Source organism: Molothrus ater, chromosome 32 (genome assembly GCF_012460135.2).
Source record: "Molothrus ater isolate BHLD 08-10-18 breed brown headed cowbird chromosome 32, BPBGC_Mater_1.1, whole genome shotgun sequence".
Classification (NCBI taxonomy): Eukaryota; Metazoa; Chordata; class Aves; order Passeriformes; family Icteridae; genus Molothrus; species Molothrus ater.
In genome coordinates, this window is record NC_071659.1 from 1,394,991 (window position 1) to 1,627,684 (window position 232,694).

General features: G+C 53.0%; 6 protein-coding genes across 12 annotated transcripts; 2 read left to right on the forward strand and 4 right to left on the reverse strand.

The window, feature by feature from the left end:
- Nucleotides 1-5,353: 5,353 nt before the first annotated feature.
- On the reverse strand, nt 5,354-28,513 carry KCNK3 (potassium two pore domain channel subfamily K member 3). Its single transcript, XM_036405193.1, has 2 exons — nt 28,231-28,513; nt 5,354-7,945 (listed from the first exon to the last, which is right to left on the reverse strand). The coding sequence occupies exons 1-2, from the start codon at nt 28,511-28,513 to the stop codon at nt 7,077-7,079; spliced, it is 1,152 nt and encodes a 383-aa protein (XP_036261086.1). The 3' UTR covers nt 5,354-7,076.
- A 29,424-nt stretch (nt 28,514-57,937) lies between these two features.
- LOC118700603 (fibrinogen-like protein 1) lies at nt 57,938-72,515 on the forward strand. The gene is made up of 6 exons (XM_036405155.1): nt 57,938-58,312; nt 61,782-62,004; nt 64,778-64,915; nt 66,390-66,606; nt 69,792-69,987; nt 72,260-72,515. Exons 1-6 carry the CDS (start codon nt 57,938-57,940, stop codon nt 72,404-72,406), a joined length of 1,296 nt encoding a protein of 431 aa, XP_036261048.1. The 3' UTR covers nt 72,407-72,515.
- Nucleotides 72,516-76,738: 4,223 nt separating this feature from the next.
- On the reverse strand, nt 76,739-87,622 carry STMN4 (stathmin 4). Of its 3 annotated transcripts, XM_036405228.2 has the most exons (6): nt 87,547-87,622; nt 82,332-82,388; nt 80,943-81,038; nt 79,595-79,800; nt 79,313-79,504; nt 76,739-78,594 (listed from the first exon to the last, which is right to left on the reverse strand). In XM_036405228.2, the coding sequence occupies exons 1-6, from the start codon at nt 87,608-87,610 to the stop codon at nt 78,466-78,468; spliced, it is 744 nt and encodes a 247-aa protein (XP_036261121.1). In that variant the 5' UTR covers nt 87,611-87,622; the 3' UTR covers nt 76,739-78,465. The 3 variants fall into 3 exon arrangements, 2 of the variants coding, with proteins under 2 accessions (XP_036261121.1, XP_036261120.1); XM_036405227.1 differs by lacking the exon at nt 87,547-87,622 and having other exon boundaries at nt 76,739-78,163; XR_008509005.1 differs by lacking the exons at nt 76,739-78,594; nt 79,313-79,504; nt 79,595-79,800; nt 87,547-87,622 and adding an exon at nt 83,671-86,470 and having other exon boundaries at nt 81,015-81,038.
- Nucleotides 87,623-94,236: 6,614 nt separating this feature from the next.
- TRIM35 (tripartite motif containing 35) lies at nt 94,237-106,126 on the reverse strand. Of its 2 annotated transcripts, none has more exons than XM_036405259.2 (7): nt 105,658-106,126; nt 102,503-102,962; nt 99,984-100,079; nt 97,822-98,052; nt 97,228-97,250; nt 96,808-96,929; nt 94,237-94,952 (listed from the first exon to the last, which is right to left on the reverse strand). In XM_036405259.2, exons 1-7 carry the CDS (start codon nt 105,741-105,743, stop codon nt 94,393-94,395), a joined length of 1,578 nt encoding a protein of 525 aa, XP_036261152.1. In that variant the 5' UTR covers nt 105,744-106,126; the 3' UTR covers nt 94,237-94,392. The 2 variants fall into 2 exon arrangements, with proteins under 2 accessions (XP_036261152.1, XP_036261151.1); XM_036405258.2 differs by lacking the exon at nt 105,658-106,126 and having other exon boundaries at nt 94,237-94,662; nt 94,780-94,952; nt 102,503-103,917.
- A 2,840-nt stretch (nt 106,127-108,966) lies between these two features.
- On the reverse strand, nt 108,967-140,411 carry DRC1 (dynein regulatory complex subunit 1). The gene is given in 17 exon segments (XM_036405156.2): nt 108,967-109,220; nt 109,311-109,451; nt 114,148-114,302; nt 114,419-114,505; nt 115,610-115,699; nt 115,849-116,021; nt 117,019-117,248; nt 120,428-120,562; nt 120,650-120,789; nt 124,813-124,935; nt 127,448-127,534; nt 130,402-130,539; nt 131,874-132,057; nt 134,523-134,635; nt 137,239-137,332; nt 139,956-140,299; nt 140,301-140,411. Coding segments are annotated over 17 exon segments (2,460 nt in total). The 3' UTR covers nt 108,967-109,105.
- A 1,608-nt stretch (nt 140,412-142,019) lies between these two features.
- On the forward strand, nt 142,020-227,076 carry PTK2B (protein tyrosine kinase 2 beta). Of its 4 annotated transcripts, none has more exons than XM_036405197.2 (31): nt 142,020-142,172; nt 167,010-167,323; nt 169,497-169,675; nt 170,861-170,948; nt 172,083-172,162; nt 174,806-174,868; nt 176,740-176,794; nt 180,022-180,162; nt 181,384-181,458; nt 181,570-181,671; nt 183,674-183,791; nt 184,806-184,845; nt 184,959-185,005; nt 185,226-185,279; nt 187,023-187,120; nt 187,217-187,301; nt 188,612-188,712; nt 190,078-190,193; nt 191,116-191,216; nt 191,324-191,413; nt 194,861-195,065; nt 199,859-199,973; nt 200,095-200,160; nt 205,316-205,441; nt 214,329-214,475; nt 215,300-215,335; nt 215,847-215,874; nt 216,104-216,150; nt 217,927-218,067; nt 220,157-220,237; nt 224,204-227,076. In XM_036405197.2, exons 2-31 carry the CDS (start codon nt 167,120-167,122, stop codon nt 224,423-224,425), a joined length of 3,051 nt encoding a protein of 1,016 aa, XP_036261090.1. In that variant the 5' UTR covers nt 142,020-142,172; nt 167,010-167,119; the 3' UTR covers nt 224,426-227,076. The 4 variants fall into 4 exon arrangements, with proteins under 4 accessions (XP_036261090.1, XP_036261087.1, XP_054374059.1 ...); XM_036405194.2 differs by lacking the exon at nt 142,020-142,172 and adding an exon at nt 142,845-142,917; XM_054518084.1 differs by lacking the exon at nt 142,020-142,172 and adding an exon at nt 143,002-143,022.
- The last annotated feature ends 5,618 nt before the right edge of the window (nt 227,077-232,694 follow it).

Sequence of the window (232,694 nt, forward strand, 5' to 3'; positions counted from 1 at the left end):
TCTGTACTGGGGATTCTGTCCCGGGAATTCTGTCCTGGAATTCTTTCCCGGAATTTCATCCCTGGAATTCTGTCCAGGTAATTCTGTCCTGGGAATTCTGTCCCGAGGATTCTGTCCTGGAATTCTTTCCCGGAATTTCATCCCTGGAATTCTGTCCAGGTAATTCTGTCCTGGGAATTCTGTCCCGAGGATTCTGTCTTGAGAATTCTCTCCCGGGAATTCTGTCCCGGGGATTTTGTTCCGGGGAGTTCTGTCCCGGGAATTCTGTCCCCGGGAATTTTATTTTGAAAATTCTGTCCCGGGAGTTCTGTTCCGGGAGTTCAGTCCCAGGAATTTTGTCCTGGGATTTCTGTCACGGGGATTCTGTCCCAGGAATTCTGTCCCAGGGAGTCTGTCCTGGGAATTCTGTCCTGGGAGTTCTGTTCCGGGAGTTCTGTCCCAGGAATTCTGTCCCGGGGATTTTGTTCCGGGAATTCTGTCCCGGGGATTTTATTTTCAGAATTCTGTCCCGGGAATTCTGTCCCGGGAATTCTGCCCCGGGAGTTCTGCCCCGGGAGTTCTGTCCCGGGAGTTCTGTTCCAGGGATTTTGTCCTGGGGATTCTGTCCCGGGGATTTTGTTCCGGGAATTCTGTCCCGGCGATTTTATTTTGAGAATTCTGTCCGGGGATTCTGTCCCGAGATTCTGTCCCGGGGATCCTGTCCCGGGATTCCTGTCCCGGGGATTCCCGTCCCGGGGATTCCCGTCCCGGCGCCACCGCCCCCGTGTCCCCCCCGTGTCCCCCCCCGCGTGCCCGGCAGGTGGCGCTGTCGGAGCGCGGCCGGGATCCATTCCCGGCATTCGGGACCGGCAGCGCCCGCCCAGGATAAACCCGGGATAAACCTCTCTGTGATAAACCTGACTGGGATAAACCCGGGATAAACCTAGCTGGGATAAACCTGTCTGGGATAAACCCGGGAAAAACCTGACTGTGATAAACCTGACTGGGATAAACCCGGGATAAACCTGACTGGGATAAACCTGACTGGGATAAACCCGGGATAAACCTAGCTGGGATAAACCTGTCTGGGATAAACCCGGGAAAAACCTGACTGGGATAAACCTGACTGGGATAAAACAGAGAGAAACCAGAGATAAACCTGACTGGGATAAACCCGGGAAAAACCTGACTGGGATAAACCTGACTGGGATAAAACAGAGATAAACCTGACTGGGATAAACCTGCCTGGGATAAAACGGGGGTAAACCTGCCCAGGATAAACCTGCCTGGGGTAAAGCTGCCGGGGATAAACCTGGGACAAACCTGCCTGAGATAAACCTGTCTGAGGTAAACCTGTCTGGGATAAACCTGTTTGTCATAAACCTGTCTGGGATAAATCTGGGATAAACCAGGATAAACCTGTCTGGGATAAACCTGTCTGGGATAAACCCGGGATAAATCTGCCCGGGATAAGCCCTGGATAAACCTGCCCAGGATAAACTTGTCTGGTATAAACCCAGGATAAACATACCTGGGATAAACCTATTTGGGATAAACCTGGGATAAACCTGCCCAGGATAAACCTATTTGGGATAAACCTGGGATAAGCCTGCCCAGGATAAACCTATTTGGGATAAACCTGGGATAAACCTGCCCAGGATAAACCTATTTGGGATAAACCTGCCCAGGATAAACCTGTCTGGGACAAGCCTGCCTGGGATAAGCCGGCCTGGGATAAATGTGTCTGGAAAGACCTGATCAGGGTAAACCCGGGATAAATCTGACCAGGATAAACCTGCCTGGGATAAACCTGGGATAAACCTGCCTGGGATAAACTTGGGATAAACCTGCCCAGGATAAACCCAGGATGAACCTGCCGGGATAATCCCGGGCAGCTCCTCCATCCCCCTGTTCCCTCCCGGGCCTCCCCCACAACCAGTGATTAATTGTTTTTCCGTACCTTTCCCACCCCTTTTCCCACCCCTTTTCCACCCCTTTTTTCCACCCCATTCCCACCCTTTTCCCACTCCCTTTTTCCACCCCTTTTCCATTCCTTTTCCACTCCTTTCTTTCCCTTTTCCACCCTTTTCCCACACCGTTTCCACCTCTTTTCCCATGCCTTTCCCAGCCCTTTCCCAGCCTTTTTCCAGCCCTTCCCATGGCAGGGGGCGGAAATTCCCAATCCAAGGGCTCAGCCAAGGATTGGGATGGGATTGGGATGGGATTGGGATGGGATTGGGATGGGATTGGGATGGGATTAACCCTTCCCATGCCTGGGGATGGGAATTCCCAATCCAAGGGTTTTGCCAAGGCTGGGATTGGGATGAGATTGGGATGGAAATTCCCAATCCAAGGGTTTGGATCAGGATGGGATCGGGATGGGATTGAGTTGGGATTAACCCTTCTCATGGCTGGGGATGTTGGGCAGAGTGGGGAAGGGAGAGTGACCTGGGGGGGCAGTGGGGACAGAAATGTGACCCTGAGGGGGGGGGACAGAAATGTGACCCTGGAGGGGGGACAGAAATGTAACCCTGGGGGTGACAGAAATGGGACCCTGAAGAGGGACAGAAGTGGGACCCTGGAGGGGACAAGAGTGTGGCAAGGGGGGGACATCAAAATGTGACCCTGGAGGGGACAGAAATGTGACCCTGAGGGGGGACAGAAATGTGACCCTGGAGGGGACAGAAATGTGACCCTGGGGGGAACAGAAATGTCACCCTGGGGGACACCAAAATGTGGCCCTGGGGTGGACAGAAGTGTGGCCCTGGAGGTGACAAGAGTGTGGCCCTGAACGTGGACACCAAAATGTGGCCCTGGGGTGGACAGAAAGGTGACCCTGGGGGTGACGAGAGTGTGGCCCTAAGGGAGGACAGAATGTCAAATCAAAACATGGCCCTGGGGGACAGAAATGTGGCCCTGGAGAGGACAAGGCCATAGCCCTAAATGGGGACAGAAATGTGACCCTGGACGGGACCCAAATGTGGCCCTGGGGGACACCAAAATGTGACCCGGAGGGGACAAAAATGTGACCTTGGGGGAGACCAAAATGTGGCCCTGACAGGGACAGAAATGCGAACCTGGAGGTGCCAAGAGTGACAATGTGACCTTGGGGGAGACCAAAATGTGGCCCTGGGGGGGGACATAAAGGTGGCCCTGAGGAGGGATGTGGTGGAGGGGATGGAAATGTGGCCCCATTTTCCCTTTGGTTTTTCCCCAATAATCCCTGGATTTCCCCGATTTTTTCTCGATTTTTTTCCTGATTTTTTCCCTGATTTTTCCCCAGATTTTTCCCCAGATTTTTCCCCCTTTCCTCCACCAGGATAACAACCTCCCTCCCACTCCTGGGATGAGCCCTGGGATGAGCTTCCGCCCAACACCAGGCTGGAATTTGGAGCCGCTCCCATGGATTGTAAATATTTGGGATTCGACTGACAGGGAAAATTTAATTGCGTTAAGAGGGAAAAAAATGACTCAGGATCCCTGAATCCCTTGGGAATCTGCCTGGAGCCTCCTCTGAATCCCTGGATCAGCCCCTGTGGATCCCCCTGGATCCCTCAGGAATGTTTTGTGTTCCCAAATGCTGGAGGGGGCTGAGCTTGGTGTCCTGGCGCTGGGACAATCCCGGCTCCGTCCTCTGCTCCATCAGGAATTGAGGCATGGAAAATTGGGTGGGGTAAAAGGATGGATGGATGGATGGATGATGGATGGATGGATGGATGGATGGATGGATGGATGGATGATGGATGGATGGATGATGGATCCATGGATGGATGGATGGATGATGGATGGATGGATGGATGGATGGATGGATGGATGGATGGATGGATGGATGATGGATGGATGATGGATCATGGATGGATGGATGGATGATGGATGGATGATGGATCATGGATGGATGGATGGATGATGGATGGATGGATGATGGATGGATGGATGGATGGATGGATGGATGGATGGATGGATGGATGGATGATGGATGGATGGATGATGGATGGATGGATGATGGATGGATGGATGATGGATGGATGGATGGATGGATGGATGATGGATGGATGGATGGATGATGGATGATGGATGGATGGATGATGGATGGATGGATGGATGATGGATGGATGGATGGATGGATGGATGGATGGATGGATGGATGGATGGATGGATGGATGGATGATGGATGGATGATGGATGATGGATGGATGGATGGATGGATGGATGGATGGATGGATGGATGATGGATGATGGATGGATGGATGGATGGATGGATGGATGGATGGATGGATGATGGATCCATGGATGGATGATGGATGGATGGATCCATGGATGGATGGATGGATGGATGGAGGATGGATGAATGATGGATGGATCCATGGATGGATGATGGTTCCATGGATCCATGGATGGATGATGGATCCATGGATCCATGGATGGATGGACGGATCCTTCTCTCCCAGCCCTCCACCTCTGCAGATCCCGAGGGAAGGAGCCAAGAACCTGGGGATCAGGATCCTCCTTTCCCAGATCCCAAGGGAAGGATCTGAGGTCTCAGGGATTGAGGTCCTCCAATCCCAGATCCCAGATTCAAGGGAATTATTGGAGGCAAAGCTGAGATCCCAGGGATTGGGATCCTCCTTTCCCAATCCTCACGGGAGGCAAAGCCGAGATCCCAGAAGATCAGGACCCTCCTTTCCCAGATCCTGAGGGAATTACAGGAGTTAAAGTCAAGATCCCAGAGGACTGGGATCCTCCTTTCCTAGATCCTGGGGGAATTACTGGAGGCAGAGCCAGGATCCCAGAGGATTGAGATCCTCCTTTTCCAATCCTCATGTGAGATCCCAGAGGATTGGGATCCTCCTTTCCTAGATCCTGGGGGAATTACTGGAGGCAGAGCCAGGATCCCAGAGGATTGGGATCCTCCTTTCCTAGATCCTGGGGGAATTACTGGAGGCAGAGCCAGGATCCCAGAGGATTGGGATCCTCCTTTCCCAGTCCTCATGTGAGATCCCAGAGGATTGAGATCCTCCTTTCCCAATCCCAAGGGAATTTCTGGAGGCAAAACCAGGATCCCGGAGGATCGGGATCCTCCTTTCCCAATCCAAAGGGAATTTCTGGAGGCAAAACCAGGATCCCAGAGGATTGGGATCCTCCTTTCTCAATCCCAAGGGAATTTCTGGAGGCAAAACCAGGATCCCGGAGGATCGGGATCCTCCTTTCCCAATCCCAAGGGAATTTCTGGAGGCAAAACCAGGATCCCAGAGGATCGGGATCCTCCTTTCCCAATCCTCATGGGAAGCAAAGCCAGGATCCCAGAGGATCGGGATCCTCCTTTCCCAGCCCTCCCTCCCTCTCCAGGTCCCTCGGGAAGATCCCAGACACTCCCGAGCTTCCAACAATCCTTTATTTCTCTCTCCAAGGAATCGAACCCCGCGGGACGAACCGGCTTTGGCATGAGAACCAGGGACCCCTCCCCGGTAGGAATCGGGCGCCCCTGGGCGAGGAAGATGCAGAAATTCCTCCCTGGAATCGTCGGGAAGCGTCCCCCGAGCCTCCTCTCCGACGGATATTTCTGGAATTCCGTGGACAGCGCCGGTGGTAATAAATATCCTCAGGAATCTCACAAATGCACAGCTCGAGGATCAGAAATCCATGGATTTTTTTTTGTTTGTTTTCCTCTCTGGAAAGGTGACGGAACATCCCCAAAGTGCCCCCCTGCCACCTCCAGCGCTCCAGGAGGGTCCCCCCTCCGTGTCCCCTCTGTGTCCCCTGGAGGGGCTTTGGGTGCTGGGAGGGGAAAATTCCAACCTGGAAGGGCGGGAATGGGAAAGGAGGGAAGTTTTGCTCCCCTGTTGGGGTGGTGGTGACAGAGGTGACCCCCGGGGTATCCCAGGGAATTCCGGGAGTGTCCCGGGAGTGAGGGTGGCGGTGGGAAGGGGTGTGGAGGAAAGCATGGAGGAGTGTTGTAATATCCCAGATTTCTCTCAGAGGGAAAAAGATTCCACCCCCGGAGTCCTGGTGAGGATGGGAATGGGGATCCTGGGGGGATAATTGTCCCTAAAATTCCTCCACGAGGGAAAAATTCCATTCCCAGAGTCTTGGTGAGGATGGAGATGGGGATCCAAGGGGAAAATATCCCAAAAAAAAGCCTCCCTGAGGGGAACAATTCCACCCCTGGAGCCTTGGGGAGGATGGAGATGGGAGATCCTGGGGGAAAATATCCGGATTTTCCCCAAAATTCCTTCCCAGGAGGAACAATTCCATCCCCGAAGCCTTGGGGAGGATGGAGATGGGGATCCCAATGGGAAAATATCCCAGATTTCCCCCAAAATACCATTCCAGGAGGAACAGCTCTATCCCCAGAGCTTTGGAGAGAACGGAAATGGGGATCCCAAGGGAAAATATCCCAGATTATCCCCGACAAAACCACTCTGAGGGAAATAATTCCATCCCTGGAGCCTTGGAGAGGATGGAGATGGGGGATCCCAGGGGAAAATATCCCAGATTTCCCCCAAACACCTTCCTGAGGGGAACAATGCCATCCCCAGACCCTCGGCGTGGACGGACACAGAAATCCTGTGGGATCAGCCAGCCTCCCGCGGATGATTCCCGCTAAATCCCGAGGACTCCCAGCTCTGCCCCGCCGCGAATTTGGGTTAAGACGGCCCCAAATCCCAGGGTTTGGAGCAGCCTACGTGACTCCCGGCTGCTTTTCCGGGCGGCTGATGTGGAAAAGCTCCGGCTAAGCCCCTCTTAGCCTGATTTCCGCGGCCGTCGGGTCCCTCTGCGCTTCCCGGGGAATTCCCGAGGATCCAGAGCGTGGAGAGGCTGCCCACAGCGGGAGGTGCCCCCCCAGTCCCCGCCGGATTCCGAGGCTCTCCCGCTCTCCCAAGTTTCACATTTTCAAGGAGTGGTTTGGGTTTCTTTTGTGTGTGTGTGTGTGAAATTAAAATCCAAGAGGTTTTAAATTAAAATCCAAATCCGAGAGGTTTTAAATTAAAATCCATTCCGGAGCCAACCGTCACGGCCCCGCTCCGGCGTCGCTCCCGAGTCCAGAGCGGCTTCCTCCCGCTCCAGGAGGGGTCTGGGATGGGAGGGTGTGATGGGGGCTACACGGAGCTGCGTCTCTTGGCGAATCCCGGGAACGCTGCCAGGCTCTGGAGCCCGGTGGACACGGAGCTGATGGCGGAGCGCCGGGAGCGGCAGAAGCACCGGTGCTCCGGAGTCTCGGGGCAGCGGGCGGGCGAGGAGTGGCTGCGCTCCACGCCCGTGTCCGAGCTGGACAAATCCCTGGGAATGATCATGGGGATGGAATACTGCAGCTTCTCGCGGCTCTTGTACCACAGGCACGAGCACACCGACTGGAAGTGCAGCACCTCGGCGTAGACGTTCCTGAAGCCGCTCTCGGCCGGGGCCACCGCGGAGGCCTCGGGGACGGCGGCCACGGCTCCGGGGCGAGCGCCCCGGCTGAGCAGCGCCCGCTGCTCGGCGTCGCGGCGCTCGTCCTCGGCGTTCATGGTCATGAAGCGCAGCACCACCAGGTTGAGGAAGGCGCCGATGACCGTCAGCCCCGTGAGGATGTAGACGAAGCTGAAGGCCACGTACTGCGGCTGCGTCTGCAGCGCGTGGTCCTTCTGCAGCGCCACGTAGTCGCCGAAGCCGATGGTGGTCAGCGTGATGAAGCAGTAGTAGTAGGCCTGGAAGAAGCTCCAGTTCTCGTAGTGCGAGAAGGCGGCGGCGCCGATGCAGAGCGTGCTGACGCACGAGAAGAAGCCGATGGTCACCATGTTGGCCATGGACACCTCCGGCCGCCGCATGCCCAGGCGCCTCTTGAGGCGGCGCAGCAGCGAGCGCACCAGGGTGTTGATGCGCTCGCCCAGGCTCTGGAACATCACCAGGGTCAGCGGGATGCCCAGCAGCGCGTAGAGCATGCAGAAAACCTTCCCGCCGTCCGTGCTGGGCGCCGCGTGCCCGTAGCCTGCGGGGAGAGAGGGAGAGCCGGGCCGGATCAGCGCTCCCGGTGGGAATCGGGAGTGGGGAATGTCGGCGGGAAGGGCGGGAGGGCTGCGGGATCCCAAAGTGCTCGGGTGGGAGGGGAGCTTAGAGCTCATCCCGTCCCAAGCCTGACATCTCCCACCATCCCAGGGTGCTCCAAATCCACCCCTGGACACTGCCAGGGATCCAGGGATTCTCTGGGAATCCCAGCCCAGCCAGGAATCCCTTCCCAAGATCCCACCATCCCAAGCTCCCCTTTCCCACTGGAAGCCATTCCCTGGCTCCTGCCCCTCCAGCCCTTGCCCCAATCCCAGCTCTCCTTTCTCTCTGGAAAAGGCTCCAAGGATTCCCTGGATCCTTCCCCGATCCAGCTGCACGTTCCCAGCTGCTCTCCCAGCCTGGCGTTGGATCCAGCCCCATCCCAACTCCTCTCCCAGAAAGAGTTTTAGGAATCAGGGGCTTCACCTGGAGTCTCAGGACTCCAGGAAGGGTCTCCCTTCCCTTTTCCTCCCTTTTCCATAAAAATCCCTCTGAATGGACTCTGAGTGTCCTTTATTGTGGTTTGGGTGGGGAGGAACCTCAAATCCCATCCTCTTCCAACCCCGACTCCTTCCACCATCCCAGGTTGTTGTTCCAAGCTCCCTCCAACATTTCCTTGGACATTTCCAGGTATCCAGGGGCAGCCACAGCTTCTCTGGGAATGCTGCCCCAGTGACAACGTTTGGTTGGAGCCTTGGATGGGGGCACCTTCCCCATGCCTGGGTTTGGGAAAATTCCCAAAATTCCCATCCCAGACTCTCTGTAGATGGGGAAATCAGGGATTTTGGCGGTCACCAGGGCCGAGCGCTCCGTCTGTCCCCTGTCACCCCCTGTCCCCTGTCCCGGTGCCCCAGTTCCCGCCATCCGGGGGCTGCATCCGCATCCAGCCCGGGAACAGCTGCGCTCCCGTAATCCCGCGCCGCTCAGATGGGATTTATCCCGCCCTGTGGCCCTGGATCGGCTCTCCCGGATGGATCCCGGGATGCCGCGGGCAGGGCCAGCACGGGCCTTGGATGGGGGTGGCAAGAACCAGCTGCTCCCTTTTCCTGTCCCTTTTCCTGTTCATGTCCCTTTCCTCTTTTTCCTTTTTCCTTTTTCCTTTTTCTTTTCCTTTTCCTTTTCCTTTTCCTTCTCCTTCTCCTTCTCCTTCTCCTTCTCCTTCTCCTTCTCCTTCTCCTTCTCCTTCTCCTGTCCCTTTCCTCCTTTTCCTTTTCCTTTCCGTGTTCTGTCCCCTTCCCTCTCTCTTTCCTTCTCCTTCTCTTTCTTTCCCACTCTCTTTCTTCTTTCTCATTTTTTTTCCTTTTCCATATTTTCCTCCCTTTCTTCCTTTTTCTCCTTTTCCTCTTTTCCCTTTATCTTTCCCTTTCTTTATAATTTTTCTTTCCATTTATCTTTTTTTCTTTTCTTCTTCTTCTTTAATTTTCCTTTTCCTTTTCCTTTTCCTTTTCCTTTTCCTTTTCCCTTTCCTTTTCCTTTTCCTTTTCCTTTTCCTTTTCCTTTTCCTTTTCTTTCTTAGTTTTTCCTTCTTTCTCATTTTCCTTTTCCTCCTTTTCCTTTTCTAAAAAGTTTTTCCTCCTTCCCTTCTTTTTCTTACCTTCCCTCACCTTCCCTTTCCTACTTTCCCTTCTTCTCTTTCACATTTTCCTCTTTCTCCTTCTTTCCCTCCTTCTTCTTCCTTTCCCTTTTCCTCTCATTTTTTTTAAACTTTTCCTCCTTTTCCCTTTCCCTTTCCCAGGAAAACCAGGAGCGGACAGGAACAGGAAGGAGAGTCTGAACGTCTTCCCTTGGACTCGGAGCATTCCTGAGTCCCTTTTCCAAGGCCTATCCCAGCTGTGATCCCAGACCAGTCCCCAAACCTTTGGAATGCTGAGGGGAGCTCATCCCATCCCTAATCCTGGTCCTGTGTCCCTAATCCCGGTCCTGTGTCCCTAATCCCAGTCCTGAGTCCCCCTCACTGCCACCCTCAATGGGACATGGATGGATCTGGAAAACCGGGATCGTGGGATCTCCTACAAGGAGGAGCTGCCGTGGGATCCTGCCTGTGGGAGACAGGGATGGAATCCATGGAGAGGGAATCGATAGGAAGGAATCCATGGGATGGAATCCATGGAGATGGAATTAATTGGAGGAATCGATGGAGAGTGAATCCATGGAGAGGGAATCCATGGAGAGGGAATCAATAGGATGGAATTGATGGAGAGGGAACCCACAAAGGGGGAATCCATGGAGAGGGAATCCATGGGAGGGAATTGATAGAGAGGGAATCCATTGAATAGAATTGATGGAGAGGGAATCCATGGAGAGGGAATCAATAGGATGGAATTGATGGAGAGGGAATCCACAAAGACGGAATCCATGGAGGGGGAATCCATGGGAGGGAGTCCATGGGAGGGAATTGATGGAAAGGGACTCATGGGAGAGAGAGCAACACCTGAGAGTGGCACCTGAGATCATGTCTGGAGAGCAACACCTGAGCATCACCAAAAAACATCACCAGGGCATCACAGAGCAGCACCTGGGAAAACACCTGGGAAACACCTGGGAAACACCAGAGACCATCACCAGAAAACATCACCTGAGCAGCACCTGAGAGCATCACTGCAGCCTCGCTGAAGCCTCACCTGAGAAACACCTGGGGAGAATCACCTGGGAGCATCATCTGGACATTGCAGAAGAGCAACACCTGAAACCATCCCCTGAGCATCACCTGAGAGAACCACCTGGCAGCATCACCACCTGAGCATTCTCTGAGCATCGCTGGAGTATCCCCTGGCAGCACCACCTAAGAGTATCACCTGAGCATTGCCTGAAAGCATCACCTGGCAGCGTCAGCTGAGCAGCACTGGAGCATCACCTGAGAGAACCACCTGGCAGCATCACCTGAGCATTGCCTGAAAGCATCACCTGAGCATTCTCTGAGCATCACTGGAGTAGCACCTGGCAGCATCACCTGAGAAACAGCTGAGCATCACTGCAGCATCACTGGAGCATCACTGGAGCATTACCTGAGAGCATCCCCTGATCCATCCCCGCTTTGTGTGCCCCCTCCCTGTTCCCTGTGTCCCTTCCTGCCCCTTGTGTCCCTCTGTCCCTGCTCCTCATGCCCCTTCCCTGTTCCCTGTGTCCCTACCCTGTTCCTCATGTCCCATCCAGTTCCCTGTGTCCCTCTCTCCCTGTTCCTCACGTCCTTCTCATTCCTCATGTCCCTTCCCTATTCCTCATGTCATTCCCTGCTCCTTGTGACCCTTTCCAGTTCATTGTGTCCCTTCCCTGTGTCCCCTCCCTGTTCCCTGTGTCACTTCCCCTGTTCCTCATATCCCATCATGTTCCCTGTGTCCCTCTCTCCCTGTTCCTCGTGTCCCTTCCCTATTCCTTGTGCCAATCCCTGTTCCTCGTGACACTTCCCTGCGTCCCTTCCCTGCTCCTTTTGTTCCTTCCCCATTCCTTCTGTCCCTTCCCTGTCCCTCGTGTCCCTCCCTCCCTGCCCCTCATGTCCCTTTCTCCCAATTCCTTCTGTCCCTTCCCTGTCCCTCGTGTCCCTCTCTCCTTGTTCTTCATGTCCCTCTCTCCCAGCCCCTCGTGTCCCTCTCTCCCAATTCCTTCTGTCCCTTCCCTGTCCCTCGTGTCCCTCTCTCCCAGCCCCTCGTGTCCCTCTCTCCCGGCCCCTCATGTCCCTCTCTCCCCGTTCCTCGTGTCCCTCTGTCCCTGCTCCTCATGTCCCTTTCTCCCAATTCCTTCTGTCCCTTCCCTGTCCCTCGTGTCCCTCTCTCCCAGCCCCTCGTGTCCCTCTCTCCCAGCCTGTGTCCCTCTCTCCCAGCCCCTCGTGTCCCTCTCTCCCAGCCCCTCGTGTCCCTCTCTCCCAGCCCGTGTCCCTCTCTCCCCATTCCTCGTGTCCCTCTCTCCCTGTCCCTTGTGTCCCTCTCTCCCTGTTCCTCGTGTCCCTTTCTCCCAATTCCTTCTGTCCCTTCCCTGTGTCCCTCTCTCCCAGCCCCTCATTCTCCCTCCAGTCCCACATCCCGAGCCCTCATCCTGCCCTTCCCCATCCCCTCCCCAGCAATTCCCCAATCCCCCGTTCCGACTGTTTGGGATGGATTTTGGGACGGAGCCTCCCGCAGTGCCCACGGGTGCCTTTCCAAAAGCCTCCCTGAGCATCCTCCTGCCCTTTCCTGCCCCCTCCAGCCTCTCCATCCCTCCCCGGCCTCCCGCAGCTATTTTTAGCGCCCTTTCCCGAGGGAAGGGAGTTTATGAGCTCTCCAAGCGTCGGTCAATCCCCCGATCCCCCCCCGTTCCCGGTTTTAGCAGGAGCTGCCTGAGCTCCGGCACGTCTGAGGGTGGGGGGAAGGTCGGGAATGGCAGGAGAGGGAAAACCCCGGGAAAACGGCCCAAGGGGCGACCCCCAAATCCCTCCGGGACCCGCGGGCGGCGAGGAATTGTGTTGGAGAGGAAGGCACATCCCAGCCGGGAAATCCGCCGGGAATAACCCCTGGAATTCCGGCTCGTTCCCCACCTCCTGCCCCCCGGCCCTTCCCAGCTCCCAGGGGTGTCCCTGGAGCCGAGCGGGGCCGGGACGAGCCGGGATCCCGCTCCGGGCAGGGCCGGGAGCAGGGATCGTGTCCCCAGGGAGGGAGGATGACACGTCCCGCAGGAACGCGGCCGATCCTGGCCTTTTTAGGGCCGGAGGAGCGGGGCTGGATCCGGCCCCGGAGCAGGTGCAGGGCTGGCCCCGGGCCTGGAGCGGATCCCGGCTGTCGGGGCGATGGATGGCCGGGATTAGCGGGACAGCTGCGGGAACGGGCTGGGAACGGGCAGGGAAGGATCTGCGGGAATGGGGATGGGGACTCCGGGAGGGGCAGGGGATGGGGCAGGGAATGGGGCAGGGGGTTTTGGGAGTGGGGCGGGGGGTTTAGGGAACCTGGACAGGGAAATCAGGGAAGCAGGGGATGGGATTCAGGGAGATTCAGGGAATGGGGAAGGGGGATGCAGGGAATGGGGCAGGGGATTTAGGGAATGGGAAAGGGGGATTTAGGAAATGGGGCAGGGATGCAGGGAATGGGGCAGAGGATGCAGAGAATGGGGCAGAGGATGCAGGGAATGGGGTAGGGGGTTTAGGGAACCTGGACAGGGAAATCAGGGAAGCAGGGGATGGAATTCAGGGAGCAGGGACAGGGAGATTTAGGGAATGGGGCAGGGGATGCAGGGAATGGGAAAGGGGGATTTAGGGAATGGGGCAGGGATGCAGGGAATGGGGAAGGGCATGGAAGGAGCCTCCTCGTGGCAGCCCGTCCCCATATCCCACTGCTCCCAGTAAGGATCAGCATCTGCTCCCAGTAGGGATCATTGTCCCATTGCTCCCAGTGAGGATCCCATTGTTCCCAGTAAGGATCCCGCTGTTCCCAGTAAAAATTCCACTGCTCCCAGTAAGGATACTGCTGTTCCCAGTAAGGATCCCACTGTTCCCAGCAAGGACCCCACTGTTCCCAGTGAGGATCCCACTGTTCCCAGTAGGGATCATTATCCCACTGCTCCCAGTAAGGATCCTGCTGTTCCAAGTAAGGATCCCACTGTCCCCAGTAAGAATCTCATGGTTCCCAGTAAGGATCCCACTGTTCCCAGTAAGGATCCCACTGTTCCCAGCAAGGATACGGCTGTTCCCAGTAAGGATCCCGCTGTTCCCAGTATGATCCCACTGCTCCCAGCAAGGATCCCGCTGTTCCCAGTATGATCCCACTGTTCCCAGTAGGGATCATTGTCCCATTGCTCCCAGTATAATCTCACTGTTCCCAGTAGGGATCCCATTGTTCCCAGTAAGGATCCCGCTGTTCCCAGTAGGGATCCCATTGTTCCCAGTAAGGATCCCGCTGCTCCCAGTAAGGATCCCGCTGTTCCCAGTATGATCCCACTGTTCCCAGTAGGGATCATTGTCCCATTGCTCCCAGTATAATCCCACTGTTCCCAGTATGATCCCACTGCTCACAGTAAGGATCCCGCTGTTCCCAGCAAGGATCCCACTGCTCCCAGTAAGGATCCCGCTGCTCCCAGTAAGGATCCCGCAGTTCCCAGTGCTGGGGCCACCCCAGCTGTCCCCAGGCCGGGGGAGGGGACGCAGCTGTCCCCAGAGACCCCCGCGTGCCCGGGAAGAGCAAACGCGCCTGGAGATGGCGGCTGGGAATGGCAGCAGGTGCTGGGGACAGCGGAATTCCAGCCTGTCCTGGAAAACACGGAGCTGGCACCGAGGGACACGGCCAGGGGACACAGGCAGGGGACACGGGCAGGCGACACGGGCAGGGAGACATGGACAGGGGACACGGTTAGGGGGACATGGGCAGGGGGACATGGGCAGGGGGACACGGGTAGGGGGACATGGGCAGGGGGACATGGGCAGGGGGACACGGGTAGGGGGACATGGACAGGGGGACATTGCTAGGGGATATGGGCAGGGGACATGGACAGGGGGACACAAGCAGGGGACATGGGCAGGGGGACACGGACAGGGGGACATGGGCAGGGGGACATGGTCAGAGGACATGGACGGGGGACACGGGCAGGGGACACAGGCAAGGGACATGGAGAGGGGGACACGGGCAGGGGGACATGAACAGGGGACATGGACAGGGGGACATGGGCAGGGGGACATGGGCAGGGGACACGGGCAGGGGACACGGGCAGGGGGACACAGACAGGGGGACATGGGCAGGGGGACATGAACAGGGGACACGGACAGGGGGACATGGGCAGGGGGACATGAACAGAGGACACGGGCAGGGGACACAGGCAGGGGACACGGGCAGGGGACATGGAGAGGGGGACATGAACAGGGGACATGGACAGGGGACATGGGCAGGGGGACACAGGCAGGGGACATGGCCAGGGGGACATGGCCAGGGGGACAAGGGCAGGGGGACATGGCCAGGGGGACGCGGTTAGGGAACATGGACAGGGGACACGGGCAGGGGGACATGGACAGGGGGACATGGGCAGGGGGACATGGTCAGAGGACATGGACGGGGGACACAGGCAGGGGACACAGGCAGGGGACACGGGCAGGGGACATGGAGAGGGGGACATGAACAGGGGACACGGGCAGGGGGACACGGGCAGGGGGACACGAACAGGGGGACACGGGCAGGGGACTCCTGGGTCCTGCAGGGCCACCAAAATCCCCAGGTGGGCCTGAGGGACACAGGAAGGGATGTGGGGACACCAAAATCCCTGGATGGGGCTGGGGGCAGCAGGAAGGGGACATGGGGACACCTCCTGCAGCCAGAGCAGTGGGATGGGATCTGGGATGGGCTGAACTGGGAATGGAGAGCTGGGACTCCCAAAATCCCGACTGCCCGTGTTCCAGCTGTTCCTTGGATCCATCCCTGCATCCATCCATCCATCCATCCATCCATGGAGACATGGTTCCATGGATCCTTCCATCCATCCATCCATCCATCCATCCACCCATCCATCCATCCATCCATCCATCCATCCATCCATCCATCCATCCATCCATCCATCCATGGAGACATGGTTCCATGGATCCTTCCATCCATCCATCCATCCATCCATCCATCCATCCATCCATCCATCCATCCATCCATCCATCCATCCATCCATCCATCCATCCCTCCATCCATGCATCCCTCCATCCATCCATCCATCATCCATCCATCATCCATCCATCATCCATCCATCCATCCATCCATGGAGACATGGTTCCATGGATCCTTCCATCCTTCCATCCATCCATCCATCCATCCATCCATCCATCCATCCATCCATCCATCCATCCATCCATCCATCCATCCATCCATCCATCCATCCCTCCCTCCCTCCATCCATGCATCCATCCATGCATCCCTCCATCCCCATCCCCAAATCCCCTCTCCCATCTCTCCCCTTCTCCCACATTCCCCCCCAGAAAATCGGGATCCCATTCCATGGTGGGGGTGCTGGAACATTCCAGGATCCCCCCCGTGTGATCCCAAGGATCAGGGACCCCCAGGACCCCCCATTCCCAGTGGGATTTGGGTGGGGGGGCGGGGTTGGATGTGGGGCCGGACCCTGATCTCCCCCCTTTATTCCCACATCCCCCCACATTCCCGCACCATTCCCAAAGGGACTCGGCTCCTCAGCGGGATCCCCCCCCCCCCCTCCCCCGGGATTTTTTGGGGTGTGGGGGGTGCCTGATTCCCCCTCCCCCAGCGCCTGCCGCGGCCGGGGGGGTCGGGATGGAGTCATGGAAAATCCCGGCGCCGGCCAAGCTCCCTGTTTGCGCCAAAACTGGCAATTTTTCCTTGGATTCTGGGACCCCGCCAGGCCCCTTCCCGCCCCCCCCCGCCCGTGCCGGCCCTCGCCCGGCCCGGGAAAAGGGGGGGGCCCACAGCGGGAAGGGGGGCCCGAATAAAAACCCCTCAGGGATTTTGGGGTGGATTTTGGGGTGGATTTAGGGGTGGATTTAGGGATGGATTTGGGGTGGATTTAGGGATGGATTTGGGGTGGATTTTGGAGTGGAGTTTGGGGTGGATTTAGGTGTGGATTTGGGGGTGGATTTTGGGGTGGATTTAGGGGTGGATTTAGGGGTGGATTTGGGGGTGGATTTTGGGAAGGATTTAGGAATGGATTTAGGGATGGATTTGGGGTGGGTTTAGGGATGGATTTAGGGGTGGATTTTGGGGTGGATTTAGGGGTGGATTTAGGGGTGGATTTAGGGATGGATTTAGGGGTGGATTTGGGATGGATTTTGGGGTGGATTTTGGGGTGGATTTAGGGATGGATTTGGGGTGGATTTTGGAGTGGAGTTTGGGGTGGATTTAGGGGTGGATTTGGGGGTGGATTTTGGGATGGATTTTGGGGTGGATTTTGGGATGGATTTTGGAATGGATTTTGGGGTGGATTTAGGGGTGGATTTTGGGGTGGATTTAGGGGTGGATTTAGGGGTGGATTTTGGGAAGGATTTAGGGATGGATTTAGGGGTGGATTTTGGGATGGATTTAGGGGTGGATTTAGGGGTGGATTTAGGGATGGATTTAGGGATGGATTTTGGGATGGATTTAGGGGTGGATTTGGGGGTGGATTTTGGGAAGGATTTAGGGATGGATTTAGGGATGGATTTGGGGTGGGTTTAGGGGTGGATTTTGGGGTGGATTTAGTGGTGGATTTAGGGGTGGATTTAGGGATGGATTTGGGGTGGATTTTGGGGTGGATTTGTGTCCCAAAATGGTCGGGGATGGGTGTCCAGGCCCTTCCCAGGAAAATGGGGATGAGGATGTGGGGTGGGGATTTTGGGATGGGGATGGAGATTATGGGATTTTGGGATGGGAATGTGGAGTGGGGATATGGCATGAGGATGGGGATATGGAGTGGGGATTTGGAATGAGGATGAGGGATGGGGATTATGGGATGGGCATGTGGTGTGGGAATGTGGGATGGGAATGGGGATGTGGGATGGGGGTATGGGTGGGGACTGGAATGGAGATTATGGGATGGGGATGTAGCATGGGGATATGGAATGGGGATTGGGATGGATTTTATGGGATGGGAATGGGGGTGTGGGATGAGGGATGGACATTATAGGATGAGGATGTGGGGTGGGAATGTCGGATGGGGTTGGGATGTGGGATGGGGATGCAGGAGGAGGATATGGGATGGGAATGCAGGGTGGGAATGGGGACAGGGATATGGGGTGGGAATATGGACAGGGATATGGGGTGGGAATGCAGGGTGGGAATGGGGATGCAGGACAGAAAGGAGGAATGGATCCAGTCCCTTTCCCTGGGAGCTGCTGATTCCAACCATCCATCCCAGAAATCCCATTCCAGGCTCTCGGATCCACCCTGAGCCCAAGCCACCAGCCCTGGTGCTTGGGAAAAAACGGGAAAAACTCCCAAACTTCCGGAAATCTGGGGTGACTTTCCCTGGTGCTGATCCCCCTGGCCCACGGTTCTCGTTCCTCGCTCCTGGTCGGGACTTGCTGGGATTTTGGAAGGAATGAGCTGGGAAAGGCCAGGGGCGGGAATTAATGGGAATTAATTAATGGTGTCGCTCCTGGATGGAAAAAAGACAGGAATTTATGGCCTGGGCAGGAGAGGGGGATGGGGAGGGAGGATCCAGAGGGGCCCCAATCCTGATCCTGAGCCCAATCCTGATCCCAATCCTGATCCTGAGCCCAATCCTGACCCCAATCCCAACTCTGATCCTGATCTCAATCCTGACCCCAACCATGATCTTGATCTGGATCTCAGACCCAATCCCAATCCCAATCCCAATTCCAATCCCAATCCTGATCCCAATCCCGATCCCAATCCCTGACCTGAATCCCATGGAAACAACCCCAAGGCCTCCCCAGCTCGGGTTTTGCCGGAGCCTCCTTGGGAAGAGATTCCCAGGAAAAGGCGCCAGATCCAACCCGGGCTGGGATTGTGCCCCTAAATCCCCATCCCAGTGGGAAGCGGCTCCGATCCCAATGGGAAATCTCCTCATCCTTATCCAGCCCCTTCCTGCTCATTCCCAGCAGGAAAACCCCTGGATGCAGAGGAGTCAGGAGGAACATCCAGGAATCCCAGAGTGGAACAGGGGAGGGAAGCGATCCCGATTTTCTGACAATTCCCACAATTTTCCAGCAATTTCCAACAATTCCAACAATAGATGGGATGCTCCAACAACCCCTGGGATGGCTGGGATCACTTTCCTGGGAAAATTCCAGGAATTCCAGGAATATTCTCCTTTTCCTGCTGTTAATTCCAAAGCCTGTGGATGGTTCGGGAGGTGCCAGCATGAATTTCCATGGAAATGTTTTTTTTTTTTGTGGAATGGGGGCAGGAATGTCCAGGAGGGGTTGGGAGGAATTCCAACCCTGGAATTGGGGCAGGAATTCCCTGGATTTCCCCTTTCCCTGCTGATCCCAAGGAGCAATTTCCATGGAAATAGGGGTTTTTTTCCTGTGGAATGGGAGCAGGAATGTCCCGAGGGGACAGAGAGAGCTCCTTATCCCAGCAATTCCCAACAATTCCCAGAGATTTCCCCCCACAGAGGACAGAGGGGACAGAAGGGACAGAGGTGACACGGGGGTCAGGAGGACAGAGGGACAGAGGGGACAGGGGGGACAGAGGGGACAAGGAGGGACAAATGGGGACTGAGGGGACAGAGGGGACAGAGGGGACAGAGGGGATTGAGGGGAAAGGGGGGGACAGGGACACAGGAGGGACAGGGGGGACAGAGGGGACAGAAGAGACAGAGGGGATTGAGAGGACAGGGTGGGACAGGGAGACAAGAAGGACAGGGGGGACAGAGGGGACAGGGGGGATTGAGGGGACAGAGGGGACAGAGAGGACAAGGGTGGGACAGGGACACAGGGGGGATAGAGGGGACAGAGGGGACACGGGGATTGAGGGGACAGAGTGGGACGGGAGGGACAGAGGGGACATGGGGATTGAGGGGACAGAGGGGTCAGGGGGTGACAGGAGGGACAGAGGGGATAGGGGGGACAGAGGGGACGAGGAGGGACAGGGAGACAAGAAGGACAGAGGGGACAGAGGGGACAGAGGGGACAAGGGGGATTGAGGGGACAAGGGGGGGACAGGGACACAGGAGGGACAGGGGGGACAGAGGGGACAGAAGGACAGGGGGGATTGGGGGGACAAGGGGGGGACAGGGACACAGGAGGGACAGGGGGGACAGAGGGGACAGAAGGACAGGGGGGACAGGGGGGACAGAGAGGACGGAGAGGAAAAGGGGGGGACAGGGACACAGGAGGGACAGGGGGGACAGAGGGGACAGGGGATTGAGGGGACAGAGGGGTCAGGGGGTGACAGGAGGGGACAGAAGGTAAGGGGGGGGCTCTGAGGGGACGGGGGGGGGGGGGGACGGTGAGTGACAGGAGGGGACAGAGGGGACAGAAGGAGGACAAGGGGGGGGGTGACAAACGGGGACAGAAAGGGACAGGGGGAGACCACAGGGGACAGCAGCAGGTGACAAACGGGGACAGAGGGGCCCGGCCTCCCGCCGGGCGCTGTTCCCGTGGCAGGGGCCGGGGCGGGCGGCGGCGGGGACAGATGGTGACACCGCGGGGACATTCGCCACCTGCTCCCGCTGCGCGCGGCCGCGGGGGAGGCGGGGCGGGGACCGGCCCTGGGGGAGCGGGGATTTTGGGATCGGGATTTTTGGGATCGGGATTTTGGGATCGGGGTTTTTGGGATCGGGATTTTGGGATCGGGGTTTTGGGATCGGGGATTTTGGGAGCGGGGCTTTTTGGGATTGGGATTTTGGGAGCGGGGTTTTGGGATCGGGATTTTGGGAGCGGGGTTTTGGGATCGGGGATTTTGGGAGCGGGGCTTTTTGGGATTGGGATTTTGGGAGCGGGGATTTTGGGATCGGGGTTTTGGGAGCGGGGTTTTTGGGATCGGGATTTTGGGAGCGGGGTTTTGGGATCGGGATTTTGGGATCGGGGTTTTTGGGATTAGCACTTTTGGAAATGGGGTTTTTGGGATCAGGGTTTTTTGGGATGGGGGTTTTTGGGGTCGGAGTTTTTAGGATTGGCTTTTTTAGGATCTGTTTTTTGGGATTGGGATTTTTGGGATCGGGGTTTTTGGGATTGGGGTTTTTTGGGACTGTGATTTTTGGCATTGGCACTTTTAGGATCGGGACTTTGGGATCGGGGTTTTTGGGATTGGGGCTTTTGGGATCGGGTTTTTTAGGATCTGTTTTTTTGGGATTGGGATTTTTGGGATCAGGATTTTAGGGATCGGGGTTTTTGGGACTGTGACTTTTGGGATTGGCACTTTTAGGATCAGGACTTTGGGATTGGGGTTTTTGGGATTGGCACTTTTGGGATCGGGACTTCGGGATCGGGGTTTTTGGGATTGGCACTTTTGGGACTGTGACTTTTGGGATCGGGGTTTTTGGGATCGGGGTTTTTGGGATCGGGGTTTTTGGGATTGGCACTTTTGGGATCGGTGTTTTTGGGAGGCATCCAGAGCCAGAGCAGCCCGCCCTGGCTCGGGACAGCGTCAGGGGTGACAAGGGACACTGCCGGTGACACTGCCACCACCCCGGGGACATCCCAGCCCCTGGAATTGCGGGATGGGGACAGAGGGGACATCCCAGCCTCTGGAATTGCGGGATGGGGACAGAGGGGACATCCCAACCCCGGGAATTTCTCGGGAGCCTCGGGAAAGCTTTGGAGCAGCGGCGGGAGCTGCTCCTCTCCCGGCTTTTTTTCATGGAAAAAAGGAAAAACCCCCAAACCCCAAATGGATTCAAAGTTTTCCCACCAGGATCTGTAATCCCAGATTTTCCCCCACCGGGATCTCCCCCACCTCAGGAGCTGCTTCCCAATCCCAGTCTGGCTTTTCCCTGTCCCACCAAGAGCTGGCTGGTGAATTCCTGGGAAAATCCCTTTTTTTTCCTGCCCTGGAAAATCCAATTCCATGGGAATAAAGGGATTTTCTCCCCCTTTTCCCTGGATTTGGAGGGGTCTCTTCTCATTCCAGCCCCATCCCAGTGTTGCTGCCATATGCAGCCACCCAAATAATGGATTTTGTGGGATTGTGGGATTCTGGGATCTTCCCGCACATCCGGGTGTCCCAGCCCCTTCCCCACATCCCTGGAAATTCCGGGAAAATCAGGCTGGATACAGTGAAAGCCATTTGGGGCCATTCCCTCTGCAATTCCAACATTTGGGATATTGGGAATCCTCGTCCCAATCCCAAAGCAGCTCCCATGTGGAGCCCAACTCCAGGATTTAAGGTTTGGAGCATTGGGAGTGGCTGGAATTTTTGGGATGCAACCTTTGGGTTGGGATCAGCCCCGCTCCAGCATTCCCAGCTCCTGGCAGTGGGATTGGGAATTCCGGGATCAGGAATCCCGGGAGAGGCAGAGCGGGATCCCAATCCATCCTTGGGATGGATCCCAGTGGATCCGTGCCCCTCTCCGGCATTTCGGGATTCCTGGGATGGGCTGGATCCCACTGGATCCTGCTGGATCCCACTGGAGATTCCCAATTCCTCCCATCCTGTCCAACACCGGAGGATCGGCCGCAATTCCAGAGCTTTTCCAGCTGCTCCTGGCAGCCGGGAGAGGCCGGAGCCGGGATAACGGGAATGGTAAACACTGGGACAATGGGAATGGCAAACACCAGGAAAATGGGAATAGTAAACACCGGAATAATGGGATAATGGGAATGGCAAACAGTGGGATAATGGGATAATGGGAATAGCAAACAGAGGGAAAATGGGCATGGCAAACACTGGGATAACAGGAATGGCAAACACTGGAAAAATGGGAATGGCAAACGCTGGGATAATGGGGTAATGGGATAATGGGAATGGTAAACACCGGGATAACAGGAATGGCAAACACCGGGCAAACGGGATAATGGGAGTGGCAAACACTGGGATAATGGGAATAGCAAACGCTGGGATAATGGGATAATGGGAATGGCAAACACCAGGAAAATGGGATAATGGGAATGGCAAACACTGGGATAATGGGATAATGGGAATGGCAAATGCGGGGATAATGGGATAACAGGAATGGCAAACACCGGCATAGTGGGATAATGGGAATGGCAAACACCGGGATAATGGCATAATGGGAATGACAAACAGCAGTATAATGGGATTGAAAACACCAGGATAACAGGAACAATAAACACCTGGATAAAGGGAATACGAAACACTGGGATAACGGGAATAGTGAATACCAGGATAATGGGATACTGGGAATGGCAACACCGGGATAACAGCTCTGGGAATAACAAATACTGGGATAAAAGCCCCGGGAATAACGAATGCCCTGACACTGGGATAATGAGAATAAATAAACATTGGGAAAACAGCCCTGGGAATAATGAACGCCCTGAGGGTGGGAATGGCAAACACCGGGATAAAAGCCCTGGGAATAAAAAACACCAGGATAAAAGCCCTGGGAATGACAAACACCCTGACACTGGGATAATGGGAATAACAAACACTGGGAAAACAGTCCCTGGAATAATGAACGCCCTGAGGGTGGGAGTGTAAAACACAGCGATAAAACCTCCGGGAATAACAAACACCAGGATAAAAACCCCGGGAATAAAAAACACCCTGACACGGGGAATAATAAACATTGGGAAAAGAGCTCCAGGAATAATGAACACCCTGAGGGAATAACAAACACCGGGATAACAGCTCCGGGAATAATGAATGCCCTGAGGGTGGGAATGACAAACACCGGGATAAAAGCCCTGGAATAACAGCCTGACACTGGGATAACAGCCCCAGGAATAAGGAACACCCAGAAGGTGGGAATAACAGCTCCGGGAATTACAAACATCGGGATGACAGCCCCGGGAATAATAAATATCGGGATAAAAGCCCTGGAAATAACAAACAGCCTGAGACCAGGATAATGGGAATGACAAACACTGGGAAAACAGCCCCGGGATTAATGAACGCCCTGAGGGTGGGAATGACAAACACCGGGATAAAAGCCCTGGAATAGCAGCCTGACACTGGGATAAAAGCCCCAGGAATAAGGAACACCCTGAGAGTGGGAATAAGAGCTCTGGGAATTACAAACACTGGGATAACGGCTCCGGGAATAACAACACCGGGATAACAACCCCAGGAATAACAAACAGCTTGAGACCGGGATAATGGGAATAACAAACACTGGGAAAACAGCCCCGGGAATAATGAACGCCCTGAGGGTGGGAGTGTAAAACACAGCGATAAAAGCCCCGGGAATAACAAACACCAGGATAAAAACCCCGGGAATGACAAACACCCTGACCCGGGGAATAATAAACATTGGGAAAACAGTTCCGGGAATAATGAACACCCTGAGGGAATAACAAACACCGGGATAACAGCCCTGGAATAACGAACGCCCTGAGGGTGAGAATGACAAACACCGGGATAAAAGCCCTGGAATAACAGCCTGACACCGGGATAAAAGCCCCAGGAATAAGGAACACCCAGAAAGTGGGAATAACAACTCTGGGAATAAAAAAAACCCTGGGATGGATGCCCTGGGAATAACAAACACTGGGATAACAGCTCTGGGAATGACAAACACCGGGATAACAGCCCTGGGAATAATGAACACCCTGACACTGACACCGGGATAATGGGAATAATAAACTTGGGTGGAAAAAAAACGGGAATAACAAACACCGGGATAACAGTGCTGGGAGTGACAAACAGCCTGACACCGGGATAATGGGAATAATGAACATTGGGAACACAGCCCCGGGAATAATGAACGCCCTGAGAGTGGGAATAACAGCTCTGGGAATAAAAAAAAACCCTGGGATGGAAGCCCTGGGAATAACCAACACTGGAATAACGGCTCTGGGAATGACAAACACCGGGATAAAAACTCCGGGAATAACGAGCACCCCGAGCCCAGCGTTTCAGCTCCGGGAATTCTTTTGCTTCCACACACCGGGATTTAGGGCCTGTGAAACCTCCCCGCATCCACACCCCAAATCTGGGAACCCACGAGCACCCCAATACCCGGATCTGAGCCCCAGGAACAAACAGGCACCCCAATATCCCTGTCCCAATCCTGGGAATGCACCCAGGGACACCCCAAAATCTCTGTGACAGCTCTGGGGACCCAGGGACACCCCAAAAACCCTGTGACAGCTCTGGGGAACCAGGGACACCCCAAAATCTGTGACAGCCCTGGGGAACCAGGGACACCCCAAAATCCCTGTGACAGCCCTGGGGACCCAGGGACACCCCAAAATCCCTGTGACAGCTCTGGGGACCCAGGGACACCCCAAAATCTGTCCCTAAGCTGGTGTCCCCCATCCCATTATCCCATCCCATCCCTCCCCTCTCCCCATGGGACCCGTGGAAATGGCGGCCAGGGCCCTGTGTCACTGCTGTCCCTGCCATGTCCCCTCGCTGTCCCCACCCCTCAGGCCCTCCCTAGGGCTGAGTCTGGGGGACAGTTGGGAAGCAGGGGACATTGGGTGACCCCAGCCACCCCTGGAGGGGACCCAAAGGCCAGAGGGGTGACAATGAGGGTGACAGGGGGTGACAATGGGGGTGACAGGGGGGTGACAATGGGGGTGACAGAGGGATAGGTGCCAAAGGGGACACCCTCAGTGACACTCCCAGGGTGGGGACAGGGCTGGGGACATCCTTGAGAGTGGGGGACAGCAGTAGGGGACAGACAGACAGAATGGGGGACCCGCTGGGAGAGCCTGGCAGGATGGGGACACGTCCCTGTCCCTATGGGGCTGGGGACACTACAGGGACACACCCCTGTCCCTATGGGGCTGGGGACACTATGGGGACACGTCCCTGTCCCTATGGGGCTGGGGACACTGCGGGGACACCTCCCTGTCCCCATGGGGCTGGGGACACTATGGGGACACGTCCCTGTCCCCATGGGGCTGGGGACACTACGGGGACACCTCCCTGTCCCTATGGGGCTGGGGACACTACAGGGGCACGTCCCTGTCCCTATGGGGCTGGGGACACTATGGGGACACGTCCCTGTCCCTATGGGGCTGGGGACACTGCGGGGACACCTCCCTGTCCCTATGGGGCTGGGGACACTATGGGGACACGTCCCTGTCCCCATGGGGCTGGGGACCCTAAAGGGACACACCCCTGTCCCCATGGGGCTGGGGACACTGCGGGGACACGTCCCTGTCCCCATGGGGCTGGGGACCCTAAAGGGACACGTCCCTGTCCCCATGGGGCTGGGGACACTGCGGGGACACCTCCCTGTCCCTATGGGGCTGGGGACACTGTGGGGACACCTCCCTGTCCCCATGGGGCTGGGGACCCTACAGGGACACCTCCCTGTCCCCATGGGGCTGGGGACACTATGGGGACACATCCCTGTCCCTATGGGGCTGGGGACCCTATGGGGACACGTCCCTGTCCCCATGGGGCTGGGGACCCTACAGGGACACCTCCCTGTCCCCATGGGGCTGGGGACACTGCGGGGACACCTCCCTGTCCCCATGGGGCTGGGGACCCTATGGGGACACGTCCCTGTCCCTATGGGGCTGGGGACACTGCGGGGACACCTCCCTGTCCCCATGGGGCTGGGGACCCTATGGGGACACGTTCCTGTCCCTATGGGGCTGGGGACACTGCGGGGACACGTCCCTATCCCCATGGGGCTGGGGACACTACAGGGACACCTCCCTGTCCCCATGGGGCTGGGGGTCCCACAGGGGGGTCCGGGCCAGCAGAGCCACCTTAGGGGGGGTGACAGCACCTTGGGGACACATCCCAGGGTCGGGAGGGTCCCGGCCGGGAGCGTTCCCCGGTCCCGGGGGTCCCGCGGGGGTTTCCCGGTGGGAGAAGGGTGGGGCGGAGCCTCGGCACTGCGGGATCGGGGATTTGGGGGGGGCTTGGGCGGGGAATCGCCCCAAAAACATCGGGATGGGAAACGGGACCAGGGCAGGGGAATCGCCCCAAAAACATCGAGATGGGAAACGGGAATCAGGGCAGGGGGGTGGCCCCAAAAACATCGGGATGGGAAACGGGAATCAGGGCAGGGGGGTGGCCCCAAAAACATCGGGATGGGAAAAAGGGGGATTGCCCCGATCCCAAAGGATGGGAGAGATGGGAATCCAGGCAGGGGGATCGCCCCGATCCCAAGGGATGGGAAACAGGGGGTTCCGGGCAGGGGGATCACCCCGAAAACCCCGGGATGGGAGAGAAAGGGGTCCGGGGTTTTTTTCTCGGTTCTGGGGTAGCTGGAGAGGGATTGCCCCAATCCCACCGAGATGGGAGACGGGAATCCGGGCAGGGGGATGGCCCCAAAAACATCGTGATGGGAAACGGGAATCAGGGAAGGGGGATGGCCCCGATCCCAGGGGATTGGAGACAGGGGGGACCGGGCAGAGGGATCACCCCAAAACACCGGGATGGGAGACGGGAATCCGAGCAGGGGGATCGCCCTCGATTCCAAGGGATGGGAGACAGGGGGGACCGGGCAGGGGGATCGCCCCCAAAACACCGGGATGGGAAACGGGGGGGACCGGGCAGGGGGATCGCCCCGAAAACACCGGGATGGGAAACAGGGGGATGGCCCCGGTCCCACCGGAATAGGAGAGAGGGGAGACCGGGCAGGTTTTTCCCGGAGCCGGAGAGGGATCGCCCGGATCCCACCGGGACGGGAGAGAGGAGGGGACCGGACAGGGGGATGGCCCCCAAAACACCGGGGTGGGAGACAGGGGGGTCCTGGCAGGTTTTTCCCGGTTCTAGAGGAGCCGGGGAGGGATTGCCGCGATGTCAGGGAATGGGAGAGAGGGGTCCGGGCACAGGGATCACCCCGATCCCAAGGGGTGGGAGAGAGGAGAGTTCGGGCAGGTTTTTCCCGGTGCTGGAGGAACCGAGTGGAGGGATCGCACCGATCCCAAGGGATGGGAGAGAGGGGGCACCGGGCAGAGGGATCGCCCCAAAAACACCAGGATGGGAAACAGGGGGGTCCCGGCAGAGGGATCGCCCCAAAACACCGTGATGGGGAAGAGGGGGGTCCGGGCAGGGGGATCGCCCCCAAAACACCGGGATGGGAGTGAGGGGGCACCGGGCAGGGGGATCGCCCCCAAAACACCGGGATGGGAGGGAGGGGGCACCGGGCAGGGGGATCGCCCCCAAAACACCCGGAGGGGAAACGGGGGAAGCCGGGCAGAGGGATCGCCCCGAAAACACCGGGATGGGAAACAGGGGGGTCCTGGCAGAGGGATCGCACCGATCCCAAGGGATGGGACCAAGAGCACCGGGGGGGTTTTCCCGGTGCCGGAGGAACCGAGCAGAGGGATCGCCCCGGTCCCACCGGGATGGGGAAGAGGGGGGTCCTGGCAGGGGGATCGCCCCGAAAACACCGGGATAGGAGGGAGGGGGTCCTGGCAGGGGGATCGCCCCGAAAACACCGGGAGGGGAAACAGGGGGGTCCAGGCAGAGGGATCGCACCGATCCCAAGGGATGGGAAACAGGGGGAGCCGGGCAGGGGGACCGCACCGATCCCAAGGGATGGGACAGAGGGGGGGTCCGGGCAGGTTTTTCCCGGTGCCGGAGGAACCGAGCGGAGGGATCGCCGCGGTCCCAGCGGGACGGGCGGCGGCAGCGGTGGCGGGGGGGGTCTCCGGGCGGCGAAAGCCCCGAGCTCCCGATTTCCTCCCGCTCCCTCGGGGACAGGCGGGGCTTTCCCGGTGCTTCCCGCGTGGATCCCACCGGGAAAAAACCCGAACCGGGATCTGCCGGGCGGGGCGGGGGCAGCCGGTACCTATGGTGGTGATGACGGTGATGGCGAAGTAGAAGGAGCCGGCGAATTTCCACTGGACGCCGGCGTTGTGCGGCTTGAGCTTGAGCACGACCCGCTCGAGCTCGCCGTAGCTCTCGGCGCTCAGGTTGTACTTTCTCTTGAGCTCGTCGCTCTTGGCCTCCAGCCGCCGCCTCTCCGCCGTCTCCGCCTCGGACTCGAGCGCGTCGAAGACGGCGGCGCCCACCAGCAGGTAGGTGAAGGTGCAGACGATCAGCGCCAGCGTCCGCACGTTCTGCCGCTTCATGGTGCGCCGGCGGCGGCTGCGGGGCGCGGCGGGGCCGGCTGGGGCATGGCGGCAGCGCCCGGGCACGGCGGGCGGGCGGGCGGGCGGGCGGCCGGGGGAGGCGGCCCAGGCGCGGCTGCGGCGGCCGCGGCGGCGGCGGGGCCGGCGGAGGAGCGGGAGGAGGGAGAGGGAGGGAGAGGGAGGAGGAGGAGGAGGAGGAGGAGGGGGAGGAGGAGGAGGAGGGAGGGAGGGGGCGGAGCTGTCCTTCAGCACCGGCGCCCCCGGGGACCCCCCGAGTGTCGCACGGGGCCGGGTGACCCCCGGTGACCTCCCCGCTGCCGGGAGCCGAGTCCGCGCCTGGAACAGGTCCCAAAGCCCAGATCCCAATTGCCAGCTCTGGGAATGGATCCCAAAGCTCAGGTCCCAAATCCCAACCCTGGGAAGAGCTCCCAAAACCCCAAATCCCAACTCTGGGAACAGCTCCCAAAACCCCAAACCCCAAATCCCAAACCTGGGAACAGGTCCCAAAACCCCAAATCCCAACTCCCAACTCTGGGAACAGCTCCTAAGGCTCAAATCCCAGTTCCCAAACCTGGGAACAGCTCCCAAACCCCGAAGACCAACTTTGGGAACAGCTCCCAAACCCCAAAGCCCAACCTTGGGAACAGCTCCCAGACCCCAAACCCCAAAGCCCAACTCTGTAACAGCTCCCAAAACACAGATCCCAATTCCCAAACCTGGGAACAGCTCCCAAAACCCCAAAGACCAACTCTGGGAACAAATTCCAAACCCCAAACCCCAAATCCCAGCCTTGGGAACAGCTCCCAAACCGCAGATCCCAACCCCAGCCCTGGGAACAGCTCCCAAAACCCCAAATTCCAAATCACAGCCCTGGGAACAGCCCCCGAAGCTCAGATCCCAGTTCCCAAACTTGGGAACAGCTCCCAAGCCCCAAATTCCAAACCCCAGATCCCAAACTCCAAATCCCAACCCTGCTCCAGGGCTGTGTCTCCACCTGCACCCCATCCCATCCCATTATCCCATTATCCCATTATCCCATCCTATCCCATCCCATTATCCCATCCCATCCCATCTCATCCCATCCCATTATCCTGTCCCATCCCATCCCATCCCATCCCATCCCATCCCATCCCATCCCATCCCATCCCATCATCCCAACCCATCCAACCTTTCCTGGGACGCTCCCAGGGATTCTCTGGGAATCGCAGCCCAGCCAGGAATCCCTTCCCAAGATCCCACCATCCCAAGCTCCCCTTTCCCACTGGAAGCCATTCCCTGGCTCTGCCCTCCAGCCCTTGCCCCAATCCCAGCTCTCCTGGAGCCCCTTTGGGATGGGGAAGCGGCTCCAAGGATTCCCTGGATCCTCCCCTGATCCAGCTGCACATTCCCAGCGCTCCCAGCACCGTGTCCTGCTGATTTTGGGATCCCAATTCCATGTGGGCTCTCACCCGGGTGGAATTCCCACTTTTCCTGCTGTCGGATATTGGGATCACCCCAGGATCCTTGTGGGACTGGATGGTGCTACCCTCTGGAGCAGGGAATGTTTTCCAAGTTTTCCATCCCAGGACTGGTTCTGTCAGCTGCTGTCACCCGAAACCAGAGGACAATTGTCCCTCACACCTGTGCTGGCACCTCAACCCAGCCCTGATCCCATGGGAATTCCAGAGTCCCAGGGAATTCCAGCCAGGGATATGGGATAGGGGATATGGGATAGGGGATATGGGATAGGGGACAGGGGATATGGGATGGATGTGGGGTTAATGGGGTACTGTGGGCTGTGGGGAGCTGTGGGTTGTGGGGTGCAGGGATTAATGGGGTGCTGTGGGGTTAATGGGGTATGGGGTATGAGGTTCAGGGTTATGGGGTGCTGTGGCTTATGGGGTGCAGCGTTATGGGGTGCAGGGTAATGGTGTGCGGGGTTAATGGGATGTGGGTTAATAGGGTGCTGTGGGTTATGGGGTGCTGTGGGTTACGGGGTGCAGGGTTATGGGGTTCTGGGTTAATGAGGTGCTGTGGGTTGTGGGGTGTGGGCTTAATGGGGTGCAGGGTTACGGGTTATGAGGTTATTAGGATGCTGTGGGTTATGGGGTGTGGGGTTAATGGGGTGCTGTGGGTTATGGGGTGCAGGGTTATGGGGTGTGGGGTTACTCGAGTATGGGTTATGGGGTACGGGTTGCAGGGTTAATGGGGTGCTGTGGGTTATGGCATGCAGGGTTATGGGGTGCTGTGGGGTATGGGGTGCAGGGTTATGGGGTGTGGGGTTATGGGGTCCTGTGAGTCAATGGGCTGTGGGGTTAATGGGGTGCTGTGGGTTATGGGGTGCTGTGGGTTATGGGGTGTGGGTTTAATGGGGTTCTGTGGGTTATGGGGTGCTGGGTTTTGGCATGCTGTGGGTTATGGGGTTCTGTGGGTTGATGGAGTGTGGGGTTAATGGTGTATGGGGTTAGAGGGGTGTGGGGTTAATGGGGTGTGGGGTCAACGGGGTGCTGTGGGTTATGGGGTACAGGGTTATGGGGTGCTGGGTTAATGAGGTGCTGTGGGTTATGGGGTGCGGGGTTAATAGGGTTCAGAGTTATTGGAGTTCTGTGCGTTGTTGGGTGCTGTGGATTGTGGGGTGCAGGGTTATGGGGTACACGGTTATGGGGTACAGAGCTATTGGGGCTTTGTGCGTTATTGAGTGCTGTGGGTTATGGGTTGCAGGGTTATGGGGTGCAGGGTTATGGGGTGCTATGGGTTATGGAGTGCAAGGTTATGGGGTACACGGTTATGGGGTACAGAGCTATTGGGGCTTTGTGCGTTATTGAGTGCTGTGGGTTATGGGGTGCAGGGTTATGGGGTGCTGTGGGTTATGGAGTGCAGGGTTATGGGGTTCAGAGTTATTGGGGTGCTGTGCGTTATTGGGTTCTGTGGGTTATGGGGTGCAGGGTTATGGGGTGTGGGGTTAATGGGGTTCAGAGTTATTGGGGTGCTGTAGGTTATTGGGTGCTGTGGGTTATGGAGTGCAGGGTTATGGGGTTCAGAGTTATTGGGGTGCTGTGCGTTATTGGGTTCTGTGGGTTATGGGGTGCAGGGTTATGGGGCGTGGGGTTAATGGGGTTCAGAGTTATTGGGGTGCTGTAGGTTATTGGGTGCTGTGGGTTATGGGGTGCAGGGTTATGGGGTTCAGAGTTATTTGGGCTCTGTGCATTATTGGGTGCTGTGGGTTATGTGGGTTATTGGGTGCTGTGTGTTATTGGGTGCAGGGTTATGAGGAGCTGTGGGATGCGGAACTGCAGGATCTGGGATCGTTGGGATCCCCTGGGATTCACCCTGGCAGGGAGCGGCGTTTTTGGGAACAAAGATCCGCGGGATCCGTCCCGGCTGCCGGAGCTCCTCGGCCTTTTCCCGCTCCCGGGGTGCGGCAGCTGCCGCGACAGCTTGGGCTGGATCCGGCTGATCTGGCACCGCTCGGCATGGAGCGGGAAACCGGGAATGGCCTGGCAGCCACGGCATCCCGGGAAAGACATCCCAAATGTCCCTGATCCACAGAATCCTGGGAATGATGTCCCAAATGTCCCTGATCCACAGAACCTGGGAATCACATCCCAAATGTCCCTGATCCACAGCATCTGGGAAACAAATCCCAAATATCCCAACAGCATCCTGGGAATCACATCCCAAATGTCCCTGATCCAATGAATCTGGGAAATATAACCCAAATATCCCAAAGGCATCCTGGGAATTGCATCCCAAAATATCCCAACAGTATCCTGGGAATCAAATCCCAACCATCCCATTGGCATCCTGGGAGTCACATCCCAAATGTCCCTGATCCACAGAATCCCGGGAATTGCATCCCAACCATCCCTGATCTGGTTTCCCTCTCCCCATCCCAGTTTCCCTCTCTCCCATCCCAGTTTCCCTCTCTCCCATCCCAGTTTCCCTCTCTCCCATCCCAGTTTCCATTTCCCCCATCACAGTTTCCCATTTCCCCCATCCCAGTTTCCCTCTCTCCCATCCCAGTTTCCCTCTCCCCATCCCAGTTTCTCTCTCTCCCATCCCAGTTTCCCTCTCTCCCATCCCAGTTTCCATTTCCCCCATCCCAGTTTCCCTCTCTCCCATCCCAGTTTCCATCTCCCCCATCCCAGTTTCCCTCTCTCCCATCCCAGTTTCCATTTCCCCCATCCCAGTTTCCCTCTCTCCCATCCCAGTTTCCATTTCCCCCATCCCAGTTTCCATTTCCCCCATCCCAGTTTCCCTCTCTCCCATCCCAGTTTCCATTTCCCCCATCCCAGTTTCCCTCTCTCCCATCCCAGTTTCTCTCTCTCCCATCCCAGTTTCCCTCTCTCCCATCCCAGTTTCCATTTCCCCCATCCCAGTTTCCCTCTCTCCCATCCCAGTTTCCATCTCCCCCATCCCAGTTTCCCTCTCTCCCATCCCAGTTTCCATTTCCCCCATCCCAGTTTCCCTCTCTCCCATCCCAGTTTCCCTCTCTCCCATCCCAGTTTCCCATTTCCCCCATCCCAGTTTCCCTCTCTCCATCCCAGTTTCCATTTCCCCCATCCCAGTTTCCCTCTCTCCCATCCCAGTTTCCCTCTCTCCCATCCCAGTTTCCATTTCCCCCATCCCAGTTTCCATTTCCCCCATCCCAGTTTCCATCTCTCCCATCCCAGTTTCCCTCTCTCCCATCCCAGTTTCCATCTCCCCCATCCCAGTTTCCCTCTTTTCCATCCCAGTTTCCCTCTCTCCTTGTCCCCTCTCCCCTTTCCTGACCTGAGTCATTCCCTGGCCCCCAGAGATTCCCGAACTCCGGCCGCTGCTGCCTCTGGAAAACCACAAATGGATCCGGGCTCCAGCCGGGCCATTTTCTCCCTCCTTGCTGCCAAAAATAAAAGGAATTAAGAGCAAAAAAAAACCCCAAAAATCCACCCGAAATTGCTCCTAAAAAGCCGAATGCGCTCCCGCTCTTCCGCCGGCGCTGCCGAGTCATTCCCAAAAAGCTTCGATTTTGGTTTTGTGGGATTCTAATGGATCTGAGCCCCGGCACCAGCGATTCCCGTGGGACTGGGGCTGCCTGATGAGGCTCCTGCAGCTTCCAAGGCTCCGTGTCCTGGCCCAGCCCTTCCTGATCCGCCTCGGGAAAATCCTGCGGGAATTTTCTTCCCGTCGCCACCCTTGGAGGGGTTTTGGGAGTGGAAATGCGGGAATGGGGAGTGTTGGAATTCCTTGTTATCCCATCTCCGGGATTATGGGATGAACTCCTGGCCCATCCTGGGAACTGGGCCGGGAGTTCTGGAATTGCAATCCAGGGATTCGGGTGGGATTTGGGATGGGCCGAAGGAAAGGACCTTGTGCAGGTGGCTCTGGGTATCCCAAGGCATCCGTTCCAGAGGATTCCTTCTCCCAGGGTGGGAATTTGGGATCCCTGGATATCCCATGGGAACGGGCACTGATGGAACAGGACACAGCCTGGGACTGTCCTGCATTTCTGGACATCCAGGGAATTCCTGAGGGACTCCTCCCTCTGGAAAACAGAGCTGGGATGGGATAATGGGATAATGGGATTATGGATGGGATGGGATGGATGGGATGGGATGGGATGGATGGATGGGATGGGATGGGATGGGATGGATGGGATGGGATGGGATGGATGGATGAGTTTCTCCAAAACCTACCCTTGGACACTGCCAGGGATCCAGGGATTCTCTGGGAATCCCAGCCCGGCCAGGAATCCCTTCCCAGGATCCCACCATCCCAAGCTCCCCTTTCCCACTGGAAGCCATTCCCTGGCTCCCCTCCAGCCCTTGCCCCAATCCCAGCTCTCCCGGAGCCCCTTTGGGATGGGGAAGCGGCTCCAAGGATTCCCTGGATCCTCCCTGATCCAGCTGCACATTCCCAGCTGCTCTCCCAGCCCTGGAGCAGCTCTGTGCTCCCCTCCGGCCTCTCTCCAGCAGCTCCACACCCTCGGGATGTTGGATCCCAGACCGGAAGCAGCTCTGCAGGTCAGGAATTCCCTGAGCCAGGAATTTGCTTTTTCCTCCATCCCAGCAACCCCAGCTCCAGGAACTGGGAATTTTCCTTGGCTGTGAAAAGTCCTTTTTTTGGTGGAGTCACTTCCAGGGTTTTGGGGAGCTCCTGGGATCTCCAGGTGTGGCGGGAATGGGGTGGAAAAGGGAACATCCCCCAGATTCCAGGTGGAAACCTGATCCTACAAATCGCTGCTGCTCATCCCAGTGGGGTATTGGAATGTCCCAGTCCCGGGGGAGGGTAGCCAGGATCCATCCCAGTGGGATATTCAGGATGTCCCCATTGGGATCCATCCCAGTGGGATATTCGGGATGTCCCCATCCCAGGGAGACAGCCGGGATCCATCCCAGTGGGATATTTGGGATGTCCCCATTGGGATCCATCCCAGTGGGATATTTGGGATGTCCCCATTGGGATCCATCCCAGTGGGATATTCGGGATGTCCCCGTTGGGATCCATCCCAGTGGGATTTGGGATCCATCTCAGTGGGATATTTGGGATGTCCCCATTGGGATCCATCCCAGTGGGATATTTGGGATGTCCCCATTGGGATCCATCCCAGTGGGATATTCGGGATGTCCCCATCCCAGGGAGACAGTCGGGATCCATCTCAGTGGGATATTCGGGATGTCCCCCATTGGGATCCATCCCGGTGGGACACTTGGAATGTCCCCATTCCAGGGAGGCCGCCGGGATCCATCCCAGTGGAATGTCCTAATTCCAGGGTGGTAACTGGGATCCATCCCAGCGGGATATTTGGAAGTGTCCCAGTTCCAGGGAGGCAGCCGGGATCCATCCTGTCCCCGCTGTCCCCGCTGTCCCTGTTTTTCCCGCTGTTCCCGCTGTTCCCGCTCTCTCCAGCCATCCCGATTTAGCTCCGCTGAAAGCTTTGCTTTTCCTGATGTGATTTTTCCTGACGTGGAGCCCTTCCCGCCCTCCCTTCCCTCGGGATGCGCTCCCTGCGGATCTGACACTTCTGGGCCAGCGGCAGCCGCCCCTCCATCCCCCCAAATCCCACCGGGAATCCCAATCCCGGCCCTCAGAACGCCCCTATCCCGTAAAAAAAACCCCTCCCAAACCACCCCATCCCGGCCGGAGCCGCCCGATCCCGACAAAACCCAAGGAAAACACGGAGCTGGCTGTCCGTGCCATCTGGAGCACAAGGAAATGGAATTTTAATTAAAAACTCATGAGCTGGATGCTATAAATACCTCGGAGCGCTGGAAGTTATTCCCACATCGGGAACACCGAGCTCCCATCCTGACCCCGGAGACGGGAGCAGGGTTGGGATCGGGGTTTTTTATCATTCCTGGAAGTGTTTGTTTGCTTTTCCCTCATTATTTCTTTTTCTGGGAGCACTCAGGGGTTTGGGGGAGCTCCGGGTTGGAGGCAGCAAATCCTAGGAATTCTCTCTACGGGTAGTTTGGAGCCTGGATTTCCAAGCTGTTGGGATAACATGGATGAAGAAGCAGCAAAGTTTTGGAAAATCCCCAAAATTCCAAGTGCTCTGCGCTCCCAAAAATCAGCTGAGAGGAAACTCGGATTCTCTGGCTGGAAAGTGAACCTGATCCTGGATCCGAGGGGTGATCCCTGGAATTAACAGGAAAAGGGATTCCCTGGGTGGGATCCAAAATCCTCCTGCTCCAGGATTTTCCTGGAGAACAGGGACAGATCCAGACCAGAGCGGAACATCCTGACCCCTGTCCGGACAATTCCAACACCTGGAATCCACGGGTGCACCAAGTCCAATATCCCGCCGGGAATCTTGAGAAAGGGGCTCCATCCCAGATTTCCCTCAGGGCTGGAGCCCATGGATCACAGCGGGAATTTGGCCCGGAGCAGGAGCAGGGGGTTGATCCTGATCCCGATCCTATGGAATGAAGGGAATGCAGGGAATGCAGGGAATGCAGGCCTTGGGATCTCTGGGAAGCCGGGGAGCATCCTGGAAGTGCATGGGGGTGATTTGGGATCATTCCCACCTCTTTTCCATCTCCAAGGGAAAAGAGGTGGGAATGATCCCAGATCCCAAATCCCAGATCCCGGATCCTCCATATCCGCACAGCAAATCCTGTTCCACAGAGAGCCGGTTTTGGGATTCCTGCTGGGAATTTCGTCCCAGCTGCTCCCAGCCCATCCTGTGCCGAAGGATTTGGGGATCCCGGCCCTTCCCGAGCTGTTTTCCAGGGAAGAGGGAGCAGAGCCAGCCTGGATGGACCCCAGGAGGGAGCAAACCCACCCCACGGATCCCTGCTCCGGAGTTTTTATGGGAGCAGGGCCTTCCCAAGGCTCCCAGGGATAAGGAGACCCCATGGGTGAGGAATTCGGGGATGGAATAATCCACTTTTAAAAACAATTAGCCCGGCAAACCTTTTATTCCCGGGAAAAACCCCCATTGCAACATCCATTTGTGATCCCTGCTGATCCCGCAGGATATTCCCACGGGAGTTTGGGATTCAGAGGAGCAGCTCCAAAATCCTCCCTCTTCCGGGGGTTTTTCCCTTCCTGGAGACCTCCACATCCATCAGGAGCTCGGGCTCATCAGGAATTCCCTTCTCCCACTGCTCTTTTGGAGCTGCTGGGCTCTGAGCCTCGGAAAAGCAGGAGCCGCCAGGAAATCGGGATGTGCTGGGGATAAATTCCCGCCCATCCTCTCCCTGTCCCAAAAATGCCGGAGCTGGGAATGTGGAGGCAGCCGGAGCAATGTAAACACGGAGCTGTGCAGTCAAAACAAGGAAAATCCGATGTTTTTCCCGGTTTTTCAGGAGAGGGAGAGCTCTGCCTCCAGGAGATAACCGGGATGGGGGAGGAATGTTTTCCCTTGGCTCCGTGGGTGCAGAATTCCCAGAGCTGAAGCAGCCGGGAGGATTTCGGGATCAAAGGAGAGGTTTGGGATGGGAAGGGGCCTCAAATCCCAGCCCAGCCCAATCCTGAAACCAATCCCAGGACGCTCCAACATTTCCATGGGACGCTGCCAGGGATTCTATGGGAATGCCAGCCCAGCCAGGAATCCCTTCCCAGGATCCCACCATCCCAAGCTCCCCTTTCCCACTGGAAGCCATTCCCTGGCTCCTGCCCCTCCAGCCCTTGCCCCACTCCCAGCTCTCCCGGAGCCCCTTTGGGATGGGGAAGTGGCTCCAAGGATTCCCTGGATCCTCCCCTGATCCAGCTGCACATTCCCAGCTCTCCCAGCCTGGCGTTGGATCCAGCCCCATCCCAACTCCTCCTTGAGAAGGAATTTCGGGATCCAGGGATTTCCCTGGGAGTCGGGGACTCCAGGAAGAGTCTCTCTTCCCTTTTCCATCCCCGAATTCCATAAAAATCCCTTGGGATGGATCCTGAGTGTCCCTGATCCCAGAATCCCGGATGGTTTGGGATGGGATCCATGGACCTTCAATCCCATCCCAGGGACACTTCCCACCATCCCAGGGTGCTCCAAATCCACCCTTGGGCACTGCCAGGGATCCAGGGATTCTCTGGGAATTCCAGCCCAGCCCATTCCATCACCGTTCCCACATCCAGGATGAGCTCCCTGGGCTGATCCCACTGGGATCATCCACGGGAGGAGTGGTTGGGGTCTCGGCGTGGCACAGGAGGAGATCCATCCACCAAATCCCACTCTGGAATCCTGTCGGGATCCCAAATTCCCTCACCGTCCTTCTCCCCACAAACCAACCTCAGCCAGAATTCCTCTGGGAATTCCCTCACACTCCCAGGCTGGAAAAGCTTGGAAAAGACCTCTGGGCTCATCAAATCCAACTTTTGACCAAATCCCCATGGAAAATTGCCACATCCACTCATTTTTTAAACAATTCCAGGGATCCTGACTCCACCATTCCAACGTCCGTCCCCTCTTCCAGAGGAGAAATATTCTGGAATATCCACCCCGACCTTCCCTGGCGTCCTTTCCCCGTGTCCTGAGTTTGGCTGGATCCATCCCCGTGGATCCCACGGCATTCCCACGGAGCATTCCCAAGGCTCGGGGATCATTCCCAGTGCCGGAGCCGCTGCCTTGGCTCGGGAGCGGATCTTGGCAGCCGCTCCCGGCTCTGCTCCACCTCGGCCAGTCCCAAATCCCGGGAGATTTTCCAGCCTGTCGGGATTTACGTCAGCCTGGCACGGCCTGGAAAAGCTCCCTGGCACTGGGAATGGGGGCAGATCCCAAACCATCCCAGGGTTTCCTTAAATCCCAAACGTTTCAGGGGGTGCTGCTCTGTTAGAAGTCCTGGAGAGGGAGGAAATCGCGGAATTTTTGGGGGGGTCCTGGAATGGTTTGGGTGGGAAGGGACCTTAAATCCCATCCCACTCCATGGGCAGGGACAACAACTCCCACATTCCCAGATCGCTCCCGCCTGGCCTTGGACACTTCCAGGGATCCAGGGCCAGCCACAAATTCCCTGGGAATTCCATCCCAGCCTCCCAGGGAAGGATTCCTTCCCCGTATCCCAGCTCCAAATCCAATCCCGGATCCTCCAGGGAGTCCTGGGGTTGCTGCCCCCATCCCGAGCTGGCACCCCCTGGATCCGAGCCTGGAAGTGCCAATCCCGCTGGGAATGACCATCCCAAGCCCAGGCAGCGCCTCCTGCTCTCCCAGCCGGGACATTCCCGGCTCCATCCCGCCCTGGCTTTGCGGCTGGGGCAGCTGGGAGAGAAAATCCCAGCGGGATCGGGACTGGGAATGGGGCGGAACACGTCTCCATGTAATTCCCGGGATTTTGGCTCCCGATCCTGAGTTTTCCCAGCCAATCCCTGCCCTGGCCAGGCTGGCTCAGGACATGGAGGATTTTATATGCGAATTCCATGAGGAAAGCTGGGAAGGACGCTTGGGAGGGGCAGCTGGATCCTGCTGGGATGTTGTGCAGAGCACAGGGAATTCCCAGAGGGATCGACAGCTCCTGGAAAGGAGCAGAGCCCTGGGCGGCGCTTCCAGAGGGCAGAATTCCAACTGACCACGGCCACCGGGCCCAAGGAACTCTTCTGGGAAGCTCCAAAATGTGGAGCAGCGTCTCCCGGGATCCCCAGGGATCAGCTCCGGTGGGATCCCAGCCCCTACCCATGGATTGGCCCCGGGATCAGCTGATCCCAGCCCTGCTGGGAAGGAGGGAAGGAGTGAGCCGGGAGCCAGGCTGGGAGAGCAGCTGGGAATGTGCAGCAGGATCAGGGGAGGATCCAGGGAATCCTTGGAGCCGCTTCCCCATCCCAAAGGGTCTCCAGGAGAGCTGGGATTGGGGCAAGGGCTGGAGGGGCAGGAGCCAGGGAATGGCTTCCAGTGGGAAAGGGGAGCTTGGGATGGTGGGATCTGGGAAGGGATTCCCGGCTGGGCTGGATTCCCAGAGAATCCCTGGGCAGTGTCCAAGGGTGGATTTGGAGCACCCTGGGATCGTGGGAAGTGTCCCTGGCATTGTGGATTGAAGGTCCATGGATCCCATCCCAAACCATTCTGGGATTCTGGGGTCAAGGACACTCAGGATCCATCCCGAGGGATTTTTATGGAATTGGGGGATGGAAAAGGGAAGGGAGACCCTTCCTGGAGTCCCAAATTCCCAGTGAAACCCCTGGATCCCAAAATTCCTTCTCAAGGAGGCGTCGGGATGGGGATGGATCCAATCCAGGAGAGCCGGAGAAGGATTTGGGAAAAGGGCCTGGAATGGCAGGACAGGGAATGGCTCCCACTATGGCCAGAAGGTCGGGATTCTGGGATTTTGGGATTTTGGGAAGGAATTCCCAGCTGGGAAGGTGGGGAAGGGCTGGGCTGGAATTCCCAGGAAATCCCTGGATTTCTGGCAGTGTCCAAGGAAATGCTGGAGCACCCTGGGATCAGGGACAGTCCAGGATTGGACTGGGATGGGATTTGAGGTCTCTTCGCACCCAAACCATTCCATGATCCTATGGCTCCCTGCTCTGGGAATTCCCTGTTCCTCCCTCCCCAGCCCAGGCTTTCCCTCTCCATCCCACCCTGGCCTCCCACTGCTTCCCTCTCCCTTTGGAATCCCTGTCCCGGGATCTCCACTCCAGGCAGAGCTGGATCCGACCCTTTCCCATCCCAGTGGATCCCCCATGGGCTGAATCCCGTCCCTTTTCCCACCCCAGCTCCACGAGATCCATTTTCGGGAACGGTTCCGTGCTCCGGGCCCTGAGTCAGCGGCTCCGGCTCCGGAATTCCCGGGAACAAAGGGCAAAGCCCCAATCCATCTTTTTTTTTTTCCCCAAAACTGGGCACGGGGCCAGGCCTTGGCACTGCTGCTCAGGCAGCAGCCAAGGATTCCACAGAATCCCTGGGAAAAAGCCCGGAAAAGGAGATGAGAGGGACTCCTGGTGTCCGACGGGAACAAGCAGGAGAATTCCCGAAAAAAAGCCGGGCACGGGATCCAGGGGCACTGCTGGAATGTGGGTTCCCAGCAGGGAGGGGGGACGTGGCCCAGGTGAGTCACAGCCTGGGGAATTCCGGAACTGGGAGCGGGAATTCCTTGTCCTGCTCAGGGACGATGAGCCTGGGAATCACGAGAGGATGCAGAGGCAGCATTGGGATTTTCGTTTTTCCTAAAAAAAAAAAAAAAAAAAAGTGGGGAAAAGTGAAGGGAAAAGGGATTGCTCGAGGATACTGAGGGAAGTGGATTTGTATTCCAGAGGGAAAGCTCCCGGTTAGAACCAAACCACGGTCCCTGGGAACACGGGATGAGGGATCGGCTCCGGATCCATGTGGCTCCGAGCAAACCCAAGGTGAGCTGGAATTACCCTGCAGGACCCATTTGGGAATTCTTCCTGTTTTTCCAAGAGTTTTTTTTGCTCTTTTTCCTGTCAGTTTCCAGCACCTGGAGGCGGTTGTGGATTCCCAAGGATCCCGCCTGAATTCCAGCTGGGATCACTCCAGGAATCACTTCCTGACCAAAGGTAGGAATTGGATAATCAGGGAATCATCAAGTATCCTGAATTTTGGGATGATCCCAGGCTGGGATCCAGGTGTCCAGGAATCGGTGTCAGGATAACTCTGGGACATTCCCAAATTCCATGACAAACCTGGAATGCCACGGATCTGCCACGAACCCCCTTTGCCACTCCTCTGTCCCTCCAGGATCTCCTGGAATCCCGAAGTTCCTCAGGTGGATCCGGACACCAAAGTCTGGGAATTGCCTGGAGCCTGGAAAACCACGATTTCAAGGTGGCTCTTCACCATTCCTTCTGCTCCAAGGAAATTCCCAATCCTGGAATCACAGAATGGTTTGAGGGGGGCGGGGGGAAGGTTTCAATCCCATCCCATTCCACGGGCAGGGACACCTCCCACGATCCCAGGTTGCTCCAAGCCCCTGGAAATCTGGCCTGGAAAACTTCCAGGGATTCGGCAGCCACAGATTCCCTGGGAATCCTCAGGGACTTGGCTTGGTCCCAGCAGATCTCGCAGTGTTCGGAATTCTGCTTCCAAGGGGAATCTGGGATTTGCATCCCTCAGGAATCCTGGACAACCTCTCCCTTCCCTGACCTTGTTTCTCCTTCTGGAAAGATTTTCCTGAACTTTCCCTTCCTTTCCTGCCTTTGGAGCCTGGAATCTTTCCACCACCAGGACACAGGGAGAATCCCTTCCCATCCCTCAGTTTTTCCCCCTTTGGAAGCAGCAGGATGGGCCCGGCCCGGCCTCTTCCCACCACAAAAAATTCCAAATCCCCCCCAGCTGCTCCTCCTGCAGGTCGGATTTTCCTGGAAAATCACGGGAAGCAAGGAAAGCAAAGGCCCCGGTGAGCCGGGATCCGGGAGCATCTCGGAATGCCGGGAATCCGAGGCTGACCCCGGGAGCTGCTGGAACCAGGACACAACAACCCCGGGAGGAGCGAGGCTGGGAAAGCCACAGGATGTGACAGGGAAGGAGGAAATCAGGGAAAATCAATCGGGGAAAATCAGGGAAAATCCCATTTCCAGCACAAACCAGCCCTGACAGGGAAGGAGGGAACGGAGCATTCCCGGATCCGCCGCGTTCCCAGGCAAACCCAACAGTGCCAGCCCGGATCCACAGCCAGGAAAAACGGGATCTGGAGCTGTTTCCTGTTTTCCCTGCCCTTTCCAGGGCTTTTCCCGTGGTTGCAAATCCCAACGGGAGCAGCCAGAGGAGGGCTGGGAATGGGACGCTGATCCCAGCCTTGGGACAGCGGGAATGTCCTGGACATCAACAGAATCCAGGGAATGGCACCGGGATGGAGCAGCTGTGGGGAGATTCCCCACCCAGGCTCTTCAGGGAAAAATCTTTGGGATCCCCACCAATGCAGATGGAAAAAGTGGGGAATTCCTGCTGGGAATGAGCCAGGAGAGGTTCCAGAGGAAAAATCCAGTCTCTGTCCCCCCTTTTCCTGGAGATCAAGCTGCTTTATCAAGGCTCCTCCCTGAGGGAATCTTGGAATTTTGGGTGGGAAGGGACCTCAAGGTCCCTCCAGTCCATGGACAGGGGCATTTCCCACTATCCCAGCTGGATTTTCCCACATTTCCATTCACGCTTCTCCTCCAGGAGTGGGAATGGCCGATCCCCCTGGACGAGGCCTCTGGGGGGGCTTTTTTCCATAGATTTCCCTCGTTACTTTTCCCTGCTTTCTCCTCTGCTCTGAAGCCGATCCCCGCGTCCAAAACTTTTCCCAGCGGGATTTTCCCAGCCTGAATCCCAGGATTGCCACCGTGGCTGGACGTGGCCGCTCTTCCCCGGAGCTCCATGGTGGGAATCTGGGAATTCCCATCACACCACACACCACATCCCCCCCCTGCTCCCCATCCCATTGGGATCCCAGATTTCCCGGAGCTCGGGGGTGTTTTTTTTGGGAAAAGGGAGGGACGGTGGCCCTTGGGGACGCTCCGTTGTCCCTGGGCGGTGTCCGTGACCTTGGGAATTCCAGTCCAGCCCGTCCCCACTCTCCCAGATGGGAATTCCTTCCCAAGATCCCACCCGTCCCTGCCTTGTTCCTCCTTGATTCCAGCTGTGGAAAATCCCGTTCCCGAAGCCTGGAGCAGAATTTGGAGCAAGTTCCACGCCCTCCACTCCACCTGAAGAGGTGGAAAAGACAGGGAAAAGTGGAAAATCCATGGAAGGCACATTTTCCAGAGGGATCAGCGGTCCCCACCTGGAGGAGATGCACAGGCAGAATGTGGGAAAATCCGGGATAGTGGGAAGTGTGCCTGCCCATGGAGAGGGGTGGGATGGATGGGCTTTCAGGTCCCTTCCCACCCAAAGCCAATCTTTGATTCCCACCAAAACCATTCCGCGATTCCCATCAAAACCGGTCTGTGAGTCCCACCCAAACCATTCCCCGATTCCCAACGGAACCATTCAATGTTTTTTCCCTCAAACCATTCCGTGATTCCCACCAAAACCATTCCATGACTCCCACCAAAACCATTCCACGATTCTCATCAAAACTATTCCATGATTCCCACCCAAACCATTACACGATTCCACCAAACCGTTCCGTGATTCCCATCAAAACCATCCCCTGATTCCCACCCAAACCATTCTGTGATTCCCACCTAATCCATTCCCTGATTCCCACTAAAACCATTCCATGATTCCCACCTACACCGTTCCGTGATTCCCACCCAAACCATCCCCTGATTCCTAGCGGAGCCATTCCATGTTTTCCCCTCAAACCATTCCGTGATTCCCACCCAAACCATTCCGTGGTTCCCACCCAAACCATTCCATGATTCCAAGGGATCCTGCACGTCCTGTATCCCATCTTACCCCTCATCCCTCCCAGATCCTGCTCCCCATTCCTGGAACCGGCAGCAGCCGGAGGCAGGGGCTGCCTTTGATGGTTTTCCAGGAAATCCAAGGACACGGAATGAGCGGGAGAGGCCCATTAGGGCCGGCAGGTGCCTGATGGAAAACAGAGACGGCCGCAGGCGCTTCCCGAAATCCAATTAGGGATTGTAAACAGCTCTGCTGGGCTGGGCCTGCACACCGGGACAAATCCTGCGGAAAATGCTCCTGGGGGAAGGGTTCCTGGGAAAAGGGGGGATTTTGGGACAGCCCAGGGAGCTGGGAGGGGGGAAATGGGGCCAAGCTCGGCCCAGGTTTGGATCCGGTTCTGTCCCAGTGGTGGGAGAGGAGCTGAGGGGGGGAAAATGCAGGAGGCAAAATCCAGGAACCTCTGGGTTTGGGTTCTTCACCTCTGGATTTGGGTTCTGCACCTCTGGGTTTGGGTCCTTCACTCTGGGTTTAGGTCCTGCACCTCTGGATTTGGATCCTGTGGATCTGGGTCCTGCACCTCTGGATTTGGATTCTCCACGTCTGGGTTTGGGTCCTTCACTCTGGATTTGAGTTCTGCACCTCTGGATTTGGGTCCTTCACTCTGGGTTTGGGTCCTGCACCTCTGGATTTGGGTCCTTCACCTCTGGATTTGGGTTCTGCACATCTGGTTTTGGGTTCTGCACCTCCAGGTTTGGATCCTCCACCTCTGGATTTGTGTCCTTCACCTCTGGATTTGGGTCCTTCACTCTGGGTTTGGATCCTCCACCTCTGGATTTGGGTTCTGCACATCTGGTTTTGGGTTCTGCACCTCCAGGTTTGGATTCTCCACCTCTGGATTTGTGTCCTTCACTCTGGGTTTGGATCCTTCACTCTGGGTTTGGGTCCTGCACCTCTGGGTTTGGGTTCTGCACCTCTGGATTTCTGTCCTTCACTCTGGGTTTGGATCCTGCACATCTGGATTTGGGTCCTTCATCTCTGGATTTGGGTTCTGCACATCCGGGTTTGAGTCCTTCACCTCTGGGTTTGGATCTTCCACCTCTGAGACTGGATCCTTCATCTCCAGGTCTGGATCCTCTGGATTTGGATCCTTCATCTCTGGGGTTGCATCCTTCATCTGCGTGTTTGGATCCTCTGGATTTGGGTCCTGGCGTGGCCTGGAGTGCCACTGTCCCTCCCCTCCCACCCCGCTGTGCCGAGATTTGGGGAATCCTGGAATGGTTTGGGTGGGAAGGGACCTTCAATCCCACCCCATCCCAACCCTGCCACCCCCCTCTGGCCCAGGGTGCTCCAAGCCTCTTCCATCCTGGCCTTGGACGCTTCCGGGGAGAGCAAAGGGATCTCGCCCAGGAATGTTTTCCTCATTTCCTGCTGTTTCTGGGGGACAGGGACAAACTGATCCCTTTTGGTTCCTTTTCTGGGGGAGCAGGACCCTTTCCCTGATCCCGGCTCCCTCCAGCTGTTCCTGATCCTGCACATCCCTTCTCCAGCTGGGATGTGGGAGCGGGACAAGGGAGGAGGATGGAGCCAGCGGGAGGGAAAGGAGGACAAGGGCTGGAGGGGCAGGAGCCAGGGAATGGCTTCCAGTGGGAAAGGGGAGCTTGGGATGGTGGGATCTTGGGAAGGGATTCCCGGCTGGGCTGCGATTCCCAGAGAATCCCTGGGAACGTCCAAGGAATGATTGGAGCACCCTGGGATTGTGGGATTGAGGGTCCGTGGATCCCGTCCCAAACCATTCCGGGATTCTGGAATCCAGGAAACCCAGGATCCATCCCGAGGGATTTTTATGGAATTGGGGGATGGAAAAGGGAAGGGAGACCCTTCCTGGAGTCCTGAATCCCCAGGAAATTCCCTGGATCTCGAAATTCCATCCCAGAGAGGAGTTGCAATAGGGATGGATCCAATCCAGGAGAGCTGGAGAGGGATTTGGGAAAAGGGCCTGGAAAGCCAGGACAGGGAATGGCTCCCACCATGGCCAGAGGGTCGGGATCAGGGGATTTTGGGATTTTGGTAAGGGATTCCTGGCTGGGCTGGAATTCCCAGGAAATCCCTGGATCCCTGGCAGTGTCCAAGGAAATGTTGGAGCTGGGATCCATCCCTGGGATCAGGGATGGTTTCAGGTTTGGACCGGGATGGGATTTAAGCTCTTTCCCACCCAAACCATTCCAGGATTCCACGGAACATCAGACCCCAGCATCCAGAGCAACTGGAATGAGGAATTGCAGCTGTTCCCTGCTCCAAAGGCTGGAACAGAGCCGGGATCCAGAGCCTGGATCAGATCTGATCCAACCCGGACCTTTCCAGAACCAACCTGCAAAGTGGAAGATCCTGGCTGGGAGCCGACATTCCCGGTTCCTCTCCCGGACATTCCGGATGCGCTCCCACCACCTCCTCTGCCTGTTCTAAACTTGGATTATTTCACCTCCAGGGCACTTTCCCGTTTTTCCACCCCAATCCCCGTTTTCCCCTCGTGTCGGATCCGGCGTCCCAGGTGTCCAGTGCCACCGTCTGCTTCCCAAACAGATGGATAAGGAGCTTTTTCCAGGGAGATAACGGCATTAGGGAGTCTGCCGGGAATTAGGGAAGCGCTCACAGGATTTATTATGGAGCTTAATCCAATTCCAGCCCCAGGAGAGTTTGAGCTCCGCATCCACAGCCCTTGGAGCAGAACAGACAAATCCAATTCCGATCCCCTGGAAAACCTCGGCACGGGGCGAGGGCGGCACCGCCGGGATGCTCCAGCTGGAGCAGGAATCCTTGGAGATGGAGCGGCGGGAAAATCCGCAGGGCTGGGAGAGGGGGATCCAAACTGGGATTGGGGTGCCCCGGGTAACCCAGCCTCAACATTCCCGATCCGTATTACCCAACCCAAACATTCCCGATCCGTGTCACCCAAGCTGAACATTCCCAATCCATGTCAACCGGCATTCCCGACATTCCTGATCCATATCACTCAACCCGAACGTTCCTGATCCGTGTCACAAGACTGAACATTCCCAGTCCATGCCACCATCCTGCGCATTCCCAATCCCAACATCAACATTCCCAATCCACGTCACCAACCCCAACATTCCCAATCTTCTTCTTCCAGACTGAACCTTCCCAATCCATGTTATCCAACCCCAGCATTCCCAATCCATGTTGCCCAACCCAAAATTCCCAATCTATGCCTCCAACTCGAGCATTCCCAATCCATGCCACCAACCTGAACATTCCCGATCCACGTCACCAACCCAACATTCCCAATCCATGTCACCCATCCTGAGCATTCCCAATCCGTGTCACCCATCCCCAACATTCCCAGTCCATGTTGCTCAACCCAACATTCCCAATCCATGTCACCCATCCTGAGCATTCCCAATCCCTATCACCCAGCCTGAACATTCCCAATCCGTGCCACCCAACATCAACATTCCCAATCCACGTCACCAACCCCAGCATTCCCAATCTACTTATTCCAGACTGAACCTTCCCAACCCGTGTTATCCAACCCAAACATTCCCAATCCATGTTGCCCAACCCAACATTCCGAGTCCATGTCACCAGCCTCAATGTTCCCAATCAACATCTTCCATTCTGCACCTTCCCAATCCAGTTTATTCAACCCCAACATTCCCAATCCATGTCATCCACAGGGAAGAATCCCTTCCCAAGATCCCACCATCCCAAGCTCCCCTTTCCCACTGGAAGCCATTCCCTGGCTCCTGCCCCTCCAGCCCTTGCCCCAATCCCAGCTCTCCCGGAGCCCCTTTGGGATGGGGAAGCGGCTCCAAGGATTCCCTGGATCCTATTTTTTTGTGTTTTGATCCCTCAGAGCTTCATCCCACGGGATTGGACTGCTGGGAACCCCAGCCTGGATCCATCCCAGCAGCTCCAGAGGATCCCGGAATGGTTTGGGTGGGAAGGGCCCTTCAATCCCATCCCATTCCATGGACACTTCCATGGTCCCAGGGTGCTCCAAACTTTCCTTGGGAAAGGGAGGGCAAAAGAGGTGGGAAAAAGAGGGGAAAAGAGGAGGAAAAGGAGGGTGATGAGAGATGAAAAAGGAAATAAAACGATGATAAAAGAGGCGTGAACTGAGAGTAAAAGAGGTGTAAAAGGGGAGCAAAAAGGTAAGAGTAAAAGTGGTGTAAAAAGAGGAGTAAAAGAGGTGTGAACTGCCGGTAAAAGAGGCGTAAAAGGGGAGCAAAAAGGTTTAAAAAGAGGATTAAAAGTGGTGTAAAAGAATGGGAAGAAGGTGTAAAAATAAGAGTAAAAAAGTGTGAAAAAGGAGTCAAAGAGGTGCAAAAGGGGGGTAAAAAGGTGCAAAAATAAACGTAAAAATGGTGTAAAAAAGAGTAGTAAGAGATGTGTGAGAGGAGGGTAGATGGGTTCTGAAAGGGACTTGATAAGAGATAGAAAAAAAGAAATATCATTTCCTTTTTAAAGAAAATTTCCTTTTTTAAAAAAATTAAACTTTTTTTAGTAATTAAAATTTTTAAAAAAATTTTTAAAATTCCTCTTTGATAAAAGGAAATAAAATGCTGATGAAAGAGATAAACTGAGATGCTCCTAGGGGCCCTCAAAGGTTTAAAAAATGATGATAAAAGAGCTGCGAAAGGGTGGGAGTGTGACCCCAAAATTCCCCGTGCTCCCAGGGCCTTGCCCATGGAATTGTGCCCCTCTCTGGATCCCATCCCAGGCCGGGATCAGGCTCACGGACAAATTAATGAGCGGCTTTAATTAATTATCCCCCCCCCCAGAAGCAGAGGGGAGGGCGGGGCGCAGATGTTGCCCACAGCTGGATACGGGAGATCCCAATCCCAGCCCCAGGAAGGGACTGGGAGAGACCCGGGAATGAGGATGCGCCCGGATCCCGCTGGGAATGAGCCTGGGCCGGAGCTGGGAATGGCCAGGAAGGGTCTGGGAGTTGCCATCGGCCGTTTCCAAGGTGTAATCACGGGGATTAGAGGGATTAGGGGAAAGCAGGACGCGGCAATTCCCTTAATTCCACACATTTGCGCTCCCGGGGAGCATCCGGGGACAGCCTGGAATGGTTTTCCAGGGGGATTCTCCATCCTCGATCCCAGCCTGGACGTGGATCAGCACAAATCCCCTGGAATACGGAGAGGAGCTGGGGCTGGGATTTTGGGAAGCAATTCCTGGCTGGGAGGCTGGGGAGCGCCTTGGGTGGAATTCCCAGAGAATCCCTGGCAACCTCTTTTCCCCCTCATTTGGCCACCCCTTTTCCACCCCTTTTCCTCCTCTTTTTTCCACCTCTTTTCCCTCCTTTTTCCACCCCTTTTCCCTTCTCTTTCCACCTCTTTTTCCCCTCTTTTCCCACTTCTTTTCCCTTCTTTTTTCCACCTCTTTTCCCCACCTCTTTCCCCCTATTTTCCCACCTCTTTTCCCTTCTCTTTCCACCTCTTTTTCCCCTCTTTTCCCACCTCATTTCCCCTCTTTTTTCACTTCTTTTCCCTCTTTCCCCCCCTCTTTCCCCCTCTTTTTCCACCTCTTTCTCCCTCCTTCTCCACCTCTTTTCCCTTCTCTTTCCACCCCTTTTCCCCACCTTTCTCCCTCTTTTCCCACTTCTTTTCCCTCCTTTTCCACCTCTTTTCCCCCTCTTTTTCTCCCTCTTTCCCCCTCTTTTCCCACCTCTTTCCCCCTATTTTTCCCACCTATTTCCCCCCTTTTCCACCTCTTTTCCCTTCTTTTTCCACCTCTTTCCCCCTCTTTTTCCCACCTCTTTTCCCCTCCCTTTCCCAAGGAAAGTTTGGAGCACCCTGGGATCATGGAGGTGTCCATGGAATGGGATGGGATTGAAGGGCCCTTCCCATCCAAACCATTCCGGGATCCTCTGGAGTTGCTCCAGGCTAGAATTCTGTCCCAGCAGAAAAATACTTTGGGATGTGGCTCCAAGGGGAAAAAAAGGATCCAGGGAATCCTTGGAGCCGCTTCCCCATCCCAAAGGGGCTCCGGGAGAGCTGGGATTGGGACAAGGGCTGGAGGGAGCCAGGGAATGGCTTCCAGTGGGAAAGGGGAGCTTGGGATCGTGGGATCCTGGGAAGGGATTCCTGGCTGGGCTGCAATTCCCAGAGAATCCCTGGATCCCTGGCAGTGTCCAAGGAAAAGCTGGATGAGATTCTGGGATAGTGGGAAGTGTCCCTGCCCTTGGAATGGTTTGGGATTCAAGGTCCCATCCCACCCAACCCACCCCTTCATTTTGGGATCCATCCCTCCTGCTCATCCCAGGAGCATCCAAGGCTTTTGCAGAATTCCTGCCGGGATTTGCAGATCCCACAGCTCGTTCCTGGCTGATTTATGATCCCAAAAAACCAAAAAAAAAAACCCCAAAAAAACCAGGGAATTGTTCCTCTTGAAAGGCAAAGAAATGGAGCGGCCTCGTTATCCCGGCAATCAAAGAGAGCTTTTCCTTGGGATTTTTCCAGGTTTTTCCTGCTGGCGTCACCAGCATCCATCACCTGCCTGGGGCCTCAAAGGCGGACGGAGAGATCCGTGACACGGGAAACGTGATCCTGTGTCCCAGAAAAAGAGCCCGGAGGGGGAATTCTGAGCTGCGCTGAGGGAACCCGACAATGGCTCCCGAGGGTTCCGTTAAAACCCAGGGGTCTGGAGAGATTCCATCAGAATTATCCGGGAAAACCCCACGGAATCGTGGAATTGTTTAGGTGGGAAAAGAGCTCAGAGGGTGTCGAGTCCACAGGGGATTTGTTCCTCTTCCCTTTTCCCGGGAATGTGCATCCTCAAGAGGAAAATTCCATCCTGGAGGGCCAAAAGCTGGGATTTGGAAATTTCGTGGAATTCTGGAATGGGTTGGGTGGGAAGGGACCTTCAATCCCGCCCCATTCCAACCCCGACGCTTCCACCATCCCAGGGTGCTCCAAATTTTCCATGGACACCCCCAGGGATTCTCTGGGAATTCCAGCCCAGCCAGGAATTCCTTCCCAAAATCCCAAACTTTTCCGTTTAAAACACTTCTTTTCCATGATTTCCCCCCCACCATCCCCGCTCCATCCCGACATTCCAGCCCTGCCCTTTTCCCGGGATCTCAAATCCCACCTGGACAGGGAATCCTGGAATGCCGGGACACTGGGAATGGGGATCCTCCCTGAGGACATTTCCATCCTGGAGGGCCAAAAGCTGGGAGCGGAGCTGGGACTTGGAAATTTCGTGGAATTCTGGATAATGGGTTGGGTGGGAAGGGACCTTCAATCCCGCCCCATTCCAACCCCGACGCTTCCACCATCCCAGGGTGCTCCAAGTTTTCCATGGACACCCCCAGGGATTCTCTGGGAATTCCAGCCAGAGGATTCCATTCCCTTCCCAAGGAATGGAAGGAATGGAATTCTCTGGCTGGAATTCCCAGAGAAAATTCCATTCCTTCCCAAAATCCCAAACTTTTCCGTTTAAAACGCTTCCTTTCCATGATTTCCCCCCCACCATCCCCGCTCCATCCCGACATTCCAGCCCTGCCCTTTTCCCGGGATCTCCAATCCCACCCGGACAGGGAATCCTGGAATGCCGGGACACCGGGAATGGACCCTCCCCGGTGCCATTGGGATTTAGGGCAGGAATTCCTCCCTCGGGAGCTCCCAGGGATGCAATTCCCGAGCTCTTGCTGCCCTCTAAAGGGCCGGATCGGGAGGAGCGGCCGAGCGATCCCGGCAGGCGGGGAAAAAATCCATGGAAAAGCCGGAAAATTCCTCCCCTTGGAATCTCGGGTTTGAGCTGGGAGCGGCTCCAGACCCAAAGGGGGATTCGGGATCGCCCGATCCAGGTGGGAACATCCGGAAAGGAACTCCGGGATCAGATCCCGGTCCAGGGAGGGCCCTGAGGTTCTGCCCTTCCCATTAAAGATCCCAAAGAATTCCCGGATCCATCCTGGGTTTTCCTTCATTTTCTTCCCAAGTTTTTCTTCTTATTTTTAATTTATTTTTTGGGGGTTTTTTCCCCCCCCATTTTGTTGCTTTCGTTTCCACCTTTCCATTCTTTCCTCCTTTTACTGCTTTTCCTCTTTTTCTTTCCTTCGTTTCCTTCCTCGGTTCCTCCGGGGCATTCCCGGGATTTTTTGGGAAGGGCGGGGCCTGAGGATCCCGCGGAGCTCTGCCTCAGTTTCCCCATTCCCAAATTCCTGCAGCTGGGAAGGGAAAAGGGGGAAAAAGGGGAAAAGGGGAAAAGGGGAAAGAGGAAAAGGGGGAAAGGGGAAAAGGGGAAAAGGGGAAAAGGGGAAAGAGGAAAAGGGGGAAAGGGGAAAAGGGGGAAAGGGGAAATGAAAAAGGGAAAAATGGAGAAAAAGGGGGAAAGGGGGAAATGGGAGAAAGGCAGAAAGGGGAAAAAGGGGAAAATGGGAAAAATGGAAAAGGAGAAATGGAAAAAGGGAAAAATGGAGAAAAAAGGGGAAAATGGGAAAAGGGAAAAAGGGGGAAAATGGGAAAAGGGAAAAAGGGGGAAAAGGAGGAAAAGGGGAAAAGGAGAAAAAGGGAAAGGGGGAAATGGGGAAATGGGGGAAAGGCAGAAAGGGAGAAAAAAGGGCAAATGGAAAAAATGGAGAAGGAGAAAAGGGAAAAATGGAGAAAAAGGGGGAAAAGGGAAAAGGGGAAAGGGGGAAAGGGGAAACTGAAGGAAAAGGGGGAAAATGGAAAAAAAAGGGGGAAAGGGGGGAAAAAGGGGGGGGAAAGGGGGAAAAAGGGGGAAAAGGGGAAAAGGGGGAAAGGGAAAAAAAGGGGGAAAAGGGAAACTGAGGGGAAAAGAGAGAGGGGAAAAAGAGGAAAAAGGGACGAAAAGGGGAAAATGGGGCGGAAAAGGAAATTGAAAGGAGAAGGGAAGGGAAGGGAAGGGAAGGGAAGGGAAGGGAAGGGAAGGGAAGGGAAGGGGAAGGGAAGGGAAGGGAAGGGAAGGGAAGGGAAGGGGAAGGGGAGGGGAGGGGAGGGGAGGGGAGGGGAGGGGAGGGGAGGGGAGGGGAGGGGAGGGGAGGGGAGGGGAGGGGAGGGGAGGGGAGGGGAGGGGAGGGGAGGGGAGGGGAGGGGAGGGGAGGGGAGGGAAGGGAAGGGAAGGGAAGGGAAGGGAAGGGAAGGGAAGGGAAGGGAAGGGAAGGGAAGGGAAGGGAAGGGAAGGGAAGGGAAGGGAAGGAAAGGAAAGGAAAGGAAAGGAAAGGAAAGGAAAGGAAAGGAAAGGAAAGGAAAGGAAAGGAAAGGAAAGGAAAGGAAAGGAAAGGAAAGGAAAGGAAAGGAAAGGAAAGGAAAGGAAAGGAAAGGAAAGGAAAGGAAAGGAAAGGAAAGGAAAGGAAAGGAAAGGAAAGGAAAGGAAAGGAAAGGAAAGGAAAGGAAAGGAAAGGAAAGGAAAGGAAAGGAAAGGAAAGGAAAGGAAAGGAAAGGAAAGGAAAGGAAAGGAAAGGAAAGGAAAGGAAAGGAAAGGAAAGGAAAGGAAAGGAAAGGAAAGGAAAGGAAAGGAAAGGAAAGGAAAGGAAAGGAAAGGACGGGGAGGAGGAGGAGGAGGAGAAGGGGGCGGAGGGAGGAAGGAGGGGAAGGCGGGAGGCGCGGCCCCGCTGCTGAATAATTCATCGGCGGCAGCGGGGGAAGCTCCGCACCGGCCCCGAGCCCGCCCCGAGCCGCGCTCCGCGCCGTTCCCGTTATTCCGGAGGCTCCGGAATAATCCCGGGGGGGGGCTGGGAAGGTCAGGCCGGGGCTCCCGGGGTCCTCCTGCCCGCCGGCGCCTCGCTCATCCCTATTTTTAGAGCCCTGAGAGGATCAGCGGGAATCAAGGATCCCGTGGCCTCCGCTCGCCGCGGGCACCGGGCCCGGACCCGGAGCTGGACGGGCCCGGAGAGCCCGGCCTGGAACGTCCGAGGTGCGCTGGGAATTTGTGGAAGTTCGTTCTGGGATTTGTGGGAGTTCTGGGAGTTGCGGGAGTTGCGGGATTTGTGGGGGAGCAATGGGATCCCCTCCCCGCCCCCTCCAGCCCGGTTCCTTATCCGTGGTTTTAATCCGGAGAAAGGTCGGGAAAAGACGGAGGGAATGTTGGGAGGGGTTAAATCCGTGTCCAGAATCCTTGGGAATGGCTGGGATGGGATTGGGAATGTTGGGAGGGGTCAAATCCGTGTCCAGAATCCTTGGGAATGGCTGGGATGGGATTGGGAATGTTGGGAGGGGTCAAATCCGTGTCCAGAATCCTTGGGAATGGCTGGGATGGGATTGGGAATGTTGGGATGGGTCAAAGCCGTGTCCAGAATCCTTGGGAATGGCTGGGATGGGATTGGGAATGTTGGGAGGGGTTAAATACGTGTCCAGAATCCTTGGGAATGGCTGGGATGGGATTGGGAATGTTGGGAGGAGTCCTGGATCCTTGGGAATGGCTGGAATGGGGTGAGAATGTTGGGAGGGGTTAAATCCATGTCAGGAATCCTTGAGAATGGCTGGAATGGGATTGGGAATGTTGGGAGGGGTTAAATCCGTGTCCAGAATCCTTGGGAATGGCTGGAATGGGATTGGGAATGTTGGGAAGGGTCTGATTCATGGGGGGATTCCTTGGGAATGGCTGGAATGGGATTGGGAATGTTGGGAGGGGTCTGATCCATGAATTCTGAATCCTTGGGATGGCTGGAATGGGATTGGCAATGTTGGGCAGGGTCTGATCCATGGGGGGATTCCTTGGGAATGGCTGGAATGGGATTGGGAATGTTGGGAGGGGTTAAATTCCATGTCCCGAATCTTTGGGAATGGCTGGAATGGGATAAGAAATTTAGAGGGGGTCTGATCCATGAATTCTGAATGCTTGGGAATGGCTGGGATGGGATTGGGAATGTTGAGGGGGGTCCTAAATCCTTGGGAATGGATGGAATAGGGTGGGAATGTTGGGAGGGGTTAAATCCATGTCCTGAATCTTTGGGAATGGCTGGAATGGGATACGAAATTTAGAGGGGATCTGATCCATGAATCCTGAATGCTTGGGAATGGCTGGGATGGGATTGGGAATGTTGGGAAGGGTCTGATCCATGAATCCTGAATCCTTGGCTGGAATGGCCGGGATGGGATTGGGAATTTTGAGGCGGGGGGGGGGGTCTGATCCATGAATCCTGGATACTTGGGAATGGCTGGAATGGGATTGGGAATGTTGGGAGGGGTTATTCCTGAATCCTTGGGAATGGCTGGAATGGGGTGAGAAATTTAGAGGGGTCTGATCCATGAATTCTGAAATCCTTGGGAATGGCTGGAATGGGTTTGGGAATTTTGGGATGGAGGTGTCCAATCCATGTCCTTTTTTCCTGGGAATGGCTGGAACGGGATAGGGAAGTTTAGTGGGATCCAACCCATGCCGTGTTTCCTTGGGAACGCCCGGAAGGATCCAGGAATTTTGGCAGCACCTCTGGATGCTGCTCCCAAAAAATTTTCCATCCCGCATCCCCTTGCTCTGATTCCCATTCCCAGGAAACGCCGGAATTCCGGGATACCCAGGAATTCTCCTTCCAAATTTCCGGAATTCCCAAGAATTCGCTCACCTCATCCCGATTTCCACACCTTCCAAACCGCTCCAGAGGGAGGGAATTGCAGCCCACGGAGCCGGAAGAGAGCGGAGGATCCCGACCAATCCCAGCCTGGAATTTCACGGGATCAGATCCCGACTGGTGCTCCGTGACCCCCAATCCCATAAATCCGCATTTCCAAGGGATTGTGGGAAATAAATCCGGATTTCCCAAAATTGCGGGAAATAAATGCGAATTTCCCGGGATTGTGGGAAATAAATCTGAATTTCCCAAAATTGTGGGAAATAAATTTGAATTTCCTGGGATTTTGGGAAATAAATCCGAATTTCCTGGGATTGTGGGAAATAAATCTGAATTTCCCGGGATTTTGGGGAAATAAATCTTAATTTCACAGGATTGTGGGAAATAAATCCGAATTTCCCCGGGATTGTGGGAAATAAATCTGCATCTCCCAAGATTGTTGGAAATAAATCTTAATTTCCCGGGATTGTGGGAGATAAATCCACATTTCCTGAGATTGTGGGAAATAAATCCGAATTTCCCAGGATCGTGGGAAACAAATCTGCATTTCCCAGGATTGTGGGGAATAAATCTGAATTTTCCAAAATTGTGGGAAATAAATCCGAATTTTCCAGGATTGTGGGAAATAAATCCAAATTTTCAGTGATTGTAGGAAATAAACTCGCATTTCCTACAATTGTGGGAATTAAAATCTGAATTTTCCGGGATCGTGGGAAATAAATCCACATTTCCTGGGATTGACAGAAATAAATCTGAATTTTCCAGGATTGTGGGAAATAAATCTGAATTTTCCAGGATTGTGGGAAATAAATCAGCATTTCCCAGGATTGTGGAAATAAATCTGAATTTTCTGGGGATAAATTTTGGATTGTGGGAAATAAATCCGCATTTCCCGGGATTGTGGGAAATAAATCTGAATTTCCTGCAATTGTGAGAATTAAATCTGAATTTCCCAAAATTGTGGGAAGTAAACCCGCATTTCCCGGGATTGTGGGAAATAAATTTAAATCTCCCAAAATTGTGGGAAATAACCCACATTTCCCGGGATTGTGGAAAATAAATCAGAATTTCCTGGGATTTTGGCATATAAATCTGCATTTTTTGGGATTGTAGGAAATAACTGCGAATTTCCCAGGACTGTAGGAAATAAATCCCCTATTTTTTGGGGGAGATTGTGGGAAATAAATCTGAATTTCCCAGGATTGTGGGAAATAAATCTGAATTTCCAGTGATTGTGGGAAATAAATCTGAATTTCCTGCAATTGTGAGGATTAAATCTGAATTTCTCAAAATTGTGGGAAGTAAACCCGCATTTCCCGGGATTTCGGGATATAAATTTAAATTTCCCAAAACTGTGGGAAATAACCCACATTTCCCGGGATTGTGAAAAATAAATCTACATTTCCCGGGATTGTGGAAAATCAATCAGAATTTCCTGGGATTTTGGCATATAAATCTGTATTTTTTGGGATTGTGGGAAATAACTGCGAATTTCCCAGGATCGTAGGAAATAAATCCCATATTTTTGGGGGAGATTGTGGGAATTAAATCTGAATTTTCCGTGATTGTGGGAAATAAATCTGAATTTCCAGTGATTGTGGGAAATAAATCTGAATTTCCTGCAATTGTGAGAATTAAATCTGAATTTCCCAAAATTGTGGGAAGTAAACCGCATTTCCTGGGATTGTGGGAAATAAATTTAAATCTCCCAAAATTGTGGGAAATAACCCACATTTCCCGGGATTGTGGAAAATAAATCCACATTTCCTGGGATTTTGGCATATAAATCTGCATTTTTTGGGATTGTGGGAAATAACTGCGAATTTCCCAGGACTGTAGGAAATAAATCCCCTATTTTTTGGGGGAGATTGTGGGAAATAAATCTGAATTTCCCAGGATTGTGGGAAATAAATCTGAATTTCCCGTGATTTTAGGAAATAAATTTAAATTTCCCAAAACTGTGGGAAATAACCCACATTTCCCGGGATTGTTGAAAATAAATCCGCATTTCCTGGGATTGTGGGAAATAAATCCGCGTTTCCTGGGATTGTGTTAAATAACTGCGAATTTCCCAGGATTGTAGGAAATAAATCCCCTATTTTTTGGGGGGATCGTGGGGAATTAAATCCGAACTTCTCGGAATCGCGGGAAACGAATCCAAATTTCCCAGGGATCGGCGGGAGCCGGCTTTAAAGCCGCCCCAATGGAATTCCAACCGGGAAAGGCCGCCTTGCTCTCCCTCCTCTTCCTGGCCTCTCTGGTCCGCCAGTCCCCGGGGAAATCCCTTCCCGCCGGCTACCGGGAGCACGAGGATCCGCGCGGATCCCCGGGATTGATCCGGTGCGGCGAGTACAGCAACCAGGTGCTGCCGGACGGGCGGTGCCGCATCGTGGCCACGCTGCCGCAGGGCGACGAGCAGCGCTGCCCGGACCTGTTCCGCTGCACCGACGAGGTCTCCTACTGGCTCCACGAGAACGAGGAGCGCAAGCAGCAGATCCTGGAGCTGCGCGAGCTCATCTCCGAGCTCCAGGAGGAGCTCCGCAACCACCGGCACCGCCTCAAAGCCCTGGAGGTACAGGTGAGGTCCAAGGGGTCGTAGGGGGTTTGTTCGGTGGGGCGGTTCTGGTTTTTGGGAATTTGGGAGGAAAGGAATCTCCTCCACCTTTGATCCCCCTTAGCAGGAGCTGTGGCTCCGTCCCATTCCCAAAGCCCTGGAGATACAGGTAAGGTCCAAGGCCTCAGATCCGTTGGGGTTTGTTCTGTGGGGCCGTTCTGATTTTCTGGAATTTGGCAGGGATTTGGATCAGGAGCATTCCAGGGTTAATTTCCTCAAGATCAGTCCCAGACCTCTGGGTTTCATCCATGGAATCTCCTCCACCTTTGGTCCCTCTTAGCAGGAGCTGTGGCTCCATCCCATTCCCAAAGCCCTGGAGATCCAGGTGAGGTCCAAGGCCTCACACCCGTGGGGGTTTTGTTCTGTGGGGCGGTTCAGGTTTTCTGGAATTTGGCAGGGATTTGGATCAGGAGCATTCCAGGGTTAATTTCCTCAAGATCAGTCCCAGACCTCTGGGTTTCATCCATGGAATCTCCTCCACCTTTGATCCCCCTTAGCAGGAGCTGTGGCTCCGTCCCATTCCCAAAGCCCTGGATGTACAGGTGTGGGTGGCGACCGTGGAAGGCGTTTTATTTCCATGGGCGATTCCGGCTCCTGGAGTTTGGCAGGGTTGGAACTTGGATTCCAGGGCTAATTGCCTCAAAATCAGTCTCAAATCCTTGAGTTTTATCCGTGGAATCTCCTCCACCTTTGGAAGGGCTGTGGCTCCATCCCATTCCCAAAGCCCTGGAGATACAGGTGAGGTCCAGCCCATGGGGGTTTTGTTCGGTGGGGCGGTTCAGGTTTTTTGGAATTTGGCAGGGATTTGGATCAGGAGCATTCCAGGGTTAATTTTCTCAAAATCAATCCCAAACCTCTGGCTTTTATCCATGGAATCTCCTCCACCTTTGATCCCTCTTAGCAGGAGCTGTGGCTCCGTCCCATTCCCAAAGCCCTGGAGAAACAGGTGAGGGTGGCGACCGTGGAGGGCGTTTTATTTCCATGGGCGATTCCGGTTCCTGGAGTTTGGCAGGGTTGGAACTTGGATTCCAGGGCTAATTGCCTCAAAATCAGTCTCAAATCCTTGAGTTTTGTCCGTGGAATCTCCTCCACCTTTGGAAGGGCTGTGGCTCCATCCCATTCCCAAAGCCCTGGAGATACAGGTGAGGTCCAAGGCCGCAGCCCCATGGGGGTTTTGCTCTGTGGGGCCGTTCTGGTTTTCTGGAATTTGGCAGGGATTTGGATCAGGAGCATTCCAGGGTTAATTTTCTCAAAATCAATCCCAGACCTCTGGGTTTTATCCATGGAATCTCCTCCACATTCAGTCCCTCTTATCAGGAGCTGTGGCTCCATCCTGTTCCCAAAGCCCTGGAGATCCAGGTGAGGTCCAAGGCCGCAGCCCCATGGGGTTTGTTCGGTGGGGCGGTTCAGGTTTTTTGGAATTTGGCAGGGATTTGGATCAGGAGCATTCCAGGGTTAATTTCCTCAAGATCAGTCCCAGACCTCTGGGTTTCATCCATGGAATCTCCTCCACATTCGGTCCATCTTAGCAGGAGCTGTGGGTGCAACCCATTCCCAAAGCCCTGGAGATGCAGGTGAGGGTGGCGACCGTGGCGGGCGTTTTATTTCCGTGGGTGATTCCGGCTCCTGGAGTTTGGCAGGGTTGGAACTTGGATTCCAGGGTTAATTGCCTCAAAATCAATCCCGAATCCTTGAGTTTTATCCACAAATCTCCTTAACTTGTGGAAGAGCTGTGGCTCCATCCTATTCCCAAAGCCCTGGAGATCCAGGTGAGGTCCAAGGCCACAGCCCCATGGGGTTTGTTTGGTGGGGCGGTTCAGGTTTTTTGGAATTTGGCAGGGATTTGGATCAGGAGCATTCCAGGGTTAATTTCCTCAAAATCAGTCCCAAACCTCTGGGTTTCATCCATGGAATCTCCTCCACCTTTGGTCCCTCTTAGCAGGAGCTGTGGCTCCGTCCCATTCCCAAAGCCCTGGAGGTACAGGTGAGGTCCACGGCCACCCCTGTGGGGTTTATTTCCGTGGGCGATTCCGGTTCCTGGAGTTTGGCAGGGTTGGAACTTGGATTCCAGGGTTAATTGCCTCAAAAACAGTCTCAAATCCTTGAGTTTTATCCGTGGAATCTCCTCCACCTTTGGAAGGGCTGTGGCTCCATCCCATTCCCAAAGCCGTGGAGATACAGGTGAGGTCCAGCCCATGGGGGTTTTGTTCTGTGGGGCCGTTCTGGTGTTTTGGGATTTGGAATCAGGAGCATTCCAGGATAAATTTCCTCAAGATCAGTCCCAGACCTCTGGGTTTCATCCATGGAATCTCCTCCACCTTTGATCCCTCTTAGCAGGAGATGTGGCTCCATCCCATTCCCAAAGCCCTGGAGATACAGGTGAGGTCCAAGGCCTCAGATCCGTTGGGGTTTTGTTCTGTGGGGCGGTTCGGGTTTTTTGGAATTTGGCAGGGATTTGGATCAGGAGCATTCCAGGGTTAATTTCCTCAAGATCAGTCCCAGACCTCTGGCTTTTATCCATGGAATCTCCTCCACCTTTGGTCCCTCTTAGCAGGAGCTGTGGGTGCAACCCATTCCCAAAGCCCTGGAGATCCAGGTGAGGGTGGTGACCTTGGCGGGCGTTTTATTTCCGTGGGCGATTCCGGTTCCTGCAGTTTGGCAGGGTTGGAACTTGGATTCCAGGGTTAATTGCCTCAAAATCAATCCCGAATCCTTGAGTTTTATCCATGGAATCTCCTTAACTTGTGGAAGGGCTGTGGCTCCATCCCATTCCCAAAGCCCTGGAGATCCAGGTAAAAGTGGCGCCCATGGGGTTCATTCCGTGGGTGGTTCCAGCTCCTGGAATTTGGCAGGGTTGGAACTTGGATTCCAGGGATAATTCCCTCAAGAACAGTTCCAAATCTTTGAGTTTTATCTGTGGAATCTCCTCCATGGAATGGAGGAGATTTTGGAAAGGCAGTGGATCCGTCCCATTCCCAAAGCCCTGGAGATCCAGGCAAAGGTGTCCCTGGGAATATTTTTGGTGGGCGCTTCCATCTCCTCGGATTTTGCAGGGTTGGAACCGGGATCAGGAGCATTCCAGGCATAATTTCCTCAAAAACAATCTCAAACCCTTGAGCTTTGTCCATGGAACACCCTCCACCTCTGATCCTTCCTAGGAAAGGCTGTGGATCCATCCCATTCCAAGACGGTTTTCCCACACCAGGCCTGGATTTCCGCCCGTGCCATGGATCAGGAGCATTCCCACACTCCCAACCTGCTCTTCCCTGCCCTCTCACAGAATCCTGGGAATATCAGTCTGGCTGGGATCCTCCGTGAGAATTCCAACCCCAACCATGAGAATTCCTTGGCATCTTTGACCCACCACCCCACCACCCCGCCATCATTCCCAATCCCATTGTTTTTCCCATATTTTTTCCCCCCGCGCCGGCAGCAGGAGGAGGCGGCGGGGCGGAACCAGAGCCTGCTCCAGAGGCTGCAGGACCTGGAGCAGCATTCCCGGGAATCCAGCACGCTGCAGCACATCCAGGCCACGCTGCTCTACGACATCCAGGCGCAGATCAACAACATCTCGGCGCTGGCCGACTGGGCCTGGAGGAACCCCAGCTGCCTCCACCCCGCCGACATCCGCGCCCAGCAGGAGATGCGGCATCCAGGTGGCAGCGGGAACGGGGCCGGGAACGGGGCCGGGAATGGGATCGGGAATGGGATCGGGAATGGGGCCGGGAATGGGATCGGGAATGGGGCCGGGAACGGGGCCGGGAACGGGGCCGGGAATGGGATCGGGAATGGGATCGGGAATGGGGCTGGGAATGGGATCGGGAATGGGGCCGGGAATGGGGCCGGGAATGGGGCCGGGAATGGCGTGGGGATCCCGCTCCATCCCGGTTCTGTGAAGACTTCCATTGCTCCGTGGGTGTAGGATGCGCTCAGGATCACACCTGGACTTTGCACAAATCCTGGCATCCGAAAAGCCCCCACAAAAATTCCCATAAATCTGCTTTTACCATGAATTTTTTTTTTTTTCCCCGCTTAAAAACGCAACATTTTTTTTTTTAATTTCTCTGGTTTTAGTGATTTTTTTTTCTTCTTCTTTTTTTTTGGCTGGGATTTTGGTTCTTTTCCAGGGAGAGATGCAGCATGCAGGTGGTGGGAATGGGATCGGGAATGGGGCTGGGAATGGCGTGGGGATCCCGCTCCATCCCGGTTCTGTGAAGACTTCCATTGCTTTTCCAGCTCCGTGGGCGTAGGATGTGCTCAGGATCACACGTGGAGTTTGCATAAATCCTGGCATCCAAAAAACCCCCACAAAAATTCCCAGAAATCTGCTTTTACCATGAAAAAAAAAATCTTTTTGTCCCGCTTAAAAATGCAAATTTTTTTTTTTTTAATTTCTCTGGTTTTAGTGATTTTTTTTTCTGGTTCTTTTTTTTTGGCTGGGATTTTGGTTCTTTTCCAGGGAGAGATGCAGCATGCAGGTGGTGGGAATGGGATCGGGAATGGGGTGGGGATCCCGCTCCATCCCGGTTCTGTGAAGACTTCCATTGCTTTTCCAGCTCCGTGGGTGTAGGATGCGCTCAGGATCACACCTGGACTTTGCACAAATCCTGGCATCCAAAAAACCCCCACAAAAATTCCCAGAAATCTGCTTTTACCATGAAAAAAAATCTTTTTGTCCCGCTTAAAAATGCAATTTTTTTTTTTTTAATTTCTCTGGTTTTAGTGATTTTTTTTTTCTTTTTTTTTTGGCTGGGATTTTTGGTTCTTTTCCAGGAAGAGATGTAGCATGCAGGTGGTGGGAATGGGATCGGGAATGGGATTGGGAATGGGGCCGGGATCCCACTCCATCCCAGTTCTGTGAAGACTTCCATTGCTTTTCCAGCTCCGTGGGTGTAGGATGCGCTCAGGATCACACCTGGACTTTGCACAAATCCTGTGAATCCTGGCATCCAAAAAGGCCCACAAAAATTCCCAGAAATCTGCTTTTACCATGAAAAAAATTCTTTTTCTCCCGCTTAAAAACGCAAGATTTTTTTTTAAATTTCTCTAGTTTCAGTTAATTTTTTTTTTCTTTTTTTTTGGCTGGGATTTTTGGTTCTTTTCCAGGGAGAGATGCAGCATGCAGGTGGTGGGAATGGGATCGGGAATGGGGTCGGGAATGGGATCAGGAATGGGATTGGGAATGGTGGTGGGATCCCGCTCCATCCCAGACCCGTGGGGATTTCTGTAACTTTTCCAGCTCCATGGATGTGGGATGTGCTCAGGATCACACCTGGAGTTTGCCCAAATCTAGGGAATGTTTTCCATCCAAAAGCCGACAAAAAATCCCCAGACATTTGAAGTTTTTACCACAAAAAATTAATTTTTTCCACTTAAAACTGAACGATTTTTTGTAAATTCTGTGGTTTTAGTTAATTTTTTTTTCCAGGTTTTTGGGTATTCTCCCCAGAATAATTTCAGATTTTCCCTGGAATAATTTGTGATTCTCCCCAGATTACTTTCAGATTTTCCCCGGAATAATCTGTGATTCTCCCCAGAAATATTTCAGATTTTCCCTGGAATAATTTGCGATTCTCCCCAGAATAATTTTGGATTTTCCCTGGAATAATTTCAGATTCTCCCCAGAACAAATTAAATTTTTCTTGGAATAATTTGGTATTTTCCCAGGAATAATTTTGGATTTTCTCTGGAATAATTTGAGATTCTCCCTGAAATAATTTCAGATTATCCCTGGAATAATTTGGTATTCTGCCTGGAATAATTCCGGGATTTTCCCTGGAATAATTTCGGATTTTGCTTGGAATAATTTATGATTCTCCCTGGAATAATTTCAGATTCTCCCCAGAACAAATTAAATTTTTCTTGGAATAATTTGGTATTTTCCCAGGAATAATTTTGGATTTTCTCTGGAATAATTTGAGATTCTCCCTGAAATAATTTCAGATTATCCCCGGAATAATTTGGTATTCTGCCTGGAATAATTCCGGGATTTTCCCTGGAATAATTTCGGATTTTGCTTGGAATAATTTATGATTCTCCCTGGAATAATTTCAGATTTTCCCTGGAATAATTTGGGATTCTCCATGGAATAATTTTGGATTTTCCCCAGAATAATTTCAGATTTTCCCTGGAATAATTCGTGCTTCTCCCAGGAATAATTTTGAATTTTTCCTGGAATAATTTATGATTCTCACGGGAATAATTTCAGATTTTCCCTGGAATCATTTGGGATTCTCCCTGAAATAATCCCCTTTAAGCTCTGGAAAACTCTGGAAAAATCCCCAGTGACCATTGAAACCCGGACCCTCATTGCCAAAATTTCACCCCTGAACCCCCAAATCCCGGAATTTTTTTTTTTTCCCCAGCTTTTTCCCAACGTTTACGGGAAAATCCGTAACCGCGTCTCCCTTTTCCCGCTCCCGTTCCCAGAAATCAAGCACGGCCGGAACTGTCCCATCGACTGTGCGTCCGTCTACTCCAACGGGCTCCGGAGATCCGGGATTTACAGCATCCTGCCCTCCGTGCGCGGAATTCCCATCGAGGTCCTCTGCGAGATGGACACCGAAGGTCCGGAATTCCCGAGGGATTTCTTTCTTGTTGTTGCTGTTGTTGTTGTTGGATCCCGGTGATTCCAGGGCTGGTTGGGAGCTGGGAGGGTTCCCAAGGCTGCCGGAGATCCGGGGAGGGTTTGGGAATTGCTCCGGTGGGAATTTTGGGGCGTCCCGGGATGTTGGAGGGATGATCCCGGTGGGTCTCATCCGGATATTCTGGGATTTGAGTTCAAGGCAGGCGCGGGGAATCCTAAATCCTGGAATGGTTTGGGTGGGAAAGGACCCTTAAATCTCGTCCCGTTCCAATCCCGGCACCTCCCGCTATCCCCCTGGGTGATCCAATTTTCCTTGGATGTTCCCAGGGATCCAGGGATTCTCTGGGAATTACAGCCCAGCCAGGAATTCCTTCCCAAATCCCCAAATCCCGACCCTCTGGCCATGGTGGGAGCCATTCCCTGTCCTGCCATTCCAGGTCCTTTTCCCAAATCCCTCTCCAGCTCTCCTGGATTGGATCCATCCCCATCCCAACTCCTCTCCAGGAGGAGATCCAGGAGCTTCCCTGGGAAATGGGGACTCCAGGAAGGGTCTCCCTTCCCTTTTCCATCCCCGGATTCCATAAAAATCCCTCGGGATGGATCCTGAGTGTCCTTGGTCCCAGAATCCCGGAATGGTTTGGGATGGGATCCATGGACCTTCAATCCCATCATCCCAGGGTGCTCCAACCATTCCTTGGACACTGCCAGGGATTCTCTGGGAATTCCAGCCCAGTCGGGAATTCCTTCCCAAAATCCCAAAATCCCGAAATCCCAGCCCTCTGGCCATGGTGGGAGCCATTCCCTGTCCTGCCATTCCAGGCCCTTTTCCCAAATCCCTCTCCAGGAAGGAATTTCGGGATCCGGGGATTTCACTGGAAATTCGGGACTCCAGGAAGGGTCTCCCTTCTCTTTCCCATCCCCAAATTCCATAAAAATCCCTCGGGATGGATCCTGAGTGTCCTTGATCCCAGAATCCCATTGATGGTATCCATGGACCTTCAATCCCACAATCCCGGGGTGCTCCAACCATTCCTTGCACACTGCCAGGGATCCAGGGATTCTCTGGGAATTCCAGCCCTGCCCCTCCCCACCCTCCCAGCCAGGAATTCTTTCCCAAGATCCCAAAATCTCAAAATTCCCGACCCTCTGGCCATGGTGGCAGCCATTCCCTGTCCTGCCATTCCAGACCCTTTCCCCAAATCCCTCTCCAGATGGAGATTTGGGATTTCTCTGGGAATTCCAGCTCAGCCGGAAATCCCTTCCCAAAATCCCACCCCAATATCCCCATTCCCAGCGGGAAGCCATTCCCTGGCTCCTGCCCCTCCACCCATTCATCCCAAATCCCAGAATCCCAGCTCTCCTGGACAACTCCAGGGCTTCGAACTCCGCTTTTGCCCGACGGATCTGCCTGGAACCCTCCGGGTTTCCCCCTGGATTCTCCCGTTTTCCCGTCAGGGGGCGGCTGGACCGTCATCCAGAGGCGCCAGGACGGATCCGTGGATTTCAACCGGACCTGGAACGAGTACAAGGAAGGGTTCGGGGACCTCAACGGGGAATTCTGGCTGGGCAACGACAACATCCACAGGATGACCAGCCAGGGGGATTATTCCCTACGGATCGACCTGGAGGACTGGAATAACAAACACAAACACGCCTTCTACCAGGTCTTCAGGTAAAACCCGGGATGATTCCCGGGATTCCGAACCCCCGGGCAACGGGAATTCCGTCCGGGGAGGTTTCCGGGCTGAGCGCAGCCTCTCCTTCCCTTCCCGCCTGGATTTCACCCCAAATTTGGGATGGAAGTTGGACGTGAGCCAGGGAATGTGCGGCGTCACCCGGCCGCGCCCAAATTCCAAATCCATGGAGGAAGGAGGTGTGGGATCCCATGGATAATCCCTGGCATTCTCCCCGGTTTTTCTGGCCCCAGCTATTGAGCTCTGAGTCCAAAATCCAAGGATTTTGAGGGATTTGTCCAACATTCCTCAAAGGGGACTCAAAATTTTTCCCAGTCTGGAATTTTTCATCTCCACTCAATGATTTCCTGGAATAGTTTGGAATTTCCGGCCCTTCCCCTTTTCCTGTGTTTTATTTTTCCAACTGCATCCGACACATCCCGGATCATTCCAGAGGGACCAGGAGTGTCTGGATTGTCCCATTCCCTGTTTCTCCTGCAAATGCTCGGGGCTCCTGAAATCCTGGAATGTTTTGGGTGGGAAGGGACATTTCCAAGCTCATCACATCCCATGGGAAGGGACACCTCCCATTATCCCAGGCTAATCCAAGCTTTCCTGGGACACTGCCAGGGATTCTCTGGGAATTGCAGCCCAGCCAGGAATCCCTTCCCAAGATCCCACCATCCCAAGCTCCCCTTTCCCACTGGAAGCCATTCCCTGGCTCCTGCCCCTCCAGCCCTTGCCCCAATCCCAGCTCTCCCGGAGCCCCTTTGGGATGGGGGAAGCGGCTCCAAGGATTCCCTGGATCCTATTTTTTTCCCTTGGAGCCACATCCCAAAGTATTTTTCTGCTGGGACAGAATTCCATCCCGGAGCCATCCCAGCAGCTCCAGAGGATCCCGGAATGGTTTGGGTGGGAAGGGCCCTCCAATCCCATCCCATCCCATTCCATGCCCTGCCGTATCCCTGGCGCAGCCTGGGATTCTGGGAGCTGTCAGGGTTGGAATGGGATGGGCTTTAAGGTCCTTTCCCACCCAAACCATTCCGTAATTCCGTGATTCCACTAATTAATAATCCCTGGGATGCTCCTTAAGCGGGGAGCTCTGGATAATTAATCGGATTTTCCCAAGGCTCCCACATTCCTTTGTCGTGGCTTCCCAGTCTTGCTTCACTCCCTCATCTTTGGGCTGAAAATTCAGAATTTTCACCCTGAAATTCCCAAATTCCCGACCACACCCATCCCACAGAAAAGAAATAAAAACCCCCTCATCCTTGGTTTTTTGAGGAGATCAATCCCAGCAGGGACGCAGCCAGGGCAACCCCGCCTCAGGAACGGAAAATTAAAATTCCGACACAATTCCGACAGTCCCAAGGAAAAATTCCTTTGTTTCCCCCCACCCCCCGCCACTGGCAGCATCGAGGACGAGGAAAATTCAGAATTCAGAATATTCAGGATATTCAGAAAATTCAGAATATTCAGAAAATTCAGAAAATTCAGAATTTTCGTCCCGAAATTCCCACACCCATCCCACAGAAAGGAAATAAATCCCCTCATCCTTGATTTTTCGAGGAGATCAATCCCAGCAGGGACAGAGCCAGTGCAACCCCGCCTCAGGAACGGAAAATTAAAATTCCGACACAATTCCAACAATCCCAAGGAAAAATTCCTTTGTTTTTCCCCCCGGCAGTATCGAGGATGAGGAAAATTCAGAATATTCAGAATATTCAGAAAATTCAGAATTTTCATCCCAAAACTCCCAAATCCCCTCCACAGAAGGCAATAAAGTACCCCAGGCTGGAAAATGAAAATTCCCACAGAATTCCGACAATCCCAAGGAAAAATTCCTTTGTTTTTCTCCCCCCACCGTCAGCACTGAGGACGAGGAAAATTCAGAATTCAGAATATTCAGAATATTCAGAAAATTCAGAATTTTCATCCCGAAATTCCCAAATCCCTGACCACAGAAGGCAATAAAGTAGCCCAGGCTCGAAAATGAAAATTCCGACACAATTCTGACAATCCCAAGGAAAAAAATTCCGTTCTTTTTCCCTCCCCAATCCTTGGCAGCATCGAGGACGAGGAAAATTCAGAATATTCAGGATATTCAGAAAATTCAGAAAATTCAGAAAATTCAGAATTTTCATCCCGAAATTCCCAAATCCCCTCCCACAGAAGGCAATAAAGTACCCCAGACTGGAAAATGAAAATTCCGACAGAATTCCGACAATCCCAAGGAAAAAAATTCCTTTGTTTTTTCCCCCCCCCCCCAATCCTTGGCAGCATCGAGGATGAGGAAAATTCAGAATTCAGAAAATACAGAAAATTCAGAAAATTCAGAATTTTCATCCCAAAATTCCCAAATCCCTGACCACAGAAAGGCAATAAAATGCCCCGGGCTGGAAAATGAAAATTCCGACAGAATTCCGACAATCCCAAGGAAAAAAATTCCTTTGTTTTTTTTTCCTCCCCCCACTTTGGCAGCATCGAGGACGAGGAAAATTCAGAATTCAGAATATTCAGAAAATTCAGAAAATTCACAAAATTCACAAAATTCAGAAAATTCAGAATTTTCATCCCGAAATTCCCAAATCCCTGACCACAGAAAGGCAATAAAATGCCCCAGGCTGGAAAATGAAAATTCCGACAGAATTCCGACAATCCCAAGGAAAAAAATTCCGTTCTTTTTCCCCCCCCCCCCACTGGCAGCATTGAGGACGAGGAAAATTCAGAATTCAGAATATTCAGGATATTCAGGATATTCAGAATATTCAGAAAATTCAGAATTTTCATCCCAAAATTCCCAAATCCCTGACCACAGAAGGCAATAAAATGCCCCAGGCTGGGAAATGAAAATTCCGACAGAATTCCGACAATCCCAAGGAAAAAAATTCCTTTGTTTCCCCCCCCCCCCCCCCCCCACTTTGGCAGCATCGAGGATGAGGAAAATTCAGAATTCAGAATATTCAGGATATTCAGAATATTCAGAAAATTCACAAAATTCACAAAATTCAGAAAATTCATAAAATTCAGAAAATTCAGAATTTTCATCCCGAAACTCCCAAATCCCCGACCACAGAAGGCAATAAAATGCCCCAGGCTGGAAAATGAAAAAAATGAAAAATTCCGACAGAATTCCGACAAAAAAATTCCGTTCTTTTTCCCCCCCCCCGCCAATCCTCGGCAGCATCGAGGACGAGGAGAACTTCTACCGGCTGCACGTGGACGGGTTCAGCGGCACCGTGGAGGATTCCTTCGCTTGGTACCACGACAAGAGGAGCTTCAGCACCCCGGATTCCGGGAACGTCTGCGCCGAGATCTCCCACGGGGGCTGGTGGTACCACCAGTGCTTCTTCTCCAACCTCAACGGCGTCTACTACAAGGTGAAGGGAGGGGATGTTGGGAGGGAATTTTGGGGAATTTTTCTTTTTCCCGGTTGGAGATTTTTTTTTTGCCACGCCCCCCCCCCCCCCAAAAAAAAAGGGATGGATGTCAAGGAAAAGCGGGATGGAGAGGGTGGGAGGGTGTTGCTCCTGGAATCGTGGAATTGTTGTGGTTGGAAAAGTTCTCCGAGGCTGAATCCAACCATTCCCAGCAATTCCAATCCTGACACTGATCCGTGTCCTCCCAAATCCATCCAGGAATGGGAAATCTGCCCAAAATCTGCCCAAAATCCAACCAAAATCCAACCAAACCTCCCCTGGCACAGCTGGACCCCATCCCTCATTTTCTGGGAGATCATTCCGGAATTGTTGAGGTTGGAGAAGTTCTCCGGGGCTGAATCCAAGCATTCCCAGCAATTCCAATCCTGACACTGATCCGTGTCCTCCCAAATCCATCCAGGAATGGGAAATCTGCCCAAAATCTGCCCAAAATCCAACCAAAATCCAACCAAACCTCCCCTGGCACAACTGGACCCCATCCCTCATTTTCTGGGAGATCATTCCGGAATTGTTGATGTTGGAGAAGTTCTCCGAGGCTGAATCCAAGCATTCCCAGCATTTCCGATGCTGACACTGATCCTTGTCCTCCCGAATCCATCCAGGAATGGGAAATCTGCCCAAAATCTGCCCAAAATCCAACCAAAATCCAACCAAAATCCAACCAACCCTCCCCTGGCACAGCTGGACCCCATCCCTCATTTTCTGGGAGATCATTCCGGAATTGTTGAGGTTGGAGAAGTTCTCCGAGGCTGAATCCAACCATTCCCAGGATTTCCGACGCTACCACTGATCCTTGTCCTCCCGAATCCATCCAGGAATGGGAAATCTGCCCAAAATCCAACCAAAATCCAACCAAAATCCAACCAAACCTCCCCTGGCACAGCTGGACCCCATCCCTCATTTTCTGGGAGATCATTCCGGGATTGTTGAGGTTGGAAAAGTTCTCCGGGGCTGAATCCAAGCATTCCCAGCATTTCCGATGCTGACACTGATCCTTGTCCTCCCAAATCCATCCAGAAATGGGAAATCTGCCCAAAATCCAACCAAAATCTGCCCAAAATCCAACCAAACCTCCCCTGGCACAGCTGGACCCCATCCCTCATTTTCTGGGAGATCATTCCAGAATTGTTGAGGTTGGAGAAGTTCTCCGGGGCTGAATCCAACCATTCCCAGCAATTCCAATCCTGCTCCTGTGTTTCCAAGAGGTTGTTTTATCCATGATCCCATCCCAAAACGCTTCCAAGTGTTTTCCATTTATAGTGGGTTTGGTTCGTTACTTAAATTAATGTTAATTAATTTAATTTTGTTAATTTAATGTTGTAATTTTCTTTAGTTATGTTAATTAAATTAATTTACTTTAATTTGTCATTATTTTTTCAATTTTGAGATTTATTAAATAATGTGTTGATGAGTGGGTTTGGTGCTATTATTATTATTATTATTATTATTATTATTATTATTATTATTATTATTATTATTTTAATAATATTATTATGTATCATAATAAAATTAATTAATATAATAATATTGATAAATATTATTAATAATACCATTAGTACAATAATATACTAGTAATATTATAATGATAATATTATATTAATATTATATAGTGTTATAATAATATTATAATTATTTTATATGATAATGTTACTATAATATTATTATAATACATAACAGTATTATTTTTTATTTTATAATTATTATATATTTATAGATTTATATAATTTATATATATAAAATTATATAGATTTATATAATTTATATAAATCTATAAATCTATAAAATCTATAAAATATATAAAATACAGAAAATCTATAAAATATATGCAAATGTTTAGAAATATAGAAACAATAAATATTATTGTTAATAATAATTATTATAATTACTATAAATTATATATTATCATATATTATAATTATAATGTATTTAATTTTCGTCGTGACACAGGATTAGGAGAGAGGTAAAGTCGATTTAAACCTTTAAAAGGCTACAAAACAGCATTTTATCAAAAGCAACTAAAAGTTCTAAAAACGGACTAAGAATCAAACCAAATTATTTTATTCTTTACTGATTATGTTGTTTTTATGGTTTTGTTAATATGTCTGTATTTTGGGTTTTTTTTTTTTGCCGTATTTTGGGTTTTTTTGTTGAATTTTGGGGTTGTTTTAGTTTTTTTTTTTACCCGATCTCCTTTCCCTGCTCTCCCCCGCAGGGCGGCCGCTATTCCATCAAGAACCGGAAGATGCTGGGCCCGGACGGGATCGTGTGGTATTCCTGGAAGGACACGGACTACTATTCCCTGCGGAAGGTGGTGATGATGATCCGGCCCCGCGCCTTCCGGCCCCACCTCTCCCCGTGACGCCTGCCCGGGACCTTCCCCGGCTCCGCGTCCCACGGGACGGCGGGAAGGGAGGGCCGGGAATGGCGCCGGGAAGCGGATTCAGGATGGGCCAAGCTGGTGCTGTTGGGTTTTGTGGGAATGGGCCCAGCCGGGATCCAACCGGGAATTGATCCCAGGGATCCAACGTGGGAGATCTCCTGGGAAGGTGGAGGTGGTTCCTGGGAAGGGAATGGATGCAACAGAGATCCAGCACGGAAGCGATCCAAGACCTCCAATGTGGGAGATCTCCTGGGAATGTGGAGGTTGTTCCTGGGAAGGGAATGGATCCAGCCAGAATCCAACAGGGAATTGATCCGAGTGCTCCAACGTGGGAGATCTCCTGGGAATTTGGAGGTGGTTCCTGGGAAGGGAATGTAGATCCAACCAGGACCCAAATCCCCTGGGAATGTGGAGGTGATTCCTGGGAAGGGCATTCCCAAGACTAAATCCAGCTTGGAAGGGAATGCATCCAATCAGGATCCAAATCTGGGAATGTGGAGGTGATTCCTGGGGAAGGAATGGATCCAACCAGAATCCAACTGGGAATTGATCCCAGGGATCCAACATGGGAGATCTCCTGGGAAGGTGGAGGTGATTCCTGGGAAGGGAATGTGGATCCAACCAGGACCCAAATCCCCTGGGAATGTGGAGGTGATTCCTGGGAAGGGCATTCCCCAGACTAAATCCAGCTTGGAAGAGAATGCATCCAATCAGGATTCAAATCTGGGAACGTGGAGGTCATTCCTGGGGAAGGAATGGATCCAGCCAGAATCCAACCGGGAATTGATCCGAGTGCTCCAACGTGGGAGATCTCCTGGGAATGTGGAGGTGGTTCCTGGGAAGGGAATGGATCCAACAGGGATCCAGCATGGAAGCGATCCGAGACCTCCAATGTGGGAGATCTCCTGGGAATGTGGAGGTGATTCTGGATCCAGTTGGGATCCAACGGGGAATTGATCCAACGTGGGACGTGTCCTGGGAATGTGGATCCAACCAGGACCCAAATCCCCTGGGAATGTGGAGGTGATTCCTGGGAAGGGCATTCCCAAGACTAAATCCAGCTTGGAAAGGAATGCATCCCATCAGGATCCAAATTTGGGAATGTGGAGGTGATTCCTGGGAAAGGAGTGGATCCAACCAGAATCCAACTGGGAATTGATCCGAGTGCTCCAACATGGGAGATCTCCTGGGAATGTGGAGGTTGTTCCTGGGGAAGGAATGGATCCAGCCAGAATCCAACCAGGAATTGATCCAAATGCTCCAACGTGGGAGATCTCCTGGGAATGTGGAGGTGATTCCTGGGAAGGGAATGGATCCAACAGGGATCCAGCACGGAAGCGATCCGAGACCTCCAATGTGGGAGATCTCCTGGGAATTTGGAGGTGATTCTGGATCCAGTTGGGATCCAATGGGGAATTGATCCAACATGGGACGTGTCCTGGGAATGTGGATCCAAGCAGGACCCAAATCTCCCGGGAATGTGGAGGTGATTCCTGGGAAGGGAATGGATCCAATGGGGAATCGATCCGAGTGCTCCAGTCTGGGAGATCTCCTGGGAATGTGGGGGTGATTCCCGGGAAGGGCATTCCCAAGACTAAATCCAGGATTTCGGGTGCTGGGAATCAGCTCCAGGCTGATCCGCGTGGAGTTCCATGCCCGCCAACCCAATGGGAATTTCCCGAGGGAAGCAACGGAAGCGCTCCTGGGGGGGTTTTCCCCGTGGGATTTGATGGAGCAGATTTTATTCCTGAGGATTTGCATCCCGTTTCCGAAGATCCCGAAGATCCACAGCCGCGGGGATGCAGGGAATCGGCTCCGAGGGAAACTGGGAGATCCAAGGTTCATTCCCAGAGATGGAATCACAGGAAAACGAGGAAGGATTGTGTTCCACACCCTTGGGAATAAAAATGTTCCAAATGCAAGGATTCCAAAGCGCAAAAAAAACCCCCAAAAAACTGGGAAGTTTTTCCATTTCCCCTTCCATTTTCACCTCCCAGCCCTTCCTCTGGCAAAGAATTCCGGATGGATTTCCCGTCCATCCTAAAAGGGGATCAGGAATGATCAGACAGGATTTAAACCCCATTTTTTTCCACTGCCTTAATCTGGATAATTAGAATTGATTTGGCTAATTTGAATAATTGATTTGAATAATTAATTTGGATAGTTAATTTTAATTTTCCATGGGTAGTTTCAGCCGGAAACCCTCCTTTTTTCCTGGCTTTGCCTTTTCCCAGGATCTGGATTTGGAATCTGGGACTCGGCTCCACCCTTCATGAACTTGGTGATGAATATTTAATTTAATTTAATTTAATTTAATTTAATTTAATTTAATTTAATTAATATTGAACTCAATTAATATTTAATTAAATTACCTTTTTTCCTATTCCATGTTTTCTGAGGAGGGAAAAATGGATTTATCCCTTCCAACCATTCCCTTCCCTCTTGGTGCTCTCCTGGTGGATTCCTTCTGACATTCCGGACTCTGTTTTCCCTGGAATGTCGTTTTTTATGGATAAATCCATGGAAAAGTTGCCTTCCAAGCATCCCACAAATAAATAATTCCCAGAGAATGAACCAATGTTTTTTTCTTGTTTCCCAAGATTCTCCTGGATGTGTTTTGGATCTGAACATTCCCATTGGATCACCAGCCAAAATTCCATGATCCTTCCTGGATAATACCCTGCTAAGGGATTAATGAATCACTTAATAAGCAGAAGCTTAATTAATTAATTAATGATCCCATTACTGCTTTTATCCCAGGTGCAAATTCCTCCCTTTTATCCAAGTCTTGGATTCCAGGAGGATCCAGGGAATCCTTGGAGCCTTTTCCAGAGGGGTTCCAAGAGAGCTGGGATTGGGGCAAGGGCTGGAGGGAGCCAGGGAATGGCTTCCAGTGGGAAAGGGGAGCTTGGGATGGTGGGATCTTGGGAAGGGATTCCTGGCTGGGCTGCAATTCCCAGAGAATCCCTGGATCCCTGGCAGCGTCCCAGGGTGGATTTGGAGCACCCTGGGATGGTGGGAAGTGTCCCTGGGATGGGATTGAAGGTCCATGGATCCCATCCCAAACCATTCCGGGATTCTGGGATCAGGGACACTCAGGATCCATCCCGAGGGATTTTTATGGAATTCAGGGATGGAAAAGGGAAGGGAGACCCTTCCTGGAATCCCGAATTCCCAGTGAAACCCCTGGATCCCGAAATTCCTTCTCAAGGAGGAGTCGGGATGGGGCTGGATCCAATGGCAGGCTGGGAGAGCAGCTGGGAATGTGCAGCTGGATCAGGGGAGGATCCAGGGAATCCTTGGAGCCGCTTCCCCATCCCAAAGGGGCTCCAGGAGAGCTGGGACTGGGGCAAGGGCTGGAGGGGCAGGAGCCAGGGAATGGCTTCCAGTGGGAAAGGGGAGCTTGGGATGGTGGGATCTTGGGAAGGGATTCCTGGCTGGGCTGCAATTCCCAGAGAATCCCTGGCAGCGTCCAAGGAAAGGTGGGATCACCCTGGGATAATGGAAGGCATCAATGGGAGAAAAAGAATTCCCCAAATCCTCGTTCCTCCGGATTCCCCAGGCCGTGGAATGCGATCATCCTGGAATCCTGGAGTGGTTTGGGTGGGAGGGGACCTCAAAGCCCACCCCATTCCATGGACAGGGACACCTCCCACCATCCCGGGTTTTTCAGGAAGTGTGGATGGATCCATGTCCTCTTTTCCTGCCCCACCTGGACACCACGGGAATCCCAGCTGCACCCACAGGGAAGCCCAACGCCCTTTCCCTGGATTTGTCTGATCCCACACCCATGGGAATCACCCATCCTCAAAGATTCCCAGGATCAGGGAGGATCCTGGGATCTCCTTATCCCGGATCAGAGAGGATTGGACACTTTGGACCCTCTGGAATGCTGCTCCTGAATTTTGTTCCCATTTTCTGGTGGAAAAAAGACGGAAGGGGAACATTCCCATTGCTTCCTCCGTGGAGCTGGAGCAGGAATTCCCAGGATTTCCTCCTGACCCTGAGGAACGGATTTTTTTTTTTTTTTTGCCTATTCCATGGATATTCCACGGATGGATGTTCCCACCTCATATCCAGCTCTTTCCCAGTTTCCTCCCCTCCCAGCACACGGATGGAATTGGGATCTGACTCCCAGCTCCAGGTCTGGGACGGGAAAATTTCATGGGATGAGTTTGGAACTCCCAAATTTTGGGGAATGGGGAGGGAGGGGGAACAGCCCAGCCTCCCACCCTAATTCCCTCCTTTTCCCAACAGTGGGATGCCCCAATCCCGAAAAAAAAAAAAACCACACGGGAAGCACCGCAGGGATCATGGAAACCAAAGGAAAGGCCAAGGCAGTTTTATTTACATCCGTAGTGTACAAAAAAAAGGACAGCTCGTGCCACAATCCGTCCCCGATCCCGTTTTTCCCCCTTTTCCCCAGGGTTCTCCCCGGGGCTCCGGGTCGGAGCTCGGAATGTCTCACCCGGACACGGCGGAGACCCAAACCCTTCGTTCACACCCGGGCTGGAATTTTGGGGGGAGCTGCAGCACTGGGAAGCGCTTCCAGCGGCTGGGAGTGCAGGGAATTCCCACCCCGTCCCCTGGAAAATCCAATTCTTCCTTCTCCCCGCGCTTCCTGGAGGCAGAGAATCCCCCCGGGAATCATGGCAGCTCCCAAAAAAAGCATCTCCTGGAATACCGAGGAGGTTTTCCACCCTCCCAGGTGTCACCAGGAGGTGCCACCGCGTGTCCCCAAAGGGTTCCCATGGATATTTTTCCCTGCTCTCCGCAGGGCTCTGTCCCACCTCCAGCTTTTTCCCTGAATTTTCCCTCATTCCCTTCCACCGTGGTCTCCACAGCCCCGCCCTGGCTTCTCCTGCTGCTCCATCCCCGGGAGCCGATGGTTTTCCAGCTGGAAAAGGGGGGGGTTTCACCCAAGAATTCCCAGTGGGGTTGCGAATTCCCATTTTTTGGGAGGTTCTTACTAAAAAAGCTTCTTTGGGAATTCACGGGGCTTTCCAATGTCACCCCTTGGGAAGGATCATGGGCGTCTCCAACAGCTGGGAAAAAACCTTTGGAGCAAGGGAATTTCACTCCCTGACCACTTCCAACGGTGGCGGTGGGTAAAAAAAAAACTTCTCCCCCTTCCCGAAACGGTGCTGGAAGGGCAAAAAAATCCAGGAAGAGATCCCAAATCCGGGCGGGAGCAAGGGAGGGACACCAAGAGATGCCGCAGCCCACGGATGGGATGGGATGGGATGGGATGGGATGGGATGGGATGGGATGGGATTGGACGGAGAAGACTCCGGAGGGATTCCCGCCCGCCCCGCCTGCCCAGCACCAAATTAAAGTCACACACGACGCACATTTCCCACAATTCCCGCCCCACCCGCTCCGCATTCCCGGGATTTGCCCCGGGCATCACCTCCTCATGTCCCCTCCGGACCTGGCTGACGGGGCGGGACCCACGCTGGGGTGGGCATCCCGAAATTCCCGCCCTCATCCCTTTCCCTCCCCACCCTCCCCCGGAACGACGACGACGACGACTCCGATGGCTTCACCCCCTCAACTCGTCACATCCACGAACAAAGAAAGCAGAGGAACGTCCACCATTCCCACACCATTCCGACCTTGGAGCTGCCTGGAAGCCTCCGGCACCTCCCCGGAGCTGTCAGTCCGAGCAGAGCCTCTTTACCTGGAGGCTTCTTCCTTGAGCTCCTTGTTTTTCCTCACTTCTTCCGCGTGTTTGTCCTGTGGGATCGGGAAGGAGGAGGGGGAGGAGGAGGAAGAGGAGGAGGAGGAGGAAGGAGGAGGAGGAGGAGGAGGGGAACACGCGTTAGCCGGGTTCCAGGATTCCGGGATCCCCACGGACAGCGGCTCCGGAGGGGTTGAAGGCACGAGGTTCATCCCAAGCGTCCTCTCCTCCCCTGGGGTCACTTTAAGGGCTGCTGGTGGCACTTGGGGACACTTTGTCCTCGCCCTCTGGCTACGAGGGAGACGTCAACCGTCCCGGGAAGCCCCATGGAGCTGGGATTGGCTGGGATTTTCCGGCATTATCTGGCGCTCTCCGCCTCTGCCCCAACGGAGGCGTTCGGAGAAGGGCCCTGGGCGGGCTCCGGATGTTTTGGAGGGAGCTGGAGGTGGTGAGGGTGGGATTTTCCGTGCGGAGGTTGGGAACAGACCTGATTCGGGAGAGAGAAGAGGGCTGGAAGGGTGGGAATGGCTCCCAGCACGGAGCTGGGGAGCTGCCGGATCCGTGGGATGGGACACGGGGGGAGATCCGCCAGCCCGGAGGTGGGAAAAGTGCGAGGGGAGCGGCGGGGATGGGGCTGGGATGGAATTTCCAGAGAAATTCGGGAAATCCTGGAAATTGGGGCTGCCCCTGGATCTCTGTAAGTGTCCAAGGAAGGGTTGGATGGGGCTTGGAGCAACCTGGGATAGTCCAAGGAAAGGTTGGAGCAACCTGGGATAGTCCAAGGAGAGGTTGGATGGGGCTTGGAGCAACCTGGGATAGTCCAAGGAGAGGTTGGAGAAACCCGGGATGGTCCAAGGACAGGTTGGACGGGGCTTGGAGAAACTTGGGATAGTGGAAGGCGCCGGGGGTAGAACCGGATGATCCTAAAGGTCCCTTCCAACCCAACCATCCCAGGATTCTACAATTCCTGGGATTCTGAGTCCCGCCTCGGTGGGACACGGGAAAAGGAAGGGCTTTGCTTATCCATGGACAAGACCCAGATCCCAACTCTCCGACCTCTCCCAAGCCTACAGATCCACCCAGGCAGGACCCTCCCCAATCCCAGTGGATCGCTGAGCTTGGGTGGGAAGGGAAGCGGGACCCCCCAGGAGCCACCATTATCCCGAATATCCCGACTCATCCCGACCCCTTTTCCCGGCGCCCACCTTCTCCTGGAGGCGCTCCAGCATGGCCGCCAGGTGGGCCTCGCGGTTCTCCTTGTTGGATTCCATCTTCTGCGCCAGCTTCTCCTTGGCCATCTTGATGAAGTTGTTGTTCTCCTCGATGGCCTTCTGGATCACTTCCCGCTCGTGTTCCCGCTTTTCCGCCAGGTGCTTCAGCAGCTCCGCCTCCTGGTACTGGAGGGGGGGCGGCATTCCCGGGATAAAGTCACCTCTTCCCAAAAAACGGGGGAACCCAAAAAAACCAGGGTGGGGGAATTCACCCACCTTCCTCCTCTCCTCCGCCGCTTCCAGCTTCTTCTGGATCTCCTCCAGGGAGGGGTCGCGGCGCCGGGGCAGGGAGGCGTTGAATTCCGGAATTCCGTCGAAGGACGGGGGCTTCAGGATGACCTCGAAGGACTGGCCCGAGGTGCGCTTGTTGAGCTCGATCACTTCCATGTCGGAGATGACGCACCAGGTCAGATCCACCGTGTCTGGGTTGGGGGGGAAAAGGGGGCGTGGGATGAGCCACGGGAATTCCCATTGCCGAGATTTCGGCACCTGCGGGAAGCCGATTCTGCCATCCCTGGTATCCATGAGTTTCACCAAGGTTTAGCCCAAAAAGCATCCCTGGGGTTCAGGGATGTGGGAAGTGGGGGTAAAATATCTGGGATTCCCATGGATGGGGCTGAGGTGGGAATATTTGGGAGAGCTGAGGGGTTGGGAATGTTCCTGTCTCTCCAACTCTCCCTGCTTTGGGAAGTGGGAATGGGATCATGGTCCCTTTTCCAGTGCGGATCCTCCTGGATAACCTGGAGGAGCCCCCCAAGGCTCTTCCATGGCCTCTGGACATGGATTGGGATAAATCACCTGGAGCTGAAAAATACGGATATGGGATGATGGGATAATCCCAGAGCCTCCCTGGATCCCAACCCATCCATGAGGTCAGGTTGGGAATATTTGGGAGAGCTGAGGGTTGGGAATATTCCTGAATCTCCATCTCTCCCTGCTTCGGTTAGTGGGAATGGGACCATGATCCCTTTTCCAGTGTGGATCCCCCTGGATAACCTGGAGGAGCCCCCCAAGGCTCTTCCATGGCCTCTGGACATGGATTGGGATAAATCACCTGGAGCTGAAAAATACGGATATGGGATGATGGGATAATCCCAGAGCCTCCCTGGATCCCAACCCATCCATGAGGTCAGGTTGGGAATATTTGGGAGAGCTGAGGGTTGGGAATATTCCTGAATCTCCATCTCTCCCTGCTTCGGTTAGTGGGAATGGGACCATGATCCCTTTTCCAGTGTGGATCCCCCTGGATAACCTGGAGGAGCCCCCCAAGGCTCTGGACATGGATTGGGATGAATCACCCAGAGCTGAAAAATATGGATCTTACATTCTGGGATGAAGGAACTGAGCCCTGCTGGATCCCAACCCATCCATGAGGTCAGGTTGGGAATATTCGGGAGATCTGCGGGAGCTGCCCAAGCCCCTCCAGATCCCAACCCAGCCTTGTGCTGAATTCCCAGAAAACTCCAGAGCTTCTGTGCCCCAGGGTGACCCTGCTCGTGCCGGGGAGGGGCTGGATCCCCCCCAGAAATCCCGGAATTCCGGGGGTTGGGAAGGGGGGTCCCACCTTCGTAGGCGTAGGTCGGCTTGTTGAGGGGATCCGAGAGGAAACAGGAGCAGAAGAGGGAGACGAGGGGCAGCTCCTTCATCTTCTCCTTGTAGGCTGGGAAGAGACGACGGCGTCGGGATCAGAATTCCAAGTGGGATCAGAGGGATGGAAGGGCCAGGGAAGGGTTGGGATAGGGGGAAAAATGGGATTGAGGGGATTCCAAGAGGTATCAGAGGGGTGGAAGAGCCGGGGAAAGGGTTGGGATGGAAGGAAAATGGGATGGAGGGAATTCCAAGGGTCAGGGAAGTTTTGGGATAGGGGTCAGTGGAATGAGGGGGCTGCCATGTATTAGGAAAAGTTTGGGATTGGGATCAGTGGGATGAGGGAGGCTCCACGTGCCAGGGAAAGGGTTGGGATGGGGGAAAAGGGATGGAGGGATTTCCAAGGGTCAGGGAGAGGGATGGGATTGGGATCAGAGGGGTGTTCCATGTGCCAGGAAAAGTTTGGGATTGGGATCAGAGGGAGGTTCCATGTGCCAGGAAAAGTTTGGGATTGGGATCAGAGGGATGGGGGTGCTCCATGTGCCAGGAAAAGTTTGGGATTGGGGTCAGAGGGACTGAGGGGGTCACTCCATGCCAGGCAAGGGCTGGGACTGGGGTCAAAGGAATGGAGAGGCTCCAGGTGCTGGGGAAGGTTTGGGATCGGGATCAGAGGGATGAGGGAGGCTCCACATGCCAGGGAAATGGTTGGGATGGGGGGAAAAGGGATGGAGGGATTTCCATGTGCCAGGGAGAGGGGTGGGATTGGGGTCAGAGGGATGGGGGGAATTCCACATTCCAGGTAAAGGGATGGGATTGGGATTAGGGGGAAGAGGGAATTCCATGTGCCAGGAAAGGGATCAGGATCAGAGGGATTGGGGAATTCCACATTCCAGGGAAGGGATGGAATCGGAATCAGAGAAATGGAGGAAATTCCACATTCCAGGAAAGGGATGGGATCGGGATCAGAGAAATGGAGGAAATTCCACATTCCAGGGAAGGGATGGGATTGGGATCAGAGGGGTTGGGAATTTCCACATCCCATGGAAAGGATTGGGATGGGGATGGCGGCCAGCCCCAAACATTCCAAGCAGGATGAGCTGAGGATCCCAGACGTGCAAAGGGAAAACTCGGGAATGGCCCGGGATTGTCCCGGGCTGTTGATCCCAGTTTGTCACCACTGGGATGGGATTGGGGAGCATTCCAGGGTCGGGATGACACCTTGGGATGGGTTTGGGGAGCATTCCAGGGTCGGGATGACACCTTGGGATGGGTTTGGGGAGCATTCCAGGGTTGGGATGACACCTTGGGATGGGTTTGGGGAGCCGAGGATGGGGGTGAGGGGTGGGGGGGTTTTGGGGTGGCGTACCGGCCAGAGTCATGGCGAGGAAATCCTTGGAATTCTGCAGGAAAAGCGATCCTGGGCCTGCGGAGGGAAGGAAGGGATTGGGTCAGTGGTGAGGTCCTGGGAATGGGATGGTGGGATGGAGGGATGGAATTATGGGATATAGGGATAGTGGGATATAGGGATAATGGGATATAGGGATAATGGGATATAGGGATATAGGGATGATGGGATGGGATAGGATGGGATGGGATAATGGGAAGAGATGGGACGATTTGGGATTTGGATGGGATGGGATAATGGGACAGGAACACACTGGAGTAATGGGATTGTGTGGGATGGGATAACGGGATGGGATGGGATAAGGGGATGGGATGGGATAACGGGATGCGATGGGATGGGATAATGGGATAAGGGGATGGGATGGGATGGGATAATGGGGTGAGATGAGATTATTTGGGATGGGAATGCACTGGGATACTGGGATGGGATAATGGGATGAGGATGGGGTAGGATAATGGGATAGGAATGCAATGGGATAATGGATGGGATGGGATGATTTGGAATGGGATGGGATAACGGGATGGGATGGGATAACGGGCTGGGATGGGATAATGGGACAGGAACACACTTGAGTGATGGGATTGTGTGGGATGGGATAATGGGATGGGATGATTTGGGATGGGATGAGTTGGGATGGGATGATGGGAAGGGGTGGGATGGGATAATGGGACAGGAACACACCGGCGTGACGGGACGGGATGGGATGGGATGGGCACACACCGGGATGACGGACACATCCCGTGGGATATTCCTGCCACACTCCGCCCTTCCCAACCCACACACGTGAGGACACGTGCCGGGAGCCACACACGGACACACCTGGACACACCTGGGCACGCCTGGACACGCCTGGACACACCTGGACCCCTCCCAAATTCCCCCTCCAATTCCCGCCACTCGTGTCCCAACATTCCCAGCCCTCAGCTCCCCCCTTCCCATTGCTCCAGGATCCTCTCCTGCATCCCCCTGGGATCATCCCCGGGATCTCCAGGACCCCCACCCACCCCCAGGGCTTGGAATGGGAATTGGGAATGCTGAAAACCAGGATAATCCAGGCTGTCCCCCATTCCTGGGGTTTTTGGGTGTGGAAATGTGGAATCGCCCTTCCAAAGCACGGAACGAGGTGGGATTTGGGGATTATTCCCAGATTTTGATCCCCAAATCCCTCCTGCGAAACCGGGATCCAAAAATCCCCGCAGCTCCCGAGGGAATGAGCATTCCAGGGCTGCGCCATGCCCCACCCATCCCGATAAATTCCCAGCCCTCCTTCCCAAATCCTGCTGGGAATCCCAAAAATAACCTGGCTGCAGCTTCCAGAGGCTGCTGGGAGGAGGTGGGAACAGGGAGAAAATCTGGGAAATATCCAGCTGGGATCCACTTCTCCTGACAGGGCTTGGGTGGGGATGGATTCCTGGGTTCTGGTTATCCACGGATAACCCAGCTGGAAGCCATTCCCTGGCTCTGGCATTCCCACCCCAAATCCGGCTTTTCCCTGGGATCCGCCGGCATTCCGTGCCCGCTCCCCAGCCCTCACGTGGCGTTCCCACGGGATGAAACGTGGGGATCGCCCACCAGGGCCGGAACGGGTGGGAAACGGGATCCATCCCTATGGATACGGCGGGATGGGAGGGGAGTGGCCCAGCCCCGTTCCTGCCTGGGTTGGAGACGATTTTCCAGGGGTTTGGAGGAGGGAATTCCTTCCCTGCCCCGTTCCCAGTGGGAGTGGGCTGTGGCAGGGGATCTGCTGCCGTCACCCCAAAATCCCCGTGTGGATGGGATGATCCCGATCCTGACCAGGCGATCCCATTCCTGAACGAGCGATCCCATTCCCAGACAGGTGATCCCATTCCTGAACGTGTGATCCCATTCCCAGACAGGTGATCCCATTCCTGAACGTGTGATCCCATTCCTGAACGTGTGATCCCATTCCCAGCCAGGCGATCCCATTCCAAACCACGCCATCCTATTCCTGGCTGCACAATCCCATTCCCGACCACACAATCCCATTCCCGAACACGTGATCCCATTCCAAACCATGCCATCCTATTCCTGGCCACACGATCTCATTCCCAGCCACACAATCCCATTCCCAACCAGGTGATCCCATTCCTGACCACTTGATCCCATTCCCGACCACGCTATCCCATTCCCAGCGAAGTGATCCCATTCCCAACCACACAATCCCAAAATCCCAAACATGCAATCCCATTCCCAGCCCCGCCATCCCATTCCCAACCTCACCATCCTATTCCAAACTACATGATCCCGTTCCCAAGCATGGGATCCCATTCCCAACCACAGGATCCCATTCCCAACCACACAATCCCATTCCCAGCCAGGTGATCCCATTCCTGACCATGCCATCCTATTCCCAACCATACAACCCCATTCCCGACCATGTGATCCCATTCCCAGGCACAAAATCCCATTCTCAACAACACCTTCCCATTCCCAGCCAGGTGATCCCATTCCAAACCACGCCGTCCTATTCCTGGCCACACGATCCCATTCCCAGCCACACGATCCCATTCCCAACCCCGTGATCCCATTCCCAGCCACACCATCCCATTCCCAACCCCGTGATCCCGTTCCCAGCCACACCATCCCGTTCCTGACCACACAATCCCGTTCCAAACCACGCCATCCCATTCCCGACTGCGTGATCCCATTCCCAGCCAGGTGATCCCATTCTGAACCATGCAACCCCATTCCGAAACACGCAATCCCAAAATCCCAGCCACACAATCCCATTCCCACCCATGCAATCCCATTCCTGGCCACACAATCCCATTCCCAACCACATGATCCCATTCCAAACCATGCTGTCCTATTCCTGGCCGCGTGATCCCATTCCCAGCCGCACCATCCCATTCCCAACCTCGTGATCCCATTCCCAGCCACAAAATCCCATTCCCAACCACACAATCCCATTCCAAACCACACCATCCCATTCCCAACCACCAAATCCCATTCCAAACCACACAATCCCAAAATCCCAGCCACACCATCCCATTCCCAACCACACCATCCCATTCCCAACCACCAAATCCCATTCCCAGCCACACCATCCCATTCCCAACCACACCATCCCATTCCCAAACCGCGGGATCCCATTCCCAGCCAGCCGCACGTGGCAGGGCGAGGGATCCCGCGGGATTCACCCTCCGCAGAGCTGCCTTCATCCCTTTTCCCACCCTGAATCCCATGGGAAGGACCCTCCCATCTCCCATCATCTCCCATCTCCCATCATCTCCCATCTCCCATCTTTTTCCCTGGAAAAAGCATCCACCCATGGATGAAGGAATGGGAAGGGATTTGTGGAGGGTAGGGGGGGGGGGTCCCCATTCCCTGCCTGGAAAACTGGGAAGCTCCAGAGGGGGGAAAAATGGGATGGCGGCTCCTTTTCCCTCTCCCCCCCCACCCCTCATCCCTTTTTTTTCCATTTCCCTGGAATAAAAATTCCAGCGGCCGCTTCCACCGGCAGGAATTCCACATTTTTTGGTGGGGGGGGGGCTCTGGGTGGGGCCGGCGCAGCCCCCGAGGGGGTGCAGAATCCCGGGAATGCTGAAGAGGATCCTCCCAGGACAACAGGGCGAGGGGCTCCCAAAAATCTGGGGCAGGGTGGGGATCCCAGGAATGCGGAGGGAGCGGGGTCCGCCCCGGGAATTTGGGACTCCGAGGATGCTGGGGGCGGGGGGGGGGGCGAAATCCCGGGATTTTGGGGGGGTTCGGGTGCCCCGAGGATTTTGAGGGTGCAAAATTCGTGATTTTGGGGGGTTTTGGACCTCGAGGATGCTGAGGGGGGGGCAAAATCCCGGGATTTTATGGGGATTCCGGTCCTGTGAGGATTTTGAGGGTGCAGAATCCCAGGATTTCGGGGGGATTTGGTCCCCCGAGGATGCTGGGGGGGGGGGGTGAAATCCCAGGATTTTATGGGGGTTCGGGTGCCCCAAGGATTTTGAGGGTGCAGAATCCCGGGATTTTGGTCCCCCCAAGGATTTTGAGGGTGCAGAATCCCGGGATTTTGGTCCCCCCAAGGATTTTGAGGGTGCAGAATCCCGCGATTCCGGGGGGATTCTGGTCCCCCAAAGATTTTGCAGAATTCCAGGATTTGGGGCGGGGTTTGGTTCCCCGAGGATTTTGAGGTTGCAGAATTCCGGGATTTTAGGGGAGGTTTGGTCCCCCCGAATATGGTGGGGGGTGCAGAATCCCTGGATTTTAGGGGGATTTGGGTCCCCCGAGGGTTTTGAGGGTGCAGAATCCCGGGATTGTGAGGGGGCTCGGGTCGCCCAGGGATGCTGGAATGGGGGTCCCCCCCCTCAGAAATGGGGGTGGCCGAGGATCCCGGGATTTTGGGGGGGGGGGGGTCCCCTAAAGGATTCTGGGGGTGGGGGGGATTCTGCGGATCCCCGGAAAATTCTGGGAATTCTGGGAATGCCGGGGGTGCAGAATCCCTCGGGAATTCTGGGGGTGCGGAGACCCCGAGGACGCTGATCCCCCCCCAAACCCAAATTGGGGGGCGGCAGCCGAGGATGAGGATGGGGATGAGGATGAGGATGGGGTGGGGAGCGGGGAGGGGGAAATCTCCAAAAGGAAGGGGATAAGGAATTCCAGACAGATGGAAAACGCCCCGGGAAGAGCGGGACCAGCACCCCAAAAGGGATGGGGACACCAGGGGGGACAAAATGGGGACCCCCAGAGCAAAACTCCCGAACACCCGCCCCCTCCACCCCTCCTGCCCTGAACGGAACCGGCTAAAATTAAAAATTCCCCCCAAAAATTCCCCCAAAATAGACCCCCAAAAAAATGCCCCCCAAAAAATTCTCAAAAAAAATGCCAAAAAAATCCCCCCCCTCCAAAAAAAAAATTTCACAAAATAATCCCCCCCAAAAAATGGCCCCAAAAAAATTCTCAAAAAAATTCCCCCAAAAAATTCCCAAAAAATTCCCATAAAATTCCAGCGGGGTCTGCCGGACTCGCCCCACGGCGGTGGTCGCGCTGCTCCTCTCCCCACATCCTTTACGCCCCCCCACCCCCCAAAATCTGCCGCACTTTAACCCCCCCCCTATACAGACCCCCCCCCAAATCCACCCGAACCCTCCTGCCCTGAACGGAACCGGCCGAAATTCCCCCCAGAAAATCCCCATAAAATTCCAGCGGGGGCTGCCGGACTCACCCCACGGCGGCGGTCGCGCTGCTCCTGGCGCTCTCCCGGCTCCTTTAACGCGGCTTTGGAACATCCCGGGCGGGGGGTCCCCAGCGCCCCCCATGACATCATCGCCCGGCCCTCTGATTGGTCGAGAGCCCCGTGCGAATGAGGGCCCCGCCCGGTGACGTCACAGCCCGCAGCTATTTTGGGGGTTGGAGCAGGGAAAGGGGAAAAAAAAAAAGACGGGGGGAAAAAAAAAGGGATGGGTGGAAAAATTAAGGGATTAAAAAAAAAAAAAAGGGGGGGGTTTGGGGTGAAAAATGGGGATTTTGGGGGTTGGATGGGAAGGAGGGATGCGGAGCAGGGAGGAGATTGGGGGGGACAAAGTGACAAAGGGACACGGAGGGGTTCGGGGCGTCGCGAGGGGGGCGAGTGTCCCTGGTCCCTTTTGTCACATGGTGGGGACATTGGGGTGTCCCCCGAATCTGGGGGGCAGAGGAGTGACACCGATATGGGGGGGGGGGGGCGACAATGGGGTGACACTGATATAGGGGGACAGTCAGGTGACATCGATATGGGGGGACAATGGGGTGACATCAGTGTGGGGGGAGAGACAGTGGGGTGACATCGATATGGGGGGACAATGGGGTGACAACTCCAGGGTGGGGGAGAATGGGGTGACATCGATATGGGGGGACAATGAGGTGACATCAATGTGGGGGAGGGACAATTGGGTGACATCGATATGGGGGGGACAATGGGGTGATATCGATTTGGGGGGGCAATGGGGTGACATCGATATGGGGGGACAGTGGGGTGACATCAGTGTGGGGGGGAGGGACAATGGGGTGACATCGATATGGGGGGACAATGGGGTGATATCGATTTGGGGGAATAATGGGGTGACATTTCCAGGGTGGGGGACAGTGGGGTGACATCGATATGGGAGGGGGACAATGGGGTGACATCGATATGGGGGGACAATGGGGTGATATCGATTTGGGGGAATAATGGGGTGACATTTCCAGGGTGGGGGACAGTGGGGTGACATCGATATGGGAGGGGGACAATGGGGTGACATCGATATGGGGGGACAATGGGGTGACATCAATGTGGGGGACAGTGGGGTGACATCGATAAGGGGGGACAATGAGGTGATATCGATTTTGGGGGGGACAGTGGGGTGACATCGATATGGGTGGGGGAAATGGGGTGACATCGATATGGGGGGGGACAATGGGGTGACATTTCCAGGGTGGGGGACAAAGTGGTGACATCGATATGGGGGGGACAATGGGGTGATATCGATTTGGGGGGACAATGGGGTGACATCTCCAGGATTTGGGGACAACGGGGTGTCCTGTCCATCCTGAGGGACAATGGGGTGACATCTCCAGGATTTGGGGACAACGGGGTGTCCTGTCCTGTCCTGTAGGACATTGGGCCGTCCCCTCCACCCTCCCATTCCCAGGACATGTCCCAATCCCGAACCCACCCCGTCCCATCATTCCCAGCCCCAAATTCCCGCCAGGACTCGTCCTCCATCCCCAATCCGGGCCACGGGAACACGGAGAGGCCGAGCCCCAGATCCCAAAACTATTTTGGGGCGAGCGGAGTCTCCGGGGAATCCGTGTGGAACGAGGGCACCTCCGGAGCGCCGAGTCCTTCCCAAATTCCATCTCTCCTTCCCCAAATCCGCCTCATCCCGGCCTATATTCCGACGGTCACGTGCCCGGCACCTCTGGGAATCATCCCGGTATTTTTAGGTTCTGGGTTTCTCCGTCACAGTTTGGGAACGTGGATTGCTCTGGAAAAGGGATTTAGGGTGGGTTTGTGGGGAGCAGGATATCGGGAAGGACGGGATGGCCCCGTTGGAATTTGGGGAGGAATTGGTTATTCCGGCTCTCATTCCCCAAATCCGCCTCATCCCGGCCTCTTTTCCACCGGTCACATCCCCGGCACCTCTGGGAATCATCCCGGTATTTTTAGGATCTGGATTTCTCTGTCATGTTTTGGGAACACGGATCGCTCTGGAAAAGGGATTTAGGGTGGGTTTGTGGGGGGCAGGATATCAGGAAGGATGGGATGGTCCCATTGGAATTTTGGGGGTGAATTGGGTATTCCAGATTTTCTTCCCCAAATCCACCTCGGGTTTTTTTGGGGTCTTTTTTTGGACATTCTGGCTCTGGAATGTTTGATTCCAGGTTGGGTGGGGATTGGAGAAATCTGGAATAGGGGAAGGCATCCTTGGGGTGGGATTTAAGGACCATTCCCACCCAAACCCTTCCACGACCCAATGATTCCATGGCAAGGACACCCCGCTGAAATTCCCAAATTTCCAATCCTTTCCCCACCACCTTCCAAGCGGGCGGAATTTGGGATTCCCGTGGGAACTGGAGCGCATTCCAGAGGGACAAAGGCCGGGAAAGGGTCAAATCCCAGCGGCCAAGCTGGGGACAAAGAGCCCTTGAGTGGCTCCGGGGACAGCCCGGCCGTGCCTGGCACTGGCGGCTCCTTTGAGATTCCCAGGATTCAGGCCCTTCCCGGGATCCCAGCTCTGGGCAGCACCCCCTTCCTGGTGGCCCTGGTGGCCATGGATCAGATCCTGGAGGTGGGAATGACGCTGGGAATGGCACTGGGAGGGCCACACCTGGAGGTGGCTCCTGTCCCCACATTCCAGGAGTGGCTTTTTTTAGGGATGGATTTTGGGATCAGACCCTGGAGCTGGGAATGACACTGGGTGCACTGGGAGGATCACATGTCCCCACTTCAGGTGTGGCTTTTTTAGGGATGGATTTTGGGATCAGACCCTGGAGCTGGGAATGGCACTGGGAGGGTCACACCTGGAGGTGGCTCCTGTCCCCACATTCCAGGAGTGGCTTTTTTAGGGCTGAGCTGGAATTCCCAGACAATCCCTGGATCCCCAGCAGTGTCCAAGGAAAAGTTGGATGGGGTTTGGATCATGCTGGAATCATGGGAAGTGTCCCTGGGATGGGATTGAGGGTCCATGGATCCCATCCCAAACCATTCCGGGATTCTGGGATCAAGGACACTCAGGATCCATCCTGAGGGATTTTTATGGAATTCAGGGATGGAAAAGGGAAGGAGAGACCCTTCCTGGAATCCTGAATTCCCAGTGAAACCCCTGGATCCTGAAATTCCTTCTCAAGGAGGGGTCGGGATGGGGCTGGATGCAATGGCAGGCTGGGAGAGCAGCTGGGAATGTGCAGCTGGATCAGGGGAGGATCCAGGGAATCCTTGGAGCCGCTTCCCCATCCCAAAGGGGCTCCGGGAGAGCTGGGATTGGGGCAAGGGCTGGAGGGGCAGGAGCCAGGGAATGGCTTCCAGTGGGAAAGGGGAGCTTGGGATGGTGGGATCCTGGGAAGGGATTCCTGGCCGGGCTGGAATTCCCAGAGAATCCCTGGATCCCTGGCAGCGTCCAAGGAAAGGTTGGATCACCCCGGGATGCGGGAGGTGTTGGGCTTGGAATGGGGTGGGATTTGAGCTCCTGCCCACCCAAACCATTCCCTTTCCATGATTCCTGTCCCTGGGAATTCCAGCGGTTCCCAGAATTCCCGGAGAATCTCCCCCGGTGGCTCCCGCATCCCCAGAAATCCCCCAAATTCGCCCCCAAAATCGCCCAAACCCCCCAAATCCTTGGGATGCTCCGGGTACCAGGCGGGAGGGGAGGGGCGGGGCAAAGGCGCGGTGTCGGGCGCTGATTGGTCAGAAATGACATCATCGATGAGCTGCCGGCGATGGAGGCCCCGCCCCGAATCCTGGGTGGGTCCACGGGGATCCCGGGATTGGGGCGGGAATTGTGGGAAAATTGGGAAAAAAGTGACGGGATTTTTGTTGGAAATTGGGATAAAAATGGGAAAATGGGATGGGGGAAATGTGGGAAAAATATGGGGGAAATTAATGAAAATAAATGTGAAATAAATGTGAAATAAATTTTTAAAATATATGCCAAAAATAGAAAATAAATTTAAAATAAACATGGATTAAATTTAAAATAAATGCAAAAACAAATATAAAATAAATATGTAAAATAGAGAATGAATATAGAATAAATATAAACGTAAGCCCCTAAAATATGGTATAAAGCAAATCAAAAAATAAATACAACACCCCCAAAATACAAAATAAATTCAGAATAAATTAAGAAATTATGATAAATAAATAGTTATGATTGAATGGATATAAAATATTTCCATCAAATATAAAATGCAAAATAATATATAGAAGAAATACAAAAAGAGAAGTAAATACTGTATGTAAACACAAATTAATTAAAATTTTACAATTAAGGTAAACATTAAAAAATACCGAAAGTAAGCGTCAAAATATGAATAAACAGTGATCAAAAATAAAAGTTAAAATGAAAGTCTAAAAAACAAAAGTAAAAGTGAAAAAACAGTTTTAAAAGTAAAAATAACAGAAAATAAAAAATAAAATAAATGTTACCATTTAAAAAATATAACGATTTTAATATTAAAGTTGAAATAAAGGCCTAGGGAAGAAAAATTAAAATTAATTAATTTTCTTCAACCCATTAAGAAATAAAATTAATTTTAAAATTATAAATTAAAACTCAAAAGCAAAATAAATTAAAACCTAAAAAATAAAACCAAATTGTAAAATAAAAAATAAAAATAAAAATAAAAATAAAAATAAAAATAAAAATAAAAATAAAAATAAAATAGACAAAATAAAAATAAAAATAAAAATAAAATAGACAAATAAAAATAAAAATAAAAATAAAAATAAAAATAAAAATAAAAATAAAAATAAAAATTAAAAATAAAAATAAAAATTAAAAAAACTATCAGTGAGACCCTTCCAAGCAAGAATCTGCTTTTTCCTGGGTGGAATTCCAGGTTTTGGGATGGAAAAGGTGCAGAGGAACCCCTCGACCCCCTCCAGTGTTTCCCCCACATTTATCCTCCAAAATTCCCAGAAAAAAGGGAAAAATCCCAGGCCTCACATTCCCGAACACATCTCAAATGTGCCAGAATTGGGGTTGGGATGCCCAGAATTCTGGGAATTGCCGGCATTTTGGGGTGGTGGGAAATGTCAGGATATGGGATGGGGAGGGGGATTGGGATGGGGAGGAGGGATTGGATTGGGATTGGGATTGGTGATGGGATTGGGATTGGGGATGGGATTGGGATTTGGATTGGGATTGGGGTTGGGGATGGGATTGGGATTGGGATTGGGGATGGGGTTGGGGTTGGGATTGAGATTGGGGTTGGGGTTGGGGATGGGGATGGGATGGGATGGGCATGGGAATTGGGATGGGATGGGATGGGATGGGATGGAATAAATGGATAGAATAATGGGATGGGATTAGGATTTGGGATTTGGATTGGGGTTGGGATTGGGGTTGGGATTGGGATTGGGGTTGGGATTGGGGGTGGAATTAGGGTTGGGATGGGGATGGGGATGGGGATTGGGGTTGGGGTTGGGGTTGGGGCTGGGATGGGCTGGGATGGGATGTGCATAGGAATTGGGATGGGATTGGGGTGGGATTGGGGTTGGAATTGGGATGAGATGGGATTGGGGTGGGATGGGATGGAATAAGTGGATGGAATAATGGGATGGGATTGGATTTGGGATTTGGATTGGGATTGGGGTTGGGGTTGGGGTTGGGATTGGGATTGGGATGGGATTGGGGTGGGACAGGATGGAGAGAAGGGATGGAGATGGGAATGGGATGGGATTGGGGTTGGGATTGGGATGGGGATGGTGATGGGGATTGGGATTGGGGTTGGGATTGGGATGGTGGTGGGGATTGGCACGGCAGAGCAGGATTGGGGTGGGATGGGTTAGGATTGGAATTGGAATTGGAATTGGGATGGGATGTGGATGAAAATGGAGATGGGATGGGATGGGATGGGATGGGATGGGATGGGATGGGATGGGATGGGATGGGATGGAGGGAAGGTGGATGGGGATGGGATGTGCAGGGATTTGGGATGCCGCAAATCCCTTTTTCCCCTCCCTTGCCGTATCCAGGGATACACCGTGGGAGGACCCCGGGGTCGCCCCCAGCTCCAGCCTCTCCCTTTTGTTTTCCCTCCTCCCTCTCTCGTTCCTGAGGAGCTTCCTGAGCAAATGCCGGGAAACCATGGAAACCACCCGCTCCCGTCGGAATCCAGGCAGGAAAAAAGCAGGAAAAAAGCAGGAAAAAAGCAGGAAAAAAGCAGGAAAAGGTCGGGAAGGGCCACCCAGGCCCCTTCCCTTCCCCCATGGAATCACCTGAAATCCCAAGGACCCACCTGGATTTGGGAAAAAACCGTTTGGGTGGGATTAACTCCGGGTAAAAACTCTGAACTTCCTCCTTTTCCCAACACCAACGAGGCATCTTCACTGGATTCCCAGAGCTGGGAATTCGGGGAAAAACCCCTCGGAGGGAAAAAGCTGTGGGGAAAAGGGTGGAGAAGGTGGGATGCTCCCAGGGGTGTTCCCACTGATGGTTTTCCATGTGTCAAATCCCGTGGGATTTTCCCCTTCCAAGAGCTGGGATAAGGATCACAGCAGGGATTCCTGGATCCCTAAAAACTGTGGGGGAAAAAAGCCTCTAAATCCTTTAATTCCTTATTTGTCAAGGAAATCCTTTCTTCCCAAAGCATTCCCAGCTTGGATCCATGGCAGAGAGCTTCAGGAAAATTTGGGATTTGGGCACAGAACCACACAGGGAGAGGGATATACGGATAATATTTCTAATGTTTATTAATATTTATTACCGATAAAAACCTGAGACAACACGAACAAATCTTTTTATCCCTGCTTATTTTTCCTTTTTTTTTTTTGTTGTTGTTTTTCCCGGAAAAGCACCTGGAGAACCCCGCCGGGAGGCGAGGAGACATCTCAGGTCGGGACATCCTCAAGGACACGGATGCGGAGCGGGCAGATCCGGAGCGTCTTGGTGTTGGCATCGCCCTGGGTGTTGCCCACGTAGAAATAGGGGAAGACGGGCCCGCCGAACTTCTCGTGGAACGTGTAGATGTGGCTCTGGAGGTCGGCGTCGTAGAAGGACAGCTCGCCCTCGGTGCAGTCCAGCTCCACCCGGACCCTCCGGATGTTCCCCGGCGCCGTCTGCGAGCGCACGGCGTTGGACGCCCGGCACTCGTCCTTGCCCTGGAGGTGGTAGATGTACCAGAAGCCGGAGCGGGAATCGTGGTGGTAACTCCAGTGGGAGCCTCTGTGGGGCCGGGAGACGCCCACCCTCCAGTTGGTCAGCCCGCCCAGGTCCACCTGCCAGGTGTGGAAGCCTTCGGAGAAGCCGCGGGAGCCCAGGATGCAGGGGGCGGAGGTGAAGCGCTCCGGGTTCTCCACGGAGCCCTTGTAGCTGCAGATGGAGACGCTGGAGAGGTCCTCGGAGACGGAGAGCCAGCCCGCGGCCGAGTTGGGATCCAGGCTGAAGGGGACTGCGGGGAAGGGGAGGGTTTTATGGGAAGCTTGGTAGGGATCCGTCTGTCCCTCCGTGGAGCCCTCGATGGGATCCATTCACACATGGATCCTTCCATCCCTACATGGATCCTTCCATGGATTCATCCATGGATGCCTTCCTCCATCCCTCCATCCCTCCATCCATCCATGGTTCCTTTCATGAATCCATCCATCCATCCATGGAACCTTTCGTGGATTCATCCATGGATCCCTTCCTCCATCCCTCCGTCCATCCATGGTTCCTTTCATGAATCCATCCATCCATCCATCCATCATCCATCCATCCATCCATCCATCCATCCATCCATCCATCCATCCATCCATCCATCCATCCATCCATCCACGGACCCTTCCATGGATTCATCCATGGTTCCCTTCCTCCATCCCTCCATGGAACCTTCCATGGATGCATCCATCTGTCCCTCCATCCATGGATGCTTCCATGGAACCCTCCCTCCATCCATCCACAGATCACTCCATTGATCTGTCCATCTGTCCCTCCATCCATGGATCCATCCCTCCCTCGATCCATGGATCCTTCCATCTGTCTCTCCATCCATGGATCCTTCCATGGATCCCTCCATCCATCCATTCATCAATCCATCCCTATCCATGGTTCCATTCATCCATGGATCCATCCATCCATCCATCCATCCATCCATCCATCCATCCATCCATCCATCCATCCATCCATCCCTACACCGATCCCTGTCCATGGATTTGTCCCTAACCCACATCACCCCTGGCAAACACAGATTCCCAAGTTTCCCTTTTTGAGGAACAAGCCCCTCCCTTCACTTCCCCAATCCCCAATCCCATCTCCACATTTCCCATCTTTCCAGACCCCATCACCATTTTTAGGGAGGAATCCATCTCCACATTTCCCATCTTTCCAGACCCCACCACCACCATTTTTAGGGAAGAATCCACTTCCACATTTCCCATCTTTCCAGACTCCACTACCACTATTTTTAGGGATCAATCCATTTCCACATTTCCCATCTTTCCAGACGGCCTCACCACCATTTTTAGGGAAGACTCCACTTCCACGTTTCCCATCTTTCCAGACCCATCACCACCATTTTTAGGGAAGAACCCCTCTCCACATTTCCCATCTTTCCAGACCCATCACCACCATTTTAGGGAAGAATTCTCCACATTTCCCATCTTTCCAGACCCCACCACCGTTTTTAGGGAAGAATCCACTTCCACATTTCCCATCTTTCCAGACCCATCACCACCATTTTTAGGGAAGAATCCCTCTCCACATTCCCCATTTTTCCAAACCCCACTGCCACCATTTTTAGGGAAGAATCCATCTCCACATTTCCCATCTTTCCAGACCCCATCACCATTTTTAGGGAGGAATCCATCTCCACATTTCCCATCTTTCCAGACCCCACCACCGTTTTTAGGGAAGAATCCACTTCCACATTTCCCATCTTTCCAGACCCATCACCACCATTTTTAGGGAAGCATCCCTCTCCACATTCCCCATTTTTCCAAACCCCACTGCCACCATTTTTAGGGAAGAATCCACTTTCACATTTCCCATCTTTCCAAACCCCACTGTCACCATTTTTAGGGAAGAATCCCTCTCCACATTCCCCATCTTTCCAGACCCCATCACCATCATTTTTAGGGAAGAATCCATCTCCACATTTCCCATTTTTCCAAACCCCACTGCCACCATTTTTAGGGAAGAATCCATCTCCACATTTCCCATCTTTCCAGACCCCACCGCCACCATTTTTAGGGAAGAATCCATCTCCACATTTCCCATCTTTCCAGACCCCCTGGAAAACCCCACTCTGGACATTCCCAGCTCCTCACCGGCGGTGATGGTGTCCAGCATCTTCTTCCACACGTTGTACTGGAGCGATCCCAGGTATTTGGCCACGTCCAGGAGCAATCCCGAGGGAACAGCTTCCGGCTCCTCGGCCGTGCAGGCGATCCTAGGGCAGGGATTGGCCGTGGAGAAAGGATTGGGATGAGGCACCCGGCATCTCCCAAGCTTGTCCTCCCTCCGTTCCCGCAAAATCTGGGATTTAACGCTTCCCACAAACCCCCAAATCCCGCTTTTTGTCCCCGCCGTCCTGCCTGGAACACGCAGGGGGCATCCAGCACCTCGGAGGGGACGCTGGAATTTTCTTGGAGCGGGGAGCTCAGGAGACCCCATCCGGCCAGCGGGAAGGGCTCAGCCATTCCCAGATTCCCATGGATATGGGATTATGTGACGGGACCAGGACCTACCTCCGCTTGCGGTTCTTGTGGGTCTGGAAAAGAAAAGAAAAGAGGAATCAGATCTTGGCTGCCACCGGAATTCCAACAGCCCATGGATCACTTGGGGGTGGCTGGATTGGGATCCCAGAGGGAATTACCATTGGGAATGTGGGAATTACCATGGGGAATGCGGGAATTACCATGGGGTAATGTGGGAATTACCACCGGGAATGTGGGAATTACCACCGGGAATGTCGGAATTACCACCAGGAATGTGGGAATTACCATTGGGAAATGTGGGAATTACCATGGGGAATGCAGGAATTACCATGGGGCATGTGGAAATTACCACCAGGAATGTGGGAATTATCACCGGGAATGTGGGAATTACCACCAGGAAATGTGGGAATTATCACTGGAAATGTGGGAATTACCATGGGGAATGTGGACATTACCACGGGGAATGTGGGAATTACCATGGAGAAATGTGGGAATTACCACAAGGAATGTGGGAATTACCATGGGGAATGTGGGAATTACCACGGGGAATGCGGGAATTGTCACGGGGAATGCAGGAATTGCCACGGGGAATGCGGGAATTGCCACGGGGAATGCGGGAATTACCATCAGGAAGGTGAGGTCGTCCTGCTTGAGGTCGGCCTCGAGCCGCGCGGCCTCGTTGAGCAGGGCCTGGCTGGCCTCCGCCAGCTGCTCCATCTTGCCCTGGATCAGATCCTGCTTCCGGCCCGCCTCCTCCCGCAGCTGCGCCAGCACCGCCTGCTCCTCGTCCCACAGGAACTTGTGCAGCTTCTCGAACTCCCACTTCACCTGGCGCTCCAGGCGCTCCGATTCCACCTGCGAACGTCGGCGCCTTGCTCCGGGCGGGAACGGTGGGAGCGCCCGAATTCCCGGGATTCCTCCTTCCCAGAGCTCAGGGACTCACTGGGATCACTGGGATCACGCTGCCCTTCCCAAATTCCCATCCCTGCTTCCCAAATCCCCATCACTCCCATTTTCCAGATAGGATCAATGCTTCACCCCCAGCCGCATGTGCAGGATTGGGATTGGGATCAATCCCGCCTCTGGAGCACCCAAATTCCCTGGATTCCTCATTCCCAGAGCTCAGGGATTCCCTGGGATCACGCTGCCCTTCCCAAATTCCCATCCCTGCTTCCCAAATCCCCATCACTCTCCTTTTCCAGGATAGAATCAGGGCTTTACTCCCACTGCATTCCCAAATCAGGATCAGCATCAATCCCACCTCTGGAGAACCCAAATTCCCTGGATTCCCCATTCCCAGTGCTCAGGGATTCACTGGGATCACTGGGATCACGCTGCCCCTCCTGAATTCCCATCCCTGCTTCCCAAATCCCCATTGCTCCCATTTTCCAGGATGGGATCAATGCTCAACCCCCAGCCGCATGTGCAGGTTTGGGATTGGGATCAATCCCACCTCTGGAGGACCCTAATTCCTGGGATTCTACTTCCCAGAGCTTAGGGATCACTGGGATCACACTGACCTCCCCAAATTCCCATCCCTGCTTCCCAAATCCCCACTGCTCACTTTTTCCAGGATGGGATCAGTTCTCCCCCTGGCTGCATGTGCAGGTTTGGGATTGGGATCAATCCCACCTCTGGAGCACCCAAATTCCCTGGATTCCCCCTTCCCAGAGCTCAGGGATCACTGGGATCATGCTGCCCTTCCCAAATTCCCTTCCCCACTTCCCAAATTCCCATCACTCTCCTTTTCTGGGCTGGGATCAGGGCTCCACCTCAGCTGCAGGTGCAGGTTTGGGATTGGGATCAATCCCTAATCTGGAGCACCCAAATTCCCTGGATTCCCCCTTCCCAGAGCTCAGGAATTCCCTGGGATCACGCTGCCCTTCCCAAATTCCCATCCCTGCTTCCCAAATCCCCACTGCTCTCGTTTCCAGGATGGGATCAATGCTCCACCCCCAGCTGCATGTGCAGGATTGGGATTTGGTTCAATCCCACCTCTGGAGCACCTGAATTCCCTGGATTCCCCATTCCCAGAGCTCAGGGATTCACTGGGATTCCCTGGGATCATGCTGCCCTTCCCAAATTCCCATTTCCACTTCCCAAATCCCCACTGCTCTCCTTTTCCAGGATGGAATCAGGGCTTCACTCCCACTGCATTCCCAAATCAGGATCAGGATCAATCCCACCTCGGGAGCACCTGAATTCCCTGGATTCCCCATTCCCAGAGCTCAGGCATTCACTGGGATCACACTGCCCCTCCTGAATTCCCATCCCTGCTTCCCAAATCCCCATTGCTCCCATTTTCCAGGATGGGATCAATGCTCAACCCCCAGCCGCATGTGCAGAATTGGGATTGGGATCAATCCCACCTCTGGAGCATCCTGAATTCCCTGGATTCTACTTCCCAGAGCTTAGGGATCACTGGGATCACACTGACCTCCCCAAATTCCCATCCCTGCTTCCCAAATCCCCACTGCTCCCTTTTTCCAGGATGGGATCACTTCTCCCCATGGCTGCATGTGCAGGTTTGGGATTGGGATCAATCCCACCTCTGGAGCACCCAAATTCCCTGGATTCCCCATTCCCAGAGCTCAGGGATTCCCTGGGATCACGCTGCCCTTCCCGAATTCCCTTCCCCACTTCCCAAATTCCCATCACTCTCCTTTTCCGGGATGGAATCCGGGCTCCACCCCATTGAACGTGCAGGATCGGGATCGGGATCGGGATCAGGATCGGGATGAGGACCGGGATCGGGGTCGATCCCAGCTCCAGGAGGGAACACGCACCTCGTTGTGCCGGGAGATGGATTCGTAGGATCGCCGCACGGCCCCAAAATCCTTGGCTTTATCCCTCAGGGATGACTCCATGTTCGCCAGCTTGGCCTGCAAGGGGGGGGAGACACCCTCAGGACTCCCCCATTCCCAGGATTTTCCGGGATTTTTCCGGGATGAACACCCTCAGAGCCGGATCCATGCTCTATCCAACCCTTCTCCTCGGGCAGCAGGGAGGAAGAGGAGCTTTGATCCATAGGGAATGCTCCTCTCTGTTGTTTGGGATATCCCGTCCCCGCCCATCCCGGTGCTCTGGGCAGCTCCATTCCCACTCCCATTCCCCATTCCCACGCGTCCCATTCTCATTCCTATTCCCATTCCCACCCATCCCATTCTCACTCCCATTCCCATTCCCCATTCCCCATTCCCACCCATCCCATTCCCACTCCCATTCCCACTCTCATTCCCATTCCCATTCCCACTCTCATTCCCATTCCCACTCCCACTCTCATTCCCACTCCGATTCCCATTCCCCATTCCCCATTCCCATTCCCATTCCCATTCCCCATTCCCACTCTCATTCCCACTCTCATTCCCACTCCCACTCCCATTCCCATTCCCATTCCCATAAATCCACTCTCATTCTCGTTCCCATTCCCATTCCCCCTCCCCATTCCCACTCCCACTCCCATTCCCACTCCCATTCCCACTCCCATTCCCATTCCCTCTCCCCATTCCCACTCCCACTCCCATTCTCTTTCCCACTCCCATTCCCGTTCCCGTTCCCATTCCCAGGAACCCCAGCCAAGCTTTTCCCGCCACGTTTGAAATCCAGCGGGATGAGTCAGGGCGGTGCCGGCTGTTTTCCAGCATGTCCTGGCAGCATTCCCAGCTCCTGGCCGCATCCCATCCCCTCCCCCTCCTCCTCCTCCTCCTCCTCCTCGGGCAGCCACATCCCTCCTTTCTGCCGGAATTGTGCAACTCCCAAATCCCAGCCCCGCTCCCAAAGCCTGGAATAACCAGCGTGGCTGGATCCGAGCTGGGATCACCGGGAATAATCATCCTGCTCCCCTTTCCCGCGGGATCATCATCCGGGATGGCGCCGGATAATTAAAGGGCAGGAGAGCATCCAGCAGCCGCCGCACGCCCGCAGGGAAGCGTGGCTGCCTCATCCCAAATCCTGGGAAATCTGGGAGAGCTCCAGGTTTTAGGGGTGCCTCTCTTTGCCGTCCATGCATGGGTGCATCCATGGATTCATCCCTGCATCCATCTCTGTTCATCCATGGATCCATTTATCCATGGATCCATTGCTCCCTCCATCCATCCATCCATCCATGGGTGCATCCATGGATTCATCCATCCATCCATCTCTGTTCATCCATGGATCCATTGCTCCCTCCCTCCATTCATAGATCCATCCATCCATCCATCCATCCATCCATCCATCATCCATCCATCCATCCATCCATCCATCCATCCATCCATCCATCCATCCATCCATCCATCCATCATCCATCCATCATCCATCCATCCATCCATCCATCCATCCATCCATCCATCCATCATCCATCCATCATCCATCCATCCATCCATCCATCCATCCATCCATCATCCATCCATCCATCCATCCATCCATGTCCATCCATCCATCATCCATCATCCATCCATCCATCCCTCATCCATCCATCCATCCATCCATCCATCCATCCATCCATCATCCATCCATCCATCATCCATCCATCCATCCATCCATCCATCCATCCATCCATCCATCTATCCATCCATCATCCATCCATCCATCCATCATCCATCCATCCATCCATCCATCCATCCATCATCCATCATCCATTCATCATCCATCCATCCATCCATCCATCCATCCATCCATCCATCCATCCATCCATCCATCATCCATCCATCTATCATCCATCATCCATCATCCATCTATCCATCCATCATCCACCCATCCATCATCCATCCATCCATCCATCATCCACCCATCCATCCATCATCCATCCATCCATCCATCCATCCATCCATCCATCCATCCATCCATCATCCATCCATCCATCCATCCCATCCCTCCATCCATCCATCATCCATCCATCCATCCATCCATCCATCATCCATCCATCCATCCATCCATCCATCCATCCATCATCCATCCATCATCCATCCATCATCCATCCATCATCCATCCATCATCCATCCATGCATCCATCCATCCATCCATCATCCATCCATGCATCCATCCATCCATCCATCCATCCATCCATCCATCCATCCATCCATCCATCCATCCATCATCCATCCATCCATCCATCCATCATCCATCCATCCATCCATCCATCCATCCATCATCCATCCATCCATCCATCCATCCATCCATCATCCATCCATCATCCATCCATGCATCCATCCATCCATCCATCCATCCATCCATCCATCATCCATCCATCCACCCATCCATCATCCATCCATGTTCATCCATCCATGTCCATCCATCCATCCATCCCGCCCCACCATCCCCTCACCCTAAAATCCGCCGCCGCCTCCTGCACCGGCCTCATCTTGTGCCCCTGGTGCTCCTTGGACCTCTGGCAGGAGAAGCACGCCAGCTCCTTGTCCTCCAGGCAGAAGAACTTGGGCTCCTCCTGGTGCGCGGGGCACCGGGCCACGCCGCGGCTCTGCCGCTGCCCTTCCTCCCTCAGCACCAGCTCCACCAGGTTCCTCAGCGTGTGGTTGACGCGCAGCTCCTCCAGCGAGGACCTCTCCTTGCACAGGGGGCACGCGTGCCGCCGGTGCTCCCACGAGCGGCTGATGCAGCCCTTGCAGAAGTTGTGCCCGCACGGCAGCGTCACCGCTTCCCGGAACGGCTCGTAGCAGATGGGGCACAGCAATTCCTCCTTCAAGCCCGGCGCGCTGGATGCTGCTGGAGCTGCCGAGCTGCTGCTGCTGCTGCTGCTGGGGCAGGCATCGTCTCCTTTTTCCATGCTGCGGGATTTTTGGGAATGGGATTTATTTTTTAATTTTTTTTGTTTCCTCCACTAAAGCTGCCCCGACCGGACAAACGGCTCCTCTTTCTGATGCAACCGCTCGGTTTCCTGCCGGTGACTCAGCCGCGCTCCCTCCCGCCCGCTGACACCGCCCCGGGGCCGCTGCCGGGGGGGTTCCGCACCGCGGGGACGGCGGCAAAAGCGGCTGGGACCCCCTCAGCCCCGCGGTTCGACCGAGAACCTTGCCCCGGACACGCCCGGGGCAGCCCCGGTGCCGGCTCTGGGTGCCCACGTCCCGGTCCCGGTCCCCTAAACTCGGGGCTGCTCCGGTGCCCGGTTCTGGGTTCCCAGGTCCCGGTTTCGGTCCCTCAAACTCGGAGCTGCTCCGGTGCCGGTTCTGGGTGCCAATGTCCCGGTCCCGGTCCCCCAACCTCGGGCAGCCCCGGTGCCGGTTCTGGGTGCCCATGTCCCGGTCCCGGTCCCCTAAACTCGGGGCTGCTCCGGTTCTCCACCCTCACACGGGGCTGCCCCAGTTCCCCAAACTCGGGGCTGCTCCGGTGCCCGGTTCTGGGTCCCCAGGTCCCGGTCCCGGTCCCCCAAACTCGGGGCTGCTCTGGTGCCCGGTTCTGGGTCCCCAGGTCCCGGTCCCGGTCCCGGTCCCCCAAACTCGGGGCTGCTCCTGTCCCCCAAACTCGGGGCTGCTCCGGTGCCCGGTTCTGCATCCCCAGGTCCCGGTCCCGGTCCCTGTCCCCCAAACTCGGGGCTGCTCCTGTCCCCCAAACTCGGGGCTGCTCCGGTGCCCGGTTCTGGATCCCCAGTCCCGGTCCCGGTCCCCCAAACTCGGGGCTGCTCCGGACCCCCAAACTCGGGGCTGCTCCGGTGCCCGGTTCTGGGTCCCCAGATCCCGGTCCCGGTCCCCCAAACTCGGGGCTGCTCCGGACCCCCAAACCCGGGGCTGCTCTGGTGCCCGGTTCTGGGTCCCCAGGTCCCGGTCCCGGTCCCCTAAACTCGGCGCCGCTCCGGACCCCCAAACCCGGGGCTGCTCCGGTGCCCGGTTCTGGATCCCCAGTCCCGGTCCCGGTCCCGGTCCCCCAAACTCGGGGCTGCCCCCGTGCCCGGATCCGGCTCCCCCGCCCTCTCCCGGGGCAGCTCCGGTGCCCGGTTCCGGTCCTCATGTCCCGGTCCCGGGTCCCACCTCCGGGGCTGCTCGGGTGACCGGAGCTGGACCCTCTGTCCCGAACCCGGATTTGGACCCTCACCCCGGGGTTCTCCCCCGTGCCCGGGCCCCGGGACAGCCCCGGTTCCCCAAATTCGGGTCCGAACCGGTGTCCCCCCGACACGGGCCAGCCCCGGGTGTCCGGACCTGCAATCCCGGGGCTGCTCCGGTGACCGGTCCCCCATCCCAGGAACAGCCCCTGTCTCCCATCCCGGCACTATTCCGGTGCCCGGTCCCCCAAATCCGGTGCCCGATCCCGCTCCCTCAACCCGGCCCAGCCCCTGCCCCCCATCCCGGGGCCACTCCCGGTGCCCCGTACCGCAATCCCGGTGCCCGGTCCCGGTTCCCAAGCCCCGGCCCAGCCCCTGCCCCCCATCCCGGGGCCACTCCCGGTGCCCGGTCCCGGTTCCTCAGCCCCGGTCCACCCCCGGTCCCCCACTCCCGGTGCCCGGTCCCGGTCCCCCAAACCCGGACCAGCCTCTGTCCCCCATCTCGGAGCTGCTCCGGTGCCCCCAATCCCGGTGCCCCGTACCCCAATCCCGGTGCCCGGTCCCTCATCCCGGAGCCATTCCGGTGCCCCGTACGCCAATCCCGGTGCCCCGTACCCCAATCCCGGTGCCCGGTGCCGGTTCCCAACCCCCGATCCCTCATCCCGGAGCCATTCCGGTGCCCCGTACGCGAGTCCCGGTGCCCGGTGCCGGTTCCCAACCCCCGATCCCCCATCCCGGGGCCGCTCCGGTGCCCCGTACGCCAATCCCGGTGCCCCGTACCCCAGTCCCGGTGCCCGGTGCCGGTTCCCAACCCCCGATCCCTCATCCCGGGGCCATTCCGGTGCCCCGTACGCCAATCCCGGTGCCCCGTACCCCAATCCCGGTGCCCGGTGCCGGTTCCCAACCCCCGATCCCTCATCCCGGGGCCATTCCGGTGCCCCGTACCCCAATCCCGGTGCCCGATCCCCCATCCCGGGGCCACTCCGGTGCCCCGTACGCCAATCCCGGTGCCCCGTACCCCAGTCCCGGTGCCCGGTGCCGGTTCCCAACCCCCGATCCCCCATCCCGGGGCCACTCCGGTGCCCCGTACCCCAATCCCGGTGCCCGGTGCCGGTTCCCAAGTCCCGATCCCTCATCCCGGGGCCGCTCCGGTGCCCCGTACCCCAATCCCGGTGCCCGATCCCTCATCCCGGGGCCGCTCCGGTGCCCCGTACCCCAATCCCGGTGCCCGATCCCTCATCCCGGGGCCGCTCCGGTGCCCCGTACCCCAATCCCGGTGCCCGATCCCCCATCCCGGGGCCACCCCGGTGCCCCGTACGCCAATCCCGGTGCCCCGTACCCCAGCCCCGTTCCCGGTTCCCAAGCCCCGGTCCCGCTCCACGTGGCGCTATCCCGGTACCTGCCGGCCCTTCCCGGTGCCGGTGCCGGTTCTGGGGTGGGGTTCCGCGGTACCGGGGGGTGTCAGAGGGTTGGGCCGGGGCTCTCACCTGGCGGACCGCACCTGGCACCGTTTGCAGCGCTCCCTCCTCCGCTGCAGGCGGCGCAGGGGGCCCCGCTCCCCTTCCCGCGACATTCCCGGTGTTCCTGATATTCCCGGAGCTCCCGGAGGGCGGAGCGGGATGGGAGGGTCGGGACGAGGCTCCGGGGGGACGTTCCCGGTGCTGGCCCGGCCTCTCCCGGCCCGGAGCCGCCCCCGGACGGGAAATTTTGGGATCCCAGAAATGCCAAAAAATTCATTTTTTTTTTGTTTCCTCTCTCCTCTCCCGTTTCCACCGGGAATGGAATCCCCCGAGGAATTCCTCCCGGGGATTTTCCAGGCGCGGCGCCCGCCTGGAGTTCTGCCCGTTCCTGTTTTTCCCCTTTTCCCTGTTTTCCACCCGCGCCAAAATTCCCTGGGGTTTTTTTTTGTTTGGTTGGTTGGTTTTGGTTTTTTGGGGTTTTTTGGGGGTTTTTTGGTTTTTTTTTTGGTTTTTTTTTTACGTTCCTACCTCGGGTGTCGCGTGGCGCCTCCCAAAATCTCCCGCTCCTCCCGCCCCCCCCAAAAAAAAAAAAAAATTTAAAAAATTCTTCCGCCGTGGGAAGCGGGGAGAAATTCAAAAATTCTCCAAGGAAAGACAAACAACGGGGGGGGAGGGAAAGAAAAAAAAAGGGGAAAAAAAAGGAAAAAAAAAAAAGAAAAAAAAGAGAAAAAAAAAGAAAGAAAAAAGGGGGAAAAAAAAGGAGGAAGAAAAAGAAAAAGGGAAAAAAAAGAGGGGAAAAACAGGGAAAAGAAGAAAAAATAAGAGAAAAAAGGAAAGAAAAAAAGGAAGAAAAAGAAAAAAAGGTAAAAAAAAAAGAGGGGAGAAAAAGGAAAAAGAAGAAAAAAATAAGAGAAAAAAAGAAAGAAAAAATAAGAGAAAAAAAAGAAAGAAAAAAGGAAAAAAAGAAGAAAAAAAAGGAAAAAGAAAAAAACAAGACGTGAAAAAAAAAAAAAAAAGAAAATTAAAAATTAAAAGATAATTTTTTTTTTTTTCCCAGCCTTTGGAGCCGTTGTTTTTCCAAAGGCTGCAAGTCCAAGGTTAAAGATAAAACTGGCTGGGAATCCACGCTGGGAATGTGGGAATGTGAGATTGGACTGGTGGGAAGAGGGGGATGGGGAAAAAAAAAAAATCAAAAAAAATCCCTGCTGGGAAAAAAAATCTCAGCCTGGAATTTGTGGGAATTCGGGGGACAGGGAAAAGGGGGATCGGGGTGGGATTTTCGGGAAGAGCCAGAGGGGGAAGCAGGAGGGATCATGGAATTGTTAAGGGTGGAAAACCCTCAGGAATAATCAGCAAATTCCAGGATCTGTGTCCCCGCCCCCCCCCCAAATCCAGAGGGATTTGAAATCCTGCCTGGAAAACCCTTCCCGGGCAGGAATTCCAAGCCTTGAACATTCCATGGGGGCTCTTGGGATCCTTGGAGCTGCCAGGGGTGTTTGGGATTTTGGGAAGGAATTCATCCCCTGGGAAGGTGGGGGAGGGCCTGGGCTGGAATTCCCAGAGAATTCCCTGGAAATGTCCAAGGGAAGGTTGGAGCACCCTGGGATTGTGGAATTCCCGGAATTTGACGATTCCAGGCCTCAGATCCCACGAGTTTGTGGCACTTCCCACAGTTCCAGGAATTCCCTGGATCCAGGAATTCCCTGGATGGTGGAAGGTGTCAGGCTTGGAATGGGATTGGATTTAGGCTTCCATCCCGGAATTTGGTAATTCCAGGCCTCAGATCCCAGGAGCTTGTGGCACTTCCCACAATTCCGAGAATTCCCTGGATCATGGAGGGTGTCAGGGCTGGAAATAAGATGGGATTTAATCTTCCATCCCGGAATTTGGTAATTCCAGGCCTCAGATCCCATGAGTTTTGTGGCGCTTCCCACAATTCCAGGAATTCCCTGGATCATGGAAGGTGTCAGGGCTGGAAATAAGATGGGATTTAAGCTTCCATCCCGGAATTTGGGAATTCCAGGCCTCAGATCCCAGGAGTTTGTGGCACTTCCCACAATTCCAAGAATTCCCTGGATCATGGGAGCTGCCAGGCTTGGAATAGGATGAGATTTAGGTTTCCATCCCAGAATCTGGGAATTCCAGGCCTCAGATCCCAGAGTTTTGTGGCACTTGCCACAAGAATTCCCAAGAATTCCCTGGATCATGGAAGGTGTCAGGGTTGGAATTGGGATGGGATTTAAGCTCCCATCCCAGAATTCCAGGCCTCAGATCCCATGAGTTTTGTGGCACTTCCCACAATTCCAAGAATTCCCTGGATGGTGGAAGATGTCAGGGTTGGAATGGGATGGGATTTAAGCTTCCATCCCGGAATTTGGGAATTCCAGGCCTCAGATCCCACGGTTTTGTGGCACTTCCCACAATTCCAAGAATTCCCTGGATCATGGGAACTGCCAGGCTTGGAATAGGATGGGATTTAAGCTTCCATCCCAGAATCTGGGAATTCCAGGCCTCAGATCCCAGAGTTTTGTGGCACTTGCCACAAGAATTCCCAAGAATTCCCTGGATCATGGAAGGTGTCAGGGTTGGAATTGGGATGGGATTTAAGCTCCCATCCCAGAATTCCAGGCCTCAGATCCCATGAGTTTTGTGGCACTTCCCACAATTCCAAGAATTCCCTGGATGGTGGAAGATGTCAGGGTTGGAATGGGATGGGATTTAAGCTTCCATCCCGGAATTTGGGAATTCCAGGCCTCAGATCCCACGGTTTTGTGGCACTTCCCACAATTCCAAGAATTCCCTGGATCATGGGAACTGCCAGGCTTGGAATAGGATGGGATTTAAGCTTCCATCCCAGAATCTGGGAATTCCAGGCCTCAGATCCCAGAGTTTTGTGGCACTTCCCACAAGAATTCCCAAGAATTCCCTGGATCATGGAAGGTGTCAGGGTTGGAATTGGGATGGGATTTAGGTTTCCATCCCAGAATTTGGGAATTCCAGGCCTCAGATCCCATGAGTTTTGTGGCACTTCCCACAATTCCAAGAATTCCCTGGATGGTGGAAGATGTCAGGGTTGGAATTAAGATGGGATTTAAGCTTCCATCCCGGAATTTGGGAATTCCAGGCCTCAGATCCGACAGTTTTGTGGCACTTCCCACAATTCCAAGAATTCCTTGGATATTGGAAAGTGTCAGGGCTGGAATGGGATGGGATTTAAGCTTCCATCCTGGAATCCCAGGCCTCAGATCCCACGGTTTTGTGTCACTTCCCACAGTTCCAGGAATTCCCTGGATCAGTGGAACCCCCGGATGTGCTCCCATTCCCCGCGCACAGATCCAGATTTTGGGAATGATTTATTAACCCCTTGCCCGGGACTCCTGGCTCAGATCCAGGGAAATCCCCGCCCACCGCCGGCCATTCCCGGGTTTTGCTCCATCCCGGTGTCCGGAATACCCCCGGGAATGCGAGGCCGAGCTCAGCGCCCTTGCGTGGATCCCAGATATTCCTCCAGCAGCATTCCCAGCTCCGAGTTCTGCCGCTGCAGGGCCGTGGCCTCGGAAAAGAGCTCGGATCTCCTGGTCAGCACTTTGCTGGGAAAGGAACGCCAGGAAAACCCGTGGGATCTCGTGGAAAAACCCCTGGAATTGTCCCAGTCCCGCCCCACCCCGGCAGGCACTCACTGGTATTCCAGGAGCGCGGCTCCGAGCGCGTCCCAGAGTTTGAGTTTCCGCTGGGGAATGATGCGGGTCAGGGCTTCCCAGTATTCCCCGTCCTTGGAATTGTCCCGGACGTCCTGGATCTCCCTGGGGGGTCCTTCGTCCCTGGGGATGGAGAACGGATCCTTGGGATGGGGGGAGAAAATCCTTGGGATGGGGAGAGAAAACCTTGGGATGGGGAGGAAACCCCTGGGATGGAGAACGAATCCTTGGGATGGGGGAGAAAATCCTTGGGATGGGGAGAGAAAACCTTGGGATGGGGAGGAAACCCCTGGGATGGAGAACGAATCCTTGGGATGGGGAGGAAATCCTTGGGAATAGTGGACAAATCTTTGGGATGGAGAGCAAATCCTTGGCAATTGGGAATTCAAAATTTGGAAAAAAATCCTTGGGATGGAGAACAAATCCTTGGGATGGAGGAGAAAACCTTGGGATGGGGAGGAAACCCCTGGGATGGAGAACAAATCCTTGGGATGGAGAGCAAATCCTTGGGATGGAGAGCAAATCCTTGGCAATTGGGAATTCAAAATTGAGAAAAACATCCTTGGGATGGAGAACAAATCCTTGGGATGGAGGAGAAAACCTTGGGATGGGGAGGAAACCCCTGGGATGGAGAACGAATCCTTGGGATGGGGAGGAAATCCTTGGGAATAGTGGACAAATCCTTGGGATGGAGAGAAAATCCTTGGGAATAGTGGACAAATCTTTGGGATGGAGAGCAAATCCTTGGGATGGAGAGCAAATCCTTGGCAACTGGGAATTCAAAATTGAGAAAAACATCCTTGGGATGGAGAACAAATCCTTGGGATAGACAAAAACAAATCTTGGGAAGGAGAACAAAACTTTGGGATAGAGAGCAAGTCCTTGGAATGGAGAACAAATTCTTGGGATGGAGAACGAATCCTTGGGATGGAGAAAAAATCTTCGGGAATAGAGAACAAATTTTTGGCATGGAGAGCAGATCCTTGGAATAAAGAACAAACCCTTGGGGTGCAGAACAAATCCTTGGGAAGGAGAACAAATCTTTGGGATGGAGAACAAAACTTTGGGATAGAGAAAGAAAACTTGGGATGGAGAACAAATCCTTGGGAAGGAGAAGAAACTCTGGGAATGGAGAACAAATTCCTGGGGTGGAGAACAAATCCTTGGGATGGAGAACAAAACCTTGGGAAGGAGAGCAAATCCTTGGGAAGGAGAAGAAACTCTGGGAATGGACAACAAATTCCTGGGGTGGAGAACAAATCTTTCAGGATAGAGAAAACAATCTTGGAATGGAGAATGGAGAACAAATCTTTGGGATGGAGAACAAATCTTAGGGATAGAGAAAAAAACCTTGGGATGGAGAATGAATCCTTGGGATGGAGAAGAAATCCTTGGGATGGAGAGCAAATATTTGGAATGGAGAACAAATCCTTGGGAATAGAGAACAAATCCTTGGGAAGGAGAACAAATCTTAGGGATAGAGAAAGAAAACTTGGGATGGAGAACAAATCCTTGGGAAGGAGAAGAAACTCTGGGAATGGAGAACAAATTCCTGGGGTGGAGAACAAATCTTTGGGATGGAGAACAAAACCTTGGGAAGGAGAGCAAATCCTTGGCAACTGGGAATACAAAATTGGGAAACAAATCCTTGGGAAGGAGAACAAAACTTTGGGATGGAGAGCAAATCCTTGGGATGGAAAGGAAACTCTGGGAATGGACAACAAATTCCTGGGATGGAGAACAAACTTTCAGGATAGAGAAAACAATCTTGGAATGGAGAATGGAGAACAAATCTTTGGGATGAAGAACAAATCTTAGGGATAGAGAAAAAAAACCTGGGGATGGAGAACGAATCCTTGGGATGGAGAACAAAACCTTGGGATGGAGAGCAAATCCTTGGGAATAGAGAGCAAATCCTTGGGAAAATAGAACAAGTCCCTGGGATGGAGAACAAATCCTTGGCAACTGGGAATTCAAAACTGGGAAACAAATTCTTGGGATGGAGAACAAATCTTAGGGAAGGAGGAAAAAAGCTTGGGATAGAGAGCAAATCCTTGGAATGGACAACAAATTCCTGGGATAGAGAACAAATTCTTGGGATGGAAAACAAATCCTTGGGAAGGAGAAGAAACTCTGGGAATGGACAACAAATTCCTGGGGTGGAGAACAAATCTTTCAGGATAGAGAAAACAATCTTGGAATGGACAATGGAGAACAAATCTTTGGGATGGAGAACAAATCTTAGGGATAGAGAAAAAAACCTTGGGATGGAGAACAAATCTTTGGGATGGAGAACAAAACCTTGGGAAGGAGAGCAATTCCTTGGAATGGAGAGCAAATCCTTGGGAAAATAGAACAAGTCCCTGGGATGGAGAACAAATCCTTGGCAATTGGGAATTCAAAATTGGGAAACAAATTCTTGGGATGGAGAACAAATCTTAGGGAAGGAGGAAAAAAGCTTGGGATAGAGAGCAAATCCTTGGAATGGACAACAAATTCCTGGGATAGAGAACAAATCCTTGGGATGGAAAACAAATCCTTGGGAAGGAGAAGAAACTCTGGGAATGGACAACAAATTCCTGGGGTGGAGAACAAACTTTCAGGATAGAGAAAACTCTTGGAATGGACAATGGAGAACAAATCTTTGGGATGGAGAACAAATCTTAGGGATAGAGAAAAAAACCTTGGGATGGAGACCAAATCTTTGGGATGGAGAACAAAACCTTGGGAAGGAGGAAAAAAGCTTGGGATAGAGAGCAAATCCTTGGAATGGACAACAAATTCCTGGGAGAGAGAACAAATCCTTGGGATGGAAAACAAATCCTTGGGAAGGAGAAGAAACTCTGGGAATGGACAACAAATTCCTGGGGTGGAGAACAAACTTTCAGGATAGAGAAAACAATCTTGGAATGGACAATGGAGAACAAATCTTTGGGATGGAGAACAAATCTTAGGGATAGAGAAAAAAACCTTGGGATGGAGAATGAATCCTTGGGATGGAGAACAAAACCTTGGGAAGGAGAGCAAATCCTTGGCAACTGGGAATTCAAAATTGGGAAACAAATCCTTGGGAAGGAGAACAAGACTTTGGGATGGAGAGCAAATCCTTGGGATGGAAAGGAAACTCTGGGAATGGACAACAAATTCCTGGGATGGAGAACAAATCTTTCAGGATAGAGAAAACAATCTTGGAATGGACAATGGAGAACAAATCTTTGGGATGAAGAACAAATCTTAGGGATAGAGAAAAAAAACCTTGGGATGGAGAACGAATCCTTGGGATGGAGAACAAATCCTTGGGAATAGAGAACAAATCCTTGGAATGGAGAACAAATCCTTGGGAATAGAGAACAAATCCTTGGGATGGAGAAAAAAACCCTGGGAATAGAGAAAAAAAACTTGGGAATAGAGAACAAATCCTTGGGATGGAGAATAAATCCTTGGCAATTGGTAATTCAAAATTGGGAAACCAATTCTTGGGAAGGAGAACAAAACTTTGGGATGGAGAGCAAATCCTTGGAATGGACAACAAATTCCTGGGATAGAGAACAAATCCTTGGGATGGAGAACAAAACCTTGGGAAGGAGAGCAAATCCTTGGGATTGAGAAGAAACTCTGGGAATGGACAACAAATTCCTGGGATGGAGAACAAACTTTCAGGATAGAGAAAACAATCTTGGAATGGACAATGGAGAACAAATCTTTGTGATGGAGAACAAATCTTAGGGATAGAGAAAAAATCTTTGGGATGGAGAACAAAACCTTGGGAAGGAGAGCAATTCCTTGGAATGGAGAGCAAATCCTTGGGAAAATAGAACAAGTCCCTGGGATGGAGAACAAATCCTTGGCAATTGGGAATTCAAAATTGGGAAACAAATTCTTGGGATGGAGAACAAATCTTAGGGAAGGAGGAAAAAAGCTTGGGATAGAGAGCAAATCCTTGGAATGGACAACAAATTCCTGGGAGAGAGAACAAATCCTTGGGATGGAAAACAAATCCTTGGGAAGGAGAAGAAACTCTGGGAATGGACAACAAATTCCTGGGGTGGAGAACAAACTTTCAGGATAGAGAAAACTCTTGGAATGGACAATGGAGAACAAATCTTTGGGATGGAGAACAAATCTTAGGGATAGAGAAAAAAACCTGGGGATGGAGAATGAATCCTTGGGATGGAGAACAAATCCTTGGCAACTGGGAATTCAAAACTGGGAAATAAATCCTTGGGAAGGAGAACAAAACTTTGGGATGGAGAGCAAATCCTTGGGAATAGAGAACGAATCTTTGGGATGGAGAACAAATTTTTGGCATGGAGAAGAAACTCTGGGAATGGAGAACAAATTCCTGGGGTGGAGAACAAATCTTTGGGATGGAGAACAAAACCTTGGGAAGGAGAGCAAATCTTTGGCAACTGGGAATTCAAAATTGGGAAACAAATCCTTGGGAAGGAGAACAAAACTTTGGGATGGAGAGCAAATCTTTGGGATGGAGAACAAATCTTAGGGATAGAGAAAAAAACCTTGGGATGGAGAGCAAATCTTGGGAATGGAGAACCAATTTTTGGGATAGAGATCAAATCTTTGGGATGGAGAGCAAATCTTCGGGATGGAGAGCAAACCCTTGGGAAGGAGAACAAACCCCGTCTTTACCTCCCTTCCCAGCTCCTGGATCACCTCCTGCCTGGTTTATTCCCAGCCTTGGGAATCTCCTGATCCCTGAGGGAAGGCTGGGAATCTCCTCCTCCAAGCAGAACCACCCAGGAACCCCCAGGACATTTCCCTGGGATCCCCACTTTGGCTCCATCCCCGTCCCCATCCCCACCTCAGCTTGGCAAATTCCTGCAGGAATTCCCTCAGGATCGTCAGGACGTGATCCGCTTGGACGGACGGGACGCGAGGGGCGCTCCCGGGGGGTCCGCCCTGGGAACGGGATCCGCTCTCCCCGGCCGGATCCGCGGGATCTCCGACCTGGCTGACCTGGAGGGAGAAAAGCCGGATGTGGCGTTTTCGGGATGAACGCGCCCGTCTCTTCCTTCCTGCAATTCCTGGGATGCCCTTCCCGGGGTGGATCTGCCGGCTGGGGGATCTCCTACCGGGATCTTGGGCGCGTGGTGGGATTCGTAGTCCAGGAAAAAATCCACGAGGGCGCGCAGCTCGTCCTCGTCCTCGATCCGGAGGGCCTGGGAAAAGCGGGAATTCCACCGGGGGTCCGTGGGAGGATGGGCGAGGGGTGGGGGGGGGGTGGGAGGGAGTTTTCCCGGAGCAGGGGAAAGGCGGGAATTCCTGCGGAAGTGCTGGGGGATAAGCAAGGAGGAATGGCGGGAAGGGGTGGGTGCGGGACAGCCACGGAATATCCGCGGGTGGGGAAGTCTGGGAAGAGGCTGGGGGAGCCCTGGAGGGTGTTTAAATCACTGGGATGGGCTGGAGGCGGGAATCTGGGAATCATGGAATGTTCTGGGTGGGAAGGGACCTCACAGCTCATCCCGATCCATGGGCGGGGACACCTCCCACCATCCCAACCCTGGGACACTGCCAGGGATCCAGGGATTCTCTGGGAATCCCAGCCCAGCCAGGAATCCCTTCCCAAGATCCCACCATCCCAAGCTCCCCTTTCCCACTGGAAGCCATTCCCTGGCTCCTGCCCCTCCAGCCCTTGCCCCAATCCCAGCTCTCCTGGAGCCCCTTTGGGATCGGGAAGCGGCTCCAAGGATTCCCTGGATCCTCCCCTGATCCAGCTGCACATTCCCAGCTGCTCTCCCAGCCTGGCGTTGGATCCAGCCCCATCCCGACTCCTCCTTGAGAAGGAATTTCGGGATCCAGGGGTTTCACTGGGAATTCGGGACTCCAGGAAGGGTCTCCCTTCCCTTTTCCATCCCCAAATTCCGTGAAAACCCCTCAGGATGGATCCTGAGTGTCCCTGATCCCAGAATCCCAGAATGGTTTGGGATGGGATCCATGGACCTTCAATCCCATCCCAGGGACACCTCCCACGATCCCAGGGTGATCCAAAACCACCCTGGGACACTGCCAGGGATCCAGGGATTCTCTGGGAATCCCAGCCCAGCCGGGAATCCCTTCCCAAGATCCCACCATCCCAAGCTCCCCTTTCCCACTGGAAGCCATTCCCTGGCTCCCTCCAGCCCTTGCCCCAATCCCAGCTCTCCCGGAGCCCCTCAAGTGATTCCCTGGATCCTCCCCTGATCCAGGTGCGCATTCCCAGCTCCATCTCCTCCCCGGTGCTCAGCATTCCAACCCCAATCCTGGGAGATCCCATCCCCACCCACCTGGAAGATGGTTCGGAGCTGCTGGACGTCGTTCCTGGGTCCCACCACCTCCCGCAGCGGCTTCAGGAGTTTGTTCTCCAGCAGGAATGCCTTGGGAAAAAGCCCGGGAAGAGGTGGTAGGGTGAGAATTCCCAGCCCTCATTCCAAAGGGATCCGCCAAAAAAAAACCAAAACAAAAACCCCAAAAAAACCCCTGGATCTGGGGCTGATCCCGGATCCCGAGCTCCGGCACCGCTCACCGACTCCTCGCTCGTGACCTCCAGGATTCTCCGGAGGGTTTTCCTGGGAATGCCCGGCCGGGATGTGATTCTGTCCTCCATCCTTTCCTGGTTTTCCTTCCCGCCCTCGGCGCTCCGGGCTCCTTTCTTCCTACTCCTCCTCCCTTCCTGCTCCGCTTTTCCAGGGTTGATCCCTGAAAGTCAGAGAGGGAAGTGGGAGCAAGGTCCCAAAACCAAACCATTCCCAAGGTGTGAATCCCTGGAGAACAAAGCTCCTGGGATGAGAGCTGCTTCTTGGGAAAACTGGGAAAAATCATAGCGGGAATGTCCCTTGGGATGAACCAACGCAGGGATGGCGACTCCTGGAAAATCCCAACTGGATCAAGATCCTAAACTGTGGGAATCCCTGGAGAACAAAGATCCTGGGATCACAGCTGATTCTTGGAATTGGGAAAACTGGGAAAAACACAGCGGGAATATCCCTTGGGATGAGCCAACTCAGGGATGGCGACTCATGGAAAATCCCAACTGGAGCAAGATCCCAAACCATGGGAATTGTTGGAAAACAAAGCTCCTGGGATCACAGCTGCTTCCTGGGAAAACTGGGAAAAACCCAGTGGGAATGTCCCTTGGGATGAGCCAACGCAGGGATGGTGACTCCTGGAAAATCCCCATGGGAGCAAGATCCTAAACCGTGGGAATTGTTGGAAAACAAAGCTCCTGGGATGAGAGCTGCTTCTTGGGAAAACTGGGAAAAATCATAGCAGGAATACCCCTTGGGATGAGCCAACTCAGCGCTGGCAATTCCTGGAAAATCTCAACTGGATCAAGATCCTAAACTGTGGGAATCCCTGGAGAACAAAGCTCCTGGGAGGAGAGCTGATTCTTGGGAAAACTGGGAAAAACACAGCGGGAATATCCCTTGGGATGAGCCAACTCAGGGATGGCGACTCCTGGAAAATCCCAACTGGATCAAGATCCTAAACTGTGGGAATTCTTGGAAAACAAAGCTCCTGGGAGGAGAGCTGATTCTTGGGAAAACTGGGAAAAACACAGCGGGAATATCCCTTGGGATGAGCCAACTCAGGGCAGGTGACTCCCGGAAAATCCCAGGCGGAAATCCCGAGGATTGGCGGAACACAGGCGCCTTTCCAAGGAGGGAGAATTCCCAAGGAATTTAGGGATTCCCACCTTCCAGAAGCTTCGCGGCCAGCTCCGTGGCGTCCCTCTTCTCCTGGCTGCCTCCCAGGGGTCCCACGTTGTCCATGAACCACAACTGGGGCTCTTCCCAGGGCATTCCCAGCTGCTGGACGTGGATGATCCGATCGGCGTCCAGAACCTCCCGGATCAACGCTTTGGCCTCTTCCTCGTTCACGATCCAAACCTGCCGGAACCGCTCGGCGCTGCTGCGCATCAGCTGCCTGGAAAAATGCCAACAATCCCAATCGTTCCTATTTTTAAAATTTTAAAAGTTTAATAGTAATAAAATTGTAATATAATTAGAGTCATAAAAATCCAGACCATTGGGATTTAGAGTAATAAAATTATAATAAAATTCCTCGTTCACGATCCAGACCTGCCGGAACCGCTCGGCGCTGCTGCGCGACAGCTGCCTGGAAAAATGGAAATAATCCCAATCGTTCTTTTTTTAAAATTTTAAAAGTTTAATAGAAATAAAAGTAATGTAATTAGAGTAATAAAAATGTGGACAATTAGGATTTAGGGTAGTAAAATTGTAATAAAATTCCTCGCTCACGATCCAAACCTGCCGGAATCGCTCGGCGCTGCTGCGCGACAGCTGCCTGGAAAAATGCCAATAATCCCAATCGTTCCTTTTGGTAAAATTTTAAAAGTTTAATAGTAATAAAATTGTAATAATAGGAATATAATTAGAGTAATAAAAATGTGGAGAATTAAGATTTAGGGTAATAAAATTGTAATAAAATTCCTCGCTCACGATCCAGACCTGCCGGAACCGCTCGGCGCTGCTGCGCGACAGCTGCCTGGAAAAATGCCAACAATCCCAATCATTCTTTTTTTAAAATTTTAAAAGTTTAATAGTAATAAAATTGTAATAATAGTAATATAATTAGAGTAATAAAAATGTGGAGAATTAGGATTTAGGGTAATAAAATTGTAATAAAATTGTAATAAAATTCCTCGTTCACAATCCAGACCTGCCAGAATCGCTCGGCGCTGCTGCGCGACAGCTGCCTGGAAAAATGGAAATAATCCCAATCGTTCTTTTTTTAAAATTTTAAAAGTTTAATAGAAATAAAAGTAATGTAATTAGAGTAATAAAAATGTGGACAATTAGGATTTAGGGTAGTAAAATTGTAATAAAATTCCTCGCTCACGATCCAAACCTGCCGGAATCGCTCGGCGCTGCTGCGCGACAGCTGCCTGGAAAAATGCCAATAATCCCAATCGTTCCTTTTGGTAAAATTTTAAAAGTTTAATAGTAATAAAATTGTAATAATAGTAATATAATTAGAGAAATAAAAATGTGGAGAATTAAGATTTAGGGTAATAAAATTGTAATAAAATTCCTCGCTCACAATCCGAAACTGCCGGAACCGCTCGGCGCTGCTGCGCATCAGCTGCCTGGAAAAATGCCAATAATCCCAATCGTTCTTTTCTTAAAAATTTTAAAAGTTTAATAGTAATAAAATTGTAATATAATTAGAGTCATAAAAATCCAGACCATTGGGATTTAAGGAAAAATAAAGAATAAAATTGGAGTCATAAAAATCCAGACCATTGGGATTTAGGGTAATAAATTTGTAATAAAATTGCAAAACTAAATAATAAAATTAGAGAAATAAAAATTTGGACCAATGGGATTTAAGGTAATAAAATGGTAGTAAAATTGTAAAAATAAATAATAAAATTAGAGTAAAAAATGTGGACAATTAGGATTTAGGATAATAAAATTGCGATAAAATTGTAAAAATAAATAATATAATCCGAGTAATAAAAGTCTGGAAAATTTGGGTTTAGGATAATAAAACTGTAATAAAATTGTAGAAATAAATAATAAAATTAGAGTAATTAAAATCTGGACAATTTGGATTTAGGACAATGAAAACAAAGAGTTACGGATGGCCGGGTCCCTTTTTCTGGGCAAAATAAGCCCAAAAAAGGCCCCAGGTTAACAGAGGATTAACCCTTTAAAGCAACAGCCTGTTGCATATTCATAGACCTCATCCATGATGCATAAATTGAATTTAAACACAGGATTCTGTCTGGGCAGTGTCAGCTTCTTCCTCTCAAACATCCTCAGGGCTGAGCGAGGCAGGAGGAAGTTCATTTGTTCTGATAATTCGAATATCAGACTAATTGATTTTTATATATATATATATTATTTTATATTATATATAAAAATTCTATAATGATGTAAATAATAATGATATAATTTATATAATTTATATAATTATATAAATTATATGATGATTTATATAATACTTATATAATTTCTATAATAATTATATAATCATATAATTTATATTATAATTTATATAATAATTATGTCATTTATTTTTCTGCAAAAGAGTAATAAATTCTTTTTCTCTGAAATATTTCGGTGTCCTCTGGCTGCTATCTCGGTGAGATTACCTCATTCCTTTCTAAAAAAAATTTCTCACATACAAAGTTTCTATTTTAACATTATATATTTATATGTATATATTTATTGAAATATATAATATATATGATATATAATATAATATTATATATTATATAATTAATAATAATATAATTATATAATAATATAATAATTATATAGAATGTAAAATATATAATAATACAAAAATTTAGTAATAATTACATATTATTATATTATATAATAATAATTATATAATTAATAATTACATAATAATATGTTATATATTATCTAATATATAATATATTAGATCATAATAGCTTATATATTATATATTATATATTATATATTATATAATTATAGATTCTATATATAAATATATATATAAATTAGTAAATATAGATAATGATATGTATACATAGATATATATTAATTATAATATAATTTTTATACAATAATTTATATATGATTATATTTTATATATTATATATATGTTTATATATATAATACATATATTTATATTTATATATTTATATATAATTTATATACATAATTATAATTTATATATTTATAATTTATATAATATAATCATAATATATATAATTTATATATATCAATTATATATATAAAAATATATTTATATTTATAATATATAATCACAATATTATACATATGTGATATATAATATATAATATTTATTATATATTATATATTTATTATAATATTATATATTTATTATTATTATTTATTTATTTATTATTTATTTATTATTTATTATTATATATTTTTATTTATTATATATATTATATATCTACCTAACACATTAGTCAAAAAATTAAGACAGCACAACTTTCTAACATAAGACATATAACATTATTTTTAATATCTCATCTTATTCCTATTCTTTCATATTTAAAATTCCTGAAAAGCCGACAATAAAACACGCATTTTTCCACAGGGAAGGATCCCCCAGGGGTCGGAATTCCAGGCGCTCCCCACCTCATCCGGTCCCGCGTCTCCTGGAACTGCGCGGCCACCCGCTCCAGCTCCGATTCCAGGCCCTGCTTTTCCTCCTGGAATTTCGCCTCCTGCTTGGCCATTCTGTCCTCCAGCACCTCCAGGGTGTTCCTGAGCCTGGGAAGGGACGGAGGGCCCGGGAGTGGCGGCAGTGGGAAAAGCTCTGGGATGGGATTTGGGATTTGCCCCCGGCACGGGCTTTACCGGCTGATTTTCCTCTTCTGCAGGGATCGGAGCGCGGAGTTTTCCACGTCCAGCTGCCGGAGCACGTCCAGGTTGTATTCCAGCTTCACCTGGTTCAGGTGGTAAACGCCCTTCATCTGACGGAGCTTCCTCTCCAGGCGCTGGAATTCCGTGGAGGGAGGGGGGGAAGGAAAACAAAACAAAAAAAAAAAAATCACAGAGAATTCCATGGAAATTCCATGGGAAAAAAAAATCACAAAGACAAAGCCACAAAGACAAACCCACAAAAGCAACCCCTTCATCTGACGGAGTTTCCTCTCCAGGTGCTGGAATTCCATGGGGAATAAAAATAAATTCACAAAGAATTCCATAGAAATTCCACGGATTTCCATGGAAATTCCATGGGAAAAAAAAAACCCACAAAGAATTCCATGGAAATTCCATGAGAAAAACCCCCACAAAGAATTCCATGGATTTCCATGAGAAAAACCTCACAAAGAATTCCATGGAAATTCCATGGATTTCCCTGGGGAAAAAAACCCACAAAGAATTCCATGGAAATTCCATGAGGAAAAACCCCACAAAGACAAACCCACAAAAGCAACCCCTTCATCTGACCCAGTTTCCTCTCCAGGTGCTGGAATTCCATGGAGGGGAAAAAACCCAAAAAATCACAAAGAATTCCATGGAAATTCCATGGAAATTCCATGGGGGAAAAAAACCCACACAGAATTCCATGGAAATTCCATGGGAAAAAAATCACAAAGACAAACCCACAAAAGCAACCTGGAGTTTCCTCTCCAGGTACTGGAATTCTGTGGGGGGGGAAAGAAATCACCAAGAATTCCATGGAAATTCCATGAGAAAAGACCCACAAAGAATTCCATGGAAATTCCATGAGGAAAAACCCACAAAGACAAACCCACAAAAGCAACCCCTTCATCTGACCGAGTTTCCTCTCCAGGCGCTGGAATTCCATGGGGAATAAAAATAAATTCACAAAGAATTCCATGGAAATTCCATGAGGAAAAACCCCACAAAGAGAAACCCACAAAAGCAACCCCTTCATCTGACCGAGTTTCCTCTCCAGGTGCTGGAATTCCACGGAGGGGGAATAAAAATAAATTCACAAAGAATTCCATAGAAATTCCATGGATTTCCATGGAAATTCCATGGGAAAAAAATCACAAAGACAAACCCACAAAAGCAACCCCTTCATCTGATGGAGTTTCCTCTCCAGGTACTGGAATTCCATTGGGAATAAAAATAAATTCACAAAGAATTCCATAGAAATTCCATGGATTTCCATGGAAATTCCATGGGAAAAAAAAATTCACAAAGAATTCCATGGAAATTCCATGAGGAAAAACCCCACAAAGACAAACCCACAAAAGCAACCCCTTCATCTGACCCAGTTTGCTCTCCAGGTACTGGAATTCCATGGAGGGGGAAAAAAAAAATCATAAAGAATTCCATGGAAATTCCATGGATTTCCATGGGGGAAAAAACTCCACAAAGAATTCCATGGAAATTCCATGAGGAAAAACCCCACAAAGACAAACCCACAAAAGCAACCCGTTCATCTGACCGAGTTTCCTCTCCAGGTACTGGAATTCCATGGGGAATAAAAATAAATTCACAAAGAATTCCATGGAAATTCCATGAGAAAAAGCCCACAAAGAATTCCATGGAAATTCCATGGATTTCCCTGGGGAAAAAAACCCACAAAGAATTCCATAGAAATTCCACGGGAAAAACCCCCACAAAGAATTCCATGGAAATTCCATGAGGAAAAACATCACAAAGACAAACCCACAAAAGCAACCCCTTCATCTGATGGAGTTTCCTCTCCAGGTGCTGGAATTCCATGGGGAATAAAAATAAATTCACAAAGAATTCCATGGAAATTCCATGGATTTCCATGGGGAAAAACCCACAAAGAATTCCATGGAAATTCCATGGGAAAAAAATCACAAAGACAAACCCACAAAAGCAACCCCTTCATCTGATGGAGTTTCCTCTCCAGGTACTGGAATTCCATGGGGAATAAAAATAAATTCACAAAGAATTCCATGGAAATTCCATGGATTTCCATGGAAATTCCATGGGAAAAAAAAACCCACAAAGAATTCCATGGAAATTCCATGAGGAAAACCATCACAAAGACAAACCCACAAAAGCAACCCCTTCATCTGAATGAGTTTCCTCTCCAGGTACTGGAATTCCATGGAGGGGGAAAAAAAAATCATAAAGAATTCCATGGAAATTCCATGGATTTCCATGGGGGAAAAAACTCCACAAAGAATTCCATGGAAATTCCATGGGAAAACCCCCACAAAGAATTCCATGGATTTCCATGAGAAAAACCCCACAAAGAATTCCATGGAAATTCCATGAGGAAAAACCCCACAAAGACAAACCCACAAAAGCAAACTGGAGTTTCCTCTCCAGGTACTGGAATTCCATGGAGGGGAAAAAACCCAAAAAAATCACAAAGAATTCCATGAAAATTCCATGGAAATTCCATGGGGGAAAAAACCCACAAAGAATTCCATGTAAATTCCACGGGAAAAAAACCAAAACCACAAAGACAAGCCCGGAGTTTAGGGAAACCCCAGGGAAATTCCCAGAAGGGTTTGGATTCCCCAGGAAAAAAACACAAAAAAAAAGCTGGAATTAAATCCCAGCAGGGCCAAGGGAATTCTTTCCCTTCCCAGAGGATGGAGGAAAGGCACGATCCAGGGGTTAATTCCCAAAAATCCCACCTGAGGCAGAAATCCAAAGGCAAATCCCAAAAAACCATCAGGGAAGCCCTTCCCAACCCCAGGCTCTCCCAGCTTGGAATTCCCACCCTAAATCCCAGCTCCAATTTTTGCTTCCAGGTTTTTGTTGTTTTTTTTTTTTTTTCCACCTGCAGCAGGCATGGAGAATTCCCAATCCTCTTCCTTAGGGAATTCTGAGTTTTGTTGGGATTAATATTGGGATATTTTACACCTGTGTGGGGAGGAAAACATTCCTCAAATCCCGTGGAAAACTTTCCCCGGAACAGCCTGAGGGATTTCTCTGTTATTATCCCCGTTCCCAAGGCTGCTCCAAAAACCAGGATAAAGTTGTGAAACACCAGGAGGGAAAATTATCTCCGGAGCCTCCCCCCAGCCACAGCTCAAGGTTGTTTTCCCAACGTTTTCCCGTCTTTCCAACGGCCCCACGGCAATCCCTGGGAATGCTGAGCTCCAGCACGGAGCCGCTCCCATCCCAAAACACCCGGGAACATCCCACACTTCCCAGTTATCGGGAACTGGGGGTGTGGAGCTGCTGGAGCGAGGCCAGGGAATGCTGCAGGGCTGGGAGAGCAGCTGGGAATGTGCAGCCGGATCAGGGGAGGATCCAGGGAATCCTTGGAGCCGCTTCCCCATCCCAAAGGGGCTCCAGGAGAGCTGGGACTGGGGCAAGGGCTGGAGGGAGCCAGGGAATGGCTTCCAGTGGGAAAGGGGAGCTTGGGATGGTGGGATCTTGGGAAGGGATTCCTGGCTGGGCTGCAATTCCCAGAGAATCCCTGGGAGCCCCCAAGGGTGGATTTGGATCACCCTGGGATTGTGGGAAGTGTCCCTGGGATGGGATTGAAGGTCCATGGATCCCATCCCAAACCATTCCGGGATTCTGGGATCAAGGACACTCAGGATCCATCCCGAGGGATTTTCATGGAATTTGGGGATGGAAAAGGGAAGGGAGACCCTTCCTGGAGTCCTGAATTCCCAGTGAAACCCCTGGATCCCGAAATTCCTTCTCAAGGAGGAGTCGGGATGGGGCTGGATCCAATGCCAGGTTGGGAGAGCAGCTGGGAATGTGCAGCTGGATCAGGGGAGGATCCAGGGAATCCTTGGAGCCGCTTCCCCATCCCAAAGGGGCTCCAGGAGAGCTGGGATTGGGGCAAGGGCTGGAGGGAGCCAGGGAATGGCTTCCAGTGGGAAAGGGGAGCTTGGGATGATGGGATCTTGGGAAGGGATTCCCGGCTGCGCTGGGATTCCCAGAGAATCCCTGGGAGCATCCAAGGGTGGATTGGGATCACCCAGGGATGTTGGAGGTGTCGGGGCTGGAATGGGATGGGATCTGAGGCCCCTTCCCACCCAAACCATTCCAGCATTCCCAGTGGTGATTCTGTGATCCGGGGCCTTTCCCGGTACCTCCACGTCCTGCTCCAGCTGGGATTTCAGGTTGTCGTGGATCTCCACGCTCGCATCCTGCAGCTCGTCCAGCTGCTGCTCGAAATCCAGCGCCTTGTCCATCTGCTTCCGCAGGAATTCCAGCTGCGGGAACAAGGAGAGCCTCATCCCACCACATCCCACCTCCTCCAACCTCATCCAACCTCATCCCATATAATCTAACCTCCTCCAACCTCATTCCAGCTCATCCCACCTCATCCAACATCCTCCAACCTCATCCCACCTCATCCCAGGTCATTCCAGCTCATCCCACCTCCTCCAACCTCATCCAAACTCCTCCAACCTTATCCCACGTCATCCAACCTCATCCCAACCCCATCCAACCCCATCCAATCTCATCCATCCTCATCCAGCCTCATCATTCAAACTAAACCCACCACATCCAACCTCATCCAACCTCGTCCCACCACAGCCAAGCTCATCCCAACCTCATTCCACCTCCTCCAAGCTCATCCAAGCTCATCCAACCTCATCCAGACTCCTCCAACCTCATCCAACCTCTTCCAAGCTCATCCAACCTCCTCCAACCTCATCCCAGGTCATTCCAGCTCATCCAACCTCATCCCAACCTCATCCAAACTCCTCCAACCTTATCCCACGTCATCCAACCTCATCCCAACCTCATCCAACCTCATCCATCCTCATCCAGCCTCATCACTCAAACTAAACCCACCACATCCAGCCTCATCCAACCTCCTCCCACCACAGCCAAGCTCATCCCAACCTCATTCCACCTCCTCCAAGCTCATCCAAGCTACTCCAACCTCATCCAGACTCCTCCAACTTTATCTCACATCATCCAACCTCTTCCAACCTCATCCAATCTCATCCCACCTCATCCCAGGTCATTCCAGCTCATCCAACCTCTTCCAACCCCATCCCACCTCCTCCAACCTTATACCAAGCCATCCAACCTCATTCCATCCTCATCCAACTCCATCCCACCTCTTCCCGCCTAATTCCAGCTCATCCAACCTCCTCCAACTCCATCCAACCTCCTCAAGCCTCCTCCAACCTCATCCCGCTTCATCCAACCCCATCCATCCTCCTCCAGCCTCAGCCAACCCCACCCCATCTCCTCCCACCACATCCAACCCCATCCAACCTCCTCCAACCTCATCCAGACTCCTCCAACCTTATCCCACCTCATCCAGGCTCATCCCACCTCATCCAGGCTCATCCCACCTCACCCAACCCCATCTAACCTCATTCCAGCACATCCAACGTCCTCCAACCTCATCCCATCTCACCCCAGGTCATACAGGCTCATCCAACCTCCTCCCACCTCTTCCAACCTCATCGAACCCCATCCAAGCCCATCCACCCTCCTCCAACCTCATCCAACCTCCTCCAACCTCATCCAAACTCTTCCAACTTTCTCCAACCTCATCCAACCTCATCCATCCCAGCCCATTCTCATCCAACCTCATCCCACTTCATCCATCCTCATGCAATCCCATCCAATCTCACCCAGCCCCATCCCACCTCACCCAACCCAATCCCACCTCACCCAACCCCATCCCACCTCCTCCAACCTCATCCCACCGCCTCCCACCTCGTCCAACCTCATTCCATATCATCCAAACTCATCCAATCTCCTCCAACCTCATCCAACCCCATCCCATCTCATCCAACCTCATCATCCAAGCTCCTCCCACCACATCCAACCCTATCCAACCTCCTCCAACCTCACCCAACCTCATTCCATATCATCCAAACTCATTCCAAGCCCATCCAACCTCATCCAAGCCCATCCCACCTCATTCAGCCTCTTCCAACCTCATCCAAACTCCTCCAATGTCCTCCAACCTCATCCAAACTCTTCCAACCTCCTCCAACCTCATCCCACCCCATCCCACCTCCTCCAGTCTTATCCAACCTCCTCCAACGTCCTCCAGTCTCATCCAGTCCCATCCAACTCCATCCAACCTCATCTTCCAACCTCCTCCAACCTCATCCAACCCCATCCAACCCCATCCAACTCCACCCAATCTCCTCCACCCTCATCCAACCCCATCCAACCTCTTCCATCCCGATCCCAGCCTGTTCCCACCACCCCAATCCCAATCCCAATTCCAATCCCAATCCCAATCCCAATCCCAATCCCCCCAGCCCCTGCACGCTGCCTTCCCGGCATTCCAAGATGCCGGAGCACGGAATGGCTGGAATGTGGAGCGTGTCCAGGGAAGGGAATGGATTGGGAACGGGGCTGGAGCCCCGGGAGCAGCTGAAGGAACTGGGAAAAAAATGGTCTCAGCCTGGAGAGCAGGAGGCTCCAGAGGGACCTTCCCCACTCTGGAATTCCCAGAAAAGTTGGAGCCAGGTGGGATCGGCCTCCACTCCCAAGGGATAAGTGGGAAAGTGCCAGGGAAGGTTTACCTGGAAATTGGGAACAATTCCCACCTGGAATGGGTTTTCCAGCCCTGGAAGAGCTGCCCAGGGCAGGGTGGAGTCCCCATTCCCGGTGGGATTGAAATCCAGGTGGATTTGGCGATTCTGGGGGGGTTTGTGGGAATGGTTGGACTCAGCGATCCCAGAGGGACCTTTCCCACCCTCAGCGATTCCCGGGATCCCAAAAATCTCCCACGGGATTCACCTCCTGCTCGTTGTGGGCCCGCATGGCCTCGTTCCACCTTTCCCGGTTGCTCGCCAGCATCTCCCGCCGCTCCTCCTCGAACGCTTTCTGCGGAAAAATTGGGAATTTCGCACTGGGATCTCGGGGGGTGGGAACAGCCGGGCGGCGACGCGCGGGGGCCGCTCCCAAAGTCGTTCCCGACCCCTCTCAAAACTCCGGATTCCAACCTCACCCACCCAAATTCCATCCACGGCTCCGAGTTTTTGGGGTTTTTTCCCTCCCCCAAAAAGATCCCGAGAAGAACAGATTTGGTGATTCCAAACAATTCCGCGGGTGAGCAGGGAGATAAAAACCAGCACTGGGAGATAAAGGAAAAAATGGGACGGACGCCACTGATTGATGGGTGCGGAAAAAAAATATTTGATTTTACAAATAAACTTTGGGGTTTGCTGATGAATGAAATTAGACATTGAAAGATGAAAGAAACAACGGAGAGAAAAAACCTAAAATTCAGTAAAAATTAAAAATGAAAAGGGAGGGTTGGACATTAGAGGGAAAATCTTGGGAATTTTGGGAAGCCTGAACCTCTCAAGTACCTCAGAAATGGGGAAAAAAATCCGAAATTCCATAAGAATTGAAAATGAAAAGGGAGGGTTGGACATTAGAGGGAAAATCTCTGGGATCAGGCGTTTTGGGGAGTCTGAACCTCTCAAGTACCTCAGAAATGGGGAAAAAAACCCTAAATTTCGTAAGAATTGGAAATTAAAAGGGGAGGGTTGTACATTAGAGGGAAAATCTTGGGAATTTTGGGAAGCCTGAACCTCTCAAGTACCTCAGAAATGGGGAAAAAATCCTAAATTTCATAAGAATTAAAAATGAAAAGGGAGGGTTGGACATTAGAGGTAAAATCTCTGGGATCAGGCGTTTTGGGGAGTCTGTACCTCAGAAATGGAGAAAAAAGCCCTAAATTCTGTAAAAATTAAAAATGATATGGGAGGGTTGTACATTAGAGGGAAAATCTTTGGGATCAGGAATTTTGGGAAGTCTGAACCTCTCAAGTACCTCAGAAATGGGGGAAAAATCTGAAATTTTGTAAGAATTAAAACTTAAAAGGGAAGGTTATACATTAGAGGGAAAATCTCAGGAGTTTTGTGAAGTCTGAACCTCTCAAGTACCTCAGAAATGGGGAAAAAATCCGAAATTTCGTAAGAATTGAAAATGAAAAGGGAGGGTTGGACATTAGAGGGAAAATCTCTGGGATCAGGAGTTTTGGGGAGTCTGTACCTCAGAAATGGGGAAAAAAGCCCTAAATTCAGTAAAAATTAAAAATGAAAAGGGAGGGTTCTACATTAGAGGGAAATCTCTGGTATCAGGCGTTTTGGGGAGTCTGTACCTCAGAAATGGAGAAAAAAGCCCTAAATTCTGTAAAAATTAAAAATGAAAAGGGAGGGTTGTACATTAGAGGGAAAATCTTTGAGATCAGGAGTTTTGGGAAGCCTGAACCTCTCAAGTGCCTCAGAAATGGGGAAAAAAACCCTAAATTCCGTAAGAATTGGAAATTAAAAGGGGAGGGTTGTACATTAGAGGGAAAATCTTGGGAGTTTTGGGAAGTCTGAACCTCTCAAGTACCTCAGAAATGGGGAAAAAATTGTAAATTTCATAAGAATTAAAAATGAAAAGGGAAGGTTGGACATTAGAGGGAAAATCTCTGGTATCAGGCATTCTGGGGAGTCTGTACCTCAGAAATGGGGAAAAAAATCCTAAATTCTGTAAAAATTAAAAATGAAAAGGGAGGGTTGTACATTAGAGGGAAAATCTTTGAGATCAGGAGTTTTGGGAAGAATTTATATATATAAAGCAAATACATATATATAAATTCTTTTATATATTTTATAGAAAGAAAATATATAAAATATATAAAAGAATATATAAAGCAAATCTATAAAATATATCAAAGAATTTTTGTATATATATAAAGCAAATCTTTAAAATATATAAAAGAATTTATATATAAAAGAATTTATATATACATATATAAAGCAAATTTATAAAATATAAAAGAGAATTTATATATATAAAGCAAATCTATAAAATATAGAAAAGAATTTATATATAAAAAGCAAATCTATAAAATATATAAAAGATTTTATATATATAAAGGAAATCTATAAAATATAGAAAAGAATCTATATATATATATAAAGCAAATCGATAAAATATAGAAAATAATTTATTTATATATATATAAAGGAAATCTATAAAATATGTCAAAGAATATATATATTTAAAGCAAATCTATAAAATATAGAAAAGAATTTATATATAAAAGAATTTATATGTACATATATAAAGAAAATTTATAAAATATAAAACAGAATTTATATATATATAAAGCAAATCTATAAAAAATATAAAGGAAATTATTTATATATATAAAGCAAATCTGTAAATATATCAAAGAATATATATATTTAAAGCAAATCTATGAAATATATAAAAGAATTTATTTATATATATAAAGCAAATCTCTAAAATATATCAAAGAATATATATAAAGCGAATCTATAAAATATATAAAAAATATATAAAAGAATATATATTTAAAAGATTCAAAATATAGAAAAGAATTTATATATAAAGCAAATCTATAAAATATATAAAAGGATATATATAAAGCAAATCTATAAAATATATAAAAGAATTGTTCATATATATATATATTTAAAGCAATTATATAAAATATATCAAAGAATTTATATATATATATAAAGCAATTATATAAAATATATAAAAGAATTTTTATATATATATATATTTAAAGCAAATACATAAAATATATCAAAGAATAAAGCAAAAAGAAGACTCCTGTTCCCTTTTTGGCCATAAGCCTCTGGTGTTTGTGGACCGATTTTCCCGAAAATACGGAAAACGAAGCGATTTTCCCGTTTTCCCCGTTTTCCCCGGGATTTGCGTACCTCGATGCGCCGGAGGTGGTGCCGGTAGGACCTGAGCATATTCCGGGTTTGCTCCTCCATCCTTTCCAGGAGCACCCGGACGGCCTCCGCCTGCTCCCGCAGGGCCTGCTCGTACTGCTCGTCCCGGGCCCTCAGCTCCTGGGAAATCCAGGGAAAAGGAGGCTGTGATCAGCGGGAATCCTCGGGGGATCATCGGGGGATCATCGGGGATCCTCGGGGAATCATCGGGGAATCATCGGGGAATCATCTGGGAATCATTGGGGAATCATCAGTGAATCCTCAGGGAATCATCAGTGAATCCTCAGGGAATCATCGCGGAATCATCAGGGAATCCTTGGGGAATCCTTGGGGAAACCCTCAAGGAATCCTCATGAATCCTCGGGGAATCGTCGGGGATCCTCAGGGAATCATCAGTGAATCCTCGGGGGATCCTTGGGAAATCCTCAGGGACTCCTCGGGGAATCCTTGGGGAATCCTCAGGGAATCATCGGGGAACCCTCAAGGAATCCTCATGAATCCTCAGGGAATCATCTGGGAATCCTCAGTGAACCTTCAAGGAATCCTCATGAATCCTCAGGGAATCCTCGGGGAAAGGGGCAGGACACGGAACTGTCATGGATTGGTGGGAAGGGAGCTTGAGGATCACCCAATTCCAACCCCGCCATCCCAGGGTGATCCAACCTCTCCTGGGACGTTCCCAGGGATTCTCTGGGAATCCCAGCCCAGCCAGGAATCCCTTCCCAGGATCCCACCATCCCAAGCTCCCCTTTCCCACTGGAAGCCATTCCCTGGCTCCTGCCCCTCCAGCCCTTGCCCCAATCCCAGCTCTCCTGGAGCCCCTTTGGGATGGGGAAGCGGCTCCAAGGATTCCCTGGATCCTCCCCTGATCCAGCTGCACATTCCCAGATGCTCTCCCAGCCTGGCGTTGGATCCAGCCCCATCCCGACTCCTACTTGAGAAGGAATTTTGGGATCCAGGGATTCCACTGGGAATTCAGGACTCCAGGAAGGGTCTCCCTTCCCTTTTCCATCCCCAAATTCCATAAAAATCCCTCGGGATGGATCCTGAGTGTCCCTGATCCCAGAATCCCGGAATGGTTTGGGATGGGATCCATGGACCTTCAATCCAATGATCCCAGGGACACTTCCCACCATCCCAGGGTGCTCCAAATCCAACCTTGGGCACTGCCAGGGATCCAGGGATTCTCTGGGAATTGCAGCCCAGCCAGGAATCCCTTCCCAGGATCCCACCATCCCAAGCTCCCCTTTCCCACTGGAAGCCATTCCCTGGCTCCCTCCAGCCCTTGCCCCAATCCCAGCTCTCCCGGAGCCCCTTTGGGATGGGGAAGCGGCTCCAAGGATTCCCTGGATCCTCCCCTGATCCAGCTGCACGTTCCCAGCTGCTCTCCCAGCCCTGGATCCACACCAGGGGTGCTCCAGCCCCTGGGAGCAGCCCCGAGAATTCCCAAATACCTCCTGGAGCTCCCGGATGAGCTGGTTCTTCCCGGCCAGCAGCTGCTCGCACTCCTCCCGCTGCTGCTCCAGCAGCTCCCACAATTCCTGCGGGATCTTCACCTCCCCCGCCAGGGCCCACTTGGAGTTGATCTCCTCCAACTTTTCCGTGCCGTGCACGGCGTCCGCCTCCAGCTTCTCCAGCCTGAGGCAACGCAGGGAATCAGGGAGCTGGGATAGGGCTGGGATTGATCCACACATGGGGCTGGGATTGATCCACACATGGGGTTCTTCCCCTCCCTGAATCCCGTCCCTGAATCCCTTTCCTGAATCCCGTCCCTGAATCCCTTTCCTAAATCCCTTTCCTGAATCTCTTCCCTGAATCCCTTTCCTAAATCCCTTTCCTGAATCCCTTTCCTAAATCCTTTTCCTGAATCCCTTCCCTTCCCTGAATTCCTTTCCTTCCCAAAATGCCTTCCTAAAATCACTTCCCTAAACCTCTTCCCTAAATCCCTTTCCTTCCCTAAATCCATTCCCTAAATCCCTTCCCTAAAATCCCTTTCCTTCCCAAATCCCTTCCATGAATCCCTTCCCTAAATCCCTTTCTTTACCTAAATCCCCTCCCTAAAATCCCTTTCCTAAATCTCTTCCCTAAAACACTTTCCTAAATCCATTCCCTAAATCCCTTTTCTAAATCCATTCCCTGAATCCCTTCCCTGAATCTCTTCCCTAAATCCATTCCCTGAATCCTTTTCCTAAATCCATTCCCTGAATCCCTTCCCTGAATCATTTTCCTTCTCTAAACCCCTTCCCTAAATCCATTCCCTAAATCCCTTCCATGAATCCCTTCCCAAAATCCCCTTCCCTGAATCCCTTTCCTAAATCCCTTCCCTGAATTCCTTTCCTTCCCTAAATCCCTTCCATGAATCCTTTCCATGAATCCATTCCCTAAATCCTTTTCCTTCCCTAAATCCATTCCCTGAATCCATTCCCTAAATCTCTTGCCTAAATCTCTTTCCTGAATCCCTTCCCTAAATCCTTTCCATGAATCCCTTCCCTAAATCCCCTCCCTAAAATTAATTTCCTTCCCTAAATCCCTTCCATGAATCCTTTCCCTAAAATCCCTCCCCAAAACCCCTTCCCTAAATCCCCTTCCCTAAAATCCCTTTCCTTCCCTAAATCCATTCCCTAAATCCTTTCCCAAAATCCCTTCCTTGAATCCCTTCCCTAGATTCCCTCCCTAAAATCCCTTTCCCTCCTTAAATCTCTTTCCTAAATCCCTTCCCTAAATCCATTCCCTGAATCCCTTCCCTAAATCCCTTTCCTTTACTTAATCTTCCCCCTGAATCCCCTCCCTAAATCCTTTCCCTAAATCCCCTCCCAAAATCCCTTCCCTAAATCCCCTCCCTAAAATCCCTTTCCTTCCCTAAATCCCTTCCCTAGATCCTTTTCCTTCCCTAAATCCATTTCCTAAATCCATTCCCTGAATTCCTTTCCTTCCTTAAATCCCTTCCCTAAATCCCTGAATTCCTTTCCTTCCTTAAATCCCTTCCCTAAATCCCTCAATTCCTCCCCTGAATCCCTTCCCTAAATCCCAGGAGCATGGATTTGGTGTTTCCTGGAATTTCTGGGAATGGGGCTGATGGGAAAGCAGGATAGAACCACCCAGGAATGATCCTGATGGGAAGATCAGGGAATGCCCAGAGGCTGGAAAAACCTTTGGAAAAAAAATCCCAGTGGGGAAATTTTGCGCTGCCAGAGCAGGATGGGCAGGGCCTTTCCTGGAATGTGCTCAGGAATTCCAAGAAGGAATTCCAGGATGGTTTGGGATGGGATCCATGGACCTTCAATCCCAGCCCAGGGACACTTCCCATGATCCCAGGGTGCTCCAAATCCACCCTTGGATGCTCCCATGGATTCTCTGGGAATCCCAGCCCAGCCAGGAATCCCTTCCCAAGATCCCACCATCCCAAGCTCCCCTTTCCCACTGGAAGCCATTCCCTGGCTCCTGCCCCTCCAGCCCTTGCCCCAATCCCAGCTCTCCTGGAGCCCCTTTGGGATGGGGAAGCGGCTCCAAGGATTCCCTGGATCCTCCCCTGATCCAGCTGCACATTCCCAGCTGCTCTCCCAGCCTGGCGTTGGATCCAGCCCCATCCCGACTCCTCCTTGAGAAGGAATTTCAGGATCCAGGGGCTTCACTGGGAATCTCAGGACTCCAGGAAGGGTCTCCCTTCCCTTTTCCATCCCCGGATTCCATAAAAATCCCTCGGGATGGATCCTGAGTGTCCTTGATCCCAGAATCCCGGGATGGTTCGGGATGGGATCCATGGACCTTCAATCCCGTGATCCCTGGGACACTCCCCACCATCCCAGACTGCTCCAGCCTTTCCTTGGACACTCCCAGGGATTCTCTGGGAATTCCAGCCCAGCCGGGAATCCCTTCCCAAGACCCCACAATCCCAAACTCCCCTTTCCCACTGGGAAAGCCATTCCCTGTTTCCCATCCCTCCATCCCACTCCCAAATCCATCTCCACCTCTCCAGGAAACCTCCAGGTAAAACTCCCTCAAACCACCTGGGCCAGGTGGGATTTCCGGGACCTTGTCGAGGGCTGGAATTTCCCATGGGAACCCAGCAGAATTCCCAAATCCCCGGCTCCTGCCCCGCTCACCTCCTGCGCTTCTCCCGCCTGTCCTTTTCCCGCCGCCGCGATTCCCGGAGGTCGGATTCCACCTGGACGTTGGTCAGCAGCTGCGTCCCGTGGAAAAGCAGCTTGGCCAGGGCCTGTCGGGGCAAGGGGACATCCCGGGAATCTGGGCTTGGAATGCACCAATCCCGGATCCTCCCTGTCCCTGGGCTGGGCGGGAATCCAAGTCCAAGGATCCCGGTCAAATGCCAGTCCCCTAAAAGATCCCGAAATCCCTTTCTTTTTTTCTTTTTGCCCCTTAAATCCCTTCCCTGAATCCCATCCCATAATCCCACCCCATAATCTCATCCTGGAATCCTATCCCAGAATCCCATCCTGGAATCCCATCCTACAATCCTACCCCATAATCTCATCCCAGAATCCCATCCCAGAATCCCATCCTAAAATCCCACCCCACAATTCCATCCCAGAATCCCATCCCAGAATCCCATCCCAGAATCCCATCCTAAAATCCCACCCCACAATTCCATCCCATCCCAGAATCCCATCCCAGAATCCCATCCCAGAATCCCATCCCATCAGAGAATCCCATCCCATAATCTCATCCGATAATCCCATAATCCCATCCCGGAATCCCACCCCACAATTCCATCCCATCCCAGAATCCCACCCCACAATTCCACCCCATCCCATCACAGAATCCCATCCCATAATCTCATCCCAGAATCCCATTCCATCCCATAATCCCATCCCAGAGTCCCAATGCCAGAATCCCATCCAGGAATTCCATCCCATCCCAGAACCCCCATTTAAGGTTGGAAAAGCCCAACCATTCCCGGCACCAAGGATCCCACTCAAATCCCGGTCCCTGGGGAGTTCCTCTCCCGGTTTTTGGCCCAAAAAGGAGGAAAACAAGGGATAAGGAAGGATCCAAGGGGAGATTCCTATTGGATCCCAAATCCTGGTCCCGTTGAATTTCTCTCCCAAGTTTTTTGTCCCATCAATGGGGACACCAAGGATCAAAACAAGGGATAAGGAGGGATCCAAGAGGAAATTCCCAGCGGATCCCAAATCCCGGTCCTGGGGAGTTTTTTCCCTATTTTTTGTCCCATCAATGGGACACCAAGAAGGAAAACATGGAACAAGGAGGGATCCAAGAGAAAATTCCCATTGGATCCCAAATTCCGGTCCTGGGGAGTTTCTCTCCTGGATTTTTGTCCCATCAATGGGGACAGCAAGGATCAAAACAAGGGATAAGAAGGGATCCAAGAGAAAATTCCCATTGGATCCCAAATCCCACTCCTGGGAAGTTTTTCTCCTGGATTTTTGTCCCACCAAGGGGACATCAAGGAGGAAAACATGGAACAAGGAGGGAGGGATCCGAGAGAAAATTCCCATCGGATCCCAAATCCCGGTCCTGGGGAGTTTTTACCCTATTTTTTGTCCCACCAATGGGACACCAAGGATCAAAACAAGGGATAAGGATGGATCCAAGAGGAGATTCCCATCGGATCCCAAATCCTGGTCCTGTTGAATTTCTCTCCCAAGTTTTTGTCCCACCAAGGAGACACCAAGGAGGAAAACGTGGAACAAGGAGGGATCCAAGAGGAGATTCCCATCGGATCCCAAATCCCGGTCCTGGGGAGTTTTCTCCTGGATTTTTGTCCCACCAAGGGCACACCAAGGATCAAAACAAGGGACAGGAATGGATCCAAGAGATTCCCATTGGATCCCAAGGATCCAGCCCCAGTCCCACTCCTGGGGAGTTTCTCTCCCGGTTTTTGGCCCAGAAAGGAGGAAAACAAGTGGAAATTCCCATTGGATCCCAAATCCCACTCCTGGAGAGTTCCTCTCCTGGATTTTTGTCCGACCAGGGGGACACCAAGGAGGAAAACAGAAGGAACAAGGAGGGAGGGATCCGAGAGGAAATTCCCATTGGATCCCAAATCCCGGTCCTGGGGAGTTTTTTCCCTATTTTTTGTCCCACCAATGGGACACCAAGGATCAACACAAGGGATAAGGATGGATCCAAGAGGAAATTCCCGTCGGATCCCAAATCCCGGTCCTGTTGAATTTCTCTCCCAAGTTTTTGTCCCACCAAGGAGACACCAAGGAGGAAAACGTGGAACAAGGAGGGATCCAAGAGGAGATTCCCATCGGATGCCAAATCCCACTCCTGGGGAGTTTCTCTCCCAGTTTTTGGCCCCAAAATGAGGAAAATAAGGGACAAGGAGGGACCCAAGAGGAGATTCCCATCAGATCCCAAATCCCGGTCCTGGGGAGTTCCTCTCCCGGCTTTCTGTCCCATCAAAGGGGACACCAAGAAGGAAAACAGAAGGAACAAGGAGGGATCCAAGAGAAAATTCCCATCATTCCCAGAAAGATCCCAAATCCCGGTCCTAAGGTGGTGTTCTCCCATTTTTTTTCGTCCCATCAAGGAGAAGCCAAGAAGGAAAACATGGAACAAGGAGGGGTCCAAGAGGAAATTCCCATTGGATCCCAAATCCCAGTCCTAAGGTGTTCTTCTCCCTTTTTCTGTTTTGTCTCATCTCTCACAGTTTTTGGCCCAAAAAAAAGGAGGAAAATAAGGGATAAGAAAGAATCCAAGAGGAAATTCCCACTGGATTTCAAGGACCTGGCCCAAATTCCCACTCTGGCGTTTCTCTCCTGGATTTTGGCCCATAAAGGAGGAAAACCAGGGATAAAGGATCCAAGAGGAGATTCCCAAATCCTTCCTCACCCTCTCGGTCTCCTCGACCAGCTTCAGGCTCTTCCTCTTCTCTTCCTCCTCCTCCTCCTCCTCTTCCTGCTCCACCTTCTCTCCAAGCGCTTCCCTGGGAGCAAAACCGGGAAAAGTTGGGAATATTTTATAATATTTAATGAGAATATTTATAAGAATTTTATATATAAATATAATTAATTTTAATTTATATAAATGTATATAAAATTTATATATAATATAATATAATATAATATAATATAATATAATATAATATAATAATCCAATATAATATAAACCAATATAATATAAACCAATATAATATAAACCAATATAATATAAACTAATATATTCTAATATAATGTAATATAATAAAAATAATAGAATATATTGTAATATGATATAATTAATGTGAATTTAATTAATATAATTTTGGGGGGGATTTGGGATTGGGATGATGATTTTTTTGGGATTTGGGATGATCCCAGTGGGATCCTTCCAGCTCAGGATATTCCAATGGGATCGGGAAGGGATTTGGGATGATCCCGGTGGGATCCTTCCCACTCAAGAGATTCCAGGGGGATCAGTCCCAGGTGCTTCCTTCGGGAAGGATTTGGGATGATCCCAGTGGGATCCTTCCAGTGGGATCAATCCCAGGTAGGATTGGGAAAGGATTTGGGATGATCCCAATGGGATCGTTCCCACTCAGGACATTCCAGTGGGATCGGGAAAGGGTTTGGGATGATCCCAGTGGGATCCTTCCAGCTCAGGATATTCCAATGGGATCGGGAAAGGGTTTGGGATGATCCCGGTGGGATCCTTCCTGTGGGATCAATCCCAGGTAGGACCTGGAATGATTTGGAATGATCCTGGTGGGATCCTTCCCACTTGGGATATTCCAGTGGGATCAATCCCAGGTGGGATCAGGGAAGAGATTTGGGATGATCCCAATGGGATCCTTCCAATGGGATCAGTCCCAGGTGGGATCGGGAAAGGATTTGGGATCGGGAAGGGAAGGAGGAGCCCGGCGGGGCGACAGATGAGATTCCATGAATTCGGAATTCCTGCTGGGAATGGGATCCACGGGCACCTCGCTGTGGGTCAGGCTGGGGGGAAGCGGTGCTTTCCATCCCAATTTTCCCTAAAAACAGCGGGAAAAGCGGGATCCTGACCCAGCCCCAGCTCGGGAGCGGATCCATCACAGTGGGATCCGATCCGGATGGGGAATCCATGGGATCCAGTTCAATCCCAGGGAAAATCCTTCGGGGAAAGGATCCCGGGATGGATCCGGGGTGGGAACGGGGATTTGTCCAAGTGGGAACGGGACTGTCCCAGGGATGAGATGTCCTGAACTTTGGGATCGGCTGGGATTGGGAATGGTGATCCCTGGGATCGGGAATCTCCTCCCAGGGGGATCCCAGAGCTCCTGCGCCCGCCCGGGAATTGTTTGGGAATGTTTGGGATCCAGGGGAGGCCCCGGCCTGGGGCCGCTTTGGGGACCCTCCTGGGCCCCTGCCCCCTCCCAACCCCCACTGTGGGAATGTTCTGGGATTTGGGAATGGTCCTGAGCTCTGGGATTGGGACTGCGATTGGGATGGATCCCCAGCCTTTGGGATGGATCCTGAGTTTGGGATTGGGATGGATCCTGAACCTTTGGGGTGGATCCTGAGCTCTGGGATTGGGACTGGGATTGGGATGGATCCTCAGCCTTTGGGATGGATCCTGAGCCCTGGGAATGGATTTTGGATGGGTTTGGAGCCCTGGGAATGGTCCCGAGCTCTGGGATTGGGATTGGGATTGGGATTGGGATTGGGATAGATCCTCAGCCTTTGGGATGGATCCTGAGCTCTGGGTTTCGGATGGGTTTGGATCCTGAGTCTGGGATTGGGATTGATCCTGAGCCTTTGGGGTGGATCCTGAGCTCTGGGATTGGGATTGGGATTGATCCTGAGCCTTTGGGGTGGATCCTGAGCTCTGGGATTGGGTTTGGGATGGATCCTGAGTCCGGGTTTGGGATTGGGATGGATCCTGGGCCTTTGGGATGGACCCTGAGTCTGGGATTGCTTCTGGGATGGATCCTGAGTCTGGGATTGGGATTGGGTTAGGAATTAGATCCTGAGCCTTGGGGATGTGTTTGGGATGGGTTTGGAGCCCTGGGATTGGATCCTGAGCCTGGGATTGCATCTGGGATGGATCCTGGGCCTTTGGGATGGATCCTGACCCTGGGATTGGGTTTGGGATGGATTTGGAGCACTGGGAATGTACCTGAGCACTGGGGATGGGTTTTGGAGGGATCCTGAGCCTGGGATTGGGTTTGGGATGGACCCTGAGTTCTGGGAATGTACCTGAGCACCTAGGATAGGTTTGGGATGGATCCTGAGCCTGGGATTGGGTTTGGGATGGATCCTGATTTCTGGGAATATTCCTGAGCCCCTGGGAGGGATTTGGGGTCAATCCTGAGCCTGTGGGGTGTGTTTGGGAGGGATCCCAAGCCTGGGATTGGGTTTGGGACGGACTCTGAGTTCTGGGAATGTTCCTGAGACCCTGGGATGGGTTTGGGACAAATCCCGAGCCCCGGTTCTGCTTCCGAGCCCCGGTTCCGAGCCCCGGTTCCGATTCGGAGCCCCGGCTTTGGGGTCGGCTCCTGATCTCCGGCCCAGTTTGGGGTGGGGAACCCCCCAGGACCACCCCCATCCCTCTGGAAAACCGGGAATGGGGCCCGGCCCCCCGTTCCTCACCGGCGCCGGACATCGATGCGGGTCCGGCGGGCGGCGATTCGCTGCTGCCGCGCCCAGTCCGCACCGGACCCGGTACCGGCATCGGCACCGGCATCGGGAACGGCATCGGTACCGGGACCGGGATCAGCAACGGGACCGGAATCGGGATAGGGACCGGTACCGGGATCGGGACCGGGATCGGCACCGGGATCCGGCTTGGGATGGAGTTTAGGATCGAGTTCAGGCTCGGGCTCGAGCTCCGCGAGCTCCAGGCTCGGGCCTGGGCCCGCCCCGTCCTCCCCCGGCTCCATGAGCACACCTGGGCGCAGGTGCGCGCCCGTTACTGCGCATGCGCGGCTCCCGTTACACCCCCCGCCGCCAACGGCCGATGCGCGGCGCCCACTACGCATGCGCGCACCCTGAGCGTCTCTCGTTACCTAGCAACGCGTGCGGCATCACGGGGGCGTTGCTGCGCATGCGCAGTAGCGCTTCCCGTAGCTTGGCAACGGCGGGAGCATCATGGGCCCCCCCCCCCGCCCCCCGCGCGCTCCCAAATATTCCCGGTGCGTTTTCCGTGGGAAACAGCGGGAAAAAGGCACCGGGAGAGATCCTGCGGCCCCTTCCCGCCGGGAACCGGGAGCTCGGGACGGGGATGGAATGAGGGAAGGGGCTGGAATGGAATTCCCAGAGAATCCCTGGGAATGTCCCAGGAAAGGTTGGAGCACCCCGGGATCGGGGTGGGAATGGGATGGGATTGAAGGTCCATGGATCCCATCCCAAACCATCCCGGGATTCTGGGATCAAGGACACTCAGGATCCATCCCGAGGGATTTTTATGGAATTTGGGGATGGGAAAGGGAAGGGAGACCCTTCCTGGAGTCCCCAATTCCCAGTGAAGCCCCTGGATCCCGAAATTCCTTCCCAAGGAGGAGTCGGGATGGGGATGGATCCAACGCCAGGCTGGGAGAGCAGCTGGGAACGTGCAGCTGGATCAGGGGAGGATCCAGGGAATCCTTGGAGCCTTTTCCAGAGGGAAAGGAGAGCTGGGATTTGGGATTTGGGATGAAGGCTGGAGGGGCAGGAGCCAGGGAATGGCTTCCAGTGGGAAAGGGGAGCTTGGGATGGTGGGATCCTGGGAAGGGATTCCCGGCCGTGCTGGGATTCCCAGAGAATCCCTGGCAGCGTCCCAGGACAGAAGTCCCATCCCAATTCCCGGGGATTTGCTTTTCCAGCCTCCCTCGCGGCCGAGCTCCAGGATTTCTGGGAATTCCATGAATTCCGTGAATTCAGGCAGGGAGCAGAGCCCTCCAGGCCCAGCGTTCCCGGGCCCTTTCCCTCCTCCTCCTCCTCCTCCTCCTCCTCCTGCTCCTGCTGCTGCTGCTGCTCCGGGATGTGGGAGCTGCCTGTTGCCATGGGGGGTTGCCATGGGATTGGGATCTGCAGTTTCCATGGAAATCGTGGGAGGTTGGGAATGGGATGGGACGGAGGGGGAGGGGAGGGGGGAAGGGGCTGAGGCCCTGCCAGGATTCCCGGGATGGCCCCAAATTTGGGGAAAGTTTCCACCTCTTCTTCCCCAATTCCTGCTTTTTGGGTTTTTTTTTTTCCTTCCTTCCTGGAATGTTCCTTTTCCAGGGAATTTCGCAGGCCCTGGTGGGGCTGATCTGGGGGTCAAGGGTTGGGAATATTCCGGGGGACAATTTATGGAAAATCCCAGATTTTTGGGATTCCCGAATCCTTTCAGATTGCTCCGGGATGCAGCAATCCAAATGATTCCCCCCAGGAGATGGGAAAAGAAGGGAAAAATCCAGGAATTTCAGCCCGATCCATCCCTCCAATCCCTTTTCCCAACCCTGATCCCAAAGGATGAGGAAAAATGGGATGAACCCACAACCTGACCCCATCCGCCCACCCACCCTCATTCCCGCGCTTTTCCAGGATTTTCCTCGGGAAAAGTCCCCCAAAACTCATTCCGAAGTGGAATTATCCCAGTAAATAACTGGAATGATTGAGGTTTGGACGGCCGGGAAGCCCCGAATTCCTTGGAATGCTGGAACGGGGGAGGGGGGCGATGAGGGGGAGGGAAGGTTGGGATTTTTTTTGTCCCAGCTCCAGAAGATGGCAGCAAGAACCCGCGGCATTCCCGGCGCCGGGAACGGCTCCGTCCAACCCCCTGGAAGCGGCTCCAACTTCTCCCGCTCCCAAATCCCGGCCGGATCCCTCGGAGCTCATCAAAAAAAAGTGAGTGAATCCCTATTTAAAAAAAAAAAAAAAATTTTATTTTATTTTATTTTATTTTATTTTATTTTATTTTATTTTATTTTATTTTATTTTTATTTTATTTTATTTTATTTTATTTTATTTTTTCTATTTCTATTTATTTTATTTTATTTTATTTTATTTTATTTTTTCTATTTCTATTTATTTTATTTTATTTTATTTTATTTTATTTTTTCTATTTATTTTATTTTTTATTTTTATTTTATTTTATTTTTTATTTATTTTTTATCTTATTTTATCTTATTTTAATTTAATTTAATTTAAATTTAATTTAATTTAATTTATTTTACTTTGTTTTATTTTATTTTATTTTACATTATTTTATTTTTATTTTATTTTATTTTACTTTATTTTAATTTATTTTATTTTATTTTACTTTATTTTAATTTATTTTATTTTATTTTATTTTTTATTTTATTTTTTCCCGGGATGCCGCAATTCCAAAGCGTCGCTCCCTAGCGATGGGAGAGGGAAGGGGAAAAAAAAAAAAAAAAAAAAAAAAAAGGAAAAATAATAATTAAAAAAAAAAAAAATCCCGGCGGATTTTGATTCCCAGCTCTCCGTGCCAATGGAAAAAGGGGAAAATTGGGAAGTGGAAGGAAAGGGGGGAGGGAGCAGCGGTTTCCCGGGAACCGTTCCCGGAGCGACCACGGGATCGCCTTTGGAAAGGGAAAAGGGAGCATGGGATGGCTCAGCCGCCTCCTGAGTGAGTCCGCGGGAATCCGCCGGGATTCGGGATCATCTCGGGAATCATTCATCGGGAATTTGGGGGGGCAGCGTTTTCCAAGCCCAAAATCGTCCGGGACTGGAGGTGGGACGGGACGGGAAAAGGGCGAGGAGGAGGAGGAGGAGGAGGAGGAGGAGCGGGATGGTTCCCGTCGGAACTCCTGCGTGGAGATTCCCGGGGGGAATTTTTTTTGGGGGGGATGATCCGAGAGCCGGGGAGATTCCCGGAGGGAATTTTTGGGGGGATTCGAGAGCCGGGGAGATTCCTGGGCAGCCCCGAGGATCCAGGATTCCAGCCGGGAGCGTGGGAACTGCGCATCTCCGAGTGCGTGGGAGAGCTCGGGAACAGCCGGGAATGGGAATCTTGGGGATCCAGGGATCTGCCCGGGATCCCGGGATTTGGGGTCCCTAAAGGGGAATTCGAGGTGGATTGCCCGGGATGTGGGATTCCAGAGAAGGGGATGTCGGAATTCCCCGGGGGTTGTGGGCAATGGGGGAGCCCCACGTCCCCTGCGGGGTCGTTCCCGAATTTTAGGGGTCGTGGCCAGGTGGGACCACCTGGATCAGGGAAAATTTGGGAGCAGTGGGGAAGGAAAAGGAGATGGGGGAATGGGAATGGGATTGGGAATGGGATTGGGAATGGGAGTGGGAATGGGGATGGGGATGGGATTGGGAATGGGAATGGGATTGGGGATGGGATTGGGAATGGGATTGGGAATGGGATTGGGAATGGGATTGGGAATGGGATTGGGAGTGGGAATGGGAATGGGATGGGGATGGGATTGGGATTGGGATGGGGATGGGGATTGGGATGGGGATGGGGATGGAAATGGGATTAGGATTGGGGATGGAAATGGGATTGGAAATGGGATTGGGGATGGAATTGGGAATGGGATTGGAAATGGGAAGGGGATTGGGAATGGGGATGGGAATGGGGATGGGATTGGGAGTGGGATTAGGATTAGGAGTGGGATGAGCCGGGTGTCTTTGGACTCCGTCGTGGGCTGCAGCTCCACAGGAATTCCCACTGGGAATTTCAGGAAGGGTTCAAACCCCCCCCCCCCCCGCCTTCACTTCCCCATTCCCACTGGGAATTCCCAGCACATCCCGGGATCGCAGCCACCCCCAAACTGTGGGATCAGGGGCACCCCACGGCTCCCCTTCCCTTCCCTTCCCACTTTTCCTCCTGGCATTCCCAGCAATCCCTAAACCACTCTGGGATCGGGATTGGAGTTGGGATTTGGATTGGGATCAGGATTGGGATTCCTCCTTGGTGAAGGATCCTTGGGGCAGAATTCCCAGGATCCCGGTAATCCCAGGAGTGGGAAGGATCCTCTGGGCCAGGAACGGGCTGGGAGAAGAATCCTGGCAGGGGCTGCAGCTCCTCAGGAATTCCCACCTGGAATTTTGGGAATTCCCACCTCACTTCCCCATTCCCACGGGGAATTCCCAGCACACGCCCAAACTGTGGGATCAGGGGCACCCCACTGCTCCCCTTCCCTTCCCATTTTTCCTCCTGGCATTCCCATAATTTTAAACCACTCTGGGATCTGGATTGGGATCGGGATTGGCATTGGGATTAGAATCCAGACTGGGATCGGGATCAGGATCAGGATTGGGATTCCCTCTCGGTGCAGAACCCTCGAGGCAAGAATTCCCAGGATCCCGGGAATCCCAGGATTGGGAAGGATCCTCCGGGTCAGGAACGGGCTGGGAGAAAAATCCCGGCAGGGGCTGCAGCTCCTCAGGAATTCCCACCTGGAATTTCAGGAGGAGCTCACCCCCCGCCTCCTTCACTTCCCCATTCCCGCCGGGAATTCCCAGCAAATCCCGGGATCGCCGCTGCGGGATCAGGGGCGCGCCCCACCGCGCCTCTTCCCGGTTTTCCCCCCCATGGCGTTCCCATCATTCCCAGCCCCTCTGCGCGGCTCGGCTCGGCTCGGGTCCGTCCCGCGGGCGGAATTCCCAGAATTCCCAGGATCCCGGGGATCCCGGCACCGCCGGGGCGGGGGGGGGAGTGGCGGCGCTTCCCGGCACCGCCCCCCCCGCTCCTTCCCCCTTCCTGCCCCGGCTCCTTCCGCGCCCCGGGAGCCGCCCGGGATATCCCGGGATATCCCCCCCATCCCCGCCATCCCCGCGCCGGGAGATTCCCGGGATATCCCCGCCATCCCCGCCCCGGCTTCTCCCGGGATATCCCCGCTCGCTCCCAGCGCCGGGAGATTCCCGGGAATCCGCGCCCGGAATTCCCGGCGGGTTCCCAAAGCTCCGCCGTGCAGGTGAGGGGGTCCCGGAGTTTTCCGGCTGCTTTTGCCGGGTTTTCGTCCCGGTTGGCTGGGAAGCGCTGTCTGGAAGTGTCCGGGATTCGGGATTTGGGATTCGGGATTCGATTCCCACCGGGATTCGGGATTCGGGATTCGATTCCCACCAGGAGCCAGGATTCGGGATTCGGGATTTGGGATCCGATTCCCACCAGGAGCCAGGATTTGGGATTTCGGATTTGGGATTCAGAATCCAATTCCCACCAGGAGCCGGGATTCAGGATCTGATCCCATTGGGAGCCAGGATTTGGGATTTGGGATTTGGGATTTGGGATCCGATTCCCACCAGGTGCCGGGATTTGGGATTTGGGATCTGGGATCTGATTCCCACCAGGATCCAGGATTTGGGATTTGGGATCTGATTCCCACCAGGTGACAGGATTTGGGATTTGGGATTTGGGATTCAGGATTCGGGATTCGGGATCCGATCCCACCAGGAGCCGGAATTCAGGATTCGGAATTCAATTCCCAGTGGGATTCGGGATTCAGGATTCAATTCCCACTGGGATTTGGGATTTGGGATCCAATTCCCACCAGGAACCGAGATTTGGGATTTGGGATTTGGGATTTGGGATTCAGGATCCGATCCCGTGGGAAGGTGAGAGCCGCTTCCCAAATTCGGGAAACGCCGGGAAGAGCCGAGGGAATGGGAGCAGGAGCTTTTCCACCATCCCCTTCCCAACATTCCAGGAAAACCGGGATGAGATCCTGGTGGAGCCGGCGGGGGGGGGTGGGATGGTGGAGGTGGAAACTCGGGAATTTGGGAATACGAGAGCCGAGCACCGGGAGTTCCGTGGGATTTGCTGGAATCGAGGTTTTCCCGGCCGTTCTGGAAGCTGGGATTGGGAATGCTGCGGGTTTTGCTGGGACTTGGGTGGATCCGGGGGGGGGGGGGGTTCCGTGATCCTCTCGGAATGATCCCGCCGCCGGATCGCTGGGATTGGGACGGGGATCCCCATCGGGGGTGCGGGAATGTCCCAGGGGATCATTGGGAACACCCAGAGTCTGACCTGGAGTCGGGAAGGATTTGGGAATCTCAGAGCTGGGAAATTCCAGGAGCAGGATGAGAGTCCCCGGCCTCCATCCGGAAGATCGGAAGATCCATGGTGTCCAGAGCTTTTCCAAGGGCTGGGAATGCGGAGTTGGAATCCTTTGGGTTTTTTTTTTTTTTCCCCCTGGTGGGACGGAGCTGGAAATGCGGGAAATTTTCCGGGTGGGATCTCCACGGTCCCTCCGCCGCCGGGAAAGGGGCAAAACCCGGGATAACCAGCAGGAAAATTCCCACAGGGAATAAAAGGAGGGTTTCCCGTGGAAAATCCCACGGGTTTGGCTGTGTTGGCCCTCAGGGTGGATCCCAGGAAGGATCCCGGGAATGGAGCCTGGGAAGAGCTGGGATGGATCCCAGAAAGAGTGGGGATGGATCCTGGGAAAGATCCCTGGAAGGATCTTGGAAAGGACAGGGATGGATCCCAGGAAGGATCCCGGGAATGGATGGCAATGGATCCTGAGGAGGCCAGGGAAGGATCCCAGGAATGGATCCTGGAAAGGACAGGAATGGATCCTGGGAAGGATTCTGGGAAAGATCCCGGGAAGGGCAGGGATGGATCCTGTGAAAGATCCCTGGAAGGATCTCGGAAAGGACAGGGATGGATCCCAGGAAGGATCCCGGGAATGGATCCGGGGAAGGATCCCAGAAAGGATCCCAGGAAGGATGGGAATGGATCCTGAGGAGGCCAGGGAAGGATCCCAGGAATGGATCCTGGGAAGAGCAGGGATGGATCCTGGGAAGAGCGGGGATGGATCCTGGGAAAGATCCCAGGAAGGGGCAGGCATGGATTCTGGGATGGATCCTGGGAAGGATGGGAATGGATCCAGAGGAGGGCAGGGATTGATCCCAGGATGGATCCCAGAAAGGACAGGAATGGATCCCGGGAAGGATCCTGGGAAGGATCCCAGGAAGGATCAGGGGAAGGATCCTGGGAAGGACTGGGATGGATGCCAGGAATCATGAGGATCAATCCCAGGAATTATGGAGATGGATCCCAGGAATTATGGGGATCAATCCCAGGAAGGATCCCAGAAAGGATCATGGGAAGGATCCCAGGAAAGATCCCAGGAAGGGCAAGGATGGATTCTGGGATGGATCCCAGGAAAGATTCTGGGAAGGATGGGAATGGATCCAGAGAAGGGCAGGGATCGATCCCAGGAAGGATCCCAGGAAGGATCAGGGGAAGGATCCCGGGAAGGACTGGGATGGATCCCAGGAATTATGGGGATGGATCCCAGGAACTATGAGGATCAATCCCAGGAATTATGAGGATCGATCCCAGGAATTACGGGGACGGATCCCAGGAATTACAGGGGCGGATCCCAGGATTTACGGGGGCGGATCCCGGGGGTTACAGGGGTGGATCCCGGGGGTTACGGGGGCGGATCCCAGGATTTATGGGGGCGGATCCCGGGGGTTACGGGGGCGGATCCCGGGGGTTACGGGGGCGGATCCCAGGATTTACGGGGGCGGATCCCAGGGGTTACGGGGGCGGATCCCAGGATTTATGGGGGCGGATCCCGGGGTTACAGGGGCGGATCCCAGGGGTTACGGGGGCGGATCCCAGGATTTATGGGGGCGGATCCCGGGGTTACAGGGGCGGATCCCAGGATTTACGGGGGCGGATCCCAGGGGTTACAGGGGCGGATCCCAGGGGTTACGGGGGCGGGAGGGCCGGGATGCCGTCGGGGCCGTGTTTGAGGCGGCGGCGGCAGCAAAAGGGGAACAGGAAGAGGCCGAGGCTCCCGACAGCCCCCGGGAAACCTCGGGAAGCTCCGGAGCCGGGGCCAACAACGGCCCCAAAAACCCCGTCCGTCAAAATCCCGGGATCTGGCGGGGGAAATCCCGGGATCTGACAGGTAAAATCCCAGGATCTGAGGGGAAAAGCCTGGGATCTGACAGGGAAATCCCAGGATCTGAAGGGAAAATCCCAAGGTCTGACAGGGAAATCCCGGGATCCAAGGGGAAAAATCCCAGGATCTGACAGGAAAATCATGGGATCTAATGGGATTATCCTGGGATCTGATGGGAAAATCCTGGGGTCTGACAGGGAAATCCCAGGATCTGACAGGAGGATTCTGGGATCTGATAGGGAAATCCTGGGATCTGACAGAAAAATCCTGTGATTTGACAGGAAAATCCCAGGATCTGACAGGTAAAATCCCAGGATCCAATGGGAAAATCCCTGGATCTGATGAGAAATCCTGGGATCTGGCAGGGAAATCCCGGGATCTGACGGGAAAACCTGTTCCAGGAAGGGTGGGGAGCACCAGGAAGGAGCCTTGGATGGGGCTGGGACGGCTCCGGAGGGCAGGAAGTGCTGGAATTCCAGGATTCCCAGGAAAAAACCGGGATATTTGGAGGGATGGGAGTTGTTTCGTCCCAGGAAAAGTGGGAAAGGATTCCCAGGGCTGCGGATTCCATGGAGGATTCCTGGGATCTGACTTATCCTGGCCGGATCCCAGTCCGGTCTTTGGCATTCCCGGGGTTATCCAGGTGCAATCCGACCTTTTCCAGCTCGGGGTCAAGGCTGGAAAAGCGGGAATGTTGATGGAAACGTCGGGAGCTGTTTGATCTGGGGCTGCTCCAAGCGGGGAATGGGCTGGGAAAGGTTCCCGGGGAAAAAAAAAATGGGGAATGGGATTTTGGGTGAAAAAGGGGGAATCGGGGTAAAAAAGGGGTTGATATGGGGGGGGGATCATGTGGGAATGATGGGAATGTGGGAGTGATGGGAATGATGGGAATGTGGGAATGTGGGAATGAGGGGAATGTGGGAATGATGGGAATGATGGGAAAATGGGAATGATGGGAATGTGGGAGTGATAGGAATATGGGAATGATGGGAATGATGGGAATGTGGGAGTGAGGAATATCTGGGAATGATGGGGATATGGGGATGATGGGAATGTGGGAATGATGGATATGTGGGAATGATGGGAATGATGGGAATGACGGGAATGTGGGAATGATGGGAATATGGGAATTATGGGAATATGGGAGTGATGGGAAAGTGGGAATTATGGATACCTGGGAATGATGGGAATGTGGGAATGGCAGACACGTGGGAATGATGGATATGTGGAAAGGATGGGAATGTGGGAGTGAGGGGAATGTGGGAATGAGGGGAAAATGGGAATGAGGGATATGTGGGAATGATGGGAAAATGGGAATGATGGGAATGTGGGAATGATGGGAATGTGGGGAATGATGGATATTTCTGAATGAGGGATCCATGGGAATGATGGGCACATGGAAAAGAGGGATGTGTGGGAATGAGGGATAGACAGAAATGATGGGAATATGGGAATGATGGGCACGTGGGAATGATGGGAATACGGGAATGATGGGAATAATGACTACATGGGAATGATGGGAATGTGGGAGTGATGGGAATGATGGGAATGATGGGAATATGGGAATTATGGATATCTGGGAATGATGGGAATGTGGGAAGGATTGGAATAGGGGAATGATGGAAATGATGGGAATGATGGGAGCGATGGGAATGATGGGAATGATGGACATCTGGGAATGATGGGAAAATAGGAATCATGGATATTTCAGGATGAGGGATATATGGGAATGATGGGAATGATGGACACCTGGGAATGATGGGAATGTGGGAATGATGGGAATATGGGAATGAGGAATATCTGGGAAGGATGGGAATGTGGGAATGATGGGAATGATGGAATGATGGGAATGTGGGAATGAGGGATATCTGGGAATGAAGGGATCCATGGGAATGATGGGCACATGAAGAAGAGGGATGTGTGGGAATGAGGGATAGACAGAAATGATGGGAATATGGGAATGATGGACACATGGGAATGATGGATATCTGGGAATTACGGACACATGGGAATGATGGGAATGATGGGAATGGATCATCCACGATTTGGGAATTTGGCAGAGCCGTGAGATCTCAATCCCGGGTCAGCACAGGCCGGAAAATGAATTCCCAAAATTTTCTGGGATCACCTTTGGGCGGGGGCACAGGTGGAGCTGGGCCAGGTGGGGAATTCCTTCTTTCCTGACCTGAAAAAAATTCCGGGATTTGGGATTTTCCGAAGCCTGGGGGATGCTCTGGGATGTCTTTCCTTGGGATCGCTCCCGGCTGGAGCAGCTGGAACGGCCAAAACGTCCATCGGGATGGGGATTAGTGGGAATAATTTGGAAAACCGGGGAAAATTCCCTGAAACTTGGGAACTTTCCCTGAGGGGAGGATGCGGCGACCCCCCCCCCCTCTTGATCCCATGGAAAAATTATTCCTGGGATCCCATGGAAAGTTGTTCCTGGGGTTGGCTGCAGGGCTGGGAATGACGAGGCGGGGGGATCGCGCGGGCAGAATTCCAGAGGTTCTGTGGATTTGGAATCGCGATCCCCAAACAGCCCCCCCAAAAAAAAAAAAAAAGGCGGGATTGAGGATGATCCTCCTGGAAGCTTCCATCCCGAAATTCCAGGACATCTGGTGGAGAGCTTTTCCTTCCCAGATGGTCGGGTCTGATGGGGAATGCCGGGAACGCAGAGTTCCTTCCCTGCTCTCCCCTGATCCTGAGTCATTCCCGTGCGTGGGATTCCCGGCAGCGCTCCCGGCCGGGGGCGGATTCCCGGGAAAAGGTCGGATACCCGGGGAAGGGGTTGGATTCCCGGGGAAAAAAGGTCGGATACCCAGGGAAAAAAGGTCGGATTCCTGGGAAGCAGATCCTGAAGGGATGAGGGGAAAGAAGGGGAAAGAGGGGAAAAATGGGAAGCAGGGAAAAGTGGGGAGCTGGAGGGAAAACGGGATACAGGTGGTGATGGAATGCAGGGAAAATGGGATACAGGTGGAAATGGGAAGCAGGGAAAATGGGATGCAGAAAAAATGGGAAGCGGGGAAAAACAGAGGGCAAAAGGAGATGGGATGCGGGTAAAATGGGATGCAGGGAAAAGGGATTCCCAGGAAAAGGTCAGATACCCGGGGAAGGGGTTGGATTCCCGGGGAAAAAAGGTCGGATTCCTGGGAAAAGGTCGGATTCCTGGGAAGGGGTCGGATTCCTGGGAAGCAGATCCTGAAGGGATGAGGGGAAAGAAGGGGAAAGAGGGGAAAAATGGGATGCAGGGAAAAGTGGGAAGGAGGGAAAACGGGATGCAGGTGGTGATGGAATGCAGGGAAAATGGGATACAGGTGGAAATGGGAAGCAGGGAAAATGGGGAGCAGGGAAAATGGGGAGCAGGGAAAATGGGGAGCAGGGAAAATGGGATGCAGAAAAAATGGGAAGCAGGGAAAAACAGAGGGCAAAAGGAGATGGGATGCGGGTAAAATGGGATGCAGGGAAAAGGGATTCCCAGGAAAAGGTCGGATACCCGGGGAAGGGGTTGGATTCCCGGGGAAAAAAGGTCGGATTCCTGGGAAAAGGTCGGATTCCTGGGAAGCAGATCCTGAAGGGATGAGGGGAAAGAAGGGGAAAGAGGGGAAAAATGGGATGCAGGGAAAAGTGGGGAAGAGGGAAAATGGGATACAGGGAAAATGGGATTCAGAAGGAGATGGGATGCAGGGAAAAACAGGGAGCAGGAGGACATGGGATAGAGGGGAAGGTGGGGATACAGGTGGAAATGGGAAGCAGGGGGAGATGGGAAGCAGGGAAAAAGGGGAGCTGGAGGAGATGGGATGCAGGGAAAACGGGATGAAAGAGGTGAAAAGAAATGGGGAAAATGGGATGCAGGGGAAAATGGGGAGCTGGAGAAGATGGGATGCAGGGGAAGCAGGGAAAATGGGATGCAAGAGAGATGGGATACGAGGGAAACGGGAAGTGTGGGGAAAATGGGGTAGGAGAGAGATGGGATGCAGGAAAATGGGATGCAGGGGGAGGTGGGAAACGGGAGAAATGGGAAGCAGGGAAAACGAGGTGCAGGGAAAAACGGGGAGGTGGAGGAGATGGGGTGCAGGGAAAAATGGGGAGCACAAGGAGATGGGAAGCAGAGAAAACGGGATGAAAGAGGAGAAAAGAAACGGGGAAAATGGGATGCAGGGAAAATGGGATGCAGGGGAAAATGGGGAGCTGGAGAAGGTGGGATACAGGGGAAGCAGGGAAGATGGGACGCAAGAGAGATGGGATACGAGGGAAACGGGAAGTGTGGGGAAAATGGGGTGGGAGAGAGATGGGATGCAGGGAAAACGGGATGCAGGGGGAGGTGGGAAACAGGAGAAATGGGAAGCAGGGAAAACGGGGTGCAGGGAAAAACGGGGAGTACAAGGAGATGGGAAGCAGAGAAAATGGGAGGCAGGGAAAAACGGGGAGCTGGAGGAGATGGGATAGAGGGGAAGGTGGGGATACAGGTGGAAATGGGAAGGAGGGAAAAACGGGATACAGGTGGAAATGGGATGCAGAAGGAGGTGGGAAGCAGGGAAAACGGGATGAAAGAGGAGAAAAGAAACGGGGAAAGTGGGATGCAGAGAAAATGGGATGCAGGGGAAAATGGGGAGCTGGAGAAGGTGGGATACAGGGGAAGCAGGGAAGATGGGATGCAAGAGAGATGGGATACGAGGGAAACGGGAAGTGTGGGGAAAATGGGGTAGGAAAGAGATGGGATGCAGGGAAAACGGGATGCAGGTGGGAATGGGGAGCAGGGAAAATGTGAGGCGGAGAAAATGGGATGCAGGGAAAAACGGGGAGCTGGAGGAGATGGATGCAGGGGGAAAATGGGGAAAATGGGATGCAGGTGGAAATGGGAAGCGGGGGAGATGGGATACAGGGGGAGGTGGGGAAACGAGGAAAACAGGGCAGAGAGATGGGATGCAGGGAAAACGGGATACAGGTGGTGATGGGATGCGGGGAAAATGGGATACAAGAGACATGGGATACGAGGAAAATGGGAACTGTGGGAAAATGGGATGTGGGAGAGATGGGGAGCAGGGAAAATGGGATGAAAGAGGAGAGGGGAGCCCAGGAAAATGGGAAGCAAGGGGAGGTGGGAAGCAGGGAAAAACAGGGAGCGAAAGGAGATGGGAGGCAGGGAAAATGGGAAGCAGGGAAAATGGGATGCAGGGAAAATGGGAAGCAAGAGGAGAGGGGAGCCCAGGAAAATGGGATGCAGGGGGAGGTGGGAAGCAGGGAAAACGGGATGCAGGAGAGAGGGGACGCAGGGAGAATGGGACGCAGGAGGAGATGGGACGCGGGAAGCAGTGGGATTTGGGAAGTGACGGGATACGGGGAAGTTGGGATGTGGGAAGCGATGGGACGCAGGGAAAATGGGGGTTTGGGGATTTGGGATGTGTGTCTCTGCCCAGCCTTGCTTCCAACCCCAGGCACTCTGATGTTTTCCCACTCTGGAAAAGTTGGAATTACAGCCGGTGCTGGGTGCTGGGCCCCAATTCCGGTCCCGATTCCAGTGCCGGGTGCCAGTTCTTGGTCCCGGTTCTGGTCCCAACACCAGCATGGGGCGCTGGGTTCTGGGTCCCGGTGCCGGTTCCGGTTCTAGCGCTGGTGTTGGGTGCTGCGTCCCGGTGCCGGTTCTGGTTCCAGCGCCTCTGTCCGGTGCCGGTTGCTGGTTCCAGCACCGGTGCGGGGTTCTGGGTCCCGGTTCTGGTGTCAGGCGCTGGGTTCTGGGTCGTGGTGCCAGTGTTGGGTGCTGGGTTCTGGGTCCCGGTGCCGGTTCTGGTGTCAGGTGCTGGGTTCTGGGTCGTGGTGCCAGTGTTGGGTTCTGGGTCCCGGTTCCAGTGCCGCTATCAGGTGCTGGGTGCTGGGTCCCGGTGCTGGTTCTGGTGTCAGGCGCTGGGTTCTGGGTTGTGGTGCCAGTGTTGGGTGCTGGTCCTGGTGCCGGTTCCAATCCTGAGTGCCGGGTCCCAGTGCCACTGTTGGGTGCTGGGTTCTGGGTCCCGGTGCCGGTTCTGGTGTCAGGTGCTGGGTTCTGGGTCCTGGTGCCGCTATCAGGTGCTGGGTTCTGGGTCCCGGTGCCGGTTCTGGTGTCAGGCGCTGGGTTCTGGGTCCCGGTGCCAGTGTTGGGTGCTGGTCCTGGTGCTGGTTCCGATCCTGAGTGCCGGGTCCTGGTGCCACTGTTGGATGCTGGGTCCTGGGTCCTGGTGCCGGTTCTGGTGTCAGGCGCTGGGTTCTGGGTCCTGGTGCCTCTGTTGGGTGCTGGGTTCTGGGTCCTGGTGCCGGTTCTGGTGTCAGGTGCTGGATTTTGGGTCCTGTTGCCACTGTCAGGTGCTGGGTTCTGGGTCCTGGTGCCGGTTCCGGTTTCAGGTGCTGGGTTCTGGGTCCTGGTGCCACTGTCAGGTGCTGGGTTCTGGGTCCCGGTGTCACTGTTGGGTTCTGGGTCCCGGTGCCAGTTCTGATCCTGAGTGCCAGGTCCTGGTGCCACTGTTGGGTGCTGGGTGCTGGGTCCCAGTGCTGGTTCTGGTGTCAGGTACTGGGTCCTGGGTCCTGGTGCCGGTTCTGGTGTCAGGTGCTGGGTTCTGGGTCCCGGTGCCGGTTCTGGTGTCAGGTGCTGGGTTCTGTTGCCACTGTTGGGTGCTGGTACCGGTGCTGGTTCCGATGCTGAGTGCCGGATCCATCCCGGTGCCACTGTTGTGTGTTGGGTGCTGTGTTTTGGGTCTCGGTTCCGCTGCCAGTCCCAGCGTCAGGTGCTGGGTTCTGGGTCCCGGTGCCGGTTCCGGTGTCAGGTGCTGGGTTCTGGGTCCTGGTGCCGCTGTCAGGTGCTGGGTTCTGGGTCCTGGTGCTGGTCCCGGTTCCAGTGCCGCTATCAGGTGCTGGGTGCTGGGTCCTGGTGCCGGTTCCGGTGTCAGGTGCTGGGTTCTGGGTCCCGGTGCCGGTTCCGGTGTCAGGTGCTGGGTTCTGGGTCCTGGTGCTGGTCCCGGTTCCAGTGCCGCTATCAGGTGCTGGGTGCTGGGTCCCGGTGCTGGTTCTGGTATCAGGTGCTGGGTTCTGCTCCTGGTTCTGGTGTCAGGTGCTGGGTGCTGGGTCCCGGTGCTGGTTCTGGTGCTGGGTGCTGGGTTCTGGTCCTGGTGCCAGTCCCGGTGCCACTGTTGGGTGTTGGGTGCTGGGTTCTGGGTCCCAGTTCTGGTGCCTGGTGCTGGTCCCACCCCTGGTCCCGGTGCCGGGTGCTGGGTTCTGGGTCCCGGTGCCGGTTCCGGTGCTGCTGTTGGGGGTCAAATGCCAGGTCCAGGTGCCGGTTCAGGGTCCTGGTCCCAGGTCCTGGTGCCGGTCCCGGTTCTGGTGCTGCTGTTGGGTGTCAAGTGCTGGGTCCTGGTGCTGGTTCAGGGTCCCAGTCCTGAGTTCTGGTGCTGCTGTCGGGCACTGGGTTCTGGGTCCCAGTGCCAGTGCCGGTTCCAGTACTGGGTTCTGGGTGCCGGTTCTGGTGTCAGGTGCTGGGTTCTGGGTGCCGGTTCTGGTGTCAGGTGCTGGGTTCTGGGTGCCTGTTCCGGTGTCAGGTGCTGGGTTCTGGGTGCCGGTTCTGGTGTCAGGTGCTGGGTTCTGGGTGCCTGTTCCGGTGTCAGGTGCTGGGTTCTGGGTCCCGGTGCCACTGTTGGGTGCTGGGTGCTGGTGCCGGTTCTGGTGTCAGGTGCTGGGTTCTGGGTCCCGGTGCCGCTGTTGGGTTCTGGGTGCCGGTTCTGGTGTCAGGTGCTGGGTTCTGGGTCCTGCTGCTGGTCCCAGCGCCACTGTTGGGTGCTGGTGCTGGTTCCGATGCCAAGTGCCAGGTCCCGGTGCCGCTGTTGGGTGCTGGGTTCTGGCTCCTGGTGCTGCTGTTGGGTGCTGGGTTCTGGGTCCTGGTTCCGGTGTCAGGTGCTGGGTCCCGGTTGGGTGCTGTGTTCTGGGTCTCAGTTCCGGTGCCCGCTGCCAGTCCCGGTGTCAGGTTCTGGGTCCCGCTGCCGGTCCTGGTTCCGGTCCCAGTGTCGGTGCCAGTCCTGGTGTCAGGTGCCAGGTCCCGCCCCCGGTGCCGGGTTCTGGGTCCTGGTGCCGGCTCCAGTGCTGCTGCTGGGTGTTGAGTGCCGGGTCCCGGTGCCGGTCCCGTGTCCCGGTGCCGGTTCCGTGTCCCGGTACCGGTTCCGGTCTCGGCTCCCGCCGCCGGTCCCAGTGCCACTGTCGGGTACTGAGTTCTGTGTCCCGGTGCCGGCTCCGTGTCCCGGTGCCGGTCCCGTGTCCCGTGTCCCGGTTCCGGTCCCTCCTCTGCGCACCCGAGCCGGTCACAGCAGGAAGCGCCACCGGCGCTCGCTCGGGTCCTGGTCCCGGTGCCGGTTCCGGTTCTGGTGCCCCGTCGGGTGCTGGGTTCTGGGTCCCGGTGCCAGTCCTGGTGCCGGTTCTGGTGCCGGCTCCTAGTCAAGGTCCCGGTCCCGGTCCTGCTGTCGGGTGCTGTGTCCCGGTGCCGGTGCCTGTCCCGTGTCCCGGTGCCGGTTCCGGTCTCGGCTCCCGCCGCCGGTCCCAGTGCCACTATCGGGTACTGAGTTCTGTGTCCCGGTGCCGGCTCCGTGTCCCGGTGCCGGTCCCGTGTCCCGGTGCCGGTTCCGGTCCCTCCTCTGCGCACCCGAGGCGGTCACAGCAGGAAGCGCCACCGGCGCTCGCTCGGGTCCTGGTCCCGGTGCCGGTTCCGTGTCTCGGGTCCTGGTCCGTGTCCCGGTGCCGGTCCCGTGTCCCGGTGCCGGTTCCGGTCCCTCCTCTGCGCACCCGAGCCGGTCACAGCAGGAAGCGCCACCGGCGCTCGCTCCGCGCGGCGACAGCGGCGACGCCTCGGGGGCGCCAACAGCGGGGCCACCCCGGGGGCGACAGCGGCGACAGCGGGGCCAGCACCACTCCGTAAGTGCCGCTGGCATCCCGGGAATCCCGCGCACCGGGAGTCCCGCGCACCGGGAATCCCGCGCACCGGGAATCCCGAACACCGGGAATCCCGAACACCGGGAATCCCGCGCACCGGGAGTCCCGCGCACCGGGAATCCCGCGCACCGGGAATCCCGAACACCGGGAATCCCGAACACCGGGAAATCCGCGCACCGGGAGTTCCGCGCACCGGGAATTCCGCGCACCGGGAGTCCCGCGCACCGACCGGGAGGAGCCGCCGCTCACCTGGCGGAGGGCGGATCCCGGGAAAACTCATCCCGGAGGATTCCCCGCGGCGGGGCGGCGGGGAGGGGAATTTTGGGGCCCGCGGGGCGGGAGGGGAACCCCTCGGAGTTGTCACCCGGGTGCCACCCGGGGCTTGGCGGCAGCGCCCGGCCGGGGGAGGCGACACCGGGCGGGGACGGAGCCGAACCTCGCCGCGAGCCGCCGGTGGCGACTTCCTGGTGCGGGGAGGTGGCCCCGGGCTCCGCGGGGACCTTGGCGGTGACAGGAGGTGGCACCGGAGGCTGGAGGGGGGTGGTGGCACCGAGGGGGCACCGAGGGGACACCGAGGGTGACAGGACGGGGCAGGGAGGGGACGTTGGTGGCAGCGCCGGGCCCGGTTTCGTTTCCTCCGCGTCCCCGCGGTTGCGTCACGGGGAGCGCGGGGATGCGCGCCCAGGGCCGAGGGGAGGTGGCAGAGGCTCGGCGACAAGGGGGTGGCGATGGCACCGGGGACGCTTGGCCAGGTCTGGAAAGCGCGGGGGGGAATTTGGGGTGGGAAGGCCCGGACGGGGCGGGGGAATGGGCGCGATTGTGCCTGGCGTCCTTGCGGGGTTTGAGGGGACACTGGTGTCCCTTGATGTCCCCCCGTGTCCCTGGATGTCCCTCGATGTCCCTGGATGTCCCTCCATGTCCCTCGATGTCCCTCGATGTCCCTGGATGTCCCTGGATGTCCCTGGATGTCCCTCGATGTCCCTCGATGTCCCTCGATGTCCCTCCATGTCCCTGGATGTCCCTCGATGTCCCCCCGTGTCCCTCGATGTCCCTCGATGTCCCTCGATGTCCCCCCGTGTCCCTGGATGTCCCTCGATGTCCCCCCGTGTCCCTTGATGTCCCCCCGTGTCCCTCGATGTCCCTGGATGTCCCTCGATGTCCCTCGATGTCCCTCGATGTCCCTGGATGTCCCTCGATGTCCCTCGATGTCCCTCGATGTCCCTGGATGTCCCTTGATGTCCCTCGATGTCCCTTGATGTCCCTGGATGTCCCTGGATGTCCCTCGATGTCCCTCGATGTCCCTGGATGTCCCTCGATGTCCCTGGATGTCCCTTGATGTCCCTCGATGTCCCTTGATGTCCCTGGATGTCCCTGGATGTCCCTCGATGTCCCTTGATGTCCCTCGATGTCCCTCGATGTCCCCAGCTGTGGCCATGAGGGTGCTGCTGGGAATTCCCGTTGGGATTTTCCATGGGGTGCTCCCTGCGTGCCGTTCCCAGCCACGGGGACAGGATGGGGACACTCTGGGGACACTCTGGGGACACCCAGCCCCGCCGTCCCCGTGCCACCCCCGTGGGAACGGGGCCGGAAATGAGGAAAAATTGTGTGTGGGGGGGCAAAAAAAAACAAAACCCATAACTGGAACATTTCTGTCCCTAAAAAATCCCCTAAAAATCAGCTGCTCTCATCCCTGTTCTCGGGGCTGGATTTGGGGTCGTGCCCGCCTGGAATTCCCTGGGAGCCCAAACCCGTCCAGGTTTCATCGGGATCGGGGCGGCCTCGGATTCTGGGGGACGGGAAGGGACGAGGTGGGGGAGGCGGCCTGGGCTGCTCTTGGGGCCACCTGGGGAGGGGACACGGCCCCAGAGTCACCCGGGGTTGTGCAAAGGATGTGGCTTCCTGCAGAGAGGCCCTGGGCGTGGGGAAAGAGCAGAAAACCCCAAAGAAAAACCGCCCCGAAAAAAACCCCCAAAGCCGGAGGTGAATGAAAAACCCCCAAAAACTGGAGGTGAATGAAAAACCCTAAAAAAGCCGGAGGTGAATAAAAAACCCTAAAATCCAGAGGGGAATAAAAACCCCCAAAAACTGGAGGTGAATGAAAATCCCGAAATCTTGAGGTGTAAAAAAATCCCAAAAAGTGGAGGGGAATAAAAATCCCAAAATCTGGAGGTGAATAAAAATCCCAAAATCCGGAGGTGAATAAAAATCCCAAACCTGGAGGTGAATAAAAATCCCCAAAATCTGGAAGAGAATGAAAATCCCAAAATCCAGAGGTGAATAAAAAACTCCAAAATACAGAGGTGAATCAAAAATCCCAAAATCTGGAGGTGAATAAAAAATACCAAAACCCGGAGGTGAATAAAAAACCCCAAATCCGGAGGTGAATAAAAATCCCCAAACTCTGGAGGTGAATAAAAAATCCCAAAATCCGGAGGTGAATAAAAATCCCAAAATCCGGAGGTGAATAAAAATCCCTAAAAAATCCGGAAGTGAATAAAAATCCCCAAACTCTGGAGGAGAATAAAAATCTCAAAATCTGGACGTGAATAAAAAATCCCAAAATCTGCAGGTGAATAAAAAATCCCAAAATCTGGAGGTGAATGAAAATCCCAAAATCTTGAGGTGAATAAAAAATCCCAAAATCTGGAGGTGAATAAAAAACCCCAAAATACAGAGGTGAATCAAAAACCCCAAATCTGGAGGTGAATAAAAATCTCAAAATCCGGAGGTGAATAAAAATCCCAAAATCCAGAGGTGAATAAAAAACCCCAAAATCCAGAGGTGAATAAAAAACCCCAAAATCCAGAGGTGAATAAAAATCCCCAAACTCTGGAGGTGAAAAAAAATCCCAAAATCCGGAGGTGAATAAAAAACCCCAAAAAATGGAGGTGAATAAAAATCCCAAAATCCGGAGGTGAATAAAAAACCCCAAAATCCAGAGGTGAATAAAAAATCCCAAAATCCGGAGGTGAATAAAAATCCCAAAATCTGGAGGTGAATCAAAAACCCCAAAATCTGGAGGTGAATAAAAAATCCCCAAGATCCAGAGGTGAATAAAAACCCCAAAATCTGGAGGGGAATAAAAATCCCAAAATCCGGAGGTGAATAAAAATCCCTAAAAAATCCGGAAGTGAATAAAAATCCCCAAACTCTGGAGGAGAATAAAAATCTCAAAATCCGGAGGTGAATAAATAATCCCAAAATCCGGAGGGGAATAAAAAATCCCAAAATCTGGAGGTGAATAAAAAATCCCAAAATCTGGAGGGGAATAAAAAACCCCAAATCCGGAGGTGAATAAAAAATCCCCAAATCCGGAGGTGAATAAAAAATCCCCAAAATCCAGAGGGAAATAAAAAATCCCAAAATCTGGAGGTGAATAAAAAACGCCAAAATCTGGAGGTGAATAAAAAATCCCAAAACCCGGAGGTGAATAAAAATCCCAAAATCCAGAGGGAAATAAAAAATCCCAAAATCTGGAGGTGAATAAAAAACCCCAAAACCCAGAGGTGAATAAAAAATACCAAAACCCGGAGGTGAATAAAAATCCCAAAATCCGGAGGTGAATAAAAATCCCCAAACTCTGGAGGTGAATAAAAATCCCAAAATCCGGAGGTGAATAAAAAAACCCAAAAATTGGAGGGGAATAAAAATCCCAAAATCCGGAGGTGAATAAAAAACCCCAAAATCCGGAGGTGAATAAAAATCTCAAAATCTGGAGGTGAATAAAAAATCCCCAAATCCGGAGGTGAATAAAAAACCCCAAAATCCGGAGGTGAATAAAAATCCCCAAACTCTGGGGGTGAATGAAAATCCCAAAATCCAGAGGTGAATAAAAAACTCCAAAATACAGAGGTGAATAAAAATCTCAAAATCCGGAGGTGAATAAAAAACCCCAAAAAATGGAGGGGAATAAAAATCCCAAAATCCGGAGGTGAAAAAAAATCCCAAAATCCGGAGGTGAATAAAAAACCCCAAAAAATGGAGGGGAATAAAAATCCCAAAATCCGGAGGTGAATAAAAAACTCCAAAATCCGGGGATGAATAAAAAAAACCCCAATTCCGGAGGTGAATAAAAAATCCCCAAAATCCGGAGCTGAATAAAAATCCCAAAACCCAGAGGTGAATGAAAATCCCTAAAAAACCTGGAGGTGAATAAAAAACCCTCAAACCCAGAAGTGAATAAAAATCCCAAAACCCGGAGGTGAATAAAAAATCCCAAAATCTGGAGGTGAATAAAAAATCTCAAAATCTGGAGGTGAATGAAAATCCCTAAAAAATCCAGACGTGAATAAAAAACCCTCAGACCCAGAAGTGAATAAAAATCCCAAAATCTGGAGGAGAATAAAAATCCCCAAATCTGGAGGTGAATAAAAAACCCCAGAGAGTGAAAAGATCCCAAACTGGTTTGGGGTGAGAGGGAGCTTAAATCCCATCCTGGTCCGATCCCGAGATTTCCATGATTCCAGGGTGATCCCACTTTTCCTTGGATATTCCCAAGGATCCTCTGGGAATCCCAGCGTAGCCGGGAATCCCTTCCCAAAATCCCCAAATCCCCAAAATCCCCAAATCCCCCAAATCCCCAAAATCCCCAAATCCCGACCCTCTGGCCACGGTTGAGCCATTCCAGGCCCTTTCCCCAAATCCCTCTCCGGCTCTCCTGGATTGGATCCAGCCCCATCCCGACTCCTCCTTGAGAAGGAATTTCGGGATCCAGGGGTTTCACTGGGAATTCGGGACTCCAGGAAGGGTCTCCCTTCCCTTTTCCATCCCTGAATTCCATAAAAATCCCTCGGGATGGATCCTGAGTGTCCCTGATCCCAGAATCCTGGAATGGTTTGGGATGGGATCCATGGACCTTCAATCCCATCCCATTCCCACCCCGCCACCCCAGGGTGCTCCAACCATTCCTTGGACACTGCCAGGGATTCTCTGGGATTCTCTGGGAATTCCAGCCCAGCCAGGAATCCCTTCCCAAGATCCCACCATCCCAAGCTCCCCTTTCCCACTGGAAGCCATTCCCTGGCTCCTGCCCCTCCAGCCCTTGCCCCAATCCCAGCTCTCCCGGAGCCCCTTTGGGATGGGCAAGCGGCTCCAAGGATTCCCTGGATCCTCCCCTGATCCAGCTGCACATTCCCAGCTGCTCTCCCAGCCTGGCGTTGGATCCAGCCCCATCCCGACCCCTCCTTGAGAAGGAATTTCGGGATCCAGGGGCTTCACTGGGAATTCGGGACTCCAGGAAGGGTCTCCCTTCCCTTTTCCATCCCCGAATTCCATAAAAATCCCTCGGGATGGATCCTGAGTGTCCCTGATCCCAGAATCCCGGAATGGTTTGGGATGGGATCCATGGACCCTCAATCCCATCCCAGGGACACTTCCCATGATCCCAGGGTGCTCCAGCCATTCCTTGGATACCTCCAGGGATTCTCTGGGAATTCCAGCCCGGCCGGGAATCCCTTCCCAGGATCCCACCATCCCAAGCTCCCCTTTCCCACTGGAAGCCATTCCCTGGCTCCTGCCCCAGTCCATCCTTCATCCCAAATCCCCAATCCCAGCTCTCCTTTCCCTCTGGAAGCGGCTCCAAGGATTCCCTGGATCCTCCCCCGACCCGGCTGCGCATTCCCAGCTGCTCTCCCAGCCCCGGATCGCTTCCCCCGGCGGTTTAATCGTTAACCCGAACTCCTCCGGAGCCGGAATTCCTCGTTGTTCCAGAGGCTCCGGCCGCACCTTTGCTCCCTCCCGGCACCGCCCGAGGCCAGCGGGGCCCGCCCGGGGCTCCCGGACCCAACCCGGGACAGCCCCTCGGCGTTCCCGAAAACCCTCGGGAACGGCAAAATTTGGGATCCCTTTGGATCCCAGAATTCGGGGTCACCCCAGATCCTCGTCCCGGTTTTTATTTCTGGGAAGGGAGGGTTGGAGCCGTTTGGTTGTGGTGAAATTTTTAAGGCAGATTTGGGATTTTTGGGGTTTTTTTATCCCCTCTAAAAATCCCAAATCCCAAATCCCTTTGGATCCCAAAATTTGGGATCACCCCAGATCCTCATCCCAGTTTTTTTTCTGGGAAAGGAGGGTTGGAGCTGCTTCACCTCTGGTTGGAATTTTAAAGCAGATTTGGGATTTTGGGGTTTTTATCCCCTCTAAAAATCCCAAATCCCTTTGGATCCCAAAATTCAGGATCACCCCAGATCCTCATCCCAATTTTTTTTTCTGGGACGGGAGGGTTGGAGCCGTTTCCCCCTTGGTTGCAGTGAAATTTTAAGGCAGATTTGGGATTTTGGGGTTTTTTTGTATCCCCTCTAAAAATCCCAAATCCCTTTGGATCCCAAAATTCGGGATCACCCCAGATCCTCATCCCGGTTTTTATTTCTGGGAAGGGAGGGTTGGAGCCGTTTGGTTGTGGTGAAATTTTTAAGGCAGATTTGGGATTTTTGTGGGTTTTTTTAATCCCGATTTGGGATCCCTTTGGATCCCAAAATTTGGGATCACCCCAGATCCTCATCCAAATTTTTATTTCTGGGAAAGGAGGCTTGGAGCTGTTTCCCCTTTGGTTGCAGTGAAATTTTAGGGCAGATTTGGGATTTTGGGGTTTTTTTTTATCCCCTCTAAAAATCCCAAATCCCTTTGAATCCCAAAATTCGGGATCACCCCGGATCCTCATCCCAATTTTTATTTCTGGGAAGGGAGGGTTGGAGCCGTTTGGTTGTGGTGAAATTTTTAAGGCAGATTTGGGATTTTTTGGGTTTTTTTAATCCCGATTTGGGATCCCTTTGGATCCCAAAATTTGGGATAATCCCGTATCCACATCCCAGATTTTTTTTCTGGGAAAGAAGGGTTGGAGCCATTTGGTTGTGGTGACATTTTTAAGCAGATTTGGGATTTTTGTGGGTTTTTATCCCCTCTAAAAATCCCAAATCCCTTTGGATCCCAAAATTCGGGATCACCCCAGATCCTCATCCCAATTTATTTTTTTTTTTGGGAAGGGAGGGTTGGAGCCGTTTCCCCTTTGGCTGCGGTGACATTTTTAAGCAAATTTGGGATTTTTGGGGGTTTTTTTATCCCCTCTAAAAATGAAGGCGATAATTGGTCTGAGTCAAGGTGGGAGTGGGGTCACTCTGAAGGTGACAGGGACAGCGAGGTGTCACCATGGAGGTGACAAGGACATGAAGGTGTCACCATGGAGATGACAAGGATATGGAGGTGTCACCATGGAGGTGACAGGGACATGGAGGTGTTGCTGTGGTGGTGACAGGGAGACAGAGATGTCACTGTGGTGGTGACAAGGACATGGCGGTGTCATCATGAAGGTGACAAGGATATGGAGGTGTCACCATGGAGGTGACAGGGACATGGAGGTGTCACTGTGAAGGTGACAGGGACATGGCGGTGTCACCATGGAGGTGACGGGGACATGGTACTGTCACTCTGGGGGTGACAGGGACATGGAGCTGTCACCGTGGAAGTGACAAGGACATGGAGGTGTCACCATGGAGATGACAAGGACATGGAGGTGTCACTCTGAAGGTGACAGGGACATGGAGGTGTCACCATGGATGTGACAGGGACATGGAGGTGTCACTGTGGAGGTGACAAGAGCATGCAGGAGTCAATGTGGAGGTGACAAGGATATGGAGGTGTCCCTGTGGAGGTGACAGGGACATGGAGGTGTCACTGTGATGGTGACAAGGACATGGAGGTGTTGCTGTGGAGATGACACAGAGACAGAGATTTCACTGTGGAGGTGACAAGGATATGAAGATGTCACCATGGAGGTGACAGGGACATGGAGGTGTCACTCTGGAGGTGACAGGGACACGGAGGGCTCGCTGTGGAGGTGTTGGGGACGTGGAAGTGGCTCTGGAGGTGACAGGGACACGGAGATGTCCCTAAAGGGGTGTTTGGGACACAGAGGTGTCACTCTGGAGGTGACAGGGACACGGAGGGCTCGCTGTGGAGGTGTTGGGGACGTGGAAGTGGCTCTGGAGGTGACAGGGACACAGAGATGTCACTCTGGAGGTGACAGGGACACGGAGGGCTCGCTGTGGAGGTGTTGGGGACGTGGAAGTGGCTCTGGAGGTGACAGGGACATGGAGATGTCCCTAAAGGGGTTTTGGGGACACAGAGATGTCACTGTGGAGGTGACAGGGACATGGAGGTGTCACTCTGGAGGTGACAGGGACACAGAGATGTCACTCTGGAGGTGACAGGGACATGGAGGGCTCGCTGTGGAGGTGTTGGGGACGTGGAAGTGGCTCTGGAGGTGACAGGGACACAGAGATGTCACTCTGGAGGTGTTGGGGACACAGAGATGGCTCTGGAGGTGACAGGGACACGGAGGGGTCCCTAAAGGGGTGTTGGGGACACAGAGATGTCACTCTGGAGGTGACAGGGACACGGGCATTGCTCTGGGCAGGGTGGGGACATCATTGTCACTTTCCCCCTTTTCCCCCTTTCCCATTTTTCCATTTCCCCCTTTTCCATTTTTCCTGTTTCCCTTTTCCCCATTTCCCTTTTTCCCCCTTCCCCGTTTTCCCCTCTTCCCTTTCCTTTTCCCCCATTTCCCCTTTTTTCCCCTCCTTTCCTCTTTCCCCCCCTTTCCTCTTTTCCCCTTTTCCCTTTTTCCTATTTTCCCATTTTCCCCTTTTTCCCCATTTTCCCCTTTTCCCCTCTTTCCCTTCTCCTTTTTTCCTTTTCCCTTTCCCATTTCCATTTTCCCCTTTCCCTTTTCCCCCTTTTCCCCCTTTTCCCCCTTTCCCCCCATTTGTCCCCTTTTCCCCCTTTTCCTTTTCCCCCTTTTCCACCTTTTCTCCCTTCCCCCTTTTCCCTTTCCCCATTTCACTTTTTCCTTTTACCCCTTTTTCCCCTTTTCCCCCCTTTCCCCTCTTCCCTTTCCCCTTTCCCCCTTTTCCCCCATTTCCCCATTTCCCCCTTCCCATTTCTCGCCTTTTTTCCCTTTTCCCCCTTTTTCCTTTTTCCCCCTTTCCCCTATTTCCCCTTTTTCCCTTTTCCATTTCCCCCTTTCCCTTTCCCTGTTTTCCCCTTCCCCCCCTTTTTCCCCTTTTCTCCTTTTCCCCCTTTCCCCCATTTCCCCCCCCTTTTCCCCTTTTCCCTTTCCCCTTTTCTCCTTTTTCCCCCTTTTTCCCTTTTCCCCTTTTCCCTTCCTTTTTCCCTTTTCCCCCTTTTCCCTTTTCCCCTTCCCATTTCCCTTCCTTTTCCCTTTTCCCCCTTTCCCCCATTTCCCCCCCTTTTCCCCTTTCCCATTTCCCCTTTTCCCCTTTTTCCCCTTTTCTCTTCCATTTCCCCTTCCCCCTTTCCCCTTCCTTTCCCCTTCCCTTTTCCCCCTCTTCCCCTTTTCCCTTTCCCCATTTTCCCTTTTTTCCCTTTTCCCCTTCCCCCTTTTCCCCTTCCCATTTCCCTTCCTTTTCCCTCTTTTCCCCCTTTTCTCCTTTTCCCCCTTTCCCCCATTTCCCCCCCTTTTCCCCTTTCCCATTTCCCCTTTTCCCCTTTTCTCTTCCATTTCCCCTTCCCCCTTTCCCCTTCCTTTCCCCTTCCCTTTTTCCCTTTCCCCTTTCCCCCTTTTTCCCCCATTTTCCCTTTTTTCCTTTTCCCCCTCTTCCCCCTTTCCCTTCCCCTTCCCCCTTTTCCCCTTCCCATTTTCCTTCCTTTTCCCTTTTCCCCCTTTTCCCCCTCTTCCCCTTTTCCCTTTCCCCCTTTTCCCTTTTTCCCTTTTCCCCCTTTCCCCCCATTTCTCCCCCTTTCCCCTTCCTTCCCCTTCCCCCTTTCCCCTTCCTTCCCCCTTTCCCCTTCCCCCCTTCCCCCCATTTTTCCCCCATTTTCCCCCCGTTTTCCCCCCATTTTCCCCCCGTTTTCCCCCCATTATTTTCCCCGCTCCGTTTGTCACCGTCCCAACCCCTCCTGGCAGGGCAGGGATGTTCCTCCCCTGAGGCCCCGCCCGGGGCTGCTCTCCTGAGGACGTCCACGCTCCCCGAGCCCCCGGCACGGCCCCGCAGCCTCCCCGGCACCCTCGAGGCCATGGACACGCCGGATCCCGATCCCCACGATCACCGGGATCCCCGCCGGGATCCCCGCCGGGAGGAGGAGGAGGAGGAGGAGGAAGGGGAGGAGGAAGGGGAGGAGGAGGAGACGCACATCCTCAAGGTTTGCTTCTACAGCAACAGCTTCAACCTGGGCAAGAACTTCAAGCTGGTCAAGTGCTCCGTGGCCACCGAGATACGGGTAGGGGGGCAAAGGGCGGGGGGGTTCGGGGCGGGAAATTCGGGAATTCGGGGCTGGGGATTTGGGAATTCGGGGCTGGGGATTGGGAATTTGGGACTGGGAACTGGAAATTTGGGGGTGGGAATTGGGAATTCGGGGTTGGGGTTGGGAATTCGGGGTTGGGGATTGGGAATTTGGGGCTGGGGATTAGGAATTTGGGGTTGGGGTTGGGAATTCGGGGGTGGGGTTGGGAATTTGGGGCTGGAATTGGGAATTCGGGGTGTAAAATGGGAATTCAGGGCTGGGATTGGGAATTCAGGGCTGGGAGTGGGAACTTGGGGCTGGGATTGGGAATTTGGGGTTTGGATTGGGAATTTGGGGTTTGGATTGGGAATTCGGGGCTGGGGATTGGGAATTTGGGGTAGAAATTGGGAATTTGGGACTGGGAATTGGGAATTTGGGGCAGAAATTGGGAATTTGGGACTGGGAATTGGGAATTCGGGGCTGGGATTGGGAATTTGGGGCAGAAATTGAGAATTTGGGGGTGGGAATTGGGAATTTCGGTTTTGGATTGGGAATCCGGGGCTGGGATTGGGAATTTGGGGTTGGGATTGGGAATTTGGGGTTGGGATTGGGAATTCAGGGCAGAAATTGGGAATTTGGGGCTGGGATTGGGAATTTGGGGCAGAAATTGGGAATCCGGGGCTGGGATTGGGAATTCAGGGCTGACGTTGGGATTTTGGGGCTGGGATTGGGAATTCAGGGCAGAAATTGGGAATTTGGGACTGGGAATTGGGAATTTGGGGGTGGGAATTCGGGGTTTGGATTGGGAATTTGGGGCTGGGAACTGGGAATTTGGGGCAGAAATTTGGAACTCGGGGCTGGGACTGGGAATCCGGGGCTGGGATTGGGAATTTGGGATTGGGATTGGAAATGTGGGGCTGAGATTGGGAATTTGAGGTTGGGATTGGGATTTTGGGGTTGGGGTTGAGAATTCCGGGCTGAGATTGGGAATTCTGGGCTGGATCGGTTGGAGCCGCTTCCCCATCCCAAAGGGGCTCCGGGAGAGCTGGGATTGGGGCAAGGGCTGGAGGGGCAGGAGCCAGGGAATGGCTTCCAGTGGGAAAGGGGAGCTTGGGATGGTGGGATCCTGGGAAGGGATTCCCGGCTGGGCTGGGATTGATCCCGCTTTTTTCCCCCAGGAGTTGATCCTGTGGGATCCCCACTCCTCAGATCCCTGGGGTTTTTTCCCCTCAGGAGTTGATCCCTGTTTTTTCACCCTCCCCAGGAGTGGATGCCTCCTCACCAGACCTCTGTTTTTATCCCCCCATCCATTTCCCCAGGAGTTGATCCCTGTTTTCCCCCCCCAGGAGTGGATCCCTCCTCACCAGATCCCTGGTTTTCCCCATCTCCCCAGGAGCTGATCCCTGTTTTTTCCTCCCCATCTCCCCAGGAGCTGATCCCTGTTTTTTCCTCCCCATCTTCCCAGGAGTTGATCCCTGTTTTTACACACACCCACACACCCACACACCCCCCATTTCCCTAGGAGTGGATCCCTCCTCACCAGATCCCTGTTTTCCCCGCAGGAGGTGATCCCTGTTTTCCCCATCTCCCCAGGAGTTGATCCCTGTTTTTATCCCCTGTCCCCAGGAGCTGATCCCTCCTCACCAGATCCCTGTTTTCCCCCATCCCATTTCCCCAGGAGTGGATCCCTCCTCACCAGATCCCTGTTTTCCCCCCAACAGGAGTGGATCCCTGCTCACCAGATCCCTGTTTTTATCCCATTTCCCCAACATGAGTGGATCCCTGCTCACCAGATCCCTGTTTTCCCCCCTGCCCCCCCCCCCCCCCCCCCCCCCCCAACAGGAGTGGATCCCTCCTCACCAGATCCCTGTTTTTATCCCATTTCCCCAGGAGAGGATCCCTCCTCACCAGATCCCTGTTTTTCCCCCAACAGGAGTGGATCCCCGCTCACCAGATCCCTGTTTTTCCCCCAACAGGAGTGGATCCCCGCTCACCAGATCCCTGTTTTTATCCCATTTCCCCAACAGGAGTGGATCCCCGCTCACCAGATCCCTGTTTTTCCCCCAACAGGAGTGGATCCCTCCTCACCAGATCCCTGTTTTTATCCCATTTCCCCAGGAGTGGATCCCTGCTCACCAGATCCCTGTTTCCCCCCCCCTGTCCCCCACAGGAGGTGATCCGCTCGATCCTGCAGAGCGGCCGCGTGGGGCCGGCCATCCGCCTGCCCGGCTGCTACGGGCTGCGCCTCAAGCACCTCAAGTCGCAGCAGGAGCACTGGCTGCACCCGCGCCTCACCGTGGCCCAGGCGCGGCGCAAGTACGAGCGCCGGCACCCCGAGGCCGAGTGGAGGTGGGACACGCGCGCGCGCGCGGAGCGGGGCGCTGGCGTTGTCACCTTGGGCACCCGCTGGCACCCGTTGTCACCCTTTGGCACCCTTTGGCACCCATTGTCCCCGTGTCCCCGTTGTCCCCATTGTCCCTGTGTCCCCTTTGTCCCCTTTGTCCACTTTGTGCCCATTGTCCCCTTTATCCCCTTTGTCCCCTTTGTCCCCGTTGTCCCCCATTCTCCCCATTGTCCCCATGGGTGTCCCCTTTGTCCCCGTTGTCCCCGTTGTCCCCATTGGCCCCGTTGTCCCGTTGTCCCCATTGTCCCCATTGTCCCCGTTGTCCCCATTGTCACCCATTGTCCCCTTTGTCCCCATTGTCCCCTTTGTCCCCATTGTCCCCTTTGTCATCCATTGTCCCCATTGTCCCCTTTATCCCCTTTGTCCCCTTTGACCCCATTGTCCCCTTTGTCACTGTCGTCCCATTTGTCCCCCATTGTCCCCCATTGTCCCCTTTGTCCCCTTTGTCCCCTTTATCCCCTTTATCCCCTTTGTCCCCATTGTCCCCCATTGTCCCCCATTGTCCCCATTGTCCCCTTTGTCCCCTTTGTCCCCATTGTCCCCTTTGTCCCCGTTCTCCCCATTGTCCCCCATTGTCCCCTTTGTCCCCCATTGTCCCCTTTGTCCCCTTTGTCCCCTTTATCCCCTTTATCCCCTTTGTCCCCATTGTCCCCCATTGTCCCCCATTGTCCCCATTGTCCCCATTGTCCCCATTGTCCCCTTTGTCCCCGTTCTCCCCATTGTCCCCTTTGTTGCCGTTGTCCCCATTGTCCCCCATTGTCCCCCATTGTCCCCTTTGTTTGTCCCTTTTATCCCCACTGTCACCCTTTGTCCCCTTTGTCCCCTTTATCCCCATCGTCCCCTTTGTCCCCTTTGTCCCCTTTGTCACCCATTGTCCCCGTTGTCCCCGTTGTCCCCGTTGTTCCCATTGTCCCCATTGTCCCCGTTGTCCTCTTTATCCCCTTTGTCCCTATTGTCCCCTTTGTCCCCCATTGTCCCCCATTGTCCCCTTTCTCCCCATTGTCCCCATTGTCCCCATTCTCCCCATTGTCCCCATTGTCCCCTTTCTCCCCATTGTCCCCGTTGTCCCCCTTGTCCAGAATTGCCGCGAGTGGCGTTGGTGGCATCACGGGGGGGGGTTTGTGTCCCAGGTACGACCTCCAGATCCGGTACCTGCCCGAGGATTTCATGGAGAGCTTCAAGGAGGACAGGACCACACTGCTCTACTTCTACCAGCAGGTCAGGGCTGCTCCAGGAGCCCCCACATTCCCCAAATTCCCGAAATTCCCAAAATTCCCGAGGTTTTGGCGCCTCGGGGTGGCGGTGGTGGCACTGTCCTGGTGATGGGAGGGGGCAGCAAGGACGTGCAGGGGTGTTCATGGATGTTCAGGGATGTCCAGGGACATCCAGGGATCTCCAGGGACATCCAGGGCTGTCCAGGGACATCCAGGGACATCCAGGGATCTCCAGGGACGTCCAGGGACATCCAGGGCTGTCAAGGGACGTCCAGGGACATTCAGGGACATCCAGGGACATTCAGGGATCTCCAGGGATACCCAGGGACATTGAGGGACATCCAGGGATCTCCAGGGACATCCAGGAACGTCCAGGGCTGTCAAGGGATATTCAGGGACATCCAGGAACGTCCAGGAAAGTCCAGGGACATCCAGGAACATTGAGGGACATCCGGCGATCTCCAGGGACACCCAGGGAGATCCAGGGATGTTCAGGGACGTCCAGGGAAATCCAGGGACATCCAGGGACATTCAGGGATGTCCAGGGACACCCACGGACACCCAGGGACACCCACGGACATCCAGGGACGTCCAGGGACATCCAGAGAAGTTCCTGGACATCCAGGGATCTCCAGGAATGTCCAGGGACATTCGGGGACGTTCAGGGGATGTCCAGGGACATCCACGGACATCCAGGGAGATTCAAGAACATCCAGGGACGTTCAGGGACATCCAGGGACATCCAGGGATGGGGGAGGGTGTGGGCAGTGCCAGCATTGCCTGCCACCATCCCTGCCACCATCCCCGTCACCATCCCCTGCTGTCCCTGGGTGTCCCGGGTGTCCCCTGCTGTCCCCATTGTCCCCACGGTGACACTCTGTCCCTGGGTGACCCTGGGTGTCCCCTCCTAACCCCACTGTACCCGGGTGTCCCCACTGTCCCCTGCTGTCCCCGGTGTCCCCGGGTGTCCCTGGGTATCCCTGGGTGTCCCCTGCTGTCCCCATTGTCCCCACGGTGACACGCTGTCCGAGTCTCCCTGCTGTCCCTGGGTGTCCCCTGCTATCCCCACTGTCCCCCAGTGTCCCCGGGTGTCCCCCGGGTGTCCCCTGAGTGTCCCCGCTGTCCCCGCTGTCCCCAGCTCCGCAGTGAGTACATGCAGAACTACGCCAGCAAGGTCAGCGAGGGCATGGCGCTGCAGCTGGGCTGCCTCGAGCTCAGGTACGGTCCCCTGCTGTCACCTGTGTCCCCTGGTGTCACCTGTGTCCCCTCCTGTCCCCTGGTGTCACCTGTGTCCCCTGGTGTCACCTGTGTCCCCTCCTGTCCCCCTGTGTCCCCTCGTGTCCCTGGCGCTGCAGCTGGGCTGCCTCGAGCTCAGGTACGGTCCCCTGGTGTCACCTGTGTCCCCTGGTGTCACCTGTGTCCTCTGGTGTCCCCTGGTGTCCCTCTGTGTCCCATGTCCCTTGTGTCTCTGTGTCACTCTGTCCTTTTGTTCCCTCGTGTCCCTGGCGCTGCAGCTGGGCTGCCTCGAGCTCAGGTATGGCCTGGCACTGTCCCCTGCTGTCCCCCTCCTGTCCCCTGGTGTCCCCAGGTGTCCCTTTGTGTCCCTTTGTGTCCCCTGGTGTCCCCTCCTGTCCCCTGATGTCCCCTGGTGTCCCCTGATGTCCCCTGGCCCTGTGTCCTTGTGTCTTTCTGTCTCTGTGTTGTTTTGTCCCTGTGTCCCCTTGTCCCCACGTGTCCCTTGTCCTCTTGTTCCCGTGTGTCCCCTTGTGTCCCTCTGTCCTTGTGTCTTTGTGTCCCCATCTCCCCTGGCCCTGTGTCCCCTTGTCCCCATCTCCCCTGGCCCTGTGTCCCCTTGTCCCTGTGTCCCCTGGCCCTGTGTCCCCTTGTCCTCATGTGTCCCCTGGCCCTGTGTCCCTGTGTCCCCTTGTCCCCATGTGTGCCTGTGTCCCTGTCCTGGTGTCCCCTGTGTCCCCTGTCCCTGTGTCCCGATGTCCCCATGTCCCCTGTGTCCTTCTGTCCTTGTGTCCTTGTGTCCCTGTGTCCCTTGTTCCCATGTGTCCCTGTGTCCTTCTGTCCTTGTGTCCTTGTGTCCCTGTGCCTTTTTGTCCCCATGTCCCCTGTCCCTGTGCTCGTGTGCCCCTGTCCCCCTGTGTCCCTTGTCCCCATGTGTCCCTGTCCCCATGTGTGCCTGTGTGCCTGTGTCCCTGTCCTGGTGTCCCCGGTGTCCCCCTGTGTCCCTTGTCCCCATGTGTCCCTGTGTCCTTCTGTCCTTGTGGGGATGGGCAGGGAAGTTCCAGCTCCTCTGGGGGTGGCAGGAGGACCATGGGGGACATGGAGGGACAGAGGGGACATGGGAGACACGAGGGACATGGGGACATGGGGGACACGGGGGATGGGGGGGATGTGAGGGACATGGGGGACATGGAGGGACATGGGGGACATGGGGACGCGGAGGGACATGGAGGGACATGGGGACGTGGAGGGACATGGGCGATGTGGGGACATGGAGGGACATGGGGACGTGGAGGGACATGGGCGATGTGGGGACATGGGGATGTGGGGGTCATGGAGGGACGTGGGGGGACATGGGGACATGGGAGACACTGGGGACATTGGGGACATGGAGACAAGGGGGTCATGAAGGAAATAGGGGACATGAAGACATGGGGACATGGAGGGACGTGGGGACATGGAGGGACATGGAGGGACATGGGGGACATGGGGACGTGGAGGGACATGGGCGATGTGGGGACATGGGGATGTGGGGGTCATGGAAGGACATGGGGGACATGGGGACATGGGAGACACTGGGGACATTGGGGACATGGAGACAAGGGGGACATGAGGGACATGAGGGTGTGGAGGGACATGGGGACATGGAGACAAGGGGGTCATGAAGGAAATAGGGGACATGAAGACATGGGGGACATGGAGGGACATGGAGGGACATGGAGACAAGGGAGTCATGGGGGTCATGAAGGGACATGGAGGGACATGGGGGGACATTGGGACATGAGGGACACAGGGATGTGGGGACATGAGGGACATGAGGGACATGGGGGGACATGGAGGGACGCGGAATATGGAGACAGTGGGGACATGGAGGGACATGGAGGATGTGGGGACATCCCACACCAGGGACATGAGGGACATGGGGACATGGAGGGACATGGGGGATGTGGGGACACGAGGGACACGGAGGGATGTGAGGGACAAGGGGGATGTGTGGAAGGACATGGCAGGACATGGAGACAAGGGGGACATGGGGACATGGGGGACATGGGGGGACATGGGGACATGGGGCCACGGGGACACGGTGGCACGTGTCACAGGCTGGTGTCCCCATGTCCCCAGGAGGTTCTACAAGGACATGGGGACATGGGGACATGGGGACACGGGGACATGGTGGCACGTGTCACAGGCTGGTGTCCCCGTGTCCCCAGGAGGTTCTACAAGGACATGGGGACATGGGGACATGGGGACACGGGGACATGGTGGCACGTGTCACAGGCTGGTGTCCCCGTGTCCCCAGGAGGTTCTACAAGGACATGGGGACATGGGGACACGGTGGCACGTGTCACAGGCTGGTGTCCCCGTGTCCCCAGGAGGTTCTACAAGGACATGGGGGGACATGGAGGGACATGGGGACATGGGGACATGGGGACACGGGGACATGGTGGCACGTGTCACATGTGTCCCCAGGAGGTTCTACAAGGACATGGGGACATGGGGACATGGGGACATGGGGACATGGGGACATGGTGGCACGTGTCACATGTGTCCCCAGGAGGTTCTACAAGGACATGGGGACATGGGGACACGGTGGCACGTGTCACATGCTGGTGTCACATGTGTCCCCAGGAGGTTCTACAAGGACATGCCCCAGAACGCGCTGGACAAGAAATCCAACTTCGAGTTCCTGGAGTGAGTCCAGCCCGGAGCCACCGCCCGACCCCGGGGCTGGGCACGCGCGGGGGGCCTTCCTCACCTGCCTCATCTTCATCGTCTGCATCGTTCTCCTCGCCCTCCTCACCTTCATCATCATCATCCTCCTGCAGCTCCTCATCCTCCTTATTTTCCTCATCCTCCTCACCCTCCTCATCTTCATCGTCTGCATCGTTCTTCTCATCCTCCTCATCTTCATCATCATCATCCTCCTGCGGCTCCTCATCCTCCTTATTTTCCTCATCCTCCTCACCCTCCTCATCTTCATCGTCTGCATCGTTCTCCTCACCCTCTTCATCTTCATCATCATCATCCCCCTGCGGCTCCTCATCCTCGTCCTCCTCACCTTCATCATCCTCCTGCAATTCCTCATTTTCCTCATCTTCATCATCCTCCTGCAGCTCCTCATCCTCCTCACCTTCCTCATCTTCATCATTCTTCTCATCCTCCTCATCTTCATCATCATCCCCCTGCGGCTCCTCATCCTCGTCCTCCTCACCTTCATCATCATCTTCATCATTCTTCTCATCCTCCTCTTCTTCCTTCCTTCCTCCTCATCTTCATCATCCTCCTGCAGCTCCTCATCCTTCTCACCTTCCTCATCTTCATCATCATCATCCCCCTGTGGCTCCTCATCCTCGTCCTCCTCACCTTCATCATCTTCATCATCTTCATCATTCTTCTCATCCTCCTCATCTTCATCATCATCCTCCCGTGGCTCCCCATCCTCCTTATCTTCATCCTCCTCCTGCTACTCCTCATCCTCCTCATCTTCATCATCTTCCTTATCTTCTTCCTCATTCTCCTGCTTCTCTTCATCCTCTTCATCCTCTTCATTCTCCTGCTACTCCTCATCCTCGCTCAACTCCTCATCCTCCTCATCCTCCTCATCTTCATCATCCTTATCCTCCTCATTCTCCTCCTCCTCATCTTCCTTATCTTTCTCCTCATCCTCCTCATCCTCATCGTTCTCCTGCTGTTCCTCATCCTCCTCACCCTCAGCATCCTCCTCATCCTCCTCAACCTCCTCATCTTCATCATCCTCCTCATTCTCCTCATCCTCCTCATCCTCCTCCTGCTACTCCTCATCCTCCTCCTCATCCTCCTCATCTTCATCATCCTCCTCATCCCCCTCATGTTCATCATCCTCCTGCTTCTCCTCATCCTCGTCATCCTCTTCATCCTCCTCCTCATCCTCCTCATCTTCATCATCCTCGTCATCCTCCTACTACTCCTCATCCTGCTATTCCTCATCCTCCTCACCCTCAGCATCCTCCTCATGCTCCTCATCCTCCTCATCTTCCTCATCTTCATCATCCTCCTCATCTTCCTCATCTTCCTCCTCATTCTCCTGCTGCTCTTCATCCTCCTCATCCTCCTCATCTTCTTATCCTCACTCATCTTCATCATCCTCCTCGTCTTCATCATCCTCCTCATCCTTCTCATCTTCATCATCCCCGTCATCCTCCTGCTGCTCCTCATCCTGCTGTTCCTCACCCTCAGCATCCTCCTCATACTCATCATCCTCATCCTTCTCATCCTCCTCATCTTCCTCATCTTCACAATCCTCATCCTCCTAATTCTCCTCCTCCCCATTCTCCTCATCTTCATCATCATCCTCATCCTCCTTATCGTCATCATCCTCTTCACCTTCCTCATCCTCCTCATCTTCATCATTCTCCTGCTACTCCTCCTCCTCCTCATCCTCATCTTCCTCCTCATCTTCCTCCTCATCCTCCTGCTGCTCCTCATCCCCGCTCACCTCCTCATGCTGCCCGGTTCCTCCGGAGCTGCCCCTCATCCCCGCTCCCGTTCCCGCTGACGTTCCCGGCGTTCTCTGCCCGCTGCAGGAAGGAGGTGGGCCTGGACCTCTTCTTCCCCACCCAGATGCTGGAGAACCTCAAGGTGAGGGGCACCCGGGCGTGGCACGGCCGCGGCGCCCGCGGCGTGTGTCACCGCGCCCCTGTGGGTGTGTCCCTGTGGGTGTCCCTGTGTCTGTGTGTCCGTGTGTGTCCCTGTGTGTGTGTGTCTGTGTGTCCGTGTGTCACCGCGCCCCTGTGGGTGTGTCCCTGTGGGTGTCCGTGTGTGTGTGTGTGTGTCTGTGTGTGTCTGTGTGTGTCTGTGTGTCCCTGTGTGTCCCTGTGGGTGTCCGTGTGTCCCTGTGTGTCTGTGTGTCACCGCGCCCCTGTGGGTGTGTCCCTGTGGGTGTCCGTGTGTCTGTGTGTCCCCGTGGGTGTCCGTGTGTCTGTGTGTCCTTGTGTCTGTGTGTCCCTGTGGGTGTCCCTGTGGGTGTCCCTGTGTCTGTGTGTCCCTGTGTCTGTGTGTCCCTGTGTCCTTGTGAGTCCCTGTGTGTCCCTGTGTGTGTCCATGTGTCTGTGTGTCCATGTGTCTGTGTCTCCCTGTGTGTCCGTGTGTGTCCTTGTGTGTCCCTGTGTGTCCGTGTGTGTCCGTGTGTCCCTGTGTCTGTGTGTCCACGTGTGTGCGTGTGTCCCTCCCTGTATGTCCGTGTGTCAGTGTCCGTGTGTCCACGTGTCCCTGTGTGTTCATGTGTCCGTGTGTCCTTGTGTGTCCATGTGTGTCTGTGTGTGTCCGTGTGTCCATGTGTCTGTGTGTCCGTGTGTCCCTGTGTATCCATATGTGTCTGTGTGTCTCTGTGTGTCTGTATGTCCCTCTGTGTGTCTTCCTGTATGTCCCTCTGTGTGTCTGTGTGTCCCTGTGTGTGTCCATGTGTCTGTGTGTGTCTGTGTGTCCATGCGCGTCCCTGTGTGTCCCTCTGTGTGTCCATGTGCCCACGTGTGCCTGCGTGTGCCTGCGTGTGCCTGCGTGTATCCGTGTGTGTCCATGGTGTTCATGTGTCCCTGTGTCCCTCTGTGTCCCGATGTGTCCGTGTGTCCATGTGTGTGTCCATGTGTCCGTGTGTCTGTGCGTGTCTGTGTGTCCCTGTGTGTCTGTGTGTCCCTCTGTCCATGTGTGTATCTATGTGTGTATGTGTGCCCCTGTGTGTCCGTGTGTCCCATTGTGTCCCTGTGTCTGTGTCCATGTGTGTCTCTGTGTGTCCATGTGTCCGTGTGTCCCTGTGTCCGTGTGTGTCCCTGTGTGTCCCTGTGTGTCCGTGTGTCCATCTGTATCCGTGTGTCTGTGTGTCCATGTGTCCATCTGTGACTGTGTCCATGTGTGTTCCCGTGTGTCCGTGTGTGTCCCTGCGTCCCTGTGTGTCCGTGTGTGCCTGTGTGTCTGTGTGTGTCCCTGTGTGTCCGTGTGTCCCTGTGTCCCTGTATCTGTGTTTCTCTGTGCGTCCCTGTGTCCCTGTGTCTCCATGTGTGTGTCCGTGTGTCCATGTGTGTCCCTGTGTCCCTGTGTGTCCGTGTGTCCCTGTATCTGTGTTCCTCTGTGTGTCCATGTGTGTCCCTGTGTCCCTGTGTGTCCGTGTGTCCCTGTGTGTTCATGTGTCTGTGTGTCCACGTGTCCATGTGTGTCCCTGTGTGTCCGTGTTCCCATACCCAACACTGCGTCCATCCCTCCATCCCCAAATCCAACACCGTGTCCATCCCGCCATTCCCAAATCCAGCATCCCGGTGTTCCCATATCCCACACTGCCCCCAGTCCCAGTGATCCCAAATCCAACATCGCGTCCATCCTGCCGTTCCCAAATCCAACACCCCGTTCCTGTACCCGGTGCCCCCAAACCCGACGTCGTGTCCATCCTGTTCCCATATCCCACACCGTCCCCAGTCCCAGTGTTCCCATATCCAACACCGCGTCCATCCCGCCGTTCCCAAATCCAACACCCCGTACCCATACCCCACACTGCCCCCATCCTGACCTTCCCAAACCCGACATCGTGTCCATCCCCGCCGTTCCCAAATCCAACACCCCGGTGTTCCCATATCCCACACTGCCCCCAGTCCCAGTGATGCCATATCCAGCACCGTCCCCAGTCCCAGTGTTCCCATATCCAACACTGCCCCCAGTCCCAGTGATGCCATATCCAACACCGTCCCCAGTCCCAGTGTTCCCATATCCAACACTGCCCCCAGTCCCAGTGTTCCCATACCCAACCCCGCGTCCATCCCGCCGTTCCCAAATCCAACACCCCGTTCCCATACCCCACACTGCCCCCAGTCCCAGTGTTCCCATATCCAACCCCGCGTCCATCCCACCGTTCCCAAATCCAACACCCCGTTCCCATACCCCACACTGCCCCCAGTCCCAGTGTTCCCATATCCAACACCGCGTCCATCCCGCCATTCCCAAATCCAACACCCCGTTCCCATACCCCACACTGCCCCCAGTCCCAGTGTTCCCATATCCAACCCCGCGTCCATCCCGCCGTTCCCAAATCCAACACCCCGTTCCCATACCCCACACTGCCCCCAGTCCCAGTGTTCCCATATCCAACACCGCGTCCATCCCGCCATTCCCAAATCCAACACCCCGTTCCCGTATCCCACACTGCCCCCAGTCCCAGTGTTCCCATACCCAACCCCGCGTCCATCCCGCTGTTCCCAAATCCAACACCCCGTTCCCATACCCCACACTGCCCCCAGTCCCAGTGTTCCCATACCCAACCCCGCGTCCATCCCGCCGTTCCCAAATCCAACACCCCGTTCCCATATCCCATCCTGCCCCCAGTCCCAGTGTTCCCATATCCAACCCCACATCCATCCCGCCATTCCCAAATCCAACACCCCGTTCCCATATCCCATACCGCCCCCAGTCCCAGTGTTCCCATATCCAACCCCGCGTCCATCCCGCCGTTCCCAAATCCAACACCCTGTACCCATACCCCACGCCGCCCTCATCCTGACCTTCCCAAACCCGACACCGTGTCCATCCCCGCCGTTCCCAAATCCAACACCCCGTTCCCGTACCCGGCGTTCCCAAACCCGACATCGTGTCCATCCCCGCCATTCCCAAATCCAACACCCTGTTCCCGTATCCCATACCGCCCCCAGTCCCAGTGTTCCCATATCCAACCCTGTGTCCATCCCCGCCGTTCCCAAATCCAACACCCCGTTCCCGTACCCGGCGTTCCCAAACCCGACACCGTGTCCATCCCCTCCGTTCCTGTATCCGCCACCCTATTCCCGTATCCCGCGCCGATCCCGGTGTTGCCGGTGTTGTCCCGCCAGCCGCGGCAGCTGCGGAAGATGATCCAGCAGACGTTCCAGCAGTACGCGCTGCTGCGGGAGGAGGAGTGCGTCCTGAAATTCCTGCACACCCTGAGCGCCTTCGCCCCCATCGACCAGGAGAGCTTCCGGTGCCAGCTGGTCGTGAGTGCCCGGAAAAATGGGAGACCGGGGATTTGGGGATGTGGGGATGTGGGGATGTGGGGATTTGGGGATGTGGGGATGTGGGGATTTGGGATGTGGGATTTGGGGATGTGGGGATTTGGGATGTGGGGATTTGGGGATTTGGGATTTGGGGATGTGGGATTTGGGATGTGGGATTTGGGATAGGGGATATGGGAAAGGGGATATGGAATGTGGGATATGGGATAGGGGATGTGGGATATGGGATATGGGATATGGAATGTGGGATGTGGGATAGGGGATATGGGATGTGGGATATGGAATGTGGGATGTGGGATATGGGATGTGGGATATGGAATGTGGGATAGGGGATAGGGGATATGGGATGTGGGATATGGTATATAGGGTAAGGGATATGAAGTAGGGGATATGGCATATGGAATGTGGGATTTGGGATATGGGATATGAGATAGGGGATAGGGGATATGAGATATGGGATGTGGAATATGGGATGTGGGATGTAGAATATGAGATTTGGGATATGGGATATGGGATGTGGGATATTGCATATGGGATATGGGAATGGGATATGGGATTTGGGTATATGGGATTTTGGATAGGGGATATGGGATATGGGATATGGGATATGGAATGTCAGGTATGGGATTTGGGATATGGGATATGGAGATGGGAGGCCACCAGGATGTTCCTGATGGTGATGTCCCTGGGATTTGGGATCCGTGGGATAATGGGATGTGGGATTTGGGATATGGGATATGGTATAAGGGGATTTGGGATATGGCATAATGGGATATGGGATAATGGGATAATGGGATAGGGGATAGGGGAAAGGGGTTATCGGATGAGGGATAGGGGATATGGGTAGGGGATATGGGATGTGGGATGTGGGATAGGGGATATGGGATGTGGGATGGGATGGGATATGGGATATGGGATATGGGATATGGGATATGGGATGTGGGATGGGATATGGGATGTGGGATGGGATATGGGATGTGGGATGGGATGGGTTGGGATGGGATGGGATATGGGATATGGGATGGGATGGGCTGGGCTGGGCTGGGATACGGGATGGGATACGGGATGGGACGGGACGTGGCGGACGGAGACGGAACGGGGCGGAGCGAGCCGGAGATGGGATGAGGGCGGGGCTGGGGTCTGACCTGACCCTTGGGAACGCCCCTCATCCCAAATCCCCGCCCCGGCTCCTGCTGCCCGCAGCAAGGATGGAACATCACCGTGGACCTGGTGATCGGCCCCAAGGGCATCCGCCAGGTGACCAGCGAGGACACCAAGGTGGGAATGGGAATGCCAGGCTGGGAACTGGGAACTCCCCCCCGCCGCGGGCTCGGGCGGGGGTGAAACCTCCCCCGGATGGAATTCCCGAGGAACTCCCCCCCTTCCCAGCCCACCTGCCTGGCGGAATTCCGGGATATCAAATCCATCCGGTGCTCCACCACCGAGGACGGGCAGGCCCTGCTGCAGCTGGGGCTGGGCGGGACCCCCCCGGTGAGGAGCTGGGGAGAATTCCCGGGAATGCCGTAGCTCATATCCCATGTCCCATATCCCACATCCCATATCCCATGTCCCACATCCCACATCCCACATCCCACATCCCACATCCCACATCCCCTATCCCATATCCCACATCCCATATCCCCTATCCCATATCCCACATCCCCTATCCCACATCCCATGTCCCATATCCCACATCCCATATCCCATATCCCACATCCCATATCCCATATCCCATATCCCACATCCCATTTCCCCACATCCCACATCCCACATCCCATATCCCACATTCCATTTCTTACATCGCATATCCCATATCCCACATCCCCTATCCCACATCCCATGTCCCATATCCCATATCCCACATCCCATATCCCATGTCCCCTATCCCACATCCCATATCCCATATCCCATATTCCACATCCCCTATCCCACATCCCATATCCCATATCCCATATTCCACATCCCACATCCCATATCCCACATCCCCTATCCCACATCCCACGTCCCACATCCCACATTCCATTTCTTACATCGCATATCCCCTATCCCACATCCCACATCCCAGATTCGCATATCCCATATCCCTTATCCCACATCCCATATCCCATATCCCCTATCCCACATCCCATATCCCCTATCCCATATCCCACATCCCATATCCCACATCCCCTATCCCACATCCCACATCCCATATCCCACATTCCATTTCTTACATCGCATATCCCCTATCCCACATCCCATATCCCATATCCCACATCCCCTATCCCATATCCCCTATCCCACATCCCATATCCCCTATCCCACATCCCATATCCCATATCCCACATCCCATATCCCATATCCCCTATCCCACATTCCATATCCCATATCCCACATCCCACATCCCATATCCCCTATCCCATGTCCCACATTCCACATCCCACATCCCACATCCCAGATCCCAGATTCCCATATCCCACATCCCATATCCTACATCCCATTTCTTACATCACGTCCCCTATCCCATATCCCATATCCCATATCCCATATCCCGCATCCCACATCCCATATCCCACATCCCATATCCCATGTCCCACATCTTGGGTGCCATCCTGGGTGTCATGGAATCCTGGGAGGGGTGGTTATGGAAAACTGGGATCGTGGAGAAGGGGTGACCCTGATCCATGGGATGCCGGCATGGGATCAGTGATGGGATCGGGGTGAAGGGGTGACCCCGATCCATGGGATACCGGGATGGGATCAGTGATGGGATCGGGGTGAAGGGGTGACCCCGATCCATGGGATGGCAGGATGGGATCGGGGATGGGATCGGGCAGAAGGGGTGACCCTGATCCATGGGATGGCGGGATGGGATCAGGGATGGGATCGGAGTGAAGGGGTGACCCCAATCCATGGGATGGCAGGATGGGATCAGGGATGGGATCGGAGTGAAGGGGTGACCCCGATCCATGGGATGGCGGGATGGGATCAGGGATGGGATCGGAGTGAAGGGGTGACCCCGATCCATGGGATGGCGGGATGGGATCAGGGATGGGATCGGGCAGAAGAGGTGACCCCAATCCATGGGATACCGGGATGGGATCAGGGATGGGATTGGGGTGAAGGGGTGACCCCCATCCATGGGATGGCGGGATGGGATCAGGGATGGGATGGAATTGGGGTGAAGGGGTGACCCCGATCCATGGGATGGCGGGATGGGATCGGGGATGGAATTGGGGTGAAGAGGTGACCCCAATCCATGGGATGGCGGGATGGGATCAGGGATGGGATTGGGGTGAAGGGGTGACCCCGATCCATGGGATGCCAGGATGGGATCAGGGATGGGATTGGGGTGAAGGGGTGACCCCCATCCATGGGATGGCGGGATGGGATCGGGGATGGGATGGGATTGGGGTGAAGGGGTGACCCCGATCCATGGGATGGCGGGATGGGTGGGTTGGGATCAGGGAGAAGGGGTGACCCCGATCCCGTGCTCCCATCCCGGCATTCCCAGTCGCTGTCGATCCGGACGTCGTCGCTGGCCCAGGCGGAGAACATGGCCGACCTGATCGATGGATACTGCCGGCTCCAGGGGGGAACGGAGACCTCGCTCATCGCCTTCCCCGGGAAAGGTGGGGATGCGGCGGGGTGGCCTGATGGGATCCATGGGATCCATGGGATCCATGGGATAATGGGGTATGGGACTGGGATGGGATCCATGGGGTGGGATCCATGGGGTGGGATCCAGGGGATGGGATAATGGGATGGGATGGAGAGAAAGGATGGAGATGGGATAGGATCCATGGGATAATGGGATAATGGGATAATGGAATTCAGGGGATGGGGTGGGATAATGGGATGGGATGGGATGGAGAGAAAGGATGGAGATGGGATAGGATCCATGGGATAATGGGATAATGGGATAATGGAATTCAGGGGATGGGGTGGGATAATGGGATGGGATCAGATCATGGGATGGAATGGGATCCATGGCACGGGGTCATGGGATGCAATCCATGGGATGGGATGGGATGGGATGGGATTGGGACGGGACGGGATGGGATGGGATCATGGAATGGGATGGGATTGGGATGGGATCAATGGGTTGGGATAAGGAGTTGGGATTAATGGGATAATGGGATCATGGGATTAATGGGATGGGATCATGGGATGGGATTGGGATGGGATTAATGGGATGGGATCATGGGATGGGATTGGGATGGGATAATAGGATGGGATGGGATGAGATGGGATTGGGATGGGATCATGGGATGGGATCATGGGATGGGATGGGATCCATGGGATGGAATGGGATGAGATCAATGGGATGGGATCCATGGGATGGGATCATGGGATGGGATGGGACAGTGGGATGGGATCCATGGGATGGAATGGGATGGGACAATGGGATGGGATGGGATCCAGGGCATTGGATGGGATCCATGGGATAGGAATATAGGTAGTGTTGGAATGGTGTGCAGAGGATGGGATGAAGATGGGGTTGGGATTGGGATTGGGATTGGGATGGGACTGAGATGGGATTGGGATGGGATTGGGATGGGATTGGGATGGGATTGGGATGGGAATTGGGAATTGGGAATGGGAATTGGGAATGGGGATGGGACCTTTCCCCGCCCTCCCCGCAGACCGCGAGAAGCGGATCAGCCTCCCGCAGATCCCGGCCCCGTGAGTGATCCCCAGCCCTTTTCCCGGGATTCCCCATCCCCGGCGCGGGGCCGGGATCCCGTTCCCCACCCCACATCCCCCGTCCCGCTCCCTGACCCTCTTCCCACCCTCAGGAATCTCGGGGAGCGGCTCTCCACGCTTTCCCACAGCACCAGCGGCGGTGAGTCCCCGTTCCCACCCGTCCCCGTTCCCACCATCCCGCTCCGGGGCGCGTTCCGTGCGGGATTCGGGAACGCTGGACACGCCCAGCTCTTCTCCAGAGGGTTGGGATGCATCCCAGCGTCCTGCGGGGAGCACCGGACCCTCTGGAGATGCTGGAAGACCTCCCACGCCCCGCCGAACCTCCTGATCCCATTCCCGCGTCCCGTTCGCTCCCCCAGATTCCGAAATCTACGCGGAAATCCTGGACGAGTCCTCAAGGCCGAGATCTGGAAGTAGGTGGCTCCCGTGGGAATTCTGCGGCCGAGGGGTCCCAGTCCCTCCTGCCCCATCCCAAATTCCCGTCCCGGCCTCACCAAAGCTCCCAGAAGGTCCTGGGGGAGCTTGGGATGAGGTGTGAGGCAGGATCCATGGATCCATGCGGGAACGATGGAGACGGGAGGATCCATGGATCCTCATAGTTCCTCATGGATCCTCATGGATGGAGAGGGCAGGATCCATGGATCTTCATGGATGGAGAGGGCAGGATCCATGGATCCTCAGGGATTCTCATGGATCCTCATGGATGGAGAGGGCAGGATCCATGGATCCGTGTAGGAATTTTGGAGGTGGGAGGATCCATGGATCCTCATGGATCTTCATGGATGGAGAGGGCAGGATCCATGGATCATCAGGGATCTTCATGGATTGTCATGGATGGAGAGGGCAGGCTCCATCGATCCATGTGGGAATTTTGGGGAAGGCAGGATCCATGGATCCTCATGGATCTTCATGGATGGACAGAGTAGGATCCATGGACCTTCATGGATGGAGAGGGCAGGATCCATGGACCTTCATGGATCCTCATGGATCCTCATGGATGGAGATGGGAGGATCCATGGATCTTCATGGATCCTCATGGGTCGTTATGGATGGAGAGGGCAGGCTCCATCGATCCATGTGGAAATTTTGGAGAAGCCAGCATCCATGGATCCTCATGGATCTTCCTGGATGGAGATGGGAGGATCCATGGATTCTCATGGCTCCTCATGGGTGAAGATGGGAGCATCCACGGATCCATGTGGAAGCTCTGGCGATGGGAGCATCCATGGATCCATGTGGCTCCTCATGGATGGAGATGGGAGCATCCATGAATCCATGTGGAAACTCTGGCGATGGGAGCATCCATGGATCCTTGTGGGAACTCTGGAGATGGGAGCATCCATGAATCCATGTGGAAGCTCTGGAGATGGGAGCATCCATGGCTCCTCATGGCTCCTCATGGGTGGAGATGGGAGGATCCACTGATCCATGTGGGAACTCTGGCGATGGGATCCTCACGGATCCACGTGGAAGCTCTGGAGATGGGATCCTCACGGATCCACGTGGAAGCTCTGGAGATGGGATCCTCATGGATCCATGTGGGAACTCTGGAGATGGGATCCTCACGGATCCATGTGGAAGCTCTGGCGATGGGATCCTCACGGATCCATGTGGGAACTCTGGCGATGGGATCCTCACGGATCCATGTGGAAGCTCTGGCGATGGGATCCTCACGGATCCATGTGGAAGCTCTGGAGATGGGAGCATCCACGGATCCATGTGGAAGCTCTGGAGATGGGATCCTCACGGATCCATGTGGAAGCTCTGGCGATGGGATCCTCACGGATCCATGTGGGAACTCTGGCGATGGGATCCTCACGGATCCATGTGGAAGCTCTGGCAATGGGAGCATCCACGGATCCATGTGGCTCCTCATGGGTGGAGATGGGAGGATCCACGGATCCATGTGGAAGCTCTGGCGATGGGATCCTCACGGATCCATGTGGAAGCTCTGGCGATGGGATCCTCATGGATCCATGTGGAAGCTCTGGAGATGGGATCCTCACGGATCCACGTGGAAGCTCTGGCGATGGGAGCACCCACGGCTCCTCACGGGTCCTCCTGGAGCCCACGGAGACGCCTGCTGGCCACGGGCATCTCCCGGCCGCTCGTCCCCACGCCCCACGCTCACGGAGCGTCCCCGTGCCCCGTTCCAGCGCAGCCCTTTGGCATCCGCCGCGACGCCGTGGCGCTGGGCCGCATCCTGGGCGAAGGCTTCTTCGGAGAGGTCTACCAGGGCACCTACACCACGCCCGTGAGAGCCCAACCCCAACCCCGATCCCAAAGCCCAGATCCCCAGCTCCGGGCTGCCCCATTCCCGCTTTTCCCCTCTCCTGTTCCCCCCCGGCAGAAGGGGGAGCGCCTGGACGTGGCCGTCAAGACCTGCAAGAAGGACTGCAGCCCCGAGAACCGCGAGAAGTTCCTCAGCGAAGCCGGTACCGCGCGCAGGCGGCGGCACGGGGGGGCTTTGGGGTGCCTGAGGGTCCCTTTGGGGGATTTTTGGGGGGATCCTGAGGGTCCTTTTGGGATTTTTGGGGCTGTTCTGAGGGTCCTTTTGGGGTTCCTGAGGGTCCTTTTGAAATTTTGGGGTTCCCAAGGGTCCTTTTGGGGTTCCTGAGGGTCCTTTTGGGATTTTTGGGGGGTTCCTGAGGGTCCTTTTGGGATTTTTGGGGCTGTTCTGTGGGTCCTTTTGGGATTATTGGGGTTCCTGAGGGTCCTTTTGGGGTTCCTGAGGGTCCTTTTGGGGTTCTTTGGGGTTCCTGAGGGTCCTTTTGGGATTTTTGGGGCTGTTCTGAGGGTCCTTTTGGGGTTCCTGAGGGTCCTTTTGGGGTTTTTGGGGTTCCTGAGGGTCCTTTTGAAATTTTGGGGGTTCCTGAGGGTCCTTTTGGGGTTTTTGGGGTTCCTGAGGGTCCTTTTGGGATTTTTGGGGTTCCTGAGGGTCCTTTTGGGGTTTTTGGGGCTGTTCTGAGGGTCCTTTTGGGATTCCTGAGGGTCCTTTTGGGATTTTTGGGGTTCCTGAGGGTCCTTTTGAAATTTTGGGGGTTCCTGAGGGTCCTTTTGGGGTTTTTGGGGATCCTGAAGGTCTTTTTGGGGTTTTTTGGGGGATCCTGGGGATCTTCATGAGGTTTTTTGGGATCCTGAAGGTCCTGGTGAAGATTTTTTGGGATCCTGAAGGTCGTTTTGGGGTTTTTTGGGGGATCCTGGGGATCTTCATGAGGTTTTTTGGGGATCCTGAATGTCCTGGTGGAGATTTTTTGGGATCTTGAAGGTCCTTTTGGGATTTGGGGGGATTCTGAAGGCCTTTTTGGTATTTTTTGGGATCTTGAAGGTCCTTTTGGGACTTTTTTTTTATTCTGAAGGTCCTTTTGGGGTTTTTGGGGATCTTGAAGGATCTTCATGAGTTTTTTTGGGATCCTTGAAGGTCTTTTTGAGGTTTTTTGGGGGATCCTGGGGATCTTCATGAGGTTTTTTGGGGATCCTGAAGGTCTTTTTGGGTTTTTTGGGGGATCTTGAAGGGTCTTCATGAGTTTTTTTGGGATCCTGAAGATCCTTTCGGGGTTTTTTTGGGGATCCTGAGGGTCCTGCCGGGGTTTTCTTGGGGATCCCAAAGGAACGAGGAGCCCCTTGGGAATTCAGGATGGAGGACGGGGGAGTTGATCCATGCCCAGAATCCTGGGACAGGATCCCAAAAAGCCCCCGGATCGGGGGGGAGGGAGGGAATTCCACCTCCGTGCTTTCCCCTCAGTGCTGATGAAGAAGCTGGAGCACCCCCACATCGTGAAGCTCATCGGCATCGCCGAGGACGAGCCCACCTGGATCATCATGGAGCTCTACCCCTACGGAGAGGTGAGACAGCCCCGGCCCCGATCCCGATCCCGATCCCGGCCCCGATCCCCATCCCGTTCTCGTGGATGGAGACAGCGGGAGCCATGGATCCATGCGGGAATGATGGAGAGGGCAGGAGCCATGGATCCTCATGGATCCTCATGGAAGGATCCATGGATACTTGTGGATCTTCATGGATGGAGAGGGCAGGATCCATGGAACGTCATGGATGGAGAGGGCGGGATCCATGGATCCTCATGGATCTTCGTGGATTCTCATGGAAGGACCCATGGATCCTCATGGATTGTCATGGATCTTTCTGGATGGAGAGAGCAGGATCCATGGATCCTCATGGATGGAGAGGACAGAATCCATGGATCCTCCCAAATCCTCATGGATCCTCATGGATGGGGAGGGCGGGATCCATGGATCCTCCCAAATCCTCATGGATCCTCATGGATGGGGAGGGCAGGATCCATGGATCTTCATGGATCCTCATGGATCTTCATGGATTCTCATGGGTGATGTGGGCAGGATCCATGGATCCTCATGGATGGGGCCTGCAGGATCCATGGATCCATGTGGGAATTTTGGAGAGGGCAGGATCCATGGATCCTCATGGATCTTCATGGATGGAGAGGGCAGGATCCATGGATCCTCATGGATCTTCATGGATCCTCATGGATCCTCATGGAAGGATCCATGAGATCCTCATGGATCCTCATGGATCTTCATGGGTGAAGAGGGAAGGATCTATGGATCCTGATTGATGGGGCCTGCAGGATCCATGGATCCATGTGGGAATTTTGGAGAGGGCAGGATCCATGGCTCCTCATGGATCCTCATGGATGGAGAGGGCAGGATCCATGGATCCTCATGGATCTTCATGGATCCTCATGGAAGGATCGTCATGGATCTTCATGGATCCTCATGGATCTGCATGGGTGAAGAGGGCAGGATCCATGGAATGTCATGGATGGAGACGGCAGGATCCATGGATCCTCATGGATGGAGATGGGAGGATCTATGGAACGCCATGGATTGTCATGGATGGAGAGGACAGAATCCATGGATCCTCCCAAATCCTCATGGATCCTCATGGGTGGGGAGGGCGGGATCCATGGATCCTCCCAAATCCTCATGGATCCTCACGGATGGAGAGGGCAGGATCCATGGATCCTCATGGATCCTCATGGATTCTCATGGATGGGGAGGGCGGGATCCATGGATCCTCATGGATCCTCACGGATCCCCACGGATGGGCAGGGCGGGATCCATGGATCCCCACGGATCCCCACGGTTGGGCAGGGCGGGGTCCGTGGGGGGGTGCCGCGGTGTGTCCCGCCGTTCCGGGGCTGATCCCGTGGGGAACGTGCTCCCTTGCAGCTGGGCCAGTACCTGGAGCAGAACCGGGCGGGCCTGGCCGTGCCCACGCTGGTGCTGTTCGCGCTGCAGGTCAGCAAGGCCCTGGCCTACCTGGAGGCCATCAGCTGCGTCCACAGGTGAGCCCCGGGATCCGGGATACGGGATTCGGGATTCGGGATTCGGGATTCGGGATTCGGGATTTGGGATTCGGGATTTGGGATGGGGCCGGAGCCCCATGGAATTTTGGGGTGATGGGGGGGGGGTGGTGGGAGATGGGGCCGGGGGCAGGGGTGGGGAGGGGGGTGGAGGCTCTGGGAGCTGCGTGGGCTGGGTGAGGCTGCTCCTGCTCCGGCCCATCTGCAGCCGTCCCATCATCCCATCATCCCAAAATCACATTATCCCAATATCCCAGTATCCCAATATCCCAATATCCCATCATCCCGTTATCCCATCATCCCGTTATCACAATATCCCATTATCCCATCATCCCGTTATCCCAATATCCCGTCATCCCATCATCCCGTTATCACAATATCCCATCATCCCATCATCCCATCATCCCATCATCCCGTTATCCCAATATCCCATCATCCCATCATCCCGTTATCCCATCATCCCATCATCCCATCATCCCAATATCCCATCATCCCAATATCCCATTATCCCATTTCCCCAAATCCCACATCCCAAATGCCAAATCCCATGGATCCCATGGATCCCACTGATCCCAAATCCCAGGGACATCACTGTCCGGAACATCCTGGTGGCCTCTCCTCTCCATTAGCATATCCCATTGTCCCATTTTCCCATTTTCCCAAATCCCAAATCCCAAACCCCACATCCCAAATGCCGGATCCCATGGATCCCATGGATCCCACTGATGCCGAATCCCAGGGACATCGCCGTCCAGAACATCCTGGTGGCCTCTCCTCTACATTATCCCATATCCCATTTTCCCAAATCCCATTATCCCATTTTCCCAAATCCCAAATCCCACATCCCAAATGCCAAATCCCGGATCCCATGGATCCCACGGATCCCACTGATCCCAAATCCCAGGGACATCGCCGTCCGGAACATCCTGGTGGCCTCCCCGGAGTGCGTCAAGCTCGGCGACTTCGGCCTCTCCCGCTACATCGAGGATGAGGAGTACTACAAAGGTGGGATCCCTCCCGCGGGATCGGGCGCCGGGGATCCCCTGGGATCCCCAGGGACGGCCGGGGATGGGGGAAACGCGGGATCGGGATCATTCCCGGCCTCGTTCCAGCTTCCGTCTCCCGCCTCCCCATCAAGTGGATGGCGCCCGAATCCATCAACTTCCGGCGCTTCACCACGGCCAGCGACGTCTGGATGTTCGGTGAGAGAGGCGGGAACGAACGGCGGGAACGAATGGCGGGAACGAATGGCGGGAACGAATGGCGGGAATGGCGCGCGGCCGGCACTCGGAATGAGGGGGGTGGGATCCCGGGATTCAGAATCGGGGGGTGGGAGCCCGGGACTCAGCATCGGGGGGTGGGAGCCCAGGATTTAGAGGGGGATCCTGGGATTCAGCATCGTGGGGTGGGATCCTGGGATTCAGAGGGGGATCCCGGGATTCAGAACTGTGGGATCCTGGGATAGAGAATCGTGGGGTGGGATCCCAGGATTCAGGATTGGGGGATCCTGGGATTCAGAGGGGGATCCTGGGATTCAGAATCGTGGGATCTGGGGATTCAGAGGGGGATCCCGGGATTCAGAGTGAGATTCTGGGATTTATCATTGTGGGGTGGGATCCTGGGATTCAGAGTGGGATCCTGGGATTCAGAGGGGGATCCTGGGATTCAGAGGGGGATCCCGGGATTCATCATCTTGGGGTGGGATCCTGGGATTCAGAGTGGGATTCCAGGATTCAGAGTGGGATCCCGGGATTCAGAATCATGGGATCCCAGGATTCATCATCTTGGGGTGGGATCCTGGGATTCAGAACTGTGGGATCTGGGGATTCAGAGTGGGATCCTGGGATTCAGAATCGTGGGATCCCAAGATTCAGCATCATGGGGTGGGATCCCGGGATTCATCTGCTTCCCATGGCATGGAGGGGATCCTGGGATTCCTGTGATTCCCGTGGCATGGAACGGGATCTTGGGATTCAGAATGGGATCCTGAAATTCATCATCATGGAGTGGGATTCTGGGATTGATCTGCTTCCCGCGGCGTGGAACGGGATCCTGGGATTCAGAACTGTGGGATCTGGGGATTCAGAACTGTGGGATTCTGGGATTCATCATCGTGGGGTGGGATCCCGGGATTCAGAGGGGGATTCCAGGATTCAGAATCGTGGGATTTGGGGATTCAGAGGGGGATCCTGGGATTCAGAGGGGGATCCCGGGATTCAGAGGGGGATCCTGGGATTCAGAATCGTGGGGTGGGATCCCGGGATTCAGAGTGGGATGCCAGGATTCAGAGTGAGATCCTGGGATTCATCATTGTGGGGTGGGATCCCAGGATTCATAGGGGGATCCCAGGATTCAGAGTGGGATCCTGGGATTCAGAGTGAGATTCCAGGATTCAGAAGTGTGGGATCTGGGGATGCAGAATGGGATCCTGGGATTCATCATCATGGGGTGGGATCCTGGGATTCAGAGGGCGATCCTGGGATTCAGAATCGTGGGGTGGCATCCTGGGATTGATCTGCCTCCCATGGAATGGAGCGGAATCCTGGGATCGATCCTCTTCCCGAGGTGTGGGATGGGATCCTGGGGTTCAGAATGGGATCCCAGAATTCATCACCATGGAATGGGATCCTGGTATTGATCGGGTTCCCATGGCATGGAGTGGGATCCCGGGATTCAGAATTGTGGGATCCTGGGATTCAGAATTGTGGGATCCTGGGATTCATCATCGTGGGGTGGGACCCTGGGATTGAGAATGGGACCCTGGAATTCCTCTTCATGGGATGGGATCCCGGGATTCAGAATCGTGCTCTGGGATTCTGGGATTCCCATGATTCCCATGATTCCCATGGCACGGAGCGGGAATCCCAGCACTGCTCCCTTCCCCACGGCACACGCAAGCGCAAACCCCGCTCCGGAATTCCCGAACTTTTTTTTCCCCTCCCCAGCTCCAGATTATCCCAGTTTTTCCCCTTTGGGAGAACCCATCCCTTAGGTGGGAAGGGCTTCCGTTCCCCCATCCCTTAGGAGCTTCCTCAAAATCCAGCCGGGATTTTGGGGCAGGGAGGAAATTTTGGGATTGCTTAAAAAAAAAACCCAAAAAACCCCAAAAAAACCCCCAAAAAACCCAAAAAAAACCCCAAAAAAACCCCAAAAAACCCCAATCTCCAGCCCCTCAAAACACTACCGGATCCCCCCAAAAAAAAACCCCAAAAAAATTCTCGGATTCCCGGGTGGAACTGTCGGATTCTCGGGGTGAATTGTTGGATTCCTGGGGTGAATTGTCAGATTCCCGGGTGGAATTTTTGGATTCCCGGGCCCTGATGCCGGAGCTGCGTGGCCGCCGCAGCCGTGTGCGTGTGGGAGATCCCACTCCGGAATTCCTGAACCTTTTTTTTTTTTCCCTCCTCAACTCCAGATTATCCCAATTTTTCCCCTTTGGGAGAACCCATCCCGTGGGAAGGGCTTCCGTTCACCCATCCCTTAGGAGCTTCCTAAAAATCCAGCCGGGATTTTTGGGAGGGGGAAAAATTTCGGGATCGCTTAAAAAAAACCCAAAAAAAACCCCAAAGACAAACAAACCCCCCCCCAAAAACCCAAAAAAAACCCCAAAAAAACAAAAAACCAATCTCCAGCCCCTCAAAACACCACCGGATCCCCCCCCAAAAAAAACCCAAAAAAATTGTTGGATTACGGGGGGGGGAGTTGTCGGATTCCCGTGGTGAATTCTCAGATTCCCGGGGGGAATTGTCGGATTCTTGGGGGGAATTTTTGGATTCCCTGGGGTGAATTGTCGGATTCCCGGGGGGAATTGTCGGATTCCCGGGGTGAACTCTCGGATTCCCGGGGGGAATTTTTGGATTCCCGGGGTGAATTCTCAGATTCCCGAGGGGAGTTGTCGGATTCTTGGGGGGAATTTTTGGATTCCCGGGGGGAATTTTCGGATTCCTGGGGTGAATTGTCTGATTCTCGGGGTGAATTGTCGGATTCCCAGGGTGAATTCTCAGATTCCTGGGGTGAACTGTCGGATTCCTGGGGTGAATTGTCGGATTCCCAGGGTGAATTCTCAGATTCCCGGGGTGAATTTTTGGATTCCCGGGGTGAATTGTCGGATTCCCGGGGGGAATTGTCGGATTCCCTGGGTGAATTGTCGGATTCTCGGGGTGAATTGTCAGATTCTCGGGGTGAACTCTCGGATTCCCTGGGTGAACTGTCGGATTCCCAGGGTGAATTCTCAGATTCCCGGGGTGAATTGTCGGATTCCCTGGGTGAATTCTCAGATTCCTGGGGTGAATTGTCAGATTCCCAGGGTGAATTGTCGGATTCCTGGGGTGAATTGTCGGATTCCTGGGGTGAATTTTTGGATTCTTGGGGTGAATTGTCAGATTCTCGGGGTGAACTCTCGGATTCCCTGGGTGAATTTTCGGGTTCCCGGGGGGGAACTGTCGGGTTCCCGGGGTGAATTGTCAGATTCCCGGGGGCAATTTCCGGGTTCCCGGGGTGAATTTTCGGGTTCCCGGGGTGAATTTCCGGGTTCCCGGGGTGAACTCTCGGATTCCCGGGGTGAATTTCCGGGTTCCCGGGGTGAATTTCCGTGTTCCCGGGGGGTTCCGGCGGGGCCCTGACGCGGGCACTGGGCGCTGCCGCCGCAGCCGTGTGCGTGTGGGAGATCCTGAGCTTCGGGAAGCAGCCGTTCTTCTGGCTGGAGAACAAGGACGTGATCGGGGTCCTGGAGAGGGGCGACCGCCTGCCCAAGCCCGACCTGTGCCCGCCCGTGCTCTACACGCTGATGGCGCGGTGCTGGGACTACGACCCCGGGGAGAGGCCCAGGTTCCAGGAGCTCGTCTGCAGCCTCAGGTGCGGCCCGGAGCGGGGCGGGATCCACGGGAAGGGGCGGGAACGTTGAGGGGGGAAAAGCTGGGAAAAAATTCAAATCGGGAGATTTGATGGAAAAAGTTTGGGATCAGAGCCTTTCCTGGGAAGCAAAGCACTCCAATTCCAAAGGGAATTCTGGAGGATCCATGGAGAGATGGAGGGGTTGGGAATGTGGACAAAAAATCTGGGAAAAGGGACAGATTGGGAATTTTTATGGAAAAGTTTGGGTTCAGAGCCTTTCCCGGGAATGGAAACGCTCCAAAGGGGTCTCCAAGGCTGGGGGAATTCTGGAGTGGGATGGAGAGGTGGGAACGAGGAGGAAAAACCTGGGAAAAGTCTGGGAAAAGTCTGGGAAAAGTCTGGGATCGGGAATTTTGATGGAAGAATTTGGGGTCAGAGCCTTTCTCGGGAAACGAAATGCTCCAACTCCAAAGGGAATTCTGGAGGATCCATGGAGGGATGGATTGGTGGGAATGTGGATGAAAAATCTGGGAAAAACTTGGGAACGGGAGATTTTATGGAAGAGTTTGGTTTCAGAGCCTTTTTTGGGAAAATCCAAACCCTCCAAAGGGTTTCCAAGGCTGGGAATTCTGGGGTGGGATGGAGAGGTTGGAATATTGAGGTGAAAAATCTCAGAAAAGTCTGGGATCGGGAATTTTTATGGAAAAGTTTGGGTTCAGAGCCTTTCCTGGGAATCAAAGCACTCCGACTCCAAAGGGAATTCTGGAGGATCCATGGAGGGATGGATTGATGGGAATGTGGAGGAAAAATCTAGGAAAAGTGTCAGGTTCGGCATTTTTATGGAAAAGTTTGGGATCAGAGCCTTTCCCGGGAATGGAAACGCTCCAAAGGCGTCTCCAAGGCTGGGATATTCTGGGGGATCCGTGGAAGGGCGGGCAGGAGGGAATGTGGGGGGAAAATCTGGGAAAACCTTTGGAATTGGGAGTTTTTATGGGAAATTTCGGTGTCGGAGGAGCCTTGGAGCCCCTTTGGAGCCCCTGTCCCAGGAACCAAAGCCCTTCCAGCCCCATCCCCTTCCAAAGGGTCTCCAAAGGGTCCCCAAGGCTCCTCCAAGCCCAAATTCCCGGAGCTGCTCTGCAGCCTCAGGTGGGGCCCGGAGCGGGGCGGGATCCACGGGAAAGGGTGGGAATGTTGAGGGGGAAAAGCTGGGAAAAAATTCAAATCGGGAGAATTTATGGGAAAAGTTTGGGATCAGAGCCTTTCCCGGGAATCAAAGCATTCCAACTCCAAAGGGAATTCTGGAGGATCAATGGAGGGATGGATTGGTGGGAATGTTGAGGGGGAAAATCTGAGAAAAGTGTCAGATTGGGCATTTTTATGGAAAAGTTTGGGTTCAGAGCCTTTCCCGGGAATGGAAACGCTCCAAAGGGGTCTCCAAGGCTGGGATATTCTGGAGGATCCGTGGAAGGGTGGGCAGGTGGGAATGTGGGGGGAAAATCTGGGAAAACCTTTGGAATTGGGAGTTTTTATGGGAAATTTCGGTGTCGGAGGAGCCTTGGAGCCCCTTTGGAGCCCCTGTGCCAGGAACCAAAGCCCTTCCAGCCCCATCCCCTTCCAAAGGGTCTCCAAAGGGTCCCCAAGGCTCCTCCAAGCCCCAATTCCAGGAGCTGCTCTGCAGCCTCAGGTGGGGCCCGGAGCGGAGCGGGATCCACGGGAAAGGGCGGGAATGTTGAGGGGGAAAAGCTGGGAAAAGGGTCAGGTTTGGAATTTTTAATGAAAAGTTTGGGATCAGAGCCTTTCCCGGGAATCGAAACGCTCCAGTTCCAAAGGGAATGCTGGAGGATCCATGGAAGGATGGGGAGGTGGGAATGTGGGGGAAAAATCTGGGAAAAGTCTGGGATTGGGAGAATTTTGATGGAAAAGTTTGGGTTCAGAGCCTTTCCCGGGAATCAAAACACTCCAACTCCAAAGGGAATTCTGGAGGATCCATGGAGGGATGGATTGGTGGGAATGTGGATGAAAAATCTGTGAAAAACTTGGGAACGGGAGATTTTGATGGAAAAGTTTGGGTTCAGAGCCTTTCCTGGGAAAATCCAAACCCTCCAAAGGGGTCTCCAAGGCTGGGAACTCTGGAGTGGGATGGGGAGGTTGGAATATTGAGGTGAAAAATCTGGGAAAAGTCTGGGATCGGGAATTTTGATGGAAAAGTTTGGGTTCGGAGCCTTTCCCAGGAATCCAAACATTCCAGCTCCAAAGGGAATTCTGGAGGATCCACGGAGGAATGGGTGGTTGGGAATGTGGAGGAAAAATCTGGGAAAAGTGTCAGGTTCGGAATTTTTATGGAAAAGTTTGGGTTCGGAGCCTTTCCCGGGAATGGAAACGCTCCAAAGGGGTCTCCAAGGCTGGGGGAATTCTGGAGTGGGATGGAGAGGTTGGAACGAGGAGGAAAAACCTGGGAAAAGTCTGGGAAAAGTCTGGGATCGGGAGATTTTGATGGAAGAATTTGGGTTCAGAGCCTTTCCCGGGAAACGAAATGCTCCAACCCTAAAGGGAATTCTGGAGGATCCATGGAGGGATGGATTGGTGGGAATGGGGATGAAAAATCTGTGAAAAACTTGGGAACGGGAGATTTTGATGGAAAAGTTTGGTTTCGGAGCCTTTCCTGGGAAAGCAAAACATTCCAAAGGGTCTCCAAGGCTGGGAATTCTGGAGTGGGATGGGGAGGTTGGAATATTGAGGTGAAAAATCCGGGAAAAGTCTGGGATCGGGAATTTTATGGGAAAAGTTTGGGTTCAGAGCCTTTCCTGGGAATCAGAGCACTCCAACTCCAAAGGGAATTCTGGAGGATCCATGGAGGGATGGATTGGTGGGAATGTGGAGGAAAAATCTGGGAAAAGTGTCAGGTTCGGAATTTTTATGGAAAAGTTTGGGTTCGGAGCCTTTCCCGGGAATGGAAATGCTCCAAAGGCGTCTCCAAGGCTGGGATATTCTGGGGGATCCGTGGAAGGGTGGGCAGGTGGGAATGTGGGGAGAAAATCTGGGAAAACCTTTGGAATTGGGAGTTTTTATGGGAAATTTCGTTGTCGGAGGAGCCTTGGAGCCCCTTTGGAGCCCCTGTGCCAGGAACCAAAGCCCTTCCAGCCCCATCCCCTGCCAAAGGGTCCCTAAAGGGTCCCCAAGGCTCCTCCAAGCCCAAATTCCCAGAGCTGCTCTGCAGCCGCAGGTGGGGCCCGGAGCGGGGCGGGATCCACGGGAAAGGGCGGGAATGTTGAGGGGGGGAAAGCTGGGAAAAAATTCAAATCGGGAGAATTTATGGGAAAAGTTTGGGTTCAGAGCCTTTCCCGGGAATCAGAGCACTCCAACTCCAAAGGGAATTCTGGAGGATCCATGGAGGGATGGATTGGTGGGAATGTTGAGGGGGAAAATCTGAGAAAAGTGTCAGATTGGGCATTTTTATGGAAAAGTTTGGGATCAGAGCCTTTCCCAGGAATGGAAACGTTCCAAAGGGGTCTCCAAGGCTGGGATATTCTGGGGGATCCGTGGAAGGGCGGGCAGGTGGGAATGTGGGGGGAAAATCTGGGAAAACCTTTGGAATTGGGAGTTTTTATGGGAAATTTCGGTGTCGGAGGAGCCTCGGAGCCCCTTTGGAGCCCCTGTGCCAGGAACCAAAGCCCTTCCAGCCCCATCCCCTGCCAAAGGGTCCCCAAAGGGTCCCCAAGGCTCCTCCAAGCCCAAATTCCCGGAGCTGCTCTGCAGCCTCAGGTGGGGCCCGGAGCGGGGCGGGATCCACGGGAAAGGGCGGGAATGTTGAGGGGGGAAAGCTGGGAAAAGGGTCAGGTTCGGAATTTTTAATGAAAAGTTTGGGTTCAGAGCCTTTCCCGGGAATGGAAACGCTCCAGTTCCAAAGGGAATTCTGGAGGATCCATGGAGAGATGGGGAGGTGGGAACGTTGGGGAAAAATCTGGGAAAAGTCTGGGATTGGGAGAATTTATGGAAAAGTTTGGGTTCGGAGCCTTTCCCGGGAATCAGAGCACTCCGACTCCAAAGGGAATTCTGGAGGATCCATGGAGGGATGGAGGGGTTGGGAATGTGGAGGAAAAATCTGGGAAAAGGGTCAGGTTCGGAATTTTTATGGAAAAGTTTGGGTTCAGAGCCTTTCCCGGGAATGGAAACGCTCCAAAGGGTCTCCAAGGCTGGGAATTCTGGGGTGGGATGGGGAGTTTGGAATATTGAGGTGAAAAATCCGGGAAAAGTCTGGGATCGGGAATTTTGATGGAAGAGTTTGGGGTCAGAGCCTTTCCCGGGAAACGAAATGCTCCAACCCTAAAGGGAATTCTGGAGGATCCATGGAGGGATGGATTGGTGGGAATGTGGATGAAAAATCTGCGAAAAACTTGGGAATGGGAGATTTTATGGGAAAATTTGGTTTCGGAGCCTTTCCTGGGAAGCAAAACATTCCAAAGGGGTCTCCAAGGCTGGGGGAATTCTGGGGTGGGATGGGGAGGTGGGAACGAGGAGGAAAAATCTGGGAAAAGTCTGGGATCGGGAGATTTTATGGAAAAGTTTGGGTTTCGGAGCCTTTCCTGGGAAAATCCAAACCCTCCAAAGTGTCTCCAAGGCTGGGAATTCTGGGGTGGGATGGGGAGGTTGGAATATTGAGGTGAAAAATCCGGGAAAAGTCTGGGACCGGGAGTTTTTATATGGAAGAGTTCGGGTTTTTCCTGGGCAACCCCGAGCGCTTCCAAAGGGTCTCCGGGGGCCTTGGGAATTCCGGGGATGGTGACCCGGCCGCCGTCCCCGCCCCGTCCCGGCAGCGACATTTACCTGATGGAGAAGGAGCTGGCCCGGGAGCAGGAGCGCAGCAGCCGGCACCGCCCGCCCAGAATCCTGGAGCCGCCGGAATTCCAGGAGCCGCCGCCGCCGCCCAAGGTTGGGACGGGGCCCAGACCCCCCGGGCGGGGACGGAAATTCGGGATTGCCCGGGACGATCCAGAGGAATTCCCGGTTCCGTTTCGTTTTTTTCCCCATCCCTCCGTCCTCGTTCCCGCAGCCCAGCCGGCCCTCGCACAAGCCGCCGTCCCAGAATAACCTCCTGGCTCCCAGGCTGCAATTCCAGGTGAGGAATTCCCGGGATTTCGGGCGCCCGGGGTGGGTGGGTGGGGAGGAGATCCCGGGGCTGTGTCCGTCGGGGAAAATCCCGGGAGCGGCCGAGGTTGGAAAAGGCCTTGGAGAACCCCGGGGTGGGGGGGGGTCCGACCATCCCCGCACCCCCAAAACCCACCCGGGGTTCGAATCCATCCGGGAATTCCGGGGATCGAATCCGCCGCTGTCCCGGGTTAATGGATGCGTTTTCCCGTGAGGGAGTCGTTCCTGGTATATCCCGAAATATCCCGAAATAAATATCCCGAAATATCCCGAAATATCCCGAAATATCCCGAAATATCCTGAAATATCCTGAAATATCCCGAAATATCCCGAAATATCCCGAAATATCCCGAAATATCTCGAAATATCCCAAAATATCCCGAAATATCCCGAAATATCCCGAAACATCCCGAAATATCCCGAAACATCCCGAAATATCTCGAAATATCCCGAAATATCCCGAAATATCCCGAAATATCTCGAAATATCCCGAAATATCCCAAAATATCCCGAAATATCCCGAAATATCCCGAAATATCCTGAAATATCCCGAAATATCCCGAAATATCCTGAAATATCCCGAAATATCCCGAGCCCACTCTTAGCATGAGGCCAATCCCGATCCGAGTGCAATTCCCGCTCTTCGGAGGCCAGAATGTCCCAAAACATCCCAAAACATCCCACAATTTCCCAAAAATTCCCCAAATAGCCCAAACTATCCCCAAAAAAATCCCTAAATATGTGAAAAAATCCCAGAATTTCCCAAAATATCCCGAAATTTCCCAAAACATCCCATAATTTCCCAAAAATTCCCCAAATAGCCCAAACTATCCCCAAAAAAATCCCTAAATATCTGAAAAAATCCCAGAATTTCCCGAAATATCCCGAAATTTCCCAAAACATCCCGAAATTTCCCAAAAATTCCCCAGATAGCCCAAACTATCCCAAAAAAAATCCCTAAATATCTGAAAAAATCCCAGAATTTCCCAAAATATCCCGAAATTTCCCCAAATATCCCATAATTTCCCAAAATTCCCCAAATAGCCCAAACTATCCCAAAAAAAATCCCTAAATATGTGAAAAAATCCCAGAATTTCCCAAAATATCCCGAAATTTCCCAAAACATCCCATAATTTCCCAAAAATTCCCCAAATAGCCCAAACTATCCCAAAAAATCCCTAAATATCTGAAAAAATCCCAGAATTTCCCAAAATATCCCGAAATTTCCCAAAATATCCCACAATTTCCCAAAAATTCCCCAAACAGCCCAAACTATCCCAAAAAATCCCTAAATATCTGAAAAAATCCCAGAATTTCCCAAAATATCCCGAAATTTCCCCATATCCCATAATTTCCCAAAATTCCCCAAATAGCCCAAACTATCCCAAAAAAATCCCTAAATATGTGAAAAAATCCCAGAATATCCCAAAATATCCCGAAATTTCCCAAAACATCCCACAATTTCCCAAAAATTCCCCAAATAGCCCAAACTATCCCAAAAAATCCCTAAATATCTGAAAAAATCCCAGAATTTCCCAAAATATCCCGAAATTTCCCAAAACATCCCACAATTTCCCAAAAATTCCCCAAATAGCCCAAACTATCCTCAAAAAATCCCAGAATATCCCAAAATATCCCGAAATTTCCCAAAATATCCCATAATTTCCCAAAAATTCCCCAAATAGCCCAAACTATCCCAAAAAAAATCCCTAAATATCTGAAAAAATCCCAGAATTTCCCAAAATATCCCGAAATTTCCCAAAACATCCCACAATTTCCCAAAAATTCCCCAAATAGCCCCAACTATCCCAAAAAAATCCCTAAATATGTGAAAAAAATCCCAGAATATCCCAAAATATCCCGAAATTTCCCAAAACATCCCACAATTTCCCAAAAATTCCCCAAATAGCCCAAACTATCCCAAAAAAATCCCTAAATATCTGAAAAAATCCCAGAATTTCCCAAAATATCCCGAAATTTCCCAAAAATTCTCCAAATAGCCCAAACTATCCCAAAAAAATCCCTAAATATGTGAAAAAATCCCAGAATTTCCCCAAATATCCCATAATTTCCCAAAAATTCCCCAAATAGCCCAAACTATCCCAAAAAAATCCCTAAATATGTGAAAAAAATCCCAGAATATCCCAAAATATCCCGAAATTTCCCAAAACATCCCACAATTTCCCAAAAATTCCCCAAATAGCCCAAACTATCCCAAAAAAATCCCTAAATATCTGAAAAAATCCCAGAATTTCCCAAAATATCCCGAAATTTCCCAAAACATCCCACAATTTCCCAAAAATTCCCCAAATAGCCCCAACTATCCCAAAAAAATCCCTAAATATGTGAAAAAAATCCCAGAATATCCCAAAATATCCCGAAATTTCCCAAAACATCCCACAATTTCCCAAAAATTCCCCAAATAGCCCAAACTATCCCAAAAAAAATCCCTAAATATCTGAAAAAATCCCAGAATTTCCCAAAATATCCCGAAATTTCCCAAAAATTCTCCAAATAGCCCAAACTATCCCAAAAAAATCCCTAAATATGTGAAAAAATCCCAGAATTTCCCCAAATATCCCATAATTTCCCAAAAATTCCCCAAATAGCCCAAACTATCCCAAAAAAATCCCTAAATATGTGAAAAAAATCCCAGAATATCCCAAAATATCCCGAAATTTCCCAAAACATCCCACAATTTCCCAAAAATTCCCCAAATAGCCCAAACTATCCCAAAAAAATCCCTAAATATCTGAAAAAATCCCAGAATTTCCCAAAATATCCCGAAATTTCCCAAAAATTCTCCAAATAGCCCAAACTATCCCCAAAAAATCCCCAAATATCCGAAAAAATCCCAGAATTTCCCAAAATATCCCGAAATTTCCCAAAATATCCCGAAATTTCCCCAAATATCCCATAATTTCCCAAAAATTCCCCAAATAGCCCAAACTATCCCAAAAAAAATGCCTAAATATGTGAAAAAATCCCAGAATTTCCCAAAATATCCCGAAATTTCCCAAAATATCCCATAATTTCCCAAATATTCCCCAAATAGCCCAAACTATCCCAAAAAAATCCCTAAATATCTGAAAAAATCCCAGAATTTCCCAAAATATCCCGAAATTTCCCCAAATATCCCATAATTTCCCAAAAATTCCCCAAATAGCCCAAACTATCCCCAAAAAATCCCTAAATATCAGAAAAAATCCCAGAATTTCCCAAAATATCCCGAAATTTCCCAAAATATCCCGAAATTTCCCAAAAATTCCCCAAATAGCCCAAACTATCCCAAAAAAAATCCCTAAATATGTGAAAAAATCCCAGAATTTCCCAAAATATCCCGAAATTTCCCAAAACATCCCACAATTTCCCAAAAATTTCCCAAATAGCCCAAACTATCCCAAAAAATCCCTAAATATGTGAAAAAATCCCAGAATATCCCAAAATATCCCGAAATTTCCCAAAACATCCCATAATTTCCCAAAAATTCCCCAAATAGCCCAAACTATCCCAAAAAAATCCCTAAATATCTGAAAAAATCCCAGAATTTCCCAAAATATCCCGAAATTTCCCAAAACATCCCACAATTTCCCAAAAATTCCCCAAATAGCCCAAACTATCCCAAAAAAAATCCCTAAATATCTGAAAAAAAATCCCAGAATTTCCCAAAATATCCCGAAATTTCCCCAAACATCCCGAAATTTCCCAAAAATTCCCCAAATAGCCCAAACTATCCAAAAAAAATCCCTAAATGTCTGAAAAAATCCCAGAATTTCCCAAAATATCCCGAAATTTCCCAAAATATCCCAAAACAGCTCAAAAAATCTGAAAATATTTCAAAATATCCTAAAGCGCCCCAGAACATACCAAAATCCAAAAATATCCTAAAATAGCCCAGAATATACCAAAGTATTCTCAAATATCCCAAAGTATTCCCAAAATATGTCAGAATATCCCAAACTATCCCAAACTATCCCAAAATGCCCCAAAATATTCCAAAACAGCCCAAAAAAAAATTCCAAAAATATTTTTGAAATATCCTAAAATACTCCAGAATACCCCAAAACATCCCCCAAAAATATCCTAAAATACCCCAGAATATCCCAAAATCCAAAAAAATCCCCAAATAGCCCAGAATATCCCAAAATAAAAAAAATATCCCAAAATACCCCAGAATATACCAAAATATTTCACAATATCCCAAAACATCCAAAAATATCAAAAAACCCCCCAAAATATCCTGAAGTATCCCAGAATATCCCAAAATATTCCAAAATATCCCAAAGTATTCCAAAGTATCCCAAAATTTCCCGAAACACCCCAAAATACCTGAAAAAAGATTTCCCCAAAATTTCCCCAAAACGTCCCCAGGAACATCCCCAAGGCCCCGTCCAGGCCCATCCCCATCCCGCTCCCCGCGCCGTCCGCGCGTCCGTCCCCGTGTCCGTCCCCGTGTCCATCTGTGTGTCCGTCCCTGTGTCCATCCCTGTGTCCATCCCTGTGTCCGTCCCCGTGTCCATCCCCGTGTCCGTCTGTGTGTCCGTCCCTGTGTCCGTCCCTGTGTCCGTCCTTGTGACCATCCCCGTGTCCGTCCCTGTGTCCATCCCCGTGTCCGTCCCCGTGTCCGTCTGTGTGTCCGTCCCCGTGTCCGTTCCCGTGTCCATCCCCGTGTCCATCCCTGTGTCCGTCTGTGTGTCCATCCCTGTGTCCGTCCCCGTGTCCGTTCCCGTGTCCATCCCCGTGTCCATCCCTGTGTCCATCCCCGTGTCCGTCCCCGTGTCCGTCCCTGTGTCCGTCCCTGTGTCCATCCCCGCGTCCATCTGTGTGTCCATCCCCGTGTCCGTCCCCGTGTCCATCCCTGTGTCCATCCGTGTGTGTCCGTCCCCATGTCCATCCCCATGTCCGTCCCTGTGTCCGTCCCCGTGTCCGTCCCTGTGTCCACCCCTTGTGTCCGTCCCCGTGTCCGTCCCCGTGTCCACCCCTTGTGTCCGTCCCCGTGTCCGTCCGTCCGCGCATCCGTCCGCGCTAACCCCGCTCCCGCTCCCGCCGCCGCCGCCGCCGCTGCCGCTGCCGCCGTGGTTCCCGGCGGCGCCGTGGTTCCCGTCCCGGCATTCCCGGATTCCCAGGTTCCGGAGGGGCTCTGCGCCAGCTCTCCCACCCTCGCCAGCCCCGCCGAGGTCCCGAGCCCGGCGCTCTCCCGGCGCACGCCGCCCCCGGCCCGGCACGGCGGCTTCAAGAGGCACAGCGTGAGGGTAAGCGCCCACGGCGCCGCCGCCGTCACCACCACCAGGCCCAGGCCTGCCCGGCGCGCCAAAAACCACTCGGAGACCGGCCCGGGGGGATTCGGGAGCCGGAGGAATTCCCGGTGCTCAAAAATCCTCCCGTTTTTGGGATCCATTGGGATCCGCTTCCCGTCGGGATTTGGCATCCGGAGGAATTCCCAGTCCTCAAAAAATCCCTCAGAGATTGTCCCGGTGGGATTTGGGATCTGGAGGAATTCCCGGTTCTCAAAAATTGTCCTCAGCGATCGTCCCGGTGGGATTCGGCATCTGGAGAAATTCCCAATCCTCAAAAACTGTCCCATTGTTGGGATCAATTTCCCATTGGATTCGGGATCCGGAGGAATTCCCAATCCTCAAAAATGGTCCCATTTTTGGGATCCATTGGAATCCACTTCCCATTGGAATTTGGGATCTGGAGGAATTCCCGGTCCTCAGAAATTGTCCTCAGAGATCGTCCCGGCGGGATTCCGCATCTGGAATCCTTCCCAATCCTCAAAAACTGTCCCATTGTTGAGACCTGCTTCCTGTTGGGATTTGGGATCCGGAGGAATTTCCAAATCCTCAAAAATCCATCCCGATTTTGGGATCTGCTCCCCCTTGGGATTTGGCATCCTGAGGAATTCCCAATCCTCAAAAAAATCCCTCAAAGATCGTCCCGATGGGATTTGGCAGCCGGAGGAATTCCCAATCCTCAAAAATTGTCCTGTTCGGATTCGGCATCTGGAGACCTTCCCAATCCTCAAAAATCCTCCCATTGCTGGGATCCATTGGAATCCACTTCCCATTGGAATTTGGCATCTGGAGGAATTCCCAGTGCTCAAAAATCCCTCAGAGATCGTCCTGATGGGATCCGGGAGCCGGAGGAATTCCCAATCCTTAAAAATTGTCCCATTTTTTGGGATCTGCTTCCTGTTGGGATTTGGCATCCTGAGGAATTCCTGGTGCTCAAAAATCCATCCCATTTTTGGGATCCATTGGGATCCACTTCCCATTGGAATTTGGCATCCGGAGGAATTCCCAATCCTCCAAAAAATCCCTCAGAGATCGTCCCAGTGGGATTTGGGAGCTGGAGGAAATTCCTGATCCTCCAAAATCCTCCCGTTTTTGGGATCCATTGGGATCTGCTTCCCGTCGGGATTTGGCATCCGGAGGAATTCCCAATCCTCAAAATCCATCCCGTTTTTGGGATCCATTGGGATCTGCTTCCCGTCGGGATTTGGCATCCGGAGGAATTCCCAATCCTCAAAATCCATCCCGTTTTTGGGATTGATTTCCCATTGGAATTTGGCATCCGGAGGAATTCCCAGTCCTCAAAAAATCCCTCAGAGGTCGTCCCGGTGGGATTTGGGATCTGGAGGAATTCCCGATTCTCAAAAATTGTCCTCAGAGGTCGTCCCGGTGGGATTCGGGATCTGGAGAAATTCCCAATCCTCAAAAATCCTCCCATTGTTGGGATCAATTTCCCATTGGGATTTGGGATCTGGAGACCTTCCCAATCCTCAAAAATCCATCCCATTTTTGGGATCCATTGGAATCCGCTTCCCATTGGAATTTGGCATCTGGAGGAATTCCCAATCCTCCAAAAAATCCCTCAGAGATCGTCCCAGTGGGATTTGGGAGCTGGAGGAAATTCCCGATCCTCCAAAATCCTCCCGGTTTTGGGATCCATTGGGATCTGCTTCCCGTTGGGATTTGGCATCCGGAGGAATTCCCAATCCTCAAAATCCATCCCGTTTTTGGGATTGATTTCCCATTGGAATTTGGCATACGGAGGAATTCCCAATCCTCCAAAAAATCCCTCAGAGATCGGCCTGAGGGGATTCGGGGAAATTCCCAATCCTCAAAAATCCCTCCGAGATTGTTTTGGTTGGATTCGGCATCTGGAGACCTTCCCAATCCTTAAAAACTGTCCCATTTTTGGGACCTGCTTCCTGTTGGGATTCGGGATCTGGAGGAATTCCCAATCCTCAAAATCCATCCCATTTTTGGGATCCATTGGAATCCTGCTTCCCCTTGGGATTTGGCATCTGGAGGAATTCCCAATCCTCCAAAAAATCCCTCAGAGATCGTCCCAGTGGGATTTGGGAGCTGGAGGAAATTCCCGATCCTCCAAAATCCTCCCGGTTTTGGGATCCATTGGGATCCGCTTCCCGTTGGGATTTGGCATCCGGAGGAATTCCCAATCCTCAAAATCCATCCCGTTTTTGGGATCGATTTCCCATCGGAATTTGGCATACGGAGGAATTCCCAGTCCTCAAAAAACCCCTCAGAGATCGGCCCGAGGGGATTCGGGGAAATTCCCAATCCTCAAAAATCCCTCAGACATTGTTTTGGTTGGATTCGGCAGCTGGAGACCTTCCCAATCCTTAAAAACTGTCCCATTTTTGGGATGTCCTTCCTGTTGGGATTTGGGATCTGGAGGAATTCCCAATCCTCAAAATCCATCCCATTTTTGGGATCCATTGGGATTCTGCTTCCCATTGGGATTTGGCATCCGGAGGAATTCCCGATCCTCCAAAAAATCCCTCAGAGATCGTCCCGGTGGGATTTGGCATCCGGAGGAATTCCCGATCCTCAAAAATCCTCCCATTGCTGGAATCCATTGGGATCCACTTCCCGTTGGGATTTGGGATCCAGAGGAATTCCCGGTTCTCAAAAATTCCTCAAAGATCGTCCCACTGAGATTCGGCATCTGGAGAAATTCCCAATCCTCAAAAGTGTTCCCATTGTTGGGATCAATTTCCCATTGGGATTCGGGATCCGGAGGAATTCCCAGTCCTCAAAATCCCTCCCATTTTTGGGATCCGCTTCCCGTTGGGATTCGGGATCTCGATGCCTTCCCAGTCCTCAAAATCCGTTCCATTTTCGGGATCCCTTGGGATCGGCTTCCCGTTGGGATTTGGGATCCGGAGGAATTCCCAATCCTCAAAAACCATCCCATTTTTAGGATCCGGGATCTGGATGCCTTCCCAGTCCTCAAAATCCCTCCCATTTTTGGGATCTGCTTCCCAGTGGGATTTGGGATCTGGAGGAATTCCTAATCCTAAAAATCCATCCCGTTTTTGGGATCTCGATGCCTTCCCAGTCCTCAAAATCTGTTCCATTTTCGGGATCCCTTGGGATTTGCTTCCCGTTGGGATTTGGGATCCGGAGGAATTCCCAATCCTCAAAAATCTTCTCGTTGGAATCCATCGGATCCACTTCCCACTGGGGATCCTAAAAAATCCCTGCCATTTTTGGGATCTGCTTCCCATTCGGGATTTGGGATCTGGAGGAATTCCTAATCCTAAAAATCCATCCCGTTTTTGGGATGTCGATTCCTTCCCAGTCCTCAAAATCCGTTCCATTTTTGGGATCCCTTGGGATTTGCTTCCCATTGGGATTTGGGATCCAGAGAAATTCCCAATCCTCAAAAACCATCCCATTTTTAGGATTTGGGATCTGGAGACCTTCCCGATCCTCAAACTCCCTCCCATTTTTGAGATCTGCTTCCCATTGGGATTTGGGATCCGGAGAAATTCCCGATCCTCAAAATCCACCCCATTTTTAGGATTCGGGATCTGGATGCCTTCCCGATCCTAAAAATCCATCCCATTTTTGGGATCTGCTTCCCACTGGGATTCGGGATCTCGATTCCTTCCCAGTCCTCAAAATCCATCCCATTTTCGGGATCCCTTGGGATTTGCTTCCTGTTGGGATTTGGGATCCGGAGGAATTCCCAATCCTCCAAAAATCTTCTCGTTGGAATCCATCGGATCCACTTCCCACTGGGGATCCTAAAAAATCCATCCCATTTTTGGGATCTGCTTCCCGTTGGGATTTGGGATCTGCAGGAATTCCCAATCCTCAAAATCCCTCCCATTTTTAGGATTCGGGATCTGGATGCCTTCCCGATCCTCCAAAATCCCTCCCATTTTTGGGATCTGCTTCCCATTGGGATTCGGGATCTCGATTCCTTCCCAGTCCTCAAAATCCGTTCCATTTTTGGGATCCCTTGGGATTTGCTTCCCGTTGGGATTTGAGATCTGGAGGAATTCCCAATCCTCAAAAATCTTCTCGTTGGAATCCATCGGATCCACTTCCCACTGGGGATCCTAAAAAATCCCTGCCATTTTTGGGATCTGCTTCCCAGTGGGATTTGGGATCTGGATGCCTTCCCGATCCTAAAAATCCCTGCCATTTTTGGGATCTGCTTCCCAGTGGGATTTGGGATCTGGAGGAATTCCTAATCCTAAAAATCCATCCCGTTTTTGGGATCTCGATTCCTTCCCAGTCCTCAAAATCCGTTCCATTTTCGGGATCCCTTGGGATCTGCTTCCCGTTGGGATTTGAGATCCGGAGGAATTCCCAATCCTCAAAAATCTTCTTGTTGGAATCCATTGGATCCACTTACCATTGGGATTTGGGATTTGGGATCTGGATGCTTTTCTGACCCTAAAAATCCATCCCATTTTTGGGATCTGCTTCCCACAGGGATTTGGGATCTGGAGGAATTCCCAATCCTCAAAATCCATCCTGTTTTCGGGATCTCGATTCCTTCCCAGTCCTCAAAATCCGTTCCATTTTCGGGATTCCTTGGGATCTGCTTCCCGTTGGGATTTGGGATCCGGAGGAATTCCCAACCCTCAAACTCCCTCCCATTTTTAGGATTCGGGATCTGGAGACCTTCCCGACCCTAAAAATCCCTCCCATTTCGGGATCTGCTTCCCGTTGGGATTTGGGATCTGCAGGAATTCCCAATCATCAAAATCCATCCCGTTTTTGGGATCTGCTTCCTGTTTGGATTTGGGATCTGCAGGAATTCCCAATCCTCAAAATCCATCCCATTTTTAGGATCTGCTTCCCATTGGGATTTGGAATCTCGATGCCTTCCCAATCCTTAAAATCCATCCCATTTTTGGGATCTGCTTCCCGTTGGGATTTGGGATCCGGAGAAATTCCCAACCCTCAAACGCCCTCCCATTTTTAGGATTCGGGATCTGGAAACCTTCCCGACCCTAAAAATCCCTCCCATTTCGGGATCTGCTTCCCGTTGTGATTTGGGATCTGCAGGAATTCCCAATCCTCAAAATCCATCCCATTTTTAGGATCTGCTTCCCATTGGGATTTGGAATCTCGATGCCTTCCCAATCCTTAAAATCCATCCCATTTTTGGGATCTGCTTCCCGTTGGGATTTGGGATCTGGAGAAATTCCCAACACTCAAAAATCCCTCCCATTTTTGGGATCTCGATGCCTTCCCAGTCCTCAAAATCCGTTCCATTTTCGGGATTCCTTGGGATCGGCTTCCCGTTTGGATTTGGGATCCGGAGGAATTCCCAACCCTCAAACTCCCTCCCGGTTTTTGGGTTCCGCTTCCCGCTTTCCCGCCGCTGCTTTCCCGCCGCCGCCGCTCCCCGCTGGATCCCCTGGAGGCTCAAATCCCAGCCCCAGCATCTCTGGGATCTCTCCCGGTTTCCCCACCCCACATCCCGGATTTTTTTTTTGGAACGCCGTGGTCGCCTCTCCTTGCTGGAATTTCCCTCTTTTCCCCCATTTTCCCCCATTTTCCCAACTTTTTCCCCCGTTTCCCCCCATTTTTTCCTTTTTTCCCTCTTTTTCCCACTTTTTTTCCCCATTTTCTCCCCTTTTTTCCCCTCTTTTTCCTCTTTTTGCCCCATTTTCTCCCCCGTCCCCCCTTTTTTCTCCCTTTTCCCCCTCCATTTTTTCCCCTCTTTTCCCCCTCTAATTCTTCTCCCCTTTTTTCTCCTCTATTCCCATTTTCCCCCTTTTCACCTCCTTTTACCCCTTTTCCCCTTTTTCCCCCCTTTATCCTGATTTTCCCCTTTTATCCCCCTTTTCCCCCATTTTACTTTTTTCCCCTTTTTTCCCCTTTTTTCCCCTTTTTTCCCCTTTTCCTGTTTTTGTCACTACTCCCCCTTTTCCTTTTTCCCCCCTTTTTCCCCCTTCCCCCCAATTTTCCCCTTTTTTTCCTCATTCTTTCTCCTTTCCCCTTTTTCCTCATAATCCCCATTTTCCCCCTTTTCCCCTTTTTCCCTTTTCCCCCATTTTTCTCCTTTTATCTCTTTTCCCCTTTTCTTCCCTTTATCCCCTTTACCCCTTTTCCCCATTTTTCTCCTTTTCCCCCCTTTTCCCCCTTTATCCCATTTTCCCCCTTTTTTCTCCTTTTCCCCTTTTCCCAGTTTCTCCCTTTCCCCCATTTTTCCTCCTCTTTTCCCATTTTTCCCTTTCCCCCTTTTCCCCTTTTCTGCCTTTTCCCCCTTTTCCCATTTTTCTCCTTTTTCCCTTCCCCCCTTTATCCCCCTTTTTCTCATTTCCCTCCTTTTTCACCTTTCCCCTTTTTCCCCTTTTCCCCCTTCCCATTTTTCCCCTTTTCCCCTTTTTCCCTTTCCCCCTGATTTTTCCCCTTTTCCCCTTCCCCCTCTTTCCAATTTTCCCAATTCCCCTTTCCCGTTTTTTCCCCCTTTTCACATTTTCTCCCTTTTTCTCCTTTTTCCTCATTTCCCTCTTTTCCCCTTTCCCCTCCTTTATTCCCCCTTTCCCATCTTTATTCTCCTTTTTTCCCCTTTTCCCTCCTTTTCTCCTTTTCCCCTTTCTTCCTTCCCCCCATTTTTCCTCTTTCCCTTTTTCCCCTTTTCCCCCCTTTCCCATTTTTATCCCTATCCTCCCTTTATCCCCCTATATCCCACTTTTCCTCCCTTTCCCCCTCTTTCCTGTTTTCCCCATTTCCCCTTTTCCCCCTTTCCCTTTTTTTCCCTCTTTCCCCTTTTCCTCCTCCCCTTTTCCCCCTTTTTCCCTTTTCCCCCATTTTCCCCATTCCCCCCTTTTCCCTTTTCCATCTTTCCCTTTTCCCCCCTTCTTCCCCATTTCCCCCTTTTTACTCCTTTTCCCCCCCTTCCCCTCCTTTTTCCTTTCCTCCTTTTTCTCCTTTTCCCCCTTTTCCCCTTTCCCCCCATTTTTCCTCCTTTTCCCCCTTTCCCCTTTCCCCTTTTTTCCCCTTTCCCCCATTTTCCCATTTTTCTCCCCCTTTACCCATTTTCCCATTTTTCCCCCTTTTCCATTTTCCCCTTTCCCTCCTTTTCCCCTTCTCACCTCTTTCCCATTTCCTCCCTTTTCCTCCCTTTTCCCCTCTTTCCCCTGTTTTCCCCCTTTTTCCTATTTTTCCTCCTTTATCCCCTTTCCCCCATTTCCCCCTTTCCCCTTTTCCCCTTTATCCCCATCCCCTCCCTGCTTTTTTCTCCTTTTTCCCTTTCCCCCTCTTTCCCCCTTTTCCCACATTTTTCCACTTTCCCTTTTTTCCCTTTTCCCCCATTTTTCCTCCTTTATCCCCTTTTCCCTTTTCCCCTTTCCCCTTTCCCTTTTCCCCCATTTTCTCCCTTTCCCCCATTTTCCCATTTTTCTTCCCTTTCCCCCCTTTTCCCCTCTTTTCCCTCTTTTCCCCCTTTTCCCTTTCCCCTCTTTCCCCCTTTTCCCCCCTTTTCCCCCTTTCTCCCATTTTTCCCTTTTCCCCCATTTTTCCTCCTTTATCCCCTTTTCCCCTTTCCTCTTTCTCCCATTTCCCCATTTTTTTATCCTCTTTTCCCCATTTTTCCCCCCTTTTTCCCCCCTTTTCCTCCCACCCTCCCCTCCACCCTCTCCAGCCCCACACTGGGAACCCCTCCCTGGAACTCCATCGACTCCTCGCTACGGAGGGAGCTCATTAACTCCTAATTAACTCCACAATCAACCATTAATCGATCACCGATCGTCCCCCACAATCAACCATTAATCGATCACCGATCGTTCCCCACAATCAACCATTAATCGATCACCGATCATCCCCCACAATCAACCATTAATCGATCGCCGATCATCCCCCACAATCAACCATTAATCGATCACCGATCGTTCCCCATAATCAACCATTAATCGATCACCGATCATCCCCCACAATCAACCATTAATCGATCGCCGATCGTCCCCCACAATCAACCATTAATCGATCACCGATCATCCCCCACAATCAACCATTAATCGATCACCGATCGTCCCCCACAATCAACCATTAATCGATCGCCGATCATCCCCCACAATCAACCATTAATCGATCACCGATCATCCCCCACAATCAACCATTAATCGATCGCCGATCATTCCCCACAATCAACCATTAATCGATCACCGATCGTCCCCCACAATCAACCATTAATCGATCGCCGATCGTTCCCCACAATCAACCATTAATCGATCGCCGATCGTTCCCCACAATCAACCATTAATCGATCACCGATCATCCCCCACAATCAACCATTAATCGATCACCGATCGTCCCCCACAGTCAACCATTAATCGATCGCCGATCGTTCCCCACAATCAACCATTAATCGATCACCGATCATCCCCCACAATCAACCATTAATCGATCACCGATCGTCCCCCACAATCAACCATTAATCGATCGCCGATCGTTCCCCACAATCAACCATTAATCGATCGCCGATCATCCCCCACAATCAACCATTAATCGATCGCCGATCATCCCCCACAATCAACCATTAATCGATCACCGATCATCCCACACAGTCAACCATTAATCGATCGCCGATCGTCCCCCACAACCATTAATCGATCACCGATCATCCCCCACAATCAACCATTAATCGATCGCCGATCGTTCCCCACAATCAACCATTAATCGATCGCCGATCATCCCCCACAATCAACCATTGATCGATCGCCGATCGTCCCCCACAATCAACCATTAATCGATCACCGATCATCCCCACAATCAACCATTAATCGATCGCCGATCATCCCCGTCCCCCCGATGGGGTGGTGTGGTTTATTTCCCGGGATAACGGGCATTCCCGGGATTCCAGGAGGAGGATTTCCAGCGCCCCTCGAGCCGGGAGGAGGCGCAGCAGCTGCTGGAGCTGGAGCGGCTGCGGGTGGAGCAGGCCATGGAGCGCCAGCAGAGGGAGATGCTGGAGGATCAACGCTGGCTCCAGAAGGAGGTCCAGAACCTGGTCAGACATCCCGGAATTCCCAAAAATCCCGTCGGGAATCGTCCCTCGTGGGATGGGTTGGGTGGGGATCGCGTCCGGATGGGGTTCCTGGAGAGCTCCGGGAATTCCTTGCCGAAATCCCACAATCCCAAGCTCCCCTTTCCCAGGGAATTCCCTCCATTCCCTTCCCTTTTCCATCCCCGAATTCCATGAAAACCCCTCGGGATGGATCCTGAGTGTCCCTGATCCCAGAATCCCGGAATGGTTTGGGATGGGATCCACGGACCTTCAATCCCACAATTCCAGGGACACTTCCCACCATCCCAGGGTGCTCCAAATCCACCCTTGGACACTCCCAGGGATTCTCTGGGAATCCCAGCCCAGCCGGGAATCCCTTCCCAAGATCCCACCATCCCAAGCTCCCCTTTCCCACTGGAAGCCATTCCCTGGCTCCTGCCCCTCCAGCCCTTGCCCCAATCCCAGCTCTCCTGGAGCCCCTTTGGGATGGGGAAGCGGCTCCAAGGATTCCCTGGATCCTCCCCTGATCCAGCTGCACATTCCCAGCTGCTCTCCCAGCCTGGCGTTGGATCCAGCCCCATCCCGACCCCTCCTTGAGAAGGAATTTCGGGATCCAGGGACTCCACAATCCAAGGGAATATTTGGAATGTTGGGGAACGTTAAGGCATTTTCAGTTGCACTTTATTATTATTATTATTATTATTATTATTATTATTATTATTATTATTAATATTTTGAAAACGGGAATTTCCACCCCTTTTCCCCCCCTTTTCCCCATTTTTCCCCATTTTTCCCCACCTCTCACCCTCTTTTCCCCCCTTTTCCAGGATCCCAAGGTGTTCCTGAACAACAACGTTCCCCCGGTGAGTGATCCCAGAAATCCCGGGAAAATCCACCCCTGTCTTTGGGAGAATTATCCAGAAAATGGGAATTCCCAAGGTGGGGGGGGGATGGGGGTTGGATCCCAGGACCCTTCCCAACATTCCAGCAGGGAATGGTGACATTTCCTCCCTCTTTCCTCCCTCCATCCCGAATTTCGTGGCCTTTCCTCCCTCCATCCCGAATTTTGGGACTCCTCCTCCCTGTATCCCGAATTTTGGGGCCTTTCCTCCCTCCATCCCAAATTTTGGGGCTCCTCCTCCCTCCATCCCAAATTTTGTGGCTCCTCCTCCCTCTATCCCAAATTTTGGGGCCTTTCCTCCCTCCATCCCAAATTTTGTGGCCTTTCCTCCCTGTATCCCGAATTTTGGGGCCTTTCCTCCCTCTATCCCGAATTTTGGGGCTCCTCCTCCCTCCATCCCGAATTTTGGGGCCTTCCCTCCCTCCATCCCGAATTTTGGGGTCTCTAATTCCCGATTTTTCCCCCCCTTCCAGCTCCTCCCGGAGAAGGAGACGGATTACAGTGAGTCCCTGCCGATTCCCACCCCGGAATTCCCACCCGGAATTCACCTCGGGAACGTTTCCCCGTGGATCCGCCCTCCGCCACGAGTGAAATTCCCATTTTTTCCCCGAGCTGGGAAATCTGGGATTGGGATCCCAGGGGAAGGGGTTGGGTGCGGATCCCGGGGTTTCGTGGCGCTCCCACGATTCCCTGGAATCTTCTGGAATGATTTTTCCCTCCCTTTTCCCAGCGCAATTCACGGGGCCCCCCCAGAAGCCGCCGAGACTTGGGGCGCAGGTAAGACCTGGGATGGATCCGGGATCCGGATCCCTCTGGGATCCACAGGGCGGGAATTTTCCCGGCCGGTCCCAGCTCCAGAGGGGTCAGACGGGATCGGGATCGGGATCGGGATCGGGATCAGGGCTGGGATCGGGATTGGGGCCGGGATCGGGATCGGGGCCGGGGCCCGCCGGGAAATCCCAAAGGATTCCAGGATGGTTTGGGTGGGAAGGGACCTTCAAGATCCCAGGGTGATTCCTTGGACATTCCCAGGGATCCAGGGATTCTCTGGATCCAGGAATTCCTTCCCAAGATCCCAAAATCCCCAAATCCCGAACCTCTGGTCATGGTGGGAGCCATTCCCTGCCATTCCAGGGTCCCAAATCCCTCTGGATTGGATCCAGCCCCATCCCGACTCCTCCTTGGGAAGGAATTTTGGGATCCAGGGGTTTCACTGGGAATTCAGGACTCCAGGAAGGGTCTCCCTTCCCTTTTCCATCCCTGAATTCCATAAAAATCCCTCAGGATAGATCCCGAGTGTCCCTGATCCCAGAATCCCGGAATGGTTTGGGATTTTGGGATCCATGGACCCTCAATCCCGTGATCCCAGGGACACTTCCCACCATCCCAGGGTGATCCAAATCCACCCTCGGACGCTCCCGGGGATTCTCTGGGAATTCCTTCCCAAGATCCCAAGGGAAGGAACCTCCAACCCCACCCCATTCCATGGTCACGGAATTCCAGGATCCTCCAATCCCTATCCCAGCCTTTCCCAGGGATGGGAGCACCACAACCCCTTGCTGACAGATGCTGATTTTCCCGTTTTTCCTGGAGTTCCTGATCCCCGTTATCCCTGCTATCCCGGAATTCCTGATCCCGTTATCCCAGAATTCCTGATCCCTGTTATCCCAGAATTCCTGATCCCGTTATCCCTGCTATCCCAGGATTCTCAATCCCATTATCCCTGCTATCCCGGAATTCCTGATCCCGTTATCCCTGTTATCCTAGAATTTCTGATCCCGTTTTCCCTGTTTTCCTGGGATTCCCAATCCCGTTATCCCTGTTATCCTGGAATTTCTGATCCCATTATCCCTGTTATCCTGGAATTTCTGATCCCGTTATCCCTTTAATCCTGGAATTTCAGATTCCTCTTTTCCCTGCTATCCCAGGATTCCTGATCCCATTATCCCTGCTATCCCGGAATTCCTGGAATCCCGTTATCCCTGTTTTCCCTGCTATCCCAGAATTCCCGATCCCATTATCCCTGTTATCCTGGAATTTCTGATCCCATTATCCCTGTTATCCCGGGTTTCCCGATCCCGTTACCCCTGTTTTCCCTGAATTCCTGATCCCATTTTCCCGGGATTCCTGATCCCATCATCCCTGCTATCCCTGTTTTCCCTGCCATCCCTGTTTTCCCTGTTATCCCTGCTATCCCTTTTTATCCCTGTTTTCCCTGCTATCCCTGCCATCCCTTTTGATCCCTGTTTTCCCTGTTTTCCCGATCCCGTCATCCCTGTTATCCTGGAAATTCTGATCCCGTTTTCCCTGCCATCCCTGCTATCCCTGTTTATCCCTGCCATCCCTGCTATCCCTGTTTTCCCTGTTATCCTCGCTATCCCTTTTTATCCCTGTTTTCCCTTTTATCCCTTTTTATCCCAGTTTATCCCCGTTTATCCCTGTTTTCCCCGCTATCCCTGCCATCCCTTTTTATCCCCGTTTATCCCCTTTTTATCCCCGTTTATCCCCTTTTCACCCCTGCTTTCCATCCCCGGTATCCCCCTCCGGTCCCAGCTGCGGCCGGCGCCCACGGCGCGGCTGGACCGCTCGTCGGACGCGGTGTACGGCAGCGTCACGGAGCTGGTGCGCGCCGTGCTGCAGCTCAAGGACGACATCGGCCGCCTGCCGCCCCACGGCTACGTCCTGGCCGTCAAGGTGGGCGCCCATCCCGCGGGAATCCCCCCGGGAACAGGGACACGGCCGGCGGGGAACCGGGCATCCCCATTGGCTGATGCCGCTTTGGGAAGGGGGGGGCGTGTCCCGGAGAGGGGGAAGATTCCGGAATTTCTGGGTGGTCCTTGGGTCCATGGTGGGGGAGGCTCCAACATTCCCTGTTCCTCTCTTGGGTCCTTGGATCCGTGGTGGGATCTCCAACATTCCCTGCTCCTCCCTTGGATCCGTGGTGGGAGAGTCTCCAACATTCCCCTGTTCCTCTCTTGGATCCTTGGATCCATGGTGGAACCAAATCCCAAATTTCCAACCTCTCCATCGGGTCCTTGGATCCGTGGTGGGGGCTCCAACATTCCCTGCTTTTCCCTTGGATCCGTGGTGAAGAGTCTCCAACATTCCCTGTTCCTCTCTTGGATCCATGGTGGGACCAATTCCCACATTGCCAGCTCCTCCACTGGGGCTTTGGATCCGTGGTGGAACCTCCAACATTCCCTGTTCTTCCCTTGGCTCCATGGATCCATGGTGGGACCAATTCCCACATTCCCAATTCCTGCATTGGGTCCTTGGATCCATGGTGGGATCTCCAACATTCCCCGTTGGATCCTTGGATCCATGGTGGGAACAATTCCCAAATTTCCAACTTCTCCTTTGGGTCCTTGGATCCATGGTGGGATCTCCAACATCCCCTGCTCCTCCCTTGGATCCGTGGTGGGAGAGTCTCCAACATTCCCTGTTCCTCTCTTGGGGCTTCGGATCAATGGTGGCACCAAATCCCAAATTCCCAGACCCTCTCTTGGGATCCTTGAACTGATTCCCAGCTTGTCCCACGATTCCTGGGTCAGTGGTGGAATCTCCAACATTCCCAGCTCCTCCTTGGGATCCTTGGATCCATGGTGGGATCTCCAACATTCCCTGCTCTTCCCTTGGATCCATGGTGGGAGAATCTCCAACATTCCCTGTTCCTACCTTGGATCCTTGGATCCGTGGCCGAATCTCCAACATTTCCAACTCTTCCATTGACTCCATGGATCCATGGTGGGACCAATTCCCACATTCCCAGCTCCTCCATCGGGTCCTTGGATCCATGGTGGAACCTCCAACATTCCCTGCTTTTCCCTTGGATCCTTGGATCCATGGTGGGACCAATCCCAGCATTCCCAGCTCCTCCATTGGAATCTTGGATCCGTGGTGGGAGAGTCTCCAACGTTCCCTGTTCCTCTCTTGGGGCTTTGGATCCGTGGTGGGATCTCCAACATTCCCTGCTCTTCCCTTGGATCCATGGATCCATGGTGGGACCAATTCCCACATTCCCAGTTCCTCCATTGGATCCTTGGATCCATGGTGGGAGAGTCTCCAGCACTTCCAGCTCCTCCCTTGGATCCAATTCCCACGTTCCCAGCTCCTCCTTGGGATCCTTGAACCAATTCCCAGCTCCTCCCATGGATCCTTGGAGGGATCTCCAACATTCCCAACTCTTCCATTGGCTCCTTGGATCCTTGGTGGAATCTCCAACATTCCCAGCTGTTCCTCCCATGGATCCTTGGATCCATTGTGGAATCTCCAACATTCCCAGGCCTTCCATTGGCTCCTCGGATCCATTGTGGAATCTCCAACATTCCCAGCCCTTCCATTGGCTCCTCGGCTCCATGCTGGGACCCATTCCCACATTCCCACATTCCCGGCTCCCTCCTTGTCTCCACGGTTGGAGCCTCTCCCACCTCTCCTGGACAGACCCCTCCCCCCATCCCACCCCCAACCATTCCCACCGGGAATCCACCCCTGGTGGGATCCATGCCCTGGTGGGATCCATTCCCTGGTGGGATCCACCCCTGGTGGGATCCATTCCCTTGGTGGGATCCGTGCCCTGGTGGGATCCATGCCCTGGTGGGATCCGGGCCCTGGTGGGATCCATTCCCTGGTGGGATCCATTCCCTGTTGGGATCCGTGCCCTGGTGGGATCCATTCCCTGGTGGGATCCGGGCCCTGGTGGGATCCATCCCTTGGTGGGATCCACCCCTGGTGGGATCCGGGCCCCGCTGGGACGGATCCATGCCGAGGTTCTCCGGCCCCGCAGAACATCGGGCTGTCCCTGCGGAATCTGATCGGCAGCGTCGACGCCGTCCTGCCCGAGCTCCCGGCCTCGTCCCGCACCGAGGTACCCGCGGCGGCGTTCCCGAAACTCCCCACTCGTACGGAAAATTCCGGAAAATTCCCCGGAAATTCTGGAAAAACGCTCCCCGCTCTGACCTTGGATCGTTGGATCCGTGGTGGGATCGATTGCCACGATCCCAGATCCTCCTTGGGATCCTTGAACCGATTTCCTGGGGAAATTCCCAAAATTTTCTGGCAAAAAATCTGGAATTTCCTGAGAAAAATTCTGGAATTTTCTGGAAAAAAATCTGGAATTTCCTGGAAAAATTATGGAATTCTCTGGAAAAATTACAGAATTTTATGGGAAAATCATGGAATTTTCTGGCAAAAATTTCCAGAATTTTCTGGAAAAAAATTCCAGAATTTTCTGGAAAAAAAATTCCAGAATTTTCTGGGAAAATGCTGGAAATTTCTGGGAAAACTTCAGAATTTTCTGGAAATATGTCAGAATTTCCTGGAAAAATTCTTGAATTTTATGGGAAAAAAAATCCCGGAATTTTCTGGAAAACTTCCATTATTTCCTCGAAAAATTATAGAATTTCCTGGAAACAATTATGAAAATTTCTGGGAAAAATACGGGATTTGCTGGAAAAATTCTGGAATTTTTCTGGCAAAAAAATCCAGAATTTCCTGGAAAAAACGATGGAATTTTATGGCAAAAATCCAGAATTTCCTGGGAAAATTGTGGAAAATTTTCCAGGGAAAATGCCAGAATTTTCTGGAAAAAAATACGGAATTTTATGGAAAAACCATGGAACTTCCTGGAAAATTTCCCTGGGCAAATGTCAGAATTTCCTCGAAAAAATTTTCAGAATTTCCTGGAAAAATTCTTGAATTTTATGGGGATAAAATACGTAATTTTCTGGAAAATCCATGGAAATTCCTGGGAAAATTTCAGAAATTTTTGGAAAAATTCTTGAATTTTCTGAAAAACTGTCATTATTTCCTCGGAAAATTCTGGAATTTCCTGGGGAAAATGATGAAAATTTCTGGAAAACCCATGGAATTCTCTGGCAAAAATCCAGAATTTTCTGGAAAATTTCTGATTCTCTGGCAAAAATCCAGAATTTTCTGGAAAATTTCTGGAAATTTCTGCGAAAATGTCAGAATTTTCTGGAAAAATTCTGGAATTTCCAGGGAAAAATACGGAATTTTATGGAAAAACCATGGAACTTCCTGGAAAATTTTCCTGGGCAAATGTTAGAATTTACCTCGAAAAATGTCAGAATTTCTTGGGGAAAAAATCCAGAATTTTCTGGGAAAATTCTGGAACTTCCTGGAAAAATTCTCTGGGAAAAATTCAGAATTTCCTGGGAGAAAATTCTTGAATTTCCTGGGGAAAAAATCCAGAATTTCCTGGAAAAATTCTGCAGAATCCAGAATTTCCTGGGAAAATTCTGCAGCTTCCTGGAAAATTCCCCTGGAAAAAATCCAGAATTTTCTGGGAAAAATTCTTGAATTTCCTGGGGAAAAAAATCCAGAATTTTCTGGGAAAAATTCTTGAATTTCCTGGGAAAAAATCCAGAATTTTCTGGGAAAAATGTCAGAATTTCCTGGGGAAAAAATCCAGAATTTCCTGGAAAATTTCCCTGGGAAAAATTCAGAATTTCCTCGAAAAATGACAGAATTTCCTGGGGGGAAAAAATCCAGAATTTTCTGGGGGGAAAAATCCAGAATTTCCTGGGAGAAAAATTCTTGAATTTCCTGGGGAAAAAAATCCAGAATTTTCTGGAAAAATTCTGCAGCTTCCTGGAAAATTTCCCTGGAAAAAATCCAGAATTTTCTGGGAAAAATGTCAGAATTTCCTGGAAAAATTCTTGAATTTCCTGGGGAAAAAAATCCAGAATTTCCTGGGAAAATTCTGGAACTTCCTGGGAAATTTCTCTGGAAAAAATTCAGAATTTCCTGGGGGAAAAAAAATCCGGAATTTTCTGGGAAAAATTCTTGAATTTCCTGGGGAAAAAATCCAGAATTTCCTGGAAAATTTCCGTGGGAAAAATTCAGAATTTCCTGGGGAAAAATTTTCAGAATTTCCTGGGGAAAATAAATCCAGAATTTCCTGGGGGGAAAAAATCCAGAATTTCCTGGGGGAAAAAAATCCAGAATTTTCGGGGAAAAATTCAGAATTTCCTCGAAAAATTCTTGAATTTCCTGGGGGGAAAAAATCCAGAATTTTCTGGGAAAAATTCTTGAATTTCCTGGGGAAAAAATCCAGAATTTCCTGGAAAAATTCTTGAATTTCCTGGGGAAAAATCCAGCATTTTCTGGGAAAAATTCTTGCATTTCCTGGGGAAAAAATCCAGAATTTTCTGGGGAAAAATGTCAGAATTTCCTGGGGGGAAAATTTTCAGAATTTCTTGGGAAAATTCTTGAATTTCCTGGGGAAAAAAATCCAGAATTTTCTGGGAAAAATGTCAGAATTTCCTGGGAAAAAAATCCAGAATTTCCTGGAAAATTTCCCTGGGAAAAATTCAGAATTTCCTCGAAAAATTCTTGACTTTCCTGGGGGAAAAAATCCAGAATTTTCTGGGAAAAATGTCAGAATTTCCTGGGGGAAAAAAATCCAGAATTTTCTGGGGAAAAAATCCAGAATTTCCTGGAAAATTTCCCTGGGAAAAATTCAGAATTTCCTCGAAAAATGACAGAATTTCCTGGGGGGAAAAAATCCAGAATTTTCTGGGAAAAATTCTTGCATTTCCTGGGGAAAAAAATCCAGAATTTTCTGGGAAAAATGTCAGAATTTCCTGGGGAAAAATCCAGCATTTTCTGGAAAAAAAATCCAGAATTTTCTGGGAAAATTCTTGAATTTCCTGGGGGAAAAAAATCCAGAATTTCCTGGGGGGAAAAATTTTCAGAATTTCCTCGAAAAATTCTTGAATTTCCTGGGGGGAAAAAATCCAGAATTTTCTGGGGGAAAAAATTTTCAGAATTTCCTCGAAAAAATCCAGAATTTTCTGGGAAAAATTTTCAGAATTTCCTGGGAGAAAATTCTTGAATTTCCTGGGGAAAAAAATCCAGAATTTCCTGGAAAAATTCTGCAGCTTCCTGGAAAATTTCCCTGGGAAAAATTCAGAATTTCCTCGAAAAATGACAGAATTTCCTGGGGGAAAAATCCAGAATTTCCTGGGAGAAAATTCTTGAATTTCCTGGGGAAAAAAATCCAGAATTTTCTGGGAAAATTCTTGAATTTCCTGGGGAAAAAATCCAGAATTTTCTGGGAAAAAAAATCCAGAATTTTCTGGGCAAAATGTCAGAATTTCCTGGGGAAAAAATCCAGAATTTTCTGGGGAAAAATGTCAGAATTTCCGAATTTCCTGGGAGAAAATTCTTGAATTTCCTGGGGAAAAAATCCAGAATTTCCTGGGAAAAATTTTCTTGAATTTCCTGGGGAAAAAATCCAGAATTTCCTGGAAAAAATCCAGAATTTCCTGGAAAATTTCCCTGGGAAAAATTTCAGAATTTCCTCGAAAAATTCTTGAATTTCCTGGGGAAAAATCCAGAATTTCCTGGGGGGAAAAATTTTCAGAATTTCCTTGGGGGAAAAAAATCCAGAATTTCCTGGGAAAAATTCTTGCATTTCCTGGGGAAAAAATCCAGAATTTTCTGGGAAAAATATCCAGAATTTTCGGGGAAAAAATCCAGAATTTCCTGGGAAAAATTTTCTTGAATTCCCTGGGGAAAAAATCCAGAATTTCCTGGGAAAAATTCTTGCATTTCCTGGGGAAAAAATCCAGAATTTTCTGGGGAAAAATTTTCAGAATTTCCTGGGAAAATTCTTGAATTTCCTGGGGAAAAAATCCAGAATTTTCTGGGAAAAATTCTTGAATTTCCTGGGGAAAAAATCCAGAATTTTCTGAGAAAATTCTTGAATTTCCTGGGGAAAAAAATCCAGAATTTTCTGAGAAAAACTCTTGAATTTCCTGGTGGGAGGGAACAAACCCCCAACCACCCCGTGCCTTTCCGTGGGCAGATCGAGGGCACGCAGCGGCTGCTGAGGGCGGAGCTGGCGGCGCTGGTGGGGAAGACGCGGCTGGCGCAGCAGGGCTGCGGCCCCGCGCTGGCGGCCGAGCTGCGCCGGCAGATGCTGGCGGCCGCGCACGCCCTGGCCATGGACGCCAAGAACCTCCTGGACGCCGTGGACCAGGCCAAGCTCCGGGCCCGCCTGGCCGCCCCCTGCCCCGAGGGACCCTAATGAGGAGCCAGGGTGGAAGCTTCCGGAAAACCGGGAGGGAGGGGGGAAATGGCGGAGTTGGGGTTTGGGGTCTGGTTTTGGTGTTTCCTTTGCTCTTCTCCTTCTTCTTTTCTTCTCCTTCTTCTTCTTCCTCTTCTTCTCCTTCTTCTTCTTCCTCTCCTTCTTCTTCTTCTTCTTCTCCTTCTTCTCTTTTTTCTTCTTCTCCCTCTTCTTCTTCTTCTCCTTCTTCTTCTTCTTCCTCTTCTCCTTCTTCTTCCTCTTCTTCTTCTCCTTCTTCTTCTTCTTCCTCTTCTTCCTCTTCTTCCTCTTCTTCCTCTTCTTCCTCTTCTTCTTCTTCTCTCTCTTCCTCTTCTTCCTCTTCTCCTTCTTCTCCTTCTTCCTCTTCTTCTCCTTCTTCTTCCTCTTCTCCTTCTCCTTCTTCTTCCTCTTCTTCTTCTCCTTCTTCCTCTTCTTCTTCTCCTTCCTCTTCTTCTCCTTCTCCGTCTTCTTCTTCTTCCTCTTCTTCTTCTCCCTCTTCTCCTTCTTCTCTTTTTTCTTCTTCTCCTTCCTCTTCTTCTCCTTCTTCTTCTTCTCCTTCTCCTTCTTCTCCTTCCTCTCCTTCCTCTTCTTCTCCTTCTTCCTCTTCTTCCTCTTCTTCTCTTTCTTCTTCCTCTTCCTCCTCCTCCTCCTCCTCCTCGTCCCCCTCGTGTCTCGCCAAGCGTCGCGGTTGGGAAAACGGGAGGGGCCTGGTGGGGTTTTTTCCTTGGAAAAATGGGAGGTTTGGGGGTTTTAGTTGGGAAAAATTGAGGTTTTTTGGGGGGGTTTTCATTGGAGAAATTTGAGGGTTTAACTTGGAAAAAATGGAAGTTTTGGGGTTTTAATTTGGAAAAATTTGAGGGTTTGGGTTTGAGGTTGTATTTGGGAAAATTTGAAGTTTTTGGGGGGTTTTATTTGGGAAAAATTGAGTTTTTTGGGGGGGGGTTTCATTGGAGAAATTTGAGGGTTTTCCTTGGAAAGATTTGAGGGTTTTCCTTGAAAATAATGAGGTTTTTTTGAGGGTTTTCCTTGGAAGAAATTTGAGGGTTTTCCTCGGAAATAATTCTCTATTATTTTCCAATTTTCCAATGAAAAACCCCAGAGGTTTTCTGGGGTTTTCATCAGAAAAATTGAGGGGTTTTGGGTTTTTCTTCGTGGAAAAATGGGAGGTTTGGAGGTTTTATTTGGGAAAAATTGAAGTTTTTGGAGGGTTTTGCTTGGAAAAATTTGAGGGTTTTCCTTGGAAAAAAAATGGAAATTCTGGGGTTTTTATTTGGAAAAATTTCAGGGTTTTCCTTGGAAATAATGAGGTTTTCTGGGTTGAGGGGTTTTGGGTTTTTCTCATGGAAAAATGGGAGGTTTGGGGGTTTTATTCGGGAAAAATTGAGGCTTTTGGGGGGTTTTCATTGGAGAAATTGGAGGGTTTTCCTTGGAGGAATTTTAGGGGTTTCCTTGGAAAAAAAAATGGAAATTCTGGGGTTTTTATTTGGAAAAATTTCAGGGTTTTCCTTGGAAATAATGAGGTTTTTTTTGGGTTTTCATCGGAAAAATGGAGGGGTTTTGGGGTTTGTTTTTGGTTGAAAAATGGGAGGTTTTGGGGGTGTTCGGCTGATCCCACCTGGGGTTTTCCTTGGAAAAAGATGGAAGTTTTTGGGTTTTTTAGTTGGAAAAATGGGGGTTTTGGAGGTTTTGTTTGGGAAAAATTGAAGTTTTGGGGGTTTTCCTTGGGAAAAAACTGAGGTTTTGGGGGTTTTACTTGGAAAAAATTGAAGTTTTCGGGTTCTTATTTGGAAAAAGTTTTTGAGGGGGGTTTTATTTGGAAAAAAAAAAAGGGATTTTTTGGGGTTTTTTTGGAAAAAAAAGGGAGGTTTTGGGGGTTCTTTTTGGTAAAAAGGAAAACCCTTGGGAAAAAAATTGAGGTTTTGGGGGTATTATTCGGGAAAAAAATTGAAGTTTTTGGGTTTTTATTTGGAGAAAAAAAAATGGGAGGTTTTGGGGTTCTCCTTGGAGAAAATGAGGGGTTTGGGGTTTTTCCTGGGAAAAAATTGAGGGGTTTGGGTTTTTTGCTTTGGAAAAAAGGGAGGTTTTGGGGTTTTTATTCGGAAAAAACTGGAGGGTTTGGGGTTTTTCCTTGGAAAAAAGGAAAACCCTCGGAAAGAAAGGAGGTTTTGGATGTTGTCCTTGGAAAAAAAGGAGATTTTGGGGGGTTTCCTTGGAAAAAAGGGAGGTTTTGGGGTTTTCCTTGGGAAGGAAAGGAGGTTTTGGGGGGAAAAAAGGAGGTTTTGGGGGGAAAAAAGGAGGTTTTGGGGGTTTTCCATGGGAAAACTTTTCTCTTGGTGGGTTTCCAGTGGGATCCATCCCGGGATTTTTGGGTTGAAATCCCCGGAATTCGGCGTTTTTGGGGTTTTTCTTCCCCCCCCTCCCTCGGACGTTGCACAGAGGATTTTATTTAACGGCGGCTTCCGGAACCTTCGGGACTCTTCCAGCTGCGTCGTTCCCGAATTTTGCGCTTCCGGTTTTTTTTCCCGCGGCGTTTTTTCTCCCCCGCAGTTTTCCCCCAATTTTTGGGGTTTTTTTGTTGTAATTGGTTTTTTTTTCCCTCTTCCCGGCTCAGATAAAACCGTGCGCCAAAATCCCGCCTTGGCCTCTCCTTTGCCGCCCTCCCCGCCCGGAATTGCCTTGGAATGGTTGGGGGGGGGTCGGAGACTGCTTGGGATGGCGGCCGTGGGGAATCGCGCGTGGAATGGGGGCGGATCAGCGTCCCAGAACGGGCCCCGGGGACGGTGGGATCATCACGGGACGGTGGGATCATCGTGGGATGGTGGGATCATCGTGGGATGGTGGGATCATCACGGGATGGTGGGATCATCACGGGAGGGTGGGATCATCATGGGACGATGGGATCATCACGGGATGGTGGGATCATCGTGGGATGGTGGGATCATCACGGGATGGTGGGATCATCATGGGACGGTGGGATCATCACGGGACGGTGGGACCATCATGGGATGGTGGGATCATCATGGGATGGTGGGATCATCACGGGATGGTGGGATCATCGTGGGATGGTGGGATCATCGTGGGATGGTGGGATCATCACGGGATGGTGGGATTGTCATGGGAGGGTGGGATCATCATGGGATGGTGGGATCATCACGGGACGGTGGGATCATCACGGGATGGTGGGATCATCGTGGGATGGTGGGACCATCGTGGGATGGTGGGATCATCATGGGACGGTGGGATCATCACGGGACGGTGGGATCATCACGGGATGGTGGGACCATCATGGGATGGTGGGATCATCACGGGATGGTGGGATCATCATGGGATGGTGGGATCATCGTGGGATGGTGGGATCATCACGGGACGGTGGGATCATCACGGGATGGTGGGATCATCATGGGACGGTGGGATCATCGTGGGATGGTGGGATCATCACGGGACGGTGGGATCATCACGGGATGGTGGGATCATCACGGGAGGGTGGGATCATCACGGGACGGTGGGATCATCATGGGATGGTGGGATCATCATGGGACGGTGGGATCATCACGGGACGGTGGGATCGTGTCCGTGTCCCTTCTGCATGGACAACCCGAGGTGTCATCCCTGTCCCGTGACCTTCTGGGATGATGGGATCACAAGATTATGGGATGATGGGATCATGGGATGATGGGATCATGTCCATGTCCCTCCTGCATGGACAACCCGAGGTGTTATCCCTGTCCCATGACCTTCTGGGATGGTGGATGATGGGATCACAGGACGATGGGATCACGGGATGGTGGGATCACGGGATGATGGGATCGTGTCCATGTCCCTTCTGCAAGGACCACCTGCACCTTTATCCCTGTCCCACGACCTCCTCGGATTGTGGGATCGTGGGATCACGGGATCATGGCTCATGTCCCTTCTGCAAGGGCCGTCCACAGGGTTCTCCTTGTCCCACAACTTCCTGGGATCACGGGACGATGGGATCGTGTCCATGTCCCTTCTGCATGGACAACCCGAGGTGTTATCCCTGTCCCGTGACCTCCTGGGATGGTGGATCACGGGATCATGGGATCATGGCTCATGTCCCTTCTGCAGGGGCCGTCCACAGGGTTCTCCTTGTCCCACAACTTCCTGGGATGATGGGATGGTGGGATGGTGTCCATGTCCCTTCTGCATGGACAACCCGAGGTGTCATCCCTGTCCCATGACCTCCTGGGATGATGGGATCACGGGATCATGGGATGATGGGATCACAGGATCATGGGATCGTGTCCCTTCTGCAAGGGCCGTCCACAGGATTCTCCTTGTCCCACAACTTGCCGGGATCACGGGATGGTGGGATCATGGGACGATGGGATCATGGGATGGTGGGATGGTGTCCATGTCCCTTCTGCATGGACAACCCGAGGTGTTATCCCTGTCCCGTGACCTCCTGGGATGGTGGGATCATGGGATCACAGGATGATGGGATCGTGGGATCATGGGATCGTGTCCCTTCTGCAAGGGCCATCTGAACCCTTATCCCTGTCCCATGACCTCCTGGGATGGTGGATCATGGGATCACAGGATGATGGGATCACGGTCGTGTCCCTTCTGCAAGGGCCATCCACAGGGTTCTCCTTGTCCCACAACTTCCCGGGATCATGGGATGATGGGATCGTGTCCATGTCCCTTCTGCAAGGGCCATCTGAACCCTTATCCCTGTCCCGTGACCTCCTGGGATGGTGGATCATGGGATCACAGGATGGTGGGATCATGGGATCGTATCCGTGTCCCTTCTGCATGGACAACCCGAGGTGTTATCTCTGTCCCATGACCTCCTGGGATGGTGGACCATGGGATCACAGGATCACAGGATGATGGGATCATGGGATGATGGGATCGTGTCCCTTCTGCAAGGGCCATCTGAACCCTTATCCCTGTCCCATGACCTCCTGGGATGGTGGGATCACAAGATGATGGGATCATGGGATCATGGGATCATGGGATCATGGTCATGTCCCTTCTGCATGGACAACCCGAGCTGTTATCCCTGTCCCACAACTTCCTGGGATCCTGGGATGGTGGGATGATGGGATCATGTCCATGTCCCTTCTGCACGGACCATCCCCAGCATCTCCCCCAACTTCCTGGGATGGTGGGACCAGAGGATGATGGGATCGCGGGATCGCGGGATCACGTCCCATCTCCCACACCACCCGCGGACACGCCCAGCCCGTCACCCCCACCCCTTTCCCCACCCTCCATCCCCACTGCAGATCTCCCACGGCTTCCACCTCCCCACCAGCCTCCAGCAGGACACGGCCACCACCATTCCCACCATTCCCAGCACCATTCCCACCACCATTCCCACCATTCCCACCATTCCCACCACCATTCCCACCATTCCCACCACCATTCCCACCACCATTCCCAGCACCATTCCCACCATTCCCACCACCATTCCCACCACCATTCCCAGCACCATTCCCAGCACCATTCCCAGCCCATCCTAGGTCACGCCGGCCACGGTGCCCAGCAGGCAGCAGATGATGATGAACATCCACAGGAAGATCCGGTCAATCCCACAACGTCCTGGGATGGTGGGATCACGGGGTGGTGGGATCACAGGGTGATGATGGGATCGTGTCCATGTCCCTTCTGCACGGACCATCCACGGTGTTATCCCTGTCCCATGACTTCCTGGGATCGTGGGATGATGGGATCATGTCCGTGTCCCTTCCGCATGGACAACCCAAGGTGTTATCCCAAATCCCTGTCCCATGACCTCCTGGGATTTTGGGATGATGGGATCATGGAATTGCAGGATCATGTCCTTGTCCCTTCTGCACAGACCATCCACAGCATCTCCCACGACTTCCCGGGATCACAGGATGGTGGGATCATGGAATTATGGGATCACGTCCATGTCCCTTCCGAACCCTTATCCCTGTCCCACGACTTCCTGGGATCATGGCATGGTGGGATCACGGGATCACGTCCACCCCTTTCCCCACCCTCCATCCCCACTGCAGATCTCCCACGGCTTCCACCTCCCCACCAGCCTCCAGCAGGACACGGCCACCACCATTCCCACCATTCCCACCACCATTCCCAGCCCCATTCCCACCATTCCCAGCCCCATTCCCAGCCCCATTCCCAGCCCCATTCCCAGCCCCATTCCCACCACCATTCCCACCACCATTCCCAGAACCATTCCCACCACCATTCCCACCATTCCCAGCCCCATTCCCAGCCCCATTCCCAGCCCCATTCCCAGCACCATTCCCACCATTCCCACCACCATTCCCAGCCCCATTCCCAGTCCATCCCAGTCCATCCCAGCCCCATTCCCAGCACCATTCCCAGTCCCATTCCCAGCCCCATTCCCACCATTCCCAGCACCATTCCCACCATTCCCACCACCATTCCCACCCCCATTCCCAGCACCATTCCCAGCCCCATTCCCAGCACCATTCCCAGCCCCATTCCCACCATTCCCACCATTCCCACCACCATTCCCAGCCCCATTCCCAGTCCATCCCAGTCCATCCCAGCACCATTCCCAGCACCATTCCCAGCCCCATTCCCAGCCCCATTCCCAGCCCCGTTCCCAGCCCCATTCCCAGCCCCATTCCCAGTCCATCCCAGTCCATCCCAGCCCCATTCCCAGCCCCATTCCCAGCACCATTCCCAGCCCCGTTCCCAGCACCATTCCCAGCCCCATTCCCAGTCCATCCCAGTCCCATTCCCAGTCCATCCTAGATCATGCCGGCCAGGTATGGGGGCAGGAAGAGCCCCACGGTGCCCAGCAGGCAGACGATGATGAACATCCACAGGAAGATCCGGTCGATCACCATGGCCACGTACTTCCAGTCCTCCTTCACCTGCCGGCGGGAAGAGGGAGCCTGGATCCCTCCCTCGGGAATGCCCCATTCCCGAAGGGAATCTCACGGGGTCAGGAGAGCACCCTGAGCTTCCTGGGAATCCCCTCGGGGGTGAGGAGACCCCACGGTTCATGGAAAATTCTGGAATTTTCTGAGGTGGGGGATGGAGGTCACCAGGGCGGAGCTGATCCCACCCGGGGTTTTCCAAACCCACTTTGGGAAAAGCGGGAATGGGGCCAAGGGTGGGAGAGATGGATCGTGGATCTTCTCCGTGGGTTTGGATCCTTGGGGAGCAACCACGGATCCCGGAACTTCCCTTCCCATTTTTGGGATCTCAGGAACCAAACCATGGATCCCAGAATGGCTCTTCCCAATTTTTGGGATCTCAGGAACCAAACCTGGATCCCAGAACGGCTCTTCCCAATTTTTGGGATCTCCAGCCCCATCCACGGATCCCAGAACTTCCCATTCCATTTTGGGACCTCCGGCCCCACCCACACATCCCAGAATTTCCCTTCCCAATTTTGGGACCTCCAACCCCATCCGTGGATCCCAGAACTTCCCGGTTTTGGGGTCTCAAGAGCCAATCATGGATCCCAGAACTTCCCATTCCATTTTTGGGATCTCCAGCCCCATCCAAAGATCCCAGATCTGCCCTTCCCATTTTTGGGATCTCCAGCTCCATCCATGGATTCCAGACCTTCCCAATTCTGGGACTTCCATCCCCATCCCTGGATCCCAGAACTTCCCAATTTTTGGACCTCCAACCCCATCCATGGGGTCCCGATTTTGGGGCGTCAAGGACCAGCCACGGATCCCAGAACTTCCCATTCCCATTCCCAATTTTGGGATCCCCATCCCCATCAATGGGGTCCCGATTTTGGGACGTCAAGGACCAGCCACGGATCCCAGAACTTCCCACTCCCAATTTTGGGATCCCCATCCCCATCAATGGATCCCGATTTTGGGACGTCAAGGACCAGCCACGGATCCCAGAACTTCCCACTCCCAATTTTGGGATCCCCATCCCCATCAATGGATCCCGATTTTGGGACGTCAAGGACCAGCCACGGATCCCAGAACTTCCCACTCCCAATTTTGGGATCCCCACCCCGCGGCTCCCGGCACTCACGGAGAAGTCGGCGTCCTCGGCCCTCAGGTGGTCGGCGATGTACTGCACCCCTTCCAGAGCCTTCATCATCCTCGGGGACAGCGCCAAACCCCGCTCCGAGCCTTCCTCCCCGTCCTCCTCCTTGTCCTTCCCCTTGGACGATCCGCGCGACCCCGCGGGTTTTTTCCCGTAGCGGAACTGGCTTCCCTTGGGCTCCACGGGGTGGCTGGGGTAGGCCTTCTCCTCCTCCTCCTCCTCCTCCTCCTCCTCCTCCTCCTCC

Coding starts and splice junctions, on each gene's coding strand:
- KCNK3 (XM_036405193.1), bottom strand. CDS start 28,513: ATGAAGCGGCAGAACGTGCGGACGCTGGCGCTGATCGTCTGCACCTTC. Junction 7,946..28,230: donor CACCGTCATCACCACCATAG/GTACCGGCTGCC, acceptor CTCTCCCCGCAG/GCTACGGGCACGCGGCGCCC.
- LOC118700603 (XM_036405155.1), top strand. CDS start 57,938: ATGGAATTCCAACCGGGAAAGGCCGCCTTGCTCTCCCTCCTCTTCCTG. Junction 62,005..64,777: donor GCAGGAGATGCGGCATCCAG/GTGGCAGCGGGA, acceptor TCCCGTTCCCAG/AAATCAAGCACGGCCGGAAC. Junction 69,988..72,259: donor TCAACGGCGTCTACTACAAG/GTGAAGGGAGGG, acceptor TCTCCCCCGCAG/GGCGGCCGCTATTCCATCAA.
- STMN4 (XM_036405228.2), bottom strand. CDS start 87,610: ATGTTCCAAAGCCGCGTTAAAGGAGCCGGGAGAGCGCCAGGAGCAGCG. Junction 81,039..82,331: donor CCTCGCCATGACTCTGGCCG/GTACGCCACCCC, acceptor GTCTCTTCCCAG/CCTACAAGGAGAAGATGAAG. Junction 79,505..79,594: donor CGGCGGAGGAGAGGAGGAAG/GTGGGTGAATTC, acceptor CCCCCCCTCCAG/TACCAGGAGGCGGAGCTGCT.
- TRIM35 (XM_036405259.2), bottom strand. CDS start 105,743: ATGTCGCGGGAAGGGGAGCGGGGCCCCCTGCGCCGCCTGCAGCGGAGG. Junction 98,053..99,983: donor CCATCTCCCGGCACAACGAG/GTGCGTGTTCCC, acceptor CGACGTTCGCAG/GTGGAATCGGAGCGCCTGGA. Junction 94,953..96,807: donor GCTGGACACCATCACCGCCG/GTGAGGAGCTGG, acceptor CCTTCCCCGCAG/TCCCCTTCAGCCTGGATCCC.
- PTK2B (XM_036405194.2), top strand. CDS start 142,893: ATGGGATGGCTCAGCCGCCTCCTGA. Junction 183,792..184,805: donor CATCGCCTTCCCCGGGAAAG/GTGGGGATGCGG, acceptor CCCTCCCCGCAG/ACCGCGAGAAGCGGATCAGC. Junction 187,121..187,216: donor AGGGCACCTACACCACGCCC/GTGAGAGCCCAA, acceptor CCCCCCCGGCAG/AAGGGGGAGCGCCTGGACGT.